This window comes from Bos taurus, chromosome 16, assembly GCF_002263795.3.
Source record: "Bos taurus isolate L1 Dominette 01449 registration number 42190680 breed Hereford chromosome 16, ARS-UCD2.0, whole genome shotgun sequence".
NCBI lineage: Eukaryota > Metazoa > Chordata > Mammalia > Artiodactyla > Bovidae > Bos > Bos taurus.
The window spans coordinates 5,861,222-6,093,256 of NC_037343.1; the positions used below are offsets into that span (position 1 = coordinate 5,861,222).

At 38.5% G+C, this 232,035-nt stretch overlaps 2 protein-coding genes across 6 annotated transcripts; both read right to left on the reverse strand.

The window, feature by feature from the left end:
- Nucleotides 1-16,014: 16,014 nt before the first annotated feature.
- Nucleotides 16,015-43,341, reverse strand: LOC112441815 (complement factor H-like). The gene is made up of 4 exons (XM_024976668.2): nucleotides 43,151-43,341; nucleotides 39,461-39,470; nucleotides 16,847-17,019; nucleotides 16,015-16,412 (listed from the first exon to the last, which is right to left on the reverse strand). Exons 1-4 carry the CDS (start codon nucleotides 43,200-43,202, stop codon nucleotides 16,261-16,263), a joined length of 387 nt encoding a protein of 128 aa, XP_024832436.1. The 5' UTR covers nucleotides 43,203-43,341; the 3' UTR covers nucleotides 16,015-16,260.
- A 15,390-nt stretch (nucleotides 43,342-58,731) lies between these two features.
- On the reverse strand, nucleotides 58,732-206,466 carry LOC790886 (uncharacterized). Of its 5 annotated transcripts, XM_059875591.1 has the most exons (12): nucleotides 206,334-206,466; nucleotides 199,573-199,761; nucleotides 198,973-199,149; nucleotides 182,894-183,103; nucleotides 177,854-178,027; nucleotides 167,896-168,078; nucleotides 133,588-133,776; nucleotides 132,986-133,162; nucleotides 108,309-108,491; nucleotides 106,531-106,707; nucleotides 59,835-60,017; nucleotides 58,994-59,395 (listed from the first exon to the last, which is right to left on the reverse strand). In XM_059875591.1, the coding sequence occupies exons 1-12, from the start codon at nucleotides 206,389-206,391 to the stop codon at nucleotides 59,187-59,189; spliced, it is 2,109 nt and encodes a 702-aa protein (XP_059731574.1). In that variant the 5' UTR covers nucleotides 206,392-206,466; the 3' UTR covers nucleotides 58,994-59,186.
- Between the last annotated feature and the right edge of the window lie 25,569 nt (nucleotides 206,467-232,035).

Below are 232,035 nucleotides of genomic sequence, written 5' to 3' on the forward strand. Positions count from 1 at the left end.
TGTGACATTGGGCAGCCTGCATGTTGAAGCTCAGGGCTATGTTCTTGTGTTGCTGGAGAATTTGCATGGTATGTCTTGCTTTGGTTCTTGTTGGCTCTTGGGTAGTACTTGGTTTCATTGTAGGTATGGAGGCTTTTGATGCGCTCTTATCAATTAATGTTCCCTGGAGTCAGGAGTTCTCTGGTGTTCTCAGGATTTGGACTTAAGCCTCCTGCCTCTGGGTTTTAGTCTTATTCGTACAGTAGCCTCAAGACTTCTCCATCTATACAGCACCAATGATAATACTCTAGGTTAATGATGAAAAGTTTCTCCACTGCGAGGGACACCCAGAGAGGTTCACAGAGTTACATGGAGAAGAGAAGAGGGAGGAGGGAAATAAAGGTGATGAGGAGAAGAGGGGGAATCAAAAGGGGAGAGAGCAAGCTAGCCAGTAATCACTTCCCTATGTGCTCTCTATAGTCTGGACCACTCAGAGATGTTCACAGAGTTACACAGTGAAGACAAGAGGGAGGAAGGAGACCGATGTGGCCAGGAGGAGAAAATGGGGAATCAAAAGGAGATAGACAGATCCAGCCAGTAATTATTTCCCTAGGTGTTCTCCACAGCCTAGAACACACAAAGAGATTCACAGAGTTGGGTAGAGAAGAGAAGGGGGAGAGAGAAGATAGAGGCAACCTGGTGGAGAAAAAGGAAAGTCCAGAGGGGGAGAGAGAAGTCAAGCCAGTAATCTGGCTCCCAAGTAAAAATGGGTACTGAAGATTGGGTTGTTAAAGGTACAAAAATGATAACAAATACCAAAAAGCAAAGATTAAAAATCTAGAGTAGAGGTTAGATTCTCAAAAATATGATATTAAAAAAACAAACCAAAGTCACAAAATTATAAAATATATATATGAAGTTTGCTTTAAAATATGGTCTTTTTTTTGCAATGTTATAAAAATAGTAGGTTATAAAAATCAAAATTAAAGGAATAATAGAGGACTTTAAAATTAAAAAATTATAATGGAAAAATATATCTAGGAATTTCTCTGGAGCTGTTGTCGACAGTGTGAGGCCAATTCATTTTCAGATAATTCCTTGATCTGGCTTATACTTCTTCTCAAGATCTATAGGCCCCTTCCTATGTAGTCAGTGCTAACTACAGGGTTTTAATCTGTTGCACCTGTCACTTCCAAAGGAGTTCCCTCTGTTTATTATAGCTTCTTCTGTTTCTGGTCTCTTCAGCGTCTAATTTCTGCCCTGACACAAGGGTGCGATGGTAGTCAGTTTTTCAGGATCACTTGTTCTGTCGTGCTGTCAGGAGGGAGCAACACCGCAAATAAATATCACTGGCGTGAGTGGGAAGTGCTCCCAGGGTTTCAGCTGCCCTGGGTTTGCCCCCGCTCACTGTGTGTGTGCTTTCATTCTACACTTCTCAGGCTCTATGTTGCTCTGCCAGGAACTATCCAAGGCGGGCCCTGGGTTGCATACACTTCCCAGGTCTAAGTTGCTCAGGTTCAGGTTCTCGGATACTCCACAAAGGTGCAGACTTGGTTGGACCTGTGTTTGGTGCCCTTCCCAGGTCCGAGCAGCTCAGGTGACCAGGTGTTTGGCGAGCGCAGTCACCTCCAGGTAGGGGGTGCATCTTATCACCTCCCCAATCCCAGCTACTCGTTTTTCGGAGTGTACAATGGACTCTCCTTCTCAGATGTGCTGGGTGTCTCTTCTGGGGAGCTGATCTCTGGCTGCGACCCTCCCGGTAGATGTCGACTCTCCAGAATCCCAAGTAGTCTTGGTTAGCAACAAAGCCTGCTTGCAGTTTGGTATATGATGCCTCTCTGGGGCCGCGATTGCCCCCTTCTGGCTCTGGCTGCCCCAGCCTGCCTATCTCTGGCTGGGGATGGGCTGGTCCACAGTCAGCTAGCTCTGCCCAGTCCTTTGTTCTGTAAGCTGGCAGAGTTTTAGGTTAGGGCTTTTCAGAGGATAGTTCTCTCTCTCTCTCTCTTTTTTTTTTCCTGTCTCTCTCTGGCTATCCCACAGTCTGTGTTGCTATCTCACCTTAGTTCCCTAAGATTGCCCTCAGGGCATTCAGGCCCAGGCCTTATCCTAAGCAATGCAGCCTGCCCCTCCCTGTCCAGCCCCTGCCTGCTATTGGCAGAATCCAGCCTCTGGGCTGCTTCTCTACTGGGAGTTGCCATTGGCATGTAATCTGTGGGTTTTATTTATTTATTTATTTTTCCTCCTGGTTATGTTGCCCTCTGAGATTCCAAGACTCAGTACAGACCCCAGACCTGCCAGTGGGAGTGTTTCCTGGTGTTTGGAAACCTCTCTTTTTTAAGACTTCCTTCCTGGGACAGATCTCAGTCCCTACCTCTTTTGCCTCTCTTTTTATCTTTTATATTTTCTCCTACCTCCTTTTGAAGACAATGGGCTGCCTTTCTGGGCGCCTGATGTCCTCTGCCAGCATTCAGAAATCGTTTTGTGGAATTTGCTCAGTGTTCAGGTGTTCTTTCAATGAATTTGTGGGGGAGAAAGTGGTCTCCCCATCCTATTCCTCTGCCATCTTAGGACTGCCTCCTTTCACATTTTTTTTCATTTATTTCTGCTCTGATCCTTATAATTTATTTCCATTTACTATTTTTGGCTTTTTGTTGTTGTTGCTGTTGTTCTTTTATCAGCTGGTTTAGGTGTAGAGTTAGGTTGTCTATTTTATAATTTTCTTGTATTTCCAAGTAGGATTGTATTGTTATACACTTCCCTCTTAGAACTGCTTTGCTGCATCCCATAGGTTTTGTGTCATTGTGTTTTTGTTGTCATTTCTTTCTATGACTCTTTTGATTTCCCTTCTGATGTCTTCAGTAACTTCTTTATTATTTAGAAATGTATTGCTTATTATCCTTGTTTTTGTGTGTTTTTTTTTTTTTGCAGTTCTTTCCCTGTAATTGATATCTAGTCTCGTAGCATAGTGGTCAGAGAAATTGCTTGGTACAATTTCAATGTCCTGAAATTTACTGAGGCATGATTTGTGGCCCGAGCTGTGGTCTATCATGGAGAATGAATGTTCCATGTGAACTTGAGAAGAAAGTGTATTCTTCTGCATTTTTGGATGGAAAGTTCTGAAGATATTAATTAATCCAAATGGCCTAATGTTTCATTTAAAGTTTATATTTTCTTATTGATTTTCTGTTTTTCATGCTCTGTCCATTGGTATAAGCAGGATGTTAAAGCCACCTACTATTATTGTGCTCTTCTTGCATTCCATTTTTATGTGTGTTAGTATTTGCCTCATGAAAGGAGGTGCTTCTATGTTGGATACATAGATATTTACAGTTGTTATGTCTTCTTTTTGGATTGATCCCTTGATCATTAGGTAAAGTCCTTTTTTTATCTCTTGTAATATTCTTTACTTTAAAGTGTATTATATCTGAAATGAGAATTGCCACTCTGGCTTTTTTCAATTTTTTTTGCATGGGTATCACTTTCCATCCTTTTGCTTGAAATCTGTATGTGTCTCAAGGTCTGAAATGGGTCTCCTGTAGGCAGAAAATATATGGGTCTTATTTTTTATTCATTCATCCAGTCTATATCTTTTGGTTGGAGAATTTAGTTCATTTACATTTAAAGTAATTATTGATATATGTGTTTCTACTGATGTTTTCTTAAATTTTTTGTAGGTCTTTCCTTTCCCTTTTGTTTACGACTTATATAAGTCCCTTTACTATTTGTTGTGGAGAAGGCAATGGCAACCCACTCCAGTATTCTTGCCTGGAAAATCCCATGGATGGAGGAGCCTTGTAGACTGTAGTCCATGGGGTTGCTAAGAGTGAGACACAACTGAGCGACTTCCCTTTCACTTTTCACTTTGGTGCATTGGAGAAGGAAATGGCAACCCACTCCAGTGTTCTTGCCTGGAGAATCCCAGGGATGGGGAGCCTGGTGGGCTGCTGTCTATGGGATCGCATAGAGTCGGACACGACTGAAGCGACTTAGCAGCAGCAGCAGCAGTATTTGTTGTAATGCTGGATTGGTGGTCCTATATTCTCTTGAATTTTGCTTTTCTGTAAAGCTTTTGATTTCTCCATCAGTTTTGAATGAGATCCTTACTAGACAGAGTAGACTTGATGGTAGATTTTTTTTTTTTTTTCCCTTTCAGTATTTTAAATATATCCTGACATTACCTTCTGGCTTGCAGAAAGATCTGCTGTTATTTGTATGGGTTTTCCATTGTATGTTACTTGTTTCTTTTCCCTTGATGCTTTTAATATTGTGTTTTATACTTTGTGCTTTTAATCTTTGTGTTTAATATCTGTTAGCTTGATTAGTATGTGTCTCAACATCTTTCTCCTGGGGTTTAGCCTGTATTAGACTCTGTGCTTCTTTTACTTGATTGACTATTTCCTTTCCCATGTTGAGGAAGTTTTCAACTATAGTCTCCTCAAAAATGTTCTCAATGCTTTCTTTTTCTGTTCTTCTTCTGAGGCCCCTATAACTCAAACACTGGTGAGTTTAATACTTTTATAGGTTTATTCTCATTTTTTTCCTTTATTTTTCTCTTCAGCAGTTATTTCTGCCATTCTATCTTCTAGGTCACTTATCTGTTCTTCTGCCTCAGTTACTCTACTATTGGTTCCTTCTAGAGTATTTTCAATTTCAGTAATGTGTTATTCATCTCTCTTCATTGCTTGTTCTTTATTTATTCTTTATTTCTTCTATGTCCTTGGTAATTGTATTAGTTGTGTTAATTGTTTCTTGCATATTCTACATCCTACTTTTGAGGCTTTGGAACATCTTTACTGTCATTATTATGAATTATTTTTCAGGTAGTTTCCTTATTTCCTCCTTGTTTATTTGGTCTTGTGAGTTTCTACCTTGTTTCTTCATTTGTCCTATATTTCTGTGTCTTTTCTTTTTCTTTTTTTCCCTAACTTACTCCATTTGAAGTCTCCTTTCCCAGACTTTAGGGACGTATCCCTTCTTCCTTTTGGTTTTTGCTCTTAGTGGGAAAGGTTGTTTCAGTGGTTGTGTTGATTTCTTGTTAGGGGTGACCTGAGCCTCCGTTGTAGTGGAGGAGGTGAGTTTTGTTTTTTGTTTGTTTGTTTTTGTTTGTTTTTTTTTAATTTCTTTTTCCTGAAGGGCAAGGCTGTGTGAGGTGGTATATTTTGGAGTGTCTGTCGAAATCCTGTCTGCTGATGATTGTTATTGTGCTTTTGTCTTGCCAGTTGATTGGGTAAGCTGTCCTGCAGTGTATATGCAGCTCGGTGATACCAGGCTCTGTGTACAATTCTAGGCCTTAATTTCTGTGGGGGAGGGGGAGTGATTAGGAGTTCTCTAGCAGTCTCAGATCTTGGACTCAATGCTTCCACCTCAGTGGTTCAGTCTCAGGCACAATCTCCCATCCTGAAATTCTCCATCTCTTCTTTCCACTTTTAATGTCTATCTTTTCTCCTACCTCCTTCCAGTGAGCTTATCTTACCCTGCTGGAGGCCTGGGGTCTTCTGCTGTCTCCTAGAGGCTGTTTTGTAAGAGTTATTCAGTATCTCGATGAGTTTTTGGTGTATTTGTGGGGAAGATGGTGATCTCCCCATCTTACTCCGCAGCCATCTTTTTCTGCTTCCATTCATGTATTGCTGTATTATATAATATTGTTTAGAATTCTATATAAAATATCCTGTGCATTTAAGAAGTCATATAACATTTTTGCTAATGGCACAGTATTTAGAGGCAGACTAGCAAGAATTTAAGTTTTGGCATAACAATGGGATAGATGTGAGGTCTTTGGTGATATACTATGAGCTGTGTGGATTTCATCTCATCTGTGAAATATCTACAATCATATATTCCATATATGAGCTTCCCTTTCTATGGTCTTCCCTCATACATTACTCAGGAAAGAATCCACCCACAATGCAGGAGAACTGGGTTCAATTCCTGGATTGGGAAGATCTCCTGGAGAAGAAAATGGCAACCCACTCTAGTATTCTTTTTTTTTTTTTCCCACTCTAGTATTCTTTACTGGTGAATCTCATGGACAGAAGAGCTTGGCATTGTACAGTCCATAGAGTTGCAAGAGTCAGACATGACTTAGCAATTAAACCACCACCATACCCATATTAAGGACATTTGTGAAGATCACACATTAATTATACAATATCTTGAAATGTAGTATATGATAAGTATTCAGTTGTTACTAAAACTTAGTTTTTCTTAATTTTATGTCTTCTTAGGCAATAATCTTACCACTAAGCATTCCAGGGTCTACAAACTTCAAGGGAAACTAGAACTTAATCCTTACTAGGAATTCATATCTCCAGATATATATTGTGATGTTCTAACACTAAAATAAATAAGAATATAGTGGAGAATGTATTAGGAAATCACACACGTAATTCTACAAATTATTTCATTAGAAAATGAACTCTTTTTTAAGCAGTTTTAGGTTCACAGCAAATTTGAGCAGAAAATACAGAGTTCTCAAACTACCCCCCCCCCCCCCCACACACACACACAGATTGAGGTTTGTTTTAAGGAACTGGCTCATGTGATTGTGAAGACTGGTAGACCTGAAACCTGCAGGGTAGGTGGCAGCCTGGAAAATCCAGGAAGGGTGTGTGTTGCAGTTTTAACTTTGGAAGCCTAGAAAGGCAGAGTTCCTTTTTCCTTGAAGGAGCTCAGTGTTTTCTCTTTAAACTGTCAACAGAATGGATGAAGTACACCCATGTTATGAAAGGTAATTTATTCAAAGTCTGTGATTAAATGTTAATCATATCTTTAAGATGCCTTCAGAGAAACAGACAAACTGGTTTGACCAAGCTACTGAGTACTATAACCGGCCAAGTTGATACAAAATTAACCACCATACAAAATATCCAAGGTGAACTTGGATATTTAGTTCAGGAGATGCCAAACCAATTGTGGAAGATTCATCTAATTTCTTCTTGCTGCTTACAGTGAAATATATGGGATAAGTTGTAAGTTGAAGAATGAATTATCAGCCATTAAGGAGTCAGTAGGGGATAATTTGAAATTTCCCAGCCTACCCCAGAGTGTACTCACTAATCAAGTCAGTAGTGAGGAGAAACCATCCTTTGCTTAAAAGTTTAAGCATGTGACTTATTGTTGTTCAGTTGCTTAGTCAGGTCAGACTCTTTGTGACCCCATGGACTGTAGCATGCCAGGCTTCCCTGTCCTTCACTATTTTCCGGAGTTTGCTCAAACTCATGCCCACTAAGTCAGAGATGCCATCCAACCATCTCGTCCTTTGTCATCCACTTCTCCTCCTGCTTTCAATCTTTCCCAGCATCAGGGTCTTTTCTAACGAGTCAGTTCTTTGCATCAGGTGGTCAAAACATTGGAACTTCAACTTCAACATCAGTACTTCCAATGAATATTTGGGATTGATTTCTTTTCAGATTTATTGGTTTGATCTCCTGGCAGGCCAAGGAACTCTCAAAAGTCTTCTCCAGCAAACTGTTCAAAGGCATCCATTCGTCAGCACTCAGCCTTTCTTACCGTCCACCTCTCACATCTGCACATGCCACTGGGAAGAAACATAGTGTTGACTATACAGACTTTTGTCAGCAAAGTCATGTCTCTGCTTTTTAATATGCTGTCTAGGTTTGTTATTTTTATTCCAAGGAACAAGCGTCTTTTAACTTAATGTGAAATTAAATAGCTTGCTTTCAAAGAGCAAGTGTCTTTTAATGCGACTTAAAATCCAATCATCTCAGCCCAGATGGCGTTCAATTCAGTCACTCAGGTGTGTCTGACTCATTGCATCCCCATGAACTTCAGCATGCCAGGTGAAGCCAGTGGTAAAGAACCTGCATGACAATGCAGTAGACTTAAAAGATGGGCGTTTGTTTCCTGGGTTGGGAAAATCCCTGGGGAAGGAAATCGCAATCCATTCCAGTATTGTTGTTTAGAGACTCCCATATACAGAGGACCCGGTCAGGCTACAATCCCTGGGCTCACAGAGAGTCGGACATGACTGAAGCGACTTAGCCCGAAATAGAGATGCTGTTATCCAGGGGCAATCTGTGTTTTATCCACATAGCTGAGAACTTCTACGTGAAGTTCACAAGAGACTGACAAGGTTTTTGAGAACTTTATACTAGCAGAAATGAGTTCAGCTTGGACTAAAAGGGACAGGCATAAAACACATAAAGGAGAAAGCCTCAAAAGATAGACCCTACTCAAAGTGGCATGGAATAACAGGGCCTCTCCCAGCTAAGAAGTAGGCTAGCCTCTCTGGTGGGTTGAAAATTTGGGGTTTTCCCCCATGGGCATTTTTTTTTTTTTTTTTCCATAAAGAAGTGTTCTCTCTGTTGGGATCTAATGAGATTTCTCGTCACGGTTTGGAGTTTAAGACTTCTCCGTCTCCATTTTGAATGGTAATATCTATCCTAGGTATGTATTAACACTGCACTTTGAAAGCATATTGCTTGTTTTCTGGTTCATAGGGGCACATATGAATAGGAATTTTGCCCAAGGGTGGATGAAAAAAAGCCTCATCCATAACTTATTCTGAAGATATTTAAGTAAAATTTGGAACTTAAAGTTGATGCTGAAAAGGGTGAAAACCTTGGGAGATGTTGGGATTGGGTGAATATATTTGACACTTGGGAAACACCAGAAGCTGAGAGGCTGCAATGTGCACTGTTATGTGTCGAACAGTATCCTCAAAAGAGTTTTTAGAATCCTTACACCCAAGACCTAAAAGTCTTACTTTATTTGGAATTAGGTATCTAACAGATGTAATCAAGTTAAGATGCAACCATTTTGGTGGGCTTCAATAAAATATCCCTGATGTCTTTAAGAAGGAAAAAAATACAAGTAAAGACAAAGACACACAGAGAAAATATTTTGTGGCCAGAGAAGCAGCAGTTAGACTAATGCAGCTCCAAGCCAAAAACCAGTGAGGACTGAAGGCCACTCCCAGAAGCTACAAAAGTAAAGCATATTCTACTGATTCTCAGAGACAGCATGGAATAAAGAAGAACAAATAGAAGCAAAAGGAAGCAAGTGCTATTGTTAGTGTTCCAGGGGCCCCAATCTCATGTATAAGGGCTTCACACCAAGGACCTCCTTTAATCCTATTCACCATCCAAAGGTCTTACCTCAATTCTATCACTTTAGAAGGTTTGATTTCAAAATGCAGATTCTGGAGGACTCACTCCATCTTTTTCCAAAGTTAATAGCTTTCCAAGAAAGAGTTAACTGTAATTCTCTTTCATGTGTGTTGATATATTTACTGTGCTGTCATGTGTTAGCTGAATTCAGGTCATGAATCGGTTAGATTTGTACTTAATGAAGATTTCAAATGTATATTTGAAGATTATACATTTGAAGATTTCAAATGATGATATACTAATATTGGAAATTGAAGAATACGTTTCAATAATTTTACCTCTAGTAGTGAAACATATGACTCACAGAGTTGGCTGATAAGAACAAAAGTCTATCCACCCACCAGTTGAGTGACACTTAGATTATTCCCAGGTTGTGGCTGTTCTTTTCAGAAAAGACAAAACTACAGTCACAGATGCCACATTAATGGTTCTCAGAGGTTAGGGTTTGATGAAGAAGATTGCCTGCAGAAGATTTTTCTGGGGTTATTGAACAGATGGTGCTAGTGGTACAGAACCTGCCGGCCAATGCAGGAGATGTAAGAGCATAGGTTTGATCTCTGGGTGGGGAAGATCACCCAGAGGAGGGAATGGCAACCCACTGCAGTATTCTTGCCTGGAGAGTCCCATTGACCCAGGAGCCTGGCAGCCTACAGTCCATAGGGTCACACAGAGGCAGACACAGCTGAATGCACAGCAGCCTATATTTTGACTAGACGACTCTTATGCACCTGTATTCACTGGTCAAAATTTCTTGAACTGTGTGCTTAAAGAGTGTAAGCTTATTGTATATAAGTACCTGAGTAAAATCAGATTTTATTTTTCAGATGTCAAAAATACACTTCTTTGTTTTATTACTTTCATTTAACTTAAAACAATATGTAACTCTAAAAGTAATCCACTTTTAAGGGAATAACTGCAAATACCAAATCAGTTCAGTTTCTCAGTCGTGTCCGACTCTTTGTGACCCCATGAATCGCAGCACGCCAGGCCTCCCTGTCCATCACCAACTCCCGGCGTTCACCCAGGCTCACGTCCATCGAGTCAGTGATGCCATCCAGCCATCTCATCCTCTGTCGACCCCTTCTCCTCTTGCCCCCAATCCCTCCCAGCATCAGAGTCTTTTCAAATGAATGAACTCTTCGCATGAGGTGGCCAAAGTATTGGAGTTTCAGCTTTAGCATCATTCCGTCCAAAGAAATCCCAGGGCTGATCTCCTTCAGAATGGACTGGTTGGATCTCCTTGCAGTCCAAGGGACTCGCAAGAGTCTTCTCCAACATCACAGTTCAAAAGCATCAATTCTTCAGCGCTTAGCCTTCTTCACACTCCAACTCTCACATCCATACATGACCACAGGAAAACCATAGCCTTGACTAGACGAACCTTTGTTGGCAAAGTAATGTCTCTGCTTTTGAATATGCTATCTAGGTTGGTCATAACTTTCCTTCCAAGGAGTAAGCGTCTTGTAATTTCATGGCTGCAGTCACCATCTGCAGTGATTTTGGAGCCCCCCAAAATAAAGTCTGACACTGTTTCCACTGTTTCCCCATCTATTTCCCATGAAATGGTGGGACCAGATGCCGAGATCTTCGTTTTCTGAATGTTGTGCTTTAAGCCATCCTTTCACTCTCCTCTTTCACTTCCATCAAGAGGCTTTTTAGTTCCTCTTCACTTCCTGCCATAAGGGTGGTGTCATCTGCATATCTGAGGTTATTGATATTTCTCCCGACAGTCTTGATTCCAGCTTGTGCTTCGTCCAGCCCAGCATTTCTCATGATGTACTCTGCATATAAGTTAAATAAGCAGGGTGACAATATACAGCTTGACGTACTCCTTTTCCTATTTGGAACCAGTCTGTTGTTCCATGTACAGTTCTAATTATTGCTTCCTGAACAGCATACAAATGTCTCAGGAGGCAGGTCAGGTGCTCTGGTATTCCCATCTCTATCGGAATTTTCCACAGTTTATTGTGATCCACACAGTCAAAGGCTTTGGCATAGTCAACAAAGCAGAAATAGATGTTTTTCTGGAACTCTCTTGCTTTTTCAATGATCCAGCAGATGTTGGCAATTTGAACTCTGGTTCCTCTGCCTTTTCTAAAACCAGCTTAAACATCTGGAATTTCACAGTTCATGTATTGCTGAAGCCTGGCTTGGAGAATTTTGAGCATTACTTTACTAGCGTGTGAGATGAATGGAATTGTGCGGTAGTTTAAGCATTCTTTGGTATTGCCTTTCTTTGGGATTGGAATGAAAACTGACCTTTTCCAGTCCTGTGGCCACTGCTGAGTTTTCCAAATTTGCTGCCATATTGAGTGCAGCACTTTCACAGCATCATCTTTCAGGATCTGAAATAGCTCAACTGGAATTCCATCACCTCCACTAGCTTTGTTCGTAGTGATGCTTTCTAAGGCCCACTTGACTTCACATTCCAGGATGTCTGGCTCTAGGTCAGTGATCACACCATCGTGATTATCTGGGTCATGAAGATCTTTTTTGTACAGTTTTTCTGTGTATTCCTGACACCTCTTCTTAAAATTTTCTGCTTCTGTTAGGTCCATACAATTTCTGTCCTTTATCTAGCCCATCTTTGCATGAAATGTTCTCTTGGTATCTCTAATTTTCTTGAAGAGATCTCTAGTCTTTCCCATTCTGTTGTTTTCCTCTATTTCTTTGCATTGATCACTGAGGAAGGCTTTCTTATCTCTTCTTGCTATTCTTTGGAACTCTGCATTCAGATGGTTATATCTTTCCTTTTCTCCTTTGCTTTTGGCTTCTCTTCTTTTCACAGCTATTTGTAAGGCCTCCCCAGACAGCCATTTCACTTTTTTGCATTTCTTTTCCATGAGGATTGTCTTGATCCCTGTCTCCTGTATAATGTCACAAACCTCTGTCCATAGTTCATCAGGCACTCTGTCTATCAGATCTAGGCCCTTAAATCTATTTCTCACTTCCACTGTATAATCATAAGGGATTTGGTTTAGGTCATACCTGAATGGTCTAGTGGTTTTCCCTACTTTCCTCAATTTAAGTCTGAATTTGGCAAGAAGGAGTTCATGATCTGAGCCACAGCCAGCTCCTGGTCTTGTTTTTGCTGACTGTATAGAGCTTCTCCATCTTTGGCTGCAAAAAATATAATCAATCTGATTTCAGTGTTGACCATCTGGTGATATCCATGTGCTGAGTCTTCTCTTGTGTTGTTGGAAGAGGGTGTTTGCTATGACCCGTGCATTTTCTTGGCAAAACTCTGTTATTCTTTCCCTGCTTCAATCTGTATTCCAAGGCCAAATTAGCCTGTTACTGCAGGTGTTTCTTGACTTCCACTTTTGTATTCCAGTCCCCTATAATGAAAAGGACATTTTTTGGGGGGTGTTAGTTCTTAGTCAAAAGCTATCACAGTTTGAAAATTAATACTCCTTATTCAGTGTAAGCATATAAATTTGGATGAACATGACTCAAATTTAAATCTTCTATTCCCTAGCTTACCTTCAATAACCAGGATTACACTGATAAAAGATATGATGCTTTTCTTATCTTTATAGTATATTTACACTTCAGTCATGTCCAACTCTGTGCGACCCCATAGACGGCAACCCACCAGGCTGCCCCATCCCTGGGATTCCAGGCAAGAACACTGTAGTGGGTTGCCATTTTCTTCTCCAGTGCATGAAAGTGAAAAGTGAAAATGAAGTTGCTCAGTCGTGTCCAACTCCCAGAGACATCATGGACTTCATCCCACCAGGTTCCTCCGTCCATGGTATTTGCCAGGCAAGAGTACTGGAGTGTGTTGCCATTGCCTTCTCCTGTGCGTATGTGTGTGTGTGTGTATACATACATACATACATACATATATATATATATATATATATATATATTTGCACAATGGGCCAAGTAACTATAAAATGAATGCATTTTTGCCATTTTAAAGAACATAAATGGACTTGGAAGGTATTATTCTTTGTGAAATTTGTCATACAGAAATATACAAGTACCTTATGATATCACTTATATGTGGAATCTAAAAAAATAAGATGAATGAATATAACAAAACAGCAATAGACTCATAGATACAGATAACAAACAAGTAGTTTCCAGTGGGGAGAGGGAAGTGGGAATGGACAAGATAGGCATATTTGATTAAGAGGTATTAAGTATTATGTTTAAAATAAAGAATCTCCAAGGACATACCATACAACACAGGGAGTATAACCAATATTTTACAGTAACTCTAATGCAGTATAATCTTTACAAATAGTGGATCTCTATGTTTACACAACTGAAACTGTTGTAAATCAAATATAGGACAATTAGAAATTATTTAAAAACAAATTATTTTAAAACTCTTTAGGTGAAAGTTGATTATGAACAGAGTCTGTAAATTAACACTCATCTTTACACGGAATGACAATAAATGCATAAAAATGATAAAACTGAATCTTTAAAAATCACCATTTTCTAGACAACAGTGAAATAACTGCTAGCAGCCTCGGGTCATAAATAGACTCTTCAATCATTAGTTGTAAATTTTGGAGAAATAATATCTACAAAAATGTTAACATTTATAGAAAAGATAACTTGTCAACTGTAACAATTTCATTTAAGGGTGAGAAAACCAGCTGTTACTAGCAATTAAGATTTAAATCAATTAGCACCAATGGTTATGGCCATGCTTCTTAGACTAACAAGGTCACTTAACTTGATGCAGTACAAAGTAATAAGATACCACCGTAAATATTTTGGCTTCATTAATTGTATCTCTGTTTTAATAATAAATTTTTATGATATTCAGAAATTTAAAATGTTTATAGTTAACTGATTTAAGCTTAATATACTGTTTATAATGACATTTCTTCAAAGAAGATATACTGATGGCTAACAAACACATGGAAAGATGCTCAACATTGCTCACTATCAGAGAGATGTAAATCAAAACCACAATGAGGTACCATTTCACACCAGTCAGAATGGCTGCGATCCAAAAGTCTACAAGCAATAAATGCTGGAGAGGGTGTGGACTGTTGGTGAGGATGCAAACTAGTACAGCCACTATGGAGAACAGTGTGGAGATTTCTTAAAAGACTGGAAATTGAACTGCTTTATGACCCAGCAATCCCACTGCTGGGCATACACACCAAGGAAACCAGAACTGAAAGAGACACATGTATCCCAATGTTCATTGCAGCACTGATTATAATAGCCAGGACATGGAAGCAACCTAGATGTCCATCAGCAGATGAATGGATAAGAAAACTGTGGTACATACACACGATGGAGTATTACTCAGCCATTAAAAAGAATACATTTGAATCAGTTCTAATGAAGTGGATGAAACTGGAGCCAATTATACAGAGTGAAGTAAGCCAGAAAGAAAAACACCAATAAAGTATACTAACGCATATATATGGAATTTAGAAAGATGGTAACGATAACCCTGTATGTGAGACAGCAAAAAATATACAGATGTATAGAACAATCTTTTGGACTCTGTGGGAGAAGGAGAGGGTGGGTGATTTGGGAAAATGGCATTGAAACATGTATAATATCATATAAGAAACAAATCACCAGTCCAGGTTCGATGCAGGATACAGGATGCTTGGGGCTGGTGCATTGGGATGACCCAGAGGGATGGTGTGGGGAGGGAAGTGGGAGGCGGGTTCAGGATTGGGAACATGTGTACACCCGTGGTGGATTCATGTTTATGTATGGCAAAACCAATACAATATTGTAAAGTAACTAACCTCCAATTAAAATAAATAAATTAAAAAATGTATGAACATAAAAATAACCTTTCAGACTGGTGGTGAATGTTTCTAAAATACTCTGTAACAGCAAAATCAGAAAAAAGTTACTAGACCTAGAGATCATTACCAAATTGATCTCTAAAGCTCATGTTATGTCACTTTGCTTATTTATTTATTTTAGAAAATATTTTGTGGTTTAAAGCTGTTATACTTAAAGATAGAAAAATTCAAGAATTCATGTAAGTAGAAAGAAGTTAAAGACCTTTTACACCTATTATCTGTGAATTCAACTCTAGCTATACTAAATATTTTCTTACACTTCTTGCCAATATTTTTCTATAAAAAGGTATTCAGTGTTTAATGCAGAGTGCCTTTATGTGTGTGTGTGTTTATATTTAATGTTGAATTTTTTAATCACTTATATGCCACGTTATAATAGTTATGCACTGTGAATCTCATTGCTCTTTACTTGAATGATTATGTGTACTCTGATAAACGTCTTGTAAAATATTATGAGATCCAGCCAGTCCATCCTAAATGAAATCAGTCCTGAATATTTATTGGGAGGACTGATGCTGTAGCTGAAACTCCAATACATTGGCCACTTGATATGAAGAGCTGACTTATTTGAAAATACCCTGATGCTGGGAAAGACTGAAGGCAGGAGGAGAGGGGGACGACAGAGGATGAGATGGTTGGATGGCATCACTGACCCAATGGACATGAGTTTGAGTAAACTCCGGGAGTTACTGATGGACAAGGAGGCCTGGAGTCCTGCAGTTCAGGAGGTCACAAAGAGTTGGACACGACAGCGACTGAACTGAACTGAAAATATTATGTATTTCATCATGTTTGGTTTATTCATCTATTGATAGATGAGCAAAAGTAAGATAAACTACTTATATTTAATTACTGACATAAGTATGACATAGTTTGCTTTAATATGTTTATTAAGTGATACTATCAATATTTTGAATTGTTTCCATTTCTTTCCATACCTTTTCCTCCATGTATTCTAAAAGAGAATTTCAGAAAGTCTCAGAGGTAATGGAGAAACCTTTAAGAAGGTTAGGACACTGATGGATGGAAGAAGGCATGGAAGTGATTGAATCTAATTTCTTGCTGTAAATATTTCAAGAGCAGGACATGTAACATTTTGGTATTCCAAGTTTAATGAGGTACTTTTAAAAAGTGATTCATTGGTCTCCCATCTCTCAGTTACATTTTCCCCATAATATTTAGTGCAAATCTGATTTATGATTCAAGATGAATTAAAAAAATACTTGATAAAATCAACAGAATTGAATTAATAAGGAAAAATCTGAATACATGTACACATTTTAATTTTACAACTGCATTTAACCAATGTTTTATCCACATTGAGGATACACCACCTTTCCTTCCCGACAAGTTGTTCAAAATGTATGCTCTGGTGTCACTGGACGATAACCACGTTGACACATAAATTCAATATTATCCTCTGTTTTAGAGTAAAGTTTTGTATCGTGTCTCCATCTTAACTGTATGTGATGTTTTCTCATTGTTTCTTCTGAAATTACACATGTCTCTAAAGTTAAAGAAAACAAACATAAACCTTTGAGTAATATGCAAATACTTTCTATAGAATTTCAGGGTTTCAAGAACTTTGGTCCAAAAATTCTTCCTCAAACATTTCCCAAACCAATACACTGAAAATGTATAATATAGGTTTCATCATATTAAAAAAGTTAATGTTATAAGAATGAGATACATTGTTTAGTGTAATCATTAAATGTTATAATGAAAGATTCACAATGTCAGTTATCATATGAAGAGCTTTCATAAAGGAACCGAACATGAAATTTTCTAACTTTATTTCTATATACAGATATTGATACTTGGTGGTCAAGCATGAAAAAGAATGGTTGTTATTTAATCCATAAAAATTCTATTATTAACAGTTAGACATTATGCTGTGTACAAGGATTATCCCAGGATCCAAGAGAAGTTTAAAGCGTTTACCTAAGCATTTTGGTGGTTCTGACCACTCTCCATTCTGACATACTACGTTTCTGTCTCCCCGAAGTTCATAGTAGGCCTGACACTGGTACTCAACAATCATTCCTGGAGGATTTACAGATTGCAGGAGTGAGGTAATGTCTCCGTTGTCTATTGGTGGAGGAGGCCCACATTTTCATTGAGAGCCAAAAAATAATGGCGTTTGCTTTATTCCAAGACCACAGCTAAAATTTTAAATGAATAAAATTAAAATGCAGCCAAAACCATAATATAAAAACTTGTGATTTCTGATGACAGAAATGATTTATAGAAGGAATTTTAATCACTTAATCAGAAATGCACATTTTAATACCTTATTTTTTGCCCCCATGGAAGCACATATTTTACATTAACAAATACGTATGCTTTGCTGTGTCCTGATTTTAAAACATGTTTTCTTTCAGAACATATATTGGAAAGATGGATAGCTAAGACAAAAAAAATTTACCCTTTTATACAACATGTTGCAGTGTCTGTGAAAGCAAATTTTAGCTTCTATTTCTGGACAAGATGAGGTAAAATATTTGTGCTTATAGCATCTGCTAAGTATTCCTTCTGCCAAATAAAGGTCCTGAGCATATTATAAAAACCAACACAGAAGACTGTGAAACAAGTAGAGAAGTCAATCTGCTTAGGGACCTTGGGATTCAAAGAGTTACACTGAAGAGAGTCCTTGGGTTTTTCATTTTGCCTTCTATGTATACTGAATGGGTCCCTGAGACTGAAACCTAGAAATAATACAAGTTCAGAAAGAAAAAAAGTCTCATGAAGCAGTTGATCTCTTTAAGAAAAGGCTCATAAAAGAGTAGCCTAGCAAGACACAAACAGTTTTCACAATACTGTCTTAGTCTGGAAAACACCTTGTATGCACCAGACCCAGAGACCCACAGAGACTAAACCAGAATTGTGTCTGAGTGTCTCCTGCAGAAGTATAGGTGAACAATGGGCTGCTACAGGGGCAGGGGCTCTGGGTGCAGTAGACTTGGGTATGGCATAAGCCTTTTTGGAGGTTGCAATTAACCCCACCGTAAAGCCGCTGGAAATTACACAGGACTGTTGAAACAGATTCTTGCTGCTGCTGCTGCTAAGTCGCTTCAGTCATGTCCAACTCTGTGCAACCCCAGAGACGGCCTCCTACCAGGCTCCTCTGTCACTGGGACAGATTCTTAGAGGGTACAAAAAAAAAAAAAAAAAACCTTGTGCACAACAGGACCAAGGAGAAAGAAGCAGTGATCCCACAAGAGACTGACCCAGACTTGCCTGTCAGTGTCCAAGAGTCTTCAGTAGAGGCATGGGTTGGTGGTGGCCTGCTGCAGGTTTGGGGGCACTGAGTGTAGCAGTGCATGCATAAGACCTTTTGAAGGAGGTCACCATTATCTTCCTTATCTCCACCATATTTGGCCATAGGTCAAAAAAACAGCAAGGGAACACGGCCCCACCCATCAATAGAAAATTGGACTAAAGATTTACCGAGCATGGCCCCTTCCATCAGACCAAGACTCAGTTTCCCCTAAGTCAGTCACTCCCAATAGGAAGCTTCCATAAGCCTCTTATCGTTTTCCATCAGAGGGAAGACAGAATGAAAACCACAGTCACAGAAAACTAACTAATCTGATCACATTGACCACAGCCTTGTATAACTCCGTGAAAATCCCAGCCATGCTGTATAGGGCCACTCAAGACATGGCAAAGAGTTCTGACAAAACGTGGTCCACTGGAGAAGGGAATGGCATATCACTTCAGTATTTTTGCCTTGAGAACCCCATGAACAGTATGAAATGCCAAAAAGATAGGACACTGAAAGATGAACTCCCCAGGTCAGTAGGTGCCCAATATGCTACTGGAGATCAGTGGAGAAATAATTCCAGAATGAAGAGATGGAAAAAAAGCAAAAACAATATCCAATTGTGGATGTCACTGGTGATGGAAGTAAAGTCTGATGCTGTAAAGAGCACTATGACATAGGGACCTGGAATGTTAGGTCCATGAATCAAGGAAAATTGGAAGTGGTCAAACAGAAGATGGCAAGAATGAACATCAGCATTTTAAAAATTAGTTAACTAAAATGGACTGGAATGGGTGAATTTGACTCAGATGACCATTACATCTACTACTGTGAGCAAGAATCCCTTAGAAGAAATGAAGTAGCCATGATAGTCAACAAAACAGTCTGAAATGCAGTGCTTGGATGTAATGTCAAAAATGACAGAATGATCTCTGTTCATTTCCAAGGCAAACCATTCAATATCAGAGTAATCTAGGTCTATGCCTTGAACAGTAATGCTGAAGAAGCTGAAGTTGAACAGTTCTATAAAGACCTACAAGAACTTCTAGAACTGACACCCAAAAGGGTGTCCTTTTCATTATAGGGGACTGGAATGCAAAAGTGGAAGTCAAGAGATACGTGGAGTAACAGGTAAATTTGGGGTTAGAGTACAAAATGAAGCAGGGCAAAGGGTAACAGAGTTTTGCCAAGAGAACACACTGGGCATAGTAAACACCCTCTTCCAAAACACAAGCAAAGACTCTACACATGGACATCACCAGATGGTCAATACCGAAATCAGATTGATTATATTCTTTGCAGCCACAGATGGGGAAGCTCTATACAGTCAGCAAAAGCACAACTGGGAGCTGACTGTGGCTCAGATCATGATCTCCTTGTTGCCAAATCATACTTAAATTGAAGAAAGAAGTGAAAATCACTAGATCATTCAGGCATGACCTAAATCAAATCCCTTACAATTATAGAGTGCAAGTGACAATTAGATTCAAGAGATTAGATCTGATAAGACAGAATGCCTGAACAACTATGGAAAGAACTTCCTGACTTTGTACAGGAGGCAGGGATCAAAACCATCCCAATAAAAACAAGTGAAAAGGGCAAAATAGTTGTCTCAGGGGGCCTTACAAATTGCTGAGAATAGAAGAGACAAGAAGCCAAAGGAGAAAATGAAAGATAAAATCATTTGAATGCAGAGTTCCAAAGAATAGCAAGGAGAGATAAGAAATCCTTCCTCAGTGATCAATGCAAAGAAATAGAGGAAAACAATAGAATGGGAAAGACTACAGATCTCTTCAAGAAAATTAGAGATACCAAGGAAACATTTCATGCAAAGATGAGCACAATAAAAGACAAAAATGGTATGGACCTAACAGAAGTAGGAGATATTAAGAATAGGTGGTAAGAATATACAGAATTATACAAAAAAGATCTTCATGACCCAGATAACCATGAAGGTGTGACACACACATAAAACCAGACATCCTAGAATGCAAAGTGAAGTGGGCCTTAGGAAACAGCACTGGGAACCAAGCTGGTAGAGGTGATGGAATTCCAGTTGAGCTATTTCGAATCCTAAAAGATGATGCTCTTTAAGTGCTGTGCTCAATATGCAAGCAAATTTGGAAAATTCACCAATGACCACCGGTCTGAGAAATGTCAGTTTTCATTCCAATCCCAAAGAAACACAATCCTAAAGCATGTTCAAACTACCATAGAATTGCATTCATCTCACTCAGTAGCAAAGTAATGCTCAGAGTTCTCCAAGATAGGCTTCAACAGCATGTGACCCATGAACTTCCAGATGTTCAAGCTGGATTTAGAAAAGGCAGAGGAAGCAGAGCTCAAATTGTCAACATCTGTTGGATCATCAAAAAGGCAAGAGAGTTCCAGAAATAAACCTACTTCTGTATTGACTAGGCCAAAGCCTTTGTGTGAATCACAACAAACTGTAGAAATTAAAGAGATGGGAACACCTGATGTGCCTCCTGAGATATCTGTATGCAGATGAAGAAGCCACAGTTAGAACCAAACATGGAACAACAAACTGGTTCCAAATCAGGAAAGGAGTACATGAAGGCTGTATACTGTCACCCTGCTTACTGAACTTATATGCAGAGTACATCATGCGAAATTCCAGACTGGATGAAACACAAGCTAGAATCAAGATTGTCAGGGGAAATATCAACAACCTGATATATGCAGATGGCATCACCCTTATGGCAGAAAGTGAAGAAGAACTATAGAGTCTCCTGATGAAAGTGAAAGGGGAGAGTGAAAAAGTTGAATTAAAACTCAACATTCAGAAAACTAGGTCATGTCATGCATAACATCACTTCATAGCAAATAGATGGGGAAACAATGGTAACAGTGACAGATATTAATTGGGGGCGGGGGGAGGGCGCTCCAAATCACTCCAGACTAGACTGGAACAATTAAATTAAAAGACACTTGCTCCTTGAAAAAAAAAGTTATGACCTACCTAGACAACATATTAAAATGCAGACAAATTGCTTTGCCAACAAAAGTCCATCTAGTCAAGGCTATGGTTTTTCCAGTAGTCATGTATGGATGTGAGAGTTGGACCATAAAGAAAGCTGAGCACAGAAGAATTAATGCTTTTGAAATGTGGAGTCAGGGAAGATTCTTGAGAGTACCTTAGAATGAAAGGAGATCAAACCAGTCAGTCTTAAAGGAAATCAGTCCTGAATATTCATTGGAAGGACTGATGATGAAGCTGAAGCTCCCATACTTTGGCCACCTGATGCAAATAACTGAAAAGACCCTGATGATAGGAAAGATTGAAGGCTGGAGGAGAAAGGGAAGACAGAAGATGAGATGATTAGATGGCATCACCAACTCGATGGATATGAGTTTATTTAACGTCTGGGAGTTGGTGATGGTCAGGGAAGCCTGGTATGCTGCAGTCCATGGGGTTTTAAATAGTCAGACACGACTGAGTGACAGAACTGAATTGATTTCATCTAGAAGCACAAGACGGCAGAAACCTAAGACCAATCCTTTCTATGCCTTGATCTACAGGGGCCAAGTAAGCAGCCCACATTTCCACCCACACAATGGGGGAAAAAGAAACCTCTGCCCTTTCTCCTGGTGTCAGAGGAGGCCAGGTGGGAACCTTGGACTTGCACCCTACATGACAGTAATAGAGGCCTGATTAATGAAGGAGTCTGATAATATCCTTAGTCTCAAGATATAAAAGCTCAAGTGTCCAAATACAGTTGAAAATCATTTATCAGACCAAAGGCCAGGTAAGGCTCAAAAGAAAAAAAAACAATCAACAGAAGATAACACTGAAATGACACAGATATTTAAATCATTGGATGATGGTTTTTAAAAGTCCAATCCAGTTGATAGATCTAGAAAATAGATTATTAGAAAATCACATGGTTCACCAATATATTGCAGTTGGCAGAGTATCAATAAGCTTGAATATAAACTAACTTTTAAAGTAGACTGAAAAGAAAATGGACATAGCTTAAAGGACCTTTGGGAAGATAGCAAAGAACTGTTGAACATGAAGTTGAAAATAATAAGAGATAATAATAATAATAATAATAATAATGGCTGACTTACCTATGCCATCATTTTCTGACGGCCTAAATGGAAATGAAATCCAAAAGAAGAGGGATATGTGGATATGTGTAGCTGATTCACTTTGATGTACAGTAGAAACTGCACAATTTTGTAAAGGAAATACACTCCAAAATTATTTTTAAAATATCATGGCCGAAAATTTCTCAAATAGAGCATATGACTTACCGACTAATCAAAAACAACTACATATTAAAACTGCTCAGTTCAGTACAGTTCAATCACTCAGTCATGTCCGACTCTTTGCTACCCCATGAACTGCAGCACACCAGGGTTCCCTGCCCATCATCAACTTCCAGAGTTTACCCAAACTCATGTCCATTGAGTCAGTGATGCCATCCAACCATCTCATCCTCTGTTGTCCCCTTCTCCTCTTGCCTTCAATCCTTCCCAGCATCAAGGTCTTTTCAAATGCCACACTTCTTCACATCATGTGGCCAAAGTATTGGAGTTTCAGCTTCAACATCAGTCCTTCCAATGAACACCCAGGACTGATTATATTTAGGATGGAATGGTTGGATCTCCTTGCAGTCCAGGGACCCACAAGAGTCTTCTCCAATGCCACAGTTCAAAAGCATCAATTCTTCGGCACTCAGCTTTCTTTCTAATCCAACTCACATCCATACATGACCACTGGGAAAACCATAGCCTTGACTACATGGACCTTTGTTGACAAAGTAACGTCTCTGCTTTTAAATATGCTGTCTAGATTGGTCATAACTTTCCTTCCAAGGAGTAAGAGTATATTAATTTCATGGTTGCAATCACCATCTGCAGTGATTTGGGAGCCCCCCCAAAATAAAGACAGTCACTGTTTCCCCATCTATTTGCCATAAAGTGATGGGACTGGATGCCATGATCTTAGTTTTCTGAATGTTGAGCTTTAAGCCATCCTTTGCACTCTCCTCTTTCACTTTCATCAAGAGGCTTTTTCATTCTTCACTTTCTGCCATAAGGGCTGTGTCATCTCCATATCTGAAGTTATTGATATTTCTCCTAGCAATCTTAGTTCCAGCTTTTGCTTCCTCCAGCCCACGTTTCTCATGATGTACTCTGCATATAAGTTAAATAAGTAGGGTGACAATATACAGCCTTGACATACTTCTTTGCCTATTTGAAACCAGTCTGTTGTTCCATGTCCAGTTCTAACTGTTGCTTCCTGAACTGCATACAGATTTCTCAGGAGACAGGTCAAGTAGTCTGTTTTTTACATCTCTTTCAGAATTTTCCTCAGTTTATTGTGATCCACATAGTCAAAGGCTTTGGCATAGTCAATAAAGCAGAAATAGATGTTTTTCTGGAACTCTCTTGCTTTTTCCATGATCCAGCAGATGTTGGCAATTTGATCTCTGGTTCCTCTGCCTTTTTAAAACCAGCTTGAACGTCTGGAAGTTCATGGTTCACGTACTGCTCAAGCCTGGCTTGGAGAATTTTGAGCATTACTTTACTAGCACGTGAGATGAGTGCAATTGTGCAGTAGTTTGAGCATTCTTTGGTATTCCTTTCTTTGGGATTGGAATGAAAATTGACCTTTTCCAGTCCTGTGGCCACTGCTGCCATGGCTGCGTGGTGCCAGAGCAATAAGCAGCAGAGAGGAGATATCCCTCATCCAAGGTCAGAAGCGTGGGCCATGAGGATATTCCCCACGTCGAAGGTAAGAGAAACCCAAGTAAGATGGTAGGTGCTGAGAGATGGCATCCAAGGGCAAACAGTCTGAAATCACAATCACAAAATCTAGCCATCTGATCACACGGACCACAGCCTTGTCTGCTCTGTGAAATTAGGCCATGCCCTGTGGGGCCACCCAAGACTGATGGGTCATGGTGGAGAGGTCTGACAGAATATGGTCCACTGGAGAAAGGAATGGAAAACCACTTCAGTATTCATGCCTTGAGAACCCCATAATCAGTATGAAAATGCAAGAAGATAGGACACTGAAAGATGAGCTCCCCAGGCGGTAGGTGCCTAATATGCTAATGGAGATCAGTGGAGAAATAATTCCAGAAATAATGAAGTGATTTTTAAAAAAGCAAAACAACACCTAGTTGTGGATGTAACTGGTGATAGAAGCAAGGTCTGATGCTGTAAATAGCAATATTGCATAGGAACCTGGAATGTTAGGTCCATGAATCAAGGCAAATTGGAAGTGGTCAAACAGGAGATAGCAAGAGTGAACGTCGACATTCTAGGAATCAGTGAACTAAAATGGACTGGAATGGCAGATGTCCATTGTATCTACTACCGTGGGCAGGAATCCCTTAGAAGAAATGGAGTAGCCATTATAGTCAACAAAAGAGTCCAAAATGTAATACCTCAATGCTATCTCAGAAATGAAAGAATGATCTGTGTTCATTTCCAAGGCAAACCATTCAATACCATGGTAATCCAAGTCTGTGCCCCGAAGAGTAATGCTGAAGAAGCTGAAGTTGAATGGTTCCATGAAGGCCTTAAGGCCTTAAAACTGCTCAGTGAATTCCAAATGAGATGGAGCCAAAGAACTTAATGTCAAAATCCATAATAATCAGTTCCTGTTGTGTTGTTCAGTCGCTCAATTGTTTCTGACTCTTTGCAACCCCATGGATTGTAACAAGCCAGGCTTCCTTGTCCTTCATTAACTCCCGGAGTTTGCTCAAAGTCATGTCCAATCTGTCGATCATGCCATCTAACCATCTCATCCTCTAATGCAGCTTCTCCTCCTGCCCTTAAATTTTTCCAACGTCAGGGTCTTTTCCAATGAGTCAGTTCTTCTCATCAGGTGGCCAAAACAGGAGCTTCAGTTTCAGCATCAGTTCTTCCAATGAATATTCAGGACTGATTTCTGTTAGGCTTGACTGGCTTGATCTCCTTGATCAGAGACTCTTGATCTCAAGAGTCTTCTCCAGCACCACAGTTCAGAATATCAATTCTTTGGTATCAGCCTTTTTTGCGGTCAAATATTCACATCCATACATGACTGCTTGAAAAAGCATAACTTTGACAATATTAACCTTTGTTGGTAAAGTGATGCCTCTGCTTCTTAACATGCTGTCGAGCTTTTCATAGCTTTTCTTCCAAGGAGCAAGTCTTAATTTCATGTTTGCTGTCACCATCCACAGTGATTGTGAAGCCAAAAACAATGAAGTCTCTCACTGTTTCCATTTTTCCCATTTTTGTATGCAGTGATGGAACTGAATGTCATGATCTTCATTTTTTGAATGTGGTTTTAAGCTAGCTTTTTCTTTTTTTAATTTAAATTTATTTATTTTAATTGGAGGCTAATTACTTTACAATGAGATGGGAGGGGGTTTCAGGATGGGGAACACGTGTAAGCTAGCTTTTTCAGTCTCCTCTTTCATCATTATCAAGAGGCTGTTTAGCTCCTCTTTGCTTTCTGCCATTAGTGTGATGTCATCTGTGTATCTGAGGTCATTGGTATTTTTCCGGGCAATATTGATTCCAGCGTGTGCTTCTTCCAGCCTGGTATTTTGCGTGATGTTAAAGTAGCAGGGTGACAATATACAGCCTTGACATACTCCTTTCCCAATCTTGAACCAGTTTGCTGTTCCATTCCAGTTCTAACTGGTGCTTTTTGACCTGCATACAGGTTTCTCAGGAGACAGGTAAGGTGGTCAAGAGTCCCTTCTTTTTTTTTTTTTTTAATTATAGTATTTTTTAAATTTTTTTTCTATTTTTTAAATTTTATTTTATTTTTTAACTTTACAATACTGTATTGGTTTTGCCATATATCAGCATGAATCCACCACAGGTATAAACGTGTTCCCATTCTTTTTAATAAGTTTCCACAGTTTGTTGTGATCCATAAAGTCAAAGACTTTCATGTAGTCAATGAAGCAGAAGTAGATGTTTTTCTGCGTTTCCTTTGCTTTTTCTATGATCCAACAATGTTGTTAATTTAATCTCTACCTCCTCTGCCTTTCTAAATTTAGCTTGTAAATCTGGACGTTCTTAGTTCACATGTTGTTGTAATTTAGTATGAAGGATTTCGAGTATTATCGTGCTAACTGGCCTTTTCCAAACCTGTAGCCACTGCTGAGTTTTCCAAATTTGCTGGCATATTAAGTGCAGTACTTTCACAGAATCATCTTTTAGGATTTGAAATAGCTCAGCTGGAATCTCATCACTTCTTCTAGCTTTGTTTGTAGTGATGCCCACTTGACTTCACACTCCAGGATTTCTGGCTCCAGGTGAGTGACAACACCATCATGGTTATCTGGATCATTAAGTCCTTTTTTGTACAATTCTTCTGTATAATCTTGCCACCTATTCTTAATATCTTTGCTTCTCTTAGAGGCATACTGTTTCTGTCCTTTACTGTCCCCACTACTACATGAAAGGTTCCCTTGCTATCTCTAATTTTCTTGAAGACGTCTCTAGTCTTCCCCATTGTATCGCTTTCCTCTACTTTTTTCTTTTTTCTTTTTTTTTTTTTTTGCATTGCTCACTTATCAAGGAGCAATCTTGTTTCTTATCTCTCCTTGCTATTCTTTGGAATTCTGCATTCAGATGGGTATATTTTCCATTTTGTTCTTTGCATTTTGCTCCTCTTCTTTCTCAGCTCTTTGTAAGGCCTTCTCAGAAAGCCATTTTGCATTGTTGCATTTCTGCTTCTTGGGGATGGTTTTGCTCACTGACTCCTGTACAAAGTTACAAGCCTCCATCCATAGTTCTTCAGGCACTCTCTCAGATCTAATCCCTTGAATCTTTTTATCCCTTCCACTATATAATCATAAAGGACCCGAATGGTCTAGTGGTTTGCCCTGCTTTCTTCAATTCAAGTATGAATTTCACAATAAGGACCTCAGGATAAGAGCACAGTCGGCTTCCAGTCTTGGTTTTGCCAACTGTATAGAGCTTCTCTATCTTTGACTGCAAAGAATATAATCATTCTGATTTCAGTACTGACCATCTCATGATGTCCATGTGTAGAACTGTCTCTTGTGTTTCAAAGAGGCTGTTTGCTATGACCCATGTCTTCTCATGTCAAAAATATTTTAGCCTTTCCCCTGCTTCATTTTGTATTCCAAGGTCAAACTTGCCTGTTACTCAAGGTATCTCTTAATTCCTACCTTTGCATTTCAGTGTCCTATATGAAAAGTAGATTTTTTTTTTTTTTTTTGCTTTCATGTTTAGATCTAGAATGTAATGTAGGTCTTCATAGAACCAGTCAAGTTAACATATTTTGACATTAGTGCATGGGGCATACACTTGGATTACTGTGATTTTAAGTGACTTGCCCTGAAAATGAATGGAGATATTTCTGTTGTTTTTGAGACTGCACCCAAGTACTGCATTTCAGAATCCTTTGTTGGCTGTGTGTGTTACTCCATTTCTCCTAAGAAATTCTTGCCCATAGTAGTGGATATAATGGCCATCTGAATTTAATTTGCCCATTCCTGTCCATTTGAGTTCACTGATTCATAAATCTTGATGTCATAATCAGTACCGTACTTTTTATGTCTATAGCATTGTAGTATAGTCTGAAGTCAGAAAGTGTCAATCTTCTAGCTCCTTTTTTCTTTCTCAAGATTGCTTTGTCTATTTTGGGCCTTTTGTTCTCCACGCAAATTTTAAGTTTTTTTTTTTTTTTCTAGTTCTGTGAAAAATTGCCATTGGTAATTACATATGGATTGCATTGAAACTGTAGATTGCTTTGGGTAGTATAGTCATTTTGACAATATTGATTTTTCTAATCAAAGATAGTGGTATATCTTTCCATGTGTTTGTGTCTTCAATTTCTTTCATTAGTGTCCTGCAGTTTTCAGATTACAGATCTTTTGTCTCATTAGGTTTACTCCTAGGTATTTTATTCTTCTCTAAAGAAAACATGTAGATGGCCAAGACACCCATGAAAAGATGTTCATATCACTAATTATTTGAAAGATTCAAATGAAAACTAGAGCATGATATCCCTTAACATGATTCAAAAGAGCTATCATCAAAAAATCCACAAACAATATGCTGGAGAGTATGTGGGGAGAAGGTAACCCTCCTACACTGTTATTTGAAACAGCTACTGTGGAAAACAGTATGTACATTCCTTTGAAAACTAAAAATAGAGCTACCATATGACCCTGCACCTTACCCCTGGGCATGGATCCAGTGAAAACCTTGGTCTAAAAGGAAACACATACCATAATGTGCATTGCAACACTGTTTACAATAGTCAAGATATGGAATCAACTTAAATGTCCATCAACAGAGAAATGGATGAAGAAAATGTGGTAAATATATACAATGGAATATTACTCATCCATTAAAAGAATGAAATACTGGCCTTTGCAAAAATACGGATGGACTTCAGATCAGATAAGTTGCTCAGTTGTGTCCGACTCTGCGACCCCATGAACCCCAGCACGCCAGGCCTCCCTGCCCATCACCAACTCCCGGAGTTCAGGAGACTCCTGTTCATCGAGTCACTGACGCCATCCAGTCATCTCATCCTCTGTCGTCCCCTTTTTCTCCTGTCCCCAATCCCTCCCAGCATCAGAGTCTTTTCCGGTGAGTGAACTCTTCACATGAGGTGGCCAAAGTACTGGAGTTTCAGCTTTAGCATCATTCCTTCCAAAGAAATCCCAGGGCTGATCTCCTTTAGAATGGACTGGTTGGATCTCCTTGCAGTCCAAGGGACTCGCAAGAGTCTTCTCCAACACCACAGTTCAAAAGCATCAATTCTTCAGCGCTCACCCTTCTTCATAGTCCAACTCTCACATCCATACATGACCACAGGAAAAACCATAGCCTTGACTAGACGAACTTTGGTGGCAAAGTAATGTCTCTGCTTTTGAACATGCTATCTAGGTTGGTCATAACTTTCTTTCCAAGGAGTAAGCGTCTTTTAATTTCATGGCTGCAGTCACCATCTGCAGTGATTTTGGAGCCCAGAAAAATAGTCTGACACTGTTTCCACTGTTTCCCCATCTATTTCCCATGAAGTGGTGGGACCGGATGCCATGATCTTCGTTTTCTGAATGTTGAGCTTTAAGCCAACTTTTTCACTCTCCACTTTCACTTTCATCAAGAGGCTTTTGAGTTCCTCTTCACTTTCTGCCATAAGGGTGGTATCATCTGCATATCTGAGGTGATTGATATTTCTCCCGGCAATCTCAATTCCAGCTTGTGTTTCTTCCAGTCCAGTATTTCTCATGATGTACTCTGCATATAAGTTAAGTAAACAGTGTGACAATATACAGCCTTGACGAACTCCTTTTCCTATTTGGAACCAGTCTGTTGTTCCATGTCCAGTTCTAACTGTTGTTTCCTGACCTGCATGCAAATTTCTCAAGAGGCAGATCAGGTGGTCTGGTATTCCCATCTCTTGAAGAATTTTCCACAATTTATTGTGATCCACACAGTCAAAGGCTTTGGCATAGTCAATAAAGCAGAAATAGATGTTTTTCTGGAACTCTCTTGCTTTTTCCATGATCCAGCAGATGTTGGCAATTTGATCTCTGGTTCCTTTGCCTTTTCTAAAACCAGCTTGAACATCAGGAAGTTCACAGTTCACATATTGCTGAAGCCTGGCTTGGAGACTTTTGAGCATTACTTTACTAGCTTGTGAAATGAGTGCAATTGTGCGGTAGTTTAAGCATTCTTTGGCATTGCCTTTCTTTGGGATTGGAATGAAAACTGACCTTTTCCAGTTCTGTGGCCACTGCTGAGTTTTCCAAATTTGCTGCCATATTGAGTGCAGCTCTTTCACAGCATCATCTTTCAGGATTTGAAATAGCTCAATTGGAATTCCATCACCTCCACTAGCTTTGTTCATAGTGATGCCTTCTAAGGCCCACTTGACTTCACATTCCAGGATGTCTGGCTCTAGTTCAGTGATCACACCATCATGATTATCTGGGTCGTGAAGATGCTTTTTGTAAAGTTCTTCTGTGTATTCTTGCCACCTCTTCTTAATATCTTCTGCTTCTGTTAGGTCCATACCATCTCTGTCCTTTATCAAGCCCATCTTTGCATGAAATGTTCCCTCGGTATCTCTAGTTTTCTTGAAGAGATCTCAAGTCTTTCCCATTCTGTTGTTTTCCTCTATTTCTTTGCATTGATCACTGAGGAAGGCTTTATTATCTCTTCTTGCTATTTCTTGAAACTCTGCATTCAGATGTTTATATCTTTCCTTTTCTCCTTTGCTTTTGGCTTCTCTTCTTTTCATAGCTATTTGTAAGGCCTCTCCAGACAGCCATTTTGCTTTTTTGCATTTCTCTTCCATGGGGATGGTCTTGGTCCCTGTCTCCTGCACAATGTCATGAACTTCATTCCATAGTTCATGAGGCATTCTATCTATCAGATCTAGGCCCTTAAATCTATTTCTCACTTCCACTGTATAATCATAAGGGATTTGATTTAGGTCATACCTGAATGGTCTAGTGGTTTTTCTACTTTCTTCAATTTAAGTCTGAATTTGGCAATAGGGAGTTTATGATCTGAGCCACAGTCAGCTCCTGGTCTTGTTTTTGTTGACTGTATAGAGCTTCTCCATCTTTGGCTGTAAAAAATATAATCAATCTGATCTCAGTGTTGACCATCTGGTGATGTCCATGTGTAGAGTCTTCTCTTGTGTTGTTGGAATAGGGTGTTTGTTATGACCAGTGCATTTTCTTGGCAAAACTCTATTAGTCTTTGCCCTGCTTCATTCTGTATTCCAAGGCAAAATTTTCCTGTTACTCCAGGTGTTTCTTGACTTCCTACTTTTGCATTCCAGTCCCCTATAATGAAAAGGACATCTTTTTTGGGTGTTAGTTCTAAAAGGTCTTGTAGGTCTTCATAGAACCATTCAACTTCAGTTTCTTCAGCATTACTGGTACTTTGGTCAATTTTGGTCACCACATACTAAAAAGAAATCAGTGATCCCTCAGGTTTCAGATCTGCTGCGAAACACATGTATGTAATACTGACATACTTCTTTCACTATATGTTACACACAAGTTTATGTCTCCTTTCTGCTTATGAATGTGAAGGATTTTTTTTTTCTATTTTTTTCCCCTTAGTCTAGCAAATAATAAGTATTTTCAAAGAATAAGCTTGTGGATTTTTATCCTATGTGTTACCATTTTTGTTTCCCAATTTATTAATGCTATCTTTTATTTTTCTTAATTACCTTCTCCTAGTTCTGGTTTATTTCATTGCCTTTCCCCAATATTTTTAATATAAATTTATTTATTTTAATTGGATGCTAATTACTTTATAATATTGTATTGGTTTTGCCATACATCAACATAATCCACCACGGGTGTTCACATATTCCCCATCCTGCAACCCCCCTCACACTTCCTTCCCTATACCATCCCCATACCATCCGTATACTTCCCTCCTCATATCATCCCAGTGCACCAGCCCCAAGCATCCTGTATCATGCATCAAACCTGGACTGGTGACTCGTTTCATATATGATATTATACATGCTTCAATGCCAGTCTCCCAAATCATCCCACCCTTTCTTAAAATTCCCTATGACTTTTCATCAATCATAAAATCAATCCAAATGCTTATATACCTGGAAATAACCCAGATAATCTTTTCTTTTCCTCATATCGGCTTCAGCTCATAAAATCTTCTCTCATTGAGTAGAATCCCCCCAACTTGATGTTTTCCAAATACTGTTTTGTTGCCAAAGCTTTGCACATAACTTGACTTGGGACACTCAACATTCACTCAGCTTACCAGAGACTGAAGCCCTGTTTCCAACCCTGGAAAAAACACATCTAATTGACAAATGTAAAAGTGATCCATGCCATTGTCCTCAGAACTTGTCAAAGTCAGAAAAGAAAAAGCATCTGTCAAAACCTACTTAAGCTAACATTAAAGGTAGGAGGTATAAACAGAAACTCAGGAGCAAAATACTTGAACAGATTGTAAAATGCTGTCATTTTGGTATTGAACAAGTCATTGGACTTTAAAATTTCCCCTCCTTCCAGTTTACATTAAAGTAGAAGGAAGCATCATTCCTTAAAGATGATTCTAGATCAGTGCAATTTGGTAAAAATAAAACACTTCTGACAATTACTGTTAAGTTTTGTTTATCTTGAAGGAAAGAACATCTGGAAAAGAGCACTTACCATAACATGCAGCTTTATTGGACCAGCCATCTTGACCACATACTATGGAGACTGTAGTGTGTCCATCTCGGTTCTCATACCCATTGAGACATTCATAGTCCAGCCTGTCGTTCAGCCTGAACCATGTGCCATCACTTTTGGCTCTGGTATTCTCAAATACTGGCCTGTCACAGGATTCTAAGGGATAATAGGATTGCAATTTCATTTCTGATATTATTTAGTGGGCAATTTGATTGAGTTTCATCTCAAGGGAAAAGGGCTTAACTAGTTAGTATGTACTAATCATTAAAAAAAAAAGCCAAGAAACCAGTGATATATCACTGTCCCAAAATAATTACTAAAAATGAAAAAAACATGTATTTCTATGCAACATTTTTCTCAACACTTAATGTCCCTGAATTATTTATTTTATGAACATGTTCCTGAGTTGTTATACTTATGCACTTTTCCAATGCAAGTATAAAATACAGTAGTATTATACTATTTTCATAACAGCATTTTATGAATTAATATCCCAAATTTATTAGCAGTTGTGACATATGTGCCAAAGAAAACTTAATTGGAAAAGTAATTTTTAAAAGGCAAGTTAATTTTTAAAGACTCCATAAAATTATTAGAATTCACGTGCTGATTTTCCTTTTCCATCTATATTTCTAATGGTTGTATATTCTTTTATACTTATCAAGGTTGAACACAGACATAGTTCTATTATTTATAGCTATTTACAAGAAAAGATGTTAATAAACAGTCTCAGTTTTCACTAACACCATAGGACTGATGTTAATAAAGGTTTAAATAATTTATTTCAAATTTCATAATGTGTGAAAGCAAAATTATACTAGCAAAACTATTAGATATATTTTTCATAAAAAGACTTAGAATGGAAAATTGTCATATATTAAAATCAAATAAGTTTGATATGAGGCAACTTTTTTCTTTGTTGAGGATGTAGTGTCTGTAGCAAGAATAGACATTGGAAAAAATAAAATGAAAACAGTAGAAAAGGATATTATAAATACACACTTCACTTAAAGTGAATATGTAAAATATCACTTCAAAAATATCACTGAATAGCTTTGAGATGAATAAGACAAACTCATTAATTTTTCTTAGAAAAGTTTCATAAACATCTCTGTGGTATTACAGGGAAACATTCAGCACAGCAGGATTTGTTCCTGTCTAGAAGTTTTTCTCTGTCTCCTCTAACTAGATGTTTATGAAGTTTTCCTAAAAGAGGATATTTCACAAAGATATACACCCTAGAGACTCAAACATATGAATTATACATCATATTTTGAAGCTTATGCACCATGGTCTCACATCTTTGCTTAAACACATAACCTTTAGGTTTAGACTTGAATTACTGTGATATTGAATGGTTTGCCTTGGAAACAAACAGAGATCATTCTGTCGTTTTTGAGATTGCATCCAAGTACTGCATTTCGGACTCTTTTGTTGACCACGATGGCCATTCCATTTCTTCTGAGAGATTCCTGCCCGCAGTAGTAGATATAATGGTCATCTGAGTTAAATTCACCCATTCCAGTCCATTTCTGTTCGCTGATTCCTAGAATGTCAACATTCACTCTTGCCATCTATTTTTTGACCACTTCCAATTTGCCTTGATTCATGGACCTGACATTCCAGGTTCCTATGCAATATTGCTCTTTACAATATCGGACCTTGCTTCTATCACCAGTCACATCCATAGCTGGGTATTGTTTTTGCTTTGGCTCCATCCTTTCATTCTTTCTGGAGTTATTTCTCCACTGATCTCCAGTAGCATATTGGGCACCTACTGACCTGGGGAGTTTCTCTTTCAGTATCCTATCATTTTGCCTTTTCATACTGTTCATGGGGTTCTCAAGGCAAGAATACTGAAGTGGTTTGCCATTCCCTTCTCCCGTGGACCACATTCTGTCAGATCTCTCCACCATGACCCGTCCATCTTAGGTTGCCCCAAGGGCATGGCTTAGTTTCATTGAGTTAGACAAGGCTGTGGTCCTAGTGTGATTAGATTGACTAGTTTTCTGTGAGTATGGTTTCAGTGCGTCTGCCCTCTGATGCCCTCTTGCAACACCTACCGTCTTATTTGGGTTTCTCTTACCTTGGGCGTGGGGTATCTCTTCACAGCTGCTCCAGCAAAGTGCAGCCATTGCTCCTTACCTTGGACAAGGGTTATCTCCTCACTGCCGCCCTTCCTGACCTTCAACATGGGATAGCTCCTCTAGGCCCTCCTGCGCCCACACAGCCACGGCTCCTTGGACATGGGGTTGGTCCTCCCCGCCACTGCCCCTGGTCTAGGGTGTGGGGTAGCTCCTCCCACCCGCCGCCCCTGGCCTCGGGCTTGGGGCGTGGGTATCTCCTCCCGGCCGCCGTCCCTGACCTCAGACGCAGGGTAACTCCTCTCGTCGCCACCCCTGACCTCGGAGACGGGGTAACTCCTCTTGTCGCTGCCCCTGACCTCGGATGCTGGGTATCTCCTCTAGGCCACCTCCCCTAACCTCAGATGCGGGGTAGCTCGTCTTGGCCATTCCTGTGCCATCACAGTCTGGTACTCTCAGACGCTGCCCCTGACCTCGGACGTGGGGTAACTCCTCTTGGCCGCCGCCATTCGGGCATGGGGTCCTCCTGGCTGCTGCCCCTGACCTCGGACATGGAGTGGCTCCTCTTGGCTCCAAGCCAGGCTTCAGCAATGCATGAACGGTGAACTTCCTGATGTTCAAGCTGGTTTTAGAAAAGGCAGAGGAACCAGAGATCAAGTTGCCAACATCCGCTGGAACATGGAAAAAGCAAGAGAGTTCCAGAAAAATATCTATTTCTGCTTTATTGACTATGCCAAAGGCCTTGACTGTGTGGATCACAATAAACTGTGGAAAATTCTGAAAGAGATGGGAATGCCAGACCACCTGACCTGCCTCTTGAGAAATCTGTAGGCAGGTCAGGAAGAAACAGTTAGAACTGGACATGGAACAACAGACTGGTTCCAAATAGGAAAAGGAGTTTGTCAAGGCTGTATATTGTCACACTGTTTATTTAATGTATATGCAGAGTACATCATGAGAAACGCTGGACTGGAAGAAATACAAGCTGGAATCAAGATTGCCGGGAGAAATTTCAATCACCAGATATGCAGATGACACCACCCTTATGGCAGAAAATGAAGAGAAACTCAAAAGCCTCTTGATGAAAGTGAAAGTGGAGAGTGAAAAAGTTGGCTTAAAGCTCAACATTCAGAAAACGAAGATCATGGCATCCAGTCCCATCACTTCATGGGAAATAGATGGGGAAACAGTGTCAGACTTTATTTTTCTGGGCTCCAAAGTCACCACAGATGGTGACTGCAGACATGAAATTAAAAGATGCTTACTCCTTGGAAGGAAAGTTATGACCAACCTAAATAGCATATTCAAAAGCAGAGACATTACTTTGCCAACAAAGGTCCGTCTAGTCAAGGCTATAGTTTTTCCTGTGGTCATGTATGGATGTGAGAGTTGGACTGTGAAGAAGGGTGAGCGCTGAAGAATTGATGCTTTTGAACTGTGGTGTTGGAGAAGACTCTTGCGAGTCCCTTGGACTGCAAGGAGATCCAACCAGTCCATTCTGAAGAAGATCAGCCCTAGTATTTCTTTGGAAGGAATGATGTTAAAGCTGAAACTCCAGTACTTTGGCCACCTCATGTGAAGAGTTGACTCATTGGAAAAGACTCTGATGCTGGGAGGGATTGGGGGCAAGAGGAGAAGGGGACGACAGAGGATGAGATGGCTGGATGGCACCACTGACTCGATGGACGTGAGTCTCAGTAAACTCTGGCAGTTGGTGATGGACAGGGAGGCCTGGCATGCTGTGATTCATGGGGTCACAAAGAGTCGGACACGACTGAGCCACTGATCTGATCTGATCTGATCTTTAGTCTTAGGATTAGAGACTGGCTCTCAATCAAGTTCAAGAAGCATAGAGAGTCCAACACAGGGTAAACCCAAGGAGAAACATGTCAAGACACATACTAATGAACAGAGATTAAACACAAAGAAAGAATATTAAAAGCAGTAACTAGCCAAAGCAATCTTGAGAAAGAAAAAGACAGTTAGAGAAATCAACTTTCCTTACTTCAGACTGACTACAAAGCTATAGCCATTCAGACAGTATGGTACTGACACAAAAACAGAATTATAGATGAGTGGAACAAGATAGAAAGCACAGAGATAAATCCACATACCTATAGATAGCTTATTTTTGATGAAGGATGAAAGATAATGCAATGGGGCAAAGACAGTCTCTTCTATAAGTGCTGCGGGGGAAACTTCACAGCTACATGGAAAATAATGAAATTAGACTACTTCCTAACATAATATACAAAGATAAACTCAAAATGGATGGAAAACACAGGCAGCACACCCTATGTCATATATCACAACAAGATCCTCTATGACCCACCTCCTAGTGTAGTGGAAATAAAAACAAAGATAATCATGTGGGACATAATTAAGCTTAAAAGCTACTCCACAGCAAAGGAAACTATGAATAAGGTGAAAAGACAATGCTCAGAATGGGAAAAAAATAATAGGAAATGAAACAACTGACAAAGCATTTATTCCCAAAAGATACAAGCAGCTCATATAAATCAATACCAGAAAAACAAACAACCCAATGAAAAAGTGGGAAAAAGACCTAAACAGACATTTGTCCAAAGACCTACAGTGGCTAATAAACACATGAATATATTCTCAGCATCACTCATTATTAGAGAAATGCAAACCAAAACTACAATGAGATATCACTTCACACCATTCAGAATGGCCGTAATCAAAAAGTCTACAAATAATCAGTGTTGGAGAGGGTGTGGAGAAAAGGGAACCCTCTTGCATTGTTAGTGTGAATGTAAATTGATACAGCCACTGTGAAGAACAGTATGGAGAGTCTTAAAAAATGAGGAATAAAACCACTATATGACCTATGAACACCAGTCCTAGGTATATACCCAGAGGAAATGAAAATTGAAAAAGACACATGTACCATAATGTCCACTGCAGCTCTATTTACAACAGCTAGGACATGGAAGCAACATAGATGTCCACTGACAGATGAATAGATAAAGAAGCAGTGATATATATATATATATATATATATATGTGTGTGTGTGTGTGTGTGTGTGTGTATATACACACACACAATGGAATATTACTCAGCCATAAAAAGGAATGCATTTGAGTCAGTCCTAAAGGGTTAGATGAACATAGAGCCTAATATTCAGAGTGAAGTAAGTCAGAAAGAGAAAAACAAATGTCATATACTAACACATATACATGGAATCTAGAAATATTGTATTGATAAACCATTTGCACAGCAGCAAACATAGATAGCATATTCAAAAGTAGAGACATTGCTTTTCCAACAAACGTCTGTCTAGTCAAGGCTATGTTTTTTCCTGTGGTCATGTATGGGTGTGAGAGTTGGACTGTGAAGAAGGCTGAGCACTGAAGAATTGATGCTTTTGAACTGCGGTGTTGGAGAAGACTCTTGAGAGTCCCTTGGACTGCAAGGAGATCCAACCAGTCTATTCTGAAGGAGATCAGCCCTGGGATTTCTTTGGAGGGAATGATGCTGAAGCTGAAACTCTAATACTTTGGCCACCTCATGCGAAGAGTTGACTCATTGGAAAAGACTCTGATGCTGGGAAGGATTGGGGGCAGGAGGAAAAGGGGACGACAGAGGATGAGATGGCTGGATGGCATCACTGATTCGATGGACATGAGTCTGAGTGAACTCCGGGAGTTGGTGATGGACAGGGAGGCCTGGCATGCTGCGATTCATGGGGTCACAAAGAGTCAGACACGACTGAGTGACTGAACTGAACTGAACTGAACTGAATAGAGATACAGATGTTGAAAACAGACTTATGGGCATGGCTGGTAGGGAGGAAGTAGAGGGTTAGCATGCAAATTTACACTACCATATGTAAAATAGTCAGTCAATGGAAATTTGCTGTATGACTCAGGAAACTCAAACCAGAGCTCAGTAACAACCTAGAAGGGTGGGATGGGCCAGCAGCTGGGAGGGATGTTCATATGGGAGGGGACATGGGTAAATCTATGGCTGATTCTTGTTGATGTTTGGTAGAACCCAACATGGTACTGTAAAGCAATTATCCTTCAATTAAAAATAAATAAATATAAAATAAACAACCACCCAACCCGAAATTCCATATGCCAAGGGTCCCAGGAGGAGGCTCGCTTATGCATGCGTGAGATAAAAGGCAGACAGATCTCTGTCTTGACTGTGATGCCTACAGTGGCTCATGAACCATCGCAATTCCCTCTCCGCTGCATTCCAGGAGCCAGGTAAAACCTGTCTTAGAAAATCATGCATGGAGCTAAGTCCTTTTGTGAAAGACACAGGAGGACTGCTGTCTGCTTCATTCACACACCCTTCCACCCTGTGGCCAGATTCCTGTGGTCACAACTGACTCAGAGGGAAGACCAACCTTTGACAGACCACCAGTGAGCTTGCACAGAAATTTGGCTTAATTCTGTGACCCAGTACAGGAACACAAGATTAAGATGTAGTGTTACTTTGGGGGAAACAAAGGACAGCTGTCAGTACCATTTCTGGTGCACTAATGTATCTAGACAAGACATAGAAGCACAGAAATTCTGACAAAACAGGGATGAGAAGTGTCAGCAGGTGCCACTATAGAAGATCTGAGATAGTTGCAGTCTCTAGAAGGGTTGAAGGAAGTTGTCTCTCACCCAAAGGAGACTGATATTTAATTAGAAAAACAGCACCACAAAACTTTAAGGAACATGAACTTAAAGTATCATGACACCAGCAAAGTATAAAAATCTTCAGTATTTACATCCAAAGTTTGGAGATCTGTGGTTTACCCAGTGAAGAATTCAAAATAGCTGTTTTAATCAGTGTGCTACAGAAAATACAGTAAGATAGTTGAATAAAAGCATAAAAACAATAAATAATTGAACAATAAAAATGGACAGAACAAGCAGTTTAACTAAAATATGCAAGTCGTAAAAAAAAAAACAAAAACAGAAACTCTGGTGCTGAAGGATCCAAGGATGAAATGAAAAAAATTCATTAAAGAACATCATCCTCAGAGAGAAAACATCAGAAGAATCTGTGAGATAGATGACATACCAAAGTTATCCTTTCAAGGGAGATTAAAAACAAGACAAAAATATTTTTAAAAGAATGAAAAAGAACAAAGAAAGGCTGCATTATCTATGCTACATTGTCAACAGAACCAATTTGCAAATTATTGAATTCCCAGGAGGAGAAAAGGAGATGAGGTAGAAAATATATTTAGAGAATAATGTCTAAGAACTTCCCAAATCAAGGATGATATTTGAATATCTAAGTTCAGGAAGCTTACAGGTGCTCAAACCAAATCAATATAAAACATCCTCTACAACACATAAACTTGCAAAATTCAAAGAAAAATAGAGAAGTCTTCAAGCAGCATGAGGAAAAAACAAACAAGCTAACACAAAATATATATATATATATATTGAAATTTACTAGGGAGCCTTCATTTGGATCTAATCGTATTTCTCAGCAAAAACCTTGTGCTCCAAGAGAAAGTGGTATGAAATATTCCAATTGTTGAAAGAGAAAACTGCCAAAGAATAATATTTGAAAATATCATTCAGAAAAGAAAAGAATATAAAGACTTCACCAGACCAACAAATACTGAGAAAATTGAATACAACTAGACCTTCCTTGATGCGGACATAGCAACCCACTCCAGTATTCTTGCCTGAAGAAGCCCATGGACAGAGGAGCCTGACGGGCTGCCACCCGTAGGGTCACAAAGAGTCATACACAACTGAGGTGACTGAGCAGGCACACAGACCTTCCTTACTGAAACACTAAAAGGAATTATTTAAGCTGAAGTGAAAGAATTCTAATTAATTTCATGAAAACACATAGTACACTGGTAAATTTAAGTGTGCATTCACATTCAGAACACAGTAGTACTTTGATATGGAATGTTAAACATTTAACTGTTTAAGAGTTAAAGTGCAAGAATATAAACATAACTATAGCTACAATTATTTTTTAATTAAGTACACCCTATAAGAGGCAAATCATGACATCCAAAAGATAAAATGGGGAAGGGTAAAAGGAAGGATACTTAATATGTGATTGCATAAAATACACTATTCTCTCTGGAAGATGCTTTACATAAATCTCATGGTAAACAAAGCAGGAATCTATACTAGATTCACAAATGGTAAAGAGAAGCTTATAAAAGGCATACTACTATAACAAAAATTATGAATTCACAAAGGCAAACAGTCAGAGGAGGAAAGGAATTAGGAAACTATAAAACATCCTGTAAAAAAAGATAATATTAATACATCCTTAACTATCAAAAATTACTCTAAATATAAGGGATTGTGTGAGTGCATGCTAAGTGCTACAGTTGTGTCTGACTCATTGAGACTCAATGGACTGTAGTCCTATAGGCTCCTCTGTCCATGGGATTTCCCAGGCAAGAATACTGGAGTGGGTTGCCATTTCCTTCTCCACTATTTTCGTCTATCTCAATGAAATTCTTAAGTAATTTCTTTGAATTACTTTCAGACAAATCATCGATATCCATTATTTGGGTTCGGTAACTGAAAAACTATTGTGTTTCCTCTGTTAATATTTTAGTCCTTTGATTTCTTTGTCCCTTGAAGTCTCATGTTGCTGTGTTTGCATTTATTTTATTTTTTTAACTTTTTATTTTGTATTGGAGTCTAGTCTATTAGAAAACCATGTTTGATAGTTTCAGGTGAACTGCAAACGGACTCAGCCATACGTTTACATGTATCCATTCTCCCTCAAACTCCCCTCTCATCCAGGCTGCCACATAACATTGAACGGGGTTCCACATGCTATACAGAAGGCCCTTGTTGGTTATCCATTTTAAATATAGCAGTGTGTACATGTCCATCCAAACTCCCGATCGGTTTCCTCCATTCTTCCCCCACCCCCTTGGCAACCATAAGAGACTTCATTCTCTAAGTCTGTGAGTCTCTTTCTGTTTTGTAAGTAAGTTCATTTCTATCATTTCATCTCAGATTCCACATATAAGGGATGGCATACAGTATTTCTCCTTCTCTGTCAGGCTTATTTCACTCAGTATGACAATCTCTAGGTCCACACATGTTGTAGCAAATGGCATTATTTCATTCTTTTTAATGGCTGAATCTGTTGTATATGTGTACCTTATCTTCTTTATCCATTCCTCTGTCAATGGACACTTAACTTCCCTCCATGTCTTGGCTACAAAGACACAACTTCTAATGAATTATTTGCTTCATATAAGTCTTATACCTTTCTTGTTAAATTTCTTTTTATTTTATAATTTTGTTGTTACTAATTACTTGTTTTACAATCCTATTTGTAGCTGTTTATTTTTATAATTGACTAAAATTGCTGATTTTTATATATTTATCTTGCCGCTAGAAGCCTAGCCAAATTATCTTTTTAATTCTTTTGTTAATATAAATTTATTTATTTTAATTGGGAGCTAATTACTTTGCAATATTGTATTGGTTTTGCAATACACAACATGAATCCGCCACAGGTGTACACGTGTTCCCCATCATGAACCACCCTCCCACCTCCCTCCCCATACCATCGCTCTGGGTCATCCCAGTGTGCCAGCCCCAAGCATCCTGTGTGTTTGCATTTAAAGAAGCAGTCACTCCCTCCAGTCTTTACAGACTGTCTTGGGGAGGGAAGTACACTGTCACATTGATAGGGATTTTGAGACTTTTTCAGACCTTTTTTTAAGGATACACCTGTCCCATGTACTCAATTCCTTCTAGGAGAGAATTCTGAAGCTTGTATGCTTCTATCAACACAGCAAAGACAGTCTCTGTGCCGACAGTTTTCTGGCTGCTTCCCTGGTGCAATGCCAAATGCTTACATTCGTGTGCTTTCTCACAGACCCACAGGGACAGGTTGGTTTCTAGATGTACCACAGGCCATCTGCAAAGGTTTAAATGTCACCATGGGGACCTAGACAGGGAGCTGGCCCTGGGGAGGGGATGTGGATGAGATGAGGGGCCCAGGGGTGAGCAGGACCACAAGCACGATGTCTGCAATGGTTTGGGGTCTCTGGTGGGATCTCCACATGGTCAGTGGGACCCATGCTCCTTGAAGAATTCTAGCCCTGGAGGCTGTGGTCCTGGTCTCTCCCCATCCCCCAGCCATGAAGGTGACCCCAGTGTCCTGGATAAGAGGAGAGAGAAGTGTGCTGGAAGATGAGGCCGCCACCCTTGCTCACATGCTCTTATTTTCCCCACAGGTAAAATCCTGTGCTGAGGGGTCTGTCTTGGCACTAAACAGGGCCACTTCAGGGGCAAAATGAGGCTACTCCTCTAACCCTCAGTGATGAACCCAGTCTTGAATCTTTGTGCTCTAGCAGCATGCTGTCATTTGTCTGTTAGCCTCCTGGACCCCCACAAAGATCCTCTTATCCACAAATGATGGTCAAAGTCTGCGTTTATATCAAGAGAGACAGTGAGACTCCTGCCATCTTTCTGACCTCACTCTGTTATTACAGGTTTCTTCTTTGTGGATCCTTTCTTATTTTCTTGAGCAATGTCTATTAATAGGTACATGTATTTTGTTATATACTTATCAAGCAGTCCATAGGTGCACTCATAGACACTTGTAAACAATAAAATTAAATAAGCCCTTTGGCAAAATAAGAGGTTGATATAAACATTTTGCAGTGGATAATACAGCTGAGTCTTAGAAAATTATGAACACACTGGGATCTCAGCCCAGTTTACTCACTGACACGGATGCATCTGGGAGGAGGAGACCAGCCACTCTCTGTGCAGGTCATTGTGTTCTGATTATTTTGAAGACTGTAGCCTTCATAGCAGCGAACTCTTACAGTTTCACCCTGTAAACATTTTTTTTCACTACTTGGGGTATATCTGTTTCCCAAATTATTGAAAAAACATTCTCCTAAGGATCATAAAAATAACATGATAGAAAAAAACATAAATTTGTTAAAATAGTACATTAAAGATTAACCTTATAGAATTTAAACGTGAATGCACTAGTATTCAAATATAACATGTAACACTAAAAATGAAAGCGAAAAAACATTCGCCTAAGGATCATAAAAATAATATGATAGAAAAAAACATAAATTTGTTAAATAGTACCTTAAAGATTACCTTATAGAAGATATTTGGCAAAACTAATACAATTATGTAAAGTTTAAAAATAAAATAAAATTAAAAAAATAAAAAAAAAGAACTTAAATGTGAATGCACTAGTATTCAAATATAACATGTAACAATAAAAATGAAAGCTACTACCACGTTGTTACAAATGAAAATCAACATTCCATATTATTTGCCCTTAGTTTATGATAAAAATATGTATAAATGATGCAGATATTTTTATAAAGTCTCTGTATCTCTAATAAGATTTACATGAAGTGCCTCTCGTGAAGGGAAGATCTATTTGGATGTTTTTGCTCATAGAACTCATCCCTTGGCCTTACTGTTGTTACACAGTACTGAACTGTCCTCACTTGTCTCCTTTTGTCTCTTCACTCTTTCAAAGGTTTATGCATATAAAATTAAAGAAGTTTACTTACTGAGGCATGATTCTTCTGGAGACCATCCTTCTGCTGTGCAAGTCAGGTAGTCCCAGGAATGTTGTGAAGGAGGCACAAAATACTGATCACACTTATAGAGAAACTGTTGATTTACAAGTACTGGAAAGTATCCTCTGTATGAATAATATAACCGTCCATGTTTTAGTACAGGATAATTAAAAGGTTTCACTTGGAATAAAAAAGAGTAAAAGCAATGTTTTACCTCATTATACAATCAAATTAGAAATTAGCATTACCTCTATGAATTATATTCTTGTTCAGTTAATTACACTCATTGCGTTATGGTTTCTAGGAAAAAAAAATTATAGAAATTTCAGATGATTGAAGTATGTAAACAGGTCCTTGATAATGAAGGTTTAATTATATCTTGTGGGTCATATTATATAAAATTTCTATGTGGATTGTCTTGGTAGAAAACTATACAGACTTAGTAAATGAATTCTCCTTAAGTATAGTAGTCCTAACCTTAGTTGACTTAATTAGATCTTAGTCAACAGATGCAAGTACAGATTTTATCTTGTGGCTCATTTGCCTTGCTTTACTTTCTTTTCCATTCTCATCAGAAACCAAATCCTGACATTTCTTCTCAGACCAAGTCAATGTAGAAAGAAAATATGCTTTTTTTTTTTCAATTAACATTCATTACTTTAATTTTCTGTTTTTTGGAAACATGTGATATATATAGAGAACCACAATAATTTTCATGGATCTAATCACACAGAAAAGTAACTATTATTTATCACTCAAACTAGATATTAGACATCTTTTCCTTTGCTTATCTAATCAGAGAAATGAACAATCAATAATTCTTAATTTCCAAATGGTTAAGATTAAGGGAAACCCTTGAATAAAAATGTGTAATTTTAATTGGAGAATGATGAATCTTCATTTTCTTATAAATATTTTAAATGAGGTATAATATAATTACAATTTATTATTATTATATATCGAGTAAGATTCACATATATGCTTACTAAGTGAATTATAAACTTTGAATCTTTGCATATCTTAATCCCTCTAACAAAGACTTGTCAATTATATGCTCTCATGGCCTATAGTCTGCATCTCTTATCACTGATAGAATTCCCACACTTTTTTGAAGCTTCTCTACATTTTTTAGTTTGAAATTCTTATTTAGTTTGATTCCTCTTAAGTAACTGTCTAGGTTTCTTCCCACTACTTTTTGGAGATTAGAATAATTTCTCTTCATCCTTGAATTTTACAAATTTAATCATGTATGTCGAGATATGTGTATTTAACAATAATTCCATGGTGGGCAATCTTGAGTGTTTGTATTTTCAGGAGCCAAGTGAAAAGAACTCAACTTTGTCATTACATTATAGAGGAGAGATTTGAGTCCTGATTACCTGAGTTCAGATCTAGTACAGTTATTCACCTCATTTTGATGCTTCATAGGACATGAATGCAGTAAAATAATCTGCTGAGACTTACTTCCAAAAGGTACACGAAGAGGGCATAATTAAAAGTAAACATCATTACTATCACTGGCCTGAGCTACTTTCCTCCTCTCTTGTATTTGGTCACATGTAAATCTGTCTTTGTCTCTCTAACCAGATCATTTATTGAAGCACATACAATAGTCCACTATGGTCGGAGTGGCAATGACTTTGTCAGGACTCAGAACAGCCTCATTCTCCTCTTACACTTCTACCAACACAAGTTCTGGTCTCATGAGCAGGCCTGGCTGTCCCTCATAGTGTTGGCTCAGATTGATCTCAAAATTGATGAAAAGTATTCACTAAGTTTTAAAAGTCTTTCTAGTCTTTCTGTAGTTGTGCAGCTTATTCCTATGATCCAGGCCCAGGATCTTATAATTATCACAACTGAATATCATGTTATTAAGTCTAAACTACACATGGGAGTCTTTCTGAGTGATGAACCTGTCCTAATGCGGGTTCACTTTCAGTACCTCAGTATCATTCCAGGCACATCTCCTCTGCTCCATTAAACTGGTTGTTGATACAAAACAGCAATGGAGCAGGCCTGAGTACAAAATCCTGCAACTTATAATCAGCTTATTTAATGAAATTATGAATATCTGATAAACTATTTAACTGGCCAACTTCCTCATCTTGTCCACAAGAACTTTACAAGGTCCCTTGTGGGATAACTTCGCTGTGATATAAATACATTTGGGTTAATCTGCCATTTTCATAGGGTTTCCCCTATGGCTCAGTGGGTAAATAATCTACCTGTAATGCAGAAGACAAAGGAGATGTGGGTTTGGTCCCTGGGTCAGGCATATTCCCTTGCAGAGGAAGTGGGAACCCACTCCAGTATTCTTGCCTGAAGAATTCCAGGGACAGAGGAGCCTGGAGGGCTATAGTCCAAAGGGTCGCAAAGAGTTGTACATGTTTGAGGGACTAAGCAAGAGCACCATTTTCATAAATCCATCTTAAACAAAATTAAATATCTTTAGTATAATACTTATGCAGATTGAAATCTGTTTAATACTGCTAACACCTTCATTTAAAGGAACTTATGCTTCAAAAAATCATTTTAGATTTATGCTTGTAATTACTATTAAGGTCATTGACCTGTTTTATAGTTACAGTTTTCTTTCATGGAATAACCAGTTTAAGTATGCCAAAATTTTACAACGTACTGTTAGAAAAAAGAGTATTGTTACTTTAGAGGCAGGAAAGAAGTTGAAGAGTAATGGAAGCATCCCCAGAAAATACTCTGTTCAGTTGACCTGATGTTTTTCTATATGTGATGGTTTTAGGAACGTCCACAACGCCTTCCACACTCCTCTCTCCAAATATTAGAGCATAAGTCCTCTCTACCGAGTGCATAGGACTTAGTGACCATTTCTCATGATTACACATGACTGACATGACAGTGTGTGAAAAACTCATACCTGGTGTGGAGGCTTCCTCCTCCCTGTCTGTGGTCACTGGCCCTGAGGAAAGCTAGCTGTCTATCAAGCAACCTGCAGAGATGCCCAAGTGGTGAGGTACGGAGGTGTCCTCCAAAAGTCAGGAGAGTGAGCCAACTCGGAAGCAAAGCTTCCAACACAGCTGAACATCCAGGTGACAGCAGCCCAGGCCATTACCCTGTTGCCACCCAAACAGAGTGACTCAGACCTAGCCAGCAAAGCCCTTTCCTCATTCTGAGCCACAGGAGCTCAAGAATATGGAGGTGTGTTGTCTTAAGCCAATATGTTTTCTGGAAAATTTGTTAATTAGGACCATGTATCTAATACAATGGGCATCCCAGCTGGTGCTAGTGGTAAAGAAAGAACCCGCCTGCCAATGCCAATGCAGGAGACATAGTACAGGCAGATTCAATCCTTGGGTTAGGATGATCCCCTGGAGGAGGGCATGGAAACCCACTCCAGTATTCTTGCCTGGAAAATCCCATGGACAGAGAAGCCTGGTGGGCTACAGTGGATGGGGTGGCAAAGAGTTAGACATGACTGAAGTGACTTAGCATGCAGGTATGCAGGCATGTACAATAATAGGTGTTAGGTGATGTGAGTTTTACTTAATGGCTTGAATCTGATATTACAATTATTTTGCATGCTAAAAATTTCATAATTGTACCCATAAATTATGAACAATAACTTTGCATAAATATTGAAACATTTAGTTTAAGACAACTTTTGGAAAGAATTTAGTTGTTAATGAGAAGACAAATGTTGCACTGGAATATCTGATGAAGATTTGTCAAAGTTTCACATTTCTCTTTCATATTATGTATTCTTTTCCTCTTGTTTGCAAATATGCCTGTAGTCTTTCCTAGCTGATTAATAAACCATCACTCATATACCTGGCAATCAGGAGAAAATGAATTATACAACACATCTGCCTGCCCCTCAGCAAGAATAATGGTGATACAGCCTTTCTTATAAGTGATCTGGGGCCTGAGCTGCTCTTAACTGTAACACTTAGAACTGTACATGGATCTTTATTGTGCTGTAAATGTTGTTCATAAATAAAATTGCCAAATGGACTAAAATAACATGCAACAAATTATGAGATGAATAATGCAGAGTGATGCATATTCTATTCACATCTTGAATTTCACAAGGTATTATAAAACTCTGAGGTTTCATTTAAAAAAAACTTGAAGACAACTGGATTATTAAATAAAATGAAAGACAAAAACATCATAATGAAAAACATAGAAGTTTGTGTTTTTTGGAGTAAAATCTTTGTTTTTAATATGATTTAATTGCTTATATTAATACATTTATATACTTTACCTTTTTCATTAATTTTTATTGGAGTTGCTTTAAAAATGTTGGGTTAGCTTCTGCTGTACATCGAAACGAATCATTTATATTCATATATATGTGTTTATATATATATATATATATATATATATATATATATATGGAAAAGGCAATGGCACCCGACTCCAGTACTCTTGCCTAGAAAATCCCATGGACAGAGGAGCCTGGTAGGCTGCAGTTCATGGGATCACTAAGAGTCGGACATGACTGAAGTGACTTAGCAGTAGCAGCAGCAGCATTATATATATATATATATATATATATATATATATTATATATTTATATTCCCCCCCCCTTTTTTTTTGTATTTCCTTCGCATTTATGTCACCAGACATAATTGAGTGGAGCTCCCTGTGATACACAGTAAGTTCTCATTAGTTATCTATTTTATTCACAACAGCCAGGACAAGAAAGCAACCTAAATGTCCATGAACAGAAGAATAGATACAGAAGAAGTGGTACATATATACCTTGAAATATTACTCAGCCATAAAAAGGCATGGGATTGTGCAATTTGCAGAGACATGGATGGAACTAGAGATGTTCATACAGAGTGAGGCAAGTCAGAAAGAGAAAAATAAATATTGTATAGTATTTCTTGTTTAAGGAATCTAGACAAATGACTCAGATCAACTTATTTCCAAAGCAAAAATAGAGATAGAGGCATAGAGAATGGATATAGAGACACCAGGGGACCCAAGGGTAGAGTGATGAATAGGGAGATTGAGCCTGCCATATACACACTACTGTGTTAAAAATAGATAACTAATGAAAAGAACTTATAAGTTTAAAAACAAAAGTGACAAGTTTTGTTTTTGTTTTTTGTTTTTTTGGTTGTCAACATTTCCATTTCTCTGAAAATAATTCTAAATGTTTTGGCATTACACTGGAAATTATTCCACATTTTGTTAAAGGAAAATATATCTGGTACCTAGCTGGATTTTTAAAAGCCTTAAACTAACAGTGATGTTGATGACCTTTAATAGATTTATTAAGCTACAATCACAATACAGTCAACTGAACATATTTAAAATGAGATTTGAACCTGCAAAAAATCACCATATGTAAAATTATAACAATAACCATTGTTCTCCAAAGTTTCCTCATAGTACAAGTAAGAGTCTCCTAAACATTCTGGAATTATAATCAACTTTTCTGTGCCACATTTTCTATTCACATTTTCATAAGCATATTCACATGACCCCATAATCTACATTTTGCACTTTGGAACTCAGCAGACATAGAAAAGTATTCATTTTGTTTTCCCCTTTTAGATGAATATCTGATCAATTTTCCATTAAGGTATTCTTATGGTTATCTCACAGGGCAGATTATTTTAACCAGTTGATTCAATCACTATTACACACACAGGAAAGTAGATAGTTATATTTAGGAGGAAGGCTGAGTGCTCACATCTGTTTCAATTTACCCTGTCGATGAGCAGTGTAAAACCACGAGGTGAGAAGGACATTGATTAACAACATGTTAAATTTTCCCAATGGTTTAGTTCAGTTCAGTTCAGTCACTCAGTCATGTCCGACTCTTTGCAACACCATGAATCGCAGCACGCCAGGCCTCCCTGTCCATCACCAACTCCCGGAGTTCACTCAGACTCACGTCCATAGAGTCATTGATGCCATCCAGCCATCTCATCCTCTGTTGTCCCGTTCTCCTCCTGCCCCCAATCCCTCCCAGCATCAGAGTCTTTTCCAATGAGTCAACACTTCGCATGAGGTGGCCAAAGTACTGCAGTTTCAGCTTTAACATCATTCCTTCCAAAGAAATCCCAGGGCTGATCTCCTTCAGAAAGGACTGGTTGGATCTCCTTGCAGTCCAAGGGACTCTCAAGAGTCTTCTCCAACACCACAGTTCAAAAGCATCAATTCTTTGTCACTCAGCCTTTTTCACAGTCCAACTCTCATATCCATACATGACCACAGGAAAAACCATAGCCTTGACTAGACGAACCTTTGCTGGCAAAGTAATGTCTCTGCTTTTGAATATGCTATCTAGGTTGGTCATAACTTTCCTTCCAAGGAGTAAGCGTCTTTTAATGTCATGGCTGCAGTCACCATCTGCAGTGATTTTGGAGCCCCCAAAAAATAAAATCTGAAACTGTTTCCACTGTTTCCCCATCTATTTCCAATGAAGTGATGGGACCAAATGCCATGATCTTGGTTTTCTGAATGTTGAACTTAAAGCCAACTTTTTCACTCTCCACTTTCACTTTCATCAAGAGGCTTTTTAGTTCCTCTTCACTTTCTGCCATAAGGATGAGGTGATTGATATTTTTCCAGCAATCTTGATTTCAGCTTGTGCTTCTTCCAGTCCAGAGTTTCTCATGATGTATTCTGCATATAAGTTAAATAAGCAGGGTGACAATATACAGCCTTGACGTACTCCTTTTCCTATTTGGAACCAGTCTGTTGTTCCATGTCCAGTTCTAACTGTTGCTTCCTGACCTGCATACAGATTTCTCAAGAGGCAGGTCAGGTGGTCTGGTATTCCCATCTCTTTCAGAATTTTCCACAGTTTATTGTGATCCATACAAAGGCTTTGGCATAGTCAATAAAGCAGAAATAGATGTTTTTCTGGAATTCTCTTCCTTTTCCCATGATCCAGCAGATGTTGGCAATTTGATCTCTGGTTCCTCTGCCTTTTCTAAAACCAGCTTGAACATCTGGGATCTCACGGTTCACATATTGCTGAAGCCTGACTTGGAGAATTTTGAGCATTACTTTACTAGCATGTGAGATGAGTGCAATTGTGTGGTAGTTTGAGCATTCTTTGGCATTGCCTTTCTTTGGGATTGAAATGAAAACTGACCTTTTCCAGTCCTGTGGCCACCTCTAAGTTTTCCAAATTTGCTGGCATATTGAGTGCAGCACTTTCACAGCAACATCTTTCAGGATTTGAAATAGCTAAACTGGAATACCATCACCTCCACTAACTTTGTTCGTAGTGATGCTTTCCAAGGCCTGCTTGACTTTACATTCCAGGATATTTGGCTCTAGGTCAGTGAATACACCATCGTGATTATTTGGGAATGAAGATATTTTTTGAACAGTTCTTCTGTGTATTCTTTCCACCTCTTCTTAATATCTTCTGCTTCTGTTATGTCCATACCATTTCTGTCCTTTATCAAGCCCATATTTGCAAGAAATTTTCCCTTGGTATCTCCAATTTTCTTGAAGATATCTCTAGTCTTTCCCATTCTTTTGTTTTCCTCTATTTTTTTTTTGCATTGATCTCTGAGGAAGGCTTTCTTATCTTTTCTTGCTATTCTTTGGAACTCTGCATTCAGATGGTTATATCTTTCCTTTTTTCCTTTGCTTTTCTCTTCTCTTCTTTTCACAGCTATTTGTAAGGCCTCCCCAGACAGCCATTTTCCTTTTTTCATTTCTTTTCCATGGGAATGGTCTTGAGCCCTGTCTCCTGTACAGTGTTACGAACCTCATTCCATAGTTCATCAGGCACTCTATCTATCAGATCTAGGCCCTTAAATCTGTTTCTCACTTCCACTGTATAATCATAAGGGATTTGCTTTAGGTCATACCTGAATGATCTAGTGCTTTTCCCTACTTTCTTCAATTTAAGTCTGAATTTGGTAATAAGGAGTTTATGATCTGAGCCACAGTCAGCTCCTGGTCTTGTTTTTGTTGAGTGTATAGAGCTTCTCCATCTTTGGCTGCAAAGAATATAATCAATCTGATTTTGGTTTTGGCCATTTGGTGATGTCCATGTGTAGAGTCTTCTCTTGTGTTGTTGGAAGAGGGTGTTTATTATGACCTGTGCATTTTCTTGGGAAAACTCTATTAGTCTTTGCCCTGCTTCATTCTGTATTCCAAGGCCAAATTTGCCTGTTACTCCAGGTGTTTCTTGACTTCCTACTTTTGCATTCTAGTCCCCTATAATGAAAAGGACCTCTTTTTGGTGTGTTAGTTCTAAAAGGTCTTGTAGGTCTTCATGGAACCGTTCAACTTCAGGTTCTTCAGTGTTACTGGTTGGGGCATAGACTTGGATTACTGTGATATTGAATTGTTTACCTTGGAAATGAATAGAGATCATTCTTTTGTCTTTGAGATTGCATCCAAGTACTGCATTTTGGACTTTTTTGTTGAACATGATGGCTACTCCATTTCTTCTGAGGGTTTCCTGCCTGCAGTAGTAGATATAATGGTCATCTGAGTTAAATTCACCCACAGATACTCCAGTTGCACTGTTTAGGGTTCAAAAATCTGCTTCATTTGCATTTACCTAGTGTGACTGAATTTATGTATTACAATGAAGCTAGTTAATTAGTGCCATTTAATAAATATCAAAGTTCAAAGTTTTGTAATGTCCCTAACTTGTTTCTGTTGGTAGTTTCACAATAAGTTATTGTATTCATCACCTGATATCTATGTGCACAACTTTCTGTGGCTAATATGGACTGGTTCCAAAGCCATATATCAGATACTAACTTTAAATAATATATTTTAAGAGAGTAGGTGAAGTTTTTCCCAGCCATTTGAGTCATACTAATCAAGCTGGCAGTGAGCAGAGACCATCCTTTGCTTAAAAAATTAGGCATGTGGCTTGTTGTTCAGTTGCTCAGTCCTTTCAGACTCTTTGTGACCCCATGGACTGTAGCATGCCAGGCTTCCCTGTCCTTCACTATATCCCAGAGTTTGCTCAAACTCATGCCCATTGAGCCAGTGATATCTTCCAACCATCTCTTCCTCTGTTGTCCCCTTCTTCTCCTGCCTTCAATCTTTCCCAGCATCAGGGTCTTTTCTAATGAGTCAGTTCTTCACATCAGGTGGCCAAAACACTGGAACTTCAGCTTCAGCGACAGTACTTCCAGTGAATATTCAGGGTTGATTTCTTTTAGGATTGACTGGTTTCATCTTCTTACAGGCTAAGGGAGTCTCAAGAGTCTTCTCCAGCAAACAGTTCAAAGGCATCAATTCTTCACCACTCAGCCTTTTTATTGTCCAGCTCTCACGTCTGTACATGCTACTGGAAAAAACATAGCTTTGACTATACAGACCTTTGTTGGCAAAGTAATGTCTCTGCTTTTTAGTATGCTGTCTAGGTACGGTATTTTTCTTCCAAGGAGCAAATGTCTTTTAACTTGAAGTGAAATTAAATAGCATGCTCTCAAGGAGCAAGTGTCTTTTAATGTGACTTGAAGTCAAATCTTCTCAGCCCAGATGGCACTTGGTTCAGTCAGTTCAGTCACTCAGGCGTGTCCGACTCTTTGTGTCCCATTGGACTTCATCATGCCAGGTGGCGCAAATGGTAAAGAACCCGGAAGACAATGCAGGAGACTTAAAAGACGGGCATTTGATCCCTGGGTTGGGAAAATCCCCTAGGGAAGGAAATCACAACCCACTCCAGTATTGTTACTTGGAGAACCCATGGACAGAGGACCCTGTCAGGCTACAGTCCCTGGAGTCTCAGAGAGTCGGACATGACTAAAGTGACTTAGCATCACAACTGCCTATAGTTATATATTTATATATATTTATTTATATATATATTATATATATTTATATATACAAATTTATATATTTGTCAAAATTTCTTGAACTGTGTGCTGAAAAAGTGTAAGCTTATTGTACCTAAAGTACCTGAGTAAAGTCAGATTTTATTTTTCATATGTGAAAACTATACTTCTTTGTTTTATTTCTTCCGTTTAATTTAAAACAATTATGTAACTCTAAAAGAAAGCTATTTTAATAGAATAACTGCAAATACAAAATATCAAAATTTAAAAATGAACATGGCATTTTTCTGTCAACCCTGTGTACTACACTTTTTATAAAAATTTGATATCAACCGCCTAAACATTGTATTGTGAGTTTTGTTTTTTAATTTTGTGTTTGTGAGTTACTCCATTAAAAATAATTATTTTTAAGAGTGATTCTGAAACCATTTTATTTTGTTCTATATATTTTCTTAATTACTAAAAGATCTTACACTTAAATATTCTTGATGTATTTAAAAGATTGACTTCTCATAAGGCATTAGTATAAACCTAAATTGCTTTCTTGATATTAGACTTGGACTGTATAATTTATCATTTGTATTTTAGTATGATGATAAGGCCACTTCCCCCCAAGAGAAATGACTGTGTAGGATCAGCAGCAGCAGCAACAGGATCTGTTCATAATTCTTTAATTTAAAAAAGAAAGAAGCCTGATATATACAGACTACTATATATAAAATAGACAACAAATAAGGATCTACTATATAACACAGAGGACTCTACTCCATACTTTTTTATAGCCTATATGGGAAAATAACCTTTAAGAAAAGTGTATATCTTTAACTGATTCACTTTGCAATGCATCTGAAATTACACATTATAAATCAACTCTATTCTAATAAAATTTGTTTTTAAAATAAAAATTAAGTCTGAGATTTTTTCAAGATTTTCATATTTGCAAATAATGATCTGCACATAGTACATGCTTGTCTCATTTTTAGCTTAGAAAATCATAACCTTTCACTGAGATTGAAAAAATAATTTGTCTTCTTACTGTCCAGGTTACCTCCTTAAACTCACTCTTCATTATGTTTTCCACATTTGCCATCTTGTATGTAATTCTTTTTCTCCTGGTGTTTCACGTTGCAGACTTACAAAATATGCCTAGATTTTCCTCTTTAGTACTTATTTAAGGTGCCAGACCATTGCCTATTCTTTAGTACCACAAGTGATGATGCTTTCACTTAACTTCATACCCTAGAGGTACATATTTATAGATATATATTTTTTCACTGTGTGTTTTCAAACATATTAGATGTCTTAGTACAATTGAGAAAAGACTAAAGAAAATTTTATTTATTTATTTATTTTTTGTAACTAGCCTTCTGAATTCCAGTTGAGCTATTCCAAATCCTGAAAGACCATGCTGTGAAAGTGCTGCACTCAATATGCCAGCAAATTTGGAAAACTTAGCAGTGGCCACAGGACTGGAAAACGTCAGTTTTCATTCCAATCCCAAAGAAAGGCAATGTCAAAGAATGCTCAAACTACCACACAATTGCACTCATCTCAAATGCTAGTAAAGTAATGCTCAAAATTCTCCAAGTCAGGCTTCAGCAATATGTGAACCATGAACTTCATGATGTTCAAGCTGGTTTTAGAAAAGGCAGAGGAACCAGAGATCAAATTGCCAACATCCGCTGGATCATGGAAAAAGCAAGAGAGTTCCAGAAAAACATCTATTTCTGTTTTATTGACTATGCCAAAGTCTTTGACTGTGTGGATCACAATAAACTGTGGAAAACTCTGAAAGAGATGAGAATACCAGACCACCTGATCTGCCTCTTGAGAAATCTGTATGCAGGTCAGGAAGCAACAGTTAGAACTGGACATGGAACAACAGACTGGTTCCAAATAGGAAAAGGAGTACGTCAAGGCTGTATATTGTCACCCTGTTTATTTAACTTATATCATGAGAAATGCTGGACTGGAAGAAGCACAAGCTGGAATCAAGATTGCTGGGAGAAATATCAATCACCTCAGATATGCAGATGACACCACCCTTATGGCAGAAAGTGAAGAGGAACTAAAAAGCCTCTTGATGAAAGTGAAAGTGGAGAGTGAAAAAGTTGGCTTAAAGCTCAACATTCAGAAAACGAACATCATGACATCCAGTCCCATCACTTCATTGGAAATAGATGGGGAAACAGTGGAAGCAGTGTCAGACTTTATTTTTCTGGGCTCCAAAATCACTACAGATGGTGACTGCAGTCATGACATTAAAAGACGCTTACTCCTTGGAAGGAAAGTTATGACCAACCTAGATAGCATATTCAAAAGTAGAGACATTATTTTGCCAACAAAGTTTCATCTAATCAAGGCTATGGTTTTTCCTGTGGTCATGTATGGATATGAGAGTTGGACTGTGAAGAAGGCTGAGCGCCAAAGAATTGATGCTTTTGAACTGTGGTGTTGGAGAAGACTCTTGAGAGTCACTTGGACTGCAAGGAGATCCAACCAGTCCTTTCTGAAGGAGATCAGCCCTGGGATTTCTTTGAAAGGAATGATGCTAAAGCTGAAACTCCAATACTTTGGCCACCTCATGCGAAGAGTTGACTCATTGGAAAAGACTCTGATGCTGGGAGGGATTGGGGGCAGGAGGAGAAGGGAATGAAACAGGATGAGATGGCTGGATGGCATCACTGACTCAATGGACGTGAGTCTGAGTGAACTCTGGGAGTTGGTGATGGACAGGGAGGCCTGGCATGCTGCAATTCATGGGGTCGCAAAGAGTCGGACATGACTGAGCAACTGATCTGATCTGATCTGAGCCTTCTGAAATACTGGGGCAATTGTAAAACAATTCCACTGTTTTACCTCCCACCCTTGCACACTAGATTCATGTTAAATAAGTTAGACTTCACAGCTTTTTTTCTACTTTTTAAAAACAGTGTCTTCAAATATGCTTAGTCAAAAGCCATGTCAGCTAGGAAATTAATTAATACTCCTTAATCAGTGTAAACAGATCAATTTGGGTCAACATGACTCAAAGTTAAATCTTTTATTCCCTAGCTTAACTTCAATAACCAAGACTACACTGAAGAAAGATACACTGCTTTTCTTATCTTTATAGTAGATTTACCCAAACCACTGCATTATGTGTGTGTATGTATTTTTTTTTTTTTACACAATGGGCCAAGTAACTATAGATAAGAATGAAGTTTTGCCATTTTAAACAACATAAATGGACTTGGAAGGTATTATTCTTTGTGAAATTTGTCATACAGGGAAATACAAATACAGTATGATATCATTTATATGTGGAATCTAAAAAATAAAGAAAATTAATGAATATAACAAAACAGAAACAGACTCATAGATACAGATAACAAGCAAGTGGTTGCCAGTGGGGAGAGGGAAACAGGGAGGGACAAGATAGGTATACTTGATTAAGAGGTGTTAAGTATTATGTATAAAATAAAGAAGCTCCAAGGATATACCATACAACACAGAAAGTATAACCAATATTTTACAATAACTCTAAATGCAGTATAATCTTTAAAAATTGTGAATCTCTGTGTTATACACCTAAAACTATTGTAAATCAACTATATATCAATTTAAAAATTATTTAAAAACAAATTATTTTAAAGATTTGCTAAAACTCTTTAGGTGAAAGTTGAATATGAACTAAGTCTGTAAATTAACACTCATCTTTACACAGAATGGCAATAAATGCAGAAAAATGATAGGACTGATCTTTAAAAAATCACCATTTTCTAGGCAACAATGAAATAACTGCTTGCAGCCTCGGGTCTTAAAGAGACTCTACAACCATTAGTTGAAAATTTTGGAGAAATAATATCTACAAAAATGTTAAGATTTACAGCAAAGATAACTTGTCAACTGTAACAATTTCATTTAAGGGTGAGAAAACCAGCTGTTACTAGCAATTCAGATTTAGATCAATTAGCACCAATAGCGAAGGCCACTTGATTTGATGCAGTACAAAGTAATAAGATATCACCTTAAATATTTTAGCTTAATTATTTATGTCTCTATTTTAATATTAAAATTTGTATATTTATAAAGTTAAAATGTTTATAGTTAACTGATTTAAGCTTAATATGCTGTTTAAAATTTATGGATATAAAAATCACGTTTCAGACTGTTGGTGCATGTTTCTAAAACACTCTGTACCAGCAAAATCAGGAGAATGATACTAGACCTGGAGATCATTACAAATCGATCTCCAAAGCTCTCAACATATGTTGTTTCACTTAGTATATGTCTTCATTTTAGAAAATATTTTGTGGTTCAAAGGTGGTGTATATTAAAGAACAGAAAAATTCAAAAATTCATGTAAGTAAAAAGAAGTTAAGCACATTTACATGTATTATCTGTATATTCAACTATAGCTATTCCAAGTGTTTTCTTATACTTCTTGTCAATATTTTTCTATAAAAAGATATTCAATATTTACAGCAGTGTCTTTATGTGTGTGTTTATACCTAATGTTGAACTTTTTAACCACTTATATACCATGTTGCAATAGTTATGCAATATGATTCTCATTGTTCTTTATTTGAATTATTATGTGTACTTTGATGAGCATATTGTAAAATATTATGAGATCCAACCAGTCCATCCTAAAGGAAATCAGTCCTGAATATTCATTGGAAGGACTGATGCTGAAACTGAAACTCCAACACTTTGGCCACATGATGCGAATAACTGCCCCATTTGAAAAGACCCTGATGCTGCGAAAGATTGAAGGCAGGAGGAGAAGGTGGTGACAGAGGATGAGATGGTTAGATGGCATCACCAACTCGATGCACATGAGTTTGAGTAAACTCCGGGGGTTAGTACTGGACAGGGGAGGCTGAGGTGCTGCAGTCCATGGGGTCACAAAGAGTCAGACATGACTGAAATGAATTGAAATGAAAATATTATGTATTTCATCGTTTTTGGTTTATTAATCTATTGATAGATGAGCAAAAGTAAGATAAACTATACTTAATTACTGACATAGGTATGACATAGTTTGCTTTTATATGTTTGTTAAGTGATATTATCAATATTTTGAAGTTTTCCATTTCTTTCCACACTTTTTTCCCATGTCTCCTAAAACAGTTTCAGAAAACCTTCAGAAGTAATGGAGAAAGCTTTAAGAACTTTAGGAAACTGATGGATGGAAAGAGGCATGGAAGTGATTGAATCTAACTTCTTGCTGTAAATGTTTCATGAACAAGACACATAACATTTTGACTTGCAAAGTTTAATGAGGTACTTTTAAGAAGTGATTCATTGGTCTTCCATCTTTCAATTACATCGTTCCCACATATTTAACATAAATCTGTTTTATGATTCAAGATGAGTTAGAAACTACTTGATAAAATAAACAAAATTGAATTAATAAGGAAAAATCTGAATACATGTACATATTTCAATTTTACAACTGCATTTAGTCAATGTTTTTTCCACAGCTAGGATACACCACCTCTCCTTCCCGACAAGTTGTTCGAAATGTATGTTCTGGTGTCACCGGATGATAACCATGTTGACACATGAATTCAATATTATCCTCTGTTTTAAAGTAAAGTTTTGTATCAGGTTTCCATCTTAACTCTATGTGATGTTTTCTCATCGTTTCTTCTGAAATTACACATGCCTCTAAAGTTAAAGAAAATAAACATAAAATTTTAGTAGTATGCAAATGCTTTCTATAGAATTTCAGGGTTTCAAGAACTTTGTTCCAAATATTCCTCCTCAAAACTTTTCCAAACAAATACACTGAAAATCTATAATGTAGGTTTCATCATGTTAAAAATTTAATATTACAAGAATGAGATACTTCATTTAGTGTAATCATTAAATGTTATAATGAAAGATTCATAATGTCAGTTATCATATGAAGACCTTTCATTAAGGAACCACTGTTGCTCAAACATGAAATTTTCTAACTTTATTTCTATATACAGATATGAATACTTGGTTGTAAAGCATGAAAAAGAATGGTGGTTATTTAATCCATAAAAATTCTATTAACAGTTAAACATTATGCTGTGTACAAGGATTATCCCAGGATCCAAGAGAAGTTTAAAGCATTTACCTAAGCATTTTGGTGGTTCTGACCACTCTCCATTCTGACATACTACGTTTCTGTTTCCCTGTAGTTCATAGTAGGCCTGACACTGGTACTCAACACTCATTCCTGGAGGATACACCGATTGCAAGAGTGAGGTAATGTCTCCGTTGTCTATTGGTGGAGGAGGCCCACATTTTCCTTGAGAGTCTAAAAAATAATGGTGCTTGATTTATTCAAAGACCACCCGTACAGTTTTAAATAAATAAAAATGTAGCCAAATATATAAAATCAAAACTTATGACTTCTGATGACAGAAATGATTTGTAGAAGGAATTTTAATCACTTAATCAGAAATGCACATTTTAAGACCTAATTTTTACCCCCATGGAAGCACATATAGTACATTAACAAATATGTCTGCTTTGCAGTGTCCTGATGATAAATCATATTTCTTTCAGAATATATGCTGGAAAGATGGATAGCTAAGATTAAAAAAATTGACCCTTTTAAACAACATGTTGCAGTGTTTGAAATGAAATTTTGACTTCCATTTCTGGACAAGATGAGGTAAAAATGTTTGTGCTTATGGCATCTGCTAAGTATTCCTTCTGACAAATAAAGGTCCTGATACAGTATAAAAACTAACACAGGAGACTGTGAAACAAGTAGAGAAGTCAATCTGCTTAGGGACCTCGGGATTGAAAGAATTACACTGAAGAGAGTCCTTGCAGTTTTCATTTTGCCATCTATGTATCCCAAATGGGCCCCTGAGACTGCAACCCAGATGTAATACAAGTCCAGAAAGAAAAAATCTCATAAAGCAGTTGATCTCTTTAATAAAAGGCCCAGAAAAGAGTAGCTTAGCAAGACACAAACAATTGTCACAATACTGACTTAGTCTAGAAATACACCTTGTGTGCACCAGGACCCAGAGACCCCACAGAGACTGAGTCAGAACTGTGTTTGAGTGTCTCCTGTAGAATTATGGGTGAGCAGTGGACTGCTGCAGGGGCAGGGGCTCTGGGTGTAGTAGATCTGGGTATGGCATGAACCTTCTTGGAGGAGGTCAACATCACCCCACAATAGAGTCACCAGAACTTACACAGGACTGTGGAAATAGACTCTTAGAGGTCCCAAACAAAACCTTGTGAGCACCAGGACCCAGGAGAAAGGAGCAGTGACCCCACAAGAGACTGACCCAGACTTGAACGTGAGTGCCCAGGAGACTGGCTGAAGCTTGGGTTGGTGATGGCCTGCTGCAGGGTTGGGGGCACTGAGTGCAGTAGTGCATGCATAAGACCTTTTGAAGGAGGTCAACATTATCTTCCTTACCTCCACCGTAGTTTGGCCACAGGTCAAACAACAGGGAGGGAACACAGCCTCATCCATCAACAGAAAATTTGTCTAAAGATTTACTGAGCATGGCCCCTTCCATCAGACCAAGACTCAGTTTCCCCATGAGTCAGTCTCTCCCATCAGGAATCTTCCATAAGCCTCTTAACCTTATCCATCAGAGGGCAGATGGAATGAAAATCACAGTCACAGAACATTAACCATTCTGATCACATGGACCACAACCTTGTCTAACTCAATGAAACTCTGAGCCATGCCCTGTAGGGCCACTCAAGACAAATGGGTCATGGTGGCGAGTCCTGACAAAACATGGTCCACTGGAGAAGGGAATGGCAAACCACTTCAGTACTCTTGCCTTGAGAACCCCATGAAAAATATGAAAAGGCAAAAAGATAGGACACTGTAAAATGAACTCCTCAGGTCGGTAGGTGCTCAATATGCTACTGTAGATCAGTGAAGAAATAACTCCAGAAAGAAAAAGGAGATGGAGCCAAAGCAAAAACAACACCCAGTTGTGGATGTGACTGGTGATGGAAGTAAAGTCTGATGCTGTAAAGAGCAATAGTGCATAGGAACCTGGGATGTTAGGTTCATGAATCAAGGCAACTTGGAAGTGTCAAACAGGGGTTGGTAAGAGTGAACATCAACATTTTAGGAATTAGTGAACATTAAAATGAAATGAAATGGGTGAATTTGACTCAAATGACCATTATATCTATTACTGTGGACAAGAATCCCTTCGAAGAAATGGAGTAGCCATGATAGTCAACAAAAGAGTCTGAAATGCAGTGCTTGGATGAAATCTCAAAAGTGACAGAATAATCTCGGTTCATTTCAAAGACAAAGCAATCAATATCACAGTAATCTAGGTCTATGCCCCGACCAGTAATGCTGAAGAGGTAGAAGTTGAACAGTTTTCTGAAGACCTACAAGACCTTCTGGAACTAATACCCCAAAAAGTTGTCCTTTTCATTATAGGGGACTGGAATACAAAACAGGAAGTCAAGAGATACCTGGAGTAACAGGCAAATTTGGCTTTGAGGTACAAAATGAAGCAAGGCAAAGGCTAACAGAGTTTTGTCAAGGGAGTGCTCTGGTCATATCAAATATCCACTTCCAAAAACACAAGAGAAGACTCTACACACGGACATCACCAGATGGTCAATTCCAAAATCAGATTGGTTACATTCTTTGCAGCCACAGATGGAGAAGCTCTATACAGTTAGCAAAAACAAGGCTTGGAGCTGACTGTGGCTCAAATCATGAGTTTCTTGTTGCCAAATTCAGATTTAAAATGAAGAAAGTAAGGAAAACCCCTAGACCATTCAAGTATGACCTAAATCAAATCCCTGATGATTATAGACTGGAAGTGACAAATAGAGTCAAAGGATTAGATCTGATAAGAAAGAATGCCTGAAGAACTATCAACAAAGGTTAGTGACTTTGTACAGGAGGCAGTGATCAAGACCATCCCCCCCAAAAAAGTAATGTAAAAAGGCAAAATGGTTGTCTGAGGAGGCCTTAAAAATAGCTGAGAAAAAAAGAGATGCTAGCTAAAGGCAATGGAGAAAAGGAAAGATAAACCCATTTGAATGCAGAGTTCCAAAGAATAGCAAGGAAAGATAAGAAAGCCTTCCTCAGTGATCAATGCAAAGAAATGGAGGAAAATAATAGAATGGTAAGGACTAGAGTTCTTTTCAAGAAAATTAGAGATACCAAGGGAGTATTTCATGAAAAGATGGGCACAATAAAGGAGAGAAATGGTATGGACCTAACAGAGGCAGAAGATATAATAAGTGGCCAAAATACACAGAAGAACTATACAAAAAAGATCTTCATGATGAAGATAAGCACGATGGTGGGCTCACTCATCAACAGCACAACATCCTGAAATGTGGAGTCAAGTGGGCCTTAGGAAGAATCACTACAAACAAAGCTAGTGGAGGTGATGGAATTCCCGTTGAGCTGCTCCAAATCCTAAAAGATGATGCTGTTGAAGTACTGCACTCAATATGCCAGCAAATTTGGAAAACTCAGCAGAGGCCATAGATTGGAAAAGGTCAGATTTCATCTCAATCCCAAAGAAAGGCAATCCCTAAGAATGTTCAAACTACTGCAGGATTGCACTCATCTCACACACTAGCAAAGTAATGCTCAAAATTCTCCAAGTTAGAGTTCAACAGTACTGAACTGTGAACTTCCAGATGTTTAAGCTGGATTTTGAAAAGGCAGAGAAACCAGAGATCAAATTGCTAAAATCCTTTGGATCATAGAAAAAGAAAGAGAATTCCAGAACATCATCTACTTCTGCTTTATTGACTATGCCAAAGCCTTTGACTGTGTGGAAAACAATTCTTTGTTGGAAAAGAATTTTCCAACAAACTGTGGAAAATTCTTAAAGAGATGAGAATAGAACACCTGACATGCCTCTTGAGAAACCTGTATGCAGGTCAAGAAGCAACAGTTAGAACTTGACAAGGAACCACAAACTGGTTCCAAATCAAGAAAGGAGTATGTCAAGGCTGTATTTTGTCACCTTGCTTATTTAACTTATATGCAGAGTACATCATGCTAAATGCTGGGCCTGATGAAGCACAAGCTGAAACAAGATTGTGCAGAGAAATATCAACAACCTCAGATATGTAGATGACACCACCTTTAATGGCAGAAAGTGAAGAATTAAAGAGTCTCTTGAGGAAAGTGAAAGAAGAGAGTGAAACGTTGCCTTAAAACTCAACGTTTGGAAAACTAAGGTCATGGCATCTGGTCCCATCACTTCATGGCAAATAGATGGAAAACAATGGAAACAGTGAGAGACTTATTTTGGGGGTCTCCAAAATCACTGCAGATGGTGACTGCAGCCATGAAATTAAAAGACATTTGTTCCTTAGAAGAAAAGTTATAACCAACCTAGACAGTATATTAAAAAGCATAAATATTACTTTCCCAACAAAGTCAAAATTATGGTTTTGCCAGTAGTCATGTATGATTTTTCCCATGGTCATGTATGGGTGTGAGAGTTGGATGACAGACAAAGCTGAACACTGAAAAATTTATGCTTTTGAACTGTGGTGTTTGAGAAGACTCTTGAGAGTCCCTTGGACAACAAGGATATCCAACCAGTCAATCCTAAAGGAGATCAGTCCTGAATATTCACTAGAAGGACTGATGATGAAGCTGAAACTCCAATACTTTGGCCACCTGATCTAAAGAACTAACTCATTTGAAAAGATCCTGATGCTGGTAAACACTAAAGATGGGAGGAGAAGGGGACGGCAGAGGATGAGATGGTTGGATGGCATCACCAACTCGATGACCATGAATTTGAGTAAGCTCTGGGAGTTGGTGATGGACAGGGAGGCCTGGAGTGCTGCAGTTCATGGGTTTGCAAAGAGTTGGACATGACTGAGTGACTGAACTGAGCATATTTAGTCTAGAAACACACCAATGTAGAAATCTAAGACCAATCCTTTCCCTGTCTTGATCTACAGGAGCCATGAAAATAGCCCTCATTTCCACCCACATGATGGGGGAACAAGAAACCTCTGCCCTTTCTCCTAATTCAGAGGAAGCTGGATGAGAAACTTTGACTTGCACCCTACATGGCAGTAATGGAGGCCTGATTAATGAGGGAGTCCAATAACATCCTTAGTCTCAAGATATAAAAGCTCATCTGTCCGAATAAAGTTGAAAATCTTTTATCAGGCCAAGACCAAGTAAGGCTCAAAAGAGAAAAAACAATCAACAGAAGAAAACACTGAGACGACACAGATATGGAAATTTTGGATGAAGCCTTCACACTGAGATGACACAGATATGGAAATTTTGGATGAAGCCTTCACACTGAGATGACACAGATATGGAAATTTTGGATGAAGCCTTCATCCAAAATTTCCATATCTGTGTCATCTCAGTGTTTTCTTCTGTTGATTGTTTTTTCTCTTTTGAGCCTTACCTGGTCTTGGCCTGATATATGATTTTCAACTTTATTCGGACAGATGAGCTTTTATATCTTGAGACTAAGGATGTTATTGGACTCCCTCATTAATCAGGCCTCCATTACTGCCATGTAGGGTGCAAGTCAAAGTTTCCCATCAGGCTGCCTTATGATCCAGCAATTCCACTGCTGGGCATACACAGTGAGGAAACCAGAAGGGAAAGAGACACGTGTACCCCAATGTTCATCGCAGCACTGTTTATAATAGCCAGGACATGGAAGCAACCTAGATGCCCATCAGCAGATGAATGGATAAGAAAGCTGTGGTACATATACACAATGGAGTATTACTCAGTCATTAAAAAGAATACATTTGAATCAGTTCTAATGAGATGGATGAAACTGGAACCTATTACACAGAGTGAAGTAAGCTAGAAAGAAAAACACCAATACAGTATACTAACACATATATATGGAATTTAGAAAGATGGTAACAATAACCCTGTGTACGAGACAGCAAAAGAGACAGTGATGTATAGATCAGTCTTATGCACTCTGTGGGAGAGGGAGAGGGTGGGGAGACTTGGGAGAATGGCATTGAAACATGTATAATATCATGTATGAAACGAGTCTCCAGTCCAGGTTTGATGCACGATACTGGATGCTTGGGGCTGGTGCACTGGGACGACCCAGAGGGAGGGTATGGGGAGGGAGGAGGGAGGAGGGTTCAGGATGGGGAACACAGGTATACCTGTGGTGGATTCATTTCGATATTTGGCAAAACTAATACAATATTGTAAAGTTTAAAAATAAAATAAAATTAAAAAAAAATCCAGTCCAATTGATAGAACCAGAAAATAAGTTATTTAAAAAACTACATGGCTCAACAATACACTGCAGACAGCAGAAGGATGAATAAGTTTGAAGATAAACTAACTTTGAAAATAGACTGAAAAGAAAATGGACATAGCTTCAAGGACCTGTGGGAAGATAGCAAAGAACTGTTGAACATGAAATCGAAGATAATGAATAATAGATAAAATAATAATGGCTGGGTTCTCTGTGCCATTATTTTCTGATGGTCCAAATGGAAAGAAAATCCAAAAGAAAGAGGGTATGTGTATATGTGTAGTTGATTCACTTTGATGTACACTAGAAACCAACACAATATTGTAGAGGAAATGCACTCCGAAATTATTCTTGAAAAACAATGGCTAAAAATTTCTCAAATAGGGCATATGACTTAGCGACTAACCAAAACAACAGCTACGTATTAAAAATGCTCAGTGAATTCCAAATGGGATAGATCCAAAGAACTTAATGTCAAGATACATTATAATCAGTTCCTGTTATGTTGTTCAGTCACTCAGTCGTTTCTGAATCTTTGCAACCCCATGGATTGTAGCAAGCCAGGCTTCCCTGTCCCTCACTAACTCCCAGAGTTTGCTCAAAGTCTTGTCCATTCTGTTGATCATGCTATCCAACCATCTTATCCTCTGATGTCTCTTCTCCTCCTGTGCTTAATCTTTTCCAATATCAAGTTCTTTTCCAATGAGTCAGCTCTTCTCATCAGGTGGCCAAAATACTGGAGCTTCAGCTTCAGCATCAGTCTTTCCAATGAATATTCAGGACTGATTTCTTTTAGGATCGACTGGCTTGATCTCCTTGCAGTATAAGGGACTCTCAAGAGTCTTCTCCAGCACCAGAGTTCAAAAAATCAATTCTTTGGTACTCAGCCTTCTTTGTGCTCAGACATTCACATCCATACATTAATGCTTGAAAAACCATAACTTTGACAATATGAACCTTTGTTGGTAAAGTGATGTCTCTGCTTCTTACCATGCTGTCGAGGTTTTCATAGCTTTCCTCTTTGCTTTCTCTCATTAGAGTAGTGTCATCTGTGTTTCTGAGGTTATCAGTGTTTTTCTTAGCAATCTTGATTCCAGCTTGTGATTCTTTCAGCCTGATATTTTATATGATGTACTCTGCATATAAGTCAAATGAGCAGGGTGACAATATACAGCCTTGACATACTCCTTTTCCAATTTTGAACCAGTTTGTTGCTCCATGTCTGGTTCTAACTGTTGGTTCCTTACTTGCATACTGGTTTCTCAGGAGGCAGATAAGGTGGTCAATTAGACTTTCCCAATTTTGAACCAGTTTGTTGCTCCATGTCTGGTTCTAACTATTGGCTCTTTACCTGCATACTGGTTTCTCGGGAGGAAGGTAAAGTGGTCAATTAGACCCATCTCATTAAGAATTGTCCACAGTGTGTTGTGATCCACACAGTCAAAGACTTTAGTGTAGTCAATGAAGTAGAAGTAGATGTTTTTCTGCATTTCCTTTGCTTTTTCTGTGATCCAACGGACGTTGTCAATTTAATCTCTAGTCCTACACCTTTCTAAATTTAGCTTGTACATCTCCAACTATATTTTTAATTGTTGTATATTCTTTATACTTATCAAGGTTGAATACAAACATAGTTCTATTATTTGTAGCTATTTACAAGAAAATATATTAACAATATTAGTTTTCACCTACACCATAGATTGATGTTAATAAAGGTTTAAATAATTTACTTCAAATTTCATAATGTGTTAAAGCAAAATTATGCTAGTAATATATAATAATAGAAACATTTTTTCAGAAAAAGAGTGTTAGGATGGAAAATTGTCATATATTAATATAAAATAAGCTTGATATGGGGTGACATTTTTAATTTTGAGAGTGTAGTGCTTGTAGCAAGCATAGACATTGGAAACAATAAAACAGAAATAGTAGAAATGGATATTATAAATACCCACTTCACTTAAAGTGAATAATTAAAATATCACCTCAAAAATATCACTGTGCAGCTTTGGGATGAAAAAGACAAATTCAGCAGACTGTTCTTAGAAAATCTACATAAATATCTATGTGTTGCTACAGGAAAACTTTCAGCATAGCAGAATTTGGTCCTGTCTAAAAGTGTTTCTCTGTCTCTGCTAACTAGATGTTTATGAAGATTTCCTAAGAGAGAATTTTTCACAAAGATATCTACCCTAGACATTCAAACATATGAACTATACATCACGTTATTTGAAGCTTATGTGCCATGACCTTATATCTTTGCATAAAAAAAAAAATAACTTTTAGGCTTAGGAGGAGAGACTCTGGCTTAAGAGTCCCTTAAAATAAAAGCAGATGCAATCAGCATAAAGGTCTCAGCTAAAAATAAATGAATTTGTCTTAGAATACTGATAAGGCTCCTAGCAAAATTGTTTTTAGTCACAAGATGTTTTAAAGTGAAAAAACCTTGACCTAAAGGGTACAATGATATTGTACTCCACTATAATTAATCATTAAAAAAATGATATACATTTCCCAAAGCTTTGTACCTGATCTTTTCAAATACAACCTTGGAACCACAAACATTTCATATGACTATCCCTCAGGAAAAAAAAAAAAAAAGAAAGAAAGAAAGAAATAAATAAGGATAAAAATATATAGTTAAAGAGTACTTTTATATAGTTATCATCAGCATAAAGAATGCTAAGATAATGAATTACTTACTAATGCAGACAGGTTGAGATGACCATCCATTTTGCAGACATGTAATCAAGCCTGATGTCTTACCATCTGCTGTTACGTATCCTGACTTACACTTATATTCTGTTTGTTTATTTAGGGGATACGTAGAGGCAGATTCAGACAAAAAATCCATTCTCAATTGTTATATTGTATTTTGAACATGTTTCTAAAAGGGAGAAAGCATAAAGAAAAGGTAAGCATATATTTGATACACATTTCATAAGGACCCAAATAAGGTAAAGATACAAAAAAGGAGAGTAGTTTATGACTATTAAACAGAAAAATCTAATCATTTAAGTTCCTGTGTCAGACAGAAAAACACAAAAGAAAAAACTATGAGTTTCCAAAGATATTAAATGAATTCACTTTATTTCCATATTCTGCTACTACTACTACTAAGTTACTTCAGTCTTGTCCGACTCTGTGCGACCCAGAGACGGCAGCCCACCAGGCTCTGCCATCCCTGGGATTCTCCAGGCAAGAACACTGGAGTGGGTTGCAATTTCCTTCTCCAATGCATGAAAGTGAAAAGTAAAAGTGAAGTCGCTCAGTCGTGTCTGACTCTTCGCAACCCCATAAACTGAAGCCTACCAGGCTTCTCTGTCCATGGGATTTTCCAGGCAAGAGTACTGGAGTGGGTTGCCATTGCCTTCTCCTCCATATTCTAGAACAATGCAAGATTTAAAATATTTCAGAATCTCTTCTAGGAAATTATTAGAAATCTGTTTGTCTAAATGATCTGGAATCCCACAGCATGTCAGAAATCTTTTAGCAATGGGTTTCCTTTCCTGAGATTTGTTGAAAGTATTGTCTAGTCAGGATCTCTTAAACAACCCAGAACACAGATCAGGTGATGATCATAGAATCTTTCACCATAGTGATCCCAGCCTTTGTCTCTGAGAATGTGAAATGTTGTCATCAAAACTGGGTGCATATCAGTACATGGAGTTCAATGAAGATGACAAAGATCAATACATGCATTGTAGACCTCAGTCTACTAAGGTCAAACTGCTGATCCTTCAAACCATGAATAACTAAACTTGGAAAAGTACAATTCTGTCACTTATTAGATATCTTCATAGCACTCAACTAATTTTTTTTAGTAATGCATGGATAAAGAAGAAATGAAAAGGAAAACTTTGACTATTTTGAATTGAATGAAAATAACACCATGATAAGTAAAGTTTTATAAGATTTATGAGATGACACAGAAGTGTCATCTGAGGGGAACTTTAAAATTACATAGCAATAATAGAACATGATAAAGACTAAAAATCAATAATTGTTTTTACTTAAAGTTGAAAATAGAAAAGCAAACAAACCCAACACATACAATTTGGAAAGAATGCAGTGGTATTAGTAAGAGAATGAAATAGGCCACCTTGACCTCTCCTTCCCTCCACAGACACACTGAATTAACAGCCATTGTGTGTATCAGCTCCTTTATTCAAAATAGAAAGAGTAGATGAGAAGTTCTGCATTTAAGGCAAGTGAGAAAATGCCAAATCCTAAGTGGCAGGGAAAGCTAAGACACATTCTTGCAATAAAATCCATGCAGCAGAGGACCATACAGTTTGAAGGGAATACTCAACTCCCAGCTTCTCCTGGGAGAAGAGTTTGATCCACAACCTAGGTCTCCGATTTTCCAACTGATAGTCCAGGGTTAGGCTTCCAATTAGCCTGCCTCTGAGAAGCCTAGGATTTCCAATCTCCTGGGATTACAGAAATTAAGTGGCAGTTATGAATCTGTATCAGCACTTCTCACAGGTCTTCGCCTAGCTTAATGAAGAGTGAGCAACTCCCAGTTTCTCCATGGAAGGAGTCAGACGGTACATCTGGACCTTCATCTTTTCCAGCTCTGCCTGAGGAATTGGCTTCTAACTAACCTGTCTCTGAGAGCTGATGAAACCCAAACTTTGTATCGTGCCTGGGGACTACAAAGAGCTAAATCATGGTGCAGAAGGCACAAGGTTTGAAGTAGCATGCAGGCATTTGCCACAGCTCCTCTCCCCAGTTCAGTGCAGAGTGAGCGAGGTGATAAACTCCAATTGCCTGCTCTGCCAACTATTCTGACTTGTAGATCACTGCATACTCTCGACTCCTGGAGGAGGCTAACTATAAACACAGAAGTTTGGATGAGCAGAGAGGTTAGAGAAGCACCCAAAATTCTAGCCATGCTGACTGAAAGAGCTGAATTCTGGCAAGGTTCTACATATGACGTCAGTCTTTGAAGACTAGGACAATTGGATGTTTAGTCTAACGTACAGATATCCACACAGAGAGTCAAGAAAAATGATCAATTGAGAAGTATGTTCAAATGAGAAGAATAAGATATCCACTGATTTTTATCTGACCCAAGAACAGAAATTGGACATCCATCCACAGCAAACCTGACTTGTAATGAGGTGTGGGTTCATTATCATACAATGAGATCCATGATGGTGGAAGAGTTGGTGCACGTGGAGTACATCACTCTCCACGGATGCATCAGGAATACACCTCCAGACACAGAAGATCTTGCAGAACACCTACTGAGAACCCGACCACTGGAAAAGAATATATAGAATCAGGCAACACTCAGCAGGAAAAATGAAGGAGGGCCAAAAAGAGGAGAGTGAGTAGAACTTGATCTGTACCTTGAGTTGGGAAACTGAAGCAGGAACAGAGCTGCATTGGAGGGCCAATATTTGCAACAGAGGTGAAGCACTGAGGCTGTTGGAGAGTAAAGCAGCTGATCGGTGAGAGTCTGAACAGAATGAGAATCACACAGACAATCCTTGCCACAGCCATACATACCCAAGACAGGGATACAAGTCCTCTAGAAAGTGTTGTAGTTTGGAGCTGGAATATAGACATTGGAAAACAACCCCAGGGCAAGGTCTGCTATTGAATGAAGGGAAATGGTGTGAGGGAACCTGAGGAGGGTGCAGCGGAAAATGCTTATGAAGGAAAGCCAGATAACCTGGAGGCAGAGTGATACTGCTGAGTCACACACAGAAGATGGAGCCATCTCTGCAGCCTCTCTCTCTGTGCATATCAGCACCAGACAGCTGAAACAGTCCAGGGAGGGTAACCCTTTAAGGACCTCATGAAAAAGCAACACAGAAGGACCCCAGACAGGGTGATCTTTAAGTCCCTGATGTGATAAACAGCAAAGAATGACCCTAAATGTGGGGGCCCTGTAAGTGCCTGAAGGGGTGAAGTAACAGAGAAGGACCAGCCAAAGAGGCCCTCTGATGGCCAGGTGCCAGAAGCTAGGAAAAGACTCTAATCAGGCCATAGTTCCTGCAGTTGTGTCTGTTGGTTTCCTTGCACACTTGGCACTGCCAGGGTTCCCATAATTCAAGCAGCTGTGTCACATCCATGCTCAATCCTCACTGGGCAGAGCTGTCAGAAGCTAGAAAAATCCCTAATAATCACATACCTCCTGACAATAGCCATCAGCTATGTTTCTGGCATGGCCAAGGTTCCCATTATCCAGCTCCTGTGTCACTCCCATGCTCAATCCCCACAAGGACAGAGCAACCAGAGGCTACAAAAAACCCTAAGGGCACCATATTTCCAGCTGTCCTAGCCAGTGGCTCCCCTTAGTACCTGGTACTGCCAGCACCCCTGCAATCCAAGCAACTGCACCACCTCCATATTCGGTCCTCCCTGAGGCACACTCAAGTCTTCCTGTGGAGCCGCAGGAGTAAACTCCTGTGGATGACTCACATGCACAGGTGGAGATAAAACCACAAGTGAAATCCAGGGGCAGGCGGCTAAGGAAGAGAACCCAAACATTCCCACCAGTGCTGCAAGCTGAAAATTGAATCCACATGATCAACTGGCAGACTTTGTATCTATGGAATATATGAAGGACAATGAGAGTTCCTGCAAAAGAAAACACACTAGCAATGGCAGATGTAGACATCAGAGCAAGAACATGTAGGAGGAGGACCAGATTAGACTCTGATCTGCCCAACGACAGGTCCAGAGACCAGCCCAGAACTGGAGAGCATCCTAGGGAGGTGAGGTGGACTGTGACTCACATTGAGGAAAAGGATGCTGACAGCTGATCCAAGAAAAATATTTATTATTTTTATATTTAATTTGTTCGGTAGTAACTACTCGGTTTTTACCTTTTTTTTTTTAATTTCTATTGTTCTATTTGTTGATTTTAATACTATTAAATCTCTTTATGCTTTTGAGAAACTTATTAAATCACACTTTTATGTTCCTTTAAATACTTCTTCCTCTACATTGGTGTTTTGTGGGTTTTGTGCATTTTTTCCTCTTTCAATGTTTAAAAAAATATTATTTTTCCACATATATTCTTTTGTTTGCTTTTCTTATTCTTTTCCTGTTGTGTTACTCTTTAATATATATGAAATTTATTTATCGACCTCTTTTTAAATTTTCTTTTCTAATCTTTCTTTCTTTCCTTCCTTTTCTGTCTTTTTCTCACTATGTTTATTAGTATGTTTTGCTTTAGTTGCTTTATTCCCCGGTTGACACATGGCTTTAGTTTTGTTTCCAGTTTATGCTTTTAGCCAGTTTTGTTAATAACTAGTTGATATCATTTTTGCTTTCATTTACTCACTGGATAAATCTCTTCTACTTTTCTTCTTCTTTGTTTGTTTGTTTGTTTTACACTGTTTTTCTCTTTTTTTTTTTAATGTGTGTATATGCATGTGTATATATCCCATTATTTTTCTGAGTACTTGCCTGATTTTGTATTTGACATCCATCTGGGGTTTGCATTTTGTTTCTTCTTTTAGTGTGTTTGTTTTAATCTTCTTTAATGCCATTACAAACCACCTGTGGAATCTCACTTCCCTGGCCAGAGATCAGGCCCAGAGCCTTTGCAGTGGGAGCACTGACAAGACTCTAGACTGCCACAAAACTCCTAAACCCAGGGAGTATTTATTAGTGAGAACTCCCACAAAGGCCTCCGCTTGTCTACGCCTGGCATCACCCAACTTCCAGCAGCACCCAGTGTAGGATGCCTCACCAAAAAAAAAAAAAAAAAAACCAAGATAAAAACACAAACCCAGTCATCAGCAAACAGGATCACCACCTCATAAAGTCCTGACCATTAGAGAGAGAGAAAAAAAAAAAAAACTTACCTCCTTTCACCAGAGTACAAACAAAAGTCACAGCCAAAAGAAGCCTACACAAACCACTGGCACAACCTTACACACCAAGGGGAGAAAGCAAAAGGAAGGAGGAATTCGACCTGAAATCCTGAGAAAAGGAAACATCAAATACAATAATGAAAAAAAAAAAAAAAAGGCAGAAAAATATTGCTCAAATGAAGAAACAAACTAGAATCACAAAAGACCAAAAAAAAAAAAAAAAGAAAGAAAGAAATAGGCAAAATACCTGAAAAAGAATTCAGTGTAATGATAGGAAAGATGTTCCAAAACCTTGAAAAGAGAATGGATAAAATGCGAAGAAGCAATCAACATATTAACACAATAACCAAGGATATAGAAGAAATAAAGAATAAACCAATAAAGATAAATAACACAATTATGAAAATAAAAAAATTCTCTAGAAGGAAACAATAATAGATTATCTAAAGCATAAGAATGAAACAGTGAGCTGGAAGATTAAATGGTGGAAGTAGTTGCTGATGAGCAGAATCAAGGAAGAAGAGTGAAAAGAATTCAGGAGAGCTTTGGAGACCTCTGGGACAGTATTTAACTCACCAACATTTGAGTTATAGGGGTCTCAGAGGAAGAAGAGGAAAGAAAGTCACACAGAAAATTTTTGAATATATTATAGTGAAAAGTTTTCTAGCATGGGAAAGGAAAACATCAACCAAGTTCAAGAAGCACAGAGAGTCCAATACAGGATAAACCCAAGGAGAAACACGTCGAGACACATAACCATCAATAGAGATTAAACACAAGAAAAGAACATTAAAAGCATTAAGGGAAAACAACAAGTAACACACAAGGGAAAACCCATTCAATTAACAGCTGATCTTTCAGCAGAAACTCTGCAGGTCAGAAAGGAATGGCAGGATATATTTAAAGTACTTAAAGGGAAAAATCTACAAGTAAGATTACTCTACCTGGCAAGGATTTCATTCAACATTGATGGATAAGTTAAAATCTTTACAGACAAGCAGAAGTTAAGAGAATTTAGCACCACCAAACCAGCTTTACAACAAATATTAAAGAGACTTATAAGCATAAGACAAAGGAAAGACCTACAAGAAACACAAAATAATTAAGAAAATGCTAATTGGAACATATAGCATTATATTATATTATAATAGGAAAATGCTAATAGTAATATATAAATAATTACTTTAAATGTAAATGGATTAAACTCTCCAACCAAAAGACACAGATTGGCGAATGGATACAAAGACAAGACCCATATATATGCTATCTACAAGAGACCCTCTTCAGACCTAGAGACACAAACAGAACAAAATTAAAAGGATGGAAAAACATATTCCATGAACATGGAAATCAAAAGGAAATTGGAGTGGCAATTCTCATTTCTGACAAAACAGACTTTAAAATAAAGAATATTATATGAAATATAGAAGGGGCATTATATAATGATCAAGGGATCAATCCAAGAAGAAGACATAATTCTATACATATGCACCTAACATAGAAGCACCTCAATGCATAAGGCAAATACTAACAAACAAAAAAGCAGAAATTGACAGCAACAAAATAGTGGTAAGGGATGTTAACACACAATAATTGTAAGGGATGTAAACAATGGACAGCTTATCAAAACAGAAAATTAATAAGGAAACATAAACCATAAATGAAACGTTAGACCAAATGGACCTAATTGATATCTTCAGAACTTTCCATCCAAATGCATAAGAATACACCTTCTTCTCAAGTGTGCATGGAATATTTTCCAGGATAGACCATATCTTGGGTCACAAATCAAACTTCAATAATTTTTTAAAAAGTTTAAATCATATGAAGCATCTTTTCTGACCATAATACTATGAGAATAGATATCAAATAGATGAGACATGGTAAAAACACAAACACTTGGAGACTAAACAATATGCTTTTACATAACAGACTGGATTCTGAATAAATCAAAAGGGAAATCAAAGAATTCTTGAAGCAAATGACAATGAAAACACAGCAACTCAAAACCTATGGGATGCAGCAAAACAGTTCTAAAAGGGAAGTTTATAGGAAGAAACAAGGAAAACATCAAATACCCAATCTAACTTACACCTAAAACAACTCGATAAAGAAAGGCAGAAAACAAACCCAAAGTTAATAGAAGGAAAGACATTCTAAAGATCAGAGCAGAAATACATGAAAAAGAAAGGAAGGAACAATAGTAAAGACTAATAAAACTAAAAGCTGCTTCTTTGAGAAGACAAACAAAATTGACAAGCAATTAGGCAAACTCATCAAGAAAAAATGGGAGAAGAATCAAATCAACAATATTAGCAATGAGAAAGGAGAGGTTACAACAGAAATACAAATGATCATAAGAAACTATTATGAGCAATTATATGTCAATAAAATAGACAACCTGAAAGCAATGGATATATTCTTAGAAAAGTTCAATCTTCCAAGACTGAATCAAGAAGAAATATAAATTATGAACAAGCCAATTACATGCACTGAAATAAAAAATGTGATCAAAAAATTCTCAAAAAATTAAAGCACAGTTCCTGATAGTTTCACAGGTGAGTTCTCTCAAACATTTAGAGAAGAGCTAATAATATTCCTATAAACTCTTTCAAAAACTGCAGAGGAAGGAGCACTTCCAAACTCATTCTACAAGGCCATCATCACCCTTATACCAAAACCAGACAAAGACAACATAAAAAATAAAATTACAGGCCAATGTCACTGATGAAAATAGATGGAAGAATCCTCAACAGAACACTATAAAACAGAATTCATAAATACATTAAAAAGATAGTACACCATGATATGGAGAAGGCAATGGCACCCCACTCCAGTACACATGCCTGGAAAATCCCATGGATGGAGGAGCCTAGTGGGCTTCAGTCCATGGGGTCGCTAAGAGTCAGACACGACTGAGGGACTTCACTTTCACTTTTCACTTTCATGCATTGGAGAAGGAAATGGCAACCCACTCCAGTGTTCTTGCCTGGAGAATCCCAGGGATGAGGGAGCCTGGTGGTCTGCCTTCTATGGGGTCGCATAGAGTTGGACACGACTGAAGCGACTTAGCAGCAGCACACCATGATGAAGTTGCGTTTATTCCACAGATGCAAACATTCTTCAGTATACACAAATCCATCAGTGTGATATACTATATTAACAATTGCAAGATAAATACATATGGTAATCAAAATAAATAGAGAAAAAGTTTCTGAAAAATGTCAACACCCATTTATGATAAATACTCTTCAAAAAATGAGTAAAGAGGGAAACTACCTCAACATAATAAAGACCATATATGAGAAACCCAGAGCAAACATTATTCATGATGGTGAAAAACTGAAAGCATACCTTCTAAGATCAGGAAAAGACAAGGGTGCCCAGTGTCACCACTATTAGTCAGCATTGTTTGGAAGCCTTAGCTACAGCAGAGGAGAAAAAGAAATAAAAGGAATCCAGATTGGAAAAGAAGAAGCAAAACTCTCATTGTTTGCACACAGACAATACTACACATAGAAAACCCAAAAGATACTATCAGAAAATTACAAGAGGTAATCAGTGAAATTAGCAAAATGACAGGATACAAAATGAATACACAAAAATCACCTGAATCCCTATGTACTAACAATGAAACATCATAAAGATAAATTAAGGTATCATGCCATTTACCATAGCAACAAAAAGAATAAAATGCCTAGGAATAAACCTACCTAGGGAGAAATAAGAGCTGTATACAGAAACGTACAAGACCCTGAGGAAAGATATCAAAGACAACATAAACAGATGGAGAGATATTCCATATTCTGGGGTTGGAAGAATCAACACTGTGAAAATGACTAAACTACTCAATATAATCTACAGTTTTAATGCTATTTGTATTTAATTACCAAAGGTGTTTTTCCAGAACTAGAACAACAAGTCCCACAATTCATAGGGAAACACAAAAAACCTGAATAGCCAAAGCAATCTTGAGAAAGAAAAATAAAGCTAGAGGAATAAACCTTCCTGATTTTGAATTGACTACAAATCTAGAGTCATCCAGCCAGTATGGTACTGGCAGAAAAACAGAAATATAGACCAATGGAACAAGATAGAAAGCCCAGAAATAAGCCCACACACCTATGGATAGCTTATGTTTGAAAAGGAGGCAAGAGAATACAATAGGCAAAGAGAGTTTCTTCTATAAATGCTGCTGGGAAATCTTGACAGCTACGTGGAAAAGAATGAAATTAGACTACTTCCTAACACCATCCACAAAGATAAACTAAAAACAGATGGAAAACACAGGCTGAACACCCTACATCATAAATCACAACAACATCCTCTATGACCCACCTCCTAGAGTAGTGGAATAAAAATGAAGGTAATCAAGTGGGACATAATTAAACTTAAAAGCTTCTCCACAGCAAAGGAAATTATTAATAGAGTGAAGAGACAATGCTCAGAATGGGAAAAAATAACAGCAAATGAAACAACAGACAAAGGATTAATTTCCAAAAGATGCAAGCAGCTCATGCAAAACAATACCAGAAAAACAAACAACCCAATCAAAAAGTGGGAAAAAGACTTAAACAGACATTTGTCCAAAGACCTACGATGGCTAATAGACCCATGAATATATTCACAGCATCACTCATTATTGCTGCTGCTGCTGCCAAGTCGCTTCAGTCGTGTCCAACTCTGTGTGACCCCGTGGACTGCAGCCTAACAGGCTTCTCTGTCCATGGGATTCTCCAGTCAAGAACACTGGAGTGGGTTGCCATTTCCTTCTCCTCACTCATTATTAGAGAAATTCAATTCAAAACTACAATGAGATATCACTTTACACCAGTCAGAATGGACATCATCAAAAAGTCTGCAAATAAATGCTGGAGAGGGTGTGGAGAAAAAAGAACCCTCTTGTATTGTTGGTGAGAATGTACATTGATACAGCCGCTATACAGAACAGTATAGAGAGTCATTACAAAGTGAGGAATAAAACCACTATATGACTCACCAATCCCACTCCTAGGTATATACCCTGCGGAAACCAACATTGAAAAAGACATATACCCCAAATTTATTGCAGTTCTATTTACAACAGCTAGGACACGGAAGCAACATAGCTGTCCATTGACAGATGAATAGATAAAGAAGCTGTGCTACATATATACAATGGAATATTATTCAGCCATAAAAAGGAATGCACTTGATGCAGTCCTAAAGAGGTGGATGAACATAGAGCCTAGTATACAGAGTCAAGTAAGTCAGAAAGAGAAAAGCAAATATACAATAACACATATACATGGAATCTAGAAATATTGTACTGATAAACCTATTTGCACAGCAGCAATAGAGACACAGACACTGAGAACAGACTTATGGAAACGGCTGACAGGGAGGAAGTAGAGGGTGGGATGTATGGAGAGGGTTAACATGAAAACTAACACTAATACATGTAAAATAGACAGTCAAAGGGGATTTGCTGTATGACTCAGGGAACTCAAAACAGAGCTCAGTAACATCCTAAAATGGTGGGATGGGTAGGGAAATGGGACGGATGTTCATGTAGGAGGGGACAAGAGTAAATCTATGGCTGATTCTTGTTGATGTTTGGTAGAACCCAACATAACACTGTAAAGTAAGTATCAGTTCAGTTCAGTTCAGTCGCTCAGTCGTATCCGACTCTGCGACCCCATGAATTGCAGCACACCAGGCCTCCCTGTTCATCACCAACTCCAGGGCTCACTCAAACTCAGGTCCATTGAGTCGGTGATGTCATCCAGCCATCTCATACGCTGTCGTCTCCTTCTCCACCTGCCCCCAATCCCTCGCAGCATCAGAGTCTTTTCCAATGAGTGAACTCTTTGCATGAGGTGGCCAAAGTACTGGAGTTTCAGCTTTAGCATCATTCTTTCCAAAGAACACCCAGGACGAATCTCCTTTAGAATGGACTGGTTGGATCTCCTTGCAGTCCAAGGGACTCTCAAGACTCTTCTCCAATACCACAGTTCAAAAGCATCAATTCTTCAGCGCTCAGCTTTCTTCACAGTCCAACTCTCACATCTGTACATGGCCACTGGAAAAACCATAGCCTTGACTAGACGGACCTTTGTTGGCAAAGTAATGTCTCTGCTCTTCAATATGCTATCTAGGTTGGCCATAACTTTCTTTCCAAGGAGTAAGTGTCTTTTAATTTCATGGCTGCAATCACCATCTGCAATGATTTTGGAGCCCAGAAAAATAAAGTATGACACTGTTTCCAATGTTTCCCCATCTATTTCCCATGAAGTGATGGGACCAGATGCCATGATCTTCATTTTCTAAGTGTTGAGTTTTAAGTCAACTTTTTCACTCTCCTCTTTCGCCTTCATGAAGAGGCTTTTTAGTTCCTCTTCACTTTCTGCCATAAGGGTGGTGTCATCTGCATATCTGAGGTGATTGATATTTCTCCCCGCAATCGTGATTCTAGCTTGTGCTTCTTCCAGCCCAGCGTTTCTCATGATGTACTCTGCATATAAGTTAAATAAGCAGGGTGACAGTATACAGCCTTCATGTACTCCTTTTCCTATTTGGAACCTGTCTGTTGTTCCATGTCCAGATCTAACTGTTGCTTCCTGACCTGCATACAGATTTCTCAAGAGGCAGGTCAGGTGGTCTGGTATTCCCATCTCTTTCAGAATTTTCCACAGTTTATTGTGATCCATACAGTCAAAGACTTTGGCATAGTCAATAAAGTAGAAATAGATGTTTTTCTGGAACTCTCTTGCTTTTTCCATGATCCAGTGGATGTTGGCAATTTGATCTCTGGTTTCTCTGCCTTTTCTAAAACCAGCTTGAACATCTGGAAGTTCACAGTTCACGTATTACTGAAGTCCGGCTTGGAGAATTTTGAGCATTACTTTACTAGCATGTGAGATGAGTGCAATTGTGCGGTAGTTTGAGCATTCTTTGGCATTGCCTTTCTTTAGGACTGGAATGAAAACTGACCTTTTCCAGTCCTGTGGCCACTGCTGAGTTTTCCAAACTTGCTGGCATATTGAGTGCAGCACTTTCACAGCATCATCTTTCCGGATTTGAAATAGCTCAACTGGATTTCCATCGTCTCCACTAGCTTTGTTCGTAGTGATGCTTTCTAAGGCCTACTTGACTTCACATTCCAGGATATCTGGCTCTAGGTCAGTGATCACACCATCCTGATTATGTGGGTCATGAAGATCTTTTTTGTACAGTTCTTCTGTGTATTCTTGCCACCTCTTCTGAATATATTCTGCTACTGTTAGGTCCATACCATTTCTGTCCTTTATCAAGCCCATCTTTGCATGAAATGTTCCCTTGGTATCTCGAATTTTCTTGAAGAGATCTCTAGTCTTTCCCATTCTCTTGTTTTCCTCTATTTTTTTTTTTTTTTGCAGTGATTGCTGAATAAGGCTTTCTTTTCTCTTCTTTTTATTCTTTGTAACTCTGCATTCAGATGTTTATATCTTTCCTTTTCTCCTTTGCTTTTTGCTTCTCTTCTTTTCACAGCTATTTGTAAGGCTTCCCCATACAGCCATTTTTTTTTTTTTGCATTTCTTTTCCATGGGGATTGTCTTGATCCCTGTCTCCTGTACAATGTCATGAACCTCAGTCCATAGTTCATCAGGCACTTTATCTATCATATCTAGGCCCTTAAATCTATTTCTCACTTCCACTGTGTAATCATAAGGGATTGATTTAGGTCATACCTGAATGGCTTAGTGGTTTTCCCTACTTTTTTCAATTTCAGTCTGAATTTGGCAATAAGGAGTTCAAAATCTGAGCCACAGTCAGCTCCTGGTCTTGTTTTCATTGACTCTATAGAGCTTCTCCATCTTTGGCTGCAAAGGATATAATCAATCTGATTTTGGTGTTGACCATCTGGTGATGTCCATGTGTATAGTCTTCTCTTGTGTTGTTGGAAGAGGGTGTTTGTTATGACCTGTGCGTTTTCTTGGCAAAACTCTATTATTCTTTGCCCTGCTTCATTCCGTATTCCAAGGCCAAATTTGCTTGTTACTCCAGGTGTTACAGGTCACCAGATAAAATCAACTTAAAAAATCCTCTACAACACACATTATAATAAAGTTGTAAAAATCAAAGAAAAATTGAGAAGTCTTCAGGTCACATGAGGAAAAAACAAACAAATAAAACAAAAACTTGGGATTTACTAGTTAACTTCAGTTCAGTTCAGTCGCTCAGTCATGTCTGACTCTCTGTGATCCCATGAAAGGCAGCACCCAGGCCTCCCTGTACATAACAAACTCCCAGAGTTCACTCAAACCCATGTCCATTGAGTCGGTGATACCATCCAACCACCTCTTCCTCTGTTATCCACTTCTCCTCCGGACCTCAATCTTTCCCAGCATCAGGGTCTTTTCAAATGAATCAGCTCTTCACATCAGGTTGCCAAAGTATTAGAGTTTCAGCTTCAACATTAGTCCTTTCAATGAACACCCAAGACTAATCTCCTTAAGGATGGACTGGTTAGATCTACTTGCAGTCCAAGGGACTCTCAAGATTCTTCTCCAACACCACAGTTCAAAAGCATCAATTGTTCAGCCCTCAGCGTTCTTTATAGTATAACTCTCACATCCATACATGACCACTGGAAAAACTGTAGCCATGACTGGACAGACTTTTGTTGACAAAGTAATGTCTCTACTTCTTAATATGCTGTCTAGGTTGGTCATAACTTTAATTCTAAGGAGTAGGGAGGAGCCAAGATGGCGGAGGAGTAGGACAGGGAGAACACTTTCTCCCCCACAAATGCATCAAAAGAGCATTTAAACGTCGAGTAAATTCCACAAAACAACTTCTGAATGCCGGCAGAGGACATCAGGCACCCAGAAAAGCAACCCAACTCTTCAAAAGGAGGTAGGAAAAAATATAAAAGACAAAAGAGGGAGGGACGGAGTTCCGCCCTGGGAAGTGAGTCTTAAAAAGAGAGAAGTTTCCAAACACCAGGAAACCTTCTCACTGCCGAATCTGTGCCGAGCTTTGGAAGCACAGAGGGCAACATAACAGGGAGAAAAAATAAATAAACAAAACTCACAGATTGCGAGCCCTAAGGTAACTCCCCCAGCAGAGAAGCAGCGCAGACGCCTGCACACGCCATTAGCAAGCGGGGGCTGGGCAGGGAGGTGCGGCGTGGGCTACATTGCTTAGAGTAAGAATCTGGCCTGAATACCCTGAGCGCTATCTGAGCGAAATAATTTGGGCTAGCAAACCAGACTGTGGGATATCTACCACACGAAAAGCCAGCCCTAACCTAAGACACCGCCAGGCCCACGCACGGAACAAAGGACTGAACAGAGATAGCTGGCTGCAGACCTTCCCCCTCCGGTGACAGGCAGCCAGAGCCAGAAGGGGGCAATCGCAGCCCCAGAGAGACATTATCTATAAAACTGTAAGCAGGCTTCTTTGCTAACTAAAACTTCTTGGGAGTCTGGACGGTTAACATCTGCCTGAGAAGGTGCGCCGGTTTTACACCCAGATAACCGAGTGGCGGGGAGGCGATAAGTCGCAGCATTGGCGCTCGCCAAACACCTCATCACCTGAGCTGCTTGGACCTGGGAAGAGCACAAAACGCAGGCCCAACTGAGTCTGCGACTCTGAGGACTACCCGAGTGCCTGAACCTGAGCGGCTTGACCTGGGAGGTACGTGCAGCCCAGGGCCGGCCTCGGATTGATCCCTGCGGAACAACCTAGAGCCCAAACAGTGTGGGCAGGGAGACTACACACGCCGTGAGCGGGGGCAGACCCAGTGTGGCTGAGGCACTGCGAGCACACGCCAGTGTTATTTGTTTGCAGCATCCCTCCTTCCCTCTCCACAGCACGACTGAACAAGTGAGCCTAAAAAAAAAGAGTTTCCTCCACTGTCCCCTTTGTGTCAGGGCGGAAACCAGAAACTGAAGAGACCAGCAAATAGAAGAAGCTATAACAGAGGGAAATGCCCTGGAAGCTACAGGCAATAGATGAAAACCCTGTGGTTACTACGGACTAAATAGGAAGGGGCCTATAGATCTTGAGAAATATAAGTCGGACCAAGGAACTAGCCAAAAATGAACTGAACACACAATACTCACAACAAAACCAGAAAAAGTCCGAGATATTTTTTACTATTTTTACGATCATTCTTTCTTTCTTTTTAATTAAAAAAAAAAATTTAAGTCCTCTATTGTTCCTTTAATTTTCACTTTTATAACCTATTACTTTGCAAAAAAAAAAAAGACCCTATTTTTTTTCTTCTTCAGCAAACTTCATATATATATATTTTGTAATTCTTTGACCTTGTTTTTTTTTTTTTTTTTTCCTTCTTTTCTTTAACATTGTATTTTTGAAATTTCAAACTCTACTCTAGTTTTTCAATTTTAGCTTTTTGGTATATGTTATCACTTTTGTACCTATAGTTTTTTTTATAATTTCTGTGACTTTTTTTTTTTCTGTTTCTTTCTCTTTTCTTTTATATAACATTGTATATCTGAAATTCCAAACTCTACTCTAGATTTTTAATTTATGCTTTTTGGTATTTGATATCAATTTTGTACCTGTATTTTCTTTATGATTTTTGCGACATTGTTTGTTTTTGTTTTGTTTTGTTTTTTGTTTTGTTTTCTCTCTTTATGCTTCTTCTTCCTTTTTTTTAACATTGTATTTTTGAAATTCCAAACTCTACTCTAGATTTTTAACTTTTGCTTTTTGGTATTAGTTATCAATTTTGTACCTATATTTTCTTTATAATTTTCGCGACCTTGTTTGCTTTTCTTTGTTCGTTTTTGCTCTCTTTCTTTTCCTTCTTCTTTTCTTTAACATCATATTTTTGAAATTCCAAACTCTACTCTAGATTTTTATTTTTTGCTTTTATGTATTTGTTACCAATTTTGTACCTTTAAGAACCCAATCTTCAGGACCCATTCTTCACTAGGAAGCGAGATTACTGGCTTGACTGCTTTCTCTCCCTTTGGACTCTCCTTTTTCTCCACAAGATCGCCTGTGTCTCCTCCCTAACCCCTCTCTACTCTACCCAACTCTGTGAATTTCTGTGTGTTCCAGACAGTGGAGAACACTTAGGGAACTGATTACTGGCTGGATCTGTCTCCCTCCTTTTCATTCCCCCCTTTTATCCTTCTGGCCACCTCTGTCTCCTTCCTCCTTCTTCTCTTCTCTATATAACTCTGTGAACATCTCTGAGTGGTCCAGTTGTGGAGTGCACATAAGGAAGTGACTACTGGCTACCCCACTCTCTCCACTATTGATTCCACGTCATCTCATTTGGGTCACCTCTAACTCCCTCCTTCCTCTTCTCTTCTCCATGTAATGCTGTGAACCTCTCTGAGTGACTTCACAGTAGAGAAACTTTTCATCTTTAACGTAGAAGTTTTATCAATGGTGCTGTATAGAAGGAGAAGTTTTGAAACTTCTGTAAAAATAAGACCGATAACTGGAAGCAGGAGGCTTAAGTCCAAACCCTGACTCCAGGGAACTCCTGACTCCAAGGAACATTAATTGACAGGAGCTCATCAAACGCCTCCACACCAACACTGAAACCAAGCACCACACAAGGGCCAACGAGTTACAGGGCAAGACATACCAAGCAAATTCTCCAGCAACAAAGGAACACAGCCCTGAGCTTCAAAATACAAGCTGCCCAAAGTCACCCCAAAACCATAGACATCTCATAACTCATTACTGGACATTTCATTGCACTCCAGAGAGAAGAAATACAGCTCCACCCACCAGAACACCGACACAAGCTTCCCTAACCAGGAAACCTTGACAAGCCACCTGTACAAACCCACACACAGCGAGGAAACGCCACAATAAAGAGAACTCCACAAACTGCCAGAATACAGAAAGGACACCCCAAACTCAGCAATTTAAACAAGATGAAGAGACAGAGGAATACCCAGCAGATAAAGGAACAGGATAAATGCACACCAAACCAAACAAAAGAGGACGAGATAGGGAATCTACCTGATAAAGAATTCCAAATAATGATAGTGAAATTGATCCAAAATCTTGAAATTAAAATGGAATCACAGATAAACAGCCTGGAGACAAGGATTGAGAAGATGCAAAAAAGATTTAACAAGGACCTAGAAGAAATAAAAAAGAGTCAATATATAATGAATAATGCAATAAATGAAATTAAAAACACTCTGGAGGCAACAAATAGTAGAATAACAGAGGCAGAAGATAGGATTAGTGAATTAGAAGATAGAATAGTAGAAATAAATGAATCAGAGAGGATAAAAGAAAAACGAATTAAAAGAAATGAGGACAATCTCAGAGACCTCCAGGACAATATTAAACGCTACAACATTCGAATCATAGGGGTTCCAGAAGAAGACAAAAAGAAAGACAATGAGAAAATACTTGAGGAGATAATAGTGGAAAACTTCCTTAAAATGGGGAAGAAAATAATCACCCAAGTCCAAGAAACCCAGAGAGTCCCAAACAGGATAAACCCAAGGTGAAACACCCCAAGACACATATTAATCAAATTAACAAAGATCAAACACAAAGAACAAATATTAAAAACAGCAAGGGAAAAACAACAAATAACACACAAGGGAATTCCCATAAGGATAACAGCTGATCTTTCAATGGAAACTCTTCAAGCCAGGAGGGAATGGCAAGACATACTTAAAATGATGAAAGAAAATAACCTACAGTCCAGATTATTGTACGCAGCAAGGATTTCATTCAAGTATGAAGGAGAGATCAAAAGCTTTTCAGACAAGCAAAAGCTGAGAGAATTCTGCATCACCAAACCAGCTCTCCAACAAATACTAAAGGATATTCTCTAGACAGGAAACACAAAAATGGTGTATAAACTCGAACCCCAAACAATAAAGTAAATGGCAACGGGATCATACTTATCAGTAATTACCTTAAACGTAAATGGGTTGAATGCCCCAACCAAAAGACAAAGACTGGCTGAATGGATACAAAAACAAGACCCCTACATATGTTGTCTACAGGAGACCCACCTCAAAACAGGGGACACATACAGACTGAAAGTGAAGGGCTGGAAAAAGATTTTCCATGCAAATAGGGACCAAAAGAAAGCAGGAGTAGCAATACTCATATCAGATAAAATAGACTTTAAAACAAAGGCTGTGAAAAGAGACAAAGAAGGTCACTACATAATGATCAAAGGATGAATCCAAGAAGAAGATATAACAATTATAAATATATATGCACCCAACACAGGAGCACCGCAGTATGTAAGACAAATGCTAACAAGTATGAAAGGAGAAATTAATAACACAATAATAGTGGGAGACTTTAATACCCCACTCACACCTATGGATAGATCAACTAAACAGAAAATTAACAAGGAAACACAAACTTTAAATGATACAATAGACCAGTTAGACCTAATTGATATCTATCGGACATTTCATCCCAAAACAATGAATTTCAACTTTTTCTCAAGCGCACATGGAACCTTCTCCAGGATAGATCACATCCTGGGCCATAAAGCTAGCCTTGGTAAATTCAAAAAAATAGAAATCATTCCAAGCATCTTTTCTGACCACAATGCAGTAAGATTAGATCTCAATTACAGGAGAAAAACTATTAAAAATTCCAACATATGGAGGCTGAATAATACACTGCTGAATAACCAACAAATCACAGAAGAAATCAAAAAAGAAATCAAAATTTGCATAGAAACGAATGAAAATGAAAACACAACAACCCAAAACCTGTGGGACACGGTAAAAGCAGTCCTAAGGGGAAAGTTTACAGCAATACAGGCACACCTCAAGAAACAAGAAAAAAGTCAAATAAATAACCTAACTCTACACCTAAAGTAACTAGAAAAGGAAGAAATTAAGAACCCCAGGGTTAGTAGAAGGAAAGAAATCTTAAAAATTAGAGCAGAAATAAATGCAAAAGAAACAAAAGAGACCATAGCAAAAATCAACAAAACCTAAAGCTGGTTCTTTGAAAGGATAAATAAAATTGACAAACCATTAGCCAGACTTATCAAGAAACAAAGAGAGAAAAATCAAATCAATAACATTAGAAACGAAAATGGATAGATCACAACAGACAACACAGAAATACAAAGGATCATAAGAGACTACTATCAAAAATTATATGCCAATAAAATGGACAACGTGGAAGAAATGGACAAATTCTTAGAAAAGTACAACTTTCCAAAACTGGACCAGGAAGAAATAGAAAATCTTAACAGACCCATCACAAGTACGGAAATTGAAACTGTAATCAAAAATCTTCCAGCAAACAAAAGCCCAGGTCCAGACGGCTTCACAGCTGAATTCTACCAAAAATTTAGAGAAGAGCTAACACCTATCCTGCTCAAACTCTTCCAGAAAATTGCAGAGGAAGGTAAACTTCCAAACTCATTCTATGAGGCCACCATCACCCTAATACCAAAACCTGACAAAGATCCCACAAAAAAAGAAAACTACAGGCCAATATCACTGATGAACATAGATGCAAAAATCCTTAACAAAATTCTAGCAATCAGAATCCAACAACACATTAAAAAGATCATACACCACGACCAAGTGGGCTTTATCCCAGGGATGCAAGGATTCTTCAATATCCGCAAATCAATCAATGTAATACACCACATTAACAAATTGAAAAATAAAAACCATATGATTATCTCAATAGATGCAGAGAAAGACTTTGACAAAATTCAAAATCCATTTATGATAAGAACTCTCCAGAAAGCAGGAATAGAAGGAACATACCTCAACATAATAAAAGCTATATATGACAAACCCACAGCAAACATTATCCTCAGTGGTGAAAAATTGAAAGCATTTCCGCTAAAGTCAGGAACAAGACAAGGGTGCCCACTTTCACCATTACTATTCAACATAGTTTTGGAAGTTTTGGCCACAGCAATCAGAGCAGAAAAAGAAATAAAAGGAATCCAAATAGGAAAAGAAGAAGTAAAACTCTCACTACTTGCAGATGACATGATCCTCTACATAGAAAACCCTAAAGACTCCACCAGAAAATTACTAGAGCTAATCAATGACTATAGTAAAGTTGCAGGATATAAAATCAACACACAGAAATCCCTTGCATTCCTATACACTAACAATGAGAAAACAGAAAGAGAAATTAAGGAAACAACTCCATTCACCATTGCAATGGAAAGAATAAAATACTTAAATAAAAAATACTTAAATAAAATAAAATAAAATACCTAAAGAAACTAAAGACCTATATAGAGAAAACTATAAAACACTGGTGAAAGAAATCAAAGAGGACACTAATAGATGGAGAAATATACCATGTTCATGGATTGGAAGAACCAATATAGTGAAAATGAGTATACTACCCAAAGCAATTTATAGATTCAATGCAATCCCTATCAAGCTACCAACAGTATTCTTCACAGAGCTAGAACAAATAATTTCACAATTTGTATGGAAATACAAAAAACCTCGAATAGCCAAAGCGATCTTGAGAAAGAAGACTGGAACTGGAGGAATCAACCTACCTGACTTCAGGCTGTACTACAAAGCCACAGTTATCAAGACAGTATGGTACTGGCACAAAGACAGAAATATAGATCAATGGAACAAAATAGAAAGCCCAGAAATAAATCCACGCACATATGGACACCTTATCTTTGACAAAGGAGGCAAGAATATACAATGGATTAAAGGCAATCTCTTTAACAAGTGGTGCTGGGAAATCTGGTCAACCACTTGTAAAAGAATGAAACTAGAACACTTTCTAACACCATACACAAAAATAAACTCAAAATGGATTAAAGATCTCAACGTAAGACCAGAAACTATAAAACTCCTAGAGGAGAACATAGGCAAAACACTCTCTGACATACATCACAGCAGGATCCTCTATGACCCACCTACCAGAATACTGGAAATAAAAGCAAAAATAAACAAATGGGACCTAATTAACCTTAAAAGCTTCTGCGCATCAAAGGAAACTATCAGCAAGGTGAAAAGGCAGCCTTCAGAATGGGAGAAAATAATAGCAAATGAAGCAACTGACAAACAACTAATCTCAAAAATATACAAGCAACTCCTCCAGCTCAACTCCAGAAAAATAAATGACCCAATCAAAAAATGGGCCAAAGAACTAAATAGACATTTCTCCAAAGAAGACATACAGATGGCTAACAAACACATGAAAAGATGCTCAACATCACTCATTATTAGAGAAATGCAAATCAAAACCACTATGAGGTACCATTTCACACCAGTCAGAATGGCTGTGATCCAAAAGTCTACAAATAATAAATGCTGTAAAGGGTGTGGAGAAAAGGGAACCCTCTTACACTGTTGGTGGGAATGCAAACTAGTACAGCCACTATGGAGAACAATGTGGAGATTCCTTAAAAAACTGGAAATAGAACTGCCTTATGATCCAGCAATCCCACTCCTGGGCATACACACTGAGGAAACCAGAAGGGAAAGAGACACGTGTACCCCAATGTTCATCACAGCACTGTTTATAATAGCCAGGACATGGAAGCACCCTAGATGTCCATCAGCAGATGAATGGATAAGAAAGCTGTGTTACATATACACAATGGAGTATTACTCAGCCATTAAAAAGAATACATTTGAATCAGTTCTAATGAGGTGGATGAAACTGGAGCCTATTATACAGAGTGAAGTAAGCCAGAAGGAAAAACACCAATACAGTATACTAATGCATATATATGGAATTCAGAAAAATGGTAACAATAACCCTGTATACGAGACAGCAAAAGAGACACTGATGTATAGAACAGTCTTATGGACTCTGTGCGAGAGGGAGAGGGTGGGATAATTTGGGAGAATGGCATTGAAACATGTAAAATATCATGTATGAAACGAGATGCCAGTCCAGGTTCGATGCACGATACTGGATACTTGGGGCTAGAGCACTGGGACGACCCAGAGGGATGGTATGGGGAGGGAGGAGGGAGGAGGGCTCAGGATGGGGAACACATGTATACCTGTGGTAGATTCATTTTGATATTTGGCAAAACTAATACAATTATGTAAAGTTTAAAAAAAATAAAAAAAAATAAAATGCAAAGCCAAAAAAAAAAAAAAAAAATTCTAAGGAGTAAGCATATTTTATTTTCATGGCTGCAACCAGCATCTGCAGTGATCTTGGAGACTCCCAAAATAGAGTCAGCCACTGTTTCCACTGTTTCCCCATCTATTTACCATGAAGTGATGGGACTAGATACCATGATCTTAATTTTCTAAATGCTGAGTTTTAAGCCAACTTTTTCACTCTCCTCTTTCACTTTCATCAAGAGGCATTATAGTTCTTCTTCACTTTCTGCCATACGGGTGATGTCATCTGCATATCTGAGGTGATTGATATTTCTCCCTGCAATCTTGATTCCAGCTTATGCTTCCTCCAGCCCAGCGTTTCTCCTGATATACTCTGCATATAAATTAAATAAGCAGAGTAAGAATATACAGCCTTGATGTACTCCTTTTCCTATTTGGAGCCAGTCTGTTGCTATATGTCCCGTTCTAACTGTTGCTTACTGACCTGGAATTTACTAAGGAGCCTTCATTTGGATCTAAGAATATTTCTCAGCAGAAACCTAGTGGGCCAGGAGAAAGTGAGATGATATATTCTAAGTGTTGAAACGCAAAACTGCCAAAGAAGAATATTTGAAAATATCCTTCAGAAAAGAAAACAACATACAGCCTTCACCTGACCAAAAATATACCAAGAAAATTGAACACAGCTAGACCTTCCTTGAGGAGGGCATGGCAACCCACTCCAGTATTCTTGCCTGGAGAAGCCCATTGGCAGAGAACCTGGCTGGCTGCCACGCATAGGGTTGCAAACAGTCAAACACAACTGAGGTAACTGAGCAGGTACATAGATCTTCCTTTCTGAAACAGTAAAAGGAATTATTCAAGCTAAAGTAAAATAATGCTAATTAATTCCATGAAAATACCTAGTACACTCGTAAATTTAAGTGCACATTCACATTCAGAACACTATAGTACTTTGATATGGAATGTTAAACACTTAACTATTTAAGAGTTAAAATGCAAGAATATAAAAGTAACTACAGCTACAATTTTTTTAAATTAAGTATACACTATAAAAAGAGACAAATCATGACATCAAAAAGATAAAATGGAGAAAGGAAAAAGGAAGGAGATTTAATATATGGTTGATGTTCATATATTATCAGCATAAAACACACTATTCTCTCTAAAAGATGCTTTACATAAATCTCATGGTAAACAAAGCAGGAATCCATACTAGATTCACAAATGGTAAAGAGAAATGTATTAAATGCATACTACTACAACAAAAGTTATAGTAGTATTGTTTTGCTACTATAACAAAAATCATGAAATCATAAAGGCAAGCAGTCGGAGGAAAGGAATTAGGGAACTATAAAACATCCATTAACAAAAGATAGTATTAATACATCCTTATCTATCTATAATTACACTAAATATAAAGGAATGCATGAGTGCATGCTAAGTAGCTACTGTTGTGTCTGACTCTTTGAGCCTCAATGGACTATAGCCCACCAGGCTCCTCTGTCCATGGGATTTCCCAGGAAAGAATACTGGGGTGGGTTGCCATTTCCTTCTCCACTGTTGTCTTCTATCTCAATGAAATTCTTAAGCAATTTCTTTGAATTACTAATCAGACAAATCGTCCATATTCATTTTTGGGGGACAGTAACTGAAAAACTATTGTATTTCTCTGTTAACATTTTAGTCCTTTGATGTCTGTGTCCCTTGAAGTCGCAGGTTGCAGTTTGCATTTAAAGAAGCAGTCACTCCCTCCAGTCTTTATAGACTGAATTGGGAGGGAAGTACAATGTCACACTGATAGGGATTTTGAGACTTTTTCAGACCTTTCTTAAAGAGGCACCTGTCCCATGTACTCAGTTCCTCCTAAGAGAGAATGTTGAAGCTTGTATGCTTCTATTAACGCAGCAAAGACATTCTCTGTGCCAACAGTTTCCTCGTTGCTTCCCTGGGGCAATGTCAAATGCTGACTTTACTGTGCTTTCTCACAGACCCACTGGGACAGGTTGGCTTCTCAATATCCCACAGGCCATCTGCAAAGGTCTAGATGCCACCGTGGGGACTTATACAGGGAGCTGGCCCTGGAAAGGGGGTGTGGATGACACGAGGGGCCCAGGGGTGAGCAGGAGCACAAGCACAGTGTCTGCAATGGTTTGGGGCTCCCTGGTGGGGTCTCCATGTGGTCAGTAGGACCCATGCTCCTTGAAGAATTCTAGCCCTGGAGGCCGTGCTCCTGGCCTCTCCCCAACCCCCAGCCATGAAGGTGACCCCAGTGTCCTGAATAAGAGGAGAGAGAAGTGCGTTGGAAGATGAGGACGCCACCCTTGCTCACACACTCTTATTTTCCCCACAGGTAAAATCCTGTGCTGAGGGGTCTGTCTTGGCACTAAGCAGTGCCACCTCAGGGGTAAAATGAGACTACTGTTCTAACCCTCAGTGATGCATCTGGTCTTCAATCTTTGTGCTCTAGCAGCATGCTGTTGTGTCTCTGCTAGACTCTTGGACCCCCACACAGATCCTCTTATCCACAAATGATGGTCAATGTCTGCGTTTATATCAGGAGAGATGGTGAGACTCCTGCCATCTTTCTGACCTCACTCTGTTATTACAGAGTTTAAGAACCACCTGTTTAAACACAGATGTTTAAACACCATCTGTTTCTTCTTTGTGGATCTTTTCCTATTTTCTTGAGTGATGTCTATCAATAGGTACATGTATTTTGTTATTTAGTTATCAAGCAGTCCATAGGTACACTCACACACACTTGTAAACACTAAAATTAAATAAGTCCTTTGGCAAAACAAGAGATTGGTATAAAGCTTTTTCAGTGGATGATACAGCTGAGTCTCAGAAAATTATGAACACACTGGGATCTCAGCCAGTTTACTCACTGACATGGATGCATCTGGGAGGAGGAGACCAGCCACTCTCTGTGCAGGTCATTGTGTTCTGATTATTTTGAAGACTGTAGCCTTCATAGCAGTGAACTCTTATAGTTTCACCGTGTAAATATTTTTCTTCACGATGTGGGGTATATCCATTTTCCAAATCATTGAAGATGCATTGTCCTAAGGATCATAAAATTAATATGAGAGAATACAACATTAATTTGGGAAAATGGTACATTAAAAGTAATCTTATAGAATTGACATGAGAATTAATTTGTATTCAAATACATCACATAAGAAAAAAAATGAAAGCTAGTACATGTTTGTTAGAAATGAAAATCAACTTTCCATATTATTTGTCCTTAGTTTATGATTAAAATATGTATAAATGATACAGATATTCTTGTAAAGTCTCTGTATCTCTCACAGGATTTACATGAAAAGCCTCTAGTAAATGGAAAATCTATTTTGATGTTTCTACTCACCCGTTGGCCTTACTGTTGTTCAGTTCGGTTCAGTCACTCAAGCCTGTCTGACTCTTTGAGATCCCATGACGCAGCATGCCAGGCCTCCCTGTCCACCATCAACTCCTGGCGTTCACCCAGACTCACGTCCATCGAGTCAGTGATGCCATCCAGCCATCTCATCCTCTGCCGTCCCCTTCTCATCTTGCCCCCAATCCCTCCCAGCATCAGAGTCTTTTCCAATGAGTCAACCCTTCGCATGAGGTGGCCAAAGTACTGGAGTTTCAGCTTTAGCATCATTCCTTCCAAAGAAATCCCAGGGCTGATCTCCTTCAGAATGCACTGGTTGGATCTCCTTGCAGTCCAAGGGACACTCAAGAGTCTTCTCCAACATCACAGTTCAAAAACATCAATTCTTCTGAGCTCAGCTTTCTTCACAGTCCAACTCTCACATCAATACATGACCACTGGAAAAACCATAGCCTTGACTAGACAGACCTTTGTTAGCAAAGTAATGTCTCTGCTTTTGAATATGCTATCTAGGTTGGTCATAACTTTCTTTCTAAGGAATAAGCATCTTTTAATTTCATGGCTGCAATCACCATCTGCAATGATTTTGGAGCCCAGAAAAATAAAGTATGACACTGTTTCCCCATCTATTTCCCATGAAGTGATGGGACCAGATGCCATGATCTTCGTTTTCTGAATGTTGAGCTTTAAGCCAACTTTTTCACTTTCCTCTTTCACCTTCATCAAGAGGCTTTTTAGTTCTTATTCACTTTCTGCCATAAGGGTGGTGTCATCTGCGTATCTGAGGTGACTGATATTTCTCCCAGCAATCTTGATTCCAGCTTGTGCTTCTTCCAGCCCAGCGTTTCTCATGATGTACTCTGCATAGAAGTTAAATAAGCAGGGTGACAATATACAGCCTAGACATTCTCCTTTTCCTATTTGGAACCAGTCTGTTGTTCCATGTCCAGTTCTAACTGATTCGTCCTGATCTGCATACAGGTTACTCAAGGGGCAGGTCAAGTTGTCTGATATTCCCATCTCTTTCAGAATTTTCCACATTTTATTGTGATCCACACAGTCAAAGGATTTGACATAGTCAGTAAAGCAGAAATAGATGTTTTTCTGGGACTCTTGCTTTTTCTATGATCCAGCAGATGTTGGCAATTTGATCTCTGGTTCCTCTGCCTTTTATAAAACCAGCTTGAACATCTGGAAGTTCACAGTTCACATATTGCTGAAGCCTGGCTTGGAGAATTTTGAGCATTACTTTACTATGTGAGATGAGGGCAACTGTGTGAAAGTTTGAGCATTCTTTGGCATTGCTTTTGTTTGGCATTGGAATGAAAACTGACCTTTTCCAGCCCTGTGGCCTCTGCTGAGTTTTCCAAATTTACTGGCATATTGAGTGCAGCACTTTCACAGCATCATCTTTCCGGATTTGAAATAGCTCCACTGGAATTCCATCACCTCCACTAGCTTTGTTCGTAGTGATGCTTTCTAAGGCCCACTTGACTTCATATTCCAGGAGGGTGCAGGAGGGCCGAGAGGAGCTACCACATGTTCAAGGTCAGGAGGGGCGGCGGTGAGGAGCTACCCTTTGTCCAAGGTAAGGAGCTGTGGCTGCACTTTGCCAGAGCAGCCTTGAACAGATACCCCATGTCCAAGCTAAGAGAAACCCAAGTAAGACAGTAGGTGTTGCGAGAGGGCATCAGAGGGCAGATACACTGAAACCATAATCACAGAAAGTAAGTATACTTCAATTAAAAATAAATAAATGTGAAGTAAACAACCACCCACCCCCAAAATTCCATATGCCAAAAGGCCTAGCTGAAGGCTTGCTCATGCATATATGAGGTAAAAGGCAGACAGATCTATATCTTGACTGTGATGCCTACAGTGGCTCATGAACCATCTCAATTCCCTCTCAGCTGCACTCCAGGAGTCCTGGAAAACATATCTTAAAAAATCATGCATGGAGCTAATCCTTCTGTGAAAGTCCAGGTTTTCACAGGAGGAACTCTGTCTGCTTCATTCACATACCCTTCCACCCTGTGGCCAGACCCTTGTGCTTACAACTGATTCAGAGGGAAGAACAACCTTTGACAGACTACCAGTGAGCTTGCGCTGAAATTTGGCTTTAAACTGTGACCCAGTACAGGAACACAGATAAGATGTAGTGCTACTTTGGGAGAAACAAAGGACAGGCTGCTAGTACAATTTCTGGTGTACTAATTTATCTGGACAAGACATTGAAGCACAGAAATTCTGACAAAACAGGGATGAGAAGTGTCAGCAAGTGCAATTATAGATCTTTGATAGCTGCAGAGTCTCTAACAGGGTTGAAGGTAGTTATCTCTCACCACAAGGAGACTGGTACTTTAATTAGAAAAACAGCACCACAAAACTTCAAGGAACATGAACTCAAAGTATCATGACACCCACAAAGTATACAAATCTTCAGTGTTCACATCTGAAGATTGGAGACCTGTGATTTATGCAAGGAAGAATTCAAAACAGCTGTTTTAAATAACTCAGTGTGCTACAGAAAATACAGTAAGATAATTGAACAAAAGCAGGAAAACAATAAACAAATGAACAGTAAACAATGGACAAAACAAACAGTTTAATAAAAGTGTACAAATCATAAAAAACAACAACAACAACAACAACAAAAAAAAAAAACCAGAAACTCTAGTGTGAAGGATCCAGGAATGAAATGAAAAAAATCATTAAAGAGTATCATCCACAGAGTGAAAAGAGCAGAAGAATCTGTGAGATAGATGACATATCAAAGTTATCCTGTCAAAGGAGATTAAAATCAAAACAAAAAAAAACTTAAAACAATGAAAAAGAACAAAGAAAGGCTACATGATCTATACTACATTTTCAACAGAACCAATGTGCATATTATTGAAGTTCCAGGAGGAGAAAAGGAGATGAGGCAGAAAGCATATTTAAGGAGTAATGTCTGAGAACTTCCCAAATCAAGGATGATATTTGAACATCTAAGTTCAGGAAGCTTACAGGTGACCAAATCAAATCAACTTTAAAAATCCTCTACAACACACATTATAATAAAGTTGCAAAAGTCAAAGAAAAATAGAGAAACCTTCAAGTAGCATGAAGAAAAAACAAACAAATAAAACAAAAACCTTGGGATTTACTAGTTGACTTCAGTTCAGTTCTGTCCCTCAGTCCTGTCTGACTCTTTGTGTTCCCATGAACCGCAGCACACCCGGCCTCCCTGTACATCGCAAACTCCCAGAGTTCACTCAAACCCATATCCATTGAGTCAGTGATACCACCCAGCCATCTCTTCCTCTGTTGTCCCCTTCTCCTCCTGCCCCCAATCCGTCCCAGCATCTGAGTCCTTTCCAATGAATCAACTCTTCGCATGAGGTGGCCAAAGTACTGGAGTTTCAGCTTTAGCATCATTCCTTCCAAAGAAACCCCAGGGCTGATCTCCTTCAGAATGGACTTGTTGGATCTCCTTGCAGTCCAAGGGACTCTCAGGAGTCTTCTCCAACACCACAGTTCAAAAGCATCAATTCTTCAGCACTCAGCTTTCTTCACAGTCCAACTCTCACATCCATACATGACCATAGGAAAAACCATAGCCTCGACTAGATGGATCTTTGTTGGCAAAGTAATGTCTCTGCTTTTGAATATGCTATCTAGGTTGGCCATAACTTTTCTTCCAAGGAGTAAGCGTCTTTTAATTTTATGGCTGCAATCACAATCTGCAGTGATTTTGGAGCCACCCAAAATAAAGTCTGACACTGTTTCCACTGTTTTCCCATCTATTTCCCATGAAGTGATGGAACCAGATGGCATGATCTTCGTTTTCTGAATGTTGAGTTTTAAGCCAACTTTTTCACTCTCCTCTTTCACCTTCATCAAGAGGCTTTTTAGCTCCTCTTCTCTTTCTGCCATAAGGGTAGTGTCATCTGTATATCTGAGGTGATTGATATTTCTCCTGGCAATCTTGATTCCAGCTTGTGCTTCTTCCAGCCCAGCATTTCTCATGAAGTACTCTGCCTATAAGCTAAATAAGCAGAGTGACAATATGCAGTCTTGACCTACTCCTTTTCCTATTTGAAAACAGTCTGTTGTTCCATGTCCAGTTCTAACTGTTGCTTCCTGACCTGCAAACAGATTTCTCAAGAGGCAGGTCAGGTGGTCTGGTATTCCCATCTCTTTCAGAGTTTTCCACAGTTTATTGTGATCCACACAGTCAAAGGCTTTGACATAGTCAATAAAGCAGAAATAGATGTTTTTCTGGAACTCTATTTCTTTTTCTATTATCCAGCAGATGTTGGCTATTTGGTCTCTGGTTCCTCTGTCTTTTCTAAAACCAGCTTGAACAACTGGAATTTCACAGTTCAATATTGCTGAAGCCTGGCTTGGAGAATCCATCTTAAACAAGATTAAATATTTTTCTTAAAATTCTTATGCAGATTAAAATCTGTTTCATACTGCTAATACCTTCATTTTAATGGAACTTATGCTTTGAAAATTCGTTTTAAATATATGCTTGGAATTACCATTAAGGTCACTGAAATGTTTTATATCATTACAGTTTTCTTTCATGGAATAAGTGCTTTAAGTATGCTGAAATTTTACACTGTACTGTTAGAAAGAAGGATTGTTTAGAGGCCAGCTAGAGGAAGTTGAAGTGTAAGGGAAGCATCCCCAGAAAATACTCTGTTCAGTTAACTTGATGTTTTTCTATATTTTATGGTTTTAGGAAAGTCCACAACGCCTTCCACAATCCTCTCTTCAAACATTAGAACCTAAGTCCTCACCACTGAGTGTGCAGGACTTAGTGTCCATTTCTAAAGAATACACATGACTGACACACACTGTGTGACCATGTCATACCTGGTGTGGAGGCTTCCTCCTCCCTCTCTGGGGTCACTGCCCCTGAGGAAAGGTAGCTGTCTCTCAAGTGACCTGCAGAGACGCCCAGCTGGTCAGGTACTGAGGCCTCCCCACAAAGCCAGGACAGTGAGCCAACTTGGAAGCAAAGCCTCCAGCCCAGCTGAGCCTCCAGGTGACAACGGCCCAGGTCAATACCCTGACTGCCACCCATGCATAGTGATTCAGAACCAGACAGTGAAGGCCCTTCCTCATTCCTGACCCACAGGAGCTCTAAGAATATGGAGGGGTGCTGTTCTAAGCCAAAACATTTTCTGGGAAACGTGTTAATTTGACTATGTATCTAATACAATGGCTTCCCAGTGGGCACAAGTGGTAAGGAAGTGGCCTGACAATGCAGGAGACAAAGTATATGCATGTATCAATCCCTGGGTTGAGAAGAACACCTGGACGAGGGCACTCCAGCATTCTTGCCTGGAAAATCCCATGGACAGCGAAGCCTGGTGGGCTATAGTCCATAGAGTGGCAAAGAGTCAGACATGACTGAGCAATATAGCATGCATACACACAGGTATCTAAAACAATAGGTGCTATATGATGTTATTTTTACTTAATGGCTTAGATCCAGTATTACAATTATTTTGCATGCTAAGTCGCTTCAGTCGTGTCTAGTTCCTTGTGACCACCTGTGCACTATATCCTGCCAAGCTTCTCTGTCCATGGGATTCTCCAGCCAAGAATAGTGGAGTAGGTTGTTAGAGATTTTTATATTCAAAGACACAGCGATATTTTAACTTTGAGTGGCAAAAATGTAAAGATTTTTTAGTTTACAAAAATGTTTTTATTCCTTATTAGAATTGCCTACTTCAAGAAGCAAATAATGCCTCCAAAAGCCCTGAATTGCCATACACAGTAGGACAGATACTTGGATTTGCCGTACTGCATAGGGCATGGTGCCCCATTGTTGTGTGTTTACGAGAAAGAAATTTCACAATTAAGAAGAAGGTCAAGATATGAATGGAATGTACAGGTACATCTCAGAGGAGGTGCCCAGTCATCTCTGGTACACGTTGTATCAGTTCCACTGATCTCAGGAATAAAACCCTTTTTACATTTGGATCGCAGCCATTCTGACTGGTGTGAAATGGTACCTCATAGTGGTTTTGATTTGCATTTATCTGATAATGAGTGATGTTGAGCATCTTTTCATGTGTTTGTTAGCCATCTGTATGTCTTCTTTGGAGAAATGCCTATTTAGTTCTTTGGCCCGTTTTTTGATTGGGTTGTTTATTTTTATGGAATTGAGCTGTAGGAGTTGCTTGTGTATTTTTGAGATTAGTTGTTTGTCAGTTGCTTCATTTGCTATTATTTTCTCCCATTCTGAAGGCTGTATTTTCACCTTGTCTATAGTTTACTTTGTTGTGCAGAAGCTTTTAAGTTTAATTGTGTCCCATTTGTTTATTTTTGCTTTTATTTCCAATATTCTGGGAGGTCGGTCATAGAGAATCCTGCTGTGATGTATGTTGGAAAGTGTTTTGCCTATGTTTTCCTCTAGGAGTTTTATAGTTTCTGGTCTTACGTTGAGATCTTCAATCCATTTTGAGTTTATTTTTGTGTATGGTGTTAGAAAGTGTTCTAGTTTCATTCTTTTACAAGTGGTTGACCAGTTTTCCCAGCAACACTTGTTAAAGAGATTGTCTTTAATCTACTGTATATTTTTGCCTCCTTTGTCAAAAATAAGGTGTCCATTGGTGTGTGGATTTATCTCTGGGCTTTCTATTTTTTTCCATTGATCTATATTTCTGTCTTTGTGCCAGTACCATACTGTCTTGATGACTGTGACTTTGTAGTAGAGCCAGAAGTCAGGCAGGTTGATTCCTCCAGTTCCATTCTTCTTTCTCAAGATTGCTTTGGCTATTTGAGGTTTTTTGTATTTCCATACAAATTGTGAAATTATTTGTTCTAGCTCTGTGAAGAATACCATTTCACCCCAGTCAGAATGGCTGCGAACCAAAAGTCTGCAAGCAATAAATGCTGGAGAGGGTGTGGAGAAAAGGGAACCCTCTTACACTGTTGGTGGGAATGCAAACTAGTACAGCCACTATGGAGAACAATGTGGAGATTCCTTACAAAACTGGAAATAGAACTGCATTATGACCGATCAATCTCACTGCAGGGCATACTCACTGAGGAAACCTGAACTGAAAGAGACACGTGTAGCCCAATGTTCATTACAGCACTCTTTATAATAACCAGGACATGGAAGCAACCTAGATGTCCATCAGCAGATGAATGGATAAGAAAGCTGTGGTACATAGACACAATGGAGTATTACTCAACCATTAAAAAGAATACATTTGAATCAGTTCTAATCAGGTGGATGAAACTGCAGCCTATTATACAGAGTGAAATAAGCCAGAAAGAAAAAGAGCAATACAATATCAGAGTAGATCAGTCACTCAGTCGTGTCCGACTCTTTGAGACCCCATGAATTGCAGCACGCCAGGCCTCCCTGTCCATCACCAACTCCCGGAGTTCACTCAGACTCACGTCCATAGAGTCAGTGATGCCATCCAGCCATCTTATCCTCTGTCGTCCCCTTCTCCTCCTGCCCTGAATCCCTCCCAGCATCAGAGTCTGTTCCAATGAGTCAACTCTTCGCATGAGGTGGCCAAAGTACTGGAGTTTCAGCTTTAGCATCATTCCTTCCAAAGAAATCCCAGGGCTGATCTCCTTCAGCATGGACTGGTTGGATCTCCTTGCAATCCCAGGGACTCTCAAGAGTCTTCTCCAATACCACAATTCAAAAGCATCAATTATTTGGCGCTCAGCCTTCTTCACAGTCCAACTCTCACATCCATACATGACCACAGGAAAAACCATAGCCTTGACTAGACGAACCTTTGTTGGCAAAGTAATGTCTCTGCTTTTGAATATGCTATCTAGGTTGGTCATAACTTTCCTTCCAAGGAGTAAGTGTCTTTTAATGTCATGGCTGCAGTCACCATCTGTAGTGATTTTGGAGCCCAGAAAAATAAAGTCTGACACTGTTTCCACTGTTTTTGCATCTATTTCCCATGAAGTGATGGGATCAGATGCCATGATCTTCGTTTTCTGAATGTTGAGTTTTAAGCCAACTTTTTCACTCTCCACTTTCACTTTCATCAAGAGGCTTTTTAGTTCCTCTTCACTTTCTGCCATAAGGGTGTGATCATCTGCATATCTGAAGTGATTGATATTTCTCTCTGCAATATGATTCCAGCTTGTGTTTCTTCCAGTCCAGCGTTTCTCATGATGTACTCTGCATATAAGTTAAATAAGCAGGGTGACAATATACAGCCTTGACGAACTCCTTTTCCTATTTGGAACCAGTCTGTTGTTCCATGTCCAGTTCTAACTGTTGCTTCCTGACCTGCAAACAGATTTCTCAAGAGGCAGATCAGGTCATCTGGTATTTCCATCTCTTTCAGAATTTTCCACAGTTGATTGTGATCCACACAGTCAAAGGCTTTGGCATAGTCAATAAAGCAGAAATAGATGCTTTTCTGTAACTCTCTTGCTTTTTCCATGATCCAGCGGATGTTGGCAACTTGATCTCTGGTTCCTCTGCTTTTTCTAAAACCAGCTTGAACATCAGGAAGTTCACAGTTCACATATTGCTGAAGCCTGGCTTGGAGAATTTTGAGCATTACTTTACTAGCACACATATATATGGAATTTAGAAAGATGGTAACAATAACCCTGTATACTAGACAGTAAAAGAGACACTGATGTATAGAACAGTCTTATGAACTCTGTGGGAGAGGGCGAGGGTGGGATGATTTGGGAGAATGGCATTGAAACATGAACAATATCATATATGAAACGTGTCGCCAGTCCAGGTTCGATGAACGATATGGAATGCTTGGAGCTGGTGCACTGGGACGACTCAGAGGGATGGTACGGGGAGGGAGGAGGGAGGAGGGTTCAGGATGGGGAACATGTATATACCTGTGGCAGATTCATGTTGATATATGACAAAAACAATACAATATTGTACAGTTAAAAAATAAAAGAAAACTTCAAAAAAAAAAAAAAAACCCTTTTTACACTCATATGTGATTGTATCTTGACCTCTCTATTTGCTTAATTCAGATCTGTACACACCGTTTGGAATATGAGGAGGATCACATATTATTTCTGAAAAGAAAAAAGGTATGTTCACAATACAGAAATCACATCCCTTAAAATAATCAATTATATAAAAATATAAAAGTGGATGTTATTAATTTGTTCTTAGTACAGCACAAAAGTCCATAAAATGAACACAGCCTCATACCTCTCCTTCTGTATCACTTACATTTCCCTTCACTGTGTTTCTCATCTGATGTATCTGTACCCTCAGTACACTTGAACCCTCTTTCTCCACAGTCAGCATGCACTTCATGATACTCCACATCTGGCAAAGAATTCATGATTTATCACTTCAGCTATTCTGTCCACTTTCTGCAAGTTTATTGGCTTCTGCATTTCTCACAAGTACTCCTGGAAAATATTCTCCTCCCTCCAGACACTTGTTGCAATAGCACACCCTGTCCTTTTGCTGCTGCTGCTGCTGCTGCTAAGTCGCTTCAGTTGTGTCCAACTCTGTGTGACCCCAAAGACGGCAGCCCACCAGGCTCCCCCGTCCCTGGGATTCTCCAAGCAAGAACACTGGAGTGGGATGCCATTTCCTTCTCCAGTGCATGAAAGTGAAAAGTGAAAGTGAAGTCACTCAGTCGTGTCTGACTCTTCGCTAACCCATGGACTGCAGCCTACCAGGCTCCTCCGTCCATGAGATTTTCCAGGCAAGAGTACTGGAGTGGGGTGCCATCGCCTTCTCCACCTGTCCTTTGAAGTAGACTTAAATACAGGGATTGCATAGGGCAGTGAAATGAATGTGGAAGTAATGTTTTCCTTTAGGAAGGAGTTGAAAAAGTCTTTGAATTTTTATGTTCTCTTTCCCACAGCTGTAGTGATTAAAGAAGAACATGGAAGGTCATATCTCCATTCCCTGATTCTTACAATTAAAATAATGAGAAGGGTCCTCCTGACCTATGTTTTCTGGGAAATTTGTTAATTAAGACTATATATCTAATACAATGGGCTTCCCAGTTGGCACAAGTGGTAAGGAATCCACCTGCCAATGCAGGAGACATAGGAGATGCAGGTTCCAATGAGGGTTGGAAGTGAGCATGCATAGAAAGTAAACTTTAGTTTTTTAAGCCACTAAGATTTTGGAATACATTATTCTTATATGTAATAAAATAAACTAATCCATGTTTCAAAACTCCTCTTTAATATAAAGACTCAGGTGAAAGGTGTCTGTTGTAAATACTGAGCTCCACCATTGTAGGGCGGAAGTAGCCATAGACAATACATATAAGAAATGGGCTTGTCTCTGTTCCAGTAAGTCTTAGTTTACAAAAAAGGGATGGGCTGGATTTGACCTGGGGCTATGGCGTGAACCATACATGGGACAACAAACTGGTTCAAATTTGAGAAAGGAGTACATCAAGGCTGTATATTGCCACTATGCTTATTTAAAGCACATAGAAATAACTATGGAACTCTTTTTTATTATGAAGGAATTGTATCACAGATATTGCAATTTATATGAACTCATGTAGTTCTGCTATGGAATTAAAATACCGTATTAAAAAAATAGATCAAATGCAATACATAATTTCAGAGAATGACCTGTAAAAATTAATATGTTTTTGTTATTGATAATAGAGTAATTATTAACAAAATACTTTATCAAAGAAATTAATTTAACCCATTGTAAAGTGAAAGTGAAGTCACTCAGTCGTGTCTGACTCTTTGCGACCCCATGGACTGTAGCCAACCAGGCTCCTCTGTCCATGGGATTTTCCAGGCAATAGTACTGGAGTGGATTGCCACTTCCTTCTCCAGGGGATCTTCCCAACCCAGGGACTGAACCCTGGTCTCCCACATTGTAGACAGATGCTTTACCGTCTGAGCCACCAGGGAAGTTTTAACCCATTGTATTACATCTCCAAAAAGCAACTGCTCCAAGAAGCAGCTCTTGTGATTGCCATCCCTTCAAGTTTATGTCAAAAAAAAAAAAAAAAGCTGGCCATCATCTTTTACACTCTCCTGTCTCAAACATTTTTCCCTGGGATTCCAGCAACAGTGACTAAATTCCCAGATTCTATTCTCCCTTCATCTCAGTCATTTCTTTCCTGTTTGCAACTTGATATTTTTCCTGTCACTTCACTATTTCACTTAAAATGCTGCACTGATTCCCAAACTAGTCTGCATAAAAGCCTAATCCTTCAGCATGGTGTGTGCCGCCCCTCAGAACCTTGGACTGCCCATATTCACTCCGTCACTGACTTCTTCTCTGCCTGCATCCTACATTAAGGCCCCTGAGAACAATGGGAACAAGAGGCTTCATGCTCAGAGGCCTCAAGACCACTGGTCCTTCCTCTCCATCTGACTGATTTGCTTTTCCCTGCCTCAATTCATCTAAAGATTCTCATTCTTCCTTTTAGACATGTTTGGCATCATACCACTTACAAAGTCACTTCCATTTTGCTTGTTACGAGAAAATGGTATACGAAACATGAGTCCCTTCACCATTTGCTCTTTCTGACAACCAACATTTAGTAACGTTACCTGCATTTACTACCAGGAAAATATATCACAAATCTATCCTCTGCTCTACATCACTTCAGCCAAGCATTTATCTAATCACACTTTTTCACCCTGTGTGGCTTCTTGAGTCTTCTCTTGTCCATCATAAGCACAGCATACTAAAAAAGTACAAACAGCCTTCAAAAATCCAAATAAAATGATATCATTCCTTTTCTTAAAATTCCCTATGACTTTTCAACAATCATAAAATCAATCCAAGTGTTAATATGCCTTGAAATATCCTAGATCATCTTTCCTTTGCCTCATGTCAGCTTCAGCTCATAAAATCCTCTCTCATTGAGTAGAATCTGCCCACCTTCATATTCTCCAAATATTACTTTGTTGCCAAACGTTGCACATAACTCTTCCCTTGACTTGGGACACTCAAGATACACTCAGCTTTCCAGAGACTGAAGCCCTGTTTCCAACCCTGGAAAAAACACATCTGATTGGCAAACATAAAAGAGATCCATGTCATTGTCCTCAGAACTTATCAAAGCACCTGCCAAAACCTGTAAAAGTTAACATTCAAGGTAGGAAGGTACAAACAGAAACACGGGAGAAAAATATTTGAAGAAGTTGCAAGACCCTGTCATTTTGGTACTGAGTGAGTCATTGGACTTTAAAACTTCCCCTCCTTTCAGGTTATATTATAGTAGAAGGAAGCATCGTTCCTTAAAGATGATTCTAGATTAGTGTAATCTGATAAAAATAAAACACTCTGACAATTACTGTTAAATTTTGTTTATCTTGAAGGAAAGAACATCTGGAAAAGAGCGCTTACCATAGCATGCAGCTTTATCAGACCAGCCGTCTTGACCACATACTATGGAGCCTGTGGTGTGTCCATCTTGGTTCTCATACCCATGGAGACATTCGTAGTCCAGCCTGTCGTTCAGCCTGAACCATGTGCCATCACTTTTGGCTCTGGCATTCTCAAATACTGGCCTGGCACAGGATTCTAGGGGATAATGGGATTGTGATTTCATTTATAATATTATTTAGTGGGCAATTTTGTTGAGTTTCATCTCAAGGGAAAAGGGCGTCACCAATTAGTATGTACTAATCATAAAAAATAAAAAAAAAGAATACCAATTATATATCACTGCCTTGAAGTAATTACTGAAAATGAAAAAAAGTGTGTTTCTATGCAACATTTTTCTCAACACTTAATGTCCCTGAATTATTTATTTTATGAACATGTTCCTGAGTTGTTGTACTTATGCATTTTTCCAATGCTAGTATTAAAATAAGCCATTACATAAGTATTATACATAACAGCAGTTTCTGAATTAATATGCCAAATTTATTAGCAGTTGTGACATATTTGCCAGAGAAAACTTAATTGAAAAAAGTAATTTTAAAAAGGCAAGTTAATTTTTAAAGATTTCATAAAATTTTTAGAATTCACATGCTCATTTTACTTTTCCAACTATATTTCTAATGGTTGTACATTCTTTTATACTTATCAAGGTTGAATACAGACATAGTTCTATTCTTTATAGCTATTCACAAGAAAATATGTTAACAAACAATCTCAGTTTTCACTAACACCATAGACTGATATTAATAAATGTTTAAATAATGTACTTCAATTTCATAATATGAGAAAGCAAAATTATACTAATAAAATATAATAATGGAGACTTTTTCATAAAAAGAATGTTAGAATGGAAAAGTTGTCATATATTAAAATAAAAAGTTTGTTATGGGGCAACATTTTTCATTTTGAGGATGTAGTGTCTATAGCAAGACTAGGCATTGGAAAAAGTCAAATAAAATCAGTAGAAATGGATATTATAAAACCCACTTCACTTAAAGTGAATATGTAAAATATAACTTCAAAAATATCACCATGTAGCTTTGGGATGAATAAGACAAACTCATAATTGTTCTTAGGATATCTTCATAAACATCTATGTGGTGCTACAGGAAAAATTTTCAGCACAGCAGAATTTGGTCCTCTCCAAGTGTTTCTCTGTCTCCTTAACTAGATGTTTGTGAAGATCTAAGAGAGAACTTTTCACAAGGATATCTACAGTAGAGACTCAATATATGAATTATATATCATATTACTTGAAGCTTATGCACCATGTTCTCACATCTTTGCTTAGAGAGACAACTTTTAGGCTTAGGAGGAGAGACTCTGGCTTAAGAGTCTCCTAAATTAAAAGCAGATGCAATCAGCATAAAGGTCTCAGCTAAAAATAAATGAATTCATCCTGGAATAGAGTTAAGGCTCTTAGTCAAATCAGTTTTTAGTCACAGGATGTGACAAAACCTTGAAAGAAAGGGTGTAATGATATTCTACTCCACTAGTAATTAATCATAAAAAAGCAAAAAAAAAAAAAAAAATACATTTTCCAAAGATTTGTAATTGATCTTTTCAAATAACAGCCATGAAACCACAAAACTACTTCATATAACCCTACTCCAGCTAAAATGAAAAAAAAAAAAAAAGAACGAATGAAAGAAAGAAAAAGGGATAAAAGAATAAAGTTAAAAAGTACTTCTGTATAATTAGCATCAGGATAAAGAATACTAAGATAATGAATTACTTACTAATGCATACAGGTTGAGTTGACCATCCATTTTGCAGACATGTAATTAATCCTGAAGTCTTACCATCTGCTGTTACATATCCTGGTTTACACTTATATTCTGTTTGTTTATTTAGGGGATATGTAAAGGTAGATTCAGACAAAAATCCATTCTCAATCCTTATATTGGATTTTGAACATGTTTCTAAAAGGGAGAAAGCATAAAGAAAAGGTAAGCATATATTTGATACGCATTTCATAAAGACTCAAATAAGGTAATGATACAAAAAAGGGGAGTCGCTTATGACTATAAACCAAGAAAACTTCTAATCATTGAAGGTCGTGTGTAAGAGAGAGAGAGAAAAAAAAAAAGCAACTATGAGTTTCCAAAGATATTAAACCAAAACACTTGATTTCTATTTTCTAGAACAAAGCAAGATTTAAAATACTCTGAATCCCTTCTAAGAAATTATTAGAAATCTGTTTGTCTAAAGGATCTGGAATCCCACAGCATGTCAGAAATCTTTTAAGCAATGGGTTTCCTTTCCTGGGACTTGTTGAAAGTATTGTCTAGTCTGGATCTCTTACACAACCCAGAACACAGATCAGGTGATGATCACAGAACCTTCCACCATAGTGACCCCAGCCTTTGTCTCTGAGAACTTGAAATGCTGTCATCAAAACTGAGTGCTTAAAGCCATATCAGTACATGGAGTTCAATGAAGATGACAAAGATCAATACATCCATTCATTTTACTAAGGACAAAATATTGATCCTTCAAACCATGAATAACTAAACTTGGAAAAGTACAATTCTGTCACCTACTAGACATCTTCATAGAATTCAGCTAATTTTTTTAGTACTTCACGGATAAAGAAGAAATCAAAAGAGAAAACTGAATATTTTGAATTGAATGAAAATAAAACCATGATAATTAAAGTTTTACATGATTTATGAGATGACACAAAAGTGTGCTGAGGGGAATTTTAAAATTACATATCAATAATAGTAATGATAAAGATGAAAATCAATAATTGCTTTTCCTTAAAACTGAAAATAGAAAAGCAAACAAGCCCAACACATACAATTTGGAAACACTGCAGTGATATTAGTAAGAGAGTGGAATAGGCCATTTTGACCCCTCCTTCCCTCCACAGACACACTGAATTAACAATTATGTGTGTATCAGCTCCTTCGATTCAAAATAGAAACAGTAGATGAGAAGTTCTGCATTCAAGGCAAGTGAGAAACTGCCAAAATTCTAAGTGGCAGAGAAAACTAAGACACATTCCTGCAATAAAATCCATGCAGCAGAGGACCATACAATTTGAATTGAACACCCAACTCCCAGCTTCTCCTGGAGGAGCAAAGAGTTTGATCCACAATCTAGATCTCTGATTTTGCAAATGCTAGTCCAGCTTCCAATTTACCTGCCTCTGGGAAGCCTAGGATTTCCAACCTCCTAGGATTACAGAAATGAAGTGGCAGTTATGAATCTGTACCAGCACTTCTCAGAGGTCTTCTCTTAGCTTAATGAAGAGAGAGCAACTCCCAGTTTCTCCATGGAAGGAGTCAGACAGCACATCTGGACCTTCATCTTTTCCAGCTCTGCCTGAGGAATTGGCTTCTAACTAACCTGTCCTTGAGAGCTGATGAAACCCAAAATTTGCATTTGTGCCTGGGGACTACAGAGAGCTAAATCATGGTGCAGAAGGCACAGGGTTTGAAGTAGCATGCAGGCATTAACCACAGCTCCTTTCCCCAAGTCAGTGCAGAGTGAGCTAGGTGATAAACTCCAATTGCCTGTTCCACCAAGTATTCTGACTTACAGATCACTGCATACTCTCAACTCCTGGAGGAGGCTGACTACAAACCCAGAAGTTTGGATGAGCAGAGAGGTTAGAGAGGTAACCAAAATTCTGGCCAAGCTGATTGAAAAGGCTGAATTCTGGAAAGGTTCTACTTCGGAGGCCAATCTGTGAAGACTAGGATAAGTGGATGTTTAGTCTAATGCACAGATATCAACACAGAGAGTCAGGAAAAATGATCAACTGAGAAGTATGTTCAAATGAGAAGAACAAGATATCCATTGCTTTTTATCCTGACCCAACAACAGAAATTCGACAACCACCCACAGCAATCCTGACTTGGAATAAGGTGTGGGCTCTATATCATACACTGAGATCCACGATGGCGGAAGAGTACATCTCTCTCCACGGATACATCAGGAATACACCTCCAGACACAGAAGATCTTGCAGAACACCAGCCGAGAACCTGACCACTGGAAAAGAATATATAGAACCAGGCAACATTCAGCAGGACAAAGGAAGGAGGGCAAAAAAAGAGGAGAGTGAGTAGAACTGGATCTGCCTCTGGGGTTGGGAACTGAAGCAGGGACAGAGGTGCATGGGAGGGCAAATATTTGCGACAGAGGTGAAGCACTGAGACTGTTGGAGAGTGAAGCAGCTGACCAGTGAGAGTCTGAATGGAATGAGGATCACACAGACAATCCTTGCCACAGATGTACCTACACCAGACAAGGATGCAAGTCCCCTAGAAAGTGCTTCAGGTTGGAGCTGGAACATAGAGATTGGAAAGCAATCCCATGGCAAGGTCTACTGTTGACTGAAGGGAGATGGTGTGAAGGAACCTGAGAGAGGACAGTGCAGTGGGAAATGCTTATGAAGCAAAGCCAGCTAACCTGGAGGCAGCGTGATACTGCTGAGTCAGACACCGAGGATGGAGTCATCTCTATAGCCTCTCTCTCTGCACATATCAGCACCAGACAGCTGAAACAACACAGGGAGGGTGGCCCTTTAAAGACCTGATGTGCAAAGCAACACAGAAGGACCCCAGCCAGGGTGATTTTTAAGTCCCTGATGCGATGAACAACAGACAATGACCCCAAGTGGGGGGCCTGTAAGCGCCTGAAGGGGTCAAGCAACAGAGAAGGACCAGCCAAAGAGGCCCTCTGATGGCCAGGTGCCAGAAGCTACAAAAGGACTCTAATAGGATCATTGCTTCTACAGATGAGTCAGTGGTTTCCCTGCACGCTTGGCACTGCCAGGGTTCCCATAATTCAAGCAGCTGTGTCACCTCCATGCTCAACCCTCTCTGGGCAGAGCTGTCAGAAGCTAGAAAAATCCCTTATAGTCATATACCTCCTGTGACAATAGCCACAGCTATGTATCCGGCGTTGCCATGGTCCCTATTATCCAAGCTCCTGTGTCACTCCGTAGCTCAATCCCACAAGGACAGAGCAACCAGAGGCTACAAAAACCCTAAGTGCATCATATTTTCTGCTGTCCTACCCAGTGGCTCCCCTTAGTACCTGGTACTGCCAGGGTTCCTGCAATCCAAGCAACTGCACCACCTCCACATTCAGTCCTCCCTGGGGCACACCCAAGTCCTCCAGGGGAGCCTCAGAAGTAAACTCCTATGGATGACACATATGCGACGGTGGAGATAAAACCACAAGTGAAATCCAGGGGCAGGTGTCTAAGGAATAGAACCAAAACATTCCCACCAGTGGTACAAGCTGAAGATTGAATCCGCATGATCACCTGGCAGACTTTGTATCTATGGAATATATAAAGGACAGTGAGAGTTCCTGAAAAAGAAAACTCACTAGCACTGGCAGATGTGGACATCAGAGCAAGAACATGCAAGAGTAGGACCAGATTAGAGTCTGAGCTGCAGCCACAACAGGGAAGAGACCAGCCCAGAACCGAAGGGCATCCTAGGGAGGTGAGGTAGACTGTGACTCACATTGAGGAAAAGGATGCTGACAGATGAGCCAAGAAAAATATTTATTATTCTTATATTTTGATTGATAGTTGCTACTGGGTTTTTAAATTTTTACTTGTTTTTTGCTCTCTGTTGTTCTAGCTGTTGATTTTAGTACTACAATTAAATCTATTTACACTTTTGAGAAAATTTTTTAACCACACATTTAATTTCCTTTAAATACTTCTGCCTCTACATTGGTCTTTTGTGGTTTTGAGGGTTGTTTTCCTCTTTAATTTTCAAAGCTTTTAAAAAATATATTATCACTATTTTTTCACATATATTCTTTTGCTTGCTTTTCTTATTCTTTTTCTGTTGTTGTTTTTCTTTAATACATGTAAAACTTCTTTGTCTACCTCTATTTAAATTTGCTTCTCTAGCCTTTCTTTATTTTTTCCTTTTCTCGCTTTTCCTCATTATGTTTATTAGTCTGTTTTGCTTTAGTTGTTTTATTCCCCAGTTGACCTATGGCTTTGGTTTTGTTTTCCAGTTTATGCTTTTAGTCAGATTTATTAATAACTAGTTGATATCATTCTTACTTTCCTATGCTCACTGGATCAATCTCTTCTACTTTTATTTTTTTCACTGTTTTGATTTTGTTTATGTGTGTATGTATGTGTGTATATTTCCCATGTTTTTGTTAGTACTTGCCTGATTTTGTATCTGCCATTTTTCTGAGGTTTGTAGTTCATTTCTTGTTTTAATGTGTTTGTTTTATCCTCTTTAATGCCATTACAAACCACCTGTGGTATCTCACTTCCCTGGCCAGAGATCAGGCCCAGAGCCTTTGCAGTGGGAGCACTGACAGACTCTAGCCTGCCATAAAACTCCTAACCCCAGGGAGTATTTATTAGTGAGAACTCCCATAAAGGCCTGCACTTGTCTACACCTGGCATCACCCAACTGCCAGCAGCACCCAGTGTAGGATCCCTCACCCAAACAACAAACAGGATAAAAACACAAACCCAGTCATCAGTAAACAGAATTGCCACCTCATACAGCCCTGCCCATCAGAAGGAAAAAAAAAAAACTTACTCATTTCACCAGAGTACAAACAAAGGTCACACCAAAAAGAAGCCTACACAAACCACTGGCACAACCTTACACAGCAAGAACAGAAACTAAAAGGAAGGAGGAATTCGACCTGAAAGCCTGAGAAAAGGAGACATTAAATGCAAACGAAAAAAAGAAAAAAAAAATAAAAGGTAAAAAAAATATTGCTCAATGAAGGAACAAACTAGAAGCACACAAGACCAAAAAAAAAAAAAAAAAAAAAACGCTGAGGAAATAGTTCAAATACCTGAAAAAAAATTCAGAATAATGATGGTAAAGATGTTCCAAAACCTTGAAAATAGAAGGCATAAAATGCCAAGAAGTGATCAACACAATTAACACAATTACCAAGGATATAGAAGAAATAAAGAATAAACAAACAAAGATGAATAACACAATTACTGATATTAAAAATACTCTAGAAGGAAACAATAATAGATTAACTGAAGCAGAAGAATGGAACAGTGAGCTGGAAGGTAGAATGGTTGAAATAGTTGCTGATGAGCAGAATAAAGCAAAAAGAATGAAAGTAATTGAGGAGAGCTTCAGAGACCTCTGGGACAGTATTAAACACACCAGCATTTGAGCTATAGAGGTCTCAGAGGAAGAAGAGAAAAAGAAAGGCACTGAGAATTTTTTTGAAGATACTATAGTTGAAAACCTTCCCAGCATGGGAAAGGAAATAGTCAATCAAGTTCAAGAAGCACGGAGAGTCCAATACAGGATAAATCCAAGCAGAAACATGTCAAGACACATACTAACCAACAGAGATTAAACACAAGGAAAGAATATTAAAAGCAGCAAGCGAAAAGCAACAAGTAACACGTAAGGGAAAAGCCATTCAATTAACTGCTGATGTTTCAGCAGAAATCCTGCAGGCCAGAAAGGAATGGCAGGATATATTTAAAGTACTGAAAGGGGAAAATCTACAAACGAGATTACTTTACCTGGCAAGGATTTCATTCAAAATTGATGGAAAGTTAAAACCTTACCAGACAAGCAGTAGTTAAAGAGATTTTAGTACCACCAAACCCGTTTTACAACATATATTAAAGAGACATATAGGCAATAAGCATAAGACAAAGGAAAGACCTTACAAAAAACCGAAAACAATTAAGAAAATGCTAAGTGGGGGGCGGTCTTAAGATGGCAGAGGTATAGGACGGGGAGGTCACTTTCTCCCCCACAAATTCATCAAAAGATCATTTAAATGCTGAGCAACTTCCCCAAAACTACTTCTGAACACTGGTGGAGGACACCAGGCACCCAGAAAGGTAGCCCATTCTCTTCCAAAGGAGATAGGACAAAATATAAAAGCCAAAAAGAGAGACAAAAGAGTTAGGGACAGAGACCAGTCCTGGGGAGGGAGTCGTGAAGGGGGAGAAGTTTCCAAACACCAGGAAACCCTCTCACCAGTGGGTCTGTGGGGAGTTTTGGGATCTCAGAGGGCAGCGTTAAGTAAAAAAAGAAAGAAAGTGAAGTCGCTCAGTTGTGTCCGACTCTTTGCAACCCTATGAACTGTAGCCTACCGGGGTCCTCTGTCCACGGGATTTTCCAGGCAAGAATACTGGAGTGGGTTGCCATTTCCTTCTCCAGGGGATCTTCCCTACCCAGGGATTGAACCCAGGTCTCCCACATTGTGGCCAAATGCTTTAACCTCTGAGCCACCAGGAAGAGGGCAACATAACAGAGAGGGGAAAAAAAAAAAAAAAAAAACCACAGAATACGTGCCTTAACCAAAACTCCAAGCAGAGAAATAGCTCAGATGCTCACGTCTGCCACCAGCAAGTGGGGGAGGCACTGTTGCATTGCTTAGGGTTAAGGACCAGTCCTGAATGCCCTGAGGACAATCTGAGGGAGCTAACGTGAAATAGCAACCCAAACTGTGGAACAGACAGAGAGAGGGAAAAAAGAGAGAGAGAGAAAGAAAAGCTCTAACCTAAGCCACATCCTGGCCCGCTCACAGAACAAAGGATTGAGCAAATGCCAAAGGAGAGCTAGCAGGCTGTCGACCAGCTCCTCCCCCACACCAGATGCAGAGAGGCAGGCAGGCGACAGCCAGAGCTGGAAGGCAAGGGGCAATTTTGGCCCCAGAGATGGCATCCTCCACCAAACTGGGAGCAGGCTCCCCGTTGCAAACCAAGTTTTCCTGGGATATTGGATGGTTGACATCTGCCAGGAGGGTTGCAACCTGAGATCAGCCCCCTAGAGGAGACACATGGCACACCTGTGACGGTGCTCTTGCGGAACACCCAGTAAACCGAGCGAGTGGGACCAGAGAGGTGATAAGACCCCCTGCACACCTGGGACAGTGTGCTCACCAAGCACCTGGTTGCCTGAGCTCCTTAGACCTGGGAAGGGCACAAAATGCAGGCCCAGCCGAGTCTATGCCTTTGTGGAGAACCTGAAGCTGAGCAGCTTAGACCTGGGAAGTGCACACAATGTAGGGCCCGCTTTGGAAAGTTCCTCTTCGAAGCAACCTGGAGTCTGAGCAGTGTAGACAGGGAAAGCACAGGCACCATGAGCTAGGGTAACCCAGTGTGATCCATACACTGTGAGCACTCCCCATACACACCAGTGATATTTGTTTGCAGTATTCCTCCCTCCCCACAGCACGACTGAACAAATGAGCCTAAAAAAGTGACCACCTTCACCCTCTTGCATCAAGGCGGAAATTAGACACTGAAGAGACTTGCAAACAGAGGAAGCCAAAATAAACAAGTAACAGGGAGCTGCTCTCAAAGTGACAGGCACAACAGATTGAAACCCTGTAGTTAGCATTGACTAAGCACTGGAGGGGGCCTATAGACCTTGAAAAGAAGTATAAGCTGGAACAAGGAACTATCTGAAACTGAACTGACCCCATACTGCCCTCAACAGCTCCAGAGAAATTCCTAGATATATTTTTACTATTATCTTTTTTTTTTTAATTTTTCAGTTCTTCATTACACCTTTAATTTTCATTTTTATAACCTACTATTACCTTGCAAAAAGACCTTATTTTTAAAGCAAATTTCATATATGTATTTTTTTATAATTTGTGATTGGTTTTGTATTTTTGATGTATTTTTCAGAGTCTAACTTCTACACTAGATTTTTAATCTTTGCTTTTTGGTATCTGTTATCAATTGTGTACCTTTAAGAATCTAATCTTCAATATCCATTTTTACTTAGGGGTGTAATTACTGGTTTGTTTGCTCTCTCCTCTTATAACTCTACCTATTGTCCCCCAGGTCACCTCTATCTCCTCCCTCCCCATATGTTTCTCTACTTAACTCTGACTGTCTCTGGGTGTTCTTGGCTGTGGAGAACACTTAAGGAACTGATTACTGGCTAGATTGGTCTCTCCCCTTTTGACTGCCCCTTTTCTCTTCGTGGTCATCTCTATCTCTCTTCTCCCTCTTCTCTTCTCTATTTAATTCCATGAACCTCTCTGGGGGTTTCAGAGGAGGTCTGAAACCTGAAACCTCTCCTGGTCACTTCTATCTTCCCCCTCCCTCTTCCCTTCTCCATGTAACTGTGAACCTTTCTGGGTGTCCCTCACTGTGGAGATTCTTTTCACCATTTATCTAGATGTTTCATCAGCAGTGCTGTATGGATGGAGAAGTCTTGAGGCTACTGTAAGACTAAGACTGAAAGCCAGAGTTAAGGGGTTTAAATCCAAAACTTGAGAACACCAGAGAACTCCTGACTTCAGGGAACGTTAATCAACAAGAGCACATCCAAAACCCTGCATACCTACACTGAAACCAAGTTCCATCCAAGAGTCAACAAGTTCCAGAGCAAGACATACCATGCTAATTCTCCAGCAACACAGGAACATCGCCCTAAGCTTCAATATACAGGCTGTCCAAAGTCACACCAAACCCAGAGACAGCTCAAAACTCACTACTGGGCACTTCACTGCACTCAGAGAGAAGAGATTCAGCTCCACCCACCAGAACACAGATGCAAGCTTCCATAACCAGGAAACCTTGACAAGCCAAATGACCAACCACACCCACAGGGTGCAACCTCCACAATAAAGAGGAACCACAAACTTCCAGCGTACAGAAAGGCCACCCCAAAAAGAACAATCTAAACAAAATGAAAAGGCAGAGAAATATACAGCCAGTAAAGGAACATGATAAATCCCAAAAAAATCATACAAAAGAGGAGGGGATATGGAGTTTATCTCAAAAATAATTCAGAATAATGACAGTAAAGATGATCCAAAATCTTGATAACAAAATGGAGTTACAGATAAATAGACTAGAAATGAGGATTGAGAAGATGCAAGAATGTTTAACAAGGACCTAGAAGAGATAAAAAAAAAAAAAGAGTCAATCAATAATCAATAATGCAATAAATAAGATCAAAAGAACTCTGGAGGGAACCAACAATAGAATAACTGAAGCAGCAGATAGAATAAGTGAGGTGGAAGATAGAATGGGTGAAATAAATGAAGCAGAGAGGAAAAAAGAAAAAAGAATTAAAAGAAATGAGGACAACATCACAGACATCTGGGACAATGTTAAACACCCCAACATTTGAATTATAGGAGTCCCAGAAGAAGACAAAAAGAAAGGCCATGAGAAAATACTTGAGGAGATAATATTTGAAAACTTCCCTAAAATATGGAAGGAAATAGCCACCCACATCCAAGAAAGCCAGAGGGTCCAAAACAGGATAAACCCAAAGTGAAACACCCAAGACACATATTAATCAAATTAATGAAGATCAAACACAAAGAGAAAATATTAAAAGCAGCAAGGGAAAACCAACAAATAACACACAAGGGGATTCCCATAAGGATAACAGCTGATCTTTTTACAGAAACTCTTTAGGCCAGAAGGGATTGGCAGGACGTACTTAAAGTGATGAAAGAGAAAAACCTACAACCCACATTCTATACCCAGTAAGAATCTCATTCAAATATGCAGGGGAAATGAAAAGCTTTACAGACAAGCAATAGCTGAGAGAATTCAGCACCACCAAACCAGTTCTTCAACAAATGACAAAGGAACTTCTCTAGACAGGAAACACAGAAAAGGTTTATAAGTAAGTAAGTGTTAGTCACTCAGTCGTGCCTGACTCTTTGCGACCCCATGGACGGCAGCCCATCAGGCTCCTCTGTCCATGAGATTTTCCAGGTAAGGACACTGGAGTGGGTTGCCATTTCCTTCTCCAGGGGATCTTCCCAAACCAGGGATCGAACCCGGGTCTCCTGCACTAAAGCCAGATTCTTTACCAACTGAGCTACAAGGGAAGCTATAAAGGTTTATAAACTCAAATCCAAAACAACAAAATAAATGGCAACGGGATCATATTTAACAATAATTACCTGAAATGTAAATGGATTGAATGCCCCAACCAAAAGACAAAGACTGGCTGGATGGATTAAAAAACAAGACCCACATATATGCTGTCTACAAGGGACCCACCTCAAAACAAGGGACACATACAGACTGAAAGTCGAGGGCTGGAAAAATACATTTCAAGCAAATTCAGACCAAAAAGGCAGGAGTAGCAATACACATACCAGATAAAATAGATTTTGAAATAAAGGTCATGAAAAGTGACAAAGAAGGACACTAAATAATGATCAAAGGATCAATCCAAGAAGAAGATATAACAATTATAAATATATATGCACCCAACATAGGCAGACCACAATATGTAAGGCAAATGCTAACAAGTGTGAAAGGGGAAATTCACAGTAACACAATAATAGTGGGAGACTTTAATATCCCACTCACACCTATGGATAGATCAACTAAACAGAAAATTAGCAAGGAAACACAAATTATAAATGATACAATGGACTAGTTAGACCTAAGAATATCTATATGACACTTCACCCCCAAACAATGCATTTCACCTTTTTCTCAAGAGCACATGGAACCTTCTATAAGATAGATCACATACTGGGCCATAAATCTAGCCTTGGTAAATTCAAAAAAATTGAAATCATTCCAGGCATCTTTTCTGATCCCAACGCAGTAAGATTAGATGTCAACTACAGGGGAAAAAAAAAAAAAAACTATTAAAAATACAAATATATGGAGGCTAAACAACATGCTTCTGAATAACCAACAAATCACGGAAGAAATCAAAAAAGAAATCAAAATATGCATAGAAATGAATGAAAATGAAAACACGACAACACAAAACCTAAGGGATTCAGTAAAAGCAGTGCTAGGGGAAGGTTCATAGCATTACAAGCTTACCTCAAGAAACAAGAGAAAAATCCAATAAATAACCTAACTGTACACCTAAAGCAACTAGAAAAAGAAGAAATAAAGAACGCCAGGGTTAGTAGAAGGAAAGAACTCATAAAAATTAGGGCAGAAGTAATTGAAAAAGAAACAAAGGAGACTATAGCAAAAATCAACAAAACTAAAAGCTGGTTCTTTGAGAAGATAAATAAAATAGAAAAACCATTAGCCAGACTCATTAAGAAACAAAGGGAGATGAATCAAATCAACAAAATTAGAAATGAAAATGGAGAAATCACAACAGACAACACAGAAATACAAAGGATCATAAGAGATTACTATCAGCAACTTTATGACAATAAAATGTCTAACCTTCTTAAAAATGTCTTAAAAAAGTCTAACCTTCCAAAACTGAACCAGGAAGGAAGATAAAATCTTAACAGACCCATCACAAGCATGGGGATGAAACTGTAATCAGTGATCTTCCAGTAAACAAAAGCCCAAGACCAGATGGCTTCACAGCCGAATTCTACCAAAAATTTAGAGAAGACCTATCCTACTCAAACTCTTCCAGGAAATTGCAGAGGAAGGTAAATTTCCAAACTCATTCTATGAGGCCACCATCACCCTAATACCAAAACCAGACAAATATGCCACAAAAAAACGAAAACTACAGATCAATACCACTGATGAACATAGATGCAAAAATCCTTTAAAAAAATCTAGGAAATAAAATTCAACAACATATGAAAAAAATCATACATCATGACCAAGTGGGCTTTACCCCAGGGATGCAAGGATTCTTCAATATTCACAAATCAATCAATGTGATACACCACATTAACAAATTAAAAGATAAAAACCATATGATTATCTCAATATATGCAGAGAAAGCATTTGACAAAATTCAACATCTACTTATGATAAAACCCTCCAGAAACCATGCATAGAAGGAACATAACTCAGAATAATAAAGGCCATATATGATAAACCCACAGCAAACTTTACCCTCAGTGGTGAAAACTTGAAAGTATTTTTCCTAAAGTCAGAAACAAGAGAAAGGTCCCCACTCTCACTACTACTATTCAACATAATTTTGGAAGTTTTAGCCACAGAAATCAGAAGAGAAAACAGAAATAAACAGAATCCAGATCAGGAAAAAGTAGTAAAATTTTCACTGTTTACAGATGACATGATCCTCTACATAGAAAACCCTAAAGACACTACCATAAAATTACTAGAGCTGCTGCTGCTGCTGCTGCTGCTAAGTCACTTCAGTCGTGTCTGACTCTGAGTGACCCCACAGATGGCAGCCATTGCAGGATATAAAATTAACACACAGAAATCCCTTGCACTAACAATGAGAAAACAGAAAGAGAAATTAAGGAAACAAGGAAACGGTTCCATTCACCAGTGCAATGAAAAGAATAAAATAGTTAGGAATAAATCTTCCTAAAGAAACAAAAGACCTATATATAGAAAACTATAAAACATTGATGAAAAACTCAAAGAACACAAATAGATGTAGAAATATACCATGTTCATGGATCAGAATTATCAATATAGTGAAAATGAGTATACTACAAAAAGCAATCTATAGATTCAATGCAACTCCTATCAAGCTACTAATGGCATTTTTCAGAGAACTAGAATAAATAAATTCACAATTTGTATGGAAATACAAAAAAATCTCGAATAGCCAAAGCAATCTTGAGAAATAAGAATGGCACTGGAGGAATCAACCTACCTAACTTCAGACTATATTACAAAGCTACAGTCAATAAGACAGCATGGTACTGGCACAATGCCAAAAACATAGATCAATGGAACAAGATAGAAAGCCCAGAGATAAACCCACGCACCTATGGAAAACTTATCTTTGACAAAGGAGGCAAGAATATACAATGAAGAAAAGACAATCTCTTTAACAAGTGGTGCTGGGAAAACCGGTCAACCACTTGTAAAAGAATGAAACTAGAACACTTTCTAACACCATACACAAAAATAAACTCAAAATGGATTAAAGATCTAAATGCAAGACCAGAAACTATAAAACTCCCAGAGGAAAACATGGGCAAACCACGTTCTGACCTAAATCACAGCAAGATCCCCTATGACCCACTTCCCAGAGTAATGGAAATAGAAGAAAAAATAAACAAATAGGACCTAATTAACCTTAAAACTTTTGCACAAAGAAGGAAATTATAAGGTGAAAAGATAGCCTTCATAATAGCAAATGAAGCAACTGACAAGGAATTATTCTCCACACTATAAAACCAGCTCATGCAGATCAATTTACAGAAAAATAAATGACCAAATCAAAAAAATGGGCCAAAGAACTAACAGACATTTCTCCAAAAGACATACAGATGGCTAACAAACATATGAAAAGATGTTCAACATTACTCATTATCAGAGAAATGCAAATTAAAATCACAATGAGGTACCATCTCATGCTGGTCAGAAAGGCTGCTATCAAAAAGTCTACAAACAATAAATTCTGGAGAGTATGGAGAAAAAGGAACCTTCTTACACTGTTTGTGGGAATGCAAACTGGTACAGTTACTATGGAGAACACTGTGGAGATTCCTTAAAAAACTGGAAATGGAACTGCCATATGATCCAGCAATCCCACTGCTAGGTATACACACTGAAGAATCCAGAATTGAAAGAGACACATGTACCCCAATGTTCATCATAGCACTGTTTACAATAGCTAAGACATGAAAGCAACATAGATGCCCATTCACAAATTAATGGATAAGAAAGCTGTGGTATGTATACACAATGGAATACTACTCAGTGATTAAAACATGCATTTGAATCAGTTCTAATGAGGTGGATGAAAATGGAACCTATTATACAGAGTGACGGAGAAGGCAATGGCACCCCACTCTAGTATTCTTGCCTGGAAAATCCCATGGATGGAGGAGCCTGGTAGGCTGCAGTCCATGTGGTCACTAAAAGTCGGACACGATTGAGCGACTTCACTTTCACTTTTCACTTTCATGCACTGGAGAAGGAAATGGCCACCCAGTCCAGTGTTCTTGCCTGGAGAATCCCAGGGACAGGGGACCCTGGTGGGCTGCCGCCTATGGGGTCACACAGAGTCAGACATGACTGAAGCGACTTAGCAGCAGCAGCATACAGAGTGAAGTAAGTCAGAAGGAAAACACCAGTACAGCATATTAAGGCATATATATGGAATTTAGAAAGATGTTAATGGTGACCCTATATGTGAGACAGTGAAAGAGACAGGATGTAAACAACAGACTTTTCAACTCTGTAGGAGAAGGCAAGGGTGGGATGATTTAGAGAATAGCATTGAAACATGTATATTATAACATGTGAAACAGATTGCCAGTCCAGGTTCGATGCATGAGACAAGGGGCTCAGGGCCAGTGTACTGGGCTGACTTTGAGGGATTGAATGGGGAGGGAGGTGGGAGGGGGCTTCAGGATGGGAGACACATGTACACCCATGGCTGATTCATGTCAACATATGGCAAAAACCACTACAATATTGTAAATTAATTAGCCTTCAATTAAAATAAATATATTAATTTTAAAAATGCTATAGGAACATACAGCATTATATTATATTATAATAGTAAAATGCTAATTGTAATATATAAATAATTACTTTAAATGTAAATGGATTAAACTCTCCAACCAAAAGACACAGATTGGCTGAATGGATAGAAAATAAGACCCATATATAGGCTGTCTAAAAGAGACCCACTTCAGACCTAGAAACACATACAGATTGATAGTAAAAGGATGGAAAACATATTCCATGCACATGGAAATCAAAAGGAAGTTGGAGTGGCAATTCTCATTTCTGACAAAATTGACTTTAAAATAAAGAATATTATACAAGATAAAGAAGGGACATTATATAATGACCAAGGGATCAATCCCAAAAGAAGACAGATTTCTAAACATCTATGTACCCAGCATAGAAGCACCTCAGTACATAAGGCAAATACTAACAAACGTAAAAAGGGAAATTGACAGCAACACAATCATGGTAAGGGATGTTAACACCCCAGTTATACCAATGGGCAGATAATCAAAACAGAAAATTAATAAGGATCAAACCCAGATCTCCCGCATTGCAGGCAGACACTTTAACTCTGAGCCACCAGGGAAGATCTCAACAAGGAAACACAAACCTTAAATGAAACAGTAGACCAAAGGGACCTAATTGATATCTTTAGCATTTTCCACACAAATCCAAAAGAACACACTTTCTTCTCAAGTGTGCTTGGAACATTTTCGAGGATAGACTATATTGGGGCCAAAAATCAAACCTCAGTAAATTAATAAAAATTGAAATTATGAAGCATTTTTTCTGACTACAATACTATGAGACTAGATACCAATTACAGTAAAAAACACAAACACTTGGAGATTAAACAATATGTTTTTACATAATGAACAGGTAACTGAGGAAATCAAAAGGGAAATCAAAGAATTCTTGAAACAAATGACAATGAAAACATGACAGCTCAAAACCTATGGGAAGCAACAAAACAGTTCTAAGAGGGAAGTTTATAGCAAGAAAAAAGAAAAACATCAAATAGACAACCTAACTTTACACCTAAAACAACTGCATAAAGAAGGACATTAAAAAAAAAAAAAACAAAGTTAGTAAAAGGAAAGAAATCCTACAGATCAGATCAGAAATAAATGAAAAAGAAATGAAGGAACATTAGTAAAGATTAATAAAACTGAAAGGTGCTTCTTTGAGAAGATAAACAAAACTGTCAAGTAGTCGAATCCATCAAGAAAAAATGGGAGAAGAATTAAATCAACAAAATTAGGAACGAGAAAGGAGAGGGTAACAGACAACACAGAAATACAAAGGATCATAAGGGGCTACTATGAGCAACTATATGCCAATGAAATGGACAACTTGAAAGAAATGGATGTATTCTTAGAAAAGTTCAATCTATCAAGACTGAACCAGGAAGAAATAGAAACTATGAACAAGCCAATTACATGCACTGAAATCGAAAATGTGATTTAAGAAACTCCCCAAAAATTGAAGCACAGGGCCAGAGAGTTTCACAGGTGAATTCTCTCATACATTTCGAGAAGAGCTAATGCCTATTCTTATCAAACTCTTTCAAAAACCTGCAGAGGAAGGAACGCTTCCAAACTCATTCTACAAGGCCGTTATCACCCTAATACCAAAACCAGACAAAGACAACACGAAAAAGAAAAGTACAGGCCAATATCATTGATGAAAATAGATGGAAAAATCCTCAACAAACTCTAGCAAACATAATTCAAAAATACATTAAAAAGATAGCACACTATGATCAAGTTGGGTTAATTGCAAGGATGCAAGCATTCTATAATATACTTGTGTATATCCATCAACGTGATATACCATATTAACAAACTGCAAGATAAAACCATATGGTCATCTCAATAGAGGCAGAAAAAGCTTTTGAAAATATTCAGTACCCATTTATGGTAAATACTCTTCAAAAAATGAGCAAAGAAGGAATCTACCTCAACATAATAAAGGCCCATATATGAGAAACCCAGAACAAACATTATTCTCAAAGGTGAAAAACTGAAAGCATTCCCTGTGAGATCAGGAAAAGACAAGGGTGCCCACTCTCACCACTATTAGTCAACATTGTTTGGAAGCCCTAGCTACAGCAATCAGAGAAGAAAAGGAAATAAAAGGAATCCAGATTGGAAAAGAAGAAGCAAAACTCTCATTGTTTGCAGACAGACAATATTATACACAGAAAACCCTAAAGATATGTTCAGAAAATTACTAGAGGTAATCAGTGAATTTAGCAAACTGACAGCATACAAAATGAATACACAGAAATCACTTGCATTCCTTTGTACTAACAATGGAACATCAGAAAGAGAAATTAAGGTATCAATACCATTTACCATTGCACCAAAAAAAAAAAAAAGAAAATGAAAAAGACAACCCACTGAATAAGAGAAAATATTTGCAAATCATATATCTGATAAAGGATATTTTATCCAGGGTACATAAAGAACTCTTACAACTCAACAATAAAAAGACAATTTGATTTAGGAAAAAAAAAAAAAAAAGAATCAAATGCCTAGGGAAAAAACCTAAGGAGACATAAGAGCTGTATACAGAAAAGTACAAGACGTTGAGGAAAGAAATCAAAGACAACATAAACAGATGGAGAGATATTCCATGTTCCTGGGTTAGAAGAATCAACATTATGAAAATGACTATACTACCAAATATAATCTGCAGATTCAATGCAATCTGTATCAAAATACCAATGTTATTTTTCACAGAACTAGAACAAAAAGACATAATTCATATGGAAACACAAAAGACGTGAATAGCCAAAGCAATCTTGAGAAAGAAAAATAGAGCTAGAGGAATCAACCTTCCTGACTTCAGAATGACTACAAAGCAATATTATCCAGACAGTATGGTACTGGCAGAAAAACAGAAATATAGACCAATGGAACAAGATAGAAAGCCCAGAGATTAAACCATACACCCATGAATAACTTATGTTTGACAAAGGAGGCAAGAATATACCATGGGGCAAATAGAGTGTCTTTCGTAAGTGCTGCTGGGAAAACTTGACAGCTACATGGAAAAGAATGAAATTAGACTACTTTTTAACACCATACACAAAGATAAACTCAAAATGGATGGAAAACACAGGCAGAACACCCTATGTCATAAATCACAGCAAGATCCTCTATGACCCACCTCCTAGAATAGTGGAATAAAAACAAAGATAATCAAGTGGGACATAATTAAACTTAAAAGCTTCTCCACAGCAAAGGAAACTATGAATAAGGTGAAAAGACAATGCTCAGAATGGAAAAAATAATAGCAAATGAAACAACTGACAAAGGATTAATTTCCAAAAGATACAAGCAGCTCATACAAATCAATACCAGAAAAACAAACAACCCAATCAAAAAATGGGAAAAAAGACCTAAACAGACATTTCTCTAAAGACCTAAAATGGCTAATGAACACAATATATATATTCTCAATATCACTATTAAAGAAATGCAAATCAAAACAACAATGAGATATCACTTCACACTAGTCAGGATGACCATCATCAAAAAGTCTACAAACAATAAAGGTTCGAGAAGGTGTGGAGAAAAGGGAACCCTCTTGCACTGTTAGTGGGAATGTAAGCAGATACAGCCACATAAAGAACAGTATGGAGAGTACTTACAAAGCCAGGAGTAAAAGTACTATATGACCCCCCAACCCCACTCCTAGGTATATATCCTGAGGAAACCAAAATTGAAAAAGACACATGTACCCCAATGTTCACTGCAGTTCCATTTATAACATCTAGGACACGGAAGCAACACAGATGTCCACAGATTAATAGATAAAGAAGATGTGCTGCATATATACAGTGGAATATTATTACTCAGTCATAAAAAGGAATGCACTTGAGTCAGTCCTAAAGAGGTGGATGAACATACAGCCTAATATACAGAGTGAAGTAAGTCAGAGAGAGAAAAGCAAATATCGTATACTAACACATACACATGAAATCTAGAAATGTTGTACTGATAACCTATTTGCACTGCAGCAGTAGAGACACAGACACTGAGAACAGACTTATGGACACGGCTGGCAGGGAGGAAGTAGAGGGTGGGATGTATGGAGAGGGTTAGCATGCAAACTTAAACTATCATATGTAAAATAGACAGTCAATGGGAATTTGCTGTATGACTCAGGGAACTCAAACCAGAGCTCAGTAACAACCTAGAAGGGTGGGATGGGCAGGGAAATGGGAGGGATGTTCATGTGGGAGGGGACATGGGTAAATCTATGGCTGATTCTTATTGATTTTTGGTAGAACCCAACATAATACTATAAAGTAAGTATACTTCTATTAAAAATAAATAAATATAAAATAAACAACCACCCACCCCCATAATTCCATATGCCAGCAGACCCAGGAGGATGCTCGCTAATGCATGCATGAGGTAAAAGGCAGACAGATCTCTGTCTTGACTGTGATGCCTACAGTGGCTCATGAACCATCATATTTCCCTCTCAGCTGCACTCCAGGAGTCCTGGAAAACCTATCTTAAAAATTTTTGCATGGAGATAAGTCCTTCTGTGAAACTCCAGGTATTGACAAGAGCACCTCTGTCTGCTTCATTCACACACCCTTCTACCCTGTGGCCAGATCCCTGTGGTTACAACTGACTCAGAGGGAAGACCAACCTTTGACAGACGACCAGTGAGCTTGCACAGAAATTTGACTTAAATCTGTGGCCCAGAACAGGAACACAAGATTAGTACCACTGAAACATGTATATTATCATATGTGAAGCGGATCGCCAGTCCAGGTTCGATGCATGAGACAGGGTGCTCAGGGCTGGTGCACTGCAATAACCCTGAGGGACGGGATGCAGAGGGAGGTGGTAGGGGGGTTCAGGATAGGGGACACATGTATGCCCAGGGCTGATTCATGTCATTGTATGGCAAAAACCACTACAATATTGCAAAGTAATTGGCCTTCATTTAAAATAATAATTTTTTAAAGTAAAAAAAAAATTAAAAAAAGATGTACTGCTACTTTGGGGGAAACAAAGGACAGGCTGTAAGTACCATTTCTGGTGCGCTAATTTATCTAGACAAGACACAGAAACACAGAAATTCTGACAAAACAGAGATTAGAAGTGTCAGCAGGTGCCACTATAGAAGATCTGAAATAGTTGCAGAGTCTCTAGCAGGGTTGAAGGAAGTTGTCTCTCACCCAAAGGAGACTAGAACTTTAATTAGAGAAACAGCACCACAAAACTTCAAGGAACATGAACTCAAAGTATCATGACAGCAACAAAGTATAAAAATCTTCAGTATTCACATCCAGTTGGTGATGTGTGATTTATCCAGTGAAGAATGCAACCTAGATGTCCATCTGCAGATGAATGGATAAGAAAGCTGTGGTACATACACACAATGAACTATTACTTAGCCATTAAAAAGGATACATTTGAATCAGTTCTAATGAGGTGGATGAAACTGGAGCCGATTATACAGAGTGAAGTAAGCCAGAAGGAAAAACACCAATATAGAATATCAACGCATAGATATGGAATTTAGAAAGATGGTAATGACAACCCTGTATGCAAGACAGCAAAAGAGACACAGATGTATAGAACAGTCTTTTGGACTCTGTGGGAGAGGGAAGGGGGGATGATTTGGGAGATTGGCATTAAAACATGTATAATATCATATAAGAAACGAATCTCCAGTCGAGGTTCGATGCAGGATACAGGAAGCTTAGGGCTGGTGCGCTGGGATGACCCAGAGGGATGGTATGGGGAGGGAGGTGGGAGGGGAGTTCAGGATGGGGAACACGTGTACACCCGTGATGGATGCATGTTGATGTATGGCAAAAGCAATACAATATTGTAAAGTAAAAAATAAAATAAAAGTTAAAAAAAAAAAAAGAATTCAAAATAGCCATTTTAAATAACTCGGTGTGCTATAGAAAATACAGTAAGATACTTGAACAAAAGCAGGAAAATAAACAATGGACAAAACAAGCAGTTTAATAAAAATGTACAAATCATAAAAAAAAAAAAAAAAAAAAAACAGAAACTCTGGTGCTGAAGTTTCCAAGGATGAAATGAAATAATTCATTAAAGAGCATCCACCACAGAGTCAAAAAGGTAGAAGAATCCGTGAGACAGATGATATATCAAAGTTATCTTGTCCAGGGAGATTAAATTAAAATCACAGTGAGGTACCATCTCATGCTGGTCAGAAAGGCTGCTATCAAAAAGTCTACAAACAATAAATACTGGAGAGTATGGAGAAAAAGGAATCTTCTTACACTGTTTCTGGGAATGTAAACTAGTACAACCACTATGGAGAACAGTGTGGAGACTCCTTAAAAAACTGGAAATGGCACTGCCATATGACCCAGCAATCCCACTGCTGGGCATACACACTGAGCAAACCAGAATTGAAAGAGACACATGTACCCCAGGGTTCATCGCAGCACTGTTGATAATAGTCAGGACATGGAAGCAACCTAGATGTCCATCATCAGATGAATGGATAAGAAAGCTGTGGTACATATACACAATGGAGTATTACTCAGCCATTAAAAAGAATACATTTGAATCAGTTCTAATGAGGTGGATGAAACTGGAGCCTATTCTACAGAGTGAAGTAAGCCAGAAAGAAAAACACCAATACAGTATACTAACGCATATATATGGAATTTAGGAAGATGGTAACGATGACCCTGTGTACGAAACAGCAAAAGAGACACAGATGTATATAGAACAGTCTATTGGACTCTGTGGGAGAGGGAGAGGGTGGGATAATTTGGAGAATGGCATTGAAACATGTATAATATCATATATGAAATGAGTCGCCAGTCCAGGTTTGATGCACGATACTGGATGCTTGGGGCTGGTGCACTGGGATGACCCAGGGAGATAGTACGGGGAGGGAGGAGGGAGGAAGGTTCAAGATGGGGAACAAGTGTATGTACCTGTGGCAGATTCATGTTGATGTATGGCAAAACCAATACAATATTGTAAAGTTAAAAAATACAATAAAATAAATATATTTTAAAAATAAATAAAAACAAAATTAAAAAAATTTTTTTAAATAAAAGAATGAAAAAGAACAAAGAAAGGCTACATGATCTATACTACATTGAAAACAGAACCTATTTGCAAATTATTGAAGTTCCAGGAGGAGAAAAGGAGATGAGGCAGAAAATATATTTAAGGAGTAATGTCTGAGAACTTCCCAAATTAAGGATGATATTTGAATATCTAAGTTCAGGAAGCTTACAGGTGACCAAACCAAATCAACTTAAAAAATCCTCTACAACACACATTTATAATAAAGTTGCAAAAATCAAAGAAAAATAGAGACGCCTTCAAGCAACATGTAGAAAAAACAAACAAGCTAACAATACAAAAACCTTGAAATTTGCTAAAGAGCCTTCATTTGGATCTTAGCAAATCTCTCAGCAGAAACCTACTAGGCCAGGAGAAAGTGGGATGGTTTATTCCAAGTGTTGAAAGAAAAAACTGCCAAAGAAGAATACTTGAAAATATCATTCAGAAAAGAAAAGAATATAAAGATTTCACCAGACCAACAAATATTGAGGAAACAGAACACAATTAGACCTTCCTTGAGGAAGGCATGGCAACCCACTCCAGTATTCCTGCCTGGAGAACCCCATGGAGGGAGGAGCCTGGCGGGACCAGGCTGCCCACAGGGTCCCAAAGAGTCAGACACAGCTGACGTAACTGAGCAGGCACACAGACCTTCCTTACTGAAACACTAAAAGGAATTATTGAAGCTGAAGTAAAAGAATGCTAATTCATTCCATGAAAATACCTAGTACACTGGTAAATTTAAGTGCACATTCACATTCAGAACACTGCAGTACCTTGATATGGAATGTTAAACACAACTATTTAAGAGTTAAAGCACAGGAATATAAAAATTACTATATCTACAATTATTTTTTAATTAAGTACACATTGTAAAAAAAGGTAAATCATGACATCAAAAAGATAAAATGGAGAAGGGTAAAAGGAAGGAGATTTAATATGTGGTTGATGTTCATATATTATCAGCATAAAACACACTGCTCTCTCTGTAAGGTGTTTTATGTAAATCTCATGGTAAACAAAGCAAGAATCCATACTAGATTAAATGCATACTACTATAACAAATATCATGAAATCAAAGAGGCAAGCCATCAGAGGAAAGAAAAAATTAGGAAACTGTAAAAATCCTGTCTGAGTGTACTCCAAGAGTTGGTGATAGACAGGGAGGCCTGGCGTGCTGCGATTCATGGGGTCGCAAAGAGTCTGACACGATTGAATGACTGAACTGAACTGAAAATAAAAAAGATAATATTAATACATCCTTATCTGTCAATAATTACTCTAAATGTAAAGGATTGCATGTTTGCATGCTAAGTCACTACAGTTGTGTCTGACTCTTTGAGACTCAATGGACTGTAGCCCTCCAGGCTCCTCTGTCCATGGGATTTCCCAGGCAAGATTACTGGAGTGGGTTGCCATTTCCTTCTCCACTGTTTTCTTCTATCTCAATGAAATTCTTAAGCAATTACTTTGAATTACTTATCAGACAAATCGTCCATATCTGTTATTTGGGGTCAGTAACTGAAAAACTATTGTGTTTCTCTGTTAACATTTTAGTCCTTTGATGTCTGTGTCCCTTGAAGTCTCAGGTTGCTGTGTTTGCATTTAATGAAGCAGTCACTCCCTCCAGTCTTTACAGACTGACCTGGGGAGGGAAGTACACTGTCACATTGGTAGGGATTTTGAGACTTTTCAGACATTTTTTAAGGAGAAACCTGTCCCATGTACTCAATTACTCCTAGGAGAGAATTCTGAAACTCATATGCATCTATCAACGCAGCAAAGACAGTCTCTGTGCCGACAGTTTCCTGGCTGCTTCCTTGGGGCAATGCCAAATGCTCACATTCGTGAGCAGACCCATGGGGACAGGCTGGCTTCTAGATGTACCACAGGCCATCTGCAAAGGTCTAGATGCCACCGTGGGGAGTTACACAGGGAGCTGGACCTGGGGAGGGGATGTGGATGAGATGAGGGGCCCAGGGGTGAGCAGAACCACAAGCACGGTGTCTGCAATGGTTTGGGGCTCCCTGGTGGGATCTCCACATGGTCAGTAGGACCCAGGTCAGTAGGCTCTTGAGGAATTCTAGCCCTGGATGCTGTACTCCTGGCCTCTCCCCATCCCAGCCATGCAGGTGACCCCAGTGTCCTGGATAAGGGGAGAGAGAAGTGCGCTGGAAGATGAGGACGCCGCCCTTGCTCACACGCTCTTATTTTCCCCACAGGTAAAATCCTGTGCTGAGGGGTCTATCTTGGCACTAAGCAGGGCCACCTCAGGAGCAAAATGAGGCTACGCCTCTAACCCTCAGTGAGGCGTCCAGTCTTGAATCTTTGTGCCCTAGGAGAATGCTGTCATGTCTCTGCTAGACTCCTGCTGCTGCTAAGTCGCTTCAGTCCTGTCCGACTCTGTGGGACCCCTTAGACGGCAGCCCACCAGGCTCCCCCGTCCCTGGGGTTCTCCAGGCAAAAACACTGGAGTGGGTTGCCATTTCCTTCTCCAATGCATGAAAGTGAAAAGCGAAAGTGAAGTGGCTCAGTCGTGTCCGACTCTTAGTGACCCCATGGACTGCAGCCTACCAGGCTCCTCCGTCCATGGGGTTTTCCAGGCAAGAGTCCTGGAGTGGGGTGCCATTGCCCTCTCCTTGCTAGACTCCTAGACCCCCACAAAGATACCATCATTATCCACAAATGATGGTCAAAGTCTGTGTTTATATCAGGAGAGATGGTGAGATTCCTGCCACCTTTCTGACCTCACTCTGTTATTACAGGTTTCTTCATTGTGGATCTTCTCCTCTTTTCTTGACTAATGTCTATCAATAGGTACATGTATTTGGTTATATACTTATCAAGAAGTCTAGAGGTACACTCATAGACACTTGTAAACAATAAAATTAAATAGGTCCTTTGGCAAAACAAGAATCTGATATAAACTTTTGGAGTTGATAATACAGCTGAGTCTTAGAAAATTATGAATACATGGGATTCCAGCCCAGTTTACTCACTGACACGGATGCATCTGGGAGGAGGAGACCAGCCACTCTCTGTGCAGGTCATTGTGTTCTGATCATTTTGAAGACTGTAGCCTTCATAGCAGCGAACTCTTACAGTTTCACCCTGTAAATATTTTTCTTCAGGATGTTGGTTATGTCCATTTTCCAAATAATTGAAAATACATTGTCCTTAGGATCATAAAATTAATATGAAAGAAATACAGCATAAATTTGGGAAAATAGTACATTAAAGATTAACCTTATAGAATTTACATAAGAATGCATTAGTATTCAAATATAACATGTAACAATAAAAATGGAAGCTAGTACCACGTTTGTGGAAAATGAAAAAGATAACATTCCATATTATTTGTCTTTAGTTTTATGACTAAAATATGTATAAATGATGCAGATATTCTTGTAAAGTCCCTGTATCTCTCATACGATTTACATGAAAAGCATCTAGTAAAGGGAAGTTCTATTGGATTTTTTGCTCATAGAACTCATCCCGTGGCCTTACTGTTGTTACGTAACACTTAACTGTACTCACTTGTCAACTTTGTCTCTTCACTCTTTCAAAGATTATGCATATAAACTTAAAGAGGTTTACTTACTGAGGCATGGTTCTTCTGGAGACCATCCTTCTGCTGTGCAAGTCAGGTGGTCCCAGGAACGTTGTGAAGGAGGCACAAAATGATGATCACAGCTATAGACAAACTGTTGATTTACACGTGCTGGAAAGTATCCTCTGTATGAATAATATAGCCGTCCATGTTTTATTACTGGATAACTACAAGGTTTCCCTTGGAATAAAAAAAGTAGAAATAATGTTTTACCTCAGTATACAATTTGAATTAATATTTCATCTATGAAATATATCCTTGTTCAATTAATTACACTCATTGCATTATGGTTTCTAGGGAAAAAAAGTTATAGAAAATTCAGATGATTGAAGTATGTAAGGAACTCCTTGCTAATGAAGATCAAATTATGTCTTGTGGGTCATATTATGTAAAATTTGTATGTGGATTCTCTTGGTAGGAAATTATATTAAATGAATTCTCCTTAAGTACAGAAGTCCCAACCTTGGTTGACTAGCATGTTAGTCAAGAGATGAAAGTACAGATTGTATCTTGTGGCTCATCTGCTTTCTTTTTCTTTCTTCTCCATTCTCATCAGAAATCAGAATCCTGACATTTATTCTCATACCAAGTCAATGTAGGAATCAAACAGATTTTTTTTTACAATTATCATTCATTAGTTTACTTTTCTGTTTATTGGAAATATGTGATATATAGAGAAAACCACAACAATTTTTCATTGATCAAATCACACAGAGTGACATTCTTATTTATCTATCAAACTGGACATTAAGATATCTTTTCCCTTGCTTGTCTAATCAGAGAAATGAACAATGAATAATTCTTAATATTTAAATGGTTAAGATGAAGGGAAACCCTTGTCACTTATGGTCTAATTTTAATTGCAGAATGATGTATTTTTCAGTAATTCTTACAAATATTTTAAATGAGGTATAACATAATTACATTTTATTGTTATTAGCATATATTGAGTAATTTTCATGTATATGCTTGCTATGTGAATTATAAAATTTGGTTCTTTGCATATCTTAACCCATTTCTTTAACAAAGACTTGTCAATTATACCGTCTCATGGCCTATAGTCTGCATCTCTCATCACTGATAGATTTCCCCCACTTTTTTGAAGCTTTTCTACATTTTTAAGTTTGAAATGCTTATATAGTTTGATTCCTCTTAAGTAATACTCTAGGTTTCTGTCCACTACTTTTTGGAGATTAGAACATTGTCTCTTCATCCTTGAATTTTACAAATTTCATCATGTATGTTAAGATATGTGTATCTTTCAATAATTCTATGTTGGGCAAGTTTGAGTCTTTGTATTTGCAAGAACCAAGTGAAAAGAACTCAATTAGCTTTGTCATTATGTTGTAGAGGAGAGATTTGAGTTCTGATGATCTGATTTCAGAACTAGTACATTTATCATTTTGATGCATCATAGAATATGAATACAGTAAAATAATCCTCTGACACTCACTTCCAAAAGGTACACAAAGAGGGCATAATTAAAAGTAAGCATCATTACTATCACTGGCCTGAGCTATTTTCCTCCTCTCTTTTATTTGGGCACATGTGAATCTGTCTTTGTCTCTCTAACCAGATCATTTATTGAAGCACATATAATAGTCCACTGTAGTTGGAATGGCATTGACTTTGTCAGGACTCAGAACAGCCTCATTCTTCTCTTACGCTCTATCAACCCAGGTTCAGGTCTCATGAGCAGGCTTGGCTGTCCATCATAATGTTGGCTCAGATTGATCTTAACATTGATGAAAAGTATTCACCAAGTTTTAAAGTGTTTCTAGTCTTTCTGTACCTCTGCAACTTACTCCAAAGATCCAGGCCCAGGATCTTATAATTTTTAAATTTAAGTTTTAAATTTCATGTTATTAGGTCCAACCTCACACATGGGAGTCATTCTGAGGGATGAATCTGTCCTAATATAGGTTCACTATCACCGCTTGTGTATCATTCCAGATGCATCTCCTTTGCAGCATTAAACTAGCTGATGATACACAAGAGGAAAGGAACAGGCCTGAGAACAAAGGCCTGCATCTGATAATCAGCTCATGTAATGAAATTATAAATATTGATAAACTATTTAAATAGTTTCCTCATGTTGTCCACAAGAACTTCACAAGGTCCCTTGTGGGATAACCTTGTTGTGATATAAATAGAATTGGGTTGATCTACCATTTTTAAAGGGTTTCCCTATGGCTCATTGGTGAAGAATCCATCTGCAATGCAGCAGACACAGGAGATGCAGGTTTCATCTGTGGGTCAGAAAGATTCCCCTGGACAAGGAAATGGCAACCCACTGCAGTATTCTTGCCTGGAGAATTCCACAGACTGAGGATCCTGGTAGGCTATAGTCCAAAGGATCACAAAAAGTTGTACATGATTGAGCGACTAAGCACACAGCACCATTTTCATAAATCCATCTTAAACAAGATTAAATATTTTTCCTAAAATTCTTATGCAGATTAAAATCTGTTTCATACTGCTAATACCTTCATTTTAATGGAACTTATGCTTTGAAAATTCATTTTAAATGTATGCTTGGAATTACCATTAAGGTCACTGAACTGTTTTATATCATTACAGTTTTCTTTCATGGAATAACTGGTTTAAGTATGCTGAAATTTTACAGTGTACTGTTAGAAAGAAGAAGATTGTTTAGAGGCAACTTAGAGGAAGTTGAGGAGTAAAGGAAGCATCCCCAGAAAATACTCTGTTCAGCTGACCTGATGTTTTTCTATATTTTACGGTTTTAGGAAAGTCCACAACGCCTTCCACAATCCTCTCTTCAAACAGAACCTAAGTCCTCACCACTGAGTGTGCAGGACTTAGTGTCCATTTCTAAAGAATACACATGACTGACACACACTGTGTGACCAAGTCATACCTGGTGTGGAGGCTTCCTCCTCCCTCTCTGGGGTCACTGCCCCTGAGGAAAGGTAGCTGTCTCTCAAGTGATCTGCAGAGACACCCAGCTGGTCAGGTACTGAGGCCTCCCCACAAAGCCAGGACAGTGAGCCAACTTGGAAGCAAAGCCTCCAGCCCAGCTGAGCCTCCAGGTGACAGTGGCCCAGGTCAATATCCTGACTGCCACCCATGCACAGTGATTCAGAACCAGACAGTGAAGGCCCTTCTTCATTCCTGACCCACAGGAGCTCTAAGAATATGGAGGGGTGTTGTCCTAAGCCAAAACGTTTTCTGGGAAACGTGTTAATTTTACTATGTATCCAATACAATGGCTTCCCAGTGAGCCCAAGTGGGAAAGAAGCCGCCTGCCAATGCAGGAGACATAGTACATGCAGGTTTCAATCCCTGAGTTGAGAAGAACACCTGGAAGAAGGCACTCCAGCATTCTTGCCTGGAAAATCCCATGGACAGCGAAGCCTGGTGGGCTATAGTCCATAGGGTGGCAAAGAGTCAGACATGACTGAGCAATTTAGCATGCATTCACGCAGGCATCTAAAACAATAGGTGCTATGTGATGTTATTTTTACTTAATGGCTTAGATCCAGTATTACAATTATTTTGCATGCTAATTCACTTCAGTCATGTCTCATTCTTTGTGATCACCTGTGGACTATATCCTGCCAAGCTTCTCTGCCCATGGGATTCTCCAGCCAAGAACAGTGGAGTAGGTTGTTAGAGATTTATATATTCAAAAACACGGCCATATTTTATCTTTGAGTGGCAAAAATGTAAAGAGTTTTTAGTTTACAAAAATGTTTTTATTCCTTATTAGAATTGCCTACTTCAAGAAGCAAATAATGCCTCTAAAAGCCCCAAATTACCATACACAGTAGGGCGGATACTTGGATTTGCCCTACTGCGTAGGGCATGGTGCCCCACTGTTGTGTGTTTACGAGAAATAAATTTCACAATTAAGAAGAAGGTCAAGATATGAATGGAACATACAGGCACATCTCGGAACAGGTACCCAGCCATCTCTGGTACACGTTGCATCAGTTCCACGGATCTCAGGAAAAAAACCCTTTTTACACTCATAAGTGATTTTATCTTGACCTCTGTATTTGCTTAATTCAGGTCTGTACACACCGTTTGGAATACAAGGAGGATCACATGTTATTTCTGAAAAGACAAAAGGTATGTTCACAGTATAGAAATCACATCCATTAAAATAATCAATTATATAAAAATACAAAAGTGGATGTTATTAATTTGTTCTTCGTACAGCACAAAAGTCAGTAAAATGAGCACAGCCTCATACCCCTCCTGCTGTATCACTTACATTTCCCTTCATTGTGTTTCTCATCTGATGTATCTGTACCCTCAGTACTCTTGAACTCTCTTTCTCCACAGTCAACACACTCTTCATGATATTCCACATCTGGCAAAGAATTCATGATGTATCACTTCAGCTATTCTTTCCACTTTCTGCAAGTTTCTCGGCTTCTGTATTTCTCACAAGTACTGCTGGAAAATACTCTCCTCCCTCCAGACACTTGTTGCAATAGCACACCCTGTCCTTTTGAAGTAGACTTAAATACAGGGATTGCATAGGGCAACAAAATGAATGTGGAAGTAATGTTTTCCTTTAGGGAGGGAGGGAGTTGAAAAAGTCATTGAATTTTCATGTTCTCTTTCCCACAGCTACAGTGATTAAAGAAGAACATGGAAGGTCATATCTCCATTCCCTGATTCTGACAATTAAAATAAGGAGGAGGGTCCCTCCCGATCTATGTTTTCCGGGAAATTTGTTAATTAAGACTATATATCTAATACAATGGGCTTCCCAGTTGGCACAAGTGGTAAGGAATCTACCTGCCAAGGCAAGAGACATAGCAGATGCAGATTCCAATGAAGGCTGGAAGTGAGCATACATAGAAAATAAACTTTAGTTTTTTAAGCCACTAAGATTTTGGAATACATTATTTTTATTGTAATAAGATAACCTAATCCAGGTTTCAAAACTCCTCTTTCACATAAAGACTCAGGTAAAAGGTGTCTATCGTAAATACTGAGCTCCACCATCGTAGGGAAGAAGAGGACATCAGTCAGTTCAGTCCCTCAGTTGTGTCCAACTCTTTGCAACCCCATGAACTGCAGCACACCAGGCCTTCCTGTTCATCACCAACTCCCAGAATTCACTCAAACTCACGTCCATCGAGTCAGGGATGCCATCCAAGCATCTCATCCTCTGTTTTCCCCTATTCCTCCTTCCCCCAATCCCTCCCAGCATCAGAATCTTTTCCAATGAGTCAACTCTTCCCATGAGGTGGCCAAAGTACTGGAGTTTCAGCTTTAGCATCATTCCTTCCAAAGAACACCAAAAACTGATCTTTAGAATGGACTGGTGGGATCTCCTTGCAGTCCAAGGGACTCTCAAGAGTCTTCTCCAACACCACAGTTCAAAACCATCAATTCTTTGGCACTCAGCTTTCTTCACAGTCCAACTCTCACATCCATACATGACTACTGGAAAAATCTTTAAACCACAATAATTTTCATGGATCTAATCACACAGGAAAGTAACATTATCGTTTATCACTCAAACTAGATATTAGGCATCTTTTTCCTTGTTTGTCTAATCGGAGAAATGAACAATCAATAATTCTTAATTTCTAAATGGTTAAGATTAAGGGAAACCCTTGAATGCTTATGTCTAATTTTAATTGGAGAATGATGCATTTTCCAGTATTTCTTACAAATATTTTAAATGAGGTATAACATAATTACAATTTATTTTAATATATTTTGAGTAATTTTCACATATATGCTTACTAAGTGAATTATAAACTTTGAATCTTTGCATATCTTAATCCTTTTAACAAAGACTTATCTATTATACAATCTCATGGCCTATAGTCTGCATCTCTCATCACTAATAGATTTCCCACACTTTTTTTTTTAATTTTATTTTATTTTTAAATTTTACATAATTGTATTAGTTTTGCCAAATATCAAAATGAATCCGCCACAGGTATACATGTGTTCCCCACACATTTTTGAAGCTTCTCTACATTTTTTTAGTGTAAAATGCTTATTTAGTTTGATTCCTCTTAAGTAACAGTCTAGGTTTATTCCCATTACATTATGGAGATTAGAATAATTTCTCTTCATCCTTGAATTTTACAAATTTCACCATGTATGTCAAGATATGTGTATTTAACAATAATACCATGTTGGGTAAGCTTGAGTGTCCGTATTTGCAGGAGTCAAGTGAAAAGGACTCAACTAACTTTGTTATTACATTGTAGAGAGATTTGAGTCCTGATTATCTGAGTTCAGATCTCGTACATTTATTCACCTCCTTTTGATTGTTCATAGGACATGAATACAGTAAAATAATCCACTGAGACTCACTTACAAAAGGTAAACAAAGAGGGCATAATTAATAATAAATATCATTACTATTACTGGCCTGAGCTATTTTCCTCCTCTCTTTTATTTGGTCACATGTGAATCTGTATTTGTCTCTCTAACCAGATCATTTATTGAAGCTCATACAATAGCCCACTATGGTCAGAGTGGCACTGACTTTGTCAGGACTCAGAACAACCTCATTCTCCTCTTACACTTCTACCAATACAAGTTCTGGTCTCATGAGTAGGCTTGGCTGTCCATCATAGTGTTGGCTCAAATTGATCTCAAAATTGATGAAAAGTATTCACTAAATTTTAAAAGTGTTTCTAGTCTTTCTGTAGTTGTGCTGCTTATTCCTATGATCCAGGCCCAGCATCTTATAATTATCACAGCTAAATATCCCGTTATTGAGTCCAACCTCACACATGGGCGTCTTTCTGAGTGATGAACCTGTCCTAATGCGGGTTCACTTTCAGTACCTCAGTATCATTCCAGGCACATCTCCTCTGCTCCATTAAACTGGTTGTTGATACAAAACATCAATGGAGCAGGCCTGAGAACAAAGTCCTGCATCTGATAATCAGCTTATTTAATGAAATTATGAATATCTGATAAACTATTTAACTGGCCAATTTCCTCATCTTGTCTACCAGAACTTTACAAGGTCCCTTGTGGGATAACTTTGCTGTAATATAAATACATTTGGGTTGATCTGCCATTTTCATAGGCTTCCCCTTTGGCTCAGTGGGTAAAGAATCTACCCGTAATGCAGAAGACAAGGGAGCTGTAAGTTTGATCCCTGGGTCACTCATATTCCCTTGCAGAAGGAAGTGGCAACCCACTCCAGTAATCTTGCCTGAAGAATTCCATGGGCAGAGGAACCTGGAGGGCTAGAATCCAAAGGGTCGCAAAGAGTTGGACATGATTGAGGGACTAAGCATGCAGGACCATTTTCATAAATCTATCTTAAACAAGATTAAATATCTTTAGTATAATTCTTATGTGGATTGAAATCTGTTTAATACTGCTAACACCTTCATTTTAAAAGAAATTAAAAAAGAAATTATGCTTTCTGTGGAGGCTTCCTCCTCCCTGTCTGGGGTCACTGGCCCTGAGGAAAGCTAGCTGTCTCTCAAGCAAGATGTGGTGAAGCCCAATGGTCAGGTGCTGAAGCCTCCCCCAAAAGCCAGAGGAGTGAGCCAACTTGCAAGCAAATCTTCCAGCCAAGCTGAGCATCCAGGTGACAGCAGCCCAGGTCATTACCCAGTTGCCCCCCAAACAGAGTGACGCATAAGTAGCCAACAAAGCCTTTTCCTTATTCCTGACTCACAGGACTCTAAGAATATGGAGGTGTATTGTCTTAGGCCAATATGTTCTCTGGAAAATTTGTTAATTAGGACCATGTATCTAATACAATGGGCATCCCAGTTGGTGCTAGTGGTAAAGAAGGAACCCGCCTGCCAATGCAGGAGACATGGTACAGGCAGGTTTGATCCTTGACTTTGGATGATCCCCTGGAGGAGGGCATGGCAACCCACTCCAGTATTCTTGCCTGGAAAATCCCATGGACAGAGAAGCCTGGTGGCCTACAGTAGATGGGGAGGCAAAGAATCAGACATGACTGAAGCGACTTAGCATGCAGGCATGCAGGCATCTACAACTATAGGTGTTAGGTGATGTGAGTTTTACTTAATGGCTTGAATCTGATATTACAATTATTTTGCATGCTAAAAATTTCATAAGTGCATCCGTAAATTATGAAAACAAAACTTTGCTCAAATATTCAAACATTTAGCTTTAAGACCACTTTTGGAAAGAGTTCAGCTGTTAATGAGAAGACAAGTGTTGCACTGGAATATCTGGTGAAGATTTGTCAAAGTTTCACATTTCTCTTTCATATTGTATAATCTTTCTTCTCTTGTTTGGAAATATGTCTGTAGTCTTATTCTAGTTGATTAATAAACCATCATTCATATAACTGAGAATCAGGAGAAACAACTCATGTCTGCCTGCTCCTCAGCAAGAATAATGATGATGCAGCCTTTCTTTCAAGTGATCTGGGGCCTGAGCTGCTCTTAATTGTAACACTAATGACTGGACAGGGAGCTTTATTGTGCTGTAAATGTTGTTGATGAAGAAAATTGCCTAATGGACTAAAATAACATTCAACAAATTATGAGATGAATAATGCAGAGTGATGCATATTCTATTCACACCTTGAATTTCACCAGGTATCATAAAACTCATTAGAGTTTTCATTTACAAAAACTTGAAAACAAATAGATTATTAAAGAAAATGAAAGACAAAAACATTATAATGAAGAACATATATGTTTTATATTTTGGAGTAAAATCTTTGTTTTTAATATGATTTAATTACTTATATTAATACATTTATATAATTTAATTTTTTTGCATTTTTGGCTGTTTATTTTTTTATTTTATTTTTTAACTTTACAATATTGTATTGGTTTTGCCAATATATACAATTTAATTTTTGTTTTTCTTTAATTTTTATTGGAGTTGCTTTATAATGTTGGGTTAGCTTCTGCTCTACATCAAAACGAATCAGTTATATGAATACATATATATATATATATATATATATATATATATCCCTATATATATCCCTTTTTTTTGGATTTCCTTCCCATTTAGGTCACCAGAGAGCATTGAGTGGAGCTGCCTATGATACACCATAAGTTTTCATTAGTTATCTATTTTATTCACAACAACCAGGACATGGAATCAACCTAAATGTCCATCAACAGAATAGATGCAGAAAAAGTGGTACATATATACAATGAAATATTACTCAGCCATTAAAATTGATGAAATTGTGCAATTTGCAGAGATGTGGAAAGACCTAGAGACTGTCATATAGAGTGCAGAAAATCAGAAACAGAAAAATAAATATTGTATAATATTGCTTATATATGGAATCTAGAAAAATGCTACAGATGAACTTATTTGCAAAGCAAACATAGAGATACAGGCATAGAGAATGGATGTATGGATACAAGGGGGCCCAAGAGTAGAGGAATGAATTGGGAGATCGAGCCTGACATGTAATAGATAACTAATGAAAAAAAGTTATAAGTTTAAAAATAAAAGTGACAAGTTTTTTTTAAGGTTGTCAACATTTACATTTCTCTCTGAAAATAATTCTAAATGTGTTGGCACTACACTGGAAATTAAGACTGTATTCCACATTTTGTAAAAGGAAAATATATCTTGTACCTAAGCTGGTCTTTTAAAACTAACAGTGATGTTAATGACCTTTAATAGATTTATTAAACTATAATTGCAATACAGTAAACTGAACATATTTAAAATGAGATTTGAACCTGGAAAAAATATATTTGAATCTGTAAAATTATAAAAATAATCATTGTTCTCCAAAGTTTCCTCATATTACAAGTAAGACTCTCCTAAACATTCTGGAATTATAATATACTTGTCTGTGACACATTTTCTATCCACATTTCCATGAGCATATTCACATGACCCCATAATCTACATAGAGTACCTTTTTGCACTGTGGAACTCAGCTGACATAGAAAAGTATTCATTTTGTTTTCCCCTTTTAGGTGAATATCTGATCATTTTTCCATTAAGGTATTCTTATGGAATACCTTAATGTCAGAATAATCTGACAGTGCAGACTATTTCAACCAGTTGATTCGATTAGAAATACACACAAAGGAAAGTAGATAGTTATATTTAGGAGGAAGGCTGAGTGTTCACATCTGTTTCAACTTACCCTGTCCATGAGCAGTGTAAAACCACAAGGTGAGAAGGACATTGATTAACAACAACATGTTAGATTTTCCCAGTGGTACATTCACACAAATACTCCAGTTGCACTGTTTAGGGTTCAAAAATCTGCTTCTTTTGCAGTTACCTAGTGTGACTGAATTTATGCATTACAATGAAGCTAGTTAATTAGTGCCATTTAGTAAATATCAAAGTTCAAAGTTTTGAAATGTCCCTAACTTGTTTCTGTTGGTAGTTTCACAAAAAGTTATTGTATTCATCTCCTGATATCTATGTGCACAACTTTCTGTGGCTAATATGGACTGGCTCCAAAGCCATATATCAGATACTAACTTTCAATAATATATTTCAAGAGAGTAGGTGAAGTTTTTCCCAGCCATTTGGGTCATTCATATTTTCATCGACTTAGGAAAGTGAATAGATCAAAAAAAAAGTATAGTAGCACTTAAAACCAATCATATCAATTATAGCACAATCCCTTCATTTACATGCTATTTATGTGTGGGTTTTATAATTATCAATTTTTCCAATTTTGTTAACATATAATTGACATAAAGCACTGCATAAGTTTAAGGTGTATGGCCTAATGATGTCATTTACATATATCCTGAAATGATTTCAGCAATAAGGTTTGTGAATATCCATCATCTCATATAGATATAAAATTAAAGAAAAAAAAAATTTGTGATAACTCAGGACTTAACATCCTCTTAACTTTCATACTTCAGATACAGCAGCATTAGTCATATTAACCATGCTGTACACTACATCCTTAGTACTAATCTATCTCACAGCAGGAAGTTGGTACCTTTTGACTGGCTTCATCCAGTTCCCCTATCTCTAGCCCTAGCCTATGGTAACCACAAATGAGACCTCTTTTTCAAACTATTTGTTTGTTCTTTTAAGTACAGTTGGCCTACAACATTGTGTTACTTTCTGTTACACAGTGTAGTGATTCCATGTTTCTGTCCATTTCAAAATAATTGCCACAGTAAGTCTAGTTAAAATCTAGCAAGATTTTAAAAATTACATAATTATTGACTATATTCTCCACACTGAATATTTCATGTGTATGACTCATCTATTTTGCACCTGGAAGTTTCTCCCCTTAACCTCTCCCTCACCAGAGGATCTGGATTGCACCCTCTTAAAAAGACACATACGGAATTGTTCATTGCAGCTTTATTCATAAATGGCAAAAATGCACATTGTTCCCATGAACATTCAGAGAATGGATAAAACATTTGTAGCATTTTCTTACAATGGATTAATATTCACTAATTTAGAAAACAAAATGAAGTACTGCTATAAAGTTTGGGATAATCTCACGGCTCTTGTAAATGGAAAAAATTGAACACACTCATTAAGTACATATCTTATAATTTCATTTGTAGGCATTTCACGAGGTGGAAAACCTCATCATGAAGGTAATGCTATGAGGTAAGGTGTGGTACAGAATGGGAAGAGACACAAGGAAACCTGATGATGTGCTGGACATTTGCTCAATTTAGTCCTGGATAATAGTTACACAGGCATACATGTGTAATTATCCATCAGATAAAGATTAAAAAATTATAAAGATAAAAAAATTATCCATCAGATTAAGATTAACTTTCGGTGTTTAGCTATTTATAAGTTTAACTTTGCTTTAAAAATTACCATTTTCAGAATAAAATGTAAAGTTAAAAGTTACCGTTTTTCTTCAAAAGTTCATTTCTCATTGAACCCAAACCTCCACTCCAAAAAGAAATAGTGTAGTTATGGAATGTGGAGAGACTTCAAAAGGCATGATGGAATATTTGAATGATGAAAATATCCTACATCTTGATTATAGAGTAGTTGTATAGATGTATTGAGAAGGAAATGGAAACCTACTCCAGTATTCTAGCCTGTGAAATACCATGGACAGAGGAGCTTGGCAGGCTACAGTCCATGGGATTGCAAGAGTTGAACACAGCCTGTCAACTAAACCAAGACATAACTATATATATTTTATGAGACTCATCATATTGCATATTTAGAATAGACAAGTTAAAAATGTCTTCTCTGTAAAGGTAATGGGAAGTTCCTCAGAACTCCAGGTGATTAAAAGGAAGGGGGAAATGGAAGGACTTTAGAATTCTCCAAAGAAACTAAAAGACCAAGGCAATAATACAAGAGCATTTTCATAAAAGTTAAGAAAAGAAAATGAAAACCAAGAGTTTTATATCCATACAACCAGACAGCCAAGTATTAAACTACAGAAAATAATTTTAAATGTGCAAGAACTCATAGGACACTATTGATATACAGATGCACACATTCCGTGGCTATAGCTACATGCTTAGTCACCCAGTCGTGTCTGACTTTTGCCATCCTTTGGATTTTAGCCCGCCAGTGTCCTCTGTCTATGAGATTTTCCAGGCAAGAATAAGGGTGAGGCTTTCCATTTCCTCCTCCACAGAATCTTCACAACCCAGGAATCAAACTAATGTTTCCTGTGTCTCCTGCATTGCAGGCAGATTATTTAAACATCGAGCCATCAGGGAACGGCCTCTGTGCATGTAAGGGGCACCTTAAATATGGAATTCTACCTTATTCCACCTGAATGAAGAGTTCAAAAGAATATAATGAAGAGATAAGAAAGCATCCTTAAGTGAACAATGCAAAGAAATAGAGGAAAGCAATAGAATGGTAAAGACTAAAGATCTTTACAAGAAAATTACAAATACATAAGGAATATTTCATGCAAAGATGGGCACCGAAGGATAGAAACAGTTGGATCTAACGGAAACAGACTATATTAAGAAGAAGTGGCAGGAATACATAGAAAATCTGTACAAAAAAAAGGTCTTAATTACCCGGATAACCATGATGGTGTGATAGCTCACCTAGACTGAGAAATCCTGGAGTGTGAAGTCAAGTGGGCCTTAGGCAGCATTACTGCAAACAAAGCTAGTGGAGGTGATGGAGTTCCAGCTGTGCTATTTCAAATCCTAAAAGATAATGCCAGTAAAGTGTTGCACTCAATATGCCAGCTAATTTGGAAAACTCAGCAGAGGCCCCAGGACTGGAAAAGGTCAATTTTCTTTCTAATCTCAAAGAAGGACAATGCCATAGAATGTTCAAACTATCACATAATTACATTCATTTCACATGTTGGCAATATAATGCTCAAAATCTTTCAAGCTAAGCTTCAACAGTATGTGAACTGAACTGAGATTTCCAGATCTCTAAGCTCGATTTAGAAAAGGCAGAAGAACCAGAGATCAAATTGCCAGCATCTGTTAGATCATAGATAAAGCAAGGGAATTCCAGAAAAACATATACTTGTGCTTCATTGACTATACTAAAGCCTTTGACTTTGTGGATCACAACAAACTGGAAAATTCAGGAGATGGGCATTCCACACCACCTTGGATACCTGCATGCAGGTCAAGAAGCAATACTTACAACCAGACAGGGAATAATGAGCAGTTGTAATTTGGGATAGGAGTACTACGGCTGTATATTGTCACCCTGTTATTTAACTTTATGTGGAATACATCATGTGAAATGCTGGGATGGATGACTCACAAGCTGAAATCAAGATTGCTGGATAAATATTAACAACCTCACATGAGCAGATGACACAAGCTCTTTGCAGAGAAGAAAGACAAACTGAAGAATCTCTTGATGAAGGTGAAAGAGTAGAGTGAAAAGGATGGCTTAAAACTCAACATGAAAAAGCTAAGATTATGGCATCCAGTCCCATCACTTCATGGGAAATAGAGGGGGAACAATGGAAATAGAGACAGACTTCATTTTTGAGGACTCCCAAATCACTGACAAGAGTTATTGCAGCCTCAAAAAAAAAAAAAAAAAAGCCTGTTCCTCGAAAGAAAAGCTATGACAAATGTAGATAGCATTTTAAAAAGCATCACTTTGCCAAAAAAATGCCTGTATAGTCAAGCTATGTTTTTTCCAGTAATCATGTACAGATGGATGTGAAAGTTGGATCATAAAGGATCCTGTGTGCTAAAGAATTGATGCTTTCAAACAGTGTCTTTTCCTGAGAGTCCCTGGGAGAGCAATGAAATGAAACCAGTCAATCCTTAAGGAAATGCACCCTGTATATTCATTGGAAGGACTGATGCTGAAGCTGAAACTCCAATACTTTGGCCACCTAATGTGAAGAGCTAACTCATTGGAAAAGACCCTGGTGTTGGGGAGGGCAGGAGGAGAAAGGGTTGACAGAGGATGAGATGGTTGGATGGCATCATTGACCCAATGGGTATGAGTTTGAGCAGACTCCTAGAGATAGTGAGAGACAAGAAAGCCTGGTGAGGTGCTGTCCAAGGGGTTGCAAATAGTGGAACACAAGTGACTGAACAACAAAATGAAGCTCATTCCACCAGATGGCACTGTTCAGTCTCTGAAGAAGGTTTTTTTAAAAATTATTTTGTGGGCAAGGTAGGAAGGGACCTTGAAGATTCTGAGACTCTTTTTGCTTTAATATATATTTCAAAAGATGATGTGGGAAATAGGCAATATCATGATCTTAAACATTTTGTATATTTTTTTCCAGAGCTGAGACTGAAATAAGAACTGGGGCATGGATAGACTTATATTTGTAAGAATTATATATTCTGCAAAGTAGAAAGAATGTAACCAAATCATGGCAGGAGAAGGAAGAGATGAAGGGAATATAAACACTGACCACTGAGAAATAGGTGAGTGTACAAACATCCCACTTACACCTGGCAGTAAGATGTCAAATAGTTGAATATAATGAAAACAGGAATGGTGTTTTATGAAATGTACTACACAGGTTTAGACATATAAAAAAGACACAAAACTTTCTCATATAACAAAGTAAATGTAAAAGCACAAAAGGAAAGAGGAGTGTATATATTTCAACATAAGATGCTATAGCAAAGTTTCCACCAAACGTGAGTCATATCTATAAACATGTGCAGTGTGAAACTGTCTATTAAAGAAAGGGTCCTTCAACTGACATAACCTTATTCTCTCCATATACAAGGAGTGCACCTAATCAGAGTGACCTAGGAAGCTAAACCTGATTTATGCACTGCAACTGGCCAGAGGAGAAAGAGACAGGGAGAGACATGGAGAGAGAGACAGAGTATTATGAGGTAAGTTAGAATTTAGATTTAACAAGAATTTTTTGGGCTCCAAAATCACAGCAGATGGTGATTGCAGCCATGAAATTAAAAGACACTTACTCCTTGGAAGGAAAGTTATGACCAACCTAGATAGCATATTCAAAAGCAGAGACATTACTTTGCCAACAAAGATCCGTCTAGTCAAGGCTATGTTTTTTCCTGTGGTGATGTATGGATGTGAGAGCTGGACTGTAAAGAAGGCTGAGTACCGAAGAATTGATGCTTTTGAACTGTGGTGTTGGAGAAGACTCTTGAGAGTCCCTTGGACTGCAAGGAGATCCAACCAGTCCATTCTGAAGGAGATCAGTCCTGGGTGTTCTTTGGAAGGAATGATGCTAAAGCTGAAACTCCAGTACTTTGGCCACCTCATGTGAAGGGTTGACTCATTGGAAAAGACTCTGATGCTGGGAGGGATTGGGGGCAGGAGGAGAAGGTTACGACAGAGGATGAGATGGCTGGATGGCATCACTGACTCGATGGACATGAGTCTCAGTGAACTCTGGAAGTTGGTGATGGACCCGGAGGCCTGGTGTGCTGTGATTCATGGGGTCGCAAAGTGTCGGACACGACTGAGCAACTGATCTGATTTGAATTTTGTTTGCTATAATTTTGTGGAGGATTTTTGTACCTATGTTATCAGTGATATTGACCTGCAATTTGTGTGTGTGTGTGTGTGTGTGTGTGTGTGTGTGTGTGATATCAGTATCTGGTTTTGCCATCAGTGTGATTGTGGTCTCGTAGAATGCCACAATAGACGAATATAGAGGAATGTTTTCCTCTGCAAGTTTTAGGAAGAGTTTGGAAGGATAGGTGTTAGCTCTTGTCTTAATGTTTTATGGAATTCACCTGTGAAGCCATCTGGCCTCAGGCTTTTGTCTTGGGGGAGATTTTTTTTGGGGGGGGGAACCTGGGATTCTGCATTTTATTTATTTTTTTTATTTTATTTTATTTTTAAACTTTACATAATTGTATTAGTTTTGCCAAATATCAAAATGAATCCATCACAGGTATACATGTGCTCCCCATCCTGAACCCTCCTCCCTCCTCCCTCCCCATACCATCCCTCTGGATCGTCCCAGTGCACTAGCCCCAAGCTGATCACAGTTTCGACTTCAGTGTTTCTAATTGCCTTGTTTATAATTTCTATTTCTTCCTGGTTCAGTCTTGAATTGAAGGAGGTAGAACTTGTCTAAAAATCTGTCCATTTTCTCTAGGTTGCCTATTTTCTTAGTATACAGTTGCTTATATTAGTCTCCTTGATCTTTTTTATGTCTGCATTGTATGTTGTGACTGCTCCTTTCTCATTCCTAACTCTGTTGATTTGATTTTCACCTTTTTTTTCTTGATGAGCTTGGCTAATGGTTTGTCAATGTTCTTTATCTTCTCAAAGAACCAGCTTTTATTTATCAATCTTTACTATTATTTCCTTCACTTCTTTTTCTTTTTGTAATATAAATTTATATATTTTAATTGGAGGCTAATTACCTTACAATATTGTAGTGGTGTTGCCATACATTAACATGGACCTGCCATGGGTATACATGTGTTCCCCATCCTGAGCCCCTCTCCCACCTCCCTCCCCATCCCATTCCTCTGGGTTATCCAAGTGCACCAGCCCCGAGTGCCCTGTCTCATGCATCGAACCAGGATTGGCAATACATTTCACAAATGATAATACACATGTTGCAATGCCATTCTCCCAAATCATCCCACCCTGGCCCTCTCCCACAGAGTCCAAAAGACTGTTCTAATATCTGTGTCTCTTTTGCTGTCTTACATATAGGCTTACTGTTACCCTCTTTCTAAATTTCATATATGTATATGTGTTAGTATACTGTATTGGTGTTGTTCTTTCTGGCTTACTTCACTCTGAATAATAGGCTCCAGTTTCATCCACCTCATTAGAACTGATTCAAATGTATTCTTTTTAATGGCTGAGTAATATTCCATTGTGTATATGTACTACAACTCTCTCATCTATTTGTCTGCTAATGCACATCTAGGTTGTTTAGCCTCCATATGTTTGTATTTTTAGTAGTTTTTTTTTTTTTTTTCCCCCTGTTGCTGCTAAGTCGCTTCAGTCGTGTCTGATTCTGGGCGACCCCATAGACGGCAGCCCATTAGGCTCCTCTGTCCCTGGGATTCTCCAGGCAAGAATACTGGAGTGGGTTGCCATTTCCTTCTCCAATGCATGAATGTAAAAAGTGAAAGTGAAGTTGCTCAGTCATGTCTGACACTTAGCGACCCCATTGACTGCAGCCTACCAGGCTCCTCCATCCATGGATTTCCCAGGCAAGAGTACTGGAGTGGGGTGCCACTGCCTTCTCTGAAGGCAATGTATTTTTAATAGTTTTTTTTTTTTTTCCCCCTGTGGTTGACATCTAATCTTACTGCATTGTGGTCAGAAAAGATGCTTGGTATGATTTCATTTTTTTTTAATTTACCAAGGCCAGATTTATGGCCCAGGATGTGATGTATCCTGAAAAGGGGTCCATGTGCATTGAGAAAAAGATGAAATTCATTGTTTTGGGGTGAAATGTGCTATAGATACCAATTAGGTCTAACTGGACTATTGTATCATTTAAACTTTGTGTTTCCTTGTTAATTTTCTGTTTAGTGATCTATCCATAGGTGTGAGTGGGGTGTTAAAGTCTCCCACTATTATTGTGTTATTGTTAATTTCCCCTTTCATACTTTGTTAGCATTTCCTTACATATTGTGGTGATCCTATGTTGGGTGCATATATATTTATAATTGTTATATCTTCTTCTTGGACTGATCCTTTGATCATTATGTAGTGTCCTTCTTGTCTCTTTTCACAGCCTTTACATTAAAGTCCATTGTATCTGATATGAGTATTGCTACTCCTCCTTTCTTTTGGTCTCCATTTGCATGAAATATCTTTCCCTGCCCTTCACTTTCAGTCTGTATGTTTCCTTGGTTTGAAAGACAGCATATATAGGGGTCTTGTTTTTTTATCCATTCAACCAGTTTTGTCTTTTGGTTGGGGCTTTCAACCCATTCACATTTAAGGTAATTATTGATAAGTATGATCCCATTGCCATTCACTTTATTGTTTTGGGTTCAAGTTTATATACACCCTTTCTGTGTTTCCCGTCTACAGATCCTTTAGCATTTGTTGGGGAGCTGATTTGGTGGTGCTGAATTCTCTCAGCTTTTACTTGTCTGTAAAGCTTTTGATTTCGCCTTCATACTTGAATGAGATACTTGCTGGGAATGGAGAAGGCAATGGCACCCCAGTCCAGTACTCTTGCCTGTAAACTCCCATGGGCGGAGGAGCCTGGTGGTCTGCAGTCCATGGGGTCGCTAGGAGTCGGACACGACTGAAGCGACTTAGCAGCAGCAGCAGCAGTAGCAGCTTGCTGGGTACACTGATCTGGGTTGTAGGTTTTTCTCTTTCACCACTTTAAGTATGTCCTGCCATTCCCTTCTGGCCTAAGAAATTTCCATTGAAAGATCAGCTGTTATCCTTATGGGAATCTGCTTGTGTGTTATTTGTTGTGTTTCCCTTGCTGCTTTTAATATTTGTTCTTTGTGTTTGATCTTTGTTAATATGTGTCTTAGGGTGTTTCTCCTTGGGCTTATCCTGTTTAGGACTCTCTGCATTTCTTGAACTGGGTGACTATTTTCTTCCCCATTTAAGGGAAGTGTTCAACTATTATCTCCTCAAGTATTTTCTCATGGTCTTTCTTTTTGTACTCTTCTTTGGGACGCCTATGATTCGATTGTTGGGGTTTTTAACATTGTCCCAGAAGTCTCTGAGGTTGTCCTCATTTCTTTTAATTCTTTTTTCTTTTTTCCTCTCTGATTGATTTATTTCTGCCATTCAATCTTCTACCTCACTAATCCTATCTTCTGCATCTGCTGTTCTACTGTTGGTTCCCTCCAGAGTGTTTGTGATCTCATTTGTTGCATTATTCATTATGTATTGACTCTTTTTTATTTCTTGGAGGTATTTATTTCTTGTATCTTCTCAATCCTTGTCTCCAGTCTATTTATCTGTAACTCCATTTTGTTTTCAAGATTTTGGATCATTTTCACTATCGTTAGTCTGAATTCTTTCTCAGGTACATTCCCCATCTCTTCTTCCTTTGTTTGGTTTGGTGGGCGTTTATCCTGTTCCTTTAACTTCTGAGTATTTCTCTGCCTTTTCATCTTGTTTATATTGTGGTGTTTGGGGTGGCCTTTCCATACTCTGGCAGTTTGTAGTTCCTCTTTATTGTGGAGGTTCCTCACTGTGGGTGGGGTTGGATGGGTAGCTTGTCAAGTTTTCCTGGTTAGGGAAGCTTGTGTCGGTGTTCTGGTGGGAGGAGCTGGATTTCTTCTCTCTGGATGCAATGAAGTGTCCAGTAGTGAGTTTTGAGATGTCAGTGGGTTTGGTGTGACATTGGGCAGCCTGTATATTGAAGCTCAGGGCTATGTTCTTGTGTTGCTGGAGAATTTGCATGGTATGTTTTGCTCTGATTCTTGTTGGCTATTGGGTAGTGCTTGGTTTCATTGTAGGTATGGAGTCTTTTGGTGAGCTCTTATCGATTAATGTTCCCTGGAGTCAGGAGTTCTCTGGTGTTCTCAGGATTTGGACTTAAGCCTCCTGACTCTGGGTTTCAGTCTTATTCTTACAGTAGTCTCAAGACTTCTCCATCTATACAGCACCAATGACAATACTCTACATTAATGATGAAAAGTTTCTCCACAGTGAGGGACACCCAGAGAGCTTCACAGAGTTACATGGAGAAGAGAATAAGGAGGAGGGAAATAGAGGTGACCAGGAGAAGAAGGGGAATCAAAAGGGGAGAGAGCAAGCTATCCAGTAATCACTTCCCTACGTGCTCTCCAAAGTCTGGACCACTCAGGGATGTTCATGGAGTTACACAGTGAAGACAAGAGGGAGGAAGGAGACTGATGTGGCCAGGAGGAGAAAATGGGGAATCAAAAGGAGAGAGATAGATCCAGCCAGTAATCAATTCCCCAAGTGTTCTCCACAGCCCGGAACACACAAGGAGATTCACAGATTTGGGTAGAGAAGAGAAGGGGGAGGGAGGAGATAGCGGCAACCTCGTGGAGAAAAGGAAAGTCCAAAGGGGGAGAGACCAGTCAAGCCAGTAATCTGGCTCCCAAGTAAAAATGGGTACTGACTATTGGGTTCTTAAAGGTACAAAATTGATAACAAATACCAAAAAGCAAAGATTAAAAATCTAGTGTAGAGGTTAGATTCTCAAAAATATGTTATTAAAAAAACAAACCAAAGCCATAAAATTATAATAAATATATATGAAGTTTGCTTTAAAAATATGGTCCTTTTTTTGCAAGGTTATAAAAATAGTAGGTTATACAAATGAAAATTAAAGGAGTAATGGAGTACTTTAAATTTTAAAAATTAAAAAATGATAATAGTAAAAATATATCTAGGAATTTCTCTGGAGCTATTGTGGACAGTGTAGGGTCAATTCATTTTCAGATAGTTCCTTGATCCAGGCTTATACTTCTTCTCAATATCTATAGGCCCCTTCCTATGTAGTCAGTGCTAACTACAGGGTTTTAATATGTTGCACCTGTCACTTCCAAAGTGGTTCCCTCTGTTTATTTTAGTTTCTTCTGTTTCTGGTCTCTTCAGCGTCTAATTTCTGCCCTGACACAAGGGGGTGATGGTGGTCACTTTCTCAGGCTCACTTGTTGAGTCGTGCTGTTGGGAGGGAGCAACACTGCAAACAAATATCACTGGCGTGTGTGGGAAGTGCTCTCAGGGTTTCTGCTGCCCTAGGTTTGGCCCCGCTCACCGCGTGTGTCCTTTTATTCTACACTTCTCAACCTCTATGTTGCTCTGCCGGGAACTATCCGATGTGGGCCCTGGGTTGCATACATTTCCCAGGTTTAAGTTTCTCAGTTTCATGTTCTTGGGCACTCCACAAAGGCGCAGACTTGGTTGAGCCTGCGTATGATGCCCTTCCCAGGTCTGAGCAGCTCAGGTGACCAGGTGTTTGGCGAGTGCAGTCACCCCAGGCAGGCGGTGTGTCTTATCGCCTCCCCATCCCTGCCGCTCCTTTTCTGAGTGTACAATGGATGCACCTTCTCATGTGTCCCTTGTGTCTCTTCTGGGGAGCTAATCTCTGGCTCCAGCCCTCCCGGCAGATGTCGACCCTCCAGAATCCCAAGTAGTCTTGGTTAGCAACAAAGCCTGCTTGCAGTTTGGTAGATGATGCCTCTCTGGGGCCATGATTGCTCCATTCTGGCTCTGGCTGCCTGCGCCTGCCTGTCTCTGGCTGGAGATGGGCTGGTCCACAGTCAGCTAGCTGTGCACAGTCCTTTTTTCTCTGAGCCGGCCTGGCAGAGTCTTAGGTTAGGGCTTTTCAGAGGATAGTTCTCTCTCTCTCTCTCTCTCTCTCTCTCTCTCTCTCTCTCTCTCTCTCTGTCTCTCTCTGTCTCTCTCTCTCTATCCCACATCTGGGTTGCTATCTAACCTTAGTTCCCTCAGATTGCCATCAGGATATTCAGGCCCAGGCCTTATTCTAAGCAATGCAGCCCTCACCTCCCTCCAGCCCCTGCTTGCTAGTGGCAGAATCGAGCTTCTGGGCTGTTTCTCCACTGAGAGTTGCCATTGGCAGGTAATCTGTGGGTTTTAATTATTTATTTATTTATTTTTCCTCCTGGTTATGTTGCCCTCTGAGGTTCCAAGACTCACTACAGCCCCTTCAGTGGGAGTGTTTCCTAGTGTTTGGAAATCTCTCTTTTTAAAGACTCCCTTCCTGGGACAGATCTCAGTCCCTACCTCTTTTGTCTCTCTTTTTATCTTTTATATTTTCTCCTACCTCCTTTCAAAGACAATGGGCTGCCTTTCTGGGTGCCTGATGTCCTCTGCCACCATTCAGAAATTGTTTTGTGGAATTTTCTCAGCATTCAAATGTCCTTTCAATGAATTTGTGGGGGAGAAATTGGTCTCCCCATCCTATTCCTCTGCCATCTTTGGACGGCCTCCCTTCATTTCTTTTTTATTTATTTTTGCTCTGATCCTTATAATTTATTTCCATTTACTATTTTTGGCTTTTTGTTGTTGTTGCTATTGTTCTTTTATCAGCTGATTTAGGTGTAGAGTTAGGTTGTCTATTTTATAATTTTCTTGTATCTTCAAGTAGGATTGTATTGTTATACACTTCCCTCTTAGAACTGCTTTGCTGCATCTCATAGGTTTTGTGTCATTGTGTTTTTGTTGTCATTTCTTTCTATGAATCTTTTGATTTCCCTTCTGATGCCTTCAGTAACCTCTTTATTATTTAGAAATGTATTGCTTATTATCCTTGTTTTTGCGTTTTTGTTGTTGTTGTTGTTCTGTTTTTGCAGTTCTTTCCCTGTAATTGATATCTAGTCTTGTAGCTTTCTGGTCAGAGAAATTGCTTGGTATGATTTCAATGTCCTGAAATTTACTGAGGCATGATTTGTGGCCCAAGCTGTGGTCTGTCATGGAGAATGAATGTTCCATGTGCACTTGAAGAGAAAGTGTATTCTTCTGAATTTTTGGGTGGAAAGTTCTGAAGATATCAATTAATCCAAATGGCCTAATGTTTCATTGAAGGTTTGTATTTTCTTATTGATTTTCTGTTTTTCATGCTCTGTCCATTGGTATAAGCAATGTTATACCTCCTACTATTAGGTTAAATAGGTTAAACATTAAAGCCACCTGCTATTATTGTGCTATTCTCGAGCTCCATTTTTTGTTTGTTAGTATTTGCCTCATGCAAGGAGGTGCTTCTATGTTGGATGCATAGATATTTACAGTTGTTATGTCTCCTTTTCAGATTGATCCATTGATCATTTTGTAGAGTTCTTTTTTATCTCTTGCAATATTCCTTACTTTAAAGTGTATTATATCTGAAATGAGAATTGCAACTCTGGGTTCTTTTGATTTCCATTTGCATGGGTATCACTTTCCATCCTTTTGCTTTCAACCTGTATGTGTCTCTAGGTCTGAAATGGGTCTCTTGTAGGCTGCAAATATATGGGTCTTGTTTTTGTATCCATTTATCCAGTCTATATCTTTTGGTTGAAGAATTTAGTTCATTTACATTTAAAGTAATTATTTGTATATATGTTTCTATTGACATTTTCTTAATTGTTTTTGTAAGTCTTTCTCTTTTGTTTACGACTTATATAAGTCCCTTTAGTATTTGTTTTAATGCTGGTTTGTGGTCCTAAATTCTCTTAGATTTTTCTTTTCTGTAAAGCTTTTGATTTCTCCATCAGTTTTGAATGAGATCCCTACTAGATAGAGTAGGCCTGATGGTAGATTTTTTTTTTTTTCCTTTCAGTATTTTAAATATATCCTGACATTGCCTTCTGGCTTGCAGAGTTTCTGCTGGCTTGCAGAAAGGTCTGCTGTTACTTGTATGGGTTTTTCAATTGTATGTTACTTGTTTCTTTTCCCTTGATGCTTTTAATATTGTGTTTTATACTTTGTGCTTTTAATCTTTGTGTTTAATATCTGTTAGCTTGATCAGTATGTGTCTCAACATCTTTCTCCTGAGGTTTATCTTGTATTAGACTCTGTGCTTCTTGGACTTGATTGATTATTTCCCTTCCCATGTTGAGGAAGTTTTCAACTATAATCTCCTCAAAAATGTTCTCAGCGCCTTTCTTTTTCTGTTCTTCTTCTGAGACCCCTATAACTCAAACACTGGTGAGTTTAATACTTTCATAGGTTTCTTCTCATTCTTTTTCCTTTATTTTTCTCTTTAGCAGTTATTTCTGCCATTCTGTCTTCTAGCTCACATATCTGTTCCTCTGCTTCTGTTACTCTACTATTGGTTCCTCCTAGAGTATTTTTAATTTCAGTAATGTGTTATTCATCTCTCTTCATTATTTATTCTTTATTTCTTCTATGTCCTTGGTAATTGTATTAATTGTGTTGTTTCTTGCATATTCTACATCCTATTTTTGAGGCTTTTGAACATCTTTTCTGTCATTATTCTGAATTATTTTTCAGGCAGTTTTCTTATTTCTTCCTTGTTTATGTGGTCTTGTGAATTTCTACCTTGTTTCCTCATTTGTCCTATATTTCTGTGTCTTTTCTTTTTTCTTTTCTTTTTCTACCTTATTCCATTTGAAGTCTCCTTTTCCCAGACTTTAGGATTGTATCCCTTCTTCCTTTTGGTTTTTGCTCTCAGTAGGAAAGGTTGTTTCAGTGGTTTGTGTTGATTTCTTGCTAGGGGTGACTTGAGCCTGTGTTGTAGTGGAGGAAGTGAGTTGTTTTATTATTTTCTTTTTCTTTTTTTCCTTATGGAGAAGGAAATTACTGTGTGAGGCAGTGTAATTTGGAGTGTCTGTGTGAATCCTGTGGCTGGTATAGTTTTTGTGCTTTTGTCTTGCCAGTTGATTGGGTAAGGTGTCCTGCAGAGTATGCCATTGGCAGCCCAGTGACACCAGGTTCTGTTTACAGTTCTAGGCCTTCGTGGATTTTCTCAGTAATTAATTTCCTTAATTTCCATGGGGGGGTGGATGCAGTTAAGAGTTCTCTTGCAGTCTCAGATCTTGGACTCAATGCTCCCACCTCAGTGGCTCAGTCTCAGGCACAATCTCCCATCCTGAAGTTCTCCAGCTATTCTTTTCACTTTTTATGTCTTATCTTTTGTCCCACCTCATTCCAGTGAGCTTAACTTGCCACCCTGGAGGCCTGGGGTCTTCTGCTGTCTCTTAGACACTGCTTTGTAAGCATTGTTCAATATCTTGATGAGTTTTTGATGTATTTGTGGCGAAGTTGGAAACCTCCCCATCTTAGTCCTCCACATTTTTTCCTACTTCTTTTTATGTATTGTGAGAATATATAAAATTGTGTAGAATTCTATATAAAATACCCTGTGCATTTAAGAAGTAGCATAACATTTTTGTAAATGGCACAGTATTTAGAGACAGACTAATAAGAATTTAAGTTTTGTCATAACAACGGGATAGATGTGAGGTCTTCAGTGATATACTATGAGTTGTGTGGCTTCCATCTCACCTGTGAAATATCAACAATCATATGCTCAGTATATGAGCTTCCTCTCTATGGTCTTCCCTCATAGCTCATTAGTAAGGAATCTGCCTGCAACGCAGGAGATCCAGGTTCAGTTTGAGGGTCGCGAAGATCTCCTGGAGAAGGAAATGGCAACCCACTCCAGTATTCTTGCCTGGGGAATCCCATGGACAGAAGAGCTTGGCATTCTACAGTCCATAGAGTCACAAGAGTCAGACATGACTTAGCAATTAAACCACCACCATACCCAGTAATAAGGCCCTTTGTGAAGACAGCACATATTAATTATACAATATTTTGAAATGTAGTATAGATAAGTATTCAGTTGTTACTATAACTTAGCTTTTCTTAATTTGATATCTTCTTAGGCAATTATCTTACCATTAAACATTCCTGGGGGTACAAACTTCAAGGGAAGCTAGAAACGTAATTCTTACTAGCAAGTCATATCTCCAGACACAAACTGTGATTTCCTAACACTAAAATAGAGAAGAGTATAGTGGAGACTGGATTAGGAAATCACACACATAATTCTACAAATTACTCCATTAGAAAATGAACTCTATGTTTTAAAGAAGGTTTAGATTCATTGCAAATGTGAGCAGAAAATACAGAGCTCCCAAACTCCCCACCACACACACACACACACACGTGCGTGTGCGGGTTGAGATTTGTTTTAAGGATCTGGCTCATGTGATTGTGAAGACTGGTAGGTCTTAAACCTGCAGGGTAGGTGGCAGCCTGGAAAATTCAGGAAGGGTGTGTATTGCAGTTTTTCCTTTGGAAGCCTTGAGAGGCAGAGTTCCTTTTTTCTGGAAGGAGCTCAGTGTTTTCTCTTAAAATTTTCAACAGAATGGATGAAGTACACCCATGTTATGAAAGGTAATTTACTTTATTCAAAGTCTGTGATTAAATGTTAATCATATCTTTAAGATGCCTTCAGAGAAACAGCCAAACTGGTTTGACCAAGCTATTGAGTACTATAACCTGGCCAAGTTGATACAAAATTAACCACCATACAAAATATTCAAGTTGAACTTGGATATTTAGTTCAGGAGATTGCCAACCCAATTATGAAAGATTAATCTAATTTCTTCTCGCTGCTTGCATAAAACACATGAGATGGGTTGTAAATGGAAGAATGAACCATCAGTCATTAAGAAGTCATTAAGAAGGAGATAATTTGAAATTTCTCAGTGGAGCTAGTCATAAAGACCTGCATAACAATGCAGGAGACTTAAAAGATGGGTGTTTGATTCCTGGGTTGAGAAAATCCCCTGGGGAAGGAAATCACAACCCACTCTAGTATTGTTGCTTAGAGAACTCCATGGACAGCTGACCCGGTTAGGCTACAGTCCCTGGGGTCGCAGAGAGTCGGACACGACTGAAGCGACTTAGCACGGTACAACACAAGACAGAAATAGAGATGCTGTTATCCAGGGATGATCTGTGTTTTATCCACATGGCTGAGAACTTATAGGTATTAAAGCACAAGAGACTGACAAGGTTTTTGAGAACCTTATACTAGCAGAAATGTGTTCAGCAGGGACTGAAAGGGACAGGATTCATACACATAAAGGAGGAATGCCTTCAAAGATAGAGCTCTGATAACGGGGCTTCTTTCAGCTGAGAAAGTAGGCTCACTTCTTTGGTGGATTGAAAAGTTGGGGCTGTCCCCCATGGTTTTTTGGGTTTTTTTGTGTTTTGTTTTTTTCATAGAGAAGTGTTTTCAATTGGAATTAATGAGATTTCTTCTCATGGGTTTTGAGTTTAAGACTTGAGACTCATTTTTTTTCTCTTTCTCCATTTTTTTAAATTTTATTTTATTTTTAAACTTTACATAATTGTATTAGTTTTGCCAAATATCAAAATGAATCCACCACCGGTATACATGTGTTCCCCATCCTGAACCCTCCTCCCTCCCCATACCTGGTAATGTCTATTCTATGTATGTATTAACATTGTTAATACATTAACATTGAAAACACAATCCTTGTTTTCTGGTTCATAGGGTCACACACGAACAGGAATTTTTGCCCAAGGATGGACAAGAAACTGTGTCTCATCCATAACTTATTTGGAAGACATTTAATAAAATTTGGGCTTTAGAGTTGATGCTGAAAAGGGTGAAACCTTGGGAGATGCTGGGATTGGGTGAATATATTTGACACTTGGGAAACACAGGAAGCTGAGAGGCTGCAATGTGCACTGTTATGTGTCAAATAGTGTCCTCAAAAGCTTTTTTAGAATCCTTACAGCCAAGACCTAAAAGTCTTACTTTATTTGGAATTAGGTATCTAACAGATGTAATCAAGTTAAGATGCAATCGTTTTGGTTGGCTTCAATGAAATATGACTGATGTCTTTTAAGAAGAAGAAAATACAAGTAAAGACAAAGACACTCAGAGAAAATATTCTGTGACCAGAGAAGCAGCAGTTAGACTAATGCAGCTTCAGGCCCAAAACCAGCGAGGACTAATGGCCACACCCAGAAGCAACAAAGAAGCAAAGAATATTGTACTCATTCTCAGAGAGAACATGGAATAAAGAAGAACAAATTGAAGCAAATGCTATTGTTAGTGTTCCAGGGGCCCCAAACCCATGTATAGTGTTCCATGCCAAAGACCTCCTCTAATCCTAATCACCATCCAAAGGTTCTACCTCAATTCTATCACTTTAGAAAGTTTAATTTCAAAATTCAGATTCTGGAGGACTCACTCCATCTTCTTTCCAAAGTTAATAGCTCTTCAAGAAAGAGTTAACTGCAATTCTCTTTATGTGTATTGATATATTTACTGTGCTGTCCTGTGTTAATTCGGGCCATGAATCGGTTAGATTTGTACTTAATGAAGATTTCAAATGTATATTTGAAGATTATATATTTGAAGATTTCAAATGATATACTAATATCGGAAACTGAGGAATAAGTCTCAATAATTTTACCTCTAGTAGTGAACTATATGACTAACAGAGTTGGCTGACAAGAACAAAGGTCTATCCACCCACCAGCTGAGTGACACTTAGATTATTCCCAGGTTGTGGCTGTTCTTTTCAGAAAAGGCAAAACTACAGTCACAGAGCCAAATTAATGGTTCTCAGAGGTTAGGGTTTGATGAAGAGGATTGTCTGCAGAAGATTCTTCGGAGTTATTGAACAGATGGTGCTAGTGGTACAGAACTTGCTGGCCAATGCAGGAGATGTAAGAGCATAGGTTTGATCTCTGGGTTGTGAAGATCACCCGGAGGAGGAAATGGCAACCCACTGCAGCATTCTTGCCTGGAGAGTCCCATCGACCCAGAAGCCTGGCAGCCTACAGTCCATAGGGTCGCACAGAGGTAGACATGGCTGAATGCACAGCAGCCTATATTTTGACTAGATGACTCTTATGCAACTGTATACATTAGTCAAAATTTCTTGAACTGTGTGCTTAAAGAGTGTGAGCTTATTGTATGTAAGTACCTGAGTAAAATCAGATTTTATTTTTCAGGTGTAAAAATACACTTCTTTGTTTTATTACTCCCATTTAACTTGAAAAATTATGTAACTCTAAAAGGAATCTACTTTTAAGGGAATAACTGCAAATACCAAATATCAAAATTTTTAAATGATCAAGGCATTTTTCTGTCAACCTGTGTACTACACTTTTTATACAAATTTGACATCAATCCCTTGGACATTGTATTGTGAGTTTTGTTTTTAATTTCGTGTTTGTGAATTCTTCCATTAAAAATAATTACTTTTAAGAGTGATTCTGAAACCACTTTATTTTATTCAATATATTTTCATAGTTAATAAAAGATCTTAGACTTAATTATCCTTGATGGATTTAAAAGATTGACTTCTCATACGGCATTAATGTAAACCTAAATTTCCTTCTTGATATTAGACTTGGGCTGTATAATTTATCATTTGCATCTTAGTATGTGGATAAGGCCACTTCTCTCAAAGAGAATTAACTGTGTGTAGGATCTGTTCATAATTCTTTAATTTAAAAAAATAGAAGTTTGACATATACAGACTACTATATATAAAATAGATGACTAATAAGGACCTACCATATAAGACAGGAAACTCTAGTCCATACTCTGTTACAGCCTATAGGGGAAAAGAACCTTAAAAAAAAGTGTATATCTTTAACTGAGTCACTTTGCAATGCATCTGATACTACACATTATAAATCAACTATGCTCCAATAAAATTTGGTTTTAAAATAAAAAAAATAAGTCTGAGACTTGTTCACGATTCTCATATTTGCATGTAATGATCCATGCACAGTACATAGTCATCTCATTTTTAGCTTAGAAAATCATAACCTTTCACTGAAACTGAAAACATATTTTGTGTTCTTACTGTCCAGGTTACTTCTTTAGACTCATTCTTCATTCACTAAGTCACTATAAAAAGAATGAATTTTTGCCATTTTATACAACATGATTGGACTTGGAAGGTATTATTCTTTGTGAAATTTGTCATACAGAGAAATACAAGAACCATATGATATCAATACAAGAACCATATGATATCAATACAAGAACCATATGATATCACTTATATGTGGAATTAGAAAAAAATTAAATGAAAAAGACACATGTACCCCAGTGTTCATCGCAGCACTGTTTACAATAGCCAGGACATGGAAGCAATCTGCATGCCCGTCAGCAGTTGAATGGGTAAGAAAGCTGTGGTACATATAGACAATAGAGTATTACTAGGCCATTAAAAGGAACACATTTGAATGAGTTCCTAATAATGTGGATGAAACTGGAGCCAATTATACAGAGTGAAGTAAGCCAGAAAGAAAAACATCAATACAGTATACTAACACATATATATGGACTTTAGAAAGATGGTAATGGTAACCCTGTATGTGAGACAGCAAAAGAGACACAGATGGATAGAACAGTCTTTTGGACTCTGTGAGAGAGGGATAAGGTGTGATGATTTGGGAGAATGGTGCTTAAACATGTATAATATCATATATGAAAAAAACACCAGTCCAGGTTCAATGCAGGATACAGGATGCTTGGGGCTGGTGCACTGTGATGACCTAGAGGGATGGTATGGGGAGGGAGGTGGGAGGGTGGTTTAGGATGGGGAACACATGTACACCCATGGTGAATTCATGTTGATGTATGGCAAAACCAATACAATATTGTAAAGTAATTAGCCTCCAATTAAAATAAATACATTTATATTTTTTTAATTTTAAAAAATGAATGAATATAACAAAACAGCAACAGACTCACAGATACAGATAATGAGCAAATGGTTGCCAGTGGGGAGAAGGAAGCAGGGAGGAACAATAGGTGTATTTGATTAAGAGATATTATGTATAAAATAAAGAATCTCCAAAGACATAGGAAGCATAACCAATATTTTACAATAACACTAAATACAGTATAATATTTAAAAATTGTGGATCTCTGTGTTTTACACCAGAAATATGTCAACTACAAATTATTTTAAAACAAAGTATTGTAAAGATTTGCTAAAACTTTTTAAGTGAAAGTTGATTATGAACAGAGTCTGTAAATTAACACTCATCTTTACACAGAATGATAGTAAGTGCAGAAAAATGATAGAACTGATCTTTAAAAATCACCATTTTCTAGACAACAGTGAAATAACTGTTTGTAGCCTTGGTCATAAATAAATTCTACAACCATTAGTTGAAAAATTTGGAGAAATAATATCTACAAAAATGTTAATATTTACAGCAAAGCTAACTGTAACAATTTCATTTAAGGGTGAGAAAAACAGCTGTTACCAGCAATTCAGATTTACATCAATTAGCACCAGAGGTGATGGCTATGCTTCTTAGACTAAGACGGTCAATTGATGTAGTACACAGTAATAAGATAATACCTTAAATATTGTAGCTTGATTATTTAAATCTATTTTAATAAAAAAATTTTATGATATTTAGAAATTTAAAATGTTTATAGTTAACTGATTTAAGCTTAATATGCTGTTTAAAATGTATGAACATAAAAATCACCTTTCAGACTGGTGGTGAATGTTTCTAAAATGCTTTGTACCAGCAAAATAAGGAAAATGTTACTAGACCTGGAGTTTATTAGCAAATTGATCTCTAAAGGTCCTGTTGTGTCACTTTGGATATTTCTTTTAGAAAATATTTTAAGGTTCAATGTTGATGATATACACTGAAGACAGAAAAATTCAAGAATTCATGTAAGTAAAAAGAAGTGAAACACCTTTTACACCTATTATCTGTGAATATTGAGTATGCCAAAGCCTTTGAGTGTGTGGATCACAATAAACTGTGGAAAATTCTGAAAGAGATGGAAATACCAGACCACCTGATCTGCCTCTTGAGAAATTTGTATGCAGATCAGGAGGCAACAGTTAGAACTGGACATGGAACAACAGACTGGTTCCAAATAGGAAAAGGAGTCCATCAAGGCTATATATTGTCACCCTGTTTATTTAACTTATATGCAGAGTACATCATGAGAAACACTGGACTGGAAGAAACACAAGTTGGAATCAAGATTGCCGGGAGAAATATCAATAACCTCAGATTGCAGATGACACCACCCTTATGGCAGAAAGTGAAGAGGAACTAAAAAGCCTCTTGATGAAAGTGAAAGAGGAGAGTGAAAAAGTTGGCCTAAAGCTCAACATTCAGAAAACGAAGATCATGGCATCCGGTCCCATCACTTCATGGGAAATAGATGGGGAAACAGTGGAAACAGTGTCAGACTTTATTTTTCTGGGTTCCAAAATCATTACAGATTGTGACTGCACCCATGAAATTAAAAAAGATGCTTACTCCTTGGAAGGAGAGTTATGACCAACCTAGATAGCATAATCAAAAGCAGAGACATTACTTTGTCAACAAAGGTTCGTCTAGTCAAGGCTATGGTTTTTCCTGTGGTCATGTATGGATGTGAGAGTTGGACTGTGAAGAAGGCTGAGTGCTGAAGAACTGATGCTTTTGAACTGTGGTGTTGGAGAAGACTCTTGAGAGTCCCTTGGACTGCAAGGAGATCCAACCAGTCCATTCTGAAGGAGATCAGCCCTGGGATTTCTTTGGAAGGAATGATGCTAAAGCTGAAACTCCAGCACTTTGGCCACCTCATGCGAAGTGTTGACTCATTGGAAAAGACTCTGATGCTGCGAGGGATTGGGGGCAAGAGGAGACAGGGACGATAGAGGATGAGATGACTGGATGACATCACTGGCTCGATGGACGTGAGTCTCAGTGAACTCAGGGATTTGGTGATGGACAGGGAGGCCTGGTGTGCTACGATTCATGGGATCGCAAAGAGTCGGACACGACTGAGCAACTGATCTGATCTGATCTGTGAATTCAACTCTAGCTATACTAAATAGTTTCTTACATTTCTTGCCAATATTTTTCTATAAAAATTTATTCAGTGTTTAAAGCAGAGTGTCTTATCTGTGTGTGTGTATTTAACGTTCAATTTTTTAATCACATATATGCCATGTTATAGTAGTTATGCAATATGATTCTCATTGTTCTTTATTTGAATTATGTGTACTTCATAAGCATCTTGTAAAATATTATGAGATCCAACCAGTCCAGGCCAAGGTAAATCAGTCCCGAATGTTCATTGGGAGGACTGATGCTGAAGCTGAAACTCCAATATATTGGCCACCTGATGTGAAGAGCTGACTCCTTTGAAAAGACCCTGATGCAAGGAAAGATTGAAGGAGGGAGGACAAGGGGACAACAGAGGATGAGGTGGTTGGATGGTATCACTGACTCAATGGACATGATTTTGAATAAGCTCTGGGAGTTGCTGATGGACAGGGAGGCCTGGAGTGCTGCAGTGCATGGGGTCACAAAGAGTCGGACACGACTGTATGACTGAATTGAACAGAAATTATTATGTATTTCATCATTTTTGGTTTATTCATCTATTGATAGATGATCAAAAGTAAGATAAACTATTTATATTTAATTGCTGAAATAAGTATGACATAGTTTGCTTTTATATGTTTAATAAGTTATATTATCAATATTTTGACTGTTTTCCATTTTTTTCCACACTTTTTTCCCATGTTTTCTAAAACAGAGTTTCAGAAACCCTCAGAAGTAATGGAGAAAGCTTTAAGAAGTTTAGGAAACTGATGGGTGGAAGGAGGCATGAAAGTGATTGACTCTAATTTCTTGCTGTAAATGTTTCATGAACAGGACACATAACATTTTGATTTGCCAAGTTTAATGAGGTACTTTTAAGAAGTGATTCATTGGACCCATCTCTCAATTACATTGTCCCCATAATATTTAATACAAATCTGATTTATGATTCAAGATGAGTTAAAAAATACTTGATAAAAGAAACAGAATTGAATTAATAAGGAAAAATCTGAATACATGAATACATATTTCAGTTTTACAACTGCATTTAGTCAATGTTTTATCCACATCGAGGATACACCACCTTTCCTTCCCGACAAGTTGCTCGAAATGTATGTTTTGGTGTCAGTTCACGATAACCATATCGACACATAAATTCAATAGTATCCTCTGTTTTAGAGTAAATTTTTTTATCATGTTTCCATCTTAACTGTATGTGATGTTTTCTCATTGTTTCTTCTGAAATTAGACATGCCTCTAAAATTAAAGAAAATAAACATGAACCTTTGAGTAAGATGCAAATACTTTCAACAGAATTTCAGGGTTTCAAGAACTTTGGTCCAAAAATTCTTCCTCAAACCTTTTCTAAACCAATACACTGAAAATGTATGATGTAGGTTTCATCATATTTTAAAAATTAATGTTATAAGAATGAGATACTTTGTTTAGTGTAATCATTAAATGTTATAAGATTCATAATGTCAGTTATCATATGAAGAGCTTTCATAAAGGAGCCATTTGTTGCTTGAACATGAAATTTTCTAACTTTATTTCTATATACAGAGATTAATCCTTGGTGTGCAAGCATTAACTGGTTGTTATTTAATCCATAAAAACTCTATTATAAACAGTTAAACATTATGCTGTGTACAAGGATTATCCCAGGATCCAAGAGAAGTTTAAAGCATTTACCTAAGCATTTTGGTGGTTCTGACCACTCTCCATTCCGACATACTACGTTTCTGTTTCCCCGAAGTTCATAGTAGGCCTGACACCGGTACTCAACAATCGATCCTGGAAGATATACTGATTGCAGGAGTGAGGTAATGTCTCCGTTGTCTATTGGTGGAGGAGGCCCACATTTTCCTTGAGAGTCTAAACAATAATGGTGTTTGCTTTATTCAAAGACAACTCCTACAGTTTTAAACAAATAAAATAAAAATGCAGCCAAATATGTCATACCAAAACTTAAGATTTCTGATGACAGAAATGATTTATAGAAGGAATTTTAATCACTAAATCAGAAATACACATTTTAAGACCTATTTTACCACCATGGAAGCACATATAGTACTTTAACAAATATGTCTGCTTTTGCAGTGTCCTGATGTTCAAACATGTTTTCTTTCAGAGTATATGCAGGAAAGATGGATAGCTAAGATAAAAAAAAAAAAATTACCTTTTTATACAACATGTTGTAATGTCTGTGAAAGGAAACTTTGGCTTCCATTTCTGGACAAGATGAGGTAAAAATATTTGTGCTTATAGCATCTGCTAGGTATTCCTTCTGCCAAATAAAGGACCTGAGCATATTATAAAAACCAACACAGGAGACTGTGAAAAAAGTAGTAAGTCAATCTGCTTAGGGACCTTGGGATTCAAAGAGTTACACTGAAGAGAGTCTTTGGGGTTTTCATTTTGCCCTCTATGTACCCTGAGTGGGCCACAGAGACAGCAACCCAGAAATAATACAAGTTCAGAAAGAAAAAAAGTCTCATGAAGCAGTTGATCTCTTTAAGAAAAGGCCCGGAAAAGAGTAGCCTAGCAAGATACAGTTTTCACAATACTGAATTAGTCTAGAAATACTACACTAAGTGTGTACACTAAGTTCTTGTGTGCACCAGGACCCAGAGACCCCACAGAGACTAAGCCAGAATTGTGTCTGAGTGTCTCCTGCAGAAGTATGGGTGAGCAGTGCACTGCTACAGGGGCAGGGGCTCTGGGTGCAGTAGACCTGGGTATTGCATAAGCCCTCTTGGAGGAGGCTGCAATTAACCCCACAACAGAGCCGCCAGAACCTACACAGGACTGCAGAAACAGTTTCTTAGAGGGCACAAACAAAGCCTTGTGCACAAAAGAACCCAGGAGAAGGAAGCAGTGACCCCACAAGAGACTGACCCAGACTTGCTCATCAGTGTCCAGGAGTCCTCAGCAGAGGCATGGGTTAGCGGTGGCCTGCTGCAGGTTTGGGGGCATTGAGTGCAGCAGTGCATGCATAAGACCTGTTGAAGGAGGTCACCAGTATCTTCCTTATCTCCACTACTGTTTGGCCACAGGTCAAAAGACAGGGAGAGAACATGACTCCACCCATCAACAGAAAATTGAACTAAAGATTTACTGAGCATGACCCCTTCCATCAGACCAAGACCCAGTTTTACCCTGAGTCAGTCTCTCTCATCATGAAGCTTCCATAAGCCTGTTATCCTCAACCATCAAAGGGTAGACAGAATGAAAACCACAGTCACAGAAAACTAACCAATCTGATCACATGGACAACAGCCTTGTAGAACTCCATGAAACTCTGAGCCATGCTGTATAAGGCCTTCAAATTGGATGGGTCATGGCAGAGGATTCTGACAAAATGTGGGCCACTAGAGAAGGGAATGCCAAACCACTTCAGTATTCTTGCCTTGGGTACCCCATGAACAGTATGAAAAGGCAAAAAGATATGACACTGAAAGATGAACTCCTCAGGTGGGGAGGTGCCCAGTATGCAGATCAGCAGAGAAATAATTGCAGAAAGAAAGAAGAGATGAAGAAAAAGCAAAAATAACATCCAACTGTGGATGTGACTGGTGATCAAAGTAAAGTCTGATGCTGTAAAGAGCACTATTGCATAGGGACCTGGAATATTAGGTCCATGAATCAAGGCAAATTGGAAGTGGTCAAACAGGAAATGGCAAGAGTGAACATCGGCATTTTAAAAATCAGCAAACTATGCTTGGGGCTAGTGCACTGGGACGACCCAGAGGGATGGTATGGGGAGGGAGGAGGGAGGAGGGTTCAGTATGGGGAACACATGTATACCTGTGGTGGATTCATTTTGATATTTGGCAAAACTAATACAATTATGTAAAGTTTAAAAATAAAATAAAATTAAAAAAAAAATCAGCAAACTAAAACGGACTTGAATGGGTGAATTTGACTCAGATGACCAGTATATCTACTACTGTGAGCAAGAATCCCTAAGAAGAATTGGAATAGCCACGATATTCAACAAAACAGTCTGAAATGCAGTGCTTGCATGCAATCTCAATTATGACATAATGATTGATGTTCATTTCCAAGCCAAACCCATTGACAAGCACAGTAATCTAGGTATATGCCCTGGACAGTAATGCTAAAGAAGCTGAAGTGGAATGGTTTTCTGAAGATGTACAAGGACTTCTAGAACTAACAAGCAAAAAGATGTCCTTTTCATTATATTGGACTGGAATGCAAAAGTGGGAGGTCGAGATACCTGGACTAACAGGCAAGTTTGGCGTTAAGAGTACAAAATGAAGCAGGGCAAAGAGTAACAGAGTTTTGCCAAGAGAACACACTGGTCATAGCAAACATCCTCTTCCAATAATACAAGTGAAAACTCTACACATGGACATCACCAAATGTCCATGGAAAACTTTACACATGGCAATACCAAAGTCAGATTGATGATATTCTTTGCAGCCAAAGGTAGAGAAGCTCTATACAGTCAGCCAAAACAAGACTGGGACCTGACTGTGGCTCAGATCATGAACTCCTTGTTGCCAAATTCATACTTAAATTGAAGAAAGATGTGAAAACCACTAGACATTCAGGCATGACCTAAATCAAATCCCTTACAATTAGAGTGGAAGAGACAAATAGATTCAAGGGATTTGATAAGACAGAATGTCTGAGAATCTATGGACAGTGGTTCCTGACTTTGTACAGGGTGAAGGGATCAAAATCATCCCCAATAAAAAGAAACATAAAAAAGGCAAAATGGTTGCCTCAAGAGGCATTACAAATAGCTGAGAAAAGAAGAGATGCTAAAGGCAAAGGAGAAAAGGAAAGATAAAATGATTTGAATGCAGTGTTCCAAATAGTAACAAGGAGAGATAAGAAAGCCTTCCTCAGTGATCAGTGCAAAGAAATAGAGGGAAATAATAGAATGGGAAAGACTGGAGATCTCTTCAAGAAATTTAGACATACCAAGGACATTTCATGCAACGATGGGCACTATAAAGGACAAAAATGGTATGTACCTAACAGAAGTAGAAGATACTAAGAAGAGGTGGCAAGAATACACAGAAGAACTATACAAAAAGGATCTTCATGATCCAGATAACCCCAAAGGTGTGATCACCCACCTAGAGCCAGACATCCTAAAATACAAAAGTCAAGTAGGCCTTAGGAAGCATCACTGTGAACAAAGCTAGTGGAGGTGATGGTATTCCAGTTGAGCTATTTCAAATCCTAAAGATGATGCTCTTTAAGTGCTGCACTCAATATGCCAGCAAATTCAGCAGGGAACAAAGGCCTGCAAAATGTCAATTTTCATTCCAATCCCAAAGAAAGGTAATCCCAAAGAATGTTCCAACTATCATACAATTGCATTCATCTCACACGCTGGTAAAGTAATGCTCAAACTTCTCCACGCTAGGCTTCAACACCACGTGACCCATGAAATTCCTGATATTCAAACTGGATTCAGAAAAGGCAGAGAAACCAGAGATCAAATTGCCAACATCCATTGAATCATCAAAAAAGCATGAGAGGTCCACAAAAAAATCCACTTCTGTTTTATTGACTACACCAAAAACTTTGACTGTGTTGATCACAACAAACTGTGGAAATTAAATAGATGGTAACACCTGACCTGTGGAGAATGCAATGACAACCCACTCCAACACTCTTGCCTGGAAAATCCCATGGACGGAGGGGCCTGATGGGCTGCAGTCCATGGGGTCGCTAGGAGTCGGACACAACTGAGCAACTTCACTTTATTTTTTCACTTTCATGCATTGTAGAAGGAAATGGCAACCCACTCTAGTGTTCCTGCCTGGAGAATCTCAGGGACGGGGAAGCCTGGTGGGCTGCCGTCTATGGGGTCGCACAGAGTGGGACACGACGGAGGCGACTTAGCAGCAGCAGCAGCAACACCTGACCTGCCTCTTGAGAAATCCGTATGCAGGTCAAGAAGCCACAGTTAGAATCAGACATGGAAGAAAAACTGGTTCCAAATCAGGAAAGGAGCACATCAAGTCTGTATACTGTCACCTGCTTACTTAACTTCTATGCAGAGTACATCATGCAAAATTCCAAGCCAGATGAAGCACAAGCTGGAATCAATATTGTCAGGAGAAATATCAACAACGTCAAACATGCAGATGGCACCACCCTTATTGCAGAAAGTGAAGAAGAGCTAAAGAGTCTCCTAATGAAAGTGAAAGAGGAGAGTGGAAAAGTTAGCTTAAAAATCAACATTCAGAGAACTAAATCATGGCATCCGGTCCCATCACTTCATAGCAAACAGATGGTGAAACAATGGAAACAGTGAGAGACTTTATTTGGGGGGCTCCAAAATCACTGCAGATGGTGACTGCAGCCATGAAATTAAAAGACACTTGCTCCTCAGAAAAAAGTTATGACCTACCTAGACAGCATATCAAAAAGCAGAGACATTAGTCTGCCAACAAAATTCCACCCAGTGAAAGCTATGAATTTTTCAGTCATCATGTGAAAGTTGGACTATAAAGGAAGCTGAGCACCGAAAAATTGATGCTTTTGAACTGTGGTGTTGAAGAAAACTCTTGAGAGTCCCTTGGAATGCAAGGAGATCAAACCAGTCAATCCTAAAGGAAATCAGTCCTGAATATTTATTGGAAGGACTGATGATGAACCTGAAATTCCAATATTTTGGCCAGCAGATGAAAAGAACTGACTCTTTAGAGAAAACCCTGACACTGGGAAAGATTGAAGGTGGAAGGCTAAGGGGATAACAGAGGATGAGATGGTAGGATGGCATCACTGGCTGGATGGACATGAGGTTAGTTAAGCTCTGGGAGTTGGTGATGGATGGGAAATCCTGGTGTTCTTCAGTCCATGGAGGTGCAATGAGTCAGACATGACCAAGCAACTGAACTGGACTAATTTCGTCTAGACACACAATGGCAGAAACCTCAGACCAATTCTTTCCATGCCTTGATCTACAGGGTCCAAGTAAGCAGCTCACATTTCCACCCACATAATGAGCAAACTCTTGAGAGTCCCTTGGACTGCAAGGAGGTCCAAAGAGTCCATCCTAATGGAGATCAGTCCTGGGTGTTCATTGGAAGGACTGATGTTGAAGCTGAAACTCCAATACTTTGGCCACCTCATGCGAAGAGCTGACTCATTGGAAAAGACCCTGATGCTGGGAGGGACTAGGGGCAGGAGGAGAAGGGGACGACAGAGAATGAGATGGCTGGATGGCATCACCGACTCGATGGACATAAGTTTGAGTGAACTCCCAGAATTGGTGATGGACAGGGAGGCCTGGCGTGCTGCAATTCATGTTGTCGCAAAGAGTTGGACATGACTGAGCAACTGAAATGAACTGAACTGAATGAGCGAAGAAGAAACCTCTGCCCTTTCTCCTGGTGTCAGAGGAGGCCAAGTGAGAACCTTGGACTTGCACCCTACATGGCAGTTGTGGAGGCCTGATTAATGAAGGAGTCCAATAACATCCTTAGTCCCAAGATATAAAACTCAAGTGTCTGAATACAGTTGAAAATCATTTATCAGACCAAAGACCAGGTAAACCTCAAAAGAGAAATAGCAATCAACAGAAGACAACACTGAGATGACACAGATATTGAAATCATTGGATGATGGTTTTTAAATATCTAGTCCAATTGGTAGAACTAGAAAATAGATTATTAGAAAACCACTTGGATTGACAATATATTGCGGATGGCAGAATGATCAATAAGTTTGAATATTAACTATCCTTGAAAATAGACTGAAAAAAAAAAAACAAAAAACAGACATAGCTTCAAGGACCTGTGGGAGGATAGCAAAGAAGGTTGAACATGAAGTTGAAAATAAAGAATAAGAGATAAAAAAAAATAATAATGGCTGACTTCCCTATGCGATCATTTTCTGATGGTCTAAATGGAAAGGAAATCCAAAAGAATGGGGAAATGTGTATATGTACGTGTAAATGTACATTCATTTTGATGTACAGTGAAACTAACACTATACTGCATAGGAAATACACTCCAAAACTTTTTTTTAAATAATGGCTGATAATTTCTCCAATACGGCATATGACTTAGTGACTAACCAAAAACAACAATTACATACTAAAACTGCTCAGTGAATTCCAAATGGGATGGAGCCAAAAAACTTAATGTCAAGATACATCATAATCAGTTCCTGTTGTGTTGTTCAGTCGCTCAATTGTTTCTGACTCTTTGCAACCCCATGGATTGTAGAAAGCCCAGCTTCCCGGTCCTTCATTAACTCCCAGAATTTGCTCAAAGTCATGTCCATTCTGTCGATCATGCCATCCAACCATCTCATCCCCTGATGTCCCTTTTCCTCTGTGCTTAATCTTTTCCAATATCAGGTTATTTTCCAATGAGTCGGCTCTTCTCATCAGGTGGCCAAAATACTGGAGCTTCAGCTTCAGCTTCAGCATAAGTCTTTCCAATGAATATTCAGGACTGATTTCTTTTAGGATTGACTGGCTTGATCTCCTTGCAGTCTAAGGGACTCTCCAGAGTCTTTTCCAGCACCACAGTTCAAAAAATCAATTCTTTGGTACTCAGCCTTCTTTGTGGTCAAACATTCACATCCATACATTACTGCTTGAAAAACCATAACTTTGACAATATGAACCTTTGTTGGTAAAGTGATGTCTCTGCTTCTTACCATGCTGTTGAGGTTTTCATAGCTTTACTTCCAAGGAGTCTTAATTTCATGGCTGCAGTCAGCATCTACAGTGATTATGAAGCTGAAAAGAATGAAGTCTGTCACTGTTTCCATTTTCCCCCATTTTTGACATACAGTGATGGATCCCATTACCATGATCTTCGTTTTTTGAATGTGGTTTTAAGCTAGCTTTTTCAATCTCCTCTTTCACCATTATCAAGAGGCTCTTTTGTTCCTCTTTGCTTTCTGCCATTAGTGTGATGTCATCTGTGTATCTGAGGTTATTGGCATTTTCCCTGGCAATCTTGATTAAAGCTTGTGCTTTTTCCAGCCTGATATTTTTTTTTAAGGTTAAATATAATAAGAGTATGATTTCCCTGTTGATTTTATTACAGTTGTGCAAAATTGTCATCTGATATGGTGCTCAATGTACATAGAGAGGGTACTACAGACATTTATGTTAAAAATGTGGAGAGAACTAATAAATCTAAATGGAAGTAAGCATTTCACATTTTATCTGAGGTGGTAAAATGTCAGCAACAGTAGGGAGTGATAAACTGCCTGCTGCTTCTAAGTCACTTCAATCGTATCCGACTTTGTGTGACCCCAAAGACGGCAGCCCCCCAGGCTCCCCAGTCCCTGGGATTTTCCAGGCAAGAGTACTGGAGTGGGGTGCCATTGCCTTCTCCGGATAAACTACATATGTGTATCTTAATACCTAGAGAGACTAAGAAAACCATGCAAAGACATATACTCAAAAACAATGCAGATCCAAGTCAAATTATTTTACAATGTTCAAAAATCCCCAAGGAAGTCAAGAAAAGAAAAACGTTGAGAATTGAAGGAAACACACACAAAACAAAGAAGAAAATGGCAGACTGTCCTTAATAGTTAATAAGTCACTGTAAATATAAATGGTCCTAAATACATCAATTAAAAACCTGAAAATGGCAGGGTAGACACCTAAACAACAATCAGCTGTATGTTGTCTAAAAAAAAAGTATCTTCAAACATGAAAACATGTTCAAGTGGAGATTGCAAAAATTACACACCAGGAAAAAGTTAACTTGAAAAATTAGAAGTGGTAATGTACATGGAACAACAGACTGGTTTCAAATAAGAAAAGGCTGTATATTGTCACCTTGCTTATTTAACTTATATGCAGAATACATCATGAGAACTGCTGGGCTGGAAGAAGCACAAACTGGAATGAAGATTGCTGGGAGAAATATCAATCACATCAGATATGCAGATGACACCATTCTTATGGCAGAAAGTGAAGAGGAACTAAAAAGCCTCTTGAGAAAGTGAAAGAGGAGAGTGAAAAAGTTGGCTTAAAGCTCAATATTCAGAAAACGAAGATCATGGCATCTGGTCCCACCACTTCATTGCAATAGATGGGGACATAGTGGAAACAGTGTCAGACTTTATTTTAGGGCGCTCTCAAATCACTGCAGATGGTGATTGCAGCCGTGAAATTAAAAGACACTTACTCCTTGGAAGGAAAGTTATGACCAACCTAGATAGTATATTGAAAGGCAGAGATATTACTTTGCCAATAAAAGTCCATCTAGTCAAGACTATGTTTTTTCCAGTGGTCATGTATGGATGTGAGAGTTGGACTGTGAAGAAATCTGAGTGCCAAAGAATTGATGCTTTTGAACTGTGGTGTTGGAGAAGACTCTTGTGAGTCCCTTGGACTGCAAGGAGATCCAACTAGTCCATCTTAAAGGAAATCAGTTCTGGGTGTTCATTGGAAGGACTGATGCTGAAGCTGAAACTCCAATACTTTGGCCACCTCATGCAAAGAGTTGACTCATTGGAAAAGACCCTGATGCTGGGAGGGATTGGGGGCAGGAAGAGAAGGGGATGACAGAGGATGAGATGGCTGGATGGCATCGCTGACTCGATGGACATGAGTTTGAGTGAACTCTGGGAGTTGGTGATGGACAGGGAGGCCTGGCGTGCTGTGATTCATGGGGTCTCAAAGAGTCGGACATGACTGAGCGATTGAACTGAACTGAACTGAATGTACTTCTTGGTTTTGATTCCCATCCTGGTTTATCTCTAAACACTGAAGTGTCCCAGTACCAAGTTCAGACTCTTTATTTTTATGTGTACACTCATTTCCTGAATGAGTTCAGCTAGTTATTGTTCAGTCACCAAGTCATGTCTACTACTTTGTGACCCCATGGACTGCTCATGCCAGGTTTCCAGGTCCCTGACCTCTCCCAGAGTTGCCTAAGTTCATGTCCATTGAATCGGTGATGTCACCCAAATAGCTCACCTTCTGTCACCCTCTTCTCTGTCTGCCTTCAACCTTTCCCAGTTTAGGGTCTTTTCCAATTAATCAGCTATTCACATCAAGCTTAACTTGAGGATTTTGAACATAACCTTACTAGCATGGGAGATGACTGCAATTGTCTGGTGATCTGAACATTTTTTAGTACTGCCCTTCTTGGGAATTGGTGAGGATTGACCTTTTCCACTCCTGTGACTACTGCTGGGTTTCCCAAATTTGCTGATGTAATGAGTGTAGCACTTTTGTAGCATCATCCTGTAGGATTTTAAATAGCTCTGCTGGAACTCAGCTAGCAACCTTTCTTTAAATATCATCCATAGGTACAGCTGCCCACATCTATGTCAGATTTTGTGATCAGCTGCTTATTCCATGTCTCAAAGTGGAATTTCTTGGGCTGTTAAATGTAACTATGGTATCTTTTACACACTTATCTTCAGAAAACAACTGACTATCTTAATGATTTAAGACAGGAAATGTCCCATGATTCCAACTGCTCAAATCTGGTCAACGCTGTCATACAATAAACATGTTAGACTACATATTAAGACCACAAAAGAACTGGGTTTTCAACATTTTTTTTTTTGCAACTAAAAATTATTCCAGAAAGGCTACTTCATCCTAATTTTGATTCAATATATCTTGTTATTATATTCTCTAAATTGGGTGGACAGGGTGAGTAAGATACTCTACCTTTACACTGAGGTGGTTCTGTCCAAATTCCATTCAAACATATGACTTCTGTCTCTCCAAAAAGGTCATAATTCCCAATGCATTCGTAACGTGCTCTCTCACCACTCTGATATCTAGACTTCTGATTGTGTATAATAGCATTTTCCACTTGAGGTGGATTCACACAGGAAACATCTGAATAGAAAGATAAAAAAGTATCTCTAATATAATGATCATCATGAACAGCAAGGAGGAAATAGGATGTCAAATATATTCCATGGTTGTTTTGATTCAACAGTTAATCTGTCATGAAAGACTGCTAATTGTCATCAGTTTATAGGTAAGGTTAAGGGAAAGGAAATAAAGCAATATTTTTCAGCAGGAATTAAACTTCTGTACCTTAATTCTCTCCCCTATACTTCACTAGAAAAGTGATACACAATTTTTAGGGCACTGAAAAGAAGAGTTTTCCTGGAAATCTCTTTTTGAGGTTAGTAAAAAAAAAACTATAACATATATAAATTCAAAATGAATTTATCAACCATAAGCAAAACATAATAAAAATATCATTTGACATCAAGATTTGGTTTACATTCATCCTGTTTATGAGATATAACTTTAGGGCCTTTCAGAAAATAAACACAGTAGGTTCTTCTTTAGGGACTTGATCAAGAATTAACACACTCTGAAGAATACTATAGTTGCAAGGAGAAGATGATTAATTAAAGATTTGAACAGAAGATCTGGAAATATAATAGAAAAATAAAGTGTAAATTTAGAAAACTATATTTTAATGATATTTTGGGGTAAATGCTAAGGACACCACCATCTATTATGTGCATTCCTCATATGATTCAGGGGATGAAGAAGCTGTAACTACAAGAGGCTGTAGCCATGGGTCCTAAACTGAAATATACACAGAATTCCTTGGGAATCATCAAGACATTATCAGAGTTGCAGCCCCAGAGGTTTAGATTCAACAAGTCTGAGTGAGCCTGTGAATCTACTTGTATATCTAACAGTTTACAGAATGTGCTGAGAATGCTCTGCCAGGACTGTGCTTTAAGAACTATCAGGCTACAACACCAAACACTTTGAACACAAGTCCATCTCTTTTTATGTTTAGGCACAAACTGCTTTTGACCTGGCCTAAAAGTAATCTATGTCCATTTAATGATAGCGGAGGCAATTTTCTACATTATATTACTTCAGATACTTATATAAATCTTAAAAGTTTACCAAAGTACCTCTACATGCTGGCCTTCCTATCCATTTGCTCTTAATACACTGTATAGTATTAGGTCCATCCAACTGATAATATGATAGACACTTAAAAGCCACTTGTTCTCCTGACCTATAGAAATCCTTCTCCCTATCTATGAGTACAGCATCCTCAAAGGTGGGCAAGTTAACACAATTTGTGCCTGAAAGAAAAAGAATATGCATTTGTTTAGTACATCCTTAAAGATTCATAGCCACCATTGATTATATTCCAGAAAATAAATAGTTACATATCAAACCAATGAATATTTACAGCATTTCTCTTATACCTAGAGACAAGTGTCGGAAATCTTGATTTAGTCACATTGACTGTCTCTATATTATCAAAAATACAACATGGGAATGGTGACATTCTAAGATGTAGAGCTCCATACTTCTCAAATTTAAATTCTCAGATGACAGCTCATCTAAATTATGAATGTTTCTATTTTTGCCTTTATCAAAATATGTTACCTTGCGTTATGTTAAATGTCTTAGAAAATTTCATATTACAAAGAAATGATTGATTAAAAAAAACAGCAAATTGGGTAGTGATAAGAGCAGAGTTCAGCCATAGTACCAGAACAGAGACCTGAAATCTGTGATGTATATCAGAGGATGTTCAAACTGCACCTTAAATGATGTGAAACTGAGATAATTTAGTTAGTGTTATCAAACTGCCAACCTCCATTGGATCACAGAAAAAGCAAGGGAATTCCAGAAACACATCTACTTCTGCTTCATTGACTATGCTAAAGCCCTTGATTGTGTGGATCACAACAAACTGTGGAAAATTCTTGAAGAGATGGGAATACCAGACCACCTTACCTTCCTCCTGAGAAAACTCTATGTGGGTGAAGAAGTATCAGTTAGATCTGTACATGGACAATTGACTGGGTCAAAATTGGAAAAAGAGTACTTTAAGGGTGTATATTGTCATCCTGCTTATTTAACTTATATGCAGCATATGTCATGCAAAATACCTGGCTGGATGAAGCTCAAGGTGGCATTAAGATTGCCAGGAGAAATACCAATAACCTCAACTATGCCTCAGATGACACCACCTTAAGGGCAGAAAGTAAAGAGGAACTAAAGGGGCTCTTGGTGAAGGTGAAAGAAAAGACTGAAAATGCTGGCTTAGAACTCAACATTCAGAAAATGGAGATCATGGCACCTGGTCCCATCACTGCATGGCAAATAGATGGGGAAAAAATGAAAACAGTGACAGACTTCATTTTCTTGGGTTCTAAAATCACTGCAGTTTGTGACTGCAGCCATGAAATTAAATGGTGCTTGCTCCCTGGAAGAAAAGCTATGACAAACCTCGAGAGCGTATTGAAAAGCAGAGCCATCACTTTGCCACAAAAGTCCACCTAGTCAAAGCTATGACTTTTCCAGTAGTCATGGACGAATTTGAGAGTTGGACAATAAAGAAGCCTGAGTGCCAAAAAATTGATACTTTTGAACTGTGGTGCTGGAGAAGAGTCTTGAGAGTCCCTTGCACTTCAAGATCAAGCCAGTCAACCCTAAAAGAAATCTATCCTGAATATTCATTGGAAGGACTGATGCTGAAGCTGAAGCTCCAATACTTTGGTCACCTGATGAAAGTGAAAGTGAAACTGAGTGAAGTCGCTCAGTCGTGTCCAACTCTTTGAGACCCCACGGACTGTAGCTTACGAGGCTCCTCCGTCCATGGGATTTTCCAGGCAAGAGTACTGGAGTGGGTTGCCATTTCCTTCCCCAGAGGATCTTCCCAACCCAGGGATTGAACCCAGGTCCCCCACATTGTAGGCAGATGCTTTACCATTTGAGCCATCAGGGAAGTCACCTGATACAAAGAGCCAACTCATTGGAAAAGGCCCTAATGCTGGGAAAGATTGAAGATAGGAGGAGAAGGGGACTGCAAAGGATGAGATGGTTGAGTGGCATCACCAGATCAATGGACATGAGTTTAAGCAAACGCCAGGAGACAGTGAAGGACAGGGACGCCTGGCTTCCTACAGTCCATGAGGTTGCAAAGAGCCAGAAATGACTGAATAATTAACTGCAACAACAAATCAAACTTTCTCTGGTAGCTCAGATGGTAAAGAGTCTGCCTACAATGCAGGAGACCTGGGTTCGATCCCTGGGTCGGGAAGATCCCCTGGAGACAGAAATGGCAACCCACTCCAGTATTCTTGCCTGGAGAATTCCATGGACTGAGGAGCTTGTTAGGCTACAGTCCATGGAGTCACAAAGTGTTGGACACGACTGACAGACTTCACTTTATTATTTCTAGGGTTATTAATTCTCTACCAGAATTTAGAACTTTCCATAGATACCTTGTTAAATTATAGAATTACTGTTTAGTTTCATATTTGTGCCATTTTTGCTTTGAATTAAAAGATATTTGTCAGCTTAAGAATAAAAGGGAAAACACTATACTTAAACAATCTTGTGAACAAGACCATTCCCCTCCTAAACATCTTATAGATGCAGGTCCATCAGTTCCAAATCCTTCATTACATTTGTAAGTAACTTCTTCTCCATATTGGTAACTGTCTTTATTGTGAGATACAACATCATTCAGAATATAAGGTGGAATTCCACAAGGAATTCCTGGGAAGAAATGAAAAAAAATTGATTTCATGTTTTGCTAATTTTGAAATTTAACTTGATGTACTGGTCAACAGCCTATTCAAAAGCAGACACATTACTTTGCCAACAAAGGTCCGTAGAGTCAAGGCTATGGTTTTTCCAGTGGTCATGTATGGATTTGAGAGTTGGACTGTGAAGAAGGCTGAGCACCAAAGAATTGATGCTTTTGAACTATGGTGTTGGAGAAGACTCTTGAGAGTCCCTTGGACTGCAAGGAGATCCAACCAGTCATTCTAAAGGAGATCAGTTTTGGGTGTTCTTTGGAAGGAATGATGCTAAAGCTGAAACTCCAGTACTTTGGCCACCTCATGTAAAGAGTTGACTCATTGGAAAAGACCCTGATGCTGGGAGGGATTGGGGGAAAGAGGAGAAGGGGACAACAGAGGATGATATGGCTGGATGGCATCACTGACTCAATGGACATGAGTCTGAGAGAACTCCAGGAGTTGCTGATGGACAGGGAGGCCAGGTGTGCTGCAATTCTTGGGGTCACAAAGAGTTGGACATGACTGAGTGACTGAACTGAACTGAACTGGTCAATATATTTGGTAATTTTACTTGAAAATAATAAATGATTATACAGGAACCTCCATGATATGGGAGCAAAGTGCACAAATTTTTCCTAAAATCACCATTCTGGTGTGTGTCCACTTGAGCAAGAACTTGAAACAGAAATTATCAATATATGACAGAAACCATCAGTGCTCTCTAATCAATCATGAGTAATAAAAGAAAAACACATTGAGACTCCAAACATCAACTCAGGAAAAGTACTAGATATTGTAAGAAATTAAAAGGGATATTTTAGGGAAGACATACGACATATTTTTGAAACTTGATAGGAATATAAATAGGTTTACTAATATGAATAGTTAGGTTTAATTTTAGTGCACATCCAGTGTTAATACAAAATAATTGCCAGATTGAACAGTGATTCTATATAGAAGAAACAAATTTTCAATTAGAAAAATGATTAATTTTATATGTCAAATTTTATTTAACATATAAATATATACATTTTATTTTCATACATTAATGACCCATAAACAGATGTTACTTGATGCATTTAGAAATCTAAAGGATCAAGTCTCATGACTTTGATGACAATTGATTAGTTTAATGAATGATACTGAAAATAGAGTTTGGTTTGCCTAGTGTCCTCACCTACGCACTGAGGTGGAGAGCTCCACTTTCCCATGTGGCATATTATCACATTATTTTCAGATATCTTGAAGCCTTCTTCACAAGTATAACTTAACTTCGTGCCATGTGCATACAGCCTTTGTTCATGTATTTCTCTCCTTTCTTCTGCAGAGCTAGATGAGTTAATGGTTCCATGGTCTATTTGAGGTGGTTGAGAACATCCAGTATTTTCTGTATGAAGTACAGAGGTCAAAGAGTAAAGTACAAATATAATCTTTAAATTAAAAATATTAATACAATCAAATATTACTTTGGATTTTAAAATAAGAATTAAACAAAAATAATACTCGGAACAAGTTAAAGGATTTTAAAACAGACAAATATTTGGAACTTGCAAGCTATTTGTCTCCATAAACACAATGCTACTACTACTTGTTCAGTATGCCCCTTCATCCTTTTTGAAATGAATTTCTTATTGAAATGTTGGATGTATAACAGTATGTTAGCTTCAAATGGGCTACAAAATGATTTTACTTTTACATACATTATAAAATGACTACCAGTATGTCTAGTAGCAATCTGTCCATATCAAATTTATTACAATATTATTGACCATATTCTGTATGCTGTATATTACATCCCCCTGGCTTCTTTATTACATAACTGGAGTTTGTACTTCTAAATCCCCTGTATCTACCTTGCCAACCCCCTCCTCTTTTCTTGCAACAACTCATTAATTTTTTGTATCCATATGAGACTGTTTTCCTTTGATTTTGTTTTATTTTTAGATTCCATAAATAAGTGAAATCATGTGGCATTTGTCTTTTTCTATCTTACCTACTTCACTTAAAATAATACATGCTAGACACATCTACGCTGTTGGAAATGTTTCATATTTTATGGCTTGGTTATAGTTCATATTGCATGTATATATATAAAACATCTTCTTTATCTACCTATCAGTGGACTTTCTAGGTTGCTTGCAAATCCTGGTCATTCAATGCAATGAACATTGGAGTACATATATCTTTTTAGATTAGTGTTTTTGTTTCCTTTGAATAAATACCCAGTAGTGGAATTGCTGGATCATACAGCAGTTCTATTTTTATTTTTTAAAGGAAACGCTATCCTCTTTTCCATAGCAACTCTGCCTGTTTACAACCCTACCAACAGTGCACAAATATTCCCTTTTCTTCACATCTTTGACAACACTTGATATTGTCCTTTTCATGGTAGCCATTATGACAGGTGTGAAGGGACATCACACTATGGTTGCAATATGGTTTTCCTGGATACAGTAGTCTTGGGTGCAAGGTTTTTTCCTTTCATCTCTTTGTATATGTTTTACCAGTCCCCTGTGACCAAAAAAAAAAAAGATTCTTCAGAAGCTGTTGATACTTTAAGAGTCTCCTTGTAGGTAACTACTGCCTTTTCTCTTGAAGGAGAAGAGGGTGACAGAGGATGAGATGGTTGGATGGCATCACCAATTCAATGGACATGAACTTTGGCAAACTCTGGGAGATGGTGAGAGACAGGGAAGCCTGGCCTGTTGCAGTCCATGGGGTCACAAAGTGTTGGACATGACTTGGTAATAGAACAACAACTTTTAAAATATTAATTAATTTATTTTAATTGGAGGCTAACTACAATATTTTAGTTTTTTGCCATACATTGACATGAGTCAGCCACGGGTATACCCCCATCCTGAACCCCCCTCCCACCTCCCTCCCTATCCCATCCCTCTGGGTTGTCCCAGTGCACCAGCTTTGAGTGCTCTGTTTCATACATCAAACTTAGACTGGTGATCTATTTCACATATGGTAATATGCATGTTTCAATGCTATTCTCTCAAATCATCCCCACCTCGCTTTCTCCCACAGAGTCCAAAAGTCTGTTCTTTATATCTGTGTCTCTTTTGCTGTCTCACATATGGGGTCATGGTGACCATCTTTCTAAATTCCATATATATTCATTAATATACTATATTGGTGTTTTTCTTTCTGACTTATATCACTGAATAATAGGTTCTAGTTTCATCCACCTCGTTAGAAATGATTCAAATGTGTCCTTTTTAACACCTGTCTAATATTCCTTTGTGTATATGTACCACTGATTTCCTATCCATTTTTTTCTGCCAATGGGCATCTAGGTTGCTTTCATGTCCTAGCTATTGTACACAGTGCTATGATGAACATTGTGGTACACGTGTCTTTCAATTCTGGTTTCCTCAGTGTGTGTGCCTAGCACTGGGATTGCTGGGTTGTATGGCAGATCTATTTTCAGTTTTTTAAGAAATTTCCACACTGTTCTCCAAAGTGGCTGTACTAGTTTGCATTTCCACCAACAGTGTAAGAGGGTTCACTTTTCTCTGCACCCTCTTTAGCATTTATTGTTTGTAGACTTTTGATAGCAGTCATTTTGACCAGCATGAGATGGTACCTCATTGTGGTTTTGATTTGCAACTCTCTGATAATGAGTAATGTTGAACATTTTTTCATGTGCTTATTAGCCATCTGAATCACTTCTTTGGAGAAATGTCTGTATATTTTTTGGCCTATTTTTGGATTGGGTCATTTATTTTTCTGGTATTGTTGTTTATATACTTTTGAGATTAGTTCTTTGTCAGTTGCTTCATTTGCTATTATTTACGCATACTCTGAAGGCTGTCTTTTCACCTTTATTACAGTTTCCTTTGATGCACAAAAGCTTTTAAGTTTAATTAAGTCCCATTTGTTTATTTTTGCTTTTATTTCCATTACTATGGAAGGTGGGTCATAGAGAATCTGCTGTGATTTATGTCAGAGAGTGTTTTGTGTAAGTTTTCCTGTAGGAGTTTTATAGCTTCTGTTCTTACATTTAGATCTTTAATCCATTTTGAGTTTATTTTTGCATATAGTTAGAAAGTGTTCTAGTTTCATTATTTTACAAGTGGTTGACCAGTTTTCCCAGCACCACTTGTTAAAGTGATTGTCTTTTCTCCATTTTATATTTTTGTCTCCTTTGTCAAAGATAAGGTGTCCATAGGTGTGTGGATTTATCTTTGGACTTTCTATTTTGTTCCATTGATCTATATTTCTGGCTTGTGCCAGTACCATACTGTCTTGATGACTGTAGCTTTGTAGTATAGTCTGAAGTCAGTCGTGTTGATTCCTCCAGTTCCATTCTTCTTTCTTAAGATTGCTTTGGTTATTCGAGATTCTTTTGTATTTCCATCAGATCAGATCAGATCAGATCAGTCGCTCAGTCGTGTCCAACTCTTTGCGACCCCATGAATCACAGCACACCAGGCCTCCCTGTCCATCACCAACTCCCGGAGTTCACTGAGACTCACGTTCATCGAGTCAGTGAAGCCATCCAGCCATCTCATCCTCTGTCGTCCCTTTCTCCTCTTGCCCCCAATCCCTCCCAGCATCAGAGTCTTTTCCAATGAGTCAACTCTTCACATGAGGTGGCCAAAGTATTGCAGTTTCAGCTTTAGCATCATTCCTTCCAAAGAAATCCCAGGGCTGATCTCCTTCAGAATGGACTGATTGGATCTCCTTGCAGTTCAAAGGACTCTCAAGAGTCTTCTCCAGCACCACAGTTCAAAAGCATCAATTCTTTGGCACTCAGCCTTCTTCACAGTCCAACTCTCACATCCATACATGACCACAGGAAAAACCATAGCCTTGACTAGACGAACCTTTGTTGGCAAAGTAATGTCTCTGCTTTTGAATATGCTATCTATGTTGGTCATAACTTTCCTTCCAAGGAGTAAGCATCTTTTAATTTCATGGCTGCAGTCACCACCTGCAGTAATTTTGGAGCCCAGAAAAATAAAGTCTGACACTGTTTCCACTGTTTCCCCATCTATTTCCCATGAAGTGATGGGACCAGATGCCATGATCTTTGTTTTCTAAATGTTGAGCTTTAAGCCAACTTTTTGGTTGTTAAATCATCTGTTCTAGTTCTATGAAAATTGCCACTGGAGCTTGATAGGGATTGCATTGAATGTATAGATTGCTTTGGGTACTATACTCATTTTCACTACTATACTCATTTTCACTATGTGGATTTTTCTGATCCATGAACACAGTGTATTTCTCCATCTATTTTTGTCATCTTTTATATCTTTCATCAGTGTTTTATAGCTTTTTATATATAAGTATTTTTTTTTCTTTAGGTAGACTTACTCCTAAGTATTTTATTCTTTTCATCGCAATGGTGAATGGGATCGTTTCTTTAATTTTTCTTTCTGTTTTCTCATTGTTAATGTATAGGAATGCAAGGGATATCTGTGTATTAATTTTGTATCCTGAAACTTTACTACATTCATTTCTTAGCCTCAGTAATTTTCTGGTGATGTCTTTAGTGTTTACTATGTAGAGAATCATGTCACCTGCAAACAGAGTTTACTTCTTCTTTTTCCATCTGGATTCCTTTTATTTCCATTTCTTCTGTGATTGCTGTCACTCAAACTTTCAAAACTATGTTGAATAGTAATGGTGAGAGTGGGCACCCTTGCCTTGTTCCTGATCTTAGGGGGAATACTTTCAATTTTTTGCCATTGAAGATAATGTTTGTTGTGGGTTTATCATATATGGCTTTTATTATGTTGAGGTATGTTCCTTCTATGCCTGCTTTCTGGAGAGTTTTTTTACCATAAATGGATTTTGTATTTTTTTTAAGGCTTTCTTTGTATATATTGATATAATCATATGTTTTTTATATTTTAATTTATTAATTTTGTATATCACATTGATTGATTTACAAATATTGAAGAAATCTTACATCCCTGGAATAAAACCCACTTGGTCATGATGTATGATTTTTCTAATATGTTGCTGGATTCTGTTTGCTAGAATTTTGTTGAAGAGTTTAGCGTCTATGTTCATCAGCGATATTGGCCTATAGTTTTCTTTCTTTGTGGCATTTTTGTCTGGTTTTGGAATTAGGGTGATAGTGACCTCAGAGAATGAATTTGGGAGTTTATCTTCCTCTGCAGTTTTCTGAAGAATTTGAGTAGGATCACTTAAGTTCAGTTCAGTCACTCAGTGGTGTCTGACTCTTTGTGGCCTCATGAACTGCAGCACACCAGGCCTCCGTATCCATCACCAATTCCCAGAATTCACCCAAACTCATGTCCATCGAGTCAGTGATGCCATACAGCCATTTCATACTGTGTCATCCCCTTTTCCTCCTGCCCCCAATCCCTCCTGCATCAGAGTCTTTTCCAATGAGTCAAATCTTCACATGAGGTGGCCAAAGTATTGCGGTTTCAGCTTTAGCATCAGTCCTTCCAAAGAAATCCCAGGGCTGATCTCCTTTAGAATGGACTGGTTGGATCTCCTTGCAGTTCAACGACTCTCAAGAGTCTTCTCCAACACCACAGTTCAAAAGCATCAATTCTTCGGTGCTCAGCTTTCTTCACAGTCCAACTCTCATATCCATATATGACCACAGGAAAAACCATAGCCTTGACTAGACGGACCTTTGTTGGCAAAGTAATGTCTCTGCTTTTGAATATACTATCTAGGTCGGTCAAAACTTTCCTTCTAAGGAGTAAGTGTCTTTTAATTTCATGGTTGAAATAACCATCTGCAGTGATTTTGGAACCACCCAAAATAAAGTCTGACACTGTTTCCATTGTTTCCCCATCTATTTCCCATGAAGTGTTGGGACCAGATGCCATGATCTTCGTTTTCTGAATGTTGAGTTTTAAGCCAACTTTTTCACTCTCCTCTTTCACTTTCATTAAGAGGCTCTATAGTTCTTCACTTTCTGCCATAAGGGTGGTGTCATCTGCATATCTGAGGTTATTTATATTTCTCTGGCAATTTTGATTTCAGCTTGTGCTTCTTCCAGCCCAACATTTCTCATGATGTATTCTTCATAGAAGTTAAATAAGCAGGATGACAATATACAGCCTTGACATACTCCTTTTCCCATTTGGAACCAGTCTGTTGCTCCATGTCCAGTTCTAACTGTTGCTTCCTGACCTGCATACAGATTTCTCAAGAGGCAGGTCAGGTATTCTGGTACGCCCATCTCTTTCAGAATTTCCCACAGTTTATTGTGATCCACACAGTCAAAGGCTTTGGCATAGTCAATAAAGCATAAAGAGATGTTTTTCTGGAACTCTCTTGCTTTTTCCATGATCCAGCGGATGTTGGCAATTTGATCTCTGGTTCCTCTGCCTTTTCTAAAACCAACTTGAACATCTCGAAGTTCACGGTTCCCATATTGCTGAAGTCTGGCTTGGAGAATTTTGAGCATTACTTTACTAGTGTGTTAGATGAATGCAATTGTGCGGTATTCACTTTCACTTTCACTTTCTTTGGGCTTGGAATGAAAACTGAGCTTTTCCAGTCCTGTGGCCACTGCTGAGTTTTCCAAATTTGCTGGCGTACTGAGTGCATCACTTTCACAGCATCATCTTTCAGGATTTGAAATAGCTCCACTGGAATTCCTTCACCTCCACTAGCTTTGTTCATAGTGATGCTTTCTAAGGCCCATTTGACTTCACATTCCAGGATGTCTGGCTCTAGGTGAGTGATCACACCATCATGATTATCTTGGTCGTGAAGATCTTTTTTGTACAGTTCTTCTGTGTATTCTTGCCACCTAAGTGTTAGCTTTTCCCTAAAGTTTTGGTAGAATTCACCTGTGAAGCCATCTGGTCCTTGGATTTTGTTTGCTGAAAGATTTTTTATTCCATTTTCTATTTCTGTGCTTGTGATGGGTCTGTTAAGACCCTCTGTTTCTTCCTGCTTCAGTTTTGAAAGGTTCTACTTTTCTAAGAATTCATCCATTTCTTCCAAGTTGTCCATTTTATTGGCATATAGTTGCTAATAGTAGTCACTTATTATCCTATGTATTTCTGTGTTGTCTGTTATGATCTCTCCATTTTCATTTCTAATTCTGTTGATCTGATTTTTCTTTTTTTTTTTTCCCCTTGATGAGTCTGGCTAATGGTTTCTCTCTATTTATCATCTCAAAGAGCCAGCTTTTAGTTTTGCTGATTTTTGCTATAGTCTCCTTTGTTTCTTTCTGCCCTAATTTTTATAATTTCTTTACTTCTACTAACACTGGGGTTCTTAATTTCTTCTTTTTCTAGTTGCTTTAAGTGTCAATTTAGGTTATTTATTTAACTTTTTTCTTCTTTCCTGAGGTAAGATGTAATGCTATGAACCTTCACCTTAGCACTACTTTTACTGAATCCCATAGGTTTGGGGTTTTGTTGTGTTTTCATTTTCATTTGTTTCTGTGCATATTTTGATTTCCTTGTTGATTTCTTCCATGATTTGCTGGTTTTTCAGAAGCATGTTATTTAGCCTCCATATGTTGGTTTTTTAATAGTTTTTGTCCTGCAGTTGACATCTAATATTAGTGCATTGTGATCAGAAAAGATTCTTGGAATTATTTCCATTTTTTTTTTAATTTACTAATGCTAGATTTATGGTTCAGGATGTGATCTGTCCTGGAGAATGTTCTGTCTTCACTTGCAAAAAAGGTGAAATTCATTTTTTGGTGGTGAAATGTCCAATAGATATTAATTAGGTCTAACTGTTCCGTTGTATCATTTAAAGCTTGTGTTTCCTTGATAATTTTCTGTTTAGTTGATCTAACCATAGGTGTGAGTGGGGTATTAAAGTCTCCCACTATTATGGTTGTGTTACTGTTAATATCCCCTTTCATACTTGTTAACGTTTGCCTTAGGTATTGAGGTGCCTTTATGTTGGGTGCATATATATTTATAATTGTAATATCTTCTTCTTGGGTTGATTCTTTGATCATTATGTAGTGTCTTTTGTTGTCTTTTTTCACGCCCTTCATTTCAAAATCTATTTTACCTGATATGAGTATTGCTACTCCTGCTTTCTTTTGGTCTCCATTTGCATGAAATATCTTTTCCAGCCCTTCACTTTCAGTCTGTATGTTTCCCTTGGTTTGAGGTGGGTCTCCTGTAGACAGCATATAGAGGGGTCTTGTTTTTGTATCTGTTCAGCCAGTTTTTGTCTTTTGGTTGGTGCATTCAACCCATTTACATATAAGGTAATTATTGATAAATATGATCGCATTGCCATTTACTTTGGAACAACATTTTTAATTTTTTCCATTAAATGATACTGTGTCCTGGTATGGACCTCTTTAGGTTCATCTCTTTTTGGGACTGTCTGATTTCGAGACCTGAATGTCTGTTTCCTTCCCCAGGTTAGAAAAGTTTAGCTATTATTTCTTCAAATAAGTCTCTGTCTCTCGCTATTTTAGATCCATATAATAAGAATAGTACTTCACTTGATGTTGTCCCAGATGTCTGTTAACCTAGCCTCATTTTTAAAATTCATTTTTCTTTTTCCTATGCTATTTGGTAAGTTTCTACTACCCTGTTTCCAGACCTCTGATCCATTCTTCTGAATCCTCTAATCTGCTATTGATTTTTTTTAGTGTATTTTTTCATTTCAGCTGTTGTATCCTTCAGCACTGTTTAGTTCATCTTTATATTTTCTTATTCTTAAAATTCTGTTTTCATCCATTTTTCTCTAGAGTCCATTGAACATCTTTATTGTTATTACCTAGCATGCTTTCTTGGGTAGATTGTTTATCTTAACTTTGTTTAGTGACTTTTCTGAGATTTTGTCTGGGTCTTTCATTTGGAATGCATTTTTCTGTCTCATGATTTTACCTAAATCTGTGTTTATTTCTAAGAGTTAGTTATATTCCTGATCTTAGAGAAGTGGTCTTATGTAGAAGTTTATGGGACCCAGCAGAATGGTCCCCTCTGTAGGATCTGGGCTGCAGATCTAGATGCTATAGGGGTGCCCTTCTGTTGTGTCAGTGCCAACTACTTTGGGTGCACTGGTAGGAAAGGGTTCCACCTCCTCCTCTGTTGGCTGCCAGACCCTGCCTCATGTGGTGGCTTCCAGCCCATTCATAGGCATGATGACATGTTGATGGAGCTGGCTTCAGGGCCTAAAAGTACTTGAGCTGGTGATATCACACCCAAGAGCAGGGTGAGATGCAGGTGTAGCAGCTGTGGAGCCCAGTGGAATTTGGGGTTGGTGCTGTCATGCTGGTGAGTTGTTTAGCCTCTGGTGCTATTAAGCTATGTATGTGTGTGTTAGGGAGAACTCTAAAGTCGCACTTGTCTCTCATGATGGCTGGCACCAGTATCTATGATCCCAATCATCTCCTATCTCTCTAGAAGTTTCATGAAGATAACCAAATTAGTCTAACCCAAGCTTCTTTCCCATTGATGCCTCTTTACTGGGACACAGAGCATGTGAGATTTTTGTATGCCTTTAAAGCACAGAAGCTCTCTTTCCTAAAGCCCTCTGGCTTTCTTGTGCACAAGTTACTCTGGACTTAAAAGTCAGAATTTCTGGGGGCTTATCTTTCTGAACCATGACTCCCAGGCTGGGCAACCCAGTTGTCCCTTCATCCTTGTCCTTTTGATCATTAGGAATAAAATTTGCATAAACATAAATTTTACCTGTTATTGACACAGCAGCTCAAAGAGTTTGTGTGTGTTTCACATCAGAAGTGAAAGAGTGTTCATCAGTTCATAAACGGAAACTGTAATTTACTGTTTCAAGATAAATTAGAAGAGACAGAGAGGACTTCATCTTGCTGACCCATACAAAGCTTGTGTGAAAACCCAACAACTCAAAACCTATGGGATGCAGCAAAGCCGTTCTAAAAGGGAAGTTTATAGGAAGAAACAAGGAAAACATCAAATAGAGAACCTAATTTACACCTAAAACAACTCGATGAAGAAGGACAAAAAACAAACCCCAAGTAAGTAGAAGGAAAGAAATTCTAAAGATCAGAGTAGAAATAAATGAAAAAGAAGCAAAGGAACAACGGTAAAGACTAATAAAACTAAAAGCTGCTTCTTTGAGAAGATAAACAAAATTGACAAACAATTAGGCAAACTCATCAAGAAAAAAATGGGAGAATCAAATCAACAATATTAGGAATGAGAAAGGAGAGGTTACAACATAAATACAGAAATACAAATGATCATAAGAACCTATTATGAGCAAATATATGCCAATAAAATAGACAACCTGAAAGAAATAGACACATTCTTAGAAAACCTCAATCTTCCACGACTGAACCAGGAAGAAATAGAAATTATGAACAAAGCAATTACATGCACTGAAATAAAAAATGTGATAAAAAAATTCTCAAAAAATTAAAGTACAAGGTCTGATGGTTTCACAGGTGAGTTCTCTCAAACATTTAAAGAAGAGCTAGTAATATTCTTATAAAACTCTTTCAAAAAACTGCAGATGAAGGAGCACTTCCAAACTCATTCTATAAGGCCATCATCACCCTTATACCAAAACCAGATAAAGAAAACACACACACACACACACACACAATTACAGGCCAATATCACTGATGAAAATAGATGGAAAAATCCTCAACAGAACACTAGCAAACAAAATTCAAAAACACATTAAAAAGATAGTACACCATGCTATGCATAAGGTAATAGCACCCAGTCCAGTACTCTTGCCTGGAAAATCCCTTGGATGGAGGAGCCTGGTAGGCTGCAGTCCATGGGGTCGCTAAGAGTCAGACACGCCTGAGCGGCTTCACTTTTACATTTCACTTTCATGCATTGGAGAAGGAAATGGCAACCCACTCCAGTGTTCTTGTCTGGAGAATCCCAGGGACAGAGGAGCCTGGTGGGCTGCCATATATGGGGTCGCATAGAGTTGGACATGACTGAAGTGACTTCGCAGCAGCAGCAGCAGAACACCATGATAGCAACCATCAAGTTCGGTTTACCCCAGGGATGCAAGCATTCTTCAGTATACACAAGTCCATCAAAGTGATATACCATATTAACAAATTGCAAGATAAATTCATATGGTAATCAAAATAAATACAGAAAAATTCTGAAAATTTTCAACACCCATTTATGATAAATACTCTTCAAAAAATTAGCAAAGAAGGAAACTACCTCAACATAGTAAAGGCCATATATGAGAAACCCAGAGCAGACATTATTCTCGATGGTGAAAAACTGAAAGCATACCCTCTAAGATCAGGAAAAGACAAGGGAGCCCACTGTCACCACTATTAGTCAGCATTGTTTGGAAGCCTTAGCTACAGCAGAGGAGAAAAAGAAATAAAAGGAATCCAGATTGGAAAAGAAGAAGCAAAACTCTCATTGTTTGCACACAGACAATACTACACATAGAAATCCCAAAACATACTATCAGAAAATTACAAGAAGTGATCAGTGAATTTAGCAAAGTGACAGGATACAAAACGAAGACACAAAAATCAATTGAATCCCTATGTACTAACAGTGAAATATCAGAAAGAGATATTAAGGTTTCAATCCTATTTACCATTGCAACAAAAAGAATAAAATGCCTAGGAATAAACCTACTTAAGGAGAAATAAGAGCTGTATACAGAAAAGTATAAGACATTGAGGAAAGAAATCAAAGACAACATAAACAAACGGAGAGGCTTACTGCTTGGAAGAAATGTTATGACCAACCTAGATAGTATATTGAAAAGCAGAGATATTCCTTTGCCAACAAAGGTCCATCTAGTCAAGGCTATGATTTTCCAGTAGTCATGTATGGATGTGAGAGTTGGACTGTGAAGAAAGCTGAGTGCCGAAGAATTGATGCTTTTGAACTGTGGTCTTGGAGAAGACTCTTGAGAGTCCCTTGGACTGCAAGGAGATCCAACCAGTCCATTCTAAAGGAGATCAGTCCTGAGTGTTCTTTGGAGGGAATGATGCTAAAGCTGAAGCTCCAGTACTTTGGCACCTCATGGGAAGAGTTGACTCATTGGAAAAGACTGATGCTCGGAGGGATTGGGGGCAGGAGGAGAAGGGGACGACAGAGGATGAGATGGCTGGATGGCATCACCGACTCGATGGACATGAGTTTGAGTGAACTCCGGGAGTTGGTGATGGACAGGGAGGCCTGGCGTGCTGCGATTCATGGGGTCGCAAAGAGTCGGACATCACTAAGAGACTGAACTGAGCAGAACTGAACTGATTAGAGACACAGACACTGAGAACAGACTATGGACATGGCTGCCAGGGAGGAAGTAGAGGGTGGGAGGGATGGAGAGTGTTAGTGTTTCCCTAATTGGAACCAGTTCCTTATTGGAACTGTAGCAAATTTACACTACCATATGTAAAATAGACAGTCAATGGGGATTTGCTGTATGGCTCCAGGAACTCAAACCAGAGCTCAGTAACAACCTAGAAGGGTGGGATGGGCCGGAATCTGGGAGGGATGTTCATGTGGGAGGGGACATGGGTAAATCTGTGGCTGATTCGTGTTTATTTTTGGTAGAACCCAACGTAATACTGTAAAGTAATTATCCTTCAATTAAAAATAAATAAATATAAAATAAACAAACACCAACCCCTGAAATTTCATATGCCAAGGGGCCCAGGAGGAGGCTCACTCATGCATACATGAGGTAAAAGGCAGACAGATCTCTGTCTTGACTGTGATGCCTACAGTGGCTCATGAACCATCTCAATTCCCTCTCAGCTGCACTCCAGGAGCCCTGGCAAACCTATCTTAAAAATTCATGCATGGAGCTAATCCTCCTGTCAAAGTCCAGGTTTTCACAGGAGGACTTCTGTCTGCTTCGTTCACACACCCTTCCACCTTGTGGCCAGATCCCTGTGGTTACAACTGACTCAGAGGGAAGAGCAGCCTTTGACAGACCACCAGTGAGCTTGCAGAGAAATTTGGCTTAAGTCTGTGACCAAGTACAGGAACACAAGATTAAGATGTACTGCTACTTGGGGGAAACAAACGACAGGCTGTCAATACCAATTCTGGTGCACTAATGTATCTAGACAAGAGATGAAGCATAGAAATTCTGACAAAACAGGGATGAGAAGTGTCAGCTGCTGCTAAGTCACTTCAGTCGTGTCCGACTCTGTGGGACACCATAGACCGCAGCCCACCAGGCTCCCCCGTCCCTGGGATTCTCCATCAAGAACACTAGAGTGGGTTGCCATTTCCTTCTCCAATGCATGAAAGTGAAAGTGAAGTAGCTCAGTCGTGCCTGACTCCTAGTGACCCTATGGACTGCAGCCTACCAGGCTCCTCCATCCATGGGATTCTCCAGGCAAGAGTACTGGAGTGGGTTGCCATTGCCTTCTCTGGAAGTGTCAGCAGGTACCACCATAGAAGATCTGAGATAGCTGCAGAGTCTCTAGCCAGGTTGAAGAAAGTTATCTCTCACCCAAAGGAGACTGGTACTTTAATTAGAAAAACAGCACCACAAAACTTAAGGAATATGAACCCAAAGTATCATGACACGAACAAAGTATAAAAATCTTCAGTATTCACATCTGAAGATTGGAGATCTGTGATTTATCCAAGGAAGAATTTGAAATAGCTGTTTTAAATAACTCAGTGCGCTAGAGAAAATACAGTATATCTCATGATGTACTCTGCATATAAGTTAAATAAGCAGGGTGACAACATACAGCCTTGATGTACTCCTTTCCCTAATTGGAACCAGTCTGTTGTTCCATGTCCAGTTCTAACTGCTACTTCCTGACCTGGAATTTACTAAGGAGCCTTCATTTGGATCTAAGAATATTTCTCAGCAGAAACCTAGTGGGCCAGGAGAAAGTGGGATGATATATTCCAAGTGTTGAAAGAGAAAATTGCCAAAGAATATTTGAAAATATCCTTCAGAAAAGAAAAGAATATAAAGACTTCACTTGACCAAAAAATACTGAGAAAATTGAACACAGCTAGACCTTCCTTGAGGAGGGCATGGCAACCACTCCAGTATTCTTGCCTGGAGAAGCCCATGGACAGAGAACCTGGCAGGCTGCTGCCCATAGGGTCACAAAGAATCAGACACAGCTGAGGTAACTGAGCAGGCACACAGACCTTCCTTACTGAAACACTAAAAGGAATTATTCAAGCTAAAGTAAAATAATGCTAATTAATTCCATGAAAATACATAGTACACTCGTAAATTTAAGTGCACATTCACATTCAGAACACTATAGTACTTCAATATGGAATGTTAACACTTAACTATTTAAGAGTTAAAGTGCAAGGATATAAAAGTAACTATAGCTACAATTATCTTTTTAATTAAGTACACACTATAAAAAGAGGCAAATCGTGACATCAAAAAGATAAAATGGAGAAGGGGAAAAGGAAGGAGATTTAATATATGGTTGTGTTCATATATTATTAGAATAAAACACACTGCTCTCTCTGAAAGATGCTTTATGTAAATCTCATGGTAAACAAAGTAGGAATCTATACTAGATTCACACTGGTAAAGAGAAGTTTATTAAATGCATACTGCTGCTGCTGCTGCTAAGTCTCTTCAGTCGTGTCCAACTCTATGTGACCAAATACATGGCAGCCCACTAGGCTCCTCTGTCCCTGGGATTCTCCAGGCAAGAATACTGGAGTGGGTTGCCATTTCCTTCTCCAATGCATGAAAGTGAAAAGTGAAAAGTGAAAGTGAAGTGGATCAGTCGTGCCCGAGTCTTAGCGACCCTATGGACTGCAGCCTACGAGGCTCCTTCGTCCATGGGATTTTCCAGGTGAGAGTACTGGAGTGGGGTGTCATACTATAAAGTTATAGTAGTATTGTTACACTACTATAACAAAAATCATGAATTCACAAAGGCAAGCTGTCTGAGGAAAGGATTTAGGGAACTATAAAACATCCTGTTACAAAATACATGTACAAAATAGATACATCCTTATCTATCAATAATTACACTAAATATAAAGAAATGCATGAGTGCATGCTAAGTAGCTACTGTTGTGTCTGACTCTTTAAGACTCAATGGACTGTAGCCCACCAGGCTCCTCTGTCCATGGGATTTCCCAGGCAAGAATACTGGAGTGGGTTGCCATTTCTTTCTCCACTGTTTTCTTCTATCTCAATGAAGTCTTAAGCTATTACTGTGAATTACTTATCAGACAAATCGTCCATATCCATTATTTGGGGACAGTAACTGAAAAACTGTTGTGTTTCTCTGTTAACATTTTAGTCCTTTGATGTCTGTGTCCTTTGAAGTCTCAGGTTGCTGTGTTTGCATTTAAAGAAGCAGTCACTCCCTCCTGTCTTTACAGACTGACATGGTGAGGGAAGTACACTGTTACAGTGATAGGGATTTTGAGACTTTTTCAGACCTTTTATAAGGATACACCTGGCCCATGTACTCAATTCCTCCTAGGAGAGAATTCTGAAGCTCATATGCTTCTACCAACGCAGCAAAGACAGTCTCTATGCTGACAGTTTCCTGGCTGCTTCCCTGGGGCAATGCCAAATGCTCACATTCGTGTGCTTTCTCACAGATTCACGGAGACAGGTTGGCTTCTAGATGTCCCACAGGCCATCTGCAAAGGTTTAGATGCCACTGTGGAGACCTACACAGGGAGCTGTCCCTGGGGAGGGGATGTGGATGAGATGAGGGGTCCAGGGGTGAGCAGGACCACAAGCACGGTGTCTGCAATGGTTTGGGGCTCCCTGGTGGGGTCTCCATGCGGTCAGTAGGACCCATGTCCCTTGAAGAATTCTAGCCCTGGATGCTGTGCTCCTGGCCTCTCCCCACCCCCCAGCCATACAGGTGATTCCAGTGTCCTGGATAAGGGGAGAGAGAAGTGCGCTGGAAGGTGAGGACGCTGCCCTTGCTCACACACTCTTATTTTCCCCACAGGTAAAATCCTATGCTGAGGGGTCTGTCATCTTTGTGCTCTAGCAGCATGCTGTCGTGTCTCTGCTAGACTCCTGGACCCCCACAAAGATCCTCTTATCCACAAATGATGGTCAAAGTCTGCATTTATATCAGGAGAGACAGTGAGACTCCTGCCATCTTTCTGACCTCACTCTGTTATTACAGGTTTCTTCTTTGTGGATCTTTTCCTATTTTCTTGACTAATGTCTATCAATACATGTGTTTTGTTATATGCTTATCAAGAAGTCTATAGGTACACTCATAGACACTTGTAAACAAAAAAATTAAGTAGGTCCTTTGGCAAAACAAGAATTTGATATAAACCTTTGGAGTGGATAATACAGCTGAGTCTTAGAAAATTATGAACACATGGGATCTCAGCCCACTTTACTCACTGACACGGATGCATCTGGGAGGAGGAGACCAGCCACTCTCTGTGCAGGTCATTGTGTTCTGATTATTTTGAAGACTGTAGCCATAATAGCAGCGAACCCTTACTGTTTCACCCTGTACAGCTTTTCTTTCACTACTTGGGGTATATCCATTTTCCAAATTATTGAAAATACATTCTCCTAAGGATCAGAAAAATAATATGATAGAAAAAAACATAAATTTGTTAATATAGAACTTAAAAGATTAACCTTATAGAATTTAAATGTGAATGCACTAGTTTTCAAATATAATGCATAACAATAAAAATGAAAGCTACTATCACATTTGTTACAAATGAAAATCAACATTCCATATTATTTTTCTTTAGTTTATGATTAACGTATGTATAAATGATGCAGACATTCTTATAAAGTCTGTATCTCATAGGATTTACATGAAGAGCCTCTAGTAAAGGGAACATCTATTTACATGTTTGTTTTTTTTTTTCATAGAATTCATCCCTTGGCCTTACTTTTGTTACACAACACTTTACTCAGTTGTATACTTTTGTCTCTTCACTCTTTCAAAGATTTATGCATATCAACTTAAATAAGTTTACTTACTAAGGCATGGTTCTTCTGGAAACCATCCTTCTGCTGTGCAAGTCAGGTAATCCGAGGAATATAGTGAAGGAGGCACAAAATACTGATCACAGTTATAGAGAAACTGTTGATTTACACGTGCTGGAAAGTATCCACTGTATGACTGATATAGCCGTCCATGTCTTATTACTGGATAATTACAATGTTTCCCTTGGAATAAAAAAAGTAGAAATAATGTTTTACCTCATTATACAATCAAATAAGAAATTAACATTACCTCTATGAATTACATTCTTGTTCAGTTAATTACACTCACTACATTATGGTTTCTAGGAAAAGAAAAGGTGAAAAGACAGCATTCAGAATGGGAGAAAATAATAGCAAATGAAGCAACTGACAAACAACTAATCTCAAAAATATACAAGCAACTCCTGCAGCTCAATTCCAGAAAAATAAACGACCCAATCAAAAAATGAGCCAAAGAACTAAATAGACATTTCTCCAAAGAAGACCTACAGATGGCTAACAAACACATGAAAAGATGCTCAAAATCACTCATTATCAGAGAAATGCAAATCAAAACCACAATGAGGTACCATTTCATGCCAGCCAGAATGGCTGTGATCCAAAAGTCTACAAGCAATAAATGTTGGAGAGGGTGTGGAGAAAAGGGAACCCTCTTACACTGTTGGTGGGAACGCAAACTAGTACAGCCACTATGGAGAACAGTGGGGAGATTCCTTAAAAAATTGGAAATAGAACTGCCATACGATCCAGCAATCCCACTTCTGGGCATACACACTGAGGAAACCAGAACGGAAAGAGACACATGTACCCCCATGGTTCATCGAAGCACTGTTTATAATAGCCAGGACATGGAAGCAACCTAGATGGCCATCAGCAGATGAATGGATAAGAAAGCTGTGGTACATATACACAATGGAGTATTACTCAGCCATTAAAAAGAATACATTTGAATCAGTTCTAATGAGATGGATGAAACTGGAGCCTATTATACAGAGTGAAGTAAGCCAGAAAGAAAAGCACCAATACAGTATACTAATACATATATATGGAATTTAGAAAGATGGTAATGATAACCCTGTATGCAAGACAGCAAAAGAGGCACAGATGTATAGAACAGTCTTTTGAACTCTGTGGGAGAGGGAGGGGGGGATGATTTGGGAGAATGGCATTAAAAGATGTATAATATCATATAAGAAATGAACCACCAGTCCAGTTTCAGTGCAGGATACAGTATCCTTGGAGCTGGTACACTGGGATGACCCAGAGGGATGGTATGGGGAGGGATGTGGGAGGGGGATTCAGGATGGGGAACAAATGTACACCCGTGGTGGATGCATGTTGATGTATGGCAAAACCAATACAGTATTGTAAAGTAAATAATAATAATAATAAAATAAATAAAAGAAAAAAGAAAAAAAAAAGAAAATTCAGATGATTGAAGTATGCAAAGAGGTCCTTGATATTGAAGGTCAAATTATGTCTTGTGAGTCATATCATATAAAATTTGTATGTGGATTCTCTTGGTAGAAAACTATAGAGACTTATTAAATAAATTCTCCTTAAGTGCAGAAGTGCTAACCGTGGTTGACTAAATTAGCATCTTAGTCGAGAGATGAAAATACAGATTTTATCTTGTGGCTCAGCTGAATTCTTTCTCTTTCTTTTCCGTTCTCATCAGAAACCAAAATCCTGACACTTCTTCTCACACCAAGTCAATGTAGAAAGAAAACGTTTTTTTTTTTTCCCCAATTAACATTCATTACTTTAATTTTCTGTTTATTGGAAACGTGATATTCATCAGTTCAGTTCAGTTCAGTTCAGTCTCTCAGTTGTGTCCGACTCTTTGCGACCTCATGCATTGCAGCACACCAGGCCTCCCTGTCCATCACCAACTCCTGGAGTTCACTAAAACTCATGTCCATCGAGTCTCTATATATATATCGAGTCGGTGATGCCATCCAGCCATCTCCTCCTCTGCCGTCCCCTTCCCTCCTGCCCCCAATCCCTCCCAGCATCAGAATCTTTTCCAATGAGTCAGCTCTTCGCATGAGGTGGCCAAAGTACTGGAGTTTCAGCTTTAGCATCATTCCTTCCAAAGAACACCCAAAACTGATCTCCTTAAGAATGGACTGGTTGGATCTCCTTGCAGTTCAAGGGACTCTCAAGAGTCTTCTCCAACACCACAGTTCAAAAGCATCAATTCTTTGGTGCTCAGCTTTCTTCACAGTCCAACTCTCACATCCATACATGACTACTGGAAAAACCCTTAAACCACAATAATTTTCATGGATCCAATCACACAGGAAAGTAACAGTATTGTTTATCACTCAAACTAGATATTAGGCATCTTTTTCCTTGCTTGTCTAATCAGAGAAATGAACAATCAATAATTCTTAATTTCCAAATGGTTAAGATTAAGGGAAACCCTTGAATGCTTGTGTCTAATTTTAATTGGAGAATGATGCATTTTCCAGTATTTCTTACAAATATTTTAAGTGAGGCATAACATAATTACAATTTATTTTAATATATTTTGAGTAATTTTCACATATATGCTTACTAAGTGAATTATAAACTTTGAATCTTTGCATATCTTAATCCTTTTAACAAAGACTTGTCTATTATACAGTCTCATGGCCTATAGTCTGCATCTCTCATCACTAATAGATTTCCCACACTTTTTTGAAGCTTCTCTACTTTTTTTAAGTGTGAAATGCTCATTTAGTTTGATTCCTCCTAAGTAACAGTTTAGGTTTATTCCCACTACTTTGTGGAGATTAGAATAATTTCTCTTCATCCTTGAATTTTACAAATTTCACCATGTATGTCAAGATATGTGTATTTAACAATAATGCCATGTTGGGTAAGCTTGAATGTCTGTTTTTGCAGGAGTCAAGTGAAAAAGACTCAACTAACTTTGTTATTACATTGTAGAGAGATTTCAGTCCTGATTATCTGAGTTCAGATCTAGTACATTTATTCACCTCATTTTGATTGTTCAGAGAACATGAATACAGTAAAATAATCCACTGAGACTCACTTACAAAAGGTAAACAAAAAGTGCATAATTAATAATAAACATCTTTACTATCACTGGCCTGAGCTACTTTCCTCCTCTCTTTTATTTAGTCACATGTGAATCTGTATTTGTCTCTCTAACCAGATCATTTATTGAAGCTCATACAATAGTCCACTATGGTCAGAGTGGCACTGATTCTATCAGGACTCAGAACAACCTCATTCTCCTCTTACACTTCTACCAATACAAGTTCTGGTCTCATGAGCAGGCTTGGCTGTCCATCATAGTGTTGGCTCAAATTGATCTCAAAATTGATGAAAAGTATTCACTAAATTTTAAAAGTGTTTCTAGTCTTTCTGTAGTTGTGCTGCTTATTCCTATGATCCAGGCCCAGCATCTTATAGTTATCACAGCTAAATATCCCGTTATTGAGTCCAACCTCACACATGGGCATCTTTCTGAGTGATGAACCTGTCCTAATGTGGGTTCACTTTCAGTACCTCAGTATCATTCCAGGCACATCTCCTCTGCTCCATTAAACTGGTTGTTGATACAAAACAGCAATGGAGCAGGCCTGAGAACAAAATCCTGCATCTGATAATCAGCTTATTTAATGAAATTATGAATATCTGATAAACTATTTAACTGGCCAATTTCCTCATCTTGTCTACAAGAACTTTACAAGGTCCCTTGTGGGATAACTTTGCTGTGATATAAATACATTTGGGTTGATCTGCCATTTTCATAGGCTTCCCCTATGGCTCAGTGGGTAAAGAATCTACCTGTAATGCAGAAGACAAGGGAGCTGTAAGTTTGATCCCTGGGTCACTCATATTCCCTTGCAGAAGGAAGTGGCAACCCACTCCAGTAATCTTGCCTGGAGAATTCCATGGGCAGAGGAGCCTGGAGGGCTAGAATCCAAAGGGTCGCAAAGAGTTGGACATGATTGAGGGACTAAGCATGCAGGACCATTTTCATAAATCTATCTTAAACAAGATTAAATATCTTTAGTATAATTCTTATGTGGATTGAAATCTGTTTAATACTGCTAACACCTTCATTTTAAAAGAAATTAAAAAAGAAATTATGCTTTCTGTGGAGGCTTCCTCCTTCTGTCTGGGGTCACTGGCCCTGAGGAAAGCTAGCTGTCTCTCAAGCAAGATGTGGTGATGCCCAATGGTCAGATGCTGAAGCCTCCCCCAAAAGCCAGAGGAGTGAGCCAACTTGCAAGCAAATCTTCCAGCCAAGCTGAGCGTCCAGGCGACAGCAGCCCAGGTCATTACCCAGTTGCCCCCCAAACAGAGTGACGCATAAGTAGCCAACGAAGCCTTTTCCTTATTCCTGACTCACAGGAGCTCTAAGAATATGGAGGTGTATTGTCTTAAGCCAATATGTTCTCTGGAAAATTTGTTAATTAGGACTATGTATCTAATACAATGGGCATCCCAGTTGGTGCTAGTGGTAAAGAAGGAACCCGCCTGCCAATGCAGGAGACATGGAAGAGGCAGGTTCGATCCTTGGCTTTGGATGATCCCCTGGAGGAGGGCATGGTAACCCCCTCCAGTATTCTTGCCTGGAAAATCCCATGGAAAGAGAAGCCTGGTGGGCTAGATTTGATGGGGAGGCAAAGAAACAGACACGACTGAAACGACTTAGCATGCAGGCATCTACAACAATAGGTGTTAGGTGATGTGAGTTTTACTTAATGGCTTGAATCTGATATTACAATTATTTTGCATGCTAAAAATTTCATAAGTGCACCCATAAATTCTGAAAAAAACTTTGCTTAAAATATTCCAACATTTAGCTTTAAGACCACTTTTGGAAAGAGTTCAGCTGTTAATGAGAAGACAAGTGTTGCACTGGAATATCTGGTGAAGATTTGTCAGTTTCACATTTCTGTTTCATATTGTATACTCTTTCTCCTCTTGTCTGGAAATATGTCTGTAGTCTTATTCTAGTTGATTAATAAACCATCACTCATATACCTGAGAATCGGGAGAAATAATTTATGTCTGCCTGCTCCTCAGCAAGAATAATGATGATGCAGCCTTTCTTTTAAGTGATCTGGGGCCTGAGCTGCTCTTAATTGTAACACTAATGACTGGACAGGGAGCTTTATTGTGCTGTAAATGTTGTTGACGAAGAAAATTGCCTAATGGACTAAAATAACATGCAATAATTATGAGATGAATAATGCAGAGTGATGCATATTCTATTCACACCTTGAATTTCACGAGGTATCATAAAACTCATTAGAGTTTTCATTTACAAAAACTTGAAGACAAATAGATTATTAAAGAAAATGAAAGACAAAAACATTGTAATGAAGAACATATATGTTTTATATTTTGGAGTAAAATCTTTGTTTTTAATATAATTTAATTACTTATATTAATACATTTATATAATTTAATTTTTTTGCATTCTTGGCTGTTTATTTATTTTTTCATTTTATTTTTTAACTTTACAATATTTTATTGGTTTTGCCAATATATATAATTTAATTTTTGTTTTTCTTTAATTTTTATTGGAGTTGCTTTAAAATGTTGGCTTAGCTTATGCTGTACATCAAAACGAATCAGTTATATGAATATGTAACTGATTTTGGATTTCCTTTTTTTGGGGATTTCCTTCCCATTTAGGTCACCAGAGAGCATTGAGTGGAGCTGCCTATGATACACCATAAGTTCTCATTAGTTATCAATTTTATTCACAACAACCAGGACATGGAATCAACCTAAATGTCCATCAACAGAAGAATAGATGCAGAAAAAGAGGTACATATATACAATGAAATATTACTCAGCTATTAAAAGTGATGAAATTGTGCAATTTGCAGAGATGTGGAAAGACCTAGAGACTGTCACATAGAGTGCAGAAAGTCAGAAACAGAAAAATAAATATTGTATAATATTGCTTATATATGGAATCTAGAAAAATGCTACAGATGAACTTATTTGCAAACCAAACATAGAGATACAGGCATAGAGAATGGATGTATGGATACAAGGGGGCCCGAGAGTAGAGGAATGAATTGGGAGATCGAGCCTGACATGTAATAGATAACTAATGAAAGAAGTTATAAGTTTAAAAATAAAAGTGACAAGATTTTTTTTAAGGTTGTCAACATTTACATTTCTCTCTGAAAATAATTCTAAATGTGTTGGCACTACACTGGAAATTAAGACTGTATTCCACATTTTGTAAAAGGAGAATATATCTGTACCTAAGCTGGTCCTTTAAAACTAACAGTGACGTTAATGACCTTTAATAGATTTATTAAACTATAATTGCAATACAGTAAACTGAACATATTTAAAATGAGATTTGAACCTGGAAAAAATATATTTGAACCTGTAAAATTATAAAAATAACCATTGTTCTCCAAAGTTTCCTCATATTACAAGTAAGACTCTCCTAAACATTCTGGAATTATATATAATATACTTTTCTGTGACACATTTTCTATTCACATTTCCATGAGCATATTCACATGACCCCATAATCTACATAGAGTACTTTTTGCACTGTGGAACTCAGCTGACATAGAAAAGTATTCATTTTGTTTTCCCCTTTTAGGTGAATATCTGATCATTTTTCCATTAAGGTGTTCTTATGTTATCTCACAGTGCAGACTATTTCAACCAGTCGATTCAATCAGAAATACACACAAAGGAAAGTAGATAGTTATATTTAGGAGGAAGGCTGAGTGTTCACATCTGTTTCAACTTACCCTGTCCATGAGCAGTGTAAAACCACAAGGTGAGAAGGACATTGATTAACATCAACATGTTAGATTTTCCCAGTGGTACATTCACACAAATACTCCAGTTGTACTGTTTAGGGTTCAAAAATCTGCTTCCTTTGCAGTTACCTAGTGTGACTGAATTTATGCATTGCAATGAAGCTAGTTAATTAGTACCATTTAGTAAATATCAAAGTTCAAAATTTTGAAATGTCCCTAACTTGTTTCTGTTGGTAGTTTCACAATAAGTTATTGTATTCATCACCTGATATCTATGTGCACAACTTTCTGTGGCTAATATGGACTGGCTCCAAAGCCATATATCAGATACTAACTTTCAATAATATATTTCAAGAGAGTAGGTGAAGTTTTTCCCAGCCATTTGGGTCATCCATATTTTCATGGACTTAGGAAAGTGAATAGATTTAAAAAAAAAGTATAGTAGAGCTTAAAAACAATCATATAAATTATAGCACAATCCCTTCATTTACATGCTATTTATGTGTGTGTTTTATGATCATCAATTTTTCCAGTTTTGTTAGCATATAATTGACATAAAGCACTGCATAAGTTTAAGATGTATGGCCTAATGATGTCATTTACATTATCCTGAAATGATTACAACAATAAGGTTTGTGAATATCCATCATCTCATATAGATATAAAATTAAAGACAAAAAGAATTTGTGATGAGAACTCAGGACTTATCATCCTATTAACTTTCATACTTCAGATACAGCAGAATTAGTCATATTAACCATGCTGTACACTACATCCTTAGTACTAATCTATCTCACAGCAGGAAGTTGGTACCTTTTGACTGGCTTCATCCAGTTCCCCTATCTCCAGCCCTAGCCTATGGTAACAACAAATGAGACCTCTTTTTCAAAGTATTTATTTGTTCTTTTAAGTACAGTTGGTCTACAACATTGTGTTACTTTCTGTTACACAGTGCAGTGATTCCATGTTTCTGTCCATTTCAAAATAATTGCCACAGTAAGTCTAGTTACAATCTAGCAAGATTTTAAAAATTGCATAATTATTGCCTATATTCTCCACACTGAATATTTCATGTTTATGACTCATCTATTTTGCACCTGGAAGTTTCTCCCCTTAACCTCTCCCTCACCAGAGGATCTGGAGTGCATCCCCTTAAAAAGACACATACAGAATTGTTCATTGCAGCTTTATTCACAAATGGCAAAAATGCACATGGTTCCCATGAACATTCAGAGAATGGATAAAACATTTGTAGCATTTTCTTACAATGGATTAATATTCACTAATTTAGAAAACAAAATGAGGTACTGCTATACACAGCAGTTTGGGATAATCTCACAGCTCTTGTAAATGGAAAAAAATGAACACGCTCACTAAGTACATATCTTATAATTTCATTGGTAGGCATTTCACGAGGTGGAAAACCTCATCATGAAGGTAGTGCCTACGAGGTAAGGTGTGGTACAGAATGGGAAGAGACACAAGGAAACCTGATGATGTGCTGGACATTTGCTCAATTTAGTCCTGGATAATAGTTACACAGGCATGCTGCTACTGCTGCTAAGTCGCTTCAGTCCTGTCCGACTCTGTGCGACCCCATAGACGGCAGCCCGCCAGGCTCAGCCATCCCTGGGATTCTCCAGGCAAGAACACCGGAGTGGGTTGCCATTTCCTTCTCCAATGCATGAAAGTGAAAGGCAAAAGTGAAGTCGCTCAGTCGTGTCTGACTCTTAGCGATCCCATGGACTGCAGCCTACCAGGCTCCTCCGTCCATGGGATTTTCCAAGCAAGAGTACTGGAGTCGGGTGCCATTGCCTTCTCTGACACAGGCATACATGTGTGTTAAAAAAAAATTATCAGTCAGATTAAGATTAACTTTAGTTGTTTAGCTATTTATATGTTTAACTTTGCTTAAAAAATTTTTCAGAATAAAATGTAATGTTAAAAGTTACTGTTTTTCTTCAAAAGTTTGTTTCTCATTGAACCCAAACCTCCACTCCAAAAAGAAATAGTGTAGTTATGGAATATGGAGAGACTTCAAAAGGCATGAAGGAATATTTGAGATGATGAAAATATTCTACATCTTGATTATAGAGTAGTTGTATAGATGTATTGGGAAGGAAATGGAAACCTGCTCCAGTATTCTAGCCTGGGAAATACCATGGACAGAGGAGCTTGGCAGGCTAAAGTCCATGGGACTGCAAGAGTTGGACACAGCCTGTCAACCACGACATAACTATATATATTTTATGAGACTCATCATATTGCATATTTAGAATAGTCAGGTTAAAAATGTCTTCTCTGTAAAGGTAATGGCAAGTTCCTCAGAACTCTAGGTGATTAGAAGGAAGGGGGAAATGGAAGGACTTTAGAATTCTCCAAAGAAACTAAAAGACCAAGGCAATAATAGAAGAGCATTTTCATAAAAGTTAAGAAAAGAAAATGAAAACCAAGAGTTTTATATCCATACAACCAGACAGCCAAGTATTAAACTACAGAAAATAATTTTAAATGTGCAAGAACTCATAGGACACTATTGATATACAGATGCACACATTCCGTGGCTATAGCTACATGCTTAGTCACCCAGTCATGTCTGACTTTTGCTATCCTTTTTGGATTTTAGCCCGCCAGTCTCCTCTGTCCATGAGATTTTCCAGGCAAGATTAAGGGTGAGGATTTCCATTTCCTCCTCCACAGAATCTTCACAACCCAGGAATCAAACTAATGTTTCCTGTGTCTCCTGCATTGCAGGCAGATTCTTTAAACGTTGAGCTATCAGGGAATGGCCTCCATGCATGTAAGGGGCACCTTAAATAAGGACTTTACTTTATTCCACCTGAATGAAGAGTTCAAAAGAATAGAAAGAAGAGATAAGAAAGCATCCTTAAGTGAACAATGAAAAGAAATATAGGAAAGCAATAGAATGGTAAAGACTAAAGATCTTTTCAAGAAAATTAGAGATACAAAAGGAAACTTTTCATGCAAAGATGGGCACTGAAGGATAGAAACAGTTGGACCTAATAGAAGCAGAAGATATTAAGAAGTGGCAGGAATACACAGAAAATCTGTACAAAAAAGGTCTTAATGACCCGGATAACCATGATGGTGTGATAGCTCACCTAGAGCCAGAAATCCTGGAGTGTGAAGTCAAGTGGGCCTTAGGAAGCATTACTGCAAACAAAGCTAGTGGAGGTGATGGAGTTCCAGCTGTGCTATTTCAAATCCTAAAAGATAATGCCAATAAAGTGCTGCACTCAATATGCCAGCTAATTTGGAAAACTCATCAGAGGCCCCAGGACTGGAAAAGTTCAGTTTTCTTTCTAATCTCAAAGAAGGACAATGCCATAGAATGTTCAAACTATCACATAATTACATTCATTTCACATATGGGCAATATAATGCTCAAAATCTTTCAAGCTAAGCTTCAACAGTATGTGAACTGAACTGAGACTTCCAGATCTCTAAGCTCAATTTAGAAAAGGCAGAAGAACCAGAGATCAAATTGCCAGCATCCGTTAGATCATAGATAAAGCAAGGGAATTCCAGAAAAACATATACTTCTGCTTCATTGACTATACTAAAGCCTTTGACTTTGTGGATCACAACAAACTGGAAAATTCAGGGGATGGGCATTCCACACCACCTTGGATACTTGTACACAGGTCAAGAAGCAACAGTTAGAACCAGACAGGGAGTAATGAGCCAGTTGCAACTTGGGATAGGAGTACTAAGGCTGTATATTGTCACGCTGTTATTTAACTTTATGTGGAGTACATCATGTGAAATGCAGGGATGGATGACTCACAAGCTGAAATCAAGATTGCTGGATAAATATTAACAACCTCAGATGTGCAGATGACACCAGCTCTTTGCAGAGAGGAAAGATGAACTGAAGAATCTCTTGATAAAGGTGAAAGAGTAGAGTGAAAAGGATGGTTTAAAACTCAACATGAAAAAGCTAAGATTATGGCATCCAGTCCTGTCACTTCATGGGAAATAGAGGGGGAAACAATGGAAGTAGAGAATGACTTCCTTTTTGAGGACTCCCAAATTACTGACAAGAGTTATTGCAGCCTCAAAATTAAAAAAAAAAAAAAAAAGCCTGCTCCTTGAAAGAAAAGCTATGACAAATGTAGATAGCATTTTAAGAAGCATCACTTTGCCAAAAAATGCCTATATAGTCAAGCTATGGTTTTTCCAGTAATCAAGTACAGATGGATGTGAAAGTTGGATCATAAAGGAGCCTGTGTGCCAAAGAATTGATGCTTTCATACAGTGGTCTTTTCCTGAGAGTCCCTGGGAGAGCAATGAAATGAAACCAGTCAATCCTAAAGGAAATGCACCCTGTATATTCATTGGAAGGACTGATGCTGAAGCTGAAACTCCAATACTTTGGCCACCTGATGTGAAGAGCTAACTCATTGGAGAAGACCCTGGTGTTGGGAAAGATTGAGGGCAGGAGGAGAAAGGGTTGACAGAGGATGAGATGGTTGGATGGCATCATTGACCCAATGGGTATGAGTTTGAGCAGACTCCTAGAGATAGTGAGAGAAAAGGAAGCCTGGTTAGGTGCTGTCCAAGGGGTTGCAAATAGTGGAACACAAGTGACTGAACAACAAAATGAAGCTCATTCCACCAGATGGCACTGTTCAGTCTCTGAAGAAGGTTTTTTTTAAAATTATTTTGTGGGCAAGGTAGGAAGGGGCCTTGAAGATTCTGAGACTCTTTTTGTTTTAATATATATTTCAAAAGACGATGTGGGAAATAGGCAATATCATGATGTTAAACATTTTGTATATTTTTTTCCAGAGCTGAGACTGAAATAAGAACTGGGGCATGGATAGACTTATATTTGTAAGAATTAAATATTCTGCAAAGTAGAAAGAATGTAACCAAATCATGGCAGGAGAAGGAAGAGATGAAGGGAATATAAACACTGACCACTGAGAAGTAGGTGAGTGTACAAACATCCCACTTACACCTGGCAGTAAGATGTCAAATAGTTGAGTATAATGAAAACAGGAATGGTGTTCTATGAAATGTACTATACAGGTTTAGACATATAAAAAAGACACAAGACTTTCTCATATAACAAAGTAAATGTAAAAGCACAAAAGGAAAGAGGAGTGTATATATTTCAATGTAAGATGCTATAGCAAAGTTTCCACCAAACGTGAGTCATATCTATAAGCATGTACAGTGTGAAATTGTCTATTAAAGAAAGGGTCCTTCAACTGACATAACCTTATTCTCTCCATATAAAAGAAGCGCACCTAATCAGAGTGACCAAGGAAGCTAAACCTGATTTATGCACTGCAACTGGCCAGAGGAGAAAGAGACAGGGAGAGACATGGTGAGAGAGACAGAGTATTATGAGGTAAGTTAGAATTTAGATTTAACAAGAATTTTTTGGGCTCCAAAATCACTGCAGATGGTGATTGCAGCCATGATATTAAAAGACACTTATTCCTTGGAAGGAAAGTTATGACCAATCTAGATAGTATATAGAAAATCAGAGATATTACTTTGCCAACAAAGGTCCATCTAGTCAAGGGTATGGTTTTTCCAGTGGTCATGTATGGATGTGAGAGTTGGACTGTGAAGAAAGCTGAGTGCCAAAGAATTGATGCTTTTGAACTGTGATGTTGGAGAAGACTCTTGAGAGTCCCTTGGACTGCAAGGAGATCCAACCAGTCCATTCTAAAGATCAGTCCTGGGTGTTCATTGGAAGGAAGGATGCTGAAGCTGAAACTGCAATACTTTGGTCACCTCATGCGAAGAGTTTACTCATTGGAAAAGACCCTGATGCTGGGAGGGATTGGGGGCAGGAGGAGAAGGGGACAACAGAGGATGAGATGGCTGGATGGTATCACTGACTCGATGGACATGAGTTTGAGTGAACTTCGGGTGTGGGTGATGGACAGGGAGGCCTGGCGTGCTGTATTTCATGGGGTCACAAAGAGTCGGACACGACTGAGTGACTGAACTGAACTGAACTGAACTGAAAGGAACAAATGGCTCAGCAGATAAATAATCTGCCCACAATGAAGGAGACACAGGAGATGCAGGTTGGATCCCTGGCTCGGGAAGATCCCCTGGAGGAGGGCATGGCAATCCACTGCAGTACTCTTGCCTGAAGAATTCCATGGACAGAGAGCCTGGCAGGCTACTGTCCATGAGGTTGCAAGGAGTCTGAGAGGACTGAGCAAATAAGCTCATGACCAAGCACACAGAGGAACAAAGGACATTGCTCAATGCAAAAAGTCCAAATCACAATATAAACTTACCAGGTTGGGAAAATTGTGCTCGATCCAGAAACACGAGGTTCTACTCCTCCTGGATGTACCTTCAGCTTGCAACCACCCCTCTGTTGTTGGAGATACAGTTTTGCAGTTAGTTCTGGGTGTAGAGAAGAAGAGGAACAGACTAGCAGGAATCAAACAGGATTTTCCCTCTGGATCACCAGATCTCCACGTGAAGATCTCTCACCAGATTTCTGTCTCTAACTACAGTGGGCAACTGTCTCACTAGTAGAGCTGGAGAAATCTTCTTGTTTCTGATTTCCCACTCTAATTTCTATGGGCAAAAAGGGAAAACCTGCAAACCAAAAGAGTGTTAAACATAGTTTATAAGCGCTAACCTCTAAGATGGCCTACCAGTGTGTAGAAGGTGGATGCAGTACTTGGCAACACCAGTACATAATCAGTGTAGTTCACCATTGTCCACCACAATAACAACAGTGATGCTTCTACACAACAATATTAAATCTGTCTCCTAAAATGAAGATTCCTTTGTTCTCGTTCTACAGACTGAAGTTAAAACTTTCAAGAGTCACCATATTTATATTTGGTGACATTACTACCTTCTTTAATCTAGTCACAACTCCACACAGGTGTCTTGATTTTGAAAAAGGGAATGATTTTTCTTTAAAACCATAAGGGCAAAGAGGAAAATGTAGTTAAAAACTTACAAGTGTATTTATGGGAATCAAACTAGAAAACACGATGAAGCAATCCTCAAATCAGACTCGAAAGTAGACTCTGTTGAAATTATAAATTTGTTTTTCTACACCTGATAATATATCTGCCTTGTCTTCAGCCAGCAGTGAAAAGTCCATGTCCCTTTCCTTGTGGGGTTAACCTAAATTTCATTTCCAAGTGGTCAGAATCTAGAGGGATCTCACACTTAATCAGTTCCTGCTGTCTTCTATTAACCTTTATAGGAACATGGAAAAGTGCAAAGGAGAAGCCTCAGAGAATATCCTTATCCAAATCTAGTTTCCTGTCCACATCATGTAGCAATAGACAATGACTGTTTGGTGGCTGAGTTCAACGTCCCCAGCCTGTGTTCCTATCAATCTCTGTGCCTGACAGTTCAATGACATAAGAGGCTTAAGATAACAGATAGTTACTTTCCACTTCCAGGAAAGGGAAATATCCATTTTTCTGGTGAAAAGACCTTATACTATGACCTAAACCTTGCACTTTGGCAGAATAAGAAATTGTAAGCCTGGAAAAAGAATGTTATTAGGGATTGTACATCTTAACAAATGCAGACAAAATTGTAATCAACATAACCTAACACTAATACGTGGTTAAAAAAAGAAATAAAAGAAATCAAGTTATAGAAAAATTTTTTGTTCAATCATTTTATAGCCATTGATACAATACAGTGTCAATATGTTATTTTCCCAACAAATTTCCAACAATCTTAAGGTTTGTAATGTGATTTTCAATAAAAAAGATATAGTTGGTCTTTCTCCCCTTTTTGGGCACAGAACTCTAGAAACTCTTGGAATTTCCTATATGTCTTTTGCTATGTTAACACAGTGACTTTTGGAAATCTTCTAATGATGGAGGCTAGTTGCCCGGGAAACCAACCATATGACTAGATGGTTGAAATAACGATCCTACCCTCCTGATGTTCAGTGAAGGGCAAGAGCCTGAAGGTTTCATCAGTTAGAAATGGTGAATAAACAAATAATTTATGCCCATGTAGTGATGCCTTGGTTCTGAGAACCTGAAGGACTCATAGCTTAGAGGAACTGGCAGTGTGGAGCCCTGAAGAGCATGGAAGCTCTGCACTTAGTAGGTTCCTGCTGCCTTCTATTAAATTCTAGCACACCTTGCCCTGGGCCTCCCTTCCATCTGGCTGGTCATGAGTTAACCCAATGAGTTTCTTTTGAGTTCCATGAGCCGCACTAGCAAAAACTGAACCTGAAGACAAAGTTGTAGCTACATCCAATCTTAATGATTAGACCAGAAGTGCAGGGAACATGGATTTTTCATAGAGTTCTGAAGTGGGGAGGGTGGCATGTTTGTGGGACTGAGCCCTTAACCTCTGGGATCTGAAGCTGTTTCAGGTAGATGATATTAGTATGTACTAAATTATAGGACACTAAGCTTGTGTTGGAGAATTGCTTTGAGGTATGGAAAAAAACTGGACATGGAACAACAGACTGGTTTCAAATAGGAAAAGGAGTATGTCAAGGCTGTATATTGTCACCCTGCTTATTTAACTTATATGCAGAGTACATCATGAGAAATTATGGACTGGAAGAAACACAAGCTGGAATCAAGATTGCTGGGAGAAATATCAATAACCTCAGATATGCAGATGACACCACCTTTATGGCAGAAAGTGAAGAGGAACTCAAAAGCCTCTTGATGAAAGTGTAAGTGGAGAGTGAAAAAGTTGGCTTAAAGCTCAACATTCAGAAAACGAAGATCATGGCATCTGGCCCCATCACTTCATGGGAAATAGATGGGGAAACAGTGGAAACAGTGTCAGACTTTATTTTTCTGGGCTCCAAAATCACTGCAGATTGTGATTGCAGCCATGAAATTAAAAGACGCTTACTCCTTGGAAGGAAAGTTATGACCAACCTAGATAGCATATTCAAAAGCAGAGACATTAGTTTGCCAACAAATGTCTGTCTCGTCAAGGCTATGGTTTTTCCTGTGCCTTGTGTATGGATGTGAGAATTCAACTGTGAAGAAGGCTGAGTGCCAAAGAATTGATGCTTTTGAACTGTGGTGTTGGAGAAGACTCTTGAGAGTCCCTTGGACTGCAAGGAGATCCAGCCAGTCCATTCTGAAGGAGATCAGCCCTGGGATTTCTTTGGAAGGAATGATGCTAAAGCTGAAACTCCAGTGCTTTGGCCACCTCATGCAAAGGGTTGACTCATTGGAAAAGACTCTAATGCTGGGAGGGATTGGGGGCAGGAGGACAAGGGGACGACAGAGGACAAGATGGCTGGATGCATCCCTGACTCGATGGACATGAGTCTCAGTGAACTCCGGGAGTTGGTGATGGACAGGGAGGCCTGGCGTGCTGCAATTCATGGGGTCGCAAAGAGTCGGATACGACTGAGTGACTGAACTGAACTGAACTGAACTGATGGAGAAAAAAACATACACATCATGATAGAAAATAGCATCAAACTACTTGAATAGTATATTTCATTTGGGGTAACAAATAGTCTTGTCCTCACTGGGAATAAACTTACAGCTAAGTGTGGTAACTGAAAATATTTAATTTCACAAACTGAATTTTGCACAGTTTCAATTAAGCTTCTTGTCTTCCCTCCCACTGTTTCCTTCATATGTTGTTGTTGTTGTTGTTGTTCAGTAAACTGAGTCGTGTCTGACTCTTTACAACCGCATGGACTGCAGCATACCAGGCTTCTCTGTCCTTCTTAAGTACCATTTACTAACTTGACACCTGTCTAGGTTTGTCATAACTCACTTTAATGGAGCAAGCATGTTTTAATTTCATGGCTGCAGTCAGCGAGACAGTGTACTGAAAGCAGAGACATCAGATTCCTGACAAAGGCCCATTCAGTCAAAGCTATGGTTTTTCCAGTAGTCATGTATGGATCTGAGAGTTGCACCATAGAGAAAGTTGAGCACTAAGGAAATGATGCCTTTCAAATGCAGTGCTGAAGAAGACTCTTGAGAGTCTTTGAAGTGTAAGATCAAACCAGTCAATCCTAAAGGAAATCAATCCTGAATATTCATTGGAAGGAGTGATGCTGAAGCTCTGTTACTCCGGCCACCTGATGCAAAGAGCTGACTCATTGGAAAGACCCTAATGCTGAGAAAGATTGAAAGCAAAAGAAGGGGGTGGCAGAGGATGAGATGGGTTAGATAGCATCATAGACTGAATGGACATGAAACACTTCAGCAGACAGTAGAGGACAGAGGAGGCTGGCGTGTTACAGTCCATGGGGTCACAGAGTCAGACACTGGTTAGTGATTGACCAACAGCAAGCCTGAAACCTGACTTTGTATGAGTAACTGAACTGTGCCACTTCTTAAAGTTTTAGGGGAGAACTTCCTGCTTCTTTTCTCTTTTAAAAATATTTATTTGTTTTAATTGGTTCATGATTGCATTACAATATTGGTTTGAATCCGTCATACATCAAATGAATTAACCATAGTTGTACGTATATCCCCTCACTCATGAATCTCCCTGCCATCTCTTATCCATTCCCACCCCATCTAGGTTATGGGCCTACAACACAGAGCCCTGGTTTGTGTTCCCTGAGTCATACAGCAAATTCCCATTGGTATCTCTTTACATATGTTAGTGTATATGCATCCATGCTGCTCTCTCCATTCATCTCACCCTCTCCCTCTTCTCCCCCACCCTTGTCCATAAGCCTGTTCTCTATGTCTGTATCTCCACTGCTGCTCTGTGAACAGGTTCATCAGTACCATGCTTATAAATACATTAATATACAATATATGTTTTTCTCTTTCTAACTTACTTCACTCTGTATAATAGGCTCTAGGTTCATCCACCTCATCAGAACTGACTCAAAATGCACTCCTTTATATGACTGAGTAGTATTTCATTGTATATATGTACTATAGCTTCTTTGTCTTAAACTGTGGACAGATATCTAGGTTGTTTGCATTCATGTCTATCGTATACAGTGCTACAATGAACAGTACAGGTGTCTTTTTTAGTTTTGATTTCTTCAGGGTATATGCCTAATAGTGGTATTGCTAGGTCATAAGGTGGTTTTATTCCTAGTTTTATTTTAAGGAATGTCCATACTATCTTCCATTGTGGCTGTATCAATGTACATTCCCACCAGAAGTGCAGAAACTTTCCCTTTCTCCAGACCCTCTTCAACATTTCTTCTTTATGAGTTTTTTGATTACCACCATTTGGTCTGGTATGAGGTGATATCTCATAGTAGCTTCGATTAGCATGTCTCTAATAATGAGTGCTGTTCATGGATTTATTAGCCATCTGTAGGTCTTCTTTGGAGAAGTGTCTGTTTAGGTCTTTTGCCCACTTTCTGCAGGGCTTCTTTTTTTTTCTGGTACTGAGTTGTATGAGCTGCTTGCATATTTTGCAAATTAATAATTCAGCAATTGTTTCCTTTGCTATTACTTTGTTCCATCCTGAGGGTTGTCTTTTCTTTTTGTTTATAGATTCCTTTGCTGTGAAAAATTTTATAAGTTTAATTAAGCCCCACTTATTTATTTTTGCTTTTATTTCTTTTATTTTAGGAGGTAAGTCATGAAAGATCATGCTGTGATTTATGTCATACATATTCTGCCTACGTGTTCTTCTAAGAGTTTTATAGTGTCTGGTCTTAAAATTGAAAACATTTAGTATTTATCCATTTTATGTTTATCTTTGTGTATAGTGTTATAAAATCTTTTAATTTCATTTTTCTGCACATAGTTGTCCAGTTCTTCCAGCATCAGTTATTGGGGAGACTATATTTTCCCCATTATATATTCTTGCCTCCTTTTTCAGAGATAAGGAGCCCATGGATGCATGGGTTTCTCTCTCAGCTTTCTATCTTGTTCCGGTGTTCTATATATCTGTTTTTTTTTCCAGTGTCATGCTCTCTGGATGACTATAGCTTTGTACTATGGGCTGAAATCACATAAAATTATTCCTCCTGCTCTATTCTCCATTCTTTTTTAAAAAAAATTATCTACTTTAATTGGAGGCTAATTACTTTACAATATTGTAGTGGTTTTTGTTATACATTGACATTAATGAACCATGGGTTTACATGTGTTCTCCATCCTGAACCCCCCTCCCACCTCCCTGCCCATCCCTCTCTGTCATCCCAGTGCACCAACCCTGAACACCCTGTCTCATGCATCAAACCTGGACTGATGATCTGTTTCACCTATGATAATATACATGTTTCAATATATTCTCTCAGATCATCCCACCCTCACCTTCTCCCACAGAGTCCAAAAGACTGTTCTATACATCTGTGTGTCTTTTGCTGTCTTGCATATGGGATTATCATTACGGTGTTTCTAAATTCCATATATATGGGTTAGTATACTGTATTGGTGTTTTTCTTTCTGACTTACCTCACTCTGTATAATAGGCTCCAGTTTCATCCACCTCATTAGAACTGATTCAAATGCATTCTTTTTAATAGCTGAGTAATATTCCATTGTGTATATGTACCACAAATTTCTCATCCACTCATCTGCCGATGGACATCTTGGTTGCTTTCATGACCTGGCTATTATAAACAGTGCTGCGATGAACATTGGGGTACACCTGTCTATTTCAATTCTGCTTTCCTCAGTGTGTATGCCCAGCAGTGGGATTGCTGGGTATTATGGCAGATATATTTTCAGTTTTTTTTTTAAGGATCTCCACACTCTTCTCCATAGTGGCTCTACTAGTTGCATTTCCACCAACAATGTAAGAGTTCCATTTTCTCCACACCCTCTCCAGCATTTATTGCTTGTAGACTTTTGGATAGCAGCCTTTCAGACCGGTGTGTGATGGTCCCTCATTGTAGTTTTGTATTGCATTTCTCTGATAAGGTCTATTCTTCTTTCTAAAATTACTTTGGCTTTTGGGAGTCTTCTGTGTCTCCATATAAATTGTGAAATTTTTTGTTGTAGTTCTGTGAAAAATGTCACTGATAATTTGATATTGCTTTCAATCTCTAGATTGCTTTTGGAAATGCAATCATTTTCACCATATTGATTCTTCCAGCCCAGGGGCATGGAATATCCCTCCATCTCTTTATGTCATCTTTCATCCGTTTCTCATAATTTTCTGTATATAGTTATTTTCTCTCCATAGGCAGGCTTATTCCAAGGTATTTTCTTCATTTTGTTGCAATGATAAATGGGATTGATATCTTAATTTCTCTTTCTGATTTTTCTTTGTTATTCTATAGGTATAGAAGTGATTTTTTTGTGTATTGATTTTATAAACTGATTTTACTAAATTCACTGATAATTTCTAGCAATTTACTGATAGTATCTTTATGGTTTTCTATGTACAGTATCATGCCATTTGCAAATAGTGAAAGTTTTACTTCTTCCTTTCCAATCTGGATTTCTTTTATTTCTTTCTCTTCTCTGATTGCTGTAGCTAGGAATTCCAAACCATGTTAAATATTAGGGCATGAGTAGGCACCCTTTTCTTGTTCCTGATCTTATAGGGAATGCTTTCAGTGTCTCACCATTGAGAATGTTTACTGTGTGCTTGTTGTATATGCCCTTTAATCATAAATGGGTGCTCAATTGTGTTAAAAGCTTTTTTCTGCACCTATTGAAATTATCATATGGTTTTAGCTTTCAATTTCTTAAAATGGTGTATCATATTAATTGACGTGCATATATCCAAGAATCCTTGCACCCTGGAATAAACTCAACTTGATCATGGTGTATGATGTTTTTATTGTGTTCTTGAATTCTGTTTGCTATAATTTTGTGGAGGATTTTTGTACCTATGTTATCAGTGATATTGACCTGTAATTTGTGTGTGTGTATGTGTGTGTGTGTGATATCAGTGTCTGGTTTTTCCATCAGTGTGATTGTGGCCTCGTAAAATGCCACAATAGATGAATATAGAGAAATGTTTTCCTCTGCAAGTTTTAGGAAGAATTTGGAAGGACAGGTGTTAGCTCTTGTCTTAATGTTTTATGGAATTCACCTGTGAAGCCATCTGGCCTCGGGCTTTTGTCTTGGGGGAGATTTTTGATCACAGTTTCGACTTCAGTGTTTCTAATTGCCTTGTTCAAAATTTCTATTTCTTCCTGATTCAGTCTTGAATTGAAGGAGGTAGAACTTTTCTAAAAATCTGTCCATTTTCTCTAGGTTGTCTATTTTCTTAGTGTACAGTTGCTTATATTAGTCTCTTTGATCTTTTTTATTTCTGCATAGTATGTTGTGACTGTTCCTTTCTCACTCCTAATTCTGTTGATTTGATTTTCACCCTTTTTTTCTTGATGAGCTTGGCTAATGGTTTGTCAACATTCTTTATCTTCTCAAAGAACCAGCTTTTAGTTATCAATCTTTACTATTATTTCCTTCACTTCTTTTTCTTTTTGTAATATAAATTTACATATTTTAATTGGAGGCTAATTACCTTACAATATTGTACTGGTTTTACCATACATTGACATGGACCTGCCATGGGTATATATGTGTTCCCCATCCTGAACCCCGCTTCCACCTCCCTCCCCATCCCATTCCTCTGGGTTATCCAAGTGCACCAGCCCCGAGTCCCCTGTCTCATGCATTGAACCTGGACTGGCAATACATTTCACAAATGATAATATGCATGTTTCAATGCCATTCTCCCAAATTATCCCACCCTGGCCCTCTCCCACAGAGTCCAAAAGACTGTTTTAATATCTGTGTCTCTTTTGCTGTCCTACATATATGCTTATTGTTACCAGCTTTCTAAATTTCACATATATGCATTAGTATACTGTATTGGTGTTGTTCTTTCTGGCTTACTTCACTCTGAATAATAGGCTCCAGTTTCATCCACCTCATTAGAACTGATTCAAATGTATTCTTTTTAATGGCTGAATAATATTCCACTGTGTACATGTACCACAACTCTCTTATCCATTTGTCTGCTGATGCACATCTAGGTTGTTTAGCCTCCATATGTTTGTATTTTTAGTAGTTTTTTTTTTTTTTTTTCCCCTGTTGCTGCTAAGTCGCTTCAGTCATGTCCGATTCTGGGCGACCCCATAGACGGCAGCCCATTAGGCTCCTCTGTCCCTGGGATTCTCCAGGCAAGAATACTGGAGTGGGTTGCCATTTCCTTTCCAACGCATGAATGTAAAAAGTGAAAGTGAAGTTGCTCAGTCACGTCTGACTCTTAGCGACCCCATAGACTGCAGCCTACCAGGCTCCTCCATCCAGGGATTTTCCAGGCAAGAGTACTGGAGTGGGGTGCCATTGCCTTCTCTGAAGGCAATGTATTTTTAATAGTCTTTTTTTTTTTTCTTTTATTCTCCCTGTAGTTGACATCTAATCTTACTGCATTGTGGTAAAAAAAAAGATGCTTGGAACCACTTGTAAAAGAATGAAACTAGAACACTTTCTAACACCATACACAAATAAACTCAAAATGGATTAAAGATCTAAACACAAGACCAGAAACTATAAAACTCCTAGAGGAGACCATAGGCAAAACACTCTCTGACATACATCACAGCAGGATCCTCTATGACCCACCTCCCAGAATATCGGAAATAAAAGCAAAAATAAACAAATGGGACCTAATTAAACTTAAAAGCTTCTGCACATCAAAGGAAACTATTAGCAAGGTGAAAAGACAGCCTTCAGAAAGGGAGAGAATAATAGCAAATGAAGCAACTGACAAACAACTAATCTCAAAAATATACAAGCAACTCCTACAGCTCAACTCCAGAAAAATAAATGACCCAATCAAAAAATGGGCCAAAGAACTAAATAGACATTTCTCCAAAGAAGACATACAGATGGCTAACAAACACATGAAAAGATGCTCAACATCACTCATTATCAGAGAAATGCAAATCAAAACCACTATGAGGTACCATTTCACACCAGTCAGAATGGCTGAAATCCAAAAGTCTACAAATAATAAATGCTGGAGAGGGTGTGGAGAAAAAGGAACCCTCTTACACTGTTGGTGGGAATGCAAACTAGTACAGCCACTATGGAGAACAGTGTGGAGATTCCTTAAAAAACTGGAAATAGAACTGCCTTATGATCCAGCAATCCCACTGCTGGGCATACACACTGAGGAAACCAGAAGGGAAAGAGACACGTGTACCCCAATGTTCATCGCAGCATTGTTTATAATAGCCAGGACATGGAAGCAACCTAGATGTCCATCAGCAGATAAATGGATAAGAAAGCTGTGGTACATATACACAATGGAGTATTACTCAGCCATTAAAAAGAAAACATTTGAATCAGTTCTAATGAGGTGGATGAAACTGGAGCCTATTATACAGAGTGAAGTAAGCCAGAAGGAAAAACACCAATACAGTATAATAACGCATATATATGGAATTTAGAAAGATGGTAACAATAACCCGGTGTACGAGAGAGCAAAAGAGACACTGATGTATAGAACAGTCTTATGGACTCTATGGGAGAGGGAGAGGGTAGGAAGATTTGGGAGAATGGCATTGAAACATGTAAAATATCATGTATGAAACGAGATGCCAGTCCAGGTTTGATGCACGATGCTGGATGCTTGGGGCTAGTGCACTGGGACGACCCAGAGGGATGGTATGGGGAGGGAGGAGGGAGGAGGGTTCAGGATGGGGAACACATGTATACCTGTGGTGGATTCATTTTGATATTTGGCAAAACTAATACAATTATGTAAAGTTTAAAAATAAAATTAAATTAAAAAAAAAGATGCTTGGTATGATTTCAATTTTTTTGAATTTACCAAGGCCAGATTTATGGCCCAGGATGTGATGTATCCTGAAAAAGGTTCCATGTGCATTGAGAAAAAGGTGAAATTCATTGTTTTGGGGTGAAATGTGCTATAGATATCAATTAGGTCTAACTGGACTATTGTAGCATTTAAACTGTGTGTTTCCTTGTTAATTTTCTGTTTAGTGATCTATCCATAGGTATGAGTGGGGTGTTAAAGTCTCCCACTATTATTGTGTTGTTGTTAATTTCCCTTTCATACTTTGTTAGCATTTCCTTACATATTGTGGTGATCCTATGTTGGGTGTATATATATTTATAATTGTTATACCTCCTTCTTGGACTTTTCCTTTGATCATTATGCAGTGTCCTTGTCTCTTTTCACAGCCTTTACATTAAAGTCTATTTTATCTGATATGAGTATTGCTAATCCTCCTTTCTTTTGGTCTCCATTTGCATGAAATATCTTTCCCTGCCCTTCACTTTCAGTCTGTATGTTTCCTTGGTTTGAAATGAGTCTCTTGAATACAGCATATATAGTGGTCTTGTTTTTTATCCTTTCAACCAGTCTTTGTCTTTTGGTTGGGGCTTTCAACCCATTCACATTTAAGGTAATTATTGATAAGTATGATCCTGTTGCCATTCACTTTATTGTTTTGGGTTCAAGTTTATACACCCTTTCTGTGTTTCCTGTCTACAGAAGATCCTTTAGCATTTGTTGGGGAGCTGATTTGGTGGTGCTGAATTCTCTCAGCTTTTACTTGTCTGTAAAGTTTTTGATTTCTCCTTCATACTTGAATGAGATCCTTGCTGGGAATGGAGAAGGCAATGGCACCCCACTCTAGTACTCTTGCCTGTAAACTCCCATGGATGGAGGATCCTGGTGGGCTGCAGTCCATGGGGTCGCTAGGAGTCAGACACGACTGAAGTAACTTAGCAGCAGCAGCAGTAGCAGCTTGCTGGGTACACTGATCTGGGTTGTAGGTTTTTCTCTTTCATCACTTTAAGTATGTCCTGCCATTCCCTTCTGGCCTAAGTAGTTTCCATTGAAAGATCAGCTGTTATCCTTATGTGAATCTGCTTGTGTGTTATTTGTTGTTTTTCCCTTGCTGCTTTTAATATTTGTTCTTTGTGTTTGATCTTTGTTACTTTGATTAATATGTGTCTTAGGGTGTTTCGTGTTGGGTTTATCCTGTTTGGGACTCTCTGCATTTCCTGAACTGGGTGACTATATTCTTCCCCATTTTAGGGAAGTGTTCAACTATTATCTCCTCAAGTATTTTCTCATGGTCTTTCTTTTTGTACTCTTCTTCTGGGACGCCTATGATTCGGTTGTTGGTGTGTTTAACATTGTCCCAGAAGTCTCTGAGGTTATCCTCATTTCTTTTAATTATTTTTTTCTTTTTTCCTCTCTGATTGATTTATTTATACCATTCTATCTTCTACCTCACTAATGCTATCTTCTGCCTCTGCTGTTCTACTGTTGGTTCCCTCCAGAGTGTTTGTGATCTCATTTATTGCATTATTCATTATGTATTGACTCTTTTTCATTTCCTCAAGGTCTTTATTTCTCGCATCTTCTCAATCCTTGTCTCCAGTCTATTTATCTGTAACTCCATTTTGTTTTCAAGATTTTGGATCATTTTCACTATCATTATTCTTAATTCTTTCTCAGGTACATTCCCCATCTCTTCTTCTTTTGTTTGGTTTGGTGGGCATTTATCCTGTTCCTTTACCTTCTGAGTATTTCTCTGCCTTTTCATCTTGTTTATATTGTGGTGTTTGGGGTGGCCTTTCAGTACTCTGGCAGTTTGTGGCTCCTCTTTATTGTGGAGGTTCCTCACTGTGGGTGGGGCTGGATGGGTAGCTTGTCAAGGTTTCGTGGTTAGGGAAGCTTGTGTCAGTGTTCTGGTGGGAGGAGCTGGATTTCTTCTCTCTGGAGTGCAATGAAGTGTCCAGTAGTAAGTTTTGAGATGTCAGTGGGTTTGGTGTGACATTGGGCAGCCTGCATATTGAAGCTCAGGGTTATGTTCTTGTGTTGCTGGAGAATTTGCATGGTATGTCTTGCTCTGGTTCATGTAGGCTATTGGATAATGCTTGGTTTCATTGTAGGTATGGAGCCTTTTGGTGAGCTCTTATCGATTAACGTTCCCTGGAGTCAGGAGCTCTCTGGTGTTTTCAGGATTTGGACTTAAGCCTCCTGACTCTGGGTTTCAGTCTTATTCTTACAGTAGTCTCAAGACTTCTCCATCTATACAGCACCAATGATAATACTCTAGATTAATGATGAAAAGTTTCTCCACAGTAAGGGACACCCAGAGAGGTTCACAGAGTTACATGGAGAAGAGAAGAGGGAGGAGGGAAATAGAGGTGACCAGGAGAAGAGGGGGAATCAGAAGGGGAGAGAGCAAGCTATCCAGTAATCACTTCCCTATGTGCTGTCCAAAGTCTGGACCACTCAGAGATGTTCATGGAGTTACACAGTGAAGACAAGAGGGAGGAAGGAGACTGATGTGGCCAGGAGGAGAAAATGGGGAATCAAAAGGAGAGAGAGAGATCCAGCCAGTAATCAGTTTCCCAGTGTTCTCCACAGCCCGGAACACACAAGGAGATTCACAGAGTTGGGTAGAGAAGAGAAGGGGGAGGGAGGAGATAGAGGTGACCTGGTGGAGAAAAAGGAGAGTCCAAAGGGGGAGAGAGCAGTCAAGACAGTAATCTCGCTCCCAAGTAAAAATGGGTATTAACTATTGGGTTCTTAAAGGTACAAAATTGATAACAAATGCCAAAAAGCAAAGATTAAAAATCTAAAGTAGAGGTTAGATTCTCAAAAATATGTTATTAAAAAAACAAACCAAAGTCATAAAATTATAAAATATATATATGAAGTTTGCTTTAAAAATATGGTATTTTTTTCAAGGTTATAAAAATAGTAGGTTATACAAATGAAAATTAAAGGAGTAACGGAGGACTTTAAAATTTAAAAATTAAAAAATGATAATAGTAAAAATATATCTAGGAATTTCTCTGGAGCTATTGTGGACAGTGTAGGGTCAATTCATTTTCAGATAGTTCCTTGATCCAGCTTATACTTCTTTTCAAGATCTATAGGCCCCTTCTTATGTAGTCAGTGCTAACTACAGCGTTTTAATATGTTGCACCTGTCACTTCCAAAGTGGTTCTTTCTGTTTATTTTAGTTTCTTCTGTTTCTGGTCTCTTCAGCGTCTAATTTCTGCCCTGACACAAGGGGGCGATGGTGGTTACTTTTCCAGGTTCACTTGTTGAGTCCTGCTGTTGGGAGGAAGCAACACTGCAAACAAATATCACTGGCATGTGTGGGAAGTGCTCACAGTGTTTCTGCTGCCCTGGGTTTGGCCCCGCTCACCGCGTGTGTGCTTTCATTCTACACTTCTCAGGCTCTATGTTGCTCTGCTGGGAACTATCCGAGGCGGGCCCTGGGTTGCATACATTTCCCACGTTTAAGTTGCTCAGGTTCAAGTTCTCGGGTACTCCACAAAGGTGCAGACTTGGTTGGGCCTGCGTTTGATGCCCATCCCAGGTCTGAGCAGCTCAGGTGACCAGGTGCTTGGCGAGCGCAGTCACCCCCAGGCAGGGGGTGCATCTTATCCCCTCCCCCATCCCAGCCGCTCGGTTTTCTGAGTGTACAATGGGCGCACCTTCTCAGATGTGCCGGGTGTCTCTTCTGGGGAGCTGATCTCTGCCTCTGGCCCTCCTGGCAGATGTCAATCCTCCAGAATCCCAAGTAGTCTTGGTTAGCAACAAAGCCTGCTTGCAGTTTGGTAGATGATGCCTCTCTGGGGCCGTTATTGCCCCGTTCTGGCTCTGGCTGACTGCGCCTGCCTGTCTCTGGCTGGAGATGGGCTGGTCCACAGTCAGCTAGCTGTGCACAGTCCTTTGTCCTGTGAGCCGGCCTGGCAGAGTCTTAGGTTAGGGCTTTTCAGAGGATAGTTATCTCTCTCTCTCTCTCTCTCTCTCTCTCTGGCTATCCCACATCTGGGTTGCTATCTCACCTTAGTTCCCTCAGATTGCCCTCAGGGCATTCAGGCCCAGGCCTTATTCTAAGCAATGCAGCCCGCACCTCCCTGTCCAGCCCCTGCTTGCTAGTGGCAGAATCGAGCCTCTGGGCTGTTTCTCCACTGAGAGTTGCCATTGGCAGGTAATCTGTGGGTTTTAATTATTTATTTATTTATTTTTCCTCCTGGCTATGTTGCCCTCTGAGGTTCCAAGCTCACTACAGCCCCTTCAGTGGGAGTGTTTCCTAGTGTTTGGAAACGTCTCTCTTTTTTAAGACTCCCTTCCTGGGACAGATCTCAGTCCCTACCTCTTTTGTCTCTCTTTTTATAGGTATATTTTCTCCTACTTCCTTTTGAAGAAAATGGGCTGCCTTTCTGGGTGCCTGATGTCCTCTGCCAGCATTCAGAAATTGTTTTGTGGAATTTTCTCAGCGTTCAAATATTCTTTCAATGAATTTGTGGGGGAGAAATTGGTCTCCCCGTCCTATTCCTCTGCCATCTTAGGACGGCCTCCCTTCATTTTTTATTTATTTCTGCTCTGATCCTTATAATTTATTTCCATTTACTATTTTTGGCTTTTTGTTTTTGTTGCTGTTGTTCTTTTATCAACTGATTTAGGTGTAGAGTTAGGTTGTCCATTTTATAATTTTCTTGTATCTTCAAGTAGGATTGTATTGTTATACACTTCCCTCTTAGAACTGCTTTGCTGCATCCCATAGGTTTTGTGTCATTGTGTTTTTGTTGTCATTTCTTTCTATGAATCTTTTGATTTCCCTTCTGATCCCTTCAGTAACCTCTTTATTATTTAGAAATGTATTACTTATTATCCTTTTTTGTGTGTTTTTTTTTTTTGCAGTTCTTTCCCTGTAATTGATATCTAGTTTTGTAGCATTGTGGTCAGAGAAATTGCTTGGTATGATTTCAATGTCCTGAAATTTACTGAGGCATGATTTGTGGCCCAAGCTGTGGTCTATCATGGAGAATGAATGTTCCATGTGCACTTGCATTTTTGGATGGAAAGTTCTGAAGATATCAATTAATCCAAATGGCCTAATGTTTCATTTAAGGTTTGTATTTTCTTATTGATTTTCGGTTTTTCATGCTCTGTCCATTGGTATAAGCAATGTTATACCACCTACTATTAGGTTAAATAGGTTAAATGTTAAAGCCACCTACTATTATTGTGCTATTCTCGAGCTTCATTTTTATGTTTGTTAGTATTTGCCTCATGCAAGGAGGTGCTTCTATGTTGGATGCATAGATATTTACAGTTGTTATGTCTTCTTTTCAGATTGATCCATTGATCATTTTGTAGAGTTCTTTTTTATCTCTTGCAATATTCTTTACTTTAAAGTGTATTATATCTGAAATGAGAATTGCAACTCTGGGTTCTTTTGATTTCCATTTGCATGGGTATCACTTTCCATCCTTTTGCTTTCAACCCGTATGTGTCTCTAGGTCTGAAATGGGTCTCTTGTAGGCTGCAAATATATGGGTCTTGTTTTTGTATCCATTTATCCAGTCTATATCTTTTGGTTGAAGAATTTAGTTCATTTACATTTAAAGTAATTATTTGTATATATGTTTCTATTGACATTTTCTTAATTGTTTTTGTAGGTCTTTCCTTTCTCTTTAGTTTACAACTTATATAAGTCCCTTTAGTATTTGTTGTAATGCTGGATTGGTGGTCCTAAATTCTCTTAAATTTTTCTTTTCTGTAAAGCTTTTGATTTCTCCATCAGTTTTGAATGAGATCCCTACTAGATAGAGTAGGCCTGATGGTAGATTTTTTTTTCCTTTCAGTATTTTAAATGTATCCTGACATTATCTTCTGGCTTGCAGAGTTTGTGCTGGCTTGCAGAAAGGTCTGCTGTTACTTGTATGGATTTTCCATTGTATGTTACTTGTTTCTTTTCCCTTGATGCTTTTAATATTGTGTTTTATACTTTGTGCTTTTAATTTTTGTGTTTAATATCTGTAAGCTTGATCAGTATGTGTCTCAACATCTTTCTCCTGGGGTTTATCTTGTATTAGACTCTGTGCTTCTTGGACTTGATTGACTATTTCCTTTCCCATGTTGAGGAAGTTTTCACCTATAATCTCCTCAAAAAAGTTCTCAGTGCCTTTCTTTTTCTGTTCTTCTTCTGAGACCCCTATAACTCAAACACTGGTGAGTTTAATACTTTCATAGGTTTCTTCTCATTCTTTTCCCTTTATTTTTCTCTTTAGCAGTTATTTCTGCCATTCTGTCTTCTAGCTCACTTATCTGTTCTTCTGCTTCTGTTACTCTACTATTGGTTCCTCCTAGAGTATTTTTAACTTCAGGAATGTGTTATTCATCTCTCTTCATTATTTATTCTTTATTTCTTCTATGTCCTTGGTAATTGTATTAATTGTGTTAATTGTTTCTTGCATATTCTACATCCTATTTTTGAGGCTTTTGAACATCTTTTCTGTCATTATTCTGAATTACTTTTCAGGTAGTTTTCTTATTTCTTACTTGTTTATTTGGTCTTGTGAGTTTCTACCTTGTTTCTTCATTTGTCAAATATTTCTAAGTCTTTTCTTTTTTTTTTTTTTTCTAACTTACTCCATTTGAAGTCTCCTTTTCCCAGACTTTAGGGTTGTATCCCTTCTTCCTTTTGGTTTTTGCTCTCAGTGGGAAAGGTTGTTCAGTGGTTTGTGTTGATTTCTCGTTAAGGGTGATTTGAGCCTGTGTTGTAGTGGAGGAAGTGAGTTGTTTTATTTATTTATTTATTTTTTCCTTATGGAGAAGGCTATGTGAGGCAGTATAATTTGGATTGTCTGTGTGAATCCTTTGGCTGATATAGTTTTTTTGCTTTTGTCTTGCCAGTTGATCTCAGGTAAGGTGTCCTACAGAGTAGGCTGTCCTACAGAGTAGGCTGATCTCAGGTAAGGTGTCCTACAGAGTAGGCTGCCGTTGGCAGCCCAGTGATACCAGACTCTGTTTACGATTTTAGGCCTTCGTGGATTTTCTCAGTAATTAATTTCCTTAATTTCCATGGGGGGTGGGTGCAGTTAGGAGTTCTCTCTCAGTCTCAGATCTTGGACTCAATGCTCCCACCTCAGTGGCTCAGTCTCAGGCACAATCTCCCATCCTGAAGTTCTCCAGCTATTCTTTTCACTTTTTATGTCTTATCTTTTGTCCCACCTCATTCCAGTGAGCTTAACTTGCCACCCTGGAGGCCTGGGGTCTTCTGCTGTCTCTTAGACACTGCTTTGTAAGCATTGTTCAATATCTTGATGAGTTTTTGTGTATTTGTGGGGAAGATGGAAACCTCCCCATCTTACTCCACATTTTTTTCTACTTCTCTTTATGTATTGTGAGATTATATAAAATTGTGTAGAATTCTATATAAAATATCCTGTGCATTTAAGAAGTAGCATAACATTTTTGTAAATGGCACAGTATTTAGAGACAGACTAATAAGAATTTAAGTTTTGTCATAACAATGGGATAGATGTGAGGTCTTCAGTGATATACTATGAGTTGTGTGGCTTCCATCTCATCTGTGAAATAGCTACAATCATATACTCAGTATATGAGCTTCCTTTCTATGGTCTTCCCTCATAGCTCATTAGTAAAGAATCTGCCTGCAACGCAGGAGATCCAGGTTCAGTTCGAGGGTTGCGAAGATGTCCTGGAGAAGGAAATGACAACCCACTCCAGTATTCTTGCCTGGAGAATCCCATGGACAGAAGAGCTTGGCATTCTACAGTCCATAGAGTCACAAGAGTCAGACATGACTTAGCAATTAAACCACCACCATACCCAGTAATAAGGCCCTTTGTGAAGATCACACATATTAAGTATACAATATCTTGAAATGTAGTATAGATAAGTATTCAGTTTGTTACTATAACTTAGCTTTTCTTAATTTGATATCTTCTTAGGCAATTATCTTACCACTAAACATTCCTGGGGATACAAACTTCAAGGGAAGCTAGAAACGTAATCCTTACTAGGAAGTCATATCTCCAGACACAAACTGCAATTTCCTAACACTAAAGTAAAGAAGAATATAGTGGAGACTGGATTAGGAAACCACACACATAATTGTACAAATTACTCCGTTAGAAAACGAACTCTATGTCTTAAAGAAGGTTTAAATTCATAGCAAATGTGAGCAGAAAATACAGAGCTCCCAAACTCCCCCCCACCCCCCCCCCACGCCAGACACACGCACACACACACACACACACAGATCGAGATTTGTTTTAAGGATCTTGCTCATGTGATTGTGAAGACTGGTAGGTCTGAAACCTGCAGGTTAGGTTGCAGCCTGGAAAATTCAGGAAGGGTGTGTATTGCAGTTTTTACTTTGGAAGCCTTGAGAGGCAGAGTTCCTTTTTTCTGGAAGGAGCTCAGTGTTTTCTCTTAAAATTTTCAACAGAATGGATGAAGTACACCCATGTTTTGAAAGGTAATTTACTTTATTCAAAGTCTGTGATTAAATGTTAATCATATCTTTAAGATGTCTTCAGAGAAACAGCCAAACTGGTTTGACCAAGCTATTGAGTACTATAACCCAGCCAAGTTGATACAAAATTAACCACCATACAAAATATTCAAGTTGAACTTGGATATTTAGTTCAGGAGATTGCCAACCCAATTATGAAAGACTCATCTAATTTCTTCTAGCTGCTTGCATAAAATACATGAGATAAGTTGTAAATGGAAGAATGAATCATCAGTAATTAAGAAGTCAGTGGGAAGTCAGTGGGAGATAATTTAAAATTTCTCAGTGGAGCTAGTGGTAAAGAATCTGCATGACAATGCAGGAGACTTAAAAGATAGGCCTTTGATTCCTGGTTTGAGAAAATCCCTGGGGAAGGAAATCACAACCCACTCTAGTATTGTTGCTTAGAGAATCCCATGGACAGCGGACCTGGTCAGGCTACAGTCCCTGGGGTCGCAGAGTTGGACACGACTGAAGCGACTTAGC

Coding starts and splice junctions, on each gene's coding strand:
- LOC112441815 (XM_024976668.2), bottom strand. CDS start 43,202: ATGACCTGCACAGAGAGTGGCTGGTCTCCTCCTCCCAGATGCATCCGT. Junction 16,413..16,846: donor AGAACCACCAAAATGCTTAG/GTAAACGCTTTA, acceptor CTTTAACTTTAG/AGACATGTGTAATTTCAGAA.
- LOC790886 (XM_059875591.1), bottom strand. CDS start 206,391: ATGTTGATGTTAATCAATGTCCTTCTCACCTTGTGGTTTTACACTGCT. Junction 133,163..133,587: donor TCCAGAAGAACCATGCCTCA/GTAAGTAAACCT, acceptor TATGATCCTAAG/GACAATGTATTTTCAATTAT. Junction 106,708..108,308: donor AACTCAACCTGTATGCATTA/GTAAGTAATTCA, acceptor ATTATCCCCTAG/AATCCTGTGCCAGGCCAGTA.